Raw genomic sequence first — 233,097 nt, forward strand, 5'->3', positions numbered from 1 at the left:
TGGAGGGACAGCGTTCCCGGCCCCTCGGACGCCAGCAGCGGCGGGCGGGGACACACTCAGCCGCGGCCCCGCGCACCATCACCTCCGCCCTCCCCCTCCGACCGGCGCCCGCACCCCCGCCGCGGCTCGCGGACCGAAGGGTCCCAACCTCGCTCAACACACTGCCCCCTTCCCACCCGGGGAAGGGGGCCCTACTCGGCCTCTGCCACGAGTCTCTAGGGTCTTTCCACACCTTCCTCCCTCTCGCCGAAGGTCGCATCAGCAGACCTTTCTTAAATTTTGTTCGTCTCTCTCTGCCTTCAGATCTTCTCAGACCCAGCCTTCAGCCTGAGGGGTCTCCCCTCGGTCCTCTCCCTCGGTCTGCCGAATCCCTGCACCCTCCCCCCCGAGGGGTTCCCCCCCCCATCCCGGGCGCCCCCCCCACCTCCACTCACCTCGCGCCCGCCAGCTCTCCCGAGCTCGCTGGCGCCGGGCGCGGTCGCGGGACGCGCACGCCGGGCGGCGGCGGGGGGCCGCGCGCGCAGCGTACGCGGTGACGTCAGTGCGCTGGCGGCGGCGGCGGCGGCGGCGGCGGCGGCAGGGCTGTTTGTTCTGCTCTCCCGCAGCCGAGGAGCCGAAGCGGTGGCTGCGGCGGCAGCGGCTGCCGGCAGTGCCCGCAGGCGAGCGGGGCCTGTGAGCGCGGCGGAGCGGCGGGCGCGGCGGGCGGGCCCCGGCGCCGCGCAGGCAGCCCGAAGAAGAGGGGGCGGCGGCAGCGGGCGGCCGGCGGGGGCGGCGTGCGGCCTAGCGTCTCAGGTGAGGACCGGTGCCCTTCGGGGCGGCGGGCGGCGCGGGGCGGCCGGCGGGGACCCGCGGCGCGGCCCGCGTAACCTGCATTGCGTAATGGGGCCGGTGCGCCAGCACCTACGCCATCTGCGCGGCGCGGGGGCGGGGAGGCCGGGGCGACGCGGGCTCGGGCCTGCGGGCCTCCCGCGTCCGCGCGCCGTGCCGCTTGCGCCCGGCCGGGGCCGCCTGCGCCGTTGGCGTCGGAGTGGCCGGGTCGCTCGCGGGTGCTCGGTCGTTGGCGCCGCCGCCCCCCGGCTTGGGCCGGCCGGCGGGGCGGGGGCGCGGGTGGGGGGCGCGGGCGCCGCGGCGGGGCGGGTGGCCGGGGGCGGGCGGGGGGCGGGCCGAGGCGCCCGGCACTTCCTGCCGCCGCCATTTTGTCAAGTGAGGAGGAGGAGGAGGAGGAGGAAGCGGCCGCCGCGGGCTCCGCGGCGCGCCCGGCCCCGGTAAGTCCGGGCCCGGCGTAGTGGCCACGGGCGCCGTTGTCCCCATCCGCGGTCCCCCGGGGCTGGCTCGGCCGCTGCCCGGGCGCTCACGTGGGCCGGGCTCAGCGCGCGTTCCCCTGTCGCCTCGGTCCTCCTGCCCGAGCTGGGGCAGCGCGCCCCCGCCCCCATTTCCTCGCCTTCCCGGCGGTCCCCGGAGCTCTGCGGAGAATGGGTCTGGTCCCCAAGGGGAGGGAGGAGGCTGCCGCGGCACGCCTGCCGGGAGACACCCCCGGGGGTGGGAGCGGTGCTGTGTGGGGCGAGCCTGACCCCCTTTACCTACCCACTCCCAGCCTGGCAGCCGTGCGCTGGGCGCTTTGTTTTGCTCGGTCGATGCTCGCTGGCGTCCTTGCCACGGCCTCTTGTGTTCGTTGTGTTGTCTGGGGTGGTGGTTTGGGGTGGGGATGTGGGGGAGTTGTGATTCAGCGAAATAAAATGACACAGCCCCCCCCCCCAAAAAAAAAAAAAAACAAAGAAAAACGGAAACAGCACAACTTCACCCGGCTGCCCCCAAGGCCCGGCCTTGGATGAAAATGGGAAATCCCAGTTTGGTATAGTGGACAGTGTAAATACTTGCATTCAGGCCCGTGGATGAGTCATGTGCTTTTGCCAAGTGGCTGACCTCCCATTTACTCAGGACCACAGCATTGTTTTTTGAAATATTATTTTTATTTTTCACTCCGTGTTTTCTGCAACCTGGTGAGGTGTGTGGTCTTGGTCTTTGGGTTCAATTTGGTGTGTGTGTTTTGGATGCAAGAAGTGACCTCTTGGAGTCTGTGCTTTCTGAGAATTGAAGTGTCTTTGCTTCCCTTTGGGAGGGCTCTCTACCTGTCCGTGTTTACAAAAACGAAGTCTCTGTGCCTGTAAGTCAGTGGCTCTTTGGTGGTGTAATAATGGTTGGGAGATTTTTATGAATGGGGCTGTCAAGTTCCCTAAGTTGTTAGTCCTTAGAGTTTGTAGTCTGTTAGTGGTAAAGCTATACTCGACAGGGTTTATGAATGTTTTCAGTTCTAAGTGGGTTTTGGGGGGTGGTACAGTCTGTTTTATGATCTCGCCAGTAACTTAATAAAGCATTCCTCCTCTCAGTTTAATTTGGGTGGGGATTATCTTTCCTTCAAGGTATTGCAGATAACCAAGCTCTTCTCCCCCAAAACTTCAACCTGAGGAAGATAAACCTCTCAGATGGTTCCCATTGACTAAGTCCAGAAGGAAAAGCGCGATCTGAAACAAAATGCATTGCTCCTCTGTTATCCACCATACCCCTTTCCTTGGTAGGAAACATAGTATCCAAGAGGTCAAGCTGTGGAGAAAAGCACTTAAGTTCATTTTAGATGGTTTTAACTGGAAGGAGATGATCCCACCTCTGTGTATCTAGCTAGAATTCAGCACAGCCAATTTGCTGAAGAGGAGGAGCTCTGCCTACAGATGAACGTTCGAACTTGAAAGGGGCTACATATTAAGGACAGGTTGGCTGTTCTAGGGTGCTAGTATGGCTAGCTTCTCTAGCTTGGATGGGGATAAGGAGAAAAGAAAGACTGCTGAAGAATTGCAAGAGAATTGGCGGCTGCTTTGTAAAATTGCCACTGAATTATTGAATTGTTCAAAGGAATTTAGACTTTGTTTCCAAAAGTTACTCTTTTGAGCCAGTTGTTGTGATCTTTGTACTAAATTGCACTTTTGTTTTTGAAGGTTGGGGGGGATGCAATATTTTTCTGTTACACAATTCAGGTTATTGAATGACTTGAGATTTACAGACCTAGAAGATTGGAGTCCTTGTTCTTAATTTAAAGTAAAAACCGTTTGGTACATCAATGATTTGTAGACTCTGGGCTGTTAAATCCTTTGACAACCCGCTGTCATGTGTCAATTGTAAAGTGTTTCAATTTCCGATTTTGAATGAACTTACAAAGTAGATGTTTGTCTTTCTGTTCCTGGCAAATGTATAAGAAGGAAAGAAAAGCTTGACATTGGAAAGTGCTACTAATATTTCATAGATCTTTGTGAGTTTTGCTGGTTCGCAAAGACTGCGCGTTTGCAAGGTGAGAATTGTGGGGATTCTTTGCAGATGCTGACAGTTCGTTTTTAATTCATTAGACATGAGTTTGTAAAAATAAAATTTTAAGTTATTTTAATTTTTTACTGGAATGTGAGTTCCATGCGGGCAGGGTTTTGTTTGCTTGGTTTTACCTATTTTAAGTCCCTATTGTATTCTCAGCGCCTAGAAGAGGACCTAAAATATTCTTAGAGTGAACAAACTGGAAAGATAAGTGAGCAAGAATTTGGCATGTCCATGGGCTCCTCAGTAGCTCACTCAATTAAGTGTCTGACTTCGGCTCAGGTCATGATCTCACGGTTTGTGGGTTCGAGCCCTCCGTCAGGCTCTGTGATGACATCTCAGGGCCTGGAGCCTGCTTGGGATTCTGTGTCTTCCTCTCTCTCTGCCCCTCCCCTGCTTGCACTCTGTGTCTCACACTCTGTCTCTCTCAAAAATAAACTTTTTTTAAAAAATTAAAAAAAAAAAAAAAGAATTTGGCATGTCCTTAATACCAAATGCAAGGAATTCCTCTTAATATAGTTAGGAGGGGATATAGTTGGTCAGTAGTGATTTGCAAGGAATGTGAATTTTAACTATGATGTTAAGGTCCAGAAATTGCAGTAAACTTATGGTCCAAGCAGTGTGGCATGCAGTTGCTTCTGTGCACTGTCTACTGTACATTTCCCACTTAGTTTGAAATGTGGTGAGTGGGTTTGGGCTGTGGTTCAGCATTGGCCTGGGAAAAGTATTTTTAAGAGGGAGATGAAGTGGGTAATAAACATGTATGGGTAGCATTTCTTAATGTGAATCTCATGTTTTTAATAAAAACTTGATTTGTGCGCGTGTTGTTAAACATTGAGTCTTTTTTTGTTGTTTTTGTTTTTGTAATATTCGGGTTTCATGTGTATATAATTGCCCAATCAGTTTCAAGTGATTAGTTCCTGAGCTCATACTATATTCACGGGGGAGGCAAAAAGTGAGTTTTCTTTGGTAGGTTCATGTTTTGATGTATTCATTCCCCAACATTTTATTGAGTATAAATTGTATATAACTTGAGCATTACACTATTATTGTAAAATCCCACCAATCTCTTTCTTTTTTTTTTTAAGTTTATTTATTTATTTTGAAAGAGAGAGAACAGGAACGGAAAAGGGGCAGAGAGAGAGAGAGAATCCCAGCAGGCTCTGTGCTGTCGGCACAGAGCCCAACGCAGAGCTGGAACTCACAAACTGTGCGATCATGACCTGAGCCGAAATCAAGAGTTGGATGCTTAACCTACTGAGCCATCCAGGTGCCCCTTTAAAGAAAGAACCGCTTTGTTGAGATACAATTCACACACGTTACAGTTCCCTGGTTTAAAGTGCGCATTTCAATAGTTCCTAGTATATTCAGAGTTGTGCACCAATCACCACAACCAGTGTTAGAACATTTGCATCTGTCTCAAAAGAAACCCCTATACATTAGCAGTCACTCTCCATCCATCCGTCCCCCCCCCCCCCCCCGCAACACATGGCAACCACTAATCTATTTTCTGTTTCTATGAATTTGTGTATCCTGGATATTTCAAAAATCATACAATATGTAGCCTTTCATGTCTGACCTCTGAGTATAACGTTTTCGTGCTTTGTGCTACAGCACGAATCACTGTTTCATTCCTTTTATCACTGAGTGATATTCCATTATGTGAATACATGCCATGTTTTGTTTATCCATTCAGTAGTCGGTGGATATTTGGGTTGTTTCCGCTTTGGCTGGTGTGAATGGTGCTGCTGTGAACATTCACGCACAAGATTCTGTGCGGACGTGTGTATTTTCTCTGGGGTAGCTACTTAACGAGTGTAATTGCTGGTCATGGTAACTGTTTGAGGGCGTGCAGTGACTTTTTAACTGCCTTGGTTTTCTAGTGCTTTCACAAGGGGTTAAAAGAAAAGCTTAATGGGTTATGGGTGTGCCCAGTACAAAAAAATGAGGGAATGGAAGTGCAAGGATGTCTGCGTGTTGCATGTGGTACAGCCTGCCTAGTTTGATCCCAACTTAGCTTTTAAAAAGTGTACATTCTTGGAGAACAGTTTAAAATGCTGGTAAGGCACAGAAAACCATTTGGAAGACGAACCCCAAACTTGTGTTGAAAAGGGTAACTGTTAAAACCCTTAAAATTTCTTTTTCAGCCTAAATAGGCTACAACTTCTCAAACTGCATGCGCACATCCAGCTTAAATCATGGGATATATTCTCTTCTAAAGAAATAGATGAAGTCCGTTGTCACAGTTAGGGCAGACAGCCATCTGTCCAATTCTTGACTGAACCCTGAAAGGGAATAGCAGTGATTGGTTTATGTCATTTGAAATTGAGATTGTGAGATTTGTTTTTTCTTTAAGCAAAAACAAAGTAGTTCGTGGTCATTTGAAATAATTTGAAAGATAACAATGTTAACGTTAGATGTCAAAAACTGTCCTTTACCCTCATTTTTATTTCAATTTTTTGTGTTAGTAACAAAATTGATTATACTCTTAAGTTTTCAAAAAATATTACGTTGTGAACATTTCCAGAATGCTCTATTTAAATAGTTGCCTAAATTTTATCATATGAATGTGCCATAATTCTATTTTTAGACCTTGTCTTCAGGTTTCCTCCTTTTTCATGTCTAGAGAGGGAATCACTGGATCAGAGGGTGTGCATTCTTTCAAACTTGATACAAATCCGTTTTCCAGAAAAGTTCCATGAATGTCCCATTTCTCCAATCACAGCTTGACACAGGGTCTTGTTTATTTATTTTATTTTTTAAGTTTATTTTTGAAAGAGAGAAAGAGCAGGGAAGGGGCAGAGAGAGAGGGAGACAATCCCAAGCAGGCTCCACACTGTCAGCACGGAGCCTGATGTGGGGCTCGAACTCACAGAATTATGAGATCATAACCTGGGCTGAAATCAAGAGTTGGACGCTTAACCAACTGTGCCACCCAGGTGCCCCAACAGAGTCTTGTTTATAAGGCTGAGTTTTGGTTTTTTGTTTTTTAACGTCCCCCCTCCCCCTCAAAAAGCAATTGGGTAAAAACAGAGTGTCCTCTTTGGTGTGTTCTGAAGGCATCTGAGAAGCAGATGTGTCTTGACATCTTGCTCTTTGACCTTTCTACTCTCTCCTGTTAGACTTGGACTTTGTTTCCTGAAATCAAGCCTCAGAATTCCTAATCCTGTGATAGGAGCCTAGTGTTATCTGAATACTCTGGGGAAGGGTGACTGGAAAGGGCTTAAGCAGCCTGTTGGCATCCAGTCGTGTCTCATTTTTGCTGGCCCACTCCAAAGACTGATACCACAAGCGTGTCACAGACCCCAGTTTGAATCCTGGCCCTGCTGCCAGGATTTCAACCTGTCTCAGCCTCTTGCAAATTTCACCTGCCCATTTTTCAGTTTAGAGTAAAATGAGGCTGTGCCCTCTCGCGGGTAGCTACTACGCACTTGCTGTCATTGCCCAGGGGGAAGAACAGAAGTGCGGAGAGGCAGCCAGGTCTGAGAGTAGAATGCCAGAGGGCCGCGAAGGTGTAGCAGCCGGCACTTCGGGATATTGTGCCGCCAGGTGCCTTCTAGACGTGCCCCCTCTCCCCCCAGCCTTGTAGTGTCTTCCGAATTGAACTATGAGTGGACATCATTTGGAGAAGGTGATTTCAAGTGAGGGTTGGATTTTTTGTTTGGGTTGGTTTTCTTTTTTCTTTTTTTTTTTTTTTAAGTGAGGATTTGTTTTTATCTGATACTGAGATTAAAAGTGGTGGTAATGGGATTAGGGGAAGTTCAGCTCTGAGGGCATTCACTCTGTGGTGTTGGCTGCAGCGTTTGGGGAAACGATCCAGCCGGGAAAGGTAATGTGTGTTCTTGGGCCTAAAATGTAACTTTTCTATTTCATTAAAAATGGGTTATGTGAGTAAAGGCAGTGGCCAGGGTGCCAGAAGTCGCTGGTGGACTAAAATTTTTCTAGAGCATAAGCACAGCATCTCTCCCTACCTTCTTTGCCCCCTTTGGCCCTAATTTGAATTATGTTGATATCTGAGCTTGAAAAAAGGATTCTGGTCTCCAGGAAGGTTTGTGTCACAAGTTGGGATCTCCCTGGAAGAGAGGCAGGCAGCTGGATGGACCAGGCAAGTGGAGTTCTGGATGGAAAGCTACAGTCCTGCTACTTTGGGCCTTGTTGACCACAAGAACTAGTTGATGTCAGTCACCCTTCCTGGGGACCATCAGGATCCAGTATCACATGGGGTGTTTTTTGTTTGTGTTAAACCCACCTGAAGAATATCTTTCAGAAATCAGCCAAATCTGAGCGTTTGACTGCAAATTAAGGGTACTTGGATGAATATGTCATTTCTCTCTCTTTTTAAACTTCATTTCTTTTGAGAAAGAGAACACAAGCGGGGGAGGGGCAGAGAGAGAAAGAGAGAGAGAGAGAGAGAGGGGAGAGAGAGAATCCCAAGCAGGCTCCTCACTGTGAGTGCAGAGCCCCCGATGTGGGACTCAATGTCAGGAACTGTGAGATCATGACCTGAGCCGAAACCCAAGTAGATGCTTAATTGACCCGGGCGCCCTTCCCCCCATTTTTTCCTTTTGAACTGTGACATAATTACAAAGATTTTTTATAGTTCATTCTAGGTATAGGCTATTCTGTGATCTTTTTCTTGGAGAAGTATTGGCCTGTTTTGCCTCATATAGGAAGTTCCAGGTCTTTGGGCTATGGAGAGCAGACTTGGTTGGAGCTGTGTCACTGGAGAGGAATAACTGTGGAGTCCACTGTCAGAGTTCAGTCCCAGCCCTGACCCCTTCTGGTTTTGACCTCAGGCAAGTTACCTAATGGTTCTAGACCTCAGTTTCCTTATTGGTAAAGTGGGGTCTGTATGCCTGAGCATTGGCAGGTAGACAGAAGGTGGGGGGTGGTTAACATCTGTATTGTATTTAGGTTGAGTGGGGTCTGAAGGGAGTGCTTGCTTTGTTCTGCCTGAAGGGCTTTGAGAAAAGCTGTCCAGGCTCTACTTTGCATGTGGTCACCTTCCTTGTCTTGGTGTCCACTTAAGGCTGAAACTCCTTGTTTGTTCCTTGTTGCTGTCAGGTCAAGAGGCACTGGCACACTGTGGAAGCAGTACCAGGGGAGAGGTGTTGGTTGCAATTTCCAGAAACAGGAATTAGTAATTCCCACATCCTCATGTGTGACTAATGTCCCCACTTGTCCTACCCCAGGCAATAACACATAACACACCTGTGGGCAAATTGGCCTTCGAGACTGTTTTTATTTTGTGTTCAAAGGGTGGGGGTGAGATAAATTTGGGGATTTGACATCTGAAACATTTTCATTGTTTTTTGAGGAGGCCTATTTGGTGGGAGCAGATTGTTACTGCGAGGAGTGAAACCGGAGAACTGAAGAACTGCGAGGAGGGTGGAACCTGCCGGGGGGGGGGGGGGGGGGCGCAGGCGTGCGCACGTGCATGCCCAAGAACTGGGTGCAGGGGCACGCGGTACTCACATTGGACTGGTCGTGTATCCTCTCAGGACTCAATTTTTCGTATGTAGAATGGGATAACGGGTTTGGGCTCCAGAGAACTTTGACCAGAATCTGATTTTAAGAGAAAGTCCCTCGTTTTATATCTGTCTTTTTCAAGCTGTGGGTAATGATGTGAACTGAAAAGGTTGCAATCGTTGTTTAAGGGGGAGAAAAAAGAAATGTTGGAAAGTGTCTCACACATTCAAGAGGATTTTATAAAACCTTTTCTTTGATTTTATGTATTGTGATGTACATGATAAAATGTGTATGTTACTGTGGGTCATGTCAGAACAGTGTGAAATAATATTTTAGATAATATCCAATTGTAACTGTGGGTACCTTGATGGTATTTTTTTTTTTTAACCTTTTTGCACTTTGTTTCTTCATCACTTGTCCAAGGGTGACTACTGTAGATGCTTTCCAGCAGCAGGTGAATTGCATTGATCTTTAGTTTCTTTTCTTCCTTGTACCACTGTTTGCTAAACGCTCTGTAGGGGGTGGAGCGGCTCTGAGAGTTGAGGAAGCATGTAGTGCTGAAGGTAGTCAGCAGACTGCAATCGGCAAAACAAGAAGTATATAGTGTTTTGTGTGTGTTGTTAAAATTCAACTGAGTAAATTTTAAAGATCTTAGTTGGCTTCATTCAATAATTCATTAATTGGGCGACATCTCATCCAGTAAATAGAAAGGCGGTCCAAAGAGCTGTATAAAATGAAAGGTTTTTATAAGTAGAAGGGGGTGGGATGAAGTTAGAAATGCAAAGAAACAGGTTGTTTTAGGCAGGGTCACCTTCCTTTAGGGGCTGGGGTCTGTTGGGCAGATGACCTTACTAGTGCTGGCCAGGTAATTCCAGATTGGTTAAAAATTCCACCTCTCGCAGAAGTTGAAACCATGATTAGGTATTAAGTCTCAGTTTGGTGACTGTGGGGCTTAGCACAAGTGACTCCATTTAGGGCCTTTTGTCTCTTTAAGTGTGTAAGGCAAGCTACCTGTCCTTTATTCTCTGATACGTCGTCCCGATTTTTAAATTAAGAGGCCTCTCTCTCTCTCTCTCTCTCTCTCTCTGTTTTTTAAGGAAATAGTCGTATTGGTTAGGTCTTTCTGGTATAAGTAACAAACATAAAACTACTTAAAAGGGAAGTCTGTTGGGTGATGTGAACATAAGTCTGGAGTGGGTAGGGCTCAGGCACAGTCGAATCTAGGGGCTCAAACAGGGACATCAGAGCTTGTTACCTATTTCTAGTATAGTGACTGACCTCAAGGTCAAGATTGAATCTTCACTTGTAATGCTGTCTGATGGCAGAAGACTCTGCCTTCCTTGGATCATTTCCCGTCATTGACCATGTGCAGAATGGGAATGCCAAACAACCTTGCCTCACACGTAGCACCTGTAGCCCATCTCTGCCCTCCATTTGCTCACCCCAAACAGTAGCTCCAGCAGCATCTTGCTCATCATTATGAGGTATGCTAGATGGAATACTTTGGTTGAGCAAGACGTCTATCTTTTACGCTAGAAGTAGTGTGCTCCCTAACTGCAAACAAGAAGTTTTGGATGGCTGAGAGGGAAGTTAATTTTCCGTACGAAGTCATAAACTAGAATCCAAGAGTGAGTTATCAGGAAAAGGGTAAAGTGAAGATGGTATTAGGGATTATGTATTCTGAATCCTTTGTTAGAGGGTAAAATGAAAGCTAGGATTTATCTTACCAGGTCCTGGGTGCAGAGGGGCTGCTGTGGGGCTGAGAGAGGAGTCAAGCCAAGTCTCGAAGTCTCTTTTGGGTGGGTGAGATGATGTGGGTTCCCAGTGGTGATTGGAGCCAATTTGGCAGAAAAATAGTCCTCAGGAAGCACAGGGGTGAGCTGGGCTTATACCGTCGAGGAAGCACAGGGCAAGACTTGGAAAAGAGACCAGGTAGATAAATTTCAGTAAGTGCTTCCATGAATGAAATTGTAGTGGAGAACATTTCAGTAGACTGGGTTCATCTTTCATCCATGCCTGTGAAAGCTACAGTTGTAATTTTGCCATTTGCTAAGCTGTTTCTGTACTTAAGTTCGTTCTTGTAAAGTCTGCTGCTTGACATTCCTCTAGCATTACAAAAAGCGGGCTCAGATTTCCATAATCAAAAACAAGTGTTAAGCATTGTTAGGGTCATCGTTTTCCTACAGCTCTTACTGTTGGATTTATGCAGTCCTTTGAGGAGCTCAGAAATAATTGAGGATCCAGTGGCCAAGGATGAGACCAGCCCTGCCTCTCACTAGAACTTCAATTCTTAGCTTGAGGGAAGGTCAGAGGTCATCTTGAGACTGTGTCAGATGCCGTGGGTCCTTTCTCCAGGAAAAATGCACATGCATGAACATTGAGCCGTTGAGGGAGACAGTTTTCAGAACCCTAAAGTCCATCCGAGGAGTATGTACTAAAGTGAATTTCCTGGATTTTACTTTGACAATGAAAAATTTATTATTACGTTAATTGAAAGGCTCTTGGTAGTTTTGAAGACTTTTGTTTTCGCACTAGCTTGCTTTTGCAGGCATTTATAAATTTATGACTTGGAAACAACGTGGAACGCCCATTTTGGTTTGTTCTTGTAAAATCTTCCAGAGGGTTTTATAGAGCTGTCAACCTGGAGTGTCAACAGTGGTGCAAACTTCCTCGATACCCCTGTGCATCCCTCTTTTCCAGCTTGTTTTCTTTCCTGGGGATGAGGAATGTCAGAATGGGCCTATCTGTGTCTGCAGAAGAAGGGAGGTTTTTGTTCACTGAAGCTGCCGCTGTTTGTAAAACTGTCTCCAGGATTTGGTGTTGGCCTGGAGCCTTTTGCTGCAGAAGGTAGCCCAGTGGGCCACTAGCCAGCCTGTCATTTGGTGGTGTTGGGTGTGGGTATACTTGGAATTATGGCTGTGGGTCCCTATTGTGGTTTAGTGTCTCCTTTCTGCTGTGGCACATTTGTTCATGCATACACCAGAACTACATGCTGAGGGATGGCAAGGGATCATTCTTCAGCATAATATGTTCATGCTTAGGAATATGAACATGCTACTCCAGGTGGTGTGCGTGATGCCACTCTGCTGTCTCCCCAAATTCCTGCATGGTGGAAGGAATAGGAAATACAGTACCTCATAAACTTGAATAATTCATACTTCTGTAATTGGGGCAGGGTTGTCAGAGGTTGCAAAAGAACTATTACTTCTAAGAATAGTGCATATTAAGACCTCCTTTGCTCCTTAATCTCTAAAGTTTGAAGATTAATCTTGTTATGTGTTGATGGATAGTTAAGCATTTACTGTTGGTGTTGGCTTTAATTAATCCCATTGCTCTGCTCACTTGTATTACAGTCTTATTGTACAGACATGATTTTTGTTACTTGAGCAGTTTCCCCTTTCTATTCTGTAATTAAGAGAAACAAGATAGAGTACACAGAAGTTTTGTAAAAGATGGTGCCATCCATGTGTAGGTTGTTTTAATTTACAAGCTTCACTGAAAATTATTTGGCTCTCAAGTGCTTTCAGTTATTAAAAAAAAACCTGCTAAGTAATAAAGTCGTGTATGTGTGTTCATTTGTTTTCCTTTTGACACTAGGAAACAATTGAGCTGACAGATTAGCTGTCTGGAAATAACACCACCTTTGTGTTCATCTATTTCAGAATCATAACACACATCTTTGTAATCCCAGGAATGCAGTTTTGAGTTACTAGTGTTGGAGCCCTCTTGAGTCGCAGCACATACAGCCTGTAGTTTAGTTTGCCCGTCCTCAGGGTCCTCTCCCAGGACACCTCTGGGCCTCTTTGCTGTGGGAACCCTGTGTGAACATCCTTCCCTTGTACGTGTGAAAGCTGAATGCCCACCCTGGCCTATGGCTCTTTCCGCTTGCCTTCCAGACCCCCACATTCCCTTTGTTTACCTTGAGGCAGTGCTTTTCTTTTATCCATGACCCTTTGTGAAAAGGTTCCCTGTGACGGGATAGAACTATCTTTTCTGAATGTATGTGGGTTTTTTGTTTTTTTGTTTTACCGCTTGCCTGTTCTGAAATGGTGAAGTCAAACACGAGTCAACTGGCTGTCTTTGTCAGCCTCAGTATATGGAGCTGCAATGTGGGTCTGTTTCCCACTATTTCCCCAGACTGGGAGCTTGAGCATACACGTTTATGAGCAGTCTGTTTTAGTGGGTATTTGAGTGGATACTATGGCCCAGGAGCTAGATTTCTAAGAAAAGCTCTATGTTTTCCTTAAGTCTTAAGAAAACAACTTTACTAATGGGGTACTGGTATCATCTTGGTTTTGTAAAAGGTAGCTGGAGCCCAGAGAGCTCAGTCACTTGAGCAGGAGTGCAAGGGCATGGAGCTGGTAAGTGGTACGCCTGGCTCTAGAGCCCACGTGTGCACACGTGCGCGCGCGCGTGCTCTCTCTCTCTCTCTTTCTCTCTCTCTCTTTGTTTTTAAGATTTAACTAATCTCTACACCCATCGTGAGGGTCGAATTTACAGCTCTGAGATCAAGAATTGCATGCTCCACCATCTGAGCCAACCAGGCACTCCCACATACTCCTGACTTCGTTCTACAAGCTGTGGAAGGAGGGAATCGGCCACGTTCAGATGGTTGGAGTGGTAACTAACGTGCACAAGATAGATCATGGGAGCGCTCGTGAGAGGTACAGGCCAGCCACTCTGAGAAGAGAGTCCTTCCAGCTGTGAGCATAGAAAAGGAGCTGGCATTTAGGCTGGTCCATCTGTGAGACAACTGAGGCCTGGACAGAGATTGGGACTGTTCTGCAAGCAAGCACCTGCCCCTCGGAAGCACTCATGGAGGAGGCTCACGTCAGAGGAGGGTCATTACTCTGGCTGCAGACCTCTTTTTCATCTGGGTATCTGGTCATTAAATGCAGTGCCACCCTCCAGAGGAGTCTCATGAAGACATTCACATGAGTGGAATTAAACTTCACCTGCCTTGATTTGGTTTCACCTCCATTTTTTCCTTGTTACTCTAGTGAAAGTCTGTGAATTCAGACAAAGGAGTTGGGGGAGTCAGGAAGCTGGAGTAAACTTCATCTTTAGCCCATGTGCCCTGGGCTTGCTACATCAGGGTGTGAACTGGATGATCTGCTAGGATTATGGTGAGTCTCTATCTCAAGGTGCTGCTTATTATAGGGTGCGATTGCGTTCCAGCTCATGGGTGTTTATTTCCCACTTAGGGACTGTTGTTTAAAGGGAATTTCCTGCCTGAAGCAAACAAGCCAAATTCTGCCAGGGTGTGTGTGGGACTTACTAGATAATGGGGCACTGTGCTACATCTTGTGTGTGCAGTGAGAATTCAGTGATGAATAAAAGTGTTTCCCATGTCTGTATGCTGAGTACAATTAAATCATAACTGGGGGCAGAGTGAGGCAAGTGTTTAAGGGGGTCCTCATATATCCAGTGGTGGGCAGTGGCCCAGTGCTAGAAAGGTGGTAATTCATTTAATAAGAGTGCCCTGAAGAAACATCATTTTACTTTTAAAACCTTTTTTTGACTTTTTAAGATGACAAATGATTTCGTTGAGTAAGAGTTTGGCTCTGAGTACTGTGAGAAAAATCTAGTAAGAGAAAATGGTAGAAGTGGTTAAACAGACTTCATGCAAAACTGAAAACTAGACCAGTAAGCTAGTTGGAATATGATCAGAAGGTAATAGATCTATTGGAGCAAAATTCTCCTGCTGCTTTAAAACCCCACTGTATATATGTAGGCTGAAACCCAAACCCCGATCCTGTGGTACTCTGGGCCCTACCTAGCTTCTATGACAGACTGCTGTCCCATGTCTTTGTTTTTTCTAGGACCCCCCCCCCATCTTTCAGGGTCCAGTTTTGATCTTCTTTTACAGTGACCTGTCCCCCCCCCCCCCCCCCCAAGCACAGTGTGGGGCATGAAGTACCCTGAGATCAATTCGCATGCTCTACTGACTGAGCCTGGCAGGTGCCCCATGACCTTACCCAAGTTTTAAAGCAGTGCTGTCCTGTGGAACTTTCTGCAATAATGGAAAATCTTTAGTTTTTGAGTTACCCAGCATGGTAGGCACTACCCCACGTGATGAATATGCCTGCTTTGACAGATTTTAGAGAGGATAGGCTCATTTTAGTCTCTTGGTGCTTGTGGTTGACACTGCCTTGTAGGCAGGTGGATATGTAGTGCTGGAATGCAGGGGCACGTCTAGGCTAGAAGTGGGGCTTCAGGCATTGCCAGGAGGGTGGATGAGGTCTCCTGGAGCTATGAGGAGAGAGAACGGGGTGGGGGTGGCTGGGCCCGCATTTAGAGTGAGAGGGCAGTCAGGAACAGAATCCTGATTTGTGGGGACGGACAAGCACCCTGCTCCCCTCCTACAGGAGGCTGGAAGCAGAGTCCCAGCAAAGTCCCAGGCCAGAGGAAGCTAATACGCCTGCATAGCCTAAGAACTCAGGTGGAGAATTAGCCTTCATCAGATCAGGGAAAGGGGTTTTCCTTTGAAAACTGTCCGCCATGGAGTGAACTCCAGTTACCTACGTTAAGTATGGTATTCTCAATCTCTGCCCTTCTGTTTTTATAGCCTAGAAAATTCCCCACCCCTCCTTGGAATTTGCTTTATCTGGTATCTTTCATTTCATTCATTCCATACATCCCCATTTTGTGAGCAGAGCTTTTGGGGGAAGGGCTGGTGCATTTGGCCCATTATCTTTGGGTGTGGAGAATATGACCAAAGGTTCAAGCAGGGACTGAGGGCTGAGTTGTGCTTCTAGAAAGTGCCAGCGGTGGGTCTACCTGAGTCATTCAACTGAATGAGGTGGATGAAGCCTGCCCACAGAGTTTGTGCTAGTGGGCTGCAGACCAGACCTGAAGGCCCATTGGGTTTCATTCTGTGATTACATTATGAAATGTGCAAAGCTAACATTAAATCATGGCATTTGCTTTTATTGATACTATGATTAATAGTGTTAATTGAGCGCTTAGTTTCTCTTGCATCCCATTTGACGCTTACACCAGCCCTGTGAGGGTCTTCTCTCCAGAGTTGAAGAATCTGTGGTGAAGCCATCTGCTTTTTTTCCCCCTGTTCAAAAACATAAAACTTTACCATCTTAATATTTTTAAGTATACAGTAATGTTAAGTCTGTGCATGTTGTGTAGCAGATCTCTAGAACTTTTCCATCTTGCAAAATTGAAACTATGTCCATTTAACAACTCTCACTTCCCCCCCCCCCAGCCCCTTGGCAACCGCATACTACTTTCTATTTCTAAGAGTTTGACTGTTTTAGATAGTTCACATTAAGTGGAATCGTGCAGTGTTTGTCACAAGCCTATTTCAATACTTAGCAAATGTCCTCCAGGTTCATCCATGTTGTCACATGTGAGAGGATTTACTTTTTTAAGGCAGAAAATACCCCACTGTACATAACCATATTTTCTCTATCCATTTATCTGTTGATGGACATTTGGATTGCTTCCCCTTCTTGGCTCTTGTGAATAGTGCTGTCATGAAATGAACATGGATGTGCAGGTAGCCACTTGTCTACTTTTTGAACACACTTTAGAACTTAAATAGGGAAGTCTGCTACGAAATTCCCTTGTCCTGTTTGCGTGCTGCAACTGATTTGGGATTGGAGGGTTTTTATTAGGCAGATGTGAAAAAGTGGGCACAAGGGTACAGGAAGGAGATGATTCAGCCGGTGGTCCCTTGTCCAGCTAGGTGTCTTTCAAGGCAGCCTAGAAGAAAGTAGGGGCTGGTTACAAATGGATTGGACCCCACCCCTTTCTGGCTTTCCAGGGTCCTATCCTGTCAGTTAGCCACAATCTTGGCTTCTCAACCCAACCCACTCACATTTCCATGACAGGTAGCTTGACTTGTGTTCTCATTTCAGCCAGTGTAATCCTGAAAAGGCTCACAGAATTCCTGTAACCTAACATTTCTCTGTGAGTTGCCTCAAAATGCGACCGAGGCAGCTTAATTTTTGAACTCCTGTAAATGGGACGGCCCTTAATAACACACGGTCAGATGTAGCAGAGGTGAGAGGTGTCTCCAGCATCAGTTTTGGCAGTCTCCGCCTTTGCCTGCACTCAGTGTCCTGTGACTTATGCCTGGACATCTTGGATTGTTTCATACACCCTCCTGCCCAGTGCAAGAAGCACCAAATGCTGTCCTTGGAAGCAAGCACAGAGCTCAAGGATAAATAGACTAGACAGCTTGCTCCCTCAAAAGGAAGCAGCTTAGATTTTGACTTTTCCTTTTTCAGAAAATCTGGTCATATCCTTGTAAATGGGACCACCCATTCACGGACATCTCAATTTCTACTTTTTGGTTCTTTTTTATTATAATTTTTTTTAATGTTTGTTTCTTTTTGAGACAGAGGGAGACAGAACGCGAGTGGGGGAGGGGCATAGAGAGAGGGAGACACAGAATCTGAAACAGGCTCCAGGCTCTGAGCTGTTAGCACAGAGCCCGATGCGGAGCTCGAACCCACGAACTGTGAGATCATGACCTGAGCCGAAGTTGGGTGCTTAACGGACTGAGCCACCCAGGTGCCCCTCTACTTTTTGGTTCTTAACGAATCATGAACTACTATGAACTTCCACATGCAAGTTTTTGTGTAGACATGTTTTTCTTTCCTTTGTTTATATAGCTAGGGGCAAAACTTCCTCCTTACATGGTAACTATGTTTAACCTTTCCAGAAACTGCTGGACTGCTTTCCAAAGTTGCTACCCCATTTTACATTCCTGTCAGCAGTGCATAAAGGTTCCAGTTTCCCCACATCCTTGCCAGCACTTGTTATCTTTCTGATTGTAACACAAATTCCTTTTAAGCCTAGCAGAATTTAAGTAGTTTTAGTTTTGACTTCTTACTCTCTCCCTTTTGAGCAGCAGTTGCAAGATACGGGGTTGTGTTCTCAGTGTTCTTGGAGAATACGTCTGCCCAAATGAGTCTTGTCATGTGATGTGCCAGTTACAAGACACTGGGTGCAGATCTGGATGCACAGTATTGTCAAGAGGTTGGGTTTTAAGTCGTTATCGCGGGTCCTGTTTCTGTGAACTTTTGTCCTAGTGGTGCATTAATTGATCTTTTTAGGTAGTACAGTGTTGAGGTCTTTGGGTGAGGGTTCCAATCCACTTTCTTCCTTCTGGTTTTTTACTCACAGGGATGCATGTGTACCTGAGGCTATAGTTATTTCAGAACCCATCTTACTCTCTATGCTTGTTGCTGAAACAGCTTCTGGTCCAGGACAGAGGATGAGAACTAGATTCATCAAGGATCTTATGTAGACTGTGCCTCCCAAGATTTGAAACCAGCCATAACTTTGAAGTCCATGTTTTTTACTGCTAAAACTGCCATTGGCATTCTCTTGTCCTGGGACAAGAATGAGCTAGTCACTCAGTGTTTTGTCTCCTGTTGAGCTGACCTTCTTTTTACCTCTGGTGTGTTCTACACTGGCCATTACAGCATGCTGAAAAAGGAGTGAACCACCTGAGGAGGTAAACAGATGAACTGTGACTAGTGGTATTGAAGCTGAACATGGACACTCACTGGCATTTGGAGGAATGGGCAGTGATCTGGGATGGGCTCCTTAACCTCTGAGGCTGTTTCCTATCAGTAAAACGGGATAACAAAAGCACCCCACCTACCTGAAGGTTGTGAAGATCCTGTCTTGGATCAAGTAGCTCTGAGTGTTAATAACAAACTCCTGCTGTCAGGCACAGCAGAGGGGAGCTCCTCTGATTTCACGGAAGATGCCGTGGATTCGGTCATACGGGGTTAAAGGTGAAGTGGTTTGCAGTTCACATTTGAGTGATTCTAATTTCTGTCTTCCAGCTTGAGGATCCTTGGGATGACCAGCTCAGTCGTCTGTGCTTCCTTCCCTACCTCATTTTCTTGCCATCCTGAAGTTTACTTGTCTCGGTTGCATATAACTCTCAACGATATGTTGCTTGGTCGTACTGTTTTTCATCTTTATTACCAGCGCAGCACATTATTTGCAGACTTTGCCACTTCCTCACTTAAGTTCATCCATGTCATGGTAGCTATAGCTCATTCATTTTCACCAAAGTGTGAATGTATCACAATTGATTCATTCTCATGTTGGTGGACATTTGGGTCCTTAGATTGATTATTTTAAGGTTTTATTTTTTAAGCATTCTGTACACCCATCGTGGAGCTCGAACTCACAACCCTGAGATCAGGAGTTGCATGCTCCACCGACTGAGCCAGCCAGGTGCCCCCTTTAGATTTATTTTTATTGGAGAGGTAGGGAGGGTGGAATAGGTATCACAACATTGTTGGCTGTGAGCATTCTGCTTGCATACGTGCATCTGAGGCGTGTGTACAAGTGTCTCAGTAGGTGTTTGGGAGTGGAATTACTGGGTAATTGGGGATGTCTTAATACCAAATTATTTTCAGAAACAGTCCCATCAGTTTACCTGCCCACATCCCAGAATGTTGGACCACATTTTCACAAATGTTGGCATTAATGTACTTGTATTTTACCAATCTTGGCGGACATAAAGTGTCATTGTGGCTTCAGTTGTCAGGGAAGTGGAGATGAATGAGGCTGAGCATCTTCTTGGGTTTATTCATTGTCCTTGTTGAAATGCCTGTTTCTGACTTCTGCTCATTTTCCTTTAGTTTATCTTTTTTAATTGATTTGCAGAAGTTGTTTATAGAGCGTGCATACCAGATCTTTGTGGATAATACATTTTGCAAATATTTTTCCCTAGTGTGATGTCTCCCCACCTCCAGAGTGTCTTTTGATCAACAGGAGATGTTAATATTCATGTAGGTGAATTTGTGAATCTTTATTTTACAGTTGGTGGGAAGAGCATTACCTGAAGTCAAGTAATCTATTTTTTTAACATTCTGTGGATTTTTTTCTCTTTTCTTTTTCTTTTTTTATTTAAATTCAGGTTAACATGCAGTGTAGTCTTGGCTTCAGGAGTAGAACCCAGTGATTCATCTCTTACGTATGACACTCAGTGCTCATTCCAAAAAGTGTCCTCCTTAATGCTCATCACCCATTTAACCCATCCCCCATCCACCTCCTCTCCCAGCAACCTTCAGTTTGTTCTCTGTATCTGAGTGTCTTATGGTTTGCCTCCCTCTGTTTTTATCTTATTTTTCCTTCCCTTCCCTGTGTTCATCTGTTGTGTTTCTTAAACTCCACATGTGAGTGAAATCATAAGATTGCTGTCTTTCTCTATTTCACTTAGCATAATACCCTCTAGTTCCATCCACCTTGGAACTGGCAAGATTTCATTCCTTTTTGTTGCTGAGTAATACTCCGTTATACATGTATATACCATATATATATATATATACACACACACACACTGTATAGCGTGTATGTGTGTGTATATGTATATATATATCTGTGTGTATTTATGTGTGTGTGTATATGTATATATACATACGTATATATATACATATACATATATATATATATATATAATTATGGAAAGAGCCCAAATGTCCAGCAACTGATGAGTGGATAAAGAAGATGTGGGGTGTGTATGTGTATGGGGGGTATACTTCTGTATCCATTCATCAGTCAATAAACATTTGGGCTCTTTCCATAATTGGGCTATTGTTGATAGTGCTGCTATAAACACTGTGGTGCATGTGCCCCTTCGAATCCACATTTTTGTATCCTTTGGATAAATACCGAGTAGTGCAATTGCTGGGTCACAGGGTAGTTCTTTTTTTGAACTTTTTTTGAAGAACCTCCATACTGTTGCTTGCATTCCCGCCAACAGTACAAAAGGGTTTCCCCTTTCTCCACATCCTCGCCAACATCTGTTGTTGTTTTCTAAAAGTTGTGAGGTTTTGCCTTTCAAATATATGCCCTTAGTTCATCAGGAAATGATTTTGGGGTACGGGGTGAAGAGTCGCGCAGGCTTCATGACCTCAGTTGAATGACTGATGGCTAGCATCAGCATCCCTGGCTGTGAAACTGAGATCTTAGTCCCTACCTGTGCAAGGTTCTCATGGAGTGTGGAATACAGCAATCTAGCAGCACACTGAGCCTGAGCCTCAGTGAGCATTCAGTAATTGCTCCTTGGTCTGAGTCCAATTGCTTTCCCTAAGCATGTGGACACTCAGGGAAAGTTGGCGCTTAACTGGGAAAGTTGTTGCTTATACATTGCCTGCCAACCACTACAGGCATCGTGGCCAGGCTGGGTTTGGCTGCTCAACGAATCCTCTGGCAAAGGCACTGGTTAGCTTGGAAAATGTTCAGCTGCATGCAAAGCTTGCCTGATTCAGGCAGGTGCTCAGTCAGTACCAGAGCTAATTGGTGTGCCATCCGATGCATTCTAGAAGTGACTCCTTCCTAGGTCCCTAGTGCAGTAACGAGCCTGGGTCGAAGATACTTTCCTAATCAGGAGCTTCAGGCCTTGAGTGGAGCTTGTTTCCTGACGCTGACATTGAGTACGTGTCAGACATGGATATATCTTCGTATGCTCTGGGAGGTCCGGTTTCAGAGTGAGGGCTTTGGGACACCCAAGGGCATTGATGCCAACCCTTGCTCATGGAGTTGGTTGTGGTAGATGGTGTCCTCTCTGTGAGCCTTTTCCAGTTAGGCTCTCCCAGTGTTCTTCGCTGGCATTTTGACCAGGGGCTTTGTCAGACACCTTTTACAGAGGGGACCACTGAGCTGGGAGTGTATTAATAAGTCATCAGTAATAAGCCATGAAATGTTTCTTGATTCCTCTCAACCCTGTAGTGTCCACACATTACTGGAAATAATCTCAGCATTAAACAGCTGGGGTGTGGTTTGTGAGCTTTGGCGTTTCTTCCTGATGGGTAGCAGTGGCTGTCCCATCACCGTTAAAGGTGACAGGAGGGTCTACACACATCCCATCAATACTAGAACACAGAATGTAGGGAGAATATTGTTTGTGGGTAGCCCTGTGAGCTTGTACACACAAAAATAGGTGTTATGATGCAGGGTGACCTTTTCCCTACTTGTGGCCTTGTTGTATCTTATTGGAATGACCGTGAAATGTTTTAATCAGAAGACCTCCTTCCACACGCAGAATTGTCCTGATGCTTGTTCCCTCTGACCTGGAAGGTGTTCTGCTGTTGGCCAGGAGGGAATTGTTTGCTTCTCTGGCACTTGGCTGTCTAGGAGCCTTCCCCACCCCAGCGCAAATATCTTCACTAGCTTGGAGACTCAATCAAAACTTTAAAATTGGGCCAAGGCCCTCTAGGAAGCATTTAGTTTGAAAAATTGTTCTACACGGTAGCTTTGCTGTATCACGATAAGTTACTTTTCCCAGAAGATTAATAAACTGTACTTTAATCACTCTGGAAAAGCTGAGTATCAGTGTTCCCCCTGCTCTGAGTTAGTAGTAATCTTCTTCCTCAGTTGATATGAGTGCAGGAAGTGCTCTGGTCGTAGAGCCCACAAGGATTTTTTTATGACTCCTTGAAGATTGTTAGTCTTGCTGCTTTGCTGTGTTAAGTGCAAACCGCAAGTCACAGAACCCATTGTTTACCTTCATCTAGAGTTTTCCTTTCAGAAAAGCACTTTTTAACACTTAACTGTTCACCAATATTCCAGTAGCTCCCATCATGTAGGAGCTCCCAGTCTACACAGGTGGATTTCTGTTCCAGAAAATAGAATAATTGGTTTCCCTCCCCTAATTACTGTGACTGAACAACATTGAGCGCTTGCTAATCCTTGGCACAGCCCCGAGGGTAGGCCCTGTGAACCGATGTTTCACAGATGAAGAGTCAGGAGCCTAACGATGATGTCTGCCTCCCAGCTCAGCTCTAGAGCATGGGGTTCAGACCAAGCTGTTTGGGTTTTTGTTCTGCACTTGCAGGTCTGTGTCTGCCCTCGCAAAGCAGCACGTCTGAAGTGGGTGGGGCCCTGTCGTGGTTTATTTGTTCATTTTCTTAAGTTTGTATGCTATAAAACTCACTCTGACAAATGCACTACCACAATCAGAAACAGAATATTTCCAGCAACCCCCCAAATTCTCTTTGTAGTCAGCTCCTCCTCCCACTCCCAGCTCCATACATGGGGTTTTATTTTTTTTTTAATATATAAAAATTTTTTTAAGTTTATTTATTTTGAGACAGAGAGAGAGAGCACGGGGGAGGGGCAGAAAGAGGGGGAGAGAGCGAATCCCAAGCAGGCTCCACACAGACAGAGCCTGATGTCGGGCTCAAACTCAACAAAATGCGAAATCATGACCTGAGCTGAAATCAAGAGTCAGACACTTAACCAGCTGAGCCACCCAGGTGCCCCTGATTTTTATTTTTATTTTTTTTATGTTTATTTTTGAGAGAGTGTGTGCACGCATGAGTGGGGGAGAGGCAGAGAGAGAGGGAGACACAGAATTCCAAGCAGGCTCCAGGCTCTGAGCTGTCAGCACAGAGCCCGACGCGGGGCTCGAACCCACCGACTGCGAGATCATGACCTGAGCCGAAGTCCGACGCCCAACTGACTGAGCCACCCAGGCGCCCCATTGGTCGGATGAACTTTTATTCATCCCAGGGTAGGGCCTGGGACATCCAGGTTTGGCCAATCCCAGCTTAAAAAGCAGTTTATTTTGGGGACTCCCTGAAATAGATGCCGTAACCTCAGTAAGAATTCCCAATGTGGACAGATGTAGAGAAGCAACGGAAGAGGGACACGTTTCCAGAGCTCCTTTGGTGGCCCCGCATGAATGCATTCTGTGGCATGCCACCAATGCCCCCCCTACCCCGAGTAAGGCTGCAGCAACAGGCTGACACAGGCACCACTCAGGAGCAGGGCCCGACATTCTGGTGCTATCTGTCCTTAACGAGAAAATGGCCACCCACTTCCCCACCTCATCCTACCAAAGAGCATAAGCAAAAAATGACTTAATTGCTGCTCTGCAAAGAGCTTCTAAAGTGGTAGCTCTCATCTCCGCAAAGAGAGCTGCTTGAGGAGCTTGTTTTAGAAACCCATGTGTGGGGGCACCTGGGTGGCTCAGTTAAGCATCCAACTTGGGCTCAGGCCATGATCTCATGGAACCATGAGAAAAAGAGGAGAGCCTCTTCAGAATGCGGGCCGGGGAGGGACACTCTGCCCGTTTATGCATAATGCTCACCTTCTAATAAAATGCTGGGACCTTCTGTAAGACAGGCACATGGGTTGCAAGTAAGCAGTGTCAGGCCAGAGCCTTGGGTATTCGTGTAGGCAGCTGTGGTAGCTGAGCTTGTTTGCTCCTCAGATATCTGTGTCTGCTAGTGTTTGTTATGCCCTGTGACCAAGGAACAGCTCTGTGCCAGCAGAAGAGGGCTGCTGTTGCAGTGCTCTGGGCACGACCCATAAAGGTGACATCAAGGGGCGCCTGGGTGGCTCAGTCAGTGAAGCGTCCGACTTCGGCTCAGGTCACGATCTCGCGGTCCGTGAGTTCGAGCCCCGCGTTGGGCTCTGGGCTGATGGCTCGGAGCCTGGAGCCTGTTTCAGATTCTGTGTCTCCCTCTCTCTCTGCCCCTCCCCCGTTCAAGCTCTGTCTCTCTCTGTCTCAAAAGTAAATAAACGGTTAAAAAAAAAAAAGAAGTGAAATCAAGACATGCCACCAGTTACCCAAGTGCTGGAACCCTAGGACTTCAGCCTGAACTGCTTAGGGATCTCTTAGCAGCATGAGACCTATTTTCTTTGTTAAGGCCTCTGGTGGGGTTGGATTGTATATTTAACTAGGGATGAATGATTTGGCGTACTTTCTGTTAAGCCGATTTTCTGGTTGTAGGGAGCAGATTGTTGCAATTTTGGTTTAGTTCACAAGTGTTAGGGAAGCTGTATAGAAGTGCATTTTCATCCCTTTTTCTGGGGGTGAGGAGTGGGGAGAGAAGTGATGTGACCGCAAGCTTTTACATGAAGAATGCCAGAAAAGCATTCTGTAGTTCTTTTCTTGACAGCCATTTGAGTTAACCACAGTCTTATTATAGACTTAGCTAAGGTTCAGGCAAAAACAAACCAAATATTCCAGCAGTGCTTACAGGGAGTATCTGTTTGCGGACTTCTGCCCATGCCCCATGTTTGTGTGTTTTGCAGAGCCCACCGAGAAACCAGTGCTTAATAATGGAATCTGAATTGGGTCGTGAATGTATGGGCCTGCCTGATGTACCTGTGCCCTGTTGCCTGTGTAGAGCAGGTGTAGAGGAGCCTTCACCACAGTTGTTGGCTGCTGGGTAACCAAGTGTCTGGCCACCTGTCCTGTTGTGGTTCACAGTGGTTATCCCAGCTGGCGACACTGGTTGTAACAGAGCTTCCTGTTATGCTTCACCTTCATCTTAATGATGAGATTGCAGAAATGACTGATTAGGATTGGGGACGCGGGGACATGCAGACAGCACCCCTTTCCTCCCTGCCACTGGTCCCTTGGGAGTCTAAGGTGTTTGAGCCAGGCCTTTCTATTCTGTCTATTCTGTTACCATTTTCCATCTTCGCTTTCCAACTGAAACTGTTGCTTTCTGCCTCTTACATCATCCCCTGTGATGAGGGTAAGCCTCAGATAGAGGAAATGAGAACACTCCTAGTTGGAGCCCATATCTGTATTCCCTTTGTCAGCAGGTGGAGCATTTCCTGCTAAACCTGAGCCACGTGCAAAGGCAGAGATCAAAAAGCAGATGAAATGTCAACATGCTTTGAAAGAGATCTACTGACTGTACAAATACTTTCTTATATTTGTCCTGTGGACAAAACAAAGGAAGGTGTGGGAGTGTGTCGGGTTTTGATGAATAAAAAAGTTAAAGCCCCCCGTAAGGCTGTTTACAAACTTCGTGAAGGCATAGTTGAGGGGCTCTAAATGCTTCTGTGTTTTGTTTGAACATGACGATGCGGGAGTAATATATTCCCCCTGATGTATGCTTAGCAGCAGAAAAGGGAAGTGCCCTCCATAGATTTAGAACTGCCTGAGGAGCAACTTGAGAAGTCCTCATAGCTTGTGCAGCCTGGTTACAGGAGGGTGGCAGGTTTTCCTGCTCTTTCTGACATTAGAAAGTGCCATAGCTGGTTGCCATTCTGTGGTCTTTTGTCAAGGTTATGAGAACGTAACCAAGGGCTGTTACTGTTTTAAATCTTGCCATTACCTATTTGTGTGTGGCAGGGGAAGGAGCTAGTTTTTATTATTATCATTATTATTATTATTATTATTATTATTTTATTTTCTAGAAGCTGTACCAACTGCTTATTTCTTTGGTCCTTGCAAAAACAGAAGGTAGATATTTAAAAAATCCTAAAAGAAGGGCCTTGGTGACATACCACCCCAGTGTCCTATGGATGGGGTCTAAACCAAGGCCTTGCTGGATCTAAAGTATGTGTTTCATGGGGTGAAGGGGGAGTGTCCCCACCATCAAAGACCACACTCCCCATGAGAGGCAAAAGGGGTTATGTGCTTAGAGAATCCGAGAGAAATGAATTGTTGTTTAGATTAGAGAAGACTCTGTCAATACACCTCCTTTGTTAAGTGGATTTTCAGAGAATTTGAGAATAAGTTAGTCTTGCTTTAGTCCCTTGGATTTTCATATCTTAAATTTAAAGCTTGAGGTTGGGCAGAGGGCAGCTTCAGGAACGAGAGGTCAGGAGACTGTATCTGAGTGCCCCCTCCTATGCCGAGTCCCTGGACTCCCTATTCACTTTAGCAGCCATGATATACTCTGCATTACTGCTGTCTAAAGACACACTGGCACATCTACAGGCTTCCTGCCCTCTTTCTGGGGAAAAGGGGTCTCTGTCCTAGGCTTTGGGCTTGGTGTTCCTGGCATTTGTTATTGGTTTCTGGTTTTTGTTTTTTAATGTTTATTTTTGAGAGCGAGAGAGAGAGAGCGCGCGCGCGCGTGCGCACGCGAGCTGGGGAGGAGCAGAGAGAGGGAGACCCAGAATCCGAAGCAGGCTCCAGGCTCTGAGCTGTCAGCACAGAGCCCGACGAGGGGCTTGAACCCACGAACTGTGAGATCATGATCTGAGCCGAAGTTGGACGCTTAACCAACTGAGCCACCCAGGCGCCCCAGTTTCTGGTTTTCTTTAAACATTTATTGGGATCTTTCAACCTGACAGGTGCTGATTTGATGCTATTCATAGCAATATGAACTTTGAAGGAGAGGAGCAGACATAATCCTAGTTTGTTGGATGCCATGGTTGCTTATAATTTCAAATTCTAATTTTTCATTGCTGGTGTATAGGAAAGTTACCTTTTGTGTATTAACCTTGTATCCTGCATCCTTGATGTAATTGCTTTATAGTTCCAGGGAGTTTTGAGTCTTTGGGATTTTCTACATAGGCAGTCCTGTCCTGTGCAAATAAAATTGGTTTTATTCCTTCCTTTCTAGTCTGTATCCCTTTCAGTTCCTTTTCGTTTTTCTTTTTCTATTTTTAGAGGGAGAGGCAGAGAGAACGAGTGGGGGAGGGGGGAAGAGAGACTACCTTAAGCAGACACCACACTCAGCATGGAGCCCAACACGGGGTTTGATGCCACGACCCTGGGATCATGACCTGAGCCTAAGTAAAGAGTTGGGCACTTAACCTACTGAGCTACCGAGGTGCCCCTTCATTTCCTTTTCTTAATGCATTAGGACTTCTAGGACAAAGTTGAAAAGGAGTGGTAAGAAAGGACACTCTTGCCTTGGTCCAGATCTTAGGGGAAAAGCATTGAGTTTTCTCAGCATTCAGTAGATTCTGTGATTGTGATGAGACCAAATCTGGCCACGGGAATCCTTGAGAAGACCACTTAAGGCAGACTTGGGTTGGGAAGGGGTAAAGACTCAGGGAAGGCTTCTTGAAGGAGAAGGGTTTGCCAGGATGGGGTGCTGTGAAGGGCAGGGTATTCCAGACAGGGAGAGCCTACTATATCTCTAAGTAATCAAGAGTGTCTGAATGGTACACATGCAAGCAACAGTGAAGATATCTGTGTGAGAGAAGGGGAACCTGATGAGAATCCTTGAGTGCCCTGGTGCCCTGAGGTGCTGGGGACACGTTTTGCATAGATACCAGACCATAGCATTTGCGTGCTGCAAGAGGAGTTCAGATATGGCATAGCTTCCTTTAGCAAGCTGGTTGTCTGGGGTGGGCGGGCTCTACCAAGGTTCCGCTCCAACTGTATCACCTGTTCCTTGGGCCAGTGTCCCCCTTCATGTTCCCTGTAATCAGTCGGTGGCTGACGTGGAGAGTCAACACAGCACAAGTAGTGTTATGGTGTGGAGTGTTGAGGCAGCTAGGGAAATAATCGTAGCTAAAGAACAGTTTTTTCTCTTCCCTTTTTTGAAGGCAGACATGTTCATTCTTTGTTCTCGGAATGGCCTTCTGGGGTCTAGGATAGCCTACCCCACACCATTCATTATCCTTGACTGCCATGTCGTTTTACGACACAGGGCCCCAAACTCCAGGCCTCGCCCTACACTGGCTCTCTGTATCCTAGGAATTTTGGATGTCAGCCAGGCCCTAGAGCCCCAGGCTCCGAGGAGATCAGCAATTCTGTTCATTTTGGATTAGCCCTGGCACCCAGCCATCATTTACAACATTCTTCCCTGGGAAACCAGCAGAGAAAAGTCCCAGGAACTGGCCTGATGTACCTTTGCATCATGAGCTTGCCCTGGGTTGCTGGTTGCCCATGGTATGTTGAGAAGACTTTCCTACAAGCACAGTGGGAAAGGGGAAATTTCCACACCCAGAATATAACCTCTTGGTCGTATTCAGTGCTGGCGACAGAATCCTATCCCACCATTCCTCTTTCCATCCCTTGGCTTCTTGACTGAAGAGGAAATGAACGGACCCCAGAAATCTCTACATGAGGGTGTGTTGCATCTAAGCTAGTGGAGATCACAGTGGAGTGTCTGGTGCCTGTCCTCTAAATGGGTAGATAGAGGTCAGGGTGTCTCCTCCACTGTGAACTGCATATCCAGACCATTATCAGTTACAGCTGCAGAAATGCAAGCGAAGGAGAACATTCCTCTTTGGTGTTTTCATTTATGTTTTACTCAACACAGAAATGTTTAGCTTTAGATTATGAGAAAATTGCTGTGAATTACATTTGTGAAAACTCACAGACTCCTGGTATGTCCTGACGTGGTGCCCCATTTCTTGATTGTTCTGGATTGTGCAGTGGTTCACAATCTTGGCTTGGATTTTAGAATCACCTGGGGAGCTTTTGCAAATCCTAATACTTGGCCCCCACCCAGCATCCCTTTCGTTGGAATCTCTGTGGGAAGGGGCCCAGGAATCAATATTTCTTACGGTTTCCTGAAAGCTGCCAACTGTACACTTCTGTAAACTGCTGTTGGAACCTGATTTCACCCTGGGCAGGTGTTGAATGTAGAGCATACAGAAGCTTCACGGCGTCATGAGGAAAGACATACATTGGGCAAGTTGTAGGCTTTTTTGGGAATGCTTGGCTAAAGGTTTTTATTTACTTCCTTTGCTATCTTCATTGCCGAGCACCACCACCTTAGTCTGAGGAATGGTGGTCTGGTTTATTAAATTAAGATCCAGTTGACTGTTTTGGCTACATTTGAGCCCTGCTGAAATCGGGGAATTGGGGTGTTGACTTAAGTCCTGAAGCTATTTCTGCTAGTCATTTGAGATGGAAAACCTTCTGAAATCAATTACCGGAATCTTTGCCGTCGGGTAAACAGGTGTGTGCCTTTAGCAATGTTCTTAATAGCACTAGTGACAAAACCCAAAAGGTAGAAGCAACCCAAATGTCGGCTGACAGACGAATTGATAAAGTAGGACACAGCCATATAATGGGATATTACTCACTTGAGAAAGGAAGGAAATTCTGGTACAGGCTACAACATGGATGAACCTTGAAGACATCATGCTGAGTGAAGTAAATCAGATACAACTACTTCTGAGTGAAGTAAATCAGATACATAGGGCAAGTGCTGTATGATTCTGCTTGCATGAGATAACTACCTTATGAAATAGTCAAATTCCTAGAGACAGAAAAGGGAATAGTGGGAGCCAGGGATGGGGGAGGAAGTGGGCTGGGAGTTACTGTTTAGTGGGCAGAGGTTTGGTTTGGGAAGGTGGAGAAGTTCTGAAGGATGGTGGTGATGCCTGCACAGTGGTGAGAATGTACTTATTAATGCCACTGAATTTTACACTTAAAAAATGGTTAAAATGGTAAACTTTATGTTGTGTATATTTTACAACAATAAAAACTTTTTTTTTCATGAGTGTGTCCTGCCTCTTCTGGGTAGATAGCTGGGGCCCCCTCGCTGAATTTTGGTCGTGTTCACCACAGAATAATGGGTGGTACCTGCACAGGTTGCCTGAGGCTGTTGTCCCCTGCTGTTGGCAGTTAAATTGTTGGCTGTTTTTTCTTCTGGTAAAACGGCACAGTTGTCTCCTTGCTTGCTATCAAATTGCCAGCTGTTGCTTCCTCCTTCTGTGCCTTCAACTGCTCCACTCCCCTTTCAGTGGGCTGCTTCTAATCTGCTGTTCTGGGAACAGAGATAAGCCTGCCTTCCTGGTGGTGTGGGGCTTTGTGGTGGCCCTACCCAGTGCCACCCTCTCAGGACTTCCAAGGCCAGGAACCCCTCATCAGCCGCTCTGGTGGAACTAAACTGTTGAGTTTCAGGTTTATTTTGTGGCTTCAGTTTTTACATTGGTAGCCAAGGTTTAGCTAATCTTGTTTTGAGTTTGTTACTCATTGATTTTTCTGTCTGGATGTCACCATTTTGAGTGGTGCTTCCATTGGCCCCCTTGAGCTGTTGGCTTCAACTGCAGGTGCCTGTCTGTTGTGAGGACGCCTGGGTGCGTGCTCGGTGTGGCAGTCTGACAGGAGCCAGCCTCTCCCTGGGCACTGGCTTCCAAGACGAGGTGCCCATCCTTCTGCCTGCCTGGTGCTGAGCAGAGAGCTCCTCTCCTTCCTGTGCCGGAATCTGCTTGGGCCTGAAATTGTGAAACCCAGGACTTAGGATGCTTTCAGTTTGGGAAACATCTGTAGATGTTTTGTCCTGTGCTCACAGTGCCTTATTTTTTTTATTTTTTTTTTTTTTAAGCGTTTATTTATTTTTGAGACAGAGACAAAGCATGAACGGGGGAGGGTCAGAGAGAGGGAGACACAGAATCTGAAACAGGCTCCAGGCTCTGAGCTGTCAGCACAGAGCCCGACACGGGGCTCAAACTCACGGACCGCGAGATCATGACCTGGGCCGAAGTCGGCCACTTAACCGACTGAGCCACCCAGGCGCCCCTCACAGTGCCTTATTAAGGCAGACCACTTTCTTCACAGTCCATCGTGTAATCCAAGTAATGCCGGGGGCTCTGGGGCCAGGGTTTCCAGCAGCAAAGAGGAATCCTTGGGGTGTAGATGAGTCCCCAGAGTCCGAGTTGAAGGGTGGGGGTCATGACGGCATCTCCCCAGAGGATTGTGACCTGAAGCTCTTTTGCCTTTGGCACATGGGCGCTGTGGCGCTCCTGAGAATTGCGGGACAGAGAGACCACTGGGCAGGGCAGTGGAGTCTAGCGGCTTCTTGTCATAACTGGAGGACTCTCTTTGGCCTGCTTTCCTAAAGTAAAGGTGGAGCATGTTTGTGGAATGAAAAAGGCTTTGATCAGTTGAATAGCCGTCCTTCAGCTTACAACTGTGGCATTTATTTGTTTAGGGAATCCTATAGTGACTGCCCGCAAAACAGCTGGTGTGCTGAGGAATTTGCATCTTCCTGGCTGCAGCCTGCCTGAGGGGTACAGTCTGAGGACCGCTGAACTGACACTTGACTCTGGAACAGAATGTGGCTGTCTGTACTGGTTATAATCAGTGTCTGCACTGAAAGTAAAGTTGTGGTGCAGAACGGGCTTATAATGAGCTGTGTTGTCTTGTATGTAAATTATTGAAGGTGAATATATTCAGTCCTTTTTTATTGTCTTTAAAGGTGATCGTGTAAAGGTGCTGTCTGAGTGGAAGCTGCAGTTTGAAGTAAGCCACAAGCCCCTGTGTACAGAGCAGATACATGTATCTGGGAAACAGGCTTTAGAGTAATTTACACATGAAAGATGTGTCAGTGGAGAAAGCTTGTTTTCTGCATGGACTGTTATCCCATTTAGTGCATAATACAGAGGAAATGAGAAGAGGTCAGGAACCACAGAGCCTCACTTGTGAAAGTCCCAAGGGATTCCTTTTAAAAAACTTAAAAATTTTTAAAAAGCCCCAATCTCCTGTGCACCCTTGCTCTTTTTTTTTTTCTCTCTCTCTCTCCATAGAACACTACATAATTTTAGTTGTCATCTTCATTCTTGCTTGTCCCCATACCCCCACCTATGGGCTGAAATGGGAACCCATGAGGACAACAGGTGTCTTTGTGCCAAAATCCCAAGAGCCTGCAGTGTTGCAGTGTTGTAAGGTTGTTGATGGCTGGATCCGAAATCCAAAGTTTTTACCCAAACCAACAAATGGTGGAGTATGCCCACTCATTCCCAGGGTCCTGCTTCTTGGCCAGCCTGGACCAGGAGTTGGTTTTCAGCCTGTTCTTCACCTCAGCACCATTTCCTCATAGACCCGTGCCAAACATACATATTAGAACAGATCTATTAGCACATATCGGCGAAACAGGGCGACAAAAGTCAGAGCAGGCCAAATAGATACTGTTTGGTGAGGGGAGGAAGGACATTCAGATCACAGGAGTAAAGCTAACAGAAGGAAGGAACTCTTACCAGAACCCCTTGATTTGGGGTTTTGCAGGATCCAAAGCACCATCCTGCCTACCACTCTCCGTCTAGGTCCTGCTGTGGGACCATTACTTCTGTGATGCAGTAAGACTTTTTTTTTTTTTTTTTTTTTTTTTTTCATTTATAAAGAACACTTTTTAAAACCTCTCATACCTTGGGTTGAAATCAAATCTCTAGTGGCCTGTGTCTCTTGTCTACTCACTAGAGATGGTGAACCTAACCCATGAGGAAACTTGTCTGTTGAGGGGACACGGGAGCTTACTTTTTCATAAATATGGTTCAGTATGAAAATGGAACAAATCAGAAACATGGCAACTACAGACTTGGTGACAGAAGGAGGTGTGTGTGCTGGGAACTTGATCACCTGTGGGGTGCGCTCAGGGCAGGGGCAGAGTTAACGGTGGGTCCCAGCCGTGAGGATAGCCTGGCTGGGTCAGTTGTGTTTGCCTCAAGGTTCTTCCGTAGGACTGATGTTCTGTATGTTGGTGTTGTGTGAATGAGTGAGCTTCCTTTTTCTCCTGGGCCTGGAGCACATCTGTTTGGGTGGTGGTCTAAGGATACTTGATGTGCTTGCATCCATTTATTATGAAAGGGATTTGAGTTTGAACTGGATTTGATGGGGATTTTTCTTCAGCACCCATGGTGCATTTCTTCACCCGAAAGTATAATGCATTTTGATGCCATTTCTATGGCAACTGGTGAACTCCAAGGGAACAAATTCTATTTTTGTGCTCTAACATGGTAACAGGATTAGTGAAGGCACATCGAAAATTCCATTATAAGGCAGTGCTGCGTTTTGAAGAGAATTGAAATGGTCCAGTACTAAACTTTTAACATGGACTCCATTTGAACACACTTCTAATAATCTGCATGTCGTTCAACCTAGTCTCTGTTTTAAATGTCATTAGGTTTTGTGGGGTTGGGAGGGGATTGATGGGGGCTTATTTTTAATCCCAAATGGGTCCTCAGTAAAGTCTTAGAGGAGCTCCATCCTCTGGATTTCAAAAGCCACCTTGTTCATGCACCTCTGTTATTAGAGATACTATTAGAGATTATTAGAGATTCTTACCTTCCAAGTGTGTGACACCCTCCCCACACCTGAGCCTGCGGGTCAGGTATTTTTTACTTTTCTGTCCTGCCTTTGAACCAGACCTCTCCGAGAGACCAAAAACAAACAAACAAATGAACTCCTCAGCCATGGCAGCCCACTTAGGACTCCTCCCCTGACCTGAGCCCCTTGCTGAGGTGGTGGTGTTCGGCCGGGCGGTAGTACCCCTTGCCTTGTCTGTGAGGGCAAGGAGCTGGCTGGAGGTGGTCGGGGTGGTGGGGGCGGGGTGTCGGGCCAGTGCCCCAACGAGCCACACCGTCCTCAGCTTTGGAGCTCCCCTGATAGCGGTTTGGGTTTGGGGAAATGCTACCCAGTTTTTTTCTGATTTTAACTCAGAAGCCTAAGCTTTCCACTAGGGTAGTTTGGAGACGTTTGGGTGAAGCATCTCAAGCCTCACTTGCTCCAGGCACTTGTATCTGAACCTGGAAGCATAGGGGGCTGGGTGGGAATGTGGGGGAGCTGAACAAGGGCAGCCAGAGGTAGAAGAAAGACATAAAGAAATTCCAGGGTCGTTCTGCACTTTGGTTTCCTCCAGTTGTTGTGGACGGAGAGACTGTAGCTTCTGTTGTTGAGCTCCTCGTGTTCAGGCCTCGTCTCGAGTTTAGGCCGTGCCACCTTGACACAGTAGGGACCTGGGCAGTTGTTTTCGTCAGTGGAGAGCTGAGGACTCGGTGCCCGTTCCTCTGACCTTTCTCTCCCCTCAGCAGATGGTACTGTTGCGTGTTCTCCTTCACCAATGAAAGAGCTCATTCATGCCATTCACTGAGGGTGGACTCAGAGCTCTGCCCTCCTCCATCTGCTGGGGACAGGGCCCACCACCCAGCTCGGAGGCCGCCCTCAGGCGTTGACTTCCTCACGTTGGCCTGGTGCCGTGCACTGTGCTGGGTAGCACCAGCTGCTCAGCGGCCAAATCGGAACAAGGGAAATGCAGAGTCTCTGTGCTTGTGGGAGGTGCTCAGGGTTTGTCAGTAGTCCTGGCTGAATTCTGCGTTTGTCTCACGAAACAAGTACGGAACAGCTACAGTTTATGGCTGGCCCCTGCATTCCAGTCCCTCCTAGTTATGACGAACCTGGGGGCCCGGCAGAACCTTTTTGCCCAGGCTCTGAAACCTTTACGTGTTATTTTCACATCTCACCTCGCCCTTTTAGTTGTGTTTACTTTGGTCTAACACTCTCCTTCAATGTCGAGTGGACTTTTTTTCTAGGATGGTTTCTGCTTTCTCCCCTTTCGTATTACTATTCAACACTCAACAAACTTAGATTTTCCTAAGTTTCTAAGTTTCCTAAGTTTCTAGGACAAACTTAGATTTTCCTCAGTCCTCTGTTTAAGTTGCTGCTAACAGCCTGATTGAAAATGCCGGGAGCAGCCGTGGTGCCTGAGACCACATGGCCTCCACCTTGTCTCTCTCTAACTTGCCTTGCAGTGTCTGCATCCAAGAGGATGCAGAGTCCCACGTTTCTGCCTACTTCCCCAGCAGGGACTTTGGTTGAACATTCTTCTGGGTACTCTCCTCTCTGGACATAAAATTTCCTGAGTGGTCTCACTCAGCCCTGTTACTCAGCTGCTACTCTGCTCCCTCTGCTCCTATCCGCTGGTAATCAGCTTTTTACCAGGGACAGAGTTTGTCTTGGCGATGATGGTTCACCAGTTGACGTTAATCCTGGGCTCCCCTTTGACCTCAACAATTGGGATTCAGCCTCTAAAATTATCTGAGTCTGACCCCCATCTTCTGCCTTTTTTGTTGTTGTTCTTGTTTTGCTCCTGCAGTAGCCTCAGTGCTGAACTTGATTTCCACCCACCCACCCCCAATAATGTTCCTAAATTGTGGGAGCCTCAGTAAGGTGACTCTAACTATTCCAGGGACTAGCATTTCCCCCTGGGAGAATTTGCAAATTGAGCATAGCTCACACTCTGGCCAGCAGCCACGCCAATGATGTTGTTTTCATTGTACTTATTTTTACACTGGCTTTGTCTTCATAGCAGCTGATGCTGGTTGTTAAGTTAATGGCTTTTTTCTTCTTTTTCTTTTAGTTACATATAATTATCAGTGCACAGTTTTTTGTTTTTTTCTAATCCTTTGAAAGTAAGTTGCAGATGTGATTTTACCTCATGTACTTTGGCAAACATCTCTTTAAGAATAAGGGCATTTTGTTGAAAGCAGGGACTGTAACAGATATTTGTACGTCCGTGTTCATAGCAGCATTGGTCAAAATGGCCAAAAGGTAGAAGCAACCCAGGTGTACGTGGATGGATGAACAGATAAACAAATGTCATCTGTCCATACAATGAAATATTTATTCAGCCTTAAAAAGGAAGGAAATTCTCATACAGGTTACAACATGGATGAGCCTTGAGGACATTTTACAGAGTGAACGAAGCCAGTGAAAAAAAGGACAAATACAGGGAACGCCTGGGTGGTTCAGTTGGTTTTAAGCGTCGGACTTCACCTCACATCACGATCTCACAGTTCATGAGTTTGAGCCCCATGTTGGGCTCTGTGCTGATAGCTTAGAGCCTGGAGCTTGCTTCAGATTCTGTCTCTCCCCCTCTCTCTGCCCTTCCCCTGCTCACACTCTGTCTCTCTCTCTCTCTCTCTCTCAAAAATAAATAAACATTAAAAATTAAAAAAAAAAAAGACAAATACTGAATCCACTTACGTGAGGTACTTGAGTAGTCAGATTCATTGCAACCCATGTTAAGATTTCTTCTGTTGTCTCCCATAATGTCTGTCTCATTCAAACAGGTTCTCACACATCACATCGGATATGTTAATGTTTTCTTTTAAATAAATACATTTAAGTTTGTAAAAAGCAAGTTGATTTAAAGCATACGTGGATTTTGGGGTGGTGAAGGTGGTAGGTGTGAACTGACTAGGGTCAAACCAACCCTGAATGTGTAGTGGATCTGGGTCCCTGTGGCCCTGGAGTCAGGTCCCTAAAATGTGTGCCCTGGCTTCCTTTCTAGAGGAGGAATCTTCTAGATGTTTATGATAAGATCAGTGCTAACGTCTCAGGCCTCTTGAGCATCAAAATGTGGCTTGTGTGACTGGGGAACTGAATTTTAAAATTTTACTGATGCTTAATTTAGTTATTGGAGAAGTTTTAGTATGTTTGGAACACCTTGGGTATGTGAATCTACTTTTCATCCATAAATTTTATAGAATCTAAATGCAGATTCTATAATGTTGTATGAAATACTTCATGAAAATTTAGTTCCTGCATTGAGATGTGCTGTAAGCATGGAGTACTCACTCGAATCTCACACAGTTAGTATGAGAAGAAATTAAAATGTCCCAGCTTTTTATAGTGCTTATAAGTTGAGATGGTACTTTGGTTATATTGGGTTCAGTGGAATAGAACTATTGAGTATTCAGTGAAATATGCTGTTAACTTCACCTTTTTACATTACTGCGACTAGTAGAAAATACCAAATTGTTGGAAGTGGCCATGTTATATTTGTATGAGGCACAGGTGGATACGGTATAAATACAAAATATCACTTTCTTTGTGCAGCACCTCCTGGCCTCCCTCCTTCAGGTCTTCCTCTTATTTCCCTCTCTGGGCTACTGAGGTTTTTAGGCCATGTTGGTTTTTGGTGAATTTTCACTGGAGTTTCGTTTGCTTGTTCTTTCCCTCTGTCCTAACAAGGCCTAAGGCCTGGGAGTATCTGAGCTGTAGGCACACCTCTGCTCCTTCACTAGGTGGAAGAGGCTCTCTGCCCCATCTGTCACCTGCGCGAGGTTTGCTGAGGGGCAGGAGGAACATGAGTTCTGATCTGTGTTTCTGCATACATGGGAGAAGGCCCACCCCTGTTCCTCTTGGGTCTAGCTCTTGGCCCCAGGTCCTCAGCAGAGGTGTGGGAATCATCGGTGGGAGGGCATTGGGACCCCAAAGAGTATAGAGGGGGCACTAGCTCAGATGAGCTCTGCTCCCTCCCAGGCAACACATGCCTGGCATGGAGAGCTGGGAAAGGCCTAGACCTCAAGCCGCCCGATATTTAGGTCTCCAGCTTTCCCTGGGCACAGTTTGAAAACCAGTTACTAAACCCAGTGCGGGGCCGTTTTCACTGAGGACCATGCATGTGTGTGCACATTTCTGTTTATTCCGTCATCGTGTGTGCCAGGCCCTGGTGTGAAGCTTCCTATGTGATGAACGTTAGTTCCTCTTCCTTCAGTATTTCTCACAGTTTTCACACAAAGGCCGCGAGGAGTTGTGGGGAGTGCTGCAGGTTCACTGAGTGAGCCATAGTCTGTTCAGTGGGCAGGTGTTTTGGCTTTTGACGATTTGAAAGCTCCTCACTAGCAAGCAGCTCTTATTCCTAGGTGGTCACTAACTAGGGACGAGCTGACTGTGTCTGCCAGGGAGTAAACTTGGGCCATGCCATAGAATCTGAGTCTGAGATGCTGGCTTGGCTCCAGCCAAGGCTCTCCTGGGACAGTGATCGCTGCCTGCCAGCAAGGCCCATGCTGCCCAGGGGAGAGCAGGCTGGAGACGGGAGGAGGGGGATGGCAGGTGGTCTTGCAAGGAGATCAGATGTGCTTTGTGTCATTTGTCCTTTTCTCTCTGGTATCTGCGTTCCCCGCCTTGTCAGCGTCGGGAGTTGGGGCACTTGACTTAGTGGCTCATTTACTGCAGTGGACGTTGGGTGGAACTAATGGCAACAAGAACATTAGTTCTCACAGAACAACAGATCTCCCCAGTTCTTCACTTCCTTTGCTGTTCTCTCCTGAAGTGGTTTGAGTTTTGTCCTTGCTCTGTAACTTTGCTCTCTGAAAATTACTGAGATCTAGAGGAGGAGGTTTTATTGACATCCAGGCATCCATCTCAGAATGACAGGGTCAGATTGTCAGGGCAAAAGTAGACACTGAATATTTGCCTGAGGGCTGAGGCCTCCCAGCAGACAAAGGAGTGGTAAGCTTACCCCTTACCTGAGAGAAGAGGTGCCTGACAGGAAGTCAAGGCCGTGTGGAAGGTGGGCCCCTTGGCCCGTTTCCCTCTCAGAGGACCAGCCTGTTGCTGTATACTCTTGGAGTAGACGTCCAGTTTTGACATTGTCCACTCTCACGACTGGTTGTCTTTAGGCCTTGGGTCAGTCTTTCAGTTCCTGCTTTGGGAACTGGGGACTTGGGGTCTTTCCAGTTGTGACATTGACTTTGTCCCTTTCTGTGTTCCCTTTCCTTTGGGAAAAGTGATGTTGTCCCCCACTCCCACCCGTATTATCTGGGTTCTGTACCTGATGGAACTGAGGCATGGTGAGAAGAAAAGTCATCTTTGCTAGAATCACTTCCTGAGATTACCTGATACTGACAGATGTAACCTTTTTCACAGGTTTTTCTTGTAAAATTCAACTTCGGAGTGAGGGTCAGAGGGTAAGATCGTTGAGGAAAAAGGTCACCCCATACGCATTAGCTCTTCATCAAGGTAACCAGGCTTCTGCGTCTCTAAACCCAGAGTCGATGTGTGCCTTGTCCTTCATGCATGCTGCTATTCCTGGCACCTTGGAACGTCCTCCTGTTTCCATGTGTCCTCTCGGCCGTTGAAGGCCTGGTTTGACCTTTCCTCTCAGTGAGGCCTCTCCGTGGTCATGTGGTCCCTAGAAACTCTTTTTCTGGCCCTGTTTCCTGATCCCCTTTTGTCCCCAGTGAACATAGGTGGGCCCCAGGGATGCCTTGAGTCTTGTTCTCAGCCACCATTCTACTGTTTTGAAGAGCTCAGAGGCATGATGTGTTCTTGTTGGGGATATCACCCCGCCCTGTTACCCCTGCTTCCCAGGGTATCAAATTGTAGAAGGGTTGATTGAAGTGTTGCCTTTCCCACTCATGGGTCTGTTCACACGTTGTTTCCATTTACACATAACAGGCCTGTGTGCTGAGCTGGCACGTTGTGGAACATTCCAGCCACAGGCGTGAACCACCTTCCCCTGTGTGGTGCTAGCCACTGGCTGTGCAGGCTGTTCATCACCTGCCCTTCACTCACCTCCTTCTTGGCCTCCCAAATTCCCAAACAGCTTGCCTTCGATCACTTGCTTGGAGGTCAGCGCTGACATGTTTCCCTGGTGTTTGACGCACTGGAAACACCGTAGTTGGCTGTCTTTTATAGTTTTAAGTTTTGTTCATGAGGATCATGAACTTGATTTTTATCCTTTCGTTGGAAATGAGAGGGTTCCAGAGGACAGTGCGGTATCACCGTCAGAAGCTTTCTGGTCTACAACCGGGCAGCCCAAGACTGACTGTCGGCCTAGTTGGAACTAATCCTGGTTTCTCACTCTTAGACTTTTCCCTCATTACAGTAGTTTTCACTGTCAAGAGGTGAATGTTCTCTCTCACCCTTGGTGCCCTGCAGATTCTTCTGTTTTCCAGTGTCTTTGTCCTTCCTCCCAAAAAACCCTCATCTAAGTGGAAGAAGTACCCAGCCTCACTGTCTACTTCAGCTTTGCCTTCTGCATGGCCGTGCACTCTGTGGCCATCTTGGAGTTCACTTCTCAAAGCAGGATTTTTTCTATGTGAATTAACAGTCCTTTCGCGTTCTATATTACAGTGTAGGTTCACCTCAGTGCCACATAACACTGCACCAGCTCTTTTAGAAAAGCAAATAGCTGAAAATAAAAGGTATAAAAATGAGACAGTTCAAAGAGTCGGAGTAATAGCTTTAAAAGAGGCAACCGGAAGAAAATGTCACTTAACCTTTCCTATGAAGGGCACAACCCTAGACCCAGGTCAGTGGGAATGCAGTGTTGGTATTAATGACATTGTATTTCTGTCATAATCTTTCAGGTTGTAATTTGGAGTCTTGGCCCAGGTCAAGGCTGCTTTGAGTAGCAGTGGAGGCCTGCTCGCCAGGCAGAGAGACGGAACACAGCAAGAGAGGTCGGTCAGTGGGGGTTTGTGCAAGGTGTCTGATTGCAGAGAAGCTGCGCTGTTTTTACGTACGTACTGGTAGGTTGGTTGGGTTTTAGAGTCCTCCACACACCCACCACCCCTGTCCCACTTCATTGTATAGTTCCATGTACCCGCTCATTTGCACACCATTACCTAATTTAACCTGTGATTTTGTATTCTCTTATTCTTTTTTTGTTTTACTTTTTTTAAGTTTATTTCTTTTGAGAGAGACTGTGCATGTGAGCGGGGGAGGGCCAGAGAGAGAATCCCAACACTGGGGTCAATCTCACGAAGGGATCACGACCTGAGCCAAAATTGAGAGTCGGAGGCCTAAAGACTGAGCCATCCAGGCACCCCTTGTATTCTCTGCTTTTCTAACGTAACATTTTGTCGCAAACGTTTCCCTCGCTCTGACACAAAGTCTAGAAATCTTTGGAACGGGGCTTGCAAACTCGGGCTCACGGGCCAGTCTGAGTGTTATTGGCATATAGCCACGCTCGTTTGTCTAAGGCTTGTGGGTGGGCTGCTTTCCCAGTGCAGCAGCGGCAGGATGGAGTATTGCTATAGACTGTATGTCTCGTGCAGCTGGCTGTATTTCTTCCCTGGCCCTTTATAGGAAAAATCAGCCTGCCCCTGCTGGAATATGTTTTAGCCTCGCAGTTTTGATCTTGTCCACATCAAAGTTTTGCTTTTACTGCGTACCCATCACAGGAACATTTTAAATTAACAAATCTGTCCACCCAGATCTGACCATCAGCACAGTGATGTAAACCATATGTAACAACGGAACCTTTTACTGCACCTGAGCTGGTCAACCCTCCAGCTTCTAGCAGCTTTTACAGAGAAAAGATGGCGCAGAACTCTCAGTGCCCCTAACTTAATGGGCCTGCTGATTGGTTTCTAAAGCAGAAGGACAGGAATTCTGAATTGGCAGTGTTGTGATCTGCTGGGCCTTCCTCGCAGTCCTCCTGACCACCACGTCCGTGTGGGCCTGGTGCCCCCCTACTGGGGAACAGAGAGCTTGAGTGCATCTCTGCTCCTTTAGCAGGTAGGTGGCTCATCTCTGCCTTGGGTCACCTGGCTCAAGGCAGGCAGCAGGGCTGAGTCTGAGGTAATGGCCCTGGTTTGGCATTTCTGAGGGGCGGCAGTCAGGGCTGGTACAAGCTGCATGAAGGAGGATTAACGTTTTGAGAGCTGCCTCAGCGCACAGCCACTGGCCAAGCTCCAGACGGCGCGGTCTGGCTGATGACACGAGCGATGTTCTCACCAGCTGCCTGAGCCAGTCAGATGGAAAAGTAATCCTGTTTGTGCTTCCCCACTGACACAGATGCACAATGAAATGGGCTGTGGCCATGAATGGAAATAGCTTCTGCTCTGCGACCAGAAGGAAGTGGACCTTCTGATATTAGTGTTCCATAACCAGTGTAACCAACATTTCAAGGAAGATGTCCCTAGGACAGGATAAGTATTTGCTGCAAATTGACTGGTACTGAGAAATGACCAGATCCTCCAACCCCTTCTTTTTATTGCTAGGTAGGATCTTGCACTTCCCCCAAATGATTCTTTATAGGAGGGCCTTGCAGTGGTGGGGAGGTGACTTCCTCTGAAGGATGTGCTCCACTGTGAACTTGTAATTTCATGAGGGGTAGGGGTCAGCTGGCATTGGCTGACATTTTGCTTGGCATGAAACAAGTTCAAGGCACAGCTCCTTGTAGCCCTAACTGTGTGGGAACTATAAGTAACAGCTTGGACTCCGTTCCCCTCCACTCTCTCCCCATGGCATCAACAGGGAAGTATGCTTCAGATTTCACCTAGTATGTGAGACGAATCACACTGCAGACAGACAGACAGAGACAGACGGCCAGGTGCTGTGAGAGCTGTCTGGGCTCTGATTTGTTGGGGGTGAAATTTGGAAACACCACTTCTGGAAATCCGACTGGAGACCTAGCTCAAGGGTCACATGGCATTCAGCTGCTTCTGCAGAGAAAGCAGGCTTGCTGATTAATACATGCCAGGATGTGGAAGTCGGCGGGGGGGGCCTTGGGCAAACCAGCCCTGTCGGGCCCAGCAGTGCTGGTCAACTAGGCCTCTGCCCCTGTATTCGGTGAGCAGAGACAACTGTGGAGCAGAGTACTTGAAATACATACAGCCCTGGGTGACCTCCCGCTGACCAGGCTGCCACCCACTCTCTTGTGTTGCCACGGGCATGAAGATGATGATGTTGCCCTTGGCCTTGTAGTGTTGCTGTGAGGATTAAGCAGTTATAGCTCAAGTGCTCAGAGAGCACTGACCCAGGAAGTAGCAGGTATGTGCTGGCAAGCTTGTCTCGGCCCTAGTGCAGGCAGGCGTATGTGGTGATGGCTTGCATAAAGCTCTGCTGAGTGTGGCGACGGTATTTCACAGGAGAATTCGTAAAGGTTTCCAGGTAGCCTGCACTGTTCCTGTTTTCCCTGGTGTTTTGCTGCCTCGGTGTTGTGTCACTTAAGGATGAGAGTGAGTAAATGAACATGACAAAGTGGAGGTGGGCCCCTTGGCTTTGTGGGCCCTCTGGCAGTCCAGGACTTCAGATGGGCCTACAAGTTCAAAATTCAGTTGGCCAGAACCCACCAAGTTTACCCAGCCTCTTGGGATGAACAGAACTAGGGCCAGATATCCAGAAATCAGCCGATTTCTGGGCAGCTGTATATGGCCTTTTCTTTTCTCTCCTCAGAGTCCCAGAACCAAGCCTATCCATGTCTGTCTTGCCTCCTAGTCTCCAGGAAATAAAACTTTCTGTTGAAATTTGAAAAATATCACATGTGTGTTGTCTGCTAAATTCTGTCCTTAAGTTTTTCTGAGATCATTTCTAAAAAAAATTTTTTTTACATTTATTTATTTTTGAGAGAGAGAGCAAGCGGGGAAGGGGCAGAGAGAGAGGGAGACACAGAATCCGAAGCAAGCTCCAGGCTCTGAGCTGTCAGCACAGAGCCCGACGTGGGGCTCGAACTCACCAACCGTGTGAGATCATGACCTGAGCTGAAGTCAGACACTTAACCAGGGAGCCACCCAGGCACCCCTCTCAGATCATTTAGATGAGTTGGGATGTTAGCAGACAGTATCCCTGAAAGCAGGAGTGCTTCATCAGGGGTCTCTAAACTTGGGAAGAGAATCCTCTTAGGAAGAGAATCATGGTTCCTCCTTAATGGAATGTGTGTGCCTATTAGGCGCTGCTTAACTCCTCAGGCCTTAGAGCCAGATGGGATGCCTGCCACCTGCATTTCTGTTTCCACGTTGGGTCTTATGTGGTATCTGCTTTTTGTTACAGCATTCGCTGAACACCAAGCTTTGCAAGATGGGACATTGTCCAAGGGGATATAGTGCAGTCTGGCCTTGAAATTATTAATTGCCTTATACTGATCGTTCCCACAGTGCCCCTCTAAGGTACCATGACACTCTTGGTACTCAGTTTGGGGACCAGGGCACTAACTGTCTAATCTCTCTTCATCTTTTCCTTACTCCTTTAAATTGGGACTTTGTTGTAAGGTATCTGTTGGGGATAGATTCAGGACTAGGACACTCATTTGAATCATGCAGCCTTCTTTGGGTTGGAAACAGTAGGTGAAATTTTCTTCCTGTCTCTTGTCCTTCAACTAACTCAACACAGTGAATGGTGGCTCCTGCCTCTTGGCCACAGGTCAGTATGAAAACGGAATAGCATTTTAGGATCTTTTCAACTTAAAACTTTGCCTGAATTGGTTGAAGACGATGTCTACTGTATCACAGGAATCCTACATCCTTATATATGCAGGTAGATTTAGGAGTTTGTGAGTTTGCAGCTTGTCTCTCCCCATAAGCCCTGGTGCTGAGCCATTGATTCACCCTGTCCACGTGCATCCGCTCTTGGGTTCTCTCTCTTTTGCATCTGTGAACTCCACAGGTGCAGGTATAGTTGAAAATGAACCATGAGGCAAGAATGGACTTCTCCTATTGTATCTGTGTTCTGAATGACCCTGGAATCTATCCCCCAGACCCCCTCCAAGCATGCCCCCCCCCCCTTTTCTCCTGCCACTATATTCTCTGCCCTGAGTCAAGAACCTGTGAAGGACAAAAGCCAGTGTGGTCACCTGGCCCCTGTGCTGTGCCATCCCTCCCTTCCCACTTCAAATGGTCCTCAGATGCACTGGTATCTCCCCTGCCTCCAGACCCATGCCTGTGTCCCTGCATCGGTCCCTCCTCCTGTCACAAGCCTTGGCCCTCTCTGTCCTTCTCTGTCCCTCTCTGCCTCACCCACCACAGGAGTGTGCACACCCTCCTTGTCCTTGGCCAGAGCAGCCTGGCCCTTCTCGTTTACAGTACTTGCCCAAGTATTGCTTAATCACTGGAAGAATGTCACACTGACCACAGAGTCCTAGGCCTGGCACATGGCACACACGGGATGCGTTGGCTGAGCCAGTGAATCTGGCAGTCACCACATTTTTCTGTGTGCGAGCACGAGCTGCTTTCCTTTCCAAAGCTTTGAGATCTAGAATCCCCAGGGTGACGTTAGTGTAGGGTGCCTTCCGTACCCGAGAGCCACTCGCTGTGTACTGGGAGGACAAGAATGAAGTAAAGGTGGCTCTGGCCCCGGGCTCCCAGGTGTGTGTGCCCTGGCCAGACTGTTCAGGGAAGCACCAGGTACAGCACGTGAAAGGCCTGAAGGTGACAGGGAAGGGGGCCCACCGTGGCCACCGTGGCCAACGTGTTTAGTGTTGATGCTAGGGTCTGGGGCAGTGCGGGGTGGGGTGGGGGTGACCACTGTGGGAAGAATGTACCTAAGGCAGGAACCTAGTTGGATCTGTTGTGTCAGAGAAGTCACCCTGGCTCACACAGAGCCGCTTGCTAGTGCCTGTCTTTCTTGACCCACAACAGACTAGAGAGTCTTGTTGGTTTCCTTTGTGTTCTTTGCCACGGTGCGAATGAGTGGCTTCTGGAAGTTTCGTGAGGATTTTAGTTTCCCGCAGTCCTGGGAGGGCTGAGCTGCAGGTTTTCGGGCCATGGCTTCTTAAGCTGTGAGTGTGGAGCAGGACATCCTGGTCATCTCATGGCGATCCCTCACGTAGATGGATGTCACCTGTCACTGGTTGTCTTGAGAGCCACCTGAAAGAAACTTTGAGGTGCTTGTGTCTCTGAGGTCCATCTGATCTGTTAAACTGCACCATGTCTTCGCATTTGAACTGACAGCCTCTAGCAGTTTCTTTCCTGATTGACCTCAGTCTTCACAAGTGTATGGGTCTTGTGCTTAGTTTTTCATGTTACTTAAGATGCGCCAGCTTGTCCCGATCATTTGCATTGGGCCTTTCTGGAGTTGCATGTTTATCTGCTAAATGGGGGCTTCCTTGATTCCAAGTCCAACTGAAACTTCCCAGGAGTCATGTTAGAGTCTGGGTCACCCTGGCTGCTTAGGTCTGATCTTTCTACTTTCTGGGGAAGTTACTTTTCTGTGCCTCCGTTTCTTCATCTTTAAAATGGGGATAAGACCAGAAGCAATCTCAGAGTTGTTTTGAGGATTTAAATGTTACTATGTGTCAAATGTGAGAGGGCTGACTAGGGATGGGTGTTTGGCTTTTGTGGTGGAAATAGTGGTTTAAAAGCATAGAGATGAGGCAAAGTTGGAGGATCAGGCTATCTGTAGAGAAAGCTCTGTTCATTTTGTGAACAAAAAAAAAAATGCAGCTTTCTTGGCTCAACAGCCCATCAGGGCTCGCTTGAAGGTGAAGAAAAGTGGTTATGTCCAGAGCCTTCCATCCCTTAGCTTCCCTGAGAGTCCATTTGGAGAGAAAAAAAGGTACAGCCCAGCCCACAGGTTCCAGAAGTCAGTTGCCTTGACTTCATCTTGCCCTGTGGACACTGTTTAGAGACTTCCAGAATGTCATTGCTTAATGGAAAACATATGGGACTGCTTCCTCCTGGTGGGGCGTGCTTGGCCCCCTGGCATTTTGTGTGCTTGTGGCTGACTGGGCTCCACTGCCCTGGGGCCAGAACATCTCCAGGATGGGGCCACCCCTGCCCCTTGCTGTGGCAGCTTACCTGCCATGTGCTTGGCTGTGAAATTCTCAGGCTGTTTTCTTGGAGAAACTGAATAGTGGAAGCAGAACTGCAAATCATTCTTTATCCTCACTTAGTGCCACCCTCCTTTCCAGCTTTCCAGACTCACTTCAGTGTATATCCCAGCCTCCCTTCATGATGGTGCCACATTTACACTTGTTTCCTTTTATTCCTTTGGACCAGCATTCTGTCCTGCTGCGTGGAACCTTTTCCCAGCTGACTCCAAGGAGTTCTTTTTAAGAACTTTTAAGAATCCTGCTGACCTCTTTCCTTCTCTGTGATGTTGCCCTTCTGTTGAGACTTGTATGCAGACAACTCAGCATGTCCTGTATCTCTGTGTGCCTGGTCCATGGCCACCATACAGAAGGATCCTGGCCAGCTGGCACACTGTCCATGTCATTCTTCCCTCTGTCTCCCCCTCCTGCCTCACCAGCCCCACCCCAGTTTCTGTAGTTGCCCAATAAACGATTACCCACATCCACTTACCTGTGGAGGATTTTCCAGGGAGTGCTCCAAAGCTTCTGCAGTCCTGTACCTGGCTCTCTGCCCTCCGCCCCACTTCCCACAGTTCCTGAAAACTCTCCTGACCCACTGGCTTCTCCCACCTGGAACCCGCAGTTGGTCTTGGCTGGCTCCCCTCCAGAGACATGGTGTTGGGTTTTGTTTTTTTTTTTTTTTTTTAAACAGTTTACTGTTGTGTTTGTAGTGCCTTTATTTTGAAAGTAAACTAAATAAAAAACCACACATGGATATCAGTAAAATTAAATACAATGAGAACAGAACAACAGCATTGTTAAATTCTACGCAGATGGTCATATTCTCTGCTGACACCTCTCTGCACAGCCTTTCACACTGGCACCAATCAGGGACTTTCCTTGTGAGTACTGGAATGAGTAAAATGAAAATAGAGGATGCATACCAGGTGATTAAACGCCATCCACCTAAAGGTGTCCTTTGAACCCTCCTACAGCCGCACCTGAGCCCTGGCATATCACTCTGCAGGTGGCTGTAGACCTTGCTTCTCTGAGGTTGAGGTCTCTCTTTACTGATTAAACCTCAGTTGGAGAAACCCTTTTCTGTCTTCCTTGCTGCCCACCTCAGGAATGAAGGCACACTTTTTGAAGGCTCCACGCATGACTGAATGCGGCTTCTGGGGTGCTTCCTCCCTTCCCATGTCCTACTCAGTGGTGTGTGTGTGATTCAGCCTGGCCCCTTGATCTCTCTCTTCCTTCCCTCTGTTCTCTCTGAGCAATCTCCTGCTGATGGTTCCACACCTAACCCCACCCTTTGGGTGCTTCCCCTCCTTCCTGCTCTTATTGGGATGCATTTTACTCAAGTCATTGGGCTCCTTTCTTACCTCCCAGCTGGGCTTTCCTCATGCATACCTCATGTGCTTACCTCCCACCAGTAAAGCCTCCATGCCTACTGCCCTGCCTTGATTTGTGCCCCAGGCACTTCCTTCCAGGACCACGTGGCCGTTAGTTCTGGACAGACTTGTATCACAAGTAACCCTGATGGGAGAGGGGATGTGTCTTGTGTCTCCAGAGCCTGGAACAGGCCTACCCAGTCACATCTGCCTTTAGAAAGTATTGTAGTCCAGGATATTCTCACTGTTCCCACCTTCAGATGAAGTTGATGTAGGGAAATGCCCCTCCATGGTCCTGAACTCCTGGAACACTGCTCTTGTCTTGGGAGATGCTCTCCAGGCTGCTGCCCACTTCCCCACCTGCAGGCCCCCTCAAGCTCTGATGCCAGATGCCTGTCTGGTTTCAGCCCTGAGTGCTCCTTCCCCATCTTTAGCACCATTTGGTGGGGACGGGTACCCGGAAATCGCTTCACACCTTCAAAGCCCCCCTATTCCCATTCCTGTAAGTGTTCCCAGCCTGTTGTTCTGGAAGAGCACACCCATCTTAGAGTCTGCCCTAGGAGCTGCCCCCACCTCCACCCCCTTCTCAGATCTCCAGAGGACCCTGAGAAGGGCACAGATTATAAATACTCACCTGGTGTCTTGGACACAGTTGGGCCTCATTAAATACTTAAGTTCAGCATTCGATGCAAGGCCACACCTAGACCTAAGTTGGGACTGCTGCAACATACCCACCCTCTGGTGTCTTGGATGGTAGCACTAGGATTTCTGTCCACAGTGTTGTCCTCTCTAATGAACTAAATGACTAATGAATTACTTGGTTTGAGGTTTGTTTGGTTCTTTGTTTCTTGTTTGTTTTTAAGTGGCCATCCCATCTGGGAAAAGGGGAAAGGCACTTGGCAGATTTCTTACCTGTTCGTTGAAAAAGGATAAAGAACAGTCTTAACCTTTTTTTTTTTTTTTTTTTTTTTAATAAGTCTGGGTCAATTTTATTTATTTGAAGGTTTTTTTTTTTTTAACATTTATTCAATTTTGAGAGAGCATGAGTGGGGGAGGGGCAGAGAGCGAGAGAGACACACAATCCGAAGCAGGCTCCAGGCTCTGAGCTGACCGCACAGAGCCCGACATGGGGCTCAAACTCACGGACCGTGAGATCATGACCTGAGCCGAAGTCGGACGCTTAACCGACGGAGCCACCCAGGTGTCCCAGTCTTAACCTCTTAAAGCAAGCCTGGATTCAGTTCCCAGACTGAATCTGTAAGATTCAGCCTCTTGCACGTGTTGGCTTTGGGCTCCTCCCACTTGGGTCCTCTCCCTGCAGCGGCCTCTCCCATGTGTTCACTAGCCAGGTGACACCTAGACCTGCAGTCAGCCAGAGCACCCTGGAAGGAATGCCGTCTCCTTGACCAGGTCCATTTTGTCAGCTCATGGGCTTCCCCTGCAAATAGGACCCATGTGTGGGGCTGGCCGTGGGGGCAGAGGGTGGGGAGGTGGACGCCTCAGACCAGGAGGGCCAGCTCTCCACAGCCCCCTGTGAGTGACTTGCTTTTACGTAGCAAGCTTTCCCCTGGTGCTTTTAAAACTTGATAATTTGCCAGAACTGCATCTACCAAAACTTTTGTGGGGCTCTTGGTTTAAATCACACTTGGATTGAATTATAAAGTAATTCTTCAGCAGCCAGAGTGCCTAGCTTGTGCTAAGTGTGTTCCAGAAAGAAAGCCATGACAGAGCCAGTGAACGTGCCCTGTCTTTTTTGGTCCCCTCTGCCTACCAGAGTCGTGTGATTGTAAAATCTGCCCTTTTTTCCTAAGCCTTTGCCTGACTCCCTCAGCCGGAGAGGTTTTCTTACCCGCACTGAACTCCTAGGGTTATTACTGGCGATATTCATTAGCTGCAGGCAGCTCCTAGATTACAAAGTCTTTCTTATTCTGGGCACTGGGCTTAAAGCTGATACTTCCTTTTTCTTGCCAGTAGAAAAGTGTACACCGAAAGAATGCCAAATAGTCAGTACACATTTGAGCAGATGTTTCTTCTCATTAACAGAGTGTGGGAACTCTCGGCACTGCAAGTAAGGGGTGAATTACTGTGTTTCTGGAGGGCATTTTGGCAGTAAAAACATGTACCCCATATCTGTGGTTTTGTTAGAATAACTGGACAGGTGCACAAAGTTGCCATCGTGAGGATGCTCTTGGCGGGATTTGCATTCTTGGCGTGGCCTGAAGCAGGGGTCGTTCAGGTGAGGAGAGTGCCTCGGAAGGGGTGCTCATACAGGCATTGAACTGGGGGTCTCACACCCCCTGTGCAGTTCGTGAGAGGTAACCTTCTGTATCTCTGTGAATAAGCTTTGAAAACCTGGTTAATAAAGTGATAACTTTTAGGTTATCAACACTTTGTGGGATTTCTTTAATCAGCAAACATGCATTGTTTTAGTCACCAAGGACGTGTTCTTAGTGAGTGTGAGCATTTGCCCTGAGCACTCGGCAGTGGACTCCGTGGGCCACTCTTCTGGCCCTGATCGCCAAACAGAATTACTGACTTGGCTCAATGTTTCATGAGCCACAAGTACAAAGAATTTTAATGTAAAGGACATATTTGGGGGCTTGCAAATCATCCTGCCTCCCACACAGGCAGTGTCCCTGAAAAACTCTCACATGGGGGTTGCCTGGGTGGCTCTGTGTGTCAAGCGTCCGACTCTGGTTCACGTCATGATCTCGTGGTTCATGGGATCGAGCCCCATGTCAGGCTGTGCACCTATACTGCCAGAGCCTGCTTGGGGATGCGGTTTCTGTCCCCCCAACCCCAACTAAATGAGTAAAAACTTTTTTTTTTTTTTTTTAATAACCGTTACATGATGTGAGAACCTGGTTTGTTGCTTATTCTGCCTCTTTCTGCATGGAATCAGTAGTGCTCTCAGCCCTTGAAGGCTCCTGGTCAGCTCTTCTCTCTGAGCCCCGTCTCTCCTGACGTTCGCCATTGGTACTTGCTCTCTCTTCCGTTCTGTAGGATGCGTCGTCTGCTTTCTGCCGAAGAGAGCAGACACAGGGGGCCTTTTATTTTAGTCAGTGCAAGAAGCGTCTTTCTGGTCAGCCTGACCAGTTTCCACCAGAGGAGCTCGGCCCTTGGAAGCCACACACTCGTGGCACTGTGAGTGGTGCCCATCTGCTGCCTGGTTTCTGATTATGGCTTTTTTCTCCTTGTAGAGTGCCCAGTGAAGAATGTGATGGGATCAGTAGCATGTCTGCGGAGAGCGGCCCTGGGACGAGATTGAGAAATCTGCCAGTGATGGGGGATGGACTAGAAACCACCCAAATGTCTACAACGCAGGCCCAGGCCCAACCCCAGCAAGCCAACACAGCCAGCACCAACCCCCCGCCCCCGGAGACCTCCAACCCCAACAAGCCCAAGAGGCAGACGAATCAATTGCAATATCTGCTCAAAGTGGTGCTCAAGACACTATGGAAACACCAGTTTGCGTGGCCTTTCCAGCAGCCTGTGGACGCCGTCAAGCTAAACCTCCCTGTGAGTAACTTGGGCAGGGCCCGGGGCTGCTGTCCTCCAGGTCCCTTCCCGTGTTGCTCCTGGGGACGGTGGGGGACGGGAGGAGGACACAGAACTGCCTTTGGGGCCCCGCTCTGAACTACCAGCACTCATGAGGCCCTTGAGTGAATGGTTTTGGTAGTCTTGACGGACAGTCATCAGTTCTTAGATTTCGGCTCCGGGAGAAACTGTAGAGAAGTTGAAATGGGGGTGAAAAGGAGTGCTTGCAGCTTTCCTTCTGATCCCTTAGGGGAGCTGAAGTAGGAGCAGTTGGTGGTCCAGGCTCCCTACTTCTCAGGCATGGTTGGGAGGCTGTGGAAGGGGGACTGGTTTGCTGCAGTACCTTTTCTGTACTGACATGGTCGTCATCGTCGCGATCACCCAGAGCGCAGGGCGGGAAGAGGCAGTGGAGTATCTCCCAGGCAACCAGTACTTGGAGGGGCCTGGTTGGAGGGAGGAGGTAACCGGTGCAGCTTTGCCCTCGGCTGCCTCCACGCACACCCGCCACCTGCTCAGTTGCAGCCACGGTGCACTTGCTTTGGTTCTTCTGTACCCCTCTTCTGCTCTTTCCCTAGAGAGTTTTCCTTTTGCCCACATCCCTAGCAAATGGTTCTGGAACCTCAGTTTGTATCTCTAACTGAACCTCAGGGAAGAAACGGGATAGATAATTTTTTTCTTTTCTTCTAGCATTGAGGACTAAGTGTCTCTAACTTAAGCCCTGCTGTTTGCTAAGTCTCACACATCCCCTGGATGAGGAGTTACATGATTATTGCCATAGACGCAGGCGTGGGTCTTTGGGGGTTTGAACTGCACAAGTGTAGGAACCTCAGCCTTTGCCAGGCATCCAGTTTCAAAAAGGATGAATACACTGCTAGTGTGACCCTCCTGTTGTGAAAGCAGCTGTGTCTGTGACATTCGTCCAATTACCTCTCTCTGTTGAGTATGTGTCATGTGCACTCAGGAAGATCAAGTCAGGAGGAGGCACTGCGGGTCTAGATCATGAACTGGCTCAAGAAAAGGGGCGGAAGCAAAAGAGGATCCTTGCCAGATCTGGGCTTCAGAGGCTACTCTTGCTGGTGACCGTGACAAGGAGTAGGGGCAGACGACCTGTCACTGGAGGGAGGTTCTTCAGAGAGCTTGCTACAGCATAATCTCTGTTTGGGTTAGTGGGTTGGGCTGGGCCGTGTGGGATCCACAGGTGAGGGTGACCTTCCCAGAGCAAAGGCAAAGACTGGGAGGAGGTGGGTCTGGGGTGGGGGGTGAAATCCAGGGGGTACTGCAGCTTTTGTAGCACCAGAGGGAGGTGGTGGGAGACCTGTAGAAGAGGGCCAGGAGAATCACCAGCAGAGAGCAGTCCCCCAGGTTTCCACGTCAGAGGCTGCAGGGAGGTCAAAGAGATGAGGATTCCGACCTGACCCTCCTGTTGGCCTTTAGGAAGGCATTGGTGACCTTAGGAAGATGTGACGCAGAAGTAGAAACCAGATTCCCGACGGTGTGAATGAGAAGGTGAGGATGTGAAGCCATCATTTCGAGAAATTTGGCATTGAAGGGAAACCGCGGCAGGGCCAGAATGGAGGAGGGGTTGGTTTGTTACAGGAAAATTCAGAGGGCTGAGAGGGCGAAGACCGAGGAAAAGGGGGGGGGGGGCGGCGCTGGGGTACCCAAAATCCTGAGAAGGCAGCATCCCCAGCTAGCAGGACAGACATGGGGCAGGGGGGTCTGTAAGGCCCAGTGGTTTGGGAGTTTGAGGTCATTCACTGTGCAGTGGAGGCCAGGCTCCCCGGAGGTCACAGTGTGAATCCCTGTCTCTGTGACTGTTGACATCACCCTCAGCAGTTCTGACATAGGAAGAAGAGGCCGGTGCAAGGTGGCACTGATCTGGTGTCTTCAGGGAGGTGGGAGCGCCAGGAACTGACCCAGAGGAGTAGGGCAGGGCTAGTCAGTCAGAAGCAGCGTTCTGCTTAAAGCCTGGGGTTCCAGGGACCTCTCCCCCCTCCTCGAGAAAATGTTACTGCAGCCACAAAAAAAAGGGTTCTTTCTTTTTCTGTTTTCTGACACCTTCCAGGAATCTTTATCTGCATTTTGTCCTCTGATCTCTGCTGGACTTTTCACTAGAATGCCTGCCCCTTCTGTTCAGTAAACATGTACAGTTGGATTGTCATGCCCCTAAACCCACTGCCCCCTTGTCGGCACGCTCATGCGCTCGCTCTCTGTCTCTCTCCCTCTACTTGACAGGCCATGGCCAGTTCAAGCAGCTGACACCATTATTGGCCATAGACTAAAAAATATATTTCCACTGGGGCCTTGGTTCTCTTGGGAAAGGTGGCCAGAGCCATAGTAGAATATAGAAAGTCTGGTACAGTCTGTCCTTGTGGCCTCCTGGGCAGGGTACCCGGGCATGCGTGTGTAGCCCTTGCCAGCTCAGGGCTATGATCTCTGCCACTCATTATGTGTAAGCTGGTTGCTTTTGTTCCTTTCTCGTGGGTGTCAGAACAGCTTAAAGCCTCACACCCTGTGCTTACCTTTCCAATACTGTCTACCATTTCCAGGCAAGACCGTGGCACTTGGTGAGGGATAGGCCTGCCTCTCTGCCATCAGGACTGGTTCTGATACCACACCCAGGCCTGATTAAGGGAGCCTCTGAGATTGCAGTCTACCTTGGAGCTGGCCAGCTGCATGCGGGTCTCCCTGCCTGGCTCTCTCTGGTCCTTCTACAGGGAAGCCTGGTGTGCTGCCTGTTCTGTCCCCAGATACCTCCTGTGGTTATTTTTAAAAATAAACATTCAGTTTTTAGGATAGGTTTAGATTTAGAGAAAGCAGACAGTAGTAGAGTCTGATTTGAAGGGCTTTAGGATATCTACACGTGCCGTCTGGCTCCTTCCGTTTGGCACTTGTAGAGTAAGGTGTGAAGTTTTGAGGAGTGGGGTCTGCTGGATTTTTTTTTTTTTTTTTTTTTTTTTTAACTGAGGATTGTACGGGTTGTCTGGATTCCTCATTAACCTGGTTGGTTATTCAGCTATATCCAGGTACTGCTGACACATCCTTTAGAAAGACCAGTAATGGAAATGGAAGTGTGGTGAACTTGAGTGAAGGTGGAGGCTTCTGCTCCATGGTTCTTCAGTGTGATCAGAAGCAGGGATTCCAGTTGTTACAGGTGTGCCTCGATGCTGGTTCCATAGGATTTTGCATTTTATGGACCAGTAAACTGTCAAAATAGTAGGGAGAAAGTACAACCTGCTGTAGGTTGTTTTACTAGATAAGGACTGCTTTTCAAAGAGCTGTATATTTTCCCTGTTATTTACTAGAAATTAAAGGATTTTAACATCACACAAAAAAAGGGAAAAAAGCCTAGATCTCAGTAAAGACAACCTGTTCCCAGACCTGGGCACGTGACAGACTTGGACATTTTCCCTCCAGATTTGCACGCGACATGTAAGAATTCTTCCCTAATTCTCACTTTGTCTTGGGTTCCCGTTGAGATGGCTTGCTGAGACCATGGAAGGGCTTCACTCTGTGCCGTGGCTCTCATCTGTGTTCCTGGAGTGAGATCCACAGGCCCACCTATGAATGCTGCATGGCCGGGAAGGTGACACTGGCCTTTTGCTCTTTTTGCTCTCCAGGATTACTATAAGATCATTAAAACGCCTATGGATATGGGAACAATAAAGAAGCGCTTGGAAAACAACTATTACTGGAATGCTCAGGAATGTATCCAGGACTTCAACACTATGTTTACAAATTGTTACATCTACAACAAGGTGAGATGTGGTGGCAGGTGTCCAGCTGCCCTGAGGGGAGGGGAGGAGAGGAGAAGGAGGCGGGCATATCTGGAGCCTGTGGGTAGGGGTGCTTGGTAGCCAGTGGGATTTAGAGCCTGATGGGAGGAGATCATTTGGAGGCAGAAATAATGGGACCCATGGCTTTGCCTGTGACTGGGTGTTTCTTTTTTGGGGAGGAGGGTGCTGGCCTTGCTTGACTTCCAAGCCGTCCTTGTTAGCTTGAAGCATGTGCTTCTTGTGCCCTTGGGATTTTGGTTCTTGGGCATGTGTAGTAGAGAAGGTGTGAGAAGGACAGTGACAACTCATTAAAAAGTCCATTTGGGTGATGTCAATTGTCAGGAAGGAGCCTACTAACATGTAGTTGTGCAAAGGTGTGTTCAAACAGAAACCTCAATGTGAGAGAGGGTGTGATGGGGGCCGCCGCATCTGAAATGTGGACATGACCATTGACAACTTGTGGCCGTAGAATTGAATGTCCCCTGATCTCACTTGTAGACCTGAAGGTCACTTCTTAACCCCGTTAGCCAAACCTTTCGGCTCGGCTGTGCCATGAAGCCAGATCATTTGTTTACAGTTCAGACCACAGATGTGATTAAAACCAACCCTTTCATATAGAACGGCTCTGGAGGGAGACACTATACAGAACTCAGCTTTTGACCTCTGCTGGTGTAGTGGGTAAAATTGCCCAGAAGAGATGGGTAGGTGAGTTTCTTGAAGTTTACTGTGTTTTTTTAAAAGTCTCAGCTCTCATCACTAGGTTTCAGTGAAATGTCCACAGATGAGCTTCTCAGTTTAGAGCTGAGTGGGAACAGCATGTCGTAGATGAGGCAACAGAGTGGGGACCCATAATGTAGTTCGAGATAGGCATGACCCGATCCCCAGTGAGCTGCCTTGAGGGAACACTGGGGAGCATTGTCAGAGCCCTGCTAATGTATCTGTGGCAAGAAATCCTGTGTAATTCAAGTATTTGTAGTGGAGTGGAATTGTGTCAGAGGAGGGATTCTGTCAGTGATTGGCAGGGCTTGTTAGATACTTAAGGCACTAGGATGGTTTCTGAGGCCAGAGCTTAAAAGACTAGAGAGGGAGGTGCAGGTGGACGGGTGCTGATTCAGGCACGTGAACCTCTGTGATATCTGGTGGCATAACTGTTGTGGCCCTTTAGGATTCAGATCGGGAAGGACCCTGACTATGATACTTCATGCTTTGGGGCAGGGGGTGGGTGGCACAGGGTGGGCAGCTCTTGCTCTATCTAGAGAGGTGGTGAGGGCTTTCTGACCCTCACCCCCGTGTCTCCTTTTCCAGCCTGGAGATGACATAGTCTTAATGGCAGAAGCTCTGGAGAAGCTCTTCTTGCAGAAAATCAATGAACTGCCCACTGAAGAAACTGAGATCATGATAGTCCAGGCAAAAGGAAGAGGACGTGGGAGGAAAGAAGCAGGTAGGGTACCTCTAGTGCCCCAGCACCGTTTGCCTCACATTGAAATAACAAGGACATTGGCTTTCCTTCTCCCCAATCTTGTCTCCTTCTCCAGGTTCAGTGAGGGACTAACTGGGAGTGGTAGTAGGGTCAGGCTTAGTGGTGAAAGTGCCCCTTTCAGAGGGTCGCATGAGTGTGTGACCTCCCACAAAGTAGAAATAATTGGACCCTGCTTTTTTTTCTTTTCTTTTCTTTTCTTTTCTTTTTTTTCTTTTTTTTTCTTATGGACCTTGGTTAAAAAGTGACTTTTTCAAAGCATTTTTGTTATTTGAATTATTTACTCCATTTTAGAGAAAAGGAATTCACCTGACCAGTGGCGGTTTTAACTAACAATCGTATCCTTGAACCTTGAAGTTGGTTGTTTGAATTATCTTAAGATGCTTATGTCAGAGCCAGGCCTGCCTTTTGATGCTTCTGAAGTCAAAGTGAAGCTCTCCCTTCCTTGTCTATCTCAGCGGCCACCCTGCTTCCTGCCCCCGTCTCTCAGCCTGACACAGGATTCCAAAGGCCAGCTGCTGGGGAGAGAGGAGAAACAGTGAAATGTTTCTGTCTAGGAAAAGCTCTAACAGCTGCCTTCTGCATCTTGCCATCCTTAGCTCTGTGCTGAGGTGGCCCATGCTGTGGGGTGTTTGCTTCTCTAAAGAGAGGGCTTTCGACTGACTTCCCGCCCTGCTCAGAAGTGGTGGCTTCACGGGAGCAAAGGGCGCTGGCCTAATCCCCTGCTGGGATGAGGGGTAGCCAAGGACAGGTGGTCCTGAGGGTCATCCCGTAGACGTGGGTCCTGCCACGGGGTGGCCAGTATCCTTACCGTCCGGGAGGCCTGCCCTTACTCTCTGGGACCAGGAGTTTGGTCTGCACATGGGACAGATGCAGGGTGTTGTGTCTGGGCTCACCCGCGCAGCTGCAGGGAGGCAGTCTGAGTTGGTCACAAAGGGCAGCAGCCGTCCAGCCTCCTCCTGTGGCTCAGGGAGGTGGAAGTTTGCCAGTTTCCAGAAACCTTGGCCAGGGCTGCTGATGGCGGCCCCCTGCCAGAATTGCTTACTCAGAAGGCAGCGCTTCTGGGAATGAGGACAGCTCTGTCCGAAAGTGCCAAGGAACATTTTTCCGCTCCCCATCTACAGGCCTGGTGCTAACTCTCAGCGTGTGTTTCCTGCTCCTTTGGCCCCGGCCTCCATGCCCATGAAGGCGTCTTTGTGCCTGATTTGGGACTTGAAGCCAGGACGCTTCAGGAGGTGTGGCATGCAGTGTGCCGCTGCTCTCAGAGATCCCTGGGGCAGGTGGACCAATTTGGCCAAGGTCTGGGGTGTACGGGTTGTTCTGTCTCTTAGGCGAATAGTTACGGTGACGTTATGTGCTCTGCCCGCACAGATGTGTGCTCACCACATGTGACAGTGTCTCCATGAGGTCAGCCAGCGTGTGTCAGGTTCGGCATCTAACCACCTGTCCCTTTTATGATTGGTAGGGACGGCAAAACCTGGCGTCTCTACGGTACCAAACACAACTCAAGCATCGACTCCTCCGCAGACCCAGACCCCTCAGCAGAACCCTCCGCCTGTGCAGGCTACACCTCACCCCTTCCCTGCGGTCACCCCAGACCTCATCGTTCAGACCCCCGTCATGACAGTGGTGCCTCCCCAGCCACTGCAGACAGCCCCGCCGGTGCCCCCTCAGCCACCACCCCCACCTGCGCCAAACCCCCAGCCTGTGCAGAGCCACCCACCCATCATCGCGGCCACCCCACAGCCTGTGAAGGTGAGCGTTCTGTGTGTGTGCGTGTGGCCCAACCTGGCCACTGGTGGGCTCCTACCACCTCAGCACCCCCTCTTTTTTGTCTTCCCTTCCATAGCAGTGAGGCTTGCAGGAGACAAGTCACTGTCACTGCCGGCGCTTCATGCAGAGCTTGTCCTGGCTCCTGGGGCACTTTGTGGGTGTTTTGGGGGCACTGTGCAGTGTTTAAGTCACGGCCTAGAAGCTGCTGCCCTGCTGTCCCACAGGTCCCATAGTTGAGCCCACCCCCCCAGGGCTTGCCAACCCCCCAGCCCCATCCCTAGTTCTAATTTAGACTGTGCATGTTTGCAGATGGCACCCTTATAGTCTCTGAGACGTGCCTGCCCTGGGGGGGCCAATGTGTCCAGGCTTGGCTCTGAGCGGCTTCCCTGGCATTAAGTGGGAAGCTGCTTCAGGAGGTTTCTGTGGCCTCCAGTGAGCAGATTGTGCTCTTGCGTGTGTGCTTTCTCCTGCCACTGGCAGGTCCTGTCCCAGCTGCAGAGAGAGTGATGGGACAGGTCTTTTCTTGGCTCGGTCCTTCACCTATGGAGTTACCTTTGAGCCCCATTCCCCGTGAATGTTGGAACCCCAGAAAGGACCCAGCTGCAGGAGTGAGCGGAGGGAGGGACAGCTGTGCTGGCCGTCACCTTTGACCGTGCTTGTCACCCCTGTGCTCTCGGCAGACAAAGAAGGGAGTTAAGAGGAAAGCGGACACCACCACCCCCACCACCATTGACCCCATTCATGAACCACCATCACTACCCCCGGAGCCTAAGACTGCCAAGCTGGGCCCCCGGCGGGAGAGCAGCCGGCCTGTGAAGCCCCCCAAGAAGGACGTGCCCGACTCTCAGCAGCACCCAGTGTCGGATAAGAGCAGCAAGGTCTCAGAGCAGCTCAAGTGCTGCAGTGGCATCCTCAAGGAGATGTTTGCCAAGAAGCACGCAGCCTACGCCTGGCCGTTCTACAAGCCTGTGGACGTAGAGGCATTGGGCCTGCACGACTACTGTGACATCATCAAGCACCCCATGGACATGAGCACAATCAAGGTGAGCAGATGCCCCCCTCTGGCCCCCCCCCCCCCGAGCTGAGGGCAGGGCTCCCCGGGACAGAGAAGGTCAGAACCTCCTAGGCTGGTCCAAGAGGAGGGTCCAGGCCCTGGGTGCTTCTGAACTGTGCCCTAGCAGCTGTCTCTTCTCACCAGCTCAAAGCAGCCCAGCGCCCCCTGCTGGGAATTGTAGGGGATGGCCTCCAGGACCACGTGCTTGGGAATTTTCTTCCCAGACAGCAGCAATGCTGTGCCCTCTGGTCTGGGGACAAGCCCTCTGGGGCCTTGGGCCCTGGTGCCCATGGGCACTTTGCACACAGTTAATGTTCCAGGAGGGGTTGAGAGTTGATGACTTTGCCAGGCCCGGTGTCATAGAGTGGGTCTTGATGTCTCCTCTCAGGAGGAGACACACAAGTGCTGGCATCTTCACTGTCGTATTTTGAGGCCTTTTTGGTTATGTTTATTTATTTTAAGCCATTTTGCATTTCTCTCTGTCTGAGAGTAGAGTAAGCCTGCCCCCAACATGGGACAGACAGAAGAGGGGACAGTACTTATGTTCCTTTTGACCCGTGTCTTGTCCCATATCACCAAGACAGGTGTATGTCAGGTCAGAACTGGTCCCAGCCCTTCTCTTACAGTCTGGCTGAAGCTCTGTCCCCATTTATTCTGTGTCCACTTGGTCCTTAGTCACAGTGACCAGGATGGGTGGGTTTGGCGTGCTAGCAGGGCATTTCCCAGCCCTGAGACTTGCTTTTGAGTGTCTTTTTGTCCACCTGACAGAGAACTAAGGTGATGATCTCTTCTCTGCTCCGCTGCAAAACTGACCTGCTCCTACAGGCAGCCCTCCTGGCTGTCACGTCCCCATTGGAGCAGGTTTGGGCATAACTAAGGAGGCCCTGTCTTGTCTTTGCAGTCTAAACTGGAGGCCCGTGAGTACCGCGACGCTCAGGAATTTGGTGCTGATGTCCGATTGATGTTCTCCAACTGCTATAAATACAACCCTCCTGACCACGAGGTGGTGGCCATGGCCCGCAAGCTCCAGGTGAGGCCCTGGGGAAGCTCCAGGTACAACATCCTGCAGTAGAGCAGGCTGGGGTCCTGGGTGGGCCAGGCCTGTATGGCCCTTCATAGATTTTATTTCTGTCATTTGCTTTGGTATAATGCCATGTTGCTTTGAAGATGAACTTGAGTCAGGATAGCGTGTGCATCAATATAAAATTGAGGTTATTTTATTATAAAGCAGGACAGTTGGTTTTGGTTTTGGGCATTTGGGGTTTTGTTTTGGTGTATCCCACTGAAAACCTCCTGCCCCATACCTGCATTCGGTTGCCCTTGGCCAGAAGAGTGTATGTGCTGTATGTGGCCCAATCTGTTCTCCAAAACAGACCTGTCTCCGGTTGGTGGCAGACACTCTTGTTAGGTAGACACTTGGACACAGTTGTGACCTGAAGTAACTGCTCAGCTGTGGACGTTTCTTCACCAGAGCCTTGAAATCTTTTGCCTTCTAGGTGTTCCGTGAGGCCACAACTTCCTAATGGGTGCCATTGAGGTTTGTGGCCCCTTCAAGTTGGTCTGGGTGTGCACCCTGTAAAGTGCACATGTGAGTGGAAGGAAGGGGGGCAGGTTACAGCATAATGTGTGAACTGACTTCACTTTGCTTTATTTAAAAAAGGAAAAACGTACCCAGATTTCAGCAGTGGTTATCTTTGGGTGGAAAGATCAGGGGTTAAAAATTATGGAGAACTGGGGCACGTGGCTGGCTCAGTCACTAGAGCATGTGACTCTTGATCTCAGGGTTGTGAGTTGGAGCCCCACATTGGGTGTAGAGATTACTTAAAAAAAAAAAATCTTCAAAAAAATTTCTGGAGAATAAAGTCTATATTTAGTACTTTTATAATCTGCTTTTTAAAAAATTCTTAAGCCTACACACATAAAAATATCTAATCCCTTATCCCCAAAGCCCTGGGTTGCTTCTGCTCTCAGTGTCAGAGCAGGCCCTGGAGTGGATCACCTGCTGTTACAACAGGCAGGCACTCTGGTCAAGCCCAGGACCGGTTTGCACATCTCATGCCCCACTCCCACCTGGTGGCGAGGTGGGAGGCTTCCTCACACCTGTCTTTCCCACCTGTCTGTGGAGTGCTTACAGGGCACAAGTGCGGACTTGCAAATGCCTTTGGCAACCTGTGGGTCCGTTCAGCTCAGAGGCTGCCTGAGACCCATCGCTTGCCCATCTCCTGGTTCCGTTAGCTCCACACGTTGTCCCAGACTTACCATCATAGTGGCTCTTACCTCCTCACACTGGCGCCAAGGCTCCATCTCTCCCGTTCCTTCCCTTGGCCTCTGTCTGGGTCAGGGACTGCTTTTGGTTCAAAGGATGTGTCCTGGAACTCTTGGGATAGAATAAAAACTTATTACTAGTGTGAACCTGGCTGCTATTATTGAAATGCACCCTCAGCCTTGAACGTTATTTTAGTTTCTGTTGCTTGTTATTTGGTTTTATTTTCCCTGAGATTTGGGGTGGGGGTGCTTTCTGCTTTCTTCACAAAGCTGCTTTTCCGTTGTTTACTTCTGCATTTCCCATCCTTAAAAAGAGTTCAGGCTTTATAATTTTATGGCAATTCTCATACATGGCCACCAGGTGGCAGTGTTGCCCTCAGATCTTTGTCTTAGACTTCCTCTTTCCACTGTCCTGTGAGGATTGGGGGAGGGAGATAGCTTTTTGCCAGATCGATACGCCTACCCTTTATTTGCCCTCATGCAAACAGCTAAACCAAAACAAGTTCTGTGCCAGCACCAAGATTGCTATTCAGACCTACTTTACTTTAAAAAGAATAGAAGGAGAATGGCTGAGCCTGGGTAGCTTAGTCAGTTAAGCATCTTAACTCTTGATGTCAGCTCAGGTCATGATCTCACAATTTATGAGTTGGAGCCCCACGTCGGGCTCTGCACCGACAGCACAGAGCCTGCTTGGGATTTTCTCTCTTTCTCCCTCTCTCCCTGCCCCTCTCCTGCGCATGCGCTTTCTCTTTAAATAAATAAACTTAAATAAATAAATAAATCAGAAAGAGAAAGAATTCTCCAGTATATTCTAGCTTTCCCTAATTTCTGTGCCTGTTTTATGTCTTGGCTTTGTGTGTGTTTTTTTTTTTTTTTTTTTTTAAACATTTATTTAATTCTGAGAGAAAGAGCATGAGTGGCAGAAGGGCAGAGAGAGGGGGGGGTCAGGATCCGAAGCAGGCTCTGTGCTGACAGCAGAGAGCCCGATGCGGGTCTCGAGCCCACAAACTGTGAGGTCATGACCTGAACTGAAGTTGGACACTTAACTGACTGAGCCACCCAGGTTCCCCTGGTTTTATGTGTTTCATTTTTATCCTTCTGGCAGTGGCATGAACATGACCCAAACATGGGGTTTAGCCATAGTGAGACCACTGGGCTATTTTCCTCACAGCAGCCTCTTTCTGAACATTTTTGTTCCAGATACCAGGCTGGACTAGATGAGGTCCTTGACCTGAAGGAGGGTCCATTTCAGGCAGGGGCAGTGCCTAGGGTGGGCCATTTAGCACGGGGCGGCCTCTGCCCTAGCCCGCTTGGCCCACTTCAGGGTGGGTTGCTGTGTTACAGGAAGTGATGTTCCTTCTCCATTGCCACGAGGCAGGTGGAGAGGTATCTGCTTCAGATGCAGAGTCGATGTGAAGGGTTTCTTGTCTGGAAGTTGGTTGCTCTGTGGCATTTCAGTCTTTTTCCTCTTCCTTGTAAGCTTTCCTGGATCAGCATGGTTGGATGACTAGATTGTCCAGAGGGAAGGAGAAGCAACAAATCCCCAACCTTTGTTTGCCTCTTGAACAGGTATTAGACTTGCCTCCTCTTAATTAGACTGTTCCCAAGAACCGGGATTTACCTGGAAAATCACATGGAAAAGAATCCACTTTGTTTTCCTCTTCCAGTCTCTAAATTCTAGGCCTTTAGAAAACACACATCCTACCACCTGGCAGCCATGGTCACAAAGACAGCCAGGAGTGTCTGGGCTCAGGGTTTCCTCAGTCCACAGGTGGCTTGGGCTGAGGCCCGTGAGTCCATCTGGTAGGCCCAGAGCTGCTGGCGGTACTGCCATTTAGACTGCCTGCTCTGTTGTGAAGCGAGGAGTCATTTAGGGAGTTTGGCGCCCTTGTAGACTACCAGAGTTTTAGTGCAAGAAAAAGCGCAAATTCAAGGTGATGTGCAGTTATTTTTATAGCAAAGAAAAATGAAAATTGCATTGGGATATCCTGCATTAGATCCCAGAGGCAGGAAGCTTTCCGGGTGTATGTAAATGTGTGTTTCTGAGTGTGTGCACTCACAGCTGCATCTCTAGCACCCGGCACTTAGTGGCCTGCCACTGCCTGCATTCTGCTCCCCACCACAACCCCCCTCCTCTGAGCCTCGCTGTGCCCAGATATGGCCAAGCCCCACAGCTGTATCCGGGCTTGGCCGTGCTTGACCGTTTGGCACTCAGGCAGCTGTTTCACTAGAGGGGTGGAGGGTGTGCTTCCCCCTCGAATCTGACGCAGCCCAGAGTAGGTGACCCAGTGAACATTCTAGCAAGAGGAGACGCCTGCTCTGAAACCAGTGTGCTTTGCTGATTGATGCTGAGAATTGCAGTGTGGGTGGAGGTTATGGCATGCTGGGCAGAGGAGCTGGGTCCACCTCTAGACACTGCCAGCCCTAGTGTGGAAGCCCCGAGCCCCTGCTCCCCTAGAGAGTGCTGGTTGTTGGTATTCTCTGCTCATCGCCTCAGTGTCCTCCCTCACAAGACCTTTGACCTAGGTGCGTCTCTTTCGGTTTTGGCGTCCTCTAGCCTGGCCCCACACCCTCTCCCCCATTTTCCACCTGGCCAGCAGGATGAGCACCTGGATTCGTGAGTCACAACTTTCTCTCCTTTGAGACATCCTTACTAGGTCTCTGCAGCTTTTGGTATCATGTCCGCCTCCCCCCCCCCACACACACACCCTGCCCTCATCCTTAGGTTTCAGATTTCCCAGGGACTCTTCACCAGTCCTTTGCTGTTTCCACCTTAACACTTAATAGTACTTCATAACTGTTCACTCCTTGAAGGCAGGGAGCACATCGTTTCTCTTTACCATACGGGTGCAAGTCTGTCTCAGCCACGCGGGAAGGTTTTTCTGCGGTAGCTCTAGGTTCGCTGGCACTCAAGCCCAAGTGCGTTTCGCAGGGTGCCCCCTACTGGAACCGGGGCAGATGGGAGGATGACAGGTCTTGTAGCTGCTCGCGACAGGGAAGCCAGCAGCCCCAGATTGTAGGCCCCGCGGTGACTGCCCAGCCAGCCAGCCTGCCTGGCCTCCTGGCTTGTGCTCTTTGCTCTTTGGTCTTGGAGCCTTGGGAGAGCAGGGCCAGGGAGTACCCTAGGAGAGGCCTCAGGGCGAGTCCTGGCTTCCATTTCCACCACAGCCACAGCCTGTTGGGGAGGAGCAGGGATGTCCTAGTGGCAAGGGTAGAGCTGTCTGGTAGCTGGCAGGAGATGCTGGGCACACCCATAAGTGGCATGAGGAAGCTCCCACCTGGTAAAGCTCACCTCCCGGCAGCACCAGGTACTCGGCCATGGCTGCCACCCTCCTCCCTCTGTGGGGTCCTGACACCTCAGGCACACTTCTCTAACCTGCCCCCTCCTCCTTGGCAGCAGGCCTGGCTTTTTCTGGACGCTCCTGTGGGTCTGTTGGGGACCCGGGGCACTGTGGGCAATAAGGGTCTTGCTTGCTGCCACACTGGGGGCCTCTGCCCTGGTGTGAGCCCCTGTCTCCTTTAGCCAGGGTGGTGACAGTCTCTTGCTCATGCCTCCTGGGTGTCTTCTCCACTGCCACCCGACCTGCTCCAGAATGTATTTCTGTATAAATTAGAAGTTAGAAATTTCTGTATAAATGGCTATAATTTATAGTAGCAAAACCACTTATACAGTAGAATCCAGGTTGTCACTTTGCTGGGAGCAGGAACTGCCTTGGAGGAGCCTGAACTGGGTGGTCTGGAGGGGAGGGGACAACACTGCAGTTGGGGAGGACACCAGCCCTGCTGCCCAGGGGTCGTCCCCTTTCCCAGCTGCCTTGGGGACAGAAAACCTGAAGCTGTGCTTCCAGAGATATCAGGAGAGGCTTCTAGGGCCAGCTGTGTCAGGTGTACCCTAGTTTGTTTGACACAGCAGCCTTGGAGCTTGACCCCACGGCCCTCCCAGGCCTCATGGCTCATGCTGCTCCGAAGCATCAGTTCACACTTGGGAAGGCCCATTCTCTTGCGTGAGATGCTACATTGACATTTTCTAGGCTTTTAAAGCAGGTCCTGCAGTCCTTCTGGGAAGCTAACTTTGTTCTTTTCACTGCTGTTCTTTGTCCTGAGTCATCACTGGGCTTACGATCATGGAGCCCTTGGGGTAGGAAGGGACCTGCCGGCTGGCTGGTGAGGCAGGGCTGTTGGGCCTAGGTGCCCAGACGAAGCTGCTGCCCCCAAGCTCTGTGACCCCATGGGGAGTTCCATCGGATCCCTGAGACTTACAGTTGGAAGGTCTCGGAATCCTAGGGTGGTGGGATCCTGTGCTTAACAGCCCTGGGCATGTGGTTGGGTCTCTGGCACCTCACAAGATTTACTCCCTCCTGTAGCCTGTCTCCAGCGCCCCCACATCCACTTCTGTTATACCTTTCCCACCTTGCTGGCCATGCCCTGGAGACCCCTCAGCCAGTGGCATGGCTCTACCCAGGTGCCCCAGAGGTGGTCTGAGGAGGGGGTGGGGGTGGACACGTGCCTGCTGCAGCAGAGGCGCAGCTGCCTTGCCGGCCTCGGTCTATGCACGAGGCACACTTACTCCAGGGCCAGGCCTTTGCATGTGCTGTTTGTTTCCTCTGCCTGGAATGCTCTCTCAAACTGAAGACCCCACCTGCTCCCTGAGGGAGCGTGAACCGGAGGCAGGCAGAGGTTCCTGTTCTGTTCATCATTGTATCTTAGTGCCCGGCCCTGGCATGCAGGAGGCGCCCTCGGGATGTGCTGAGCAAGCACTGACCTAATGAGAACCTCAAGGCACTGTTTGCGGGTCTTGCCCTCGGCCTGCCATCTATCTAGGATCTCCACACAGACGTCCTCAGTGGGCCAGCTGCCTCCTGTGACATGGGTCACATGTACTTACCTGGCCTGTGTCTCCTGGAGAATGGGTGCCAAGCCATGTCAGAAGGACATTTCAAAGTGAAATTTGTGAGAAGTGTTGGAAGAGCTGACGAGGGTCCTCACCCAGCCCCTTGTCTTAGTGGTGGGGTGTGGGGGGGTCACCATCAGCCTAGCCCCCTTTGGCCCTCCTGCTTACTTCCTGTTGAGTCAAGCCCGGCAGCCAAGGAGGCTTGGTGATGCTGAGCCACATCCCAGGCAGCCCCCCACCACCCATGCCTGGGCCCCCAGCAGCCCTCACAGGCACGGCTCCCCCCTCCCCCCGCCCCCCCCCCCCCCCAACCAGGATGTGTTCGAGATGCGCTTTGCCAAGATGCCAGACGAGCCTGAGGAGCCTGTGGTGGCCGTGTCCTCCCCAGCGGTGCCACCCCCAACCAAAGTGGCAGCCCCACCCTCGTCCAGCGACAGCAGCAGCGATAGCTCCTCCGACAGTGACAGCTCCACCGATGACTCTGAAGAGGAACGAGCCCAGCGGCTGGCCGAGCTCCAGGAGCAGGTGAGGATGTGGGCAGCCCCATTCCCAGTCACCCAGAATGCATGGGCCGGGCAGTCTCCCCAGGGTTCTCCATGACCTGGCGAGTTCCAGCGGGATGAGGGGTTTAAGGGTGCTGGCCTCCCGTGCAGTGGGAAATCGGTGTGTAACTTCTGGCTCCCCAGAACACCTGTTAACAGCCTACTGTTGACCAGAAGCTACCTGTAACGTAAAGAGTCGATTAATTCCTATTTTATGGGTGACACATATTATGTAGTGTATTCTTACGGCAAAGTAAGGAAACATCAAGAAAATCATAAGAACTGGAAAACATACTCATAGTACCGTATCGATCGGGAAAAAAAATCCACATATAAGTGGACTTGCACAGTTCAGACCCACATTGTTCAAGAGTCAACTGCATATATGTACACCGTGGGTGTGGAGGTAGGAAGACATGGCTGTTTTGCGGGCAGAGGCGAGGCTTCTAGATCCTTCCAGCATCTGAAAGGAGGAGCCTCAGCCAGGATGTCCATCTCTCCTGAGGCCCTACAAGCCAGCCATCAGGACCTTAGTACCCAGCCTCCCAGGGACCCTCCTCCTAGATGGCTGTGGAGCTTGGTATCTGCCAGCTTGGGCAGCTTCTCTAGCCAAGAGGACACTGGCCATCCTCGGAGTCCACGGCCTGGGTGGGTGTGGGCACTTCAAAAATCTGGTGAGGCGGCAGGTCACAAGGCTGAGGGCCAGCCCCCTTCCCTGTGCTTCCCTCCTCCTCTGCACCCTGGTGCCCGGGGGTCCACCCAGAGACCAGGATGATGGGCGCGTGTACCTTGCCTGTCTGCTCCACAGCTCAAAGCCGTGCACGAGCAGCTTGCAGCCCTCTCCCAGCCCCAGCAGAACAAACCAAAGAAAAAGGAGAAAGACAAAAAAGAAAAGAAAAAAGAAAAGCACAAAAAGAAAGAAGAAGTGGAGGAGAATAAGAAGAGCAAAGCCAAGGAACTTCCTCCTAAAAAGACCAAGAAAAATAACAGCAGCAACAGCAATGCGAGGTCTGCCTCCCTGAGCTGCCCTGGGTGGGGACCCCTGCTGGCCACGGTGGGTAGGGAGGCTGCCTCGCCGCCCTTTCTCCTGGGGTGGGTCTTGGCACCCAGTGTGTTTGGGAAGGGAAGGAAGATAGGCAGCATGGAGCAGAAGGTGAGGACAGGGCATGGCTTGTGGTCTGTGTCCGTTGGGTGCTCCCAGGAAGGCGTTGCCAGCCTCCCCTGTTTCCTGTGAAGGCCATCTGGGTGGGGGTGTGGAAGCCCTCCCCTAAGCCCCCGATGGAGGAATGGGTGCCTCACGTTGACAGTGGTGTCTGCATCATCCCTTCGTAGCAAGAAGGAGCCTGCGCCCATGAAGAACAAGCCCCCTCCTGCGTACGAGTCGGAGGAGGAGGACAAGTGCAAGCCCATGTCGTATGAGGAGAAGCGGCAGCTCAGCCTAGACATCAACAAGCTCCCTGGTGAGAAACTGGGCCGCGTGGTGCACATCATCCAGTCGCGGGAGCCCTCCCTCAAGAACTCCAACCCCGATGAGATTGAGATCGACTTTGAGACTCTGAAGCCGTCCACCCTTCGAGAACTGGAGCGCTACGTAACCTCCTGTTTGCGGAAGAAAAGGAAACCTCAAGGTGCCCTTGGGCCCCTGGGGCAGGGTGTGCTCTGAGTCCTGGCCAGCCCTGGCCGACAGGGAGGAGGCTGGGCGAGTGGGCATACTCCATTAACTTTGCCTTCCAGACATGGCCCTCTCCCTCTGTAAGCTGTTTTTCCAGTTACAAAAGCTGTGTCCCCGACACAGAAACCTCTGGAGGGCTGTGACATCACACTTGACCCTGGGCTGGTGGTGCCATTCTCCACCTCCTGGCCGGTACCCATCTAAGGCCTGCCTGCACCTCAGTGTCCTCAGCCTTGCTCTGAGCAGCAGCTTCTGTTGCCCTTAGCGCTGGGTCTTCCCCAAAAGCCAGCCACCCCCGCCCTGCTGCCACCTCTTTAGAACAGAGGGTGAGGGCCAGGTGCAGTGGCCAGGAGGAAAGATGTTAGGTCCGCACTGCCTGCTTTGCTTCTCTGCTTCGACACGGGCCCCTCCACAACAGTCTGCCAGGCAGCACTTGCCTGTTAAAAGTGTCTCATCTTAACTCACGGCTTTTGTCTGGAGACCAGCGGGACTTAATATCCACATCAGAGTGTTGTATGCAGCTTTTGTCCCAGTCCACGTTGACTCCTGGGGCGCTCGGGCTCCTCCCTAGGGTGCTGCACAGTGACACTGTGCCCTCGGTCTACTCACCGAGGTGCTGGGAGACTCCCGGGGCTCTTTCACGTCTTGCTTTGTCCCTGCCGTCATGTCTTGGGGTCCCCTGCACCCACTGTCTGAAAAGTAGCTGAGGGAGCCTGAGCTCAGCGGTCCCTCATGTCAGGGAATTACTTCCTGCCTTGTCTCTTAACTGTCTGGTGAACCCAGCATAGGGTATTGAGAGATTGGAGGGGCTTTGAAATTCTAGTATTAAGCCAAGCTTTTGGCTGGCATGCGGTAGGACTGGTCAGGGCCTCGTAGAAGCAGCCCACTGGCCCTTCTTGCGGGCAGTTGGGCTATTCCTGTGGCCAGCAGTAGCCCCCTAGGTCGGGGCCCCGCCTGACTGTGTCCCTGTTGCTTTATTACAGCCGAGAAAGTTGATGTGATTGCTGGCTCCTCTAAGATGAAGGGCTTCTCGTCCTCGGAGTCGGAGAGCACCAGCGAGTCCAGCTCTTCTGACAGTGAAGACTCCGAAACAGGTTAGATGTCTTACTGAGCTTCTTGTCGCGTTCTTCCCTGTGTTTGGCTCAGTCACATGTCCAGGCTACCTGAGACCAGAGACGGCTGTCATAATAAGAATGGTAACCCTCTCGCTAGGACACTGGGGAGCTCGGGGGGCCTGGTGAGGACTTCGGGTGTTGGGGCCCAGGTGGTGGCATCAGTGTTAGTGTGACCCCGCCCAGCCCTACAGTTTCTTCCTGTGTCACGGTCGCATGCAGCACGGCTGTTCAGGTGATGTGCTCCAGCAGCACGTGTGTAGCGGCCTGCTCTCGACGCTGCTGTCACCAGGCTCGGGGCTCTGCCATTCGCCCCAGAGTGCTCACAGCTGCACTGGCTGCTCCTAACGCAGTGTGCACACACGTGGGCCTGCACGTGTGCCCCGTGGTGGTGTCCTGGCTGACCCTACCGCCCACCTGAGCAGCAGCTTCAGTGTGGGAAGTGGGAGTGAGAAAGGGCAGGTGGAGACGCTGAGAGCTGCAGGGTGGTAGGAGAGAAGCCTTTCCTGCAGAGGGGTGCTTTCCTGATTATTCGCGGGGAGCATGGGGAGAAGGGCAGATGCTCCCTCACACTGGCCCGGAGGAGACGCTAGAAAGGAAGCCTGGCAACCAGCCTGTTCTGTGAGCTGGAGCTGGTGGGGGTGGCCGTGCGAGTCTGGGGGGGCGGGCTGGCCCCTGGGCAGGTCTAGTGCCATCAGCCGAGCAGCCTCTCCAGGCAGGCTGTGGTATGTGCATCCTCAGTGGGAAGTGTATTTCTGGGTGTTTTCTTTCATAGACCTGTTTCGTCTTTGGCATGTTATTCTGACTTAAAACTAATAGTAAGCCCCACGTAGTCAGTTTATGAAGATAATGTGATCTGATCGGGCCAAGGAAGTTTGAGGCCCCTTACACTTAGAGTAGCTTTGTGACCCCTCTCCCGAGGCGTGTGCACACCCGGATCCTCTTGTCAGCTCAGCCTGCCTTTTTCTGGGGAAGCTGAGGACAGGAGGGCTTCTGGGCCTTCTCACTCTCTCTCTCCGCTTTGACAGGAAAGGGTACCAGGCTTCCCAGGTAGGTGGGAGGCTTGCCTTGAGGTGGGCTAAGGGCTTCTCCAAGACTCCAGATTCTGTCTCCAGTGGGCCCAAATGAGAGTCATTAAGTCATTAAGCTATGTTCCATATTTCCTGAGCTCCGCTGTATGCAGAGACTGCTGTGGGCAGTTTGCTGCCCTTCTGTCTCCATCCTTTGTCCTTTTCTTCTAACCAGCACCTCCCCCCCCCCCCCGTTGCTTTTTTATCTGTCAACCAGCAGGGGGCGCCACACCCCCATACCCGCCCAGGAAGGGCTGGCAGGAAGCCAGCGCCAACTGCCCTCTGCAGGATGAATGACCGTATTCTTGGGCCCAATTAGCATTCTTGGTGGCCCCTGACTTCTCACCTTCTTCTGTGCCAGCCATGCCGCAGGTTTGCCTTTGCTCTGGGGTTTTGCACCTCCTGCAGTTTCTAGCACGCTGCTCCTGCTAGGGGTGTCACAACCTTTTCTCCTAAGTATATGAGTGACCAAAAGAAAACCCCAAAGCTTGGAATTGGCAGGGGACCCGATTGTTAAAACGGCGCAGTTTGGCCAAGGGCAAACTGCTTTGGCCCCGACGTAGATCGTGGTACCCAACCGGCAAGTCCTCATTGCGAATCTGTGACCGTGGCCTTTGTCCCTGATCCCCAAGCTCTTTGGGGTGTGTTTGCCTTAGGTGGGAAATCCTCCTGGGCTCCTGAGTGCCTTGCACACGCCTCCTACCATCTGACGTGGGGCAGCTGTGACGGAATCTCCAACAGCTCTCTACTGCTGAGAATACTTTTTCCCTTTTTGTGCCCCCCCCCCCCCCCCTTTTAAAGAGATGGAAAGATTGTGCAACAAGTAATCTGAGAGTCCTGGGAACAGCTGTCCTGGCGGGAAGGAGGGTGAGATTTACAGTCTCTGAGCCGACGGCCTGCAGGCTCCCAGGCTCCAGCAATCCGGCCCAGTGGCTTGCCCTGCTGCTTCCGGCCCATCCCTCTTTCCAGGCACCCTCCCCACCTTGAGTTTTGGGAGGCTCCCATTTGTCTTCAAGGCTCTGGCTTTTCCTTTGCCATCTGTGTGCACCGGAGAGCTCTATTGTGGGTCAGCTGGATGCTTCTCTCAAGAGAACCACCGTGTGGGTTTGTGCCCTAGGGCTCAGACACTCGGCCCGAAAATGGGAGGGAAGCGTGCGCCCCTGCATCATTGAATGCAGCTACCCGCCACCCCATCCCGCATAGGAAACTGCACTTGCTTCCAGGGCAGCTGCTCAAGCTGGGTCCCTGGAGCTAGGCAGCCCCAATTTCTGTGGCCAGTTAAGTGGTTCTGCCTTGGGAAGATAGGACAGGGTGGGGGTTATTGAAGGTATTTCTTTTGGTCTTTTGGGGTTTGTTTTTGCCCTCCTTGTTCTTGTGTTTCCATTTGGACTGGAGCCGAAATTCCTGAAAGGGCCTATTTTTGTCACTTGTACTAAGGGTCGTTTCTGCCGACAGGGCCCTGAGACATGAATCACCAAAAGAAACCAAACAGAGGCACTAAATTGGAGCTTGGTGGGGGGGTTGGGGGGGGGTTGGTGCATAGATCCCTTCTTTGGCCGCTCTCCATAGATAAGGATGCTGTGGACTGCTTAAGGCATGGGGCTGGTCCTTGGGGCCAAGCAGCAGTTCAGGGAGGCGGTGCACCCACAGATGGAGTTGGGGGGGCAGGGGTTGGGCTTTCCTAGCTCGGTCCCAGGCCACCATGTGTTCCTCCCCACCGCCCAGAAGCACGCTGTTGGCCAGTCCCACCACATCCTCTGAACCCAGCTATTACTTGGATTATGGTCTTTCATTGAGCTTCAGTTCTGGATAAAGTTCGAATCTGCTTCAGGGTTCAGTATTGGTACAGGGCAGGGGATGCAAATGCCACTTTCCCACTTGCTCCTAAGGCATCTGTAGACCTCGGCTGGGCAGGCCAGAGGTGAGTGCCTGGTTCCCCCTTTTCCGCAGCCATCCCAGATGGGCTTTGGGCAGAGCTGTGTGGCCTGTTGGTCACCAGTGCTGGGATCATGTCTGCCTGGCTCACGGGGCCAGAGGGAATGTCCTAGGACTCTTTGTCCAGCTTTCCACCCCGTCATGTCGCTGATGACAGCCTCTTTCCACGTGCCATCCACAGGTCTTTCTGGGTAGGGTGGGTACACAGCTCCTGTCCCTCTTAGGACTGCACCCTTGTACCCCAGCTACCTGGCTGGGATGGCTTCAGGGAGGTGTGGGGTAGTTCTCTTGGATTTGTGCCTGGTCTTCTAGTTGCAGTGGGAGCACACGCCAGCTATTTTAGTCTCCTTGTTTCCTTTTCCCAGGATTTGAGCTTGTGGGTGTTTCTTAATAGCTCCGGGGAAAAAAGGAATGCTTGATGTTTTGGAAAGATTTGAGCCGGAAAGTGCAGACAGAGGCCACAGGGCGTTCTTCCCAGACAACCAGCCTCAGCTTCCGACCCCTGGGGTCTTTGAGGGACTGGGTCCCAGGCCCATCTTGGGGCCTGCTGCTGCCTGCTCCAAGGGTGTAATACTTGCTCTTGGGAAGAGGGAGAGGCCCCTGGTAGGGGCATAGGGAGGTAGGAAGGGACCTGGAGGGCAGGACTGTAGCTGGTCTGCCTGTGCTGTCAGGTGACCCCTCTCATACACTCACATGCAGAGGTCGCAGCTGGAGGGACTCTGGGGCTTCGTGGGCGAGGGTGAGCCTTGTGGAATGTGCCCTGAATGACAGTCCGGCCAGTGGGTGGGTTTTTCCCGCGCGCGCGCGCACACACACACACACACACACACACACACACACACACACACACTTGAAGACCATGGGACTGCAGTGTTGGTTGCATCCGTGACTCTGGCAGAGGCATCTCCTCTGCTGTGTGGGTGGGAACATGCCCCACGCCCTTCTCCCGTCAAGGGGAAACACTCGAGACCGCTTTCCTCCTCGGCATGTCTTCTGATTTCACCCCACCTTGACGGTGTACAGAATTGTTTGGTCTTTTTGTAATTTGTTTTTTGTTGATGTTTCTTGGTGTTTGTAGGAATGCAGAAAGGAGGGTGTTTGCTGGAGGTCCTGCACTGCAGAGCCCCTCTCTTGAGGGTTTTCTTACCTGTGCCCCGGCCCTGAGGAAGGGCTGGCATCACCTCCCTGAGAAAGACAGTGTGCAGTAAAGCAGATACGGAGGGGAGACAAGCTTAGGGTCGGGGGGGTGGGTGCCTGATGGACGTGTGGGCACACCTGGCTGGTCTTCAGGGGTGATGGCAAGGACGACAGGCCAGGGCATCTCTCACATTCAAAGACGAGTAAAGGAAATGCTGGTCCATGCTCAGGGTGCACATGAACTTGTTCCTGGAAGCAGTTACTCTGTGTGGAAGCACGAGCAGGCTCTGGGTGGTTTTGGAGACGTCCACACGTGCCGGATCTGTGGCCCTTGTAAAGGGAAGGTGGGTCTGTCCCCGCCCGCGGCTGGCCAGGCAGGGGGCAGGGCTCTCAGGCTCCGGCGCCGTTCTCTCGTGCCCTGTCCGTGGGCAGGGCACAGGAGGCTGGCTCGGTCTGTGGTTCTTCTGTTCTTGTGACTTGAACGGTACATTCCACACCATTTCTCTCACACTGGTTTCTCTCTCCCTCTATGTAGGTCCTGCCTAATCATTGGACACGGACTCTTAATAAAACGGTCTTCAGTTCCAGATTCCTTCCCAGCAAGCTATAGCTTAAGTCCATTTTCTTCTGTGAAAGGGACAGGACTCCATCAAGTTATGGAATTCCTCAGAGCCCTGGGCCTGTCCCCTGGGGTGGATTTAGTCATGTCCAGCAGCACACGCCTAATCCCGCCTCCGGGAAGGCTGCCTGCTCGGCTGGCCACCCGGGCCTCCTGTGTAAAGACTGCTTGGCTGTCCTGCCCAGCCTCCCTGGTCGTCTGGGGTCTTCTGGGTGGGTGGCATCTCCCAGAGGGTGATGACAATCCCCCCGCACACACATACGTGTGGTGCTGCTCCGTGTGCAAGGCCCCGTCACGAGTATGTTTTCTCTCTTCATCCCTCCCTCTTTTTCTGGATCCTAACTGCTTTCCTCCTGGATCTTAAAATGATGTTAGCCCAGGGACGATCTCATTCAGCCTAAAGAAGAACACTCTAATCAATCTAGTGCTTTCCCCAGTGAGGAACAAGGGCTTTAGGGGCAAGCCTGGCTGGGCTCAAAAGCTCACGGGGTTGTCCCTCAGCATGCCCTCTTTCTGGTGGCTTGTGAGGCTCCAGCCAGAGGCTGTCACCAGCCACAGGCTACTCCCGGCCCCTGGAGTCTTCCTTCTGTTTTCATTGTTCCCATTATTGCCTGTTGGGCATTTTCCCAACTTTTTGGCCTCTTTGCCCGAAGTCACAGAGGGGAAAGTACCTCTCGGGCTGCCTCCCTGTCCCTCCCAAGTAATTAGAAGCAGGCTACAGGGGGAAGGGGTGCTTTTAGGAAGGCCACTGGTGAGGGGCACTCGAGGAAGAGTGGCCATGCAGCCAGGTGACCTGTCCCAAGTGGGGTGAGACAGTGGGCTGGTGGGCGAGAAAAGGCTCTCAAACCCAGAACACTGGACCAGTCCATAGTGAGACCATCAGAGCCCTCGGGGTCTGCTCTGTGCACATCTCTGAAGGGGTGTTGCCAGTGCAAGCACCCTCTCAGTCTTCAGTCCCCTAGAATAATGACAGCCTCTGGGGGTGGGGCAGGCCAGGGTGGCCACATCATCCAAGCCCTGTGAGAGGCACTGAATAGGATTTTTTGCTCTAAAAATAAATATCAGCCCTTTTTTGGTCATGAATCCAGCATTTCAGCAGAAAACTGCCTGATGAAAAGTCCCTTAAGGAACAGCATCTGTGTTTCAGGGAGTTTTGTTTTGTTTTTGTTTTTCTTTGTTGTTGTTTGGGAGGGGGGGGTTGGTTTTTTGGGGTTTTTTGTTTTGTTTTTTTTTTCCCCCCTCTTCCTTTTTAAAGTGTAGTTTGTGTGTACTTCTTCAAGGCTTATAACAGTCTCCTGGCACCTTGGAGCCTGCCTTCTAGAGCTGGAAGCAAGTTTGAGGAGGTATAGTTCCGTCAGCAGCTGGTGGATGCTGGCCACCTCCTGTGCGGAAACCCTGGGACACTTCCTCGGGCCTTGGGTTCTAGATCCAGCCTCTCCAGGGCCCTGCAGTGATGCTTGCGAGTTCCTAGGCTGCTCTCTGATCCTCTGGCCAGTCTTCTTCCAGTCAAACTCATTTGCCAAACAGACTATTTTGAGTTGCCCTTTGGCCTGTGCCTGATGTGTTCCCAGTGCAGCTCGGCCTGGCTGGAGCCAGGGGGCTTCATGCCCAGAGATTCCCACAGGACAGTTGGGAAGCTGCTGGCATTGTCTTTCTGGGAAGATTCTGCTGTCTTGGAACAAATGGCAGCCTGGATTCCCACAGTGTCGGCCTGTGTTGCCGCCCCACCCCTTCCCACACTCGTGCATACCAGCTATAGCCACAGGCCAGCTCGCCTGCAGGGTCTCTGCACCCTTGCTGTCCAGGGATCCTGGCCTCCTTGCCCATCGGGCTTTTATCTGTCAGGGAACTCGATCTTTAGACTCGAGCCGTTACCTGTGCCCAGTGCCCCAGGAATAGGGCAGAGAGAGCAGTGCCCACTCACTCCTCATTGGCAGCCTCCTGTGTGTGAGCAGGGGGACATGCCCGCTGGGCCTTGACACACCAGCCAGCCTGCGGGGCCTGAGGAGTTGCTGTAGGAGGGGCGGGTGGCCTGGGCCTCTGCTAGCGCCAAGGCTCCCCCGTCCGTTGCGTTGAGGGGCTCTGTGCCTCTGCCCTGCCCTTACCCTCAATCCTGTCTCCTTCCCTTGAGTGGGGGCGGGGGGGGGGGGGGCGGGGGAGGAATCAGTGTTTTAATCAGATTTTACAAAAACGTTTTAATTCTTTGTACAATTACCATCCTATGTAAAGATGAAATTTGTGTTGAGTTCAAGATTTTCATGGAATAAAGATCACACAGTACTCGAGGCCATCTTCATGTAACCCTTTCTAGAGAGTTTTGTGTGGGTGTCTCGGGGCTGGTGTGTCGTGAAGCTGTGCACTTCCTGTCTTGTCTTCCTACCAGTAACTCCAGCAGGAGGCTCGGACCACGTGAGCTGTACGCAGCTGTCCCAAACAGTCTCCAGCACCCTTCGGTCCCCACCGCCGGCCCCTTTTGTGACCTCTGGTCCTGGAGGTCTGCCGCGTACCTCCCACTGGTTCTCCCACTCTAGGCCCGTCCCCCTCCCCACCGGCACTTCCCCACAGAGACCTGGGACACTTGCCAAGGCAGCCAAGACCCACCCTCTGGAACCCCTGGGACCCCACAGCATTTTGTCCCCATGAGTGCTCACGTGGGCCTCTCTGCTCATGGCGTGCGAGGAGATAGTGAGGGCACACAGAGCTACCACCGTTCCTCCTTTATAGTAGAAAAAAAAAAGGGGGATTTCCCTGAGGCCATGAGATGACAGGCCACCCCAGCCCTCTCCCTGCAACACCGTGTCTTCTCCTGGTCAGTCTTTCCCCACTGAGCCTGAGCCCTTTCTTACCCTAGGTTCCAGTCCCCCAGACTCCCAAAGGCCTGCCCATGTGTGAGTGGCTGCTCCAGCCTCCCTCGAGTTTCAGTGTCTGTTCGTGGGATCTGCTGCGAGAGGTGCCCGTCCTGGAGGGACGCCCCCGCCCCCAGCCCCTTCCTGCTCCCTTCGGCTCAGAGGCCTGTGCACACCATGCTCTGCCCAGTGCATGGAGGGCCCCTTTGGTCCTGGGCCTCCCACCTTTCTAGTTCAGTGTCCCTCCTTCACCCTGCAGCTGCCAGCCCCATGGCCCTAATCCCGCAAGTCACCCAAACTGTCCCCTTTGTATGTCCCACCCACAAGAGTGTTCCTCTCACCCGGTTTCCTGCCATGACCCAAAGAGCCCTGAACCCTCTCCTGGCATCTCCAGTGTCCGGGTTTGAGGCTGGGCTTCTGGTTCCCGTGTTCCAGGTGTCCCCGGTTGCGGCCATTTGTATGAGGACGTGTGTCCATAGCAGCTGAGGTCTTTGTCACTGTCTTGTCTCTTGCATGGAATGGTGAGCTCTTGCAGGGCATGAGGTCCCTTCTCCTCCGTTTTGGTAGCGTGCTGTGCCCCGTGGCTGCGCACCTCACAGAAGCTTAGCACGGCCCTCCGTGAAGCAGCTACCAGCAGAGGTGGCCCGCCTTGGGCAAAGCATGTGTCCTCCGACACCAGCAAGAGCCGGCACCCTGGCAAGGAGCTCAGGGGAAGCCAGGCAAAGCCAAGAGGTGTCTCTTGGTGACAGGAACTTGAAAGGCACCGTGGGTCCCGTCCCCTACCTCGTTGTTGACTTCATCATTTCCTAGGCCAAGAGTGCCGACTGGGCCTCCTCTCCCTCTCTGGGGTTCGCACACCAGCGATTCTTGGCAGGGGACAGACAGGTGGCAGAAGATCCTTAGCATATATCTGTGGGTTGGGTGTGTGTGTTGGCGGTTGCCCATTCCTTGCAGGGACAGCCCCATCCTGGACAAGGCCATACCATGGCAGCAACAAGCCGCCGGCCCCTGAGGAACCAGGGCACACACTGCCTTCTCCCTGCAGCACGTTGGCTGTGTCCCATCACGGGGACTTGTCTGAGGCTGGTCTTTCACGAGGAAGGGGATGCTGGTTGGTGGCCACCTTTGCTGGCCACGGTAGCGAGCACCTTCTCCGTTTCCTCCGGGTCATTCCTGAGACGCTGGCCTGCCTTCCCTCCCTCTCTCCATCGGTCCCTCCCCTAAAGTGCTCACTCTGCAGCCAGGCCTTGGCCCATGCCGACACCACCACTCTCACCACAGTTGTGCAGCTCTGCTTCCCCTGGGAGGATGGGAAGGAGTCAGCTTAGAGGGCAGTACAGTTGGAGGCAGCCATGTCGTTACTTTGCAGCTGCGTGACACAGGGCAGGTCCCTTAATTTCTCTGAGCCTCACTTGGCTGATCCATCAAATGGATGTGATCATTTTGAGTGGCACAATTGTTCCCAAGGCAGAGCGGGCTGGGATACAGACACTTCAGTCACCATAGTGGCGTCTGACCCAGCAAGTGGGGGAGACACTGGGCGAGGAGGTCTCTGTAGCTCATCTCCCAGCGTACCCGGGCATCATCCTTTAGTGAAGCTTGTGGGCAGGGAGGCTTTTCAGACATGGTCCCTGCTAGGAGAGGTAGCAGGCAAATGGGTAGGTGACGCCCCATACGCTCTCTCTCCCATGACCGACTCCCGTCCCTGACGGAACCCAGCTACCCTCCCTGTCACCGTCACCGGCCCTTCTGAACTTACCCTCTGTTTTCTCCTGGCTCTGCCTCCGAGGCCGGCTCACAGTCCTCTCCCCCAGCACCTCACCACCTTCTCTTTCCCTCTGCAGAGATGGCTCCGAAGTCAAAAAAGAAGGGGCACCCCGGGAGGGAACAGAAGAAGGTACGTGGTCTCAGGGGTGTCCTCCAGCAGGTGAGCAGCTGGCCACCTGCCCTCATGGGCCCCGAGGGTACACAGGCGTGTCCCGCCTGCCTGACGTCAGCCTGTCTGTCCGCAGCACCATCACCACCACCATCAGCAGATGCAGCAGACCCCGGCCCCCGTGCCCCAGCAGCCCCCGCCGCCTCCCCAGCAGCCCCCGCCGCCTCCACCTCCGCAGCAGCAGCAGCCCCCACCCCCGCCGCCCCCGCCTTCCATACCGCCACAGGCAGCCACCACGATGAAGTCCTCGCCTCCGCCCTTCATCGCCGCCCAGGTGCCCGTCCTGGAGCCCCAGCTCCCAGGCAGCGTCTTCGACCCCATCGGCCACTTCACCCAGCCCATCCTGCACCTGCCGCAGCCCGAGCTGCCCCCTCACCTGCCCCAGCCGCCCGAGCACAGCACTCCACCTCATCTCAACCAGCACTCGGTGGTCTCTCCTCCAGGTGAGCTGCGGCCACGCCTGCCGAGGTGCAGGGAGGCCCCCTTCCCGTCCTGCACTTTCACTGACTAGGCACTCTGGGTGACCTGTGGAACCCCCTCGACTGTAGTTGTGTTGCTTCCAAAGGGAGGCCAGTTGATTTTCCGAGCCATTAAGGAAATGACGGGAGACTGAGACGCACGCCATGGGACGGGCCCCGCATAGAGTTAGTTCTTTGATATGGAAGACACTGATGTGTTCCTTCCGTGGGGTGGGTGTCGCGCGAGATAGAAAAAAGATATACGCTGCCGCACGCTGCCTCCAACTTGGGGATGGAGGTGCTGGGGGATGCATGCGCATTTGGGCCAGAGACAAAGGAACCGGGGGGGGGGGGGGCTGGGGAAGGCCTGCTCTGAGACCCACAGGGCAAGGAGGGAGGTCGGGGGTGCAGAGCACAGGGCAGAGTGGCACTGGCGAGGGGACCGATCCCATAGACCTCTCTGGAAACTGTTCTTATTCCTGAATTTGTGGGAGGCCAGGGAGGGTGGGGCAGCCAGTGGCGGGAGACCCGTAGGAGGGAGGTCAGGATGGAGTGGGAAGGCTGGGCCTTGGGGTGCAGAAGCCGTGAGCCTCACTGCCGCGCCCTTGTCTTTCCAGCTTTGCACAACGCGCTGCCCCAGCAGCCGTCGCGGCCCAGCAACCGAGCCGCCGCCCTGCCCCCCAAGCCCGCCCGGCCCCCGGCCGTGTCACCTGCCCTGGCTCAGCCACCCCTTCTCCCACAGCCCCCCATGGCTCAGCCCCCCCAAGTGCTATTGCAGGAGGACGAAGAGCCACCCGCCCCACCCCTCACCTCCATGCAGATGCAGCTCTACCTGCAGCAGCTGCAGAAGGTGCAGCCCCCCACACCACTACTCCCTTCCGTGAAGGTGCAGTCCCAGCCCCCGCCCCCCCTGCCGCCCCCACCCCACCCTGCCGTGCAGCAGCAGCTGCAGCAGCAGCCACCACCACCGCCTCCCCAGCCGCAGCCACCGCCCCAGCAGCAGCACCAGCCCCCACCACGGCCTGTGCACATGCAGCCCATGCAGTTCCCCACCCACATCCAGCAGCCCCCACCACCCCCGGGCCAGCAGCCTGCACACCCACCCCCTGGCCAGCAGCCGCCGCCGCCACAGCCTGCCAAGCCTCAACAGGTCATCCAGCACCACCCTTCACCCCGGCACCACAAGTCAGACCCCTATTCAACAGGTAAGTCGGCCCTTGTCCCCTCCCCCGCCCCACCCCGGGCTCTGGAAAAACTGGTGTTGGGCCCGGAATCTTGTCTTTAAGAAGCCCAGTGGGTCAGCTCAAGCTCCAGGCTGAGGTGGGCCCAGAGCTGAGCCTTGAAGGCTCTGGGTTGGTTGGAGAGGTGGCCGAGAGGGGGCGTTGGGGCTTCATGTAGCATTGTTATCTGGGGTCTGTCTTAACTTGCCACCTGAGATGACTGAGAATGGGGTCCCCGCTGGCCCTTGTCTGGGAAGTCGCAGTCACGAGCATTACAGTACGTTGTGATCCTGCTAGGTGGGGAAGCCAGGAGCCCAGGGAGGCATCTTATCCATTTCTGAGAGTCAGGACAGGCTTCCTGGAGGAGATATCAAAGAATGAGCCGGAGCTAATTTAAACAGGGTAGGAAGTGAGGTGCAGACAGAGTTAGGGGCAGGCCAGGGTAGCTGGGGCTGTTTGGGAACCTGTAGAACTAGGTGCCCTGCTCTCAGCGTTGTAAAGCTCACCTGGTAGATGAGGACCATGTGGGAGAGAATTGGGTTTAAGCTGAGTGGCGGCTTGGGGCGCACCCAGGAGCCATCTTCCATTTCCTGCTCCCTTTCTCCAGCCTGGTCCAGGCTGCCCTTTCCCACAGCAGTGGTCAGGCTGCACCCTCTCGCCTTTCCTGGCCCCTGTTTTTTAAGTGTCTGTGACCATACCGTGCCGGGCAGCTTCAGCGAGGGGGATTGTTCCAGTCAGTGCCTCCTGGTGTGCTGATGCGTGAGGATCAAGGTTGAAGTTCTTGGACTTGGCAGGGCAGACCACGTAGCCTGGCTGGGGAGTGCAGGTGCCGCCTGCAAATTGAACAACAAGGCTGTTGATCTCGGGCCGTGACTGCTCCTAAACCTAGCAAAAGCTGCCAGGTGCCAAGTGGATCATCGCATGCCCTGAGCCAAGAACAGCTGTCTGTCCTCCCTGGGAAAGGCTGCTGCTGGTCCCAGCAGCTGTGCTGCTTGCCTGTTTTCACCCTTGAGGAAGGCCAGGCTTCCCTGTGGGGGGCAGTGGGGGAAAGGGGTAAGCCTCCTCTGGCCTCCTACGCCGTGAGTCCCCAGGCCCACCTCCCTTGCTCTCCTGCGGCCTGGGATGGGTCACAGGGAGCAGTGTGGGTTGGAACGCAGCCGGGGACTTGAGGCCAAAGGCCAAGTGGTTGGAGTCTCAAGGGGGTTTCACAGGCATCTGTGGGCATGTGGCCAGCTTATAGGCACTACCCCCGAGCCATTGGGCCTCCCCTCTAATGACTGGTAGATTAAACAGGTGCTGCTGAGGGAGCCACCCGGACAAGAGACTGTCGCAGTCCTGTCCTATGCCTGCAGATCCCTAGGCCTGGACTGGGGCCACTGACACCAAGTCTGGCAAAACCTGCCACACGGGGCCAGGGGCCCAGGGGTCAGGGGCAGGCTGGTCCTTGGCACCATGTTGTCTCTGAGCAGCCGTTCTACCTCTCTGAGGTTAGGAGCAAATTCTGGCTCTAGAGGGATGGGGGCAAGGAAGGTCCACCATACTTGGGGCATTGTGGTCTGTGCCAGGCCCAGGAGACTGGTGGAAGGCCAAGGGTGTCTGTATCTATGCTGGCAGATGGCGGCTGGAATCCAGCCTGGAGAAGGTCAGCGGAAGGGCCTGCGTGCGGAACTTGGGTTAGGTTGTTCAGTGTGAGGCACCAGGCAGGACCGGGAGCACGGAAGGGCACTGCAGAGAGGTGGCTTTGTGTTAATGGGCAAGTATGGCTTGTCCCATGCTGGGGCCAGCCAAGACATGTCAAGGATCCAAGCAGGAGGGTGTTTCCATGCTGGAGTAGGTAGAGAGTTGAAGGCGGGACTTGGTGACTGTGACCTAAGGTGGTTTTCCCACCAGTGAAACTGGGGAGTCAGGCTTAAGTGCTTTGATGGGGCTTTCAAGACTCCTGCCCTGTGCCAGGTACTTGAACCTCATGGCTGCCTGGATCTCCACCGACCCTCCCCTGTGCTCCCACCCCACCGTTGGTTTGAGGAAGGTGGGTGGCTGGGTGGGCTGGCTCAATTCCCGTAAGAGCCACAAGGTGAGGACTGTTCTGCCGGCTCTGCTGTGGTGGGCCAGTTCCAGGAGTCCCCCTTGTGTGGGGCTTGCAAGCTAAGTTGTGTGGGGAGGGAGGGTCCTGGGCATCTGGCCCTAGGCCCAAAACATTTGTCCATGCAAGCAGGTTAAGCCGTGCGTGGACAGCTGGGAGCCCAGGATGTGTATTCTGTGAGGTTATTGAGGTCCCTTGTATTTAACCCAGCCTGTGCCATAGAGGCACCTGGAAAGCTTTTAAAAAGCACTCAGGCCCAGACCTTACCTGCGACCAAATACATCAGAATCCACTTTTCAAAGATTCTTGATGATTCTGACACCAGGACTGAGCTCGTGGCTCCACAAAGCGCTGCTATACGCGCAGCAAACTAGGGGCCTGACCTGCTCAGGGCTCAGCCACTGTGGGTCTCGGCCGGGCCCAGGCCAGTGGCTTCCATACAAGTTGATGTGCTCCTTGTCACCTCTCCTAGGTCACCTTCGCGAAGCCCCCTCCCCGCTTATGATACATTCCCCCCAGATGCCACCGTTCCAGAGCCTGACCCACCAGTCGCCACCACAGCAAAATGTCCAGCCTAAGAAGCAGGTAAAGGGCAGGGCTGGGCCACAGCCCCCAGGGCCAGGTGTGGGCCGGTGCCAGAGGCACCCACCTGCCTCACCGGCCACCGTGCCTGTGCCGTCCCAGGAGCTGCGCGCGGCCTCTGTGGTCCAGCCCCAGCCCCTGGTGGTGGTTAAGGAGGAGAAGATCCACTCACCCATCATCCGCAGCGAGCCTTTCAGCCCCTCGCTGCGGCCAGAGCCCCCTAAGCACCCGGAGAGCATCAAGGCGCCCGTTCACCTGCCCCAACGTGAGTGCCCTCTCTGCCCCCGGCCTGCACTGGACGAGAGCTTTCTGTGGGCTTATTGACTGTGCCCTGCTGGGCTTGGGGGCAGGGGGGAATGGGCCCCAGCCGAGGCCCACAAGCTGTTTGTGTTCCAGGGCCTGAGATGAAGCCTGTGGACGTCGGGAGGCCTGTGATCCGGCCCCCTGAGCAGAATGCACCCCCACCAGGGGCCCCCGACAAGGACAAACAGAAACAGGAGCCGAAGACACCAGTTGCACCCAAAAAGGTAGGAGCAGTGAGTCCACGAGTGTCCCTCACTCCGGGGAGGCACCTTGGTGGGTGTGCCCGCAGGCTCTGGGCCTCTTGGCAGGGCCCCTCACCCCCCACCCTGTGGTCTCTCTGCCTGGCAGGACTTAAAAATCAAGAACATGGGCTCCTGGGCTAGCCTGGTGCAGAAGCATCCCACCACCCCGTCCTCCACAGCCAAGTCCTCGAGTGACAGCTTCGAGCAGTTCCGCCGCGCTGCCAGGGAGAAGGAGGAGCGCGAGAAGGCCCTGAAGGCGCAGGCCGAGCACGCGGAGAAGGAGAAGGAGCGGCTTCGGCAGGAGCGCATGAGGTGGGCTGGGGCTGCAGGCAGCCTGGGGTTTTCTGGGGCTTGCTCTGCCCTCCTTCCCGCCCCACCCCCCACCCCCCACCCCCCCACCCCCCCGCTCACTGGCGGCTCTGGCCTGCTCTCCTCAGGAGCCGGGAGGATGAGGATGCGCTGGAGCAGGCCCGGCGAGCCCACGAGGAGGCTCGCCGGCGCCAGGAGCAGCAGCAGCAGCAACGGCAGGAGCAGCAGCAGCAGCAGCAGCAGCAGGCGGCTGCGGTGGCCGCGGCCGCCGCCCCCCAGGCCCAGAGCTCCCAGCCCCAGTCCATGCTGGATCAGCAGAGGGAGTTGGCCCGAAAGCGGGAGCAGGAGCGAAGGCGCCGGGAAGCGGTGAGCGGGGTGGGGGGACCTCTGGGCAGGGGCTGCGAAAGGGGGCCGTGAACCCCGGGGTGAAGGCAGTCTCTCTCCGAGGGGTGGGGTGAGCACCCCGTGCGGGGGGTGGAGGGGGGTGGTGCTCGGGACAGGGCTGCTGCTTCTCTGCACTGTGCTGGCCTCAGGGTCTCAGAGGGGGCTCAGGGCCAGTGCCGAGGTGCCTGGGTGTGGGCCCTGAGGGCATGGCCAGTGCTGGAAGGGGCTGAGGGGTGGGCGGGGAGTTCGGAAGCCGTAGCCGGGGTGGGGGGGGGGGGGCACCTCTTCTCACTCCCTCCTTCCCACCTCTCCCCTCCAGATGGCAGCTACCATTGACATGAATTTCCAGAGTGATCTATTGTCAATATTTGAAGAAAATCTTTTCTGAGAGCACCTAGGTGACTTCTGACTCTGATTTTCTGGCAAAACGTTGACTCTCCATAGTGTTAGGGGCGGCAGTGGAGGCGGTAGCAGCGGCGAGGGGGTGTCTCCGGGCCTGGCCCTCCTGCATGCTGTGCCCGGGGCAGGCCTGACGGGCAGCTGAGGATCGCAGAGCCTGTCTGCCTTACAGCCAGCTGGACAGCCCGCCACCCACCACCCCCTCACGGGACGTCAGCTCAGAGCACGCCTCGCCACGAGCAAGTGCCGGCCAGACCCAAGCCGCGCGTCCCCGCGGGCAGGGCACAGGCCCTGCTCTCCGCCAAATGTCTACACAGTATACACAGGACATTGTTGCTGCCGCCACCACCGTGACTGGTTTCTGTCCCCGAGAAAGTGACGTTCGTGACGTCCTGCCCACCAGGAGTCCTTCCCCCCACACCCCAGCCACCACCGCCCGCTCCCAGGAGGCCAGGGCAGGCCCGAGCGAGCTGGAGGCGGGCGAGGGCGCCGGCCCACCCCTTGCTGGCACTGACTTTGCCTTGAACAGACCCCACCCCTCCCCTCCCCCCACAAGCCTTTAATCGAGAGCCGCTCTCTGTAAGTGTTCGCTTGTGCAAAAGGGAATAGTGCCGTGGAGGTGTGTGTGTGTCCATGGCAATTCGGAGCGAGGTGACTGTCACACGCGCGTGTGTGGGCCGGCCTCGCCCGGTGAGTGAGGCCACCAACCAAAGTCAGTTCCTTCCCAACTGTGTTTCTGGGTTTTTTTGTTTTTTGTTTTTTGTTTTTTTTTCCTATATATATATTTTTTGTTGGATTCTATTTTATTTTTAACTCTCTCTTCTCCTCCAGACACAATGGCACTGCTTATCTCCGAAATGGTGTGATCGTCTCCTCATTGAGCGGCGGCTGCCACCGCGCTGTGGGTAGTGTGTGACCGTGGCTGTACTGTGTAGTGAACATAGTTGGCATATCTTTGTTTGAAGTTTGTTGGTGACTCCACCAAACTGGTGTAAAAAAAACTCAAAAAAACCCACAAAAAACAAAACAAAACACAAAACACACAAAAAAAAACTGCCTATATTTTACTCAGTTTCAAACTTTATTAGTCTATTTTTAATTATAAAGCCATGTTTTCTTTTCCCTCCCCACTCCTTTGTTTTTTAATGTCAAATCTGTTTTGAGTTGTTTTTTACCAGGAAAGGAAGGGCCAGGGGATGAGGCGGGCACCGGGGGCTGGGGGCCACAGACCACTGAGGCAGAGGCTCCCCACCCAGCCTGACCAGCCGGCTGCCACTTCCCCTACTTTTTTTTTTTTTTTTTTTTTTTTAATTTTATAATTGGAGCCCTTGGTGAGGTTACGTGTGCCATGAGAACCCACTCTACACCACGTCGCTGGTGCCTCAGTGTTGGCCAAACTCTGGAGTCACTGACTGGTTTGACTTTCATACGGTGAATATGCATTTGGTCTGTACTGATCATGGAATAAACACATCTCTCTTTTTTAATGCTGGTGTCTTCCTGACATTTCTTTGTGAACCACCTGTTGCCTAGGTTAGGCCCAGGGCCGCTCCCCTGCCCCCCTCCCCCCCCAAATCCCAAGCCACCTTTGTACAAGAACTACCACCAGGGCCACCAGGCCGTCTCCTGTGACCACGTTGAAGCTGTGACAGGGAGTCCAGGCACCCATTCTTTCTATGGACCCTGGTCTCCTAGCGGGGTGACATGCTCCAGCAGAACCTGGCCAGACTCAAGACAGTATTTTCCCCCCTTCGCCCTCCTCCATCCTGGTCCCGCACTCACCAGAGGACTTGGGCCACTTCTGCCACCTTGCCTGCCTCTACCTTAACTGCTCCTTTCATTTAAGCTCAGGGTTAACCAGATGTTCTTAGATAAGTGTCCATCCCCCAAAATGGGATCCTCCCCCGCCCCATGCATGTAGACACGCACGCACACGTGCCTGCCCGAGAGATCCTGCCGTATGGCTACCCTGCCTCCCTTGCCTGTGTGCCACAAGGCGAGGGGGGCACTCAAGAGTGGCCCCTAGGATGTAGGATGAAAGTGTATCATTTATGTGTGCAGAGACGTAAACTGAAACATTTCTAGCACTGTTTCTTAACCCCTATCTCCCTTTTCTGTTTCAACCGGAAAAGCCCTTGTATCATCTTGTGTTTGGGATCTGCCGAAACCTCTTGGCAAGAGTGTAGTTCAGGCGACCGGCCACAGGCCCCCACTTGCCTCCGTACCCTTGCCCCACACCCAGCAGACACTTCCTCGATGTGCCACTGTGCTGCCGGTTCAAGTGGGACTTCATTGGTTCTTTGGGGTTTCTTCCATCTCATCCCACCCCCTCACTTCTGTTCCGTGTTTTGTTCAGTAACTTCCCCAGGCCAGGTCCGACTGTTTAGCTGGAGAAATGGTTTTGTCTGCACCTTCCTTCTAAAGATTTAATTCTGCCATGGCCCTCTCCACACCTCCCTGATGGGTGTTCTCTAACTGGGTTGTAATTAGAACTTGGATCTACTATTTAATTTCTCTGGCCATTTCCCATTCCCTCCCACAGTACTAGAAATCTTAGTCCTATACAAGAGTAAGAGGTGTGTACAAGCCCCCCACTGTACTGTATGCACGGATCGCTTGGCCAATAATTATGTCAGTGAATCTGAGACTTGTATTAAACACTTTAGACATTTGTAGAAGGGAATTCGTAGACTTTTCACTTATATACTAAAGGTTTTTTTTTTTTTTTTTTTTTGTGCAGTTCTCATTGCAAAAATAAACATTTGTACTGAATATAAAATTAACCATCCTGTGACTACTGCTGTCTTTTTGTCTGAGGGCAAAGCTGGGGTAGGGGAATGGAGGGAGTCGGTTTTGTGTAGCAGAGGAAGAAGGGCGATGCCCAGACTCCCACCAGCCATGCAGCCAGATTAGAGGACTCAAGGAGGCACAACCGGGATCACCCAGTGGCTGTGGAGGATTGATTTGATGGAAAGTGTAAAAGAAACCGAAGCTGTGATCCAGGCTAATCGTGCAAGAAAAGAAAGGTACTTGGTACAGGGAGAATAAACCTTTGTACAATACAAGCCATGTAATCATAGCCGTCCAACCGAGTCTGAAATACATTGTTTACTGAGGCCGAACCACATAAACCACCATGCCCCTTTAAGTAGGAACCCACAGACTTAATTATGGGCCCAGGATGGTGTCCTGTTCAGCCTTAACAACGCAAAGGTAGAGGTTAGCAGTGGGAGGTGACAAAAATAATGAGAAGGGTGTTTAAAGTTAGAGAGGAAACCAAAAGGAAAACTAAAAACGGGCAGGGTCCGTCCAGGGGTGGTGAGGCTCGAGTCCATGCTTAATGAACTTCCTAAATTGGTCCTCAAGAAATGGCCACACAAGCCTGTCGAGCGAGATACCTGGGTAACCACCAGAAGAAAGCTAACAGCGTTCCAATGGCTGCCTCCGGGCGGGAGAGGTGGAGCCCGAGATTATTGCTTTTTTCATAAATCTCGTTCAGCAAGTTGTATGGCTTTAGGCAAATGACTTAATCCCCGAATTTCAGGTTCGTGGTCTGTAATACAGAGATGTAATAATAGTACCTACACTTAATAGGGTTGTTACGTGGGTTAAACGGTGAGTGACCATGAAATGTTTAGGATCTTGGGGGAAGGTTGCAAAACAGGAGGAAGAACCTGCCCTGTCGGCCTTCTCGACCGATCCTGACCGACTTCCTCTTTCTGACCGCCCCAGGGACTCAACCGGCCCGGTCCTCCGGCTCGCGGGCCCGGTCAGCCCTCTAGAAGTTAAGAGTCTCCGCGTCTCCATTGGTCGCCACCGGCAAATCCCCACCCCCCAGCCCGGCCTCAACACCTGCCGATTGGCTCCCGGGCGAGACCTGTCACCCGCACGTCAATGACCACCGCCCTCCAATCACAGCCGTGCAGGGGCGGGGCCGGCGGGCGCTGGACTAACTGGAGGACTTCCCGGGGTCGAGGCCACTGGACCCGCCGTTGGAACCAGGCCTGGGTGAGGGTGCTGCTAGGTCTCTCCCAGCCAGGCCAAGGACAGGGCCGCGCAGTCCAGGGAGGGGAGCTCCGAAGGGCGGCGGCAGGGGCTCTCAAGTCCTCCCCGGGTTGCGGCGACCGCCCGCGCCTCCTAATCCCAGCCAAGGCACTACCTGTCCCCTCCTTCCGCTTCCGGGCCCGCCCGCCCCGCCATATTAGGTCCCGGCCCCGCCCCCCGTCCCTTCGTCCCGGAGCCGGGCCGACCCCCAGCTTATTGGCCCAGCCCTCGCACCCAAAGTATCCTGGCCCAGCCTCCGGCCTTCTCCCGCCCGACTTTAGGCCCCGCCTCATCTGGACTCCACCCTCGCCCCGCCCGCCCTCTAAGCCACGCCTCCATCTCCTACGCAGCTCCTAGGCCAAGGTGGGTCCACGGTTCCGGCGCGTAGGCCGCACCTACCCTGCATTGCTCCGCCCCTTCGCTCCAGGCTCCGCCCATTTCACTAAAGTCCTCTCCTTATCCCCTGTTTGTCCAGACATCAATCTCTCTGTAGACTTAATATTCCCACCCACCCGCGGCGGAGTCCTACTAGGCCCCGCCCCCTTATGAAGCCCACCCCCCACCCCCCCGCCTGCCTAGGCCCCGCCCCCAATTCGCTTCCCCTCTCCTCAAAGCCCCTCCCCAGCCTCGGAAGCCTGGTCCTCGCAGGCTCCATCCCCGCACCCTATCCTTGTTCCCTGTCGCCGTCGCGCCCAGGTGTTTACCTGGCACTTAGGTGACTCGTGTGCGGTGGCTGTTTCGATATAAGCCTCCCGCCTCTTCTCTCGGCGCGTTCCTTAAGCCCCGGAGGCACGGAGGGTCCCCGGACCAAAGGCGGTGGGCTTCCCAGCCCGGATCCCGCCTCGCTGCTGCTGCTCTCGCCCCCGGCCCCCCGAAGGCAGCGCCGAAGTCGTCCCGGGTTGCGGCGACATGCCGGAGCTGGTGGTGACAGCGCTGCTGGCGCCGTCGCGCGTCACTCTGAAGCTCCTGCGCGCCTTCATGTGGAGCCTCGTGTTCTGCGCGGCGCTGCTGACCGCCGCCGTCTATGGCTGCATCGCGCTCACGCACGTGCTGTGCCGGCCCCGGCGCGGCTGCTGCGGGCGCCCCCGGCGCACCCCACCCGCCTGCTTGAGCGACCCCACGCTGGGCGAACACTGCTTCCTGACCCTCAAGGTGAGCGCGCGTGCGCGGGCGGCTGTGCGGGGGGCCGTCGGGGCTTCGGGTGTCGAGAACCCCGGGAGGTCGGGCCCCGTCGGGGCCGAGCCCCGGTGAGCGGAGAGCAAACGGTGGAATCCAAACGGGGGTCGGCGCGTGGCCGGAAGGGCGGGGAGGGGGGGTTGTCAAGCCTAGTGAGGAGGGCCTCCCCGGGTCTCTGACTGTGCCCTCCCCCAGAGCTCGGGCCTGCGCCTCCACTATGTCTCCGCTGGACGTGGCAACGGACCCCTCATGCTGTTTCTGCACGGCTTCCCGGAGAACTGGTAGATATGAAGCCCAGGGGCTTGGGGCGCCCAAGGCCGCAGGTGGAGCTGGAGGTGCCGCGGGGCTGGCTGGGTAGACTGGGGGCCCAAGGCATAGAAGGGGGTGCTCGAGGACAGGCGTCTCCAGGAATGTCCCTGTAGAGATGGGACAAAGAGGTATCAGTGTCGACGCTGCCCTGGACCCAGAGTGCAGCCGACCTTGCCTTCCGCGCGGGGTTCCCCCATCTTCCTTTCTGGGAAGTCCAGGGCAGGGAAGTCGGGTTGCCGAAGGCCCCTGCTGGGCGTAGGGTGGAGGTGCAGCCTGGGGACCCTGACTCAACCTCTGTCTCCACCCGCCTGACAGGTTCTCCTGGCGCTACCAGCTTTGGGAGTTCCAGAGCCGCTTCCACGTGGTGGCTGTGGACCTACGGGGTTACGGCTCCTCAGATGCACCTCGGGATGTTGACTGTTACACCATCGACCTGCTGATGGCGGACATCCAGGATGTCATCCTGGGCCTGGGTGCGGATACCCCCATCCCAGGCCTGGCCTCCCTCACCCCTGCCTTGCTTCTCCCTGGCTTCTCACCTCCACTGGTTCCTCTCACCCCCCCCCCCCCCAGGTTATTCCAAGTGCATCCTGGTGGCCCACGACTGGGGTGCGGTCCTCGCCTGGAATTTCTCCATCTACTACCCGTCCCTGGTGGAGCGGATGGTTGTTGTCAGTGCAGCCCCCATGTCTGTGTACCAAGGTGGGTTGGGGAGCCCGGGATGCTGGAATATGCCTGTGTGGAGGGGCTTGTCTCTGTGTCTACACTTCCTTGTCCACCAGTCAACACCGCCCCCCCGCCCCACGGGGGGCTGGGGACACCCATGATGCTCCCAATCTACAATCAGTGACCGTGCACTCAGGAGTAACTCACGGTTTCTGAGCACCTACAGGTAACAATTGCCCTGACAAGGAGCTTTGCATATACATAACCAACACAAGCCTCTGTGCATACGAAAGCGTCGTTATCTCCACGATCCAGTTGGGGAAACTGAGGCAAGAGAGGCTAAATGTCTTTCTTCTGGCAAGGAAGGCATAGATGAGTAAGCAGATACCCGTCTCATCACCTGATTCTAATTCCCAGTATAATAGTCCTAGTGCTGTGGTCTCTCTCCCACTCTCTCTCTCCCTCCGTGTTGTTGTTTCTTGTCTGTCTCTGTCTCTAGACTGTCAGCTCTCAGGCGGGCAAGGGAGTTTTGTCTGTGCCATTTACTGCTGTGTCGCCAGGGTTTTAAACAGGTCCTGGCATACAGTAGGTGCTCAATAAGTGTTGAAATGCATCCAGACCTGGGCAGTGGCTGCAGACAGAGGTGTCCCCATTCTGTGGATACAGTGACCACTTGGCAGGGAGGGACACCGGCATCCGGGCCAGGAGGAATGTCAAGTCACCCCCACGAGGTCTGGCATGCGATGACATTCCTGAGTGTTGGTGCATCTGTGTGCCTGACCTGGGTGCGTGTAGGAGTGCGAGGGGGTGGGGCCACCCCAGGCCCAGGCCTCATATCTACCTTTCCCCTGCCGCCCACAGACTACTCTACACACCACATCAGCCAGTTCTTCCGTTCCAACTACGTGTTCCTGTTCCAGCTTCCCTGGCTGCCTGAGAAGTTACTGTCCATGTCTGACTTCCAGGTGCAGTGGGGCAAAGGCCTGGAGGTACGTGGAGGGTGGGGGGCTGGGACTGGGCAGGCTGGGCACTGAAACCGTAGGTCTGCTGTGTACCCAGATCCTGAAGACCACCCTCACACACCGCAAGAGAGGCATCCCACACTTAACTCCCAACGAGCTTGAGGCCTTCCTTTATGACTTCTCCCAGCCCGGTGGCCTCACTGGGCCCCTCAACTATTACCGAAACCTCTTCAGGTGAGACCAGACCCGGGGCGGAAGCTCAGGAGAGTTCTGGGGGGCAAGGGGGAGGGGCGGTTATTCTTCTACCTGTCTTGGCCCTAGGAACCTTCCCCTGGAGCCCCAGGAACTGGCCACGCCCACGCTGCTGCTGTGGGGAGAGAAGGACGCCTACTTGGAGCAGGGGCTGGTAGGAGCCATCAGCAGTCGCTTTGTGCCCGGCCGGCTGGAGGCCCACATCCTGCCAGGCGTGGGGCACTGGATCCCACAGAGCAACCCCGAGGAAATGCACCAGTACATGTGGGCCTTCTTGCAAGACCTGCTAGGCTAGCAGCCCTCGCTCCCTGGCCTGTGTGCACCTGGGAGTCCACACCACGTGCGCACCACGACGGACTCCCGGATCACGCACAGGCGTAGAACTCCTAGACCACACACGAGTGTGTCTGTGGATGCCCGCAGGCACACCAGGCTGTTTGCTCACACACCAGTGTGAGTGTCTGTGCACCTGAACAAGCACTTCAGCCCTGGGGAACCGGGAACTTCTCTCCTCTGCAGAGCTGGATACCCAGTGTCCTACCTCTCCCCTCCCTGGGGCCTTCCCCTTCCTGCCAACGTCAGCCCCCAGAGCTGCACAAACCACAGACTCTGACCTTCCCGTCCCTGGCTTTCATCTCCAATCTGAGTCTTCAGCTAAAAGCTGTTCTGTCCAGTAGGGTAACTGGCAGCTGTATCTGGCTGCTTCAATTTAAATGGAAATTAATTAAAATATGATCGATTAAAAATCCAGTCCCTCGGTCACTCTAGCCATGCTTCAAGGGCTCCACTGACACATCAGCATAAAGCATTCTATTGGACAGTGCTGATGAGGGTACTTCTAGAAAGGGGGGTCTGTACCTGGCTCCTGACCAACTCTCCAAGGAAAGACCCTCATGTACAAGCAGGTGTGGGTCTAGATTCCTGTCTAGGCAGGCCCTGGGCAGCTCCCACCATCTCCCTCCCGGTTGTGACTCCAGAGCCTATAAGGTCAAGATCTCTAGGTGCGGCCTGGGCAAGATCCCTGGGATCCCTGTCTCAGATTCGTGGAAGAACAGCTCTAGGCTATGCTAGGGTGGATGTTTGAGATTCTGGACAGGGCACAGGAAGGGACTGGCTCCCTGAATGACCATCTGAAGTCTGAGGCCTGCCTCTCCAGCGCCTGGAATCTTCTCCAAGTTAACCACAGATTCCGCTGGTTCTTTGGGGGGGGGGGGGGGGGAGTCTCTGGCTCCAGCCTCCAGATGAGGGTGGGACAAGTAGAGGGTGAATCATCCAGCCTCAGGCTGGCCATGGCCCTTCTGTCTCCCCAGACTTTGCCTGGCCTTTGGGGACCATGTCATGACGAATGCTGATGAATCTCTCTGGGGACCTGCAACCTCAGAAATACATTCTCTTATCCCTGGGATGGGTCTGGCTGGCTAAAGCTTGCCTGTTGGTCATCCCCCTCTGTACTGTCTTGTCTCTAACATAACATCCTTTTCATTCATCCCGTGTGTCAGGCACTGATCTAGGCGCTGGGGAGTGAACAACACAGCCTTACTCTGGAGTTAACAGAACGGGCATAGAGAGCTAGGTGAGTGTCTGGTGACTCAGGAAAGTCTTCCCTAGCTGGGGGACACACTTCAGGGAGTGGGAAGCCGTAAGCAGGAAGGTTGGAGGTGGAAATAAGCCTAGGCTACTGGAGTAACAACGTGGGGATTAGTGGCTGCGAGAGAGGAGAAGAGGCCACAGCCAGACGGCCAGGGGCTGTGAGGAGTTTGGATTCGGTTCTCAAGGGGAGTCAGGGAAGAGTTTTCAGCAGGGAGGAACATGGCTTGCATTTTGAAAAGCTCCCTGTTGTGGCCGGACAGTCCCACGCAGGAGTGCGAGTGGTGAGACAGCTGGGGGGCCATGCGCTGCCTCAGCACGGGCGGCCCGTGGGGCCCGACGGGAGCCGGGATCCCCAGCGCCCGACCCACCTCGGGGGCCCCCCCACTTCCAGGGTGGGAACAGTGCCCCTTGGGGTCGAGGAGATGGGCCGGAGGGAAAGGGGACCCCACGACCTCGGAGCCTGGGGTGGAGGTCTGGGCCGAGGAGGCCTGCGGGCAGGATGAGGATGGTGTGTCCAGGGGGCGGTGGGTCTGGCGACGGTTGCCAGAGTGATGGGGAAAGGGCTGATGGTTGACCGGAACGGGTAGCGGTTGTCTGGGTGATTGGAGGGGCCCAGGCGAAGGCTGACGGGAGGCCTCGGACAGTTGCTGGGGCGACAGGTCCGCTGACGGTTGCCAGGGTAACAAGAAGGCGCCGTCCTCCGCCTCCTCGGCTGCAGGCGGGAGGGAATCAGAGTCTGGGGGTGGGGGGGAATTCATCGCGGTGATTGGGCAGAGTCCTGGCTAGCGAGCCAATAGAGACTCGTGACTCGGACGAAGCCAGCCTGAGCCAATCGGGGCGCGCCTTTCTCCCAGAGGCGGGGCTGGGCGCGCGCATCCTTTCCAGGCCAGAGAAGGGACCCGGAGGGTTTGGAGGGAGGCGGCCCGGCTGAGACCCCTACCAGGCTCGGCGACTCTCTTCCCCTGCTCCGAGCTCCCGGCTCCAGACCGCCTTCCATCATTCATTCATCAGTCAGTCGGTCGCTCAGCCATTCATTCATTCATTCATTCACTCGTTCATCTGTCCTGCCACAGGCTCAAAGGCTTTGGCGGTACACCAGAGGAGGGGCAGGGGAGGCGGAGCCGGGCTCGAGTGGAATAAGCAACGCGGGGGGGCGGGGGGGGGGGAGGACGCGTGGGGAGTGGGAGGGAAGGCTCCCTGGAGGAAGCAGCCTTGGAACTAACCCCTGCAAGGATGCGCTCCAACCCACGGAAGCCTCCACGCACAGCTGATTTAGTGTTCCTTGAGACTGGGAGGGAAGTTTGGGATGGGGGAAGACGTGGAAGCAAAGGACACAGGACTTGGATGTCCCGAGCACCCTTAAGCAGGAGTGAGGAGGGAAGAATGGGGACCCCAAGCTGTGAGCCTAGAGGAGATAAGTGGCACATTCAAATGGGGTAAGTTGAGGCAGGTTTGCTACAGGGACCACATAGAGTGAGCAGGATTTGGAGAAACCAAAGGGGCAAAGCAACCATGGAGAGCCATTACCATCTCCTGGTCCCCCTGACCAGACAAGGGGAAAGAAGGATGTTAGAACCCAAGCACAGATTCATGCAGACAGGGCCTTTGGTCAAGGGGTGCTACTAGCTGAGCTGACCCCACAGGCAGGGATGCAGGAGGATTAATACCCCATTCTCTCCTTTGGCTTCATCTTCTGCCAGTGCCTCCTATTGGCCAGACCCACCTGGAAGCCAGAGGACAAGGCCGTCCATTGATGCAGCCAGTAGAGGTCAGCCTCTGGGGGCACGGAGTGGAGTGGAGGAGGGGAAGAATGAAGGGAAGGGGCACGGGGAAAAGAGGGTGAGGGGGAGAAAGTCAGGAGCTTGGGGGTGGGGCAACGTGAAAGGAGCACTCACTGCAGATTCCTGTGAACTTCACTTTGTCGTGGAAGAGGGCTCAAGCTCTGGCCAAGGGAAGAGGTAATGAAAAGCCCTGGGGAGGCATTTCCCTTCTCTGAAACAGGAGGACAGGGAGGAGGACAAGCTTCAAGGGCCAGGGAGCCAAGGATAGGCAGGGGCCATCAGGGCATCATGGTTCAGACCTGAGCAGGAGGAGATGGGGTCTGGAGGGAGGTTGTGCACACGGACGACTCCAGCGGTCTGAGCCCAGGGCCTGGGAGGCCAAGATGCCCAGCGATGTCCCACCCAGTGGAGGATCCTACGACAGGGACACCGCCACCTCCAGAGCTGCAGGGCCGGCAGCTGCTCAATAGAAGTGAGTTTTGTTCTCTTCACTCTTTTCCATACTCAGTTCTCACCCCCCCCATCTCCTCCTCCAAGAACCGCTCCCCGCCCCCCCCCCCCCAGCCCCCAGCCCGCATCCCTTCCTCTGGCGGAGCCCTGATCTAATGGAGGCAGTCTCAGAGCTGCCAATGGGCACATTCAAGTCCCACCTCCTGGCTCCTGCTCTGCACTGAAATGTGCTTGGTAGCTTCATTCGATCGACTGATAGTTGTTTCACCTACTGTGGGCCAGGCTCTAGGCTAGACACTGGGGATTCAGCAGGGAGCAAGACGGACACCCACAGAGCTCAGAATCTGAGGGGGACCCAGGAGGGATCATGTAGTAGGCGGGGTGGGGGGGTAGGCCATGGGAGCCCAGAGGAGCTAGTGTGAGGCCCCAGGGACCACTCCCTGGGAGAAAGGAAGGCAGAGCTTCCACAGGGATCTCCTACAACCTCCGATCAGCTTCTCCCTGCTAAAACGCTCCAGCGGTGGCCACTGTGCTTGCAATGAAATCCCAGACCCTTGAGACTTGGCCCCCATCGTCTTCCTCAACCTCCCAGCTCTCAGTCACTATGTGCCCAGCATTCTGGCCCCTTCACCCTTCCTCCTCTGGGCCTTTGCACTCGCCCTTCCCTCTACCTGGAACACCCTTCCTCCGGCTGTTTGCTCCTGTGTGGCTTCTTCTCCTCCTTCAGGTCTCAGCTGTAACATCCCCTAACTCGGTGAGGCCTGTCCTGCCTGCCCCTGTCACTGAAATCTCTCCTCCCCCCTTGCCACAGTCCATGGTTCTTATTTGTTTGCCTTCTGGTTTCTTTTCTTCTATTTATTAACTTAAAAAAAATTTTTTTTAAGTTTATTTATTTTGAAAGAGTGAGAGAGAGAGCATGAGCAGGGGAGGGGCAGAGAGAGAGGGGGAGAGAGAGAATCCAAAGCAGGCTCCGCGCTGTCAGCATGGAGCCCGATGCAAGGCTTGATCCCACGAACTGAGAGATCGTGACCCGAGCTGAAATCAAGAGCCTGTCTGTCTTTGACAGCTGTGCCTGTGGTTGGTTGTCAGTAAAATGTTTGTTGAATGACTGAATGTTTGTTGAATGTTTGTTGAATGAGTGAATGAAGGCGAGGAGAGCTGGAGGGGCAGAGTGAACGGAGCCTGCAGGGTATGAGAAAAGAGCTCCCAATGGTAGACGCAGCCCGTGCCAAGTAAGCTGAGGAGGGTGTCACTCTGGGCAGTGGGGAGCCATAGAGAGTTGGAGCATGAGAAGGCCCTAGGGAGGCAGTGGCCAAAAGAGCTGGTCGGGTCTGCGGCCGACAGCCCCTGGAGTCCTGCCTTCCCACTCTTGCCCAGGGCCCACACCCAGCAGCCCTCACCCCTGCTGGCTCCCGTGGCCCGCTGTCTGGGCCTGAGGGCCCGGCCCCAGCTTTGGTGCAGAGGGCGGGACTGTGGTCCCTGGAGGAGAAGCTGAGGGCACGTTCTCAGGTTCCCGGTCATCGGCCTGGGCCCAGCAGCTGTGTCTTGGCCTGGGCCCAGGTCCTGTGTCCCTGGGGACTGAGCTCATTGAGGAGAAACGCAGTCCTGGGCCAAGGCGGCCATCAGGGGCAGGGGAGAGGGCTCGGGCTCACCCCCTATCTCCACCACATTGGGAACTGTGTGGAATCCCACTGCGAGGCTGTGGGAATGGTCGTTCCAGACTCTCCTGTCCCCCAAGGGTCCTGACACCTTGGGCTGGGCCTGCCACTGTGGCTGGAGGGCAGCAGGATCCTGGAGCCAGGACTCCGCATTCTACTTGCTGAGTCATGGGGACTTGACATGGGATTGACACCCAGTAGGGGCTCTGTAAATGTGTCTTTCTGTCTTTTGTCTCCACTGCCCCTCATGCTGGCCTCAGCCTGTGTTTTCACTACTTTTGCTCCCTTTCCTTCTCTGTTTGCTATGGACCAGAGGCCACTGGATCAGCAGAGTCACAGACTCTAGGCTTTCTGCCTAGCAAAAGGGGGGGGGTGTCCAAGTTCCTTGGTTGCTCCTTCTGATGGGGAGCTCAGCACCTATTAGGACATCCATTCCAGCAAAAAAGTCCTTTCTCAGATGGGTCAGGGGAACAGCTAGCCCACCTCATGAAGCCCCTACCTTTGTCCCTGGACCCTCAAATCCTTTTCTGGACCCCCAGACTTCTAGAATGTACTTAAGAGGGTGGTCTGGGTCCCCAGTGGCAGCCCTTCTGGGTTGGCCATCCTAACACCTTCAGCTAATTCCTGAGTCACCAAACCCTTCCATGTCACCCTCTGTGTGCCCAGACCATGCTGTGTGACGCCTGGTTCCTGGGAAGCTCCCAGTCTAGGTGGGGATACAGAGCAGGGCATAGATACCCAACCCCTTGTGTGTGAGGCTGATACAGAGAGCAGGAGGGTGCTGGGATAGCCCAGGGGGGGCTCTGTCTGGGGGGCAGAGAGGGCTTCCTGGAGCTGAAACCTTGAAGAATAAAAGGAGTTCACCAGGCACAGGGATGGGGGGTTGGAAGGCACACCAGAAAGAGAGACCAGCATGGGCAAAGGGGTAGCATTGTGGGAAATAGCAGAGCATTCCCTATAACTGGAAGAAAATACATTTAAAATTTTTTTCTTAATGTTTATTTATTTTTGAAAGAGAGAGAGAGCATATGTGTGGGAGGGACAGAGAGAGAGGGAGACAGAGGATCTTAAGGGGGCTCTGTGCTGACAGCAGAGAGCCCGACGCGAGGCTTGAACCCACAAATTGTGAGATCATGAGAGAGATCTCACGTGAGAGAGAGAGAGAGAGAGAGAGAGAGAGACAGAGCATGAACATGAGCAAGGGAGGAACAGAGAGAGGGAGACAGAATCTGAAGCAGGCTCCAGGCTCCGAGCTGTCAGTACAGAGCCCGACGCGGGGCTTGAACTCAGGAACAGTGAGATCATGACCTGAGCCGAAGTTGGACACTTAGCCGACTGAGCCAGCCAGGCGCCTCAAGAAAATACATTTTTGAAGAGAACACTCCCTGTGAGTTCCTGCTTGGGGAGGAAGCAAAAGGGTCCTTGTAACCAGCTGGGTGTCCCAGCAGAGGGAAGAACCTGGGCAAAGGCCATGAGAGCGCAAGGCCTGCTGGGTGAGGAGGGACACTGATTCAGTGTGATGATGAGAGGGGAGGGGCTGCAGAGGGTAAGGCCAGTCTGAGGGCTTTGAAAGCAGGGCCCAGGGGCTTGGATTTCCTCCTGGGGTGATGGGCACAGGGACAGACTTGAGCTGCACCTGCCCTAGGGTCTATTGACTCAGTATACTCACTATGAGTCAGGCTGCGCTCTTTCTTGTGCAACTTTTGTCCTTTTCTCTGCCCGATCCCCACCCCCACCCCTCATACTCCTTGTGGCCTGGAGTCACTCAGGCCTGGGTTCTCATATCATCTCTGGCCCCCAGGCTGCGGCCATTCACTTGTCACCCTCGGCCCTTCATGCTTCTTCTTTCTCACTAATAGCACTTCTCTGTCTCCTTCCCTCTTCCTCTTCCAGCATTTAAAAATTATTCAAGGTATTAATGGATGAATGGGTAAGCAAAATAGGGTATAGCCATTCAGTGGAGTCTTAGCCATAAGCAAGTGATGTACTGGTACATGCTCCATGGTGGCAGATGAACCTCAAAAAACGTTATGCTGAGTGGGCACCCGGGTGGCTCAGTCGGTTAAGCATCCGGCTTCGGGTCAGTTCATGATCTCGCGGTTTGTGAGTTCAAGCCCCGCGTCGGGCTCTGTGCTGACTGCTGAGAGCCTGGAGCCTGTTTCGGATTCTGTGTCTCCCTCTCTCGCTGTCCTTCCCCTGCTCATGCTCATGCTCTGTCTGTCTGTCTGTCTCTCTCAAATATAAAATTAAAAAAAAAAAAATAAAAAAACCCCACACATTATGCTGAGTGAAAAAAACCAGACACAAAGGGCCCCACACTGTCTGATTCCATGTATATAAAATGGTTAGGCAAATCCATAGAGGCAGAAAGCCATTTGGTGGCTCCCAGGAGCTGGAGGAGGGGGCTGGGGAGTGGCTGCTCTAGGGGATGGGGGTTTCCCTTTGGGGTGATAGAAATGTCTTGGATGGGGCACCTGGGTGGTTCAGTTGGTTGAGCGTCCGACTTCGGCTCAGGTCATGATCTCCTGGTTCGTGGGTTCAAGCCCTGAGTCCAGCTCTGTGCTGACAGCTCGGAGCCTGGAGCCTTCTTCAGATTCTGTCTTTTTCTCTTTCTCTGCCCCTCCCCAGCTCACACTCTCTCTCTCAAAAATAAATAAATATTAAAAAAATTTGTAATGGCAATTGGTTAATTTTACGTGAATTTTGTCCCAAGTTTTTCAAAAATCCTCAGAGGAAATCATAAATACGTGCCCAACCCAGCGGGTGAACATTTGATGGGCACCAGGATAGTCACATCGTCTCAAAGTATCTCCCCACGTGCTACTGATATTTATTATGGGAGGAGGGGACGGGAAGAGAATAGTCCCTTGATAGTAGGGAAAGTTGGCCAACTTCACACAAGTGATCGAAGTGTAATACCCCCAGTGTTGGGAACTAATGTCAAGTACCTCCTAATCCGAGGCACTGGGGAGGACCAGCACCATCTCTGTGGTTCTGGACAAAGGCATACTCCCTGGTTGGGAGGACTGAGCAGGCCAGCCCGCTGGAGGACATTCTGAGAAATGAGTGGCCTCGATTCTCCCGAGATCGTTAATATCACAAGAGACAGGGAAACGCTGAGGAACCGATCCAGATGAAGCAAACGTGGCAAAGCGTGGAAAGGGTTGGCGAATCCCGACAAAGGGCATGTGGAAATTATGCTATTCTGCATTTGACATTATTTTATTTTATTTTAATTTTTTATTTATTTATTTTTTTGCATTTGACAGTATTTTAAAATAAAAAGGTTAAAAGTTGCCTGAAGCTCTCTGGGCTGCTCTGGTGAAAATCTCCCACCGTGGCTTCTAGATGCTCAGCCCCTGTAGGTGACCCCTAGGCTCCACGGATTCAGCGCCTTATCCCCAACCCATCCCTCCTCCCTGCAGCCAAATTACCATGGGGGACAGCCTGGCCTCTTTCTCCTCCTCCTCATGGTGGCCCTTGTGACCCCTGGTCTGTCCACTCCTCCTCCTTTCTTTGCTTCCTCCTGTGGGTGCAAACCTGTGTCTCTGCTGCCATTTCCCTCTCTAGTTCAGCCTTCCCGGCTGAGCTCCACTGGACCCTCCTTTGGGGAGCCCTCTCTGGGGGAGGAAGGTATACCCCAGCCCCTGGAACAAAGCCAGACATAAAGCCAGAGATTTATACCCACCTGTTGAATAAATGAATGAACAAATCAGTAACTACCCTCAAGCCGGGCCCTCACCAACCCCTCTGCGTGGCCCTCCCACACTCTGTCCCTCCCTCTGGCCCAGCTCTGAACCCCCAGAGCTGCTGGTGTCTGTGTCAGGCTTTTTCTTCCGTGGAATGAGGGCTCCTCCGGGGCTGGGCTTGGGGCCTTTCGGGGTCCCCATTATCGCCGCATGGACAGGGTGGGCTGCAGGGCGGCTTTGCAGCATGACTGATTTGGGAAAAGGCAGTTGATCAAATTGAGCAAGGCTGAGCAGCAGAGAAGCTGTGAGGGGAATGGGTGGGGCTGGGGGCTGGGGTGGACCTTTGGGGTTCACACAGGGTAGTAAGGAGGAAGAGGGGTGCTTTCCAGGAGAGCTGAGAGTAAGAAGATTGTGTGTGTATGTGTGTGTGTGTGTGTGTGTGTGTGTGTGTGTGTGAGCGTGCGCGCACACATGCATGGGTCTCCTTCCTAATGTGTGTCTGAGGTCTGAGGCTGCAAATGCTGTCCCAGGCTCAAGGCCTGGCTGGGCCTGAGCTTTGGGTTTGTGTTTTATATCTTAAGTCCCCATGAAGCTCTGTGCATACGTCTGCAATGGGGCAGGGTGGTTGTGTGCGCGTGAGATTCTTAGGATGTGCCTGGCCTCAGTTTTGGAGGATCTGTGGATCTGTGTTTGTGCCCTGGTTCTGTGTGCGTCCCTGGGCTCTGAGTGTGTGTTGGGAGCGTGGGTGTTCACGAAGCTGCTGTGTCTGTCAGTGTGGGTTCAGCCCACGCCTCACCGCATGGCTGGCCAGAATTTCCAAGGATCTGCGGGTCCCTGGCTGTGTGGGTGGAGGGTGGGCAGGGACCCCGGGAGGCCGGGCTGGGGTGGGGGTAGGGGGGCGGGGGAGCGCAGGGCCGGCCCCGGGGCGGGGCGAGCCGCCCAGGGCTGGGGGCGGGGCGGCCCGGCAGCCTCACTTTGGCGAAGTTGGCGGCGCGGAGGCTGGCCCGGGACGCGCCCGGAGCCCAGGGAAGAAGGGAGGAGGGAGGAGGGAGGGTCGCGGCCGGCCGCCATGGGGCCGGGGACCCGGGGCCGCCGCCGCCGCCGTCGCCCGATGTCGGCGCCGCCACCGCTGCCGCCCGTGCGGGCGCTGCCCCTGTTGCTACTGCTCGCGGGGCCCGGGGCTGCAGGTGAGCGGCTGGGACCTGGTGGTCGGGACTGGGTGGGTGGGTTGGGGGAGGGTAAGAGCGGAGTTTAAGGACCCCGGAGTCTGGGGCTGGAGGGCTGGCCTCGGAGCCAAGGACCAGATCAGGGGCTGTGAGCACAGGAGTCCGGGGGCTACGTGCCAATCCCGGGGGGGCAGGGACTCAATGCGGGGGGGGGGGGGCAGGGCCCCAGAGGTCCGCAGAATACGGGCCCGGGAGCGATCAGAGTTGGGGGGGGGGTGAATGGACCCAGGAATCAGGGGCTGGGAGCTTGAGGTGCAGGGATCAGGGACGCGAGATCGGGGGGACCAAGGGTCTGGAGCACGCTCCCAATGCACGCCCGTCCGGAGTCCTGGGAAGGTCACGAACTGGAGCCTCAGGACCCCCAGGCTGGGGACCCCTCGCACAAAAGCCCCCCCTACACACCCAGGGCCGGCCAGGCGGGGCGGGCGACGGGGAGGGGGGCGCGAAGTTCTCGGAGCTCTGAACTCGGGGAAAACTTCTCAGGCCGGAGCGCGGCAAGACCCGGAGCTGGAGTCGGAGCTGGAGCCACAGTGGCGCCCGCGCCCCTTTCCCCGCCCGCGGCCCCACTCCCTCCCCCGGCCGCCGGGACCTGGCGGCCCCGGGACCCCGCCCCCGCGAGGGGAGGGAAAAGGAGGGCGGGGGGCGCGAGCCCACGTGCTCCGCTCCAGCGGCCCAGTCCCCGCAGCCCGAGCCCCTCCCCAGCCGGCCCGGGCCCCCTGCCCCTCCCCCTCCCCGCTCTCCCTTCCCCCGCTCGGGACAATGGCCGCGCCGTCTAGACACCCCCTCCCCCCCGGCCGGCCTCGCGCTTTCTTTGCCAGACAAAGCGGGACGGGCGGCGGGGCCTGGGCGGGGGCTGCGGGGGCGCACACCCCCAAGGGAGGCCTGGCCGGCGGAAGAGGGACGCGGGCCGAGCGGCCGGGGTCCGGGGTCCGGGGTCCCGGGGAGCCGCGGCGGGGCTCAGCGCCGGGAGGGAAGGGCCTCCACCGCCCAGCCGGGTGCCCAACCGGGCAGGATCGGGCAGGAGCTGCCGCCCCCGCGGGGCCAGCGCGCACACACATGGCCTGTCACACACTCGCAGGCACACACACAGCCCTGGGTCACACATACAGAGATGTAGACGTGCGCACACACACGACATCCGCAGACGTGGATACGCAGCTCACACACTGACATACAAACTCCTGCAATCACCCATGTTCGTAGGTACCGTGGATCACCAGCCCCGGGCCTTGCACACGTCGCCTGCACACATTGAGCACATGTAGACACGGATCCAAGATATGCCCACACCCAGTTTATACATGCAGACAGACAGTCACATCCAACCCATACACAGACCCACCTGAGGATCCACAGGTCACACACAGGCGCACAGCTGTATACCCAGATAACTGGTTCACATGCAGGGACCCACAACAGATCCAGCCTGCACATACATGCACAGGCATCTGGACACCCATGGACTTGAAGCACACACACATGTGGCTCATCATGTGGCCGCTTGGGTGAGTTCACAAACACCCACCGGCCCCTGTCTGGGTGATAGTGTCCTGTCTCTGCTTGTCCCCTGAGAAAGGGGACACAGGCCATGTTGTCCTATTCTCCAGCTCACCTTGTTCTGTCTCTCCCTCTGTCTTTGTCATCTCTGTCTCCTCTCTGAGGCAGCCTGCTTCTAGTTTCCTTTTTTGTGTCTGTCTGTCTTTCTCTGTCTCCCTCCATCTCTCCTCTCTTTCCATCTATCTGTGACTCGTTCATGTGCACGCGCGCGTGCACGCGCGCGCACACACACACACACACACACACACAGAGGCCCCACACCTGCCATCACACACAACCCTCCACTAGCTCACACCCAGCCCCACCCCAGACCAGTCTGGCGGGACAGTTAGACTGCCACACCTCAGAGGGACATAGCCCTCAGGGATGGGGACGCTGGACAGGGCAGCACATGTCTAGTGCCAGCTGCCCCTCCCTTCAAACCACACCCTGTCCCTGCAACACCCAGTGTCGGCTGTGCAAGGGGTACCTGCCTTGGCTCCTCTCACCAGAGCCCTGTTCAGGTCTGCCCAGCTGGAGTAGATGTCCGACACCGGGGAAAGTAAGAACCATGGCCCCAGGTCTCCTTACCCCGCCCTCTCCATTACCCTGGGATCTGGGCACACAGCCCCAGACCTCCCTTTAACACTCAGCACCCTCACTTCCTGCCTTTGCACCCCCCATTCTGGCAGCTTCCTGAGTCCCCACATCTGGCACGAGTCAGCACCTCCTCCTGCCCGCCCCTGCCTTGTGGTTCCCAGGGCTTGAGCGGGCAGGGACAGCTGCAGCCCCAACAGCTGGGGTTGGGGCGGGGGGCCGTGGGAACTGTGGATGGGGGGGCTCCGTGCCCCACAGAGACACCCCCAGCCCGTGGCAGCTGTTGCCTGGGGGAGGGAAAGATGGGCTGTGTCACTCTGAGCTGGGGTTTCTTGGGTGCCTGGCTGACCCCCCACTTTCCTTCGCCTCCCTCCCCCCACCACAGCCCCCCCTTGCCTGGACGGAAGCCCGTGTATGAATGGAGGTCGCTGCACCCAGCTGCCCTCCCGGGAGGCTGCCTGCCTGTGAGTGCCTGGCTCCGAGCCATCAGTGGGTCCTGTGTGGGGAGGTAGTCTGTCTTCTCCTCTGGCCTCTGTGTCCACCATGGGTGTCTCTACCATTTCCTACTTGTGTATGGCTTGGGTAACCTCTTGTTTCCCCACTGGAATCGAGCAGGGTTAAGAACTGAGTAAGGTTAAGAGCAAGGGCTCTGCAGGCCGCCTGGCCTGGGTTCAAATCCCACATCGTGTTGCCCACTGCCTGGGACTCAAACCCTTTAAGCTTCAGTGTCCTTGTCTGGAAAACAGGCACACTAACACCTGCTTCACAGAGTTGTTGGCCGCCTGAGTTCACACGTAAAGCCTCTGATGGAGGTAGTTATTATTCAATTAACAGATCTTCAGGGACCAATCACAGTGGCTTGGCAGTACAGGGTACCCCAACTGGATCCTCCCATATATCAACATTTAGTGGTGGGGGCACAGTGGTGGGGGTCATGGGGGTGCCATGACCTTGGGTTCGTCACTTCTCTCTGAATCTCACTGCATCTGTGAAATAGGGGTGCTTCCTCGTGGATTGTGACCATGAAGGATTTCAAGAATTCGGTTGTTGGATCATACAAGGCAAGGCAGAGGGCTGGGAGGAGCAGAGCAGGGGCTGGGAAAGAACTGAGCAGAGGGAGACAGAGCTCAGTTTGAATTCTGGGCTCCGGGAGGGGCACCTGGGTGGCTCAGTCTGTTAAGCCTCTGACTTTGGCTTAGGTCAGGACCTCCAGGTTCATGAGTTCAAGCCCTCACCGGGCTTGGTGCTGACAGCTCAGAGTCTGGAGCCTGCCTGCTTGGCATTCTGTGTCTCCCCGCCTCTCTCTCTCTCTCTCTCTCTCTCTCTCTCTCTGCTCCTCCCCCACTCGTTTTCTCTCTTTTGTTCTCTCTCGAAAATAAATAAACATCAAAAAATTGAATTATGGACCCGGGGATACCCTGAGCAGGTGCTTTGAGCTCCCTGAACCTCAGCTTTTGCATTGGAAAATGGGGCAGTACTTCCTTCTTTATGAGGTTGATTTTGATGTGATGAACTCAGCATAGTGTTCAGCCTACAGTAAATGCTCCGTAAATAATAATGATGATGGTAGGGGCTCAGGAAATAGGTGCCATAGAGGGCAACGTCTCAAGGTTATGGGGGAAATGCTTGATTCCTTTTCTAATATCATCATTAGTAATAGCCCGTCACCTAGTAGCCATTATTGATTCATTAACGGATTCATTTATTCAAGAACATGTGTTGCCAGGCCCAAGCTGGGTGGTTCTGGGGTGACTTTAGATCCAGGAGAGCCCTTTTGAAGTTACACACGTACTTTGACTGGAGCCCCACTTGGGCTCACCCAGGTGGGGGCTCAGCGTGGCTGAGCGGGTTCCTCGGGTTGGGAGTCTGCCATGGTGGGAGGTGAGGGAAAAAGTGACCTTATCTGGAGCCACACACCTGGGAGGCGGAGCCGCGGAGCTGAGCGCCTGCGCAGTGGAGCTCCGCACCTGGAATACTGCCGACAGGTGAATGCTGCCGCGGCTGCCCTGCCCCTCAACAGGTGAATCACCGGCTCGCGCGGCCGCCCGGAGCCCGGACTACCCGGCATGGAGCGGGCTCTCCCCGGAGGTGGACCGTGGGAACCACTCCCCACGGCCCCCCAGTCTCTTTCAAGATTCTAAATACTCGTATCTTTTCAGGGACGCCCCCATCTGTCACCCCTCCACGGATCCCCCAAACCTCTTCCTCGAAGTAGCCTCTCAAGCCCTGGTGTCTGTTTCCTAGCCTTCGCCGCACCCCCTTCCCTTCCCCTCCCGCCGACCCCCAACCAAGTCTCCTCTCCCCCCCACCCCCCCGCCTTGGTTTCCCCCACAGCCCAGTCAGTGGGGCGGGGCGCGGGCGGAGGCTGGAACCGGCCCGACCGGTCGGCAGGGGAGCGGGGCGCAGAGCGTGGGAACCCGCCCGGGGCGTCGGGAGGGGGCCCGCGCGGCCGCGCCCTGCTTGGCGGTGGGACCCGCAATCCCGGGAGCCCGGCGCGGCGCGCCCCCTCTCGGCGTGCAGTCGTGACCGACGTCCTTGCCCTGAGGGTCTTTGGGGAGGGGTCTGGGAGCCGGGCCCTCCGTCTTGACACCATCGGCACCCCTGCCCTGCCCTGGCCTGTTTCACTGGGGGCCAGGGTGGGGGGAATCTTGCGGGTGACGCTAGGGACTGAGTCAGCTGCCTGAGGCTAGCCCCAAGCGACTGGGACAAGCCAGAGGGAGGGACTGCGCGAGGGGTGGGCAGCGTCGGGGGCGGGGTCTGGGCCTTCTCACCATTCCAACCTTCCCCTCCCCACTCCCCCCACCCCCCCATCCCGTTCCCCTGCCCCTCCTATCCCCTCTTCTCCCCTCCCCGCTCCCCCGCCGGCGTCTCTCTGGAGGTTTCCGGTCTCAAGACCAACCGCCTTATTTCCCTCCTACTCAAGGTTGCCTTGGTCGGTTTGGGGAAGGGGCTGCAGGCTGAAGGACTCTATCCCAGTAAGAGGGCGCCAGAACTGGTGTCTACCTCCCCCTCCCAATGGCAGGAAGGGTCGAATGTGCCTCCGGGAAAGGCCAGGAGGATGTGGGAGAGTTACGGTCTGTCCACACAGAGCTGTGGCTGTGAGCTGCGTTGTGGTTTAGGGTCTGAATGTTCGCTAGGCCAGTATGTCCAACTGTGTATGTTTCTGCGTGTGTGTGTGTGTGTGTGTGTGTGTGTGTGCCTGAGAGGTTGTCTTCTGGAGTCTGAGACCTTGTGTTTCTCTCCGCCTGGAAGGCTCTTCCTCACACAGTACCTTCTGCAGTCTGAAAATATCCTTCTTGCCTTCCCTCTTCACTCATCTCCCTTATCCTGTGTCTTAGTTTCCTGGCTGCCATAACAAACCACCAAAAAGCTGGGTGGTTTGAAACAACAGGAATTTATTCTCACAGTTTGGAGGCCAGAAGTCTGAAATCGAGGTGTCGGCAGCCAGTGTGTCCCCAGTGGCTTTGCAGGAGAGTCCTTGCTGGCCTCCTCCACCTTCTAGTGGTTTCAGGTGCTCCTTGGCTAGTGGGTGCAACACTCATATCTGCTTCTGTCTTCAAATGGCCTTTAACGCTTCCTCCCCAATCTCCCTCTGCCAATGGATTTAAGGCCCATTTAGAAAATCCGGGATGATCTCATCTTGATGTCTGTCACTTAGTTACATCCGCAAAGACTCTTTTTTCCAAATAAGGTCAGAGTCACATGCTGTGGGACATGGGCATTTCTTTTCTGGGGCCGTCGCTCAAAGCCCACTAAACTCTTGGTGGCCCTCCCCACCCCATGCCGGCATGTTATATAATTCATTATTTGTGTGTCTTCTCTTTGCTCAACTTGGCTGTGAGGATAAGGGGTGGGGGGGGGGGCGACTTTTCTTGTGTTCGCGACCGCATTCCTTTTGCTAAGAACATAGTAGGTACTCAGTGAATATTTGTTGCATGGATGGATGAGGGTGCCTGTTCGTTGGGCTGTGTGCTTGCGTGTGTGTGTTTTTTTTAACGTTTATTTATTTTTGAGAGGGAGAGAGAGCGTGTGCGCGCTCACGTGAGCGCACGAGCAGGGGAGGGGCAGAGAGGGGAAGAGAGAGAATCCCAAGTAGGCTCTGCGGTCAGCACAGCCGGATGCAGGGCTCTATCTGACTAAGCGTGAGATCACGACCTGAGCCGAAATCCACAGTCGATGCTTAACCGGCTGAGCGGCCCAGGCGCCCCTGCTTGGTGTTTCTGCCGGTCCTGTGTGTATCTGTGTCTGGGCTTCTCCTGCCCCATACCACCCTAGTACTGCCCAGTACTAAGCTGTCTCTGCCCACAGGTGCCCTCCAGGATGGGTGGGCGAGCGGTGCCAGCTGGAGGACCCCTGCCATTCGGGCCCCTGTGCTGGCCGTGGTGTCTGCCAGAGCTCGGTGGTGGCAGGTGCTGCCCGGTTCTCCTGCCGCTGCCCCCGTGGCTTCCGGGGTAAGGGACGGTCTGGGGGAGGGGAGCCCCAGACAGGCGAGGATGTGCGTGGCCCAAGCTCACCTTCTCCTGGTCCCTCTAGGTCCTGACTGCTCCCTGCCGGACCCCTGCCTCAGCAGCCCCTGTGCCCATGGTGCCCGCTGCTCCGTGGGGCCCGATGGCCGCTACCTCTGCTCCTGCCCGCCTGGCTACCAGGGCCGCAGCTGCCGAAGCGATGTGGATGAGTGCCGGGTAGGAGGGCCATGCCGCCACGGTGGCACCTGCCTCAACACGCCTGGTTCCTTCCGCTGCCAGTGCCCAGCTGGCTACATGGGGCCACTGTGTGAGAACGCTGCAGTGCCCTGCGCCCCCTCGCCGTGCCGAAACGGGGGCACGTGTAGACAGAGTGGCGACCTCACCTACGACTGTGCCTGCCTTCCCGGTGAGGGAGCTGCTCCCTGGGGAGGGCAGCAGGAGTGGACAGACAGCAGGCCAGCCTGGCACTGACCATCTCTGCCTTCTCTTCCTCTGCTAGGGTTCGAGGGCCAGAACTGTGAAGTGAATGTGGATGACTGTCCAGGGCACCGCTGTCTAAATGGGGGCACGTGTGTGGATGGCGTCAACACCTACAACTGCCAGTGCCCTCCTGAGTGGACAGGTGAGCCCCAGGGCCGAGAATAGCCAGGTGGCAGACCTTGGGTGTGCCTGCAGCCCGGTGGCTGGACTGGTGTATCTGTGTGCCACAGGCCAATTCTGCACGGAGGACGTGGATGAATGCCAGCTGCAGCCCAATGCTTGCCACAACGGGGGCACCTGTTTCAACACACTGGGTGGCCACAGCTGTGTGTGTGTCAACGGCTGGACAGGCGAGAGCTGCAGTCAGAATATCGATGACTGTGCCACGGCCGTGTGCTTCCATGGGGCCACGTGCCATGACCGCGTGGCCTCGTTCTACTGTGCCTGCCCCATGGGCAAGACTGGTGAGTGGCTGTTTGCCTTGCAGGCAGCAGGGGGCCAATGATGGTTCCACGGTGGGGGAAAGGATGGAGTCTGACTTGAGCGTTAGGATGATTAGGTTGGAGGCCAGCTATGGGGTGCAGGGTGAGCCTGGAAGAGGCTGGCCCACAGTCCGGGGCAGTAGCCATGGGAATGGAGAGCTATCCCGTGACCGAGGAGAGGGGACCTTTGCAAGTGGCAAAGGGTCAGGGAAGGTGTTTGGGAGGGGGACTTGGGTGTGGAGGGCAGGGCATGTCAGGGAGAGGCTACTGCAGAAGCCAAGGCTTGAGGGTATAGAATCAGAAAAGGAGTCAACAAATTTTAAAACAATATGTGGGTGTTTCCAACTCATTTGCAAACGGTTCAGGAAAAAGATACATAGAGCTTACGGTAGTTGAAGCTAGGTGGTGGGTGTATGAATTAGCTCTTCAGTACATTTGGAAGTTTTAGTTATAAATGACTGGGAAAAATAGCCTACTGAATACCCTGCAGGTGAATAGAAACAAAGCACAAACCAATATGTGGGGGATGTGGGACCTTTGGGCAGAGCTGAGGGTCTGCCCTTGAACTCTGCCTGTTCCTTTCCAGGGCTTCTCTGTCATCTGGATGACGCCTGTGTCAGCAACCCCTGTCACGAGGATGCTATCTGTGACACGAACCCGGTGAACGGACGGGCCATCTGCACCTGTCCACCAGGCTTCACCGGCGGGGCATGTGACCAGGATGTGGATGAGTGCTCCATTGGTGAGGGGGGCGCAGTCTGAGAGTTGGGAGGGAGGGGAGAGGCAGGTCCTTAGCCACCCCCACTCACACTGGCGGTGCCTGCTCTTGCAGGCGCCAACCCGTGTGAGCACCTGGGCCGGTGTGTGAACACACAGGGCTCATTCCTGTGCCAGTGTGGCCGTGGGTACACAGGCCCGCGCTGCGAGACCGACGTCAACGAGTGCCTATCGGGGCCCTGCCGCAACCAGGCCACGTGCCTCGACCGCATAGGCCAGTTCACCTGCATCTGCATGGCAGGTGCGTGGGGGGTGTGGTGGGGGCGGAGCCTGAGGCTGGGGGTGAGCGAGGGAAGCCTGCAGACAGCAAGGAGCACTGCCCCCACACATAGTGACACTGGGTCTGCAATGGGACCCTGAGAGACTGAAGCCTGGAAGGAGGTGGAGGCTGGGCCAGAGCAGAATCTTTGTGCAAGGCTAGGGGTGTGGTCACATGGAGTCCTTAGAACCTCAGATGGGCTGGGAGTGGAGTCTGTGCCATAGGATCCACTGGAGGGTGGGGATGAAATGAGGGCGGGACCAGGGGATGGTGTGGGCCCAGGTGGAGCCTGCAGACAGTCTGGGTGGGATTGAGGCCGGGCCCAAGGCTGTGGTGGGTCCTGGGCTGGTGGCTGAGGACCCCGCATAGTCTAAGGATTGCAAAGGGAAGAGGGCGGTCTGAAGGCAAGGCCCATGTGGGGTCTCATCATCCTTGGATCGGTTGGAGCCTCAGCTGGGTGAGGGTCCACCATAAGGCCAAAAGCTGAATCTAGGGTTGGGCTGGGGGTCAAGGCCAAGCAAGGCTCAGGGGAACTGTATAGAGTGGGAGAGGAAATACCTTCCCACTTGCTCTCCCTTTAGGCCAGAGGCTAACCCCCACCGCCCTAATCCCCCTCCTTCACTCCCTAGGCTTTACAGGCACCTATTGTGAGGTGGATGTGGATGAGTGTCAGAGCAGCCCGTGTGTTAATGGCGGGGTCTGCAAGGACAGAGTCAACGGCTTCAGCTGCACCTGCCCCTCGGGTGAGGACCCTGGCCAGGGAGCCTGAAAAAGACAGGTCCCTGCAGAGGCAAAGGCTGTAGGATGGGAGCCTGTAAGACCATGTTAGTGGGCAGCTATCATAACAGAAACCACATGCTATGAACACCATTGAAGTTAATTTATTGTTTTATTTTTACAAAAGTTTTATACTTTTTAGAAAATATTTTTGAAAGAGAGAGAGTGTGAGTAGGGGAGGGTCAGAGAGAGAGAGAGAGAGAGAGAGAGAGAGAGAGAGAGAGAGGGAGGTACAGAATCCAAAGCAGGCTCCAGGCTCCGAGCTGTCAGCGCAGAGCCCAGCGCGGGGGCTGGAACTCACGAACCACGAGATCAGGACGTGAGCTGAAGTTCAACGCTTAACCGACTGAGTCAGCCAGGCGCCCCTGAAATTAATTTAAAACTAAGTGAGCAGTCATCCTACCCAAACAAGGCAGGGTTGGCAACGGGTGACTTCTCTGACCCGGTCTGGGCCTCTGCCCGTCCCATTCCCTACCCTAAGGCTTCAGCGGGGCCATGTGTCAGCTGGACGTGGATGAGTGCGCCAGCACACCTTGCCGGAATGGAGCCAAATGTGTGGACCAGCCCGATGGCTACGAATGTCGCTGCGCAGAGGGTGAGAGAGGGCCATTGATAGGTCAGCAAGAGTCTGGGGGCGGGGCAAAGGAGAGAGAAAGCAAATAACAGCCTTGGGGAAAATTTGGGGGCGGGGCTGCAGCAAGGCAGGACCTCAGTAGAGCCAATGACAGAGCCAGGGAGTGGAGCCAATGATGGACCTTAGCAGCGGTAAGGCTAGGGTTGGGGCCAATGGGTCTGGCAGATACTTTGTGGTAAAAGGCAGAGGGGGCGTGTCGCCCCCAAACTCCTCTATCCCCAGGCACTTCCCGTGTGTCCCCATTTCCAGTCCAGAGCGGAGAGTGAGGCGGAACAGGGCTGGTAGTGTAAGGACTGGAGGCAGGGTACATCGAGGGATGGGATTTATCTGTGGAAGTGTCTTGGCCAGGGGCGTGTCCTGGAGCCTGTCGCTGGAGGGAGTTAGGGGCGGAGCCTGAATTGAGCCCACCTCCTGCTGGTTAGCTGGGCAGGGCGTGAGGTAGAGGTGGGCCAGGATTGGTCCTGAGCCACGGCTGCGGGCAGGACCTTGGCAAGTGGGTGGAGCCTGATCCTCCGGTTCCCCCCGCCCAGGTTTCGAAGGCACTCTGTGTGAGCGCAACGTGGATGACTGTTCCCCGGACCCGTGCCACCATGGGCGCTGTGTGGATGGCATCGCCAGCTTCTCCTGCGCCTGTGCCCCGGGATACACAGGCACACGCTGCGAGAGCCAGGTGGACGAGTGCCGCAGCCAGCCCTGCCGCCACGGAGGCAAATGTCTAGACTTGGTGGACAAGTATCTCTGCCGCTGCCCTCCTGGCACCACAGGTGGGGCTGGAGGCGGGGCTGGGGCAGAAACCATACATCTGGAGGGGCACAGAGGGTTTGGGAACGGTGCCCCTGGTGGGGCTCAGTGGTGGCCAGCCCTGCCATGTTCCCCTTCCCCAGGAGTGAACTGCGAGGTGAACATTGATGACTGTGCCAGCAACCCCTGCACCTTTGGAGTCTGCCGGGATGGCATCAACCGCTATGACTGTGTCTGCCAGCCTGGCTTCACAGGTGGGCAAGTGGCTGCCATGGGAAGGGGGTCTTTTTTTTAATATACGATTTTTAAAACTGTTTTACTTATTTTTGAGAGAGAGAGAGAGAGAGAGAGGCAGAGCATGAGTGAGGGAAGGGCAGAGAGAGAGGGAGACACGGAATCCGAAGCAGGCTCTCCAGGCTCTGAGCTGTCAGCACAGAACCCTATGTGGGGCTTGAACCCACCAACCTAGAGATCATGACCTGAGCTGAAGTCGAACACTTAACCGACTGAGCCACCCAGAAAGGGGGTCTTTTTGGGGCAAAGGTGAAATCACCCTATTTTTTTGCTGAGTTTGCCCTTCTCTTTGCATATGCTTGTCCAATGAGATTGTCCACACTTAGTCCTGAGGCTTTGCTCTCTCATTGGACTGAGGTTGCCCCCATATCAGCTCAACGTTATCCTGGAACTTAGACGAGGGTGTCCGGACTCAGGGATGGGTGTGTTTCTTCATGGGGCCAAAGTAATCCTTGGTGGAAATGAAGGTGACTTCATTTAAGTTTGGGGATGAGTATGATCTAGGGCAAGGCAGCTCTCGGTTGAGGAGGTGGCTGCCCTAGTTTGTACAAGAGCTCGTGCACTGTGAAAATGAGATTGTCTTTGCTCAAGGATGTGGCCACGCTAAATGGGGCAAGGTTGTCTTCCCCGTTGGCACCATCGTCCTTGTCCTGGGATGAAGTTGCCTTCGTGCTCTCCAGGGCCCCTTTGCAACGTGGAGATCAACGAGTGTGCGTCCAGCCCGTGCGGTGATGGAGGCTCCTGTGTGGATGGGGAAAATGGCTTCCGCTGCCTCTGCCCACCTGGCTCCCTGCCCCCGCTCTGCCTTCCCACGAGCCATCCCTGTGCCCAAGAACCCTGCAGTCACGGTGTCTGCCACGATGCGCCCGGAGGGTGAGGCCTCTCCCCATCCCTGGTCCCCTGGGGCCTCCCTGCCCACAGGCATTCCCTGACTGCCTTTCCTTCCAGGTTCCGCTGCATGTGTGAGCCTGGCTGGAGTGGCCCCCGATGCAGCCAGAGCCTTGCTCGAGATGCCTGTGAATCCCAGCCCTGCCGGTCTGGTGGCACCTGCACCAGTGATGGAATCGGCTTCCACTGTACCTGTCCCCCTGGTGTCCAGGGTGTGTGTCCCCCATGTTCCCACCCCAGGCTCTCCCTCCCCCCTTCTTCCTTCTCATGTCCTTCCTGCTGCACTCTCCCTCCTTTACGTTTATCTTTTTTTTTTTTTCTTTTCCTCTCCCCCCATCCCCAGGACCTTTGGAGGTGGGTATCAAGGTGGGGACCCTGGGGGGAGATGGGGACAAGGAATCTCTCACGAGTCTCTCACTCTGCCTGCCCCCCCCCCCCCCCCCAGGCCGTCAGTGTGAGCTGCCATCGCCCTGTACTCCAAACCCTTGTGAGCATGGGGGTCACTGTGAGTCTGCCCCTGGCCAGCTGCCTGTCTGCTCCTGCCCTCCTGGCTGGCAAGGTATACCACCTGCTTCCTCCTCCTCCTCCTCCTCCTCCTCCTCCTCTCCTTCACCTCCTCTGCACCCTGCTGCATACTGAGTGGTGCTGGGGACCCAGAGGGAAACTTACAGAAAAAACAGAAGACAGAAAAGACTCTGTCTCGGAAGGGACCGAGCAGAACACAGACAATTGCAGCCCATTGGAGGAAAGGAAGGGATCTGGGGATGGGGAAGCTAGGACTCAGGTGGAGGGTTTGGGTGCAGCTCCCTGGAAGGGCTGACCTCAATCAGAATGCATTCATTCACTACCCACTGAAATAAAGGGAAGGGGGAAGGCAGTTTGGGAATAGCACGTACAAAACACACAAAGGCTAAGGAGAGCATGGCGTGTTCCTGCCTTCACCCATCTCAGCCTTCAGGTTCCTCCCGAAGGCCAGGTACTCGCAGACCCCACCCTGTACCCTCTAACCCTAGATACTACCTTATTCCCCATCACCAGGCCCACGATGCCAGCAGGATGTGGATGAATGTGCTGGCCCCTCACCCTGTGGCTCCCACGGTACCTGCACCAACCTGGCGGGGAGTTTCAGCTGTACCTGCCACGAGGGGTATAGTGGCCCTTCCTGTGATCAGGACATCGATGACTGTGACCCCAGTGAGTTCAGGGGAGTTCCCGGGGTGGGTGCTGCTCTAGAGAACATCTTCTTTAAGCCCACACGGTGTGCCCAGCACTGTGCTTCCATTTTATTTCTTTCTTTTTTTATATTAAAAAAATATTTTTTTTAAATTTACATTTATTTATTTTTGAGAAGCAGAGTGAGACAAAGCGTGAGCGGGGGAGGGGCAGAGAGAGAAGGAGACACAGAAGCAGGCTCCAGGCTCTGAACAAGTGGTCAGCGCAGAGCCTGATGCGGGGCTCAAACCCACGAACTGTGAGATCGTGACCTGAGCTGAAGTCGGACTCTCAACTGACTGAGCCACCCAGGCGCCCCTGTGCTTCCATTTTCTCTTCACTGTACTCTTTCCCCGTTTTATGGAAACTGAGGCCCCAGAGAGGTCAAGTGATTTGCCCAAGGTCACGAAGCAAGTAGAGGGATGAGCCGGGATTGGAGCACAGGTCTGTCTGAAGCCTGTAGACTGCCTCTGGCTGCGAACAAGTTAACATTATGCGTTAAGTAGGACATAATAGGCCCCCAGGAAGTCCTCCAGGAGCATTGTCTGATAGACCGACGGTGCAAGTCACATCTATACTTAGAATTTTTCTAGCAGCCACATTAAAAAAGCAACAACAAAAAAATTCAGTTTAATAATATATTTTAATTAAATTAATATATAAAAATGTTACTTATTTCGACATGTAATCAATATACAATTATTGAGATATGTTTACATTCATCCTTTTTTTTAATACTAAGTCTTCAAAATCAGAAATCCAGTGTGTGTTTTATGGCACATCCCAGTTTGGACTAGGTACATGTTAAGGGCTAAATAGCCACATGTGGCCAATGGCCACTATACTGGCCAGCCCTGGTCTGGAGGAGGCCTTCTGTGCTGTGCCCAGGAATTAAATAGACCTAACTAGCAGCGTGTGCTTGGCGGCTCAAAGGGACCTTTTGGTTCCCCCATCCCCTTCCTCCTTGCACATAGGTGGGGTTTCCAGATGAGGGAGAGGATGAAACCACAGAGGGGACAGAATTTGATCCCTCTGACCAAATGTGCCGCTCCCTGTTAAGCCTGGTTTCCTCCTGGTTCCCCTCTATGAAAGGCATGGCTGGGTCAGCTTGGGCTGATGGGGGGGTCAGGTGTATGACCAGGCCTTCTCCCTTCGGACCTTAGACCCCTGCCTGAATGGTGGCTCCTGCCAGGATGGCGTGGGCTCCTTTTCATGCTCCTGCCTCCCTGGCTTTGCTGGTCCCCGCTGTGCCCGCGACGTGGATGAGTGTCTGAGCAGCCCCTGTGGCCCGGGCACCTGCGCCGACCACGTGGCCTCCTTTACCTGCACGTGCCCACCTGGATATGGAGGCTTCCGCTGTGAGCAGGACCTACCCGACTGCAGCCCCAGGTGTGTGGGGCCTCTGCTGGGGGCTCAGGGACACCGGCATCGGATGGGGGTGTGCAACGCGAGAGGGAATGGGGACAAGAAGAAGGGGGTTCTCGGCTTGGCACCCACTTCACAACTCTGATCCGTGATGGAGCAGTGTTCGGGAAGGGTCAGGGCGTCTGTTTGGAGGTCACCTTAGGGGACGCTGGTCCCCGACAGGGCCAGGCCACGGCGGGGCGGGGCCTCCATGTGTCTCCCACCTTAGCTCTCAAGGACTTGGTGAGTTGGGCTAAGGGACAGGATCGGGGAGGGACCTCTGCTGGGGCTGCAGCTTCTGCTGGGGGTGGGCCTAGGGGGTCAGGGAGTGTGCCCCGACCCAGGAGGGGCCGAGAAGGCGGGGCCTGCGTGGGGGTGGAGCCTGACCCAGCCTGCGCTTCCCGCCCCCTCCAGCTCCTGCTTCCACGGCGGGACCTGTGTGGACGGCGTGAACTCGTTCAGCTGCCAGTGCCGCCCGGGCTACACGGGCGCACACTGCCAACACGAGGCCGACCCCTGCGTCTCTCGGCCCTGCCTGCATGGGGGCGTCTGCACGGCCGCCCACCCTGGCTTCCGCTGCACCTGTCCGGAGGGCTTCACTGGCGCTCAGTGCCAGGTGGGCGTGGCCACCGGGGACCCGGGGGAGGAATCTGGAGGGGCTGTTCTGGGGTAGGGGTCTGCCGGGACCCTGGAGAAGCTGGGGTTGCGGCTTCCAGGGGGGTCGTGGCTGAGAGGCTGAGACTCTGAGAGCTTCCCCTCCAGACGCTGGTAGACTGGTGCAGCCACGCGCCCTGTCAGAATGGGGGTCGCTGTGCCCGGAGCGGGGCCTCCTTCTACTGCCTTTGCCCTCCGGGTTGGAGCGGCCGCGTCTGTGACATCCGGAGTGTGCCCTGCAGGGAGGCCGCAGCCCAGATCGGTGAGGGGGAGCACAGAGGCGGGGTGTGGGGCTCGGGAGGGTGTGCGTGCACATACTTCTTGCTAATGTGAGCCGAACAGGGGTATGACAGGGCGTGTGGGCGGCATGGGGTGTGTGGCTGAGCGTTTGTGGATGCGCGGCTGTGTGCCAGCTGGCCAGGGCCGGGATGGTGTAGACGCCTCTGTCACCACGAGGTAGCTGGGATGACGTCCGAGATGCTGTGTGTGACTGAGCCGGTGTGGGCAGTTGGGGTGTGGGTGTGTGTTTGTGCGTCCGTGACTGAGACGGTGGCGGTCTGGGCAGATGTGTGACGACACGATGGAATGTGTGTGAGACCCCGGGGACCGAGGCCAGCAGGGGTGTTTGGTGATGCTGTGAGTGATGCAGGCAGGGAGGGGCACGCGTGTGCCTGACACCTCTCCTCTGTGCAGGGGTGCGGCTGGAAGAGCTGTGTCAGACTGGTGGGCAGTGCGTGGACAAGGACAATTCCCACTATTGCGTGTGTCCAGAAGGCCGCACGGGCAGCCACTGTGAGCAGGAGGTGGACCCCTGCTTGGCCCAGCCCTGCCAGCATGGGGGCACCTGCCGCGGCTACATGGGGGGTTATGTGTGCGAGGTAAGGGGCCCCCAGAGTCGAGGAGAGGGGAGCTAGTCGTGCTGGGTGTGTCTGCACACACTTGTGTGTGTCTGTGACCTGGTGTGGGTGTGGCTCTCTCTAGGCAGGTCTGGCTTTTTGCTTTTCTGTCTCTGGGTGTCATCTCGTGGGGCTATTTCTCGGTTGATCTGAGGGACTTTCTGCCCACGGGCTGTCTTTGTCTTCGATTGTGTCCTGGATGTGCCCCGTATCCCTCTGTGTGCCCTGTCTTTTTGGGTGTGAACGCACGTGCTGGTGTCTCTGGGCCCATGTGTCTGGGTGTATGTGGGTGTTTCTCCTGGGTGTCTGTCCTGTGCGTTTGTGTGAGTGTGTCCCTCTCATTGGGTGTGCCTGTAGCCCTCCGTGTGGGGCTGTCCTCTGTGTCTGGATGTGTTCCCTTGTATCGTGTGCCTGTTTTCTGTTTTCTGCACACCGGACATGCCTCCGTGTGTTGAACACTGTATGTCCTTTTGCACTGCCATCTCCGTGTCTTCCTGGGGATTATCTGTGTCCCCCCGGGCTCAGTGCTGGTCCCCGTCTCACATCGCTGCAGTGTCCAGCTGGCTACACTGGGGACGACTGTGAGGATGATGTGGACGAGTGCGCCTCCCAGCCCTGCCAGAACGGGGGCTTCTGCATTGACCTCGTGGCCCGCTATCTCTGCTCCTGCCCCCCGGGAACGCTGGGTACGCCGGGGCCGGGGTTGGGGGACAGGATGGGAGGCTGGCTCTACATCCCTTCCTGACGGCTCCCTCATCTTTCCCTCCCCCCAAGGTGTGCTCTGTGAGATTAATGAGGACGACTGTGGCCCAGGCCCACCCCTGGACCAGGGCCCCCGGTGCCTGCACAATGGTACCTGTGTGGACCTCGTGGGTGGCTTCCGCTGCACCTGCCCCCCCGGGTACACTGGCCTGCGCTGCGAGGCGGACATCAATGAGTGTCACCCGGGTGCCTGCCACGATGCACACACCCGGGACTGTCTGCAGGACCCAGGTGGGGGCTTCCGCTGCCTTTGTCGTGCGGGCTTCACAGGTAAGCGTGGGAGAGGTGGCTGCCCTGGGATCCGGCCCCTGTTCCCACACTGTGGCTGACCCACCAGCTCCCGCTTGTCCAGGTCCCCGCTGTCAGACTGTCCTGTCTCCCTGTGAGTCCCAGCCATGCCAGCACGGAGGCCAGTGCCGTCCCAGCCCAGGACCTGGGGGTGCGCTGACATTTACCTGCCGCTGCGTTCCGGTAGGTCCCATCAGTGCCCCTGGGAGAGGAGTGGGAGCGTGGCCACGTTGCAGGACGTGGCTTTAGGGGAGAAGAAGTGGAAGGGAAAGGGGTTCCTGAGAAATACTGAAAATACCTGGAGACTGTGTGTGCGTGTTTTGGGGGATGGCGCCCCAGGCCTCCTGGGGAAGGCAGGGCTTATCTCTGCAAGGTGGGGCCTCCAATGGGCGGGGGAGGGGAGAGGTGTGGAGGGACCTGGGGAGATTGGAGCCTCAACCTTCTCAAGCCCTGACCCCCCATCCTCCTCTCTCTCTCTTCTCCACCCTTCCAAATCCCTCCATCCCCTCCCTTTCTCCTACCCCAGCCGTTCTGGGGCCCGCGTTGCGAGCGGGTGGCGCGCTCCTGCCGGGAGCTGCAGTGCCCGGCGGGCGTCCCGTGCCAGCAGACGGTCCGTGGGCCGCGCTGCGCCTGCCCCCCGGGACTGTCGGGGCCCGCCTGCCGGGGCTCGCGGGGGTCGCCGCCGGGGGCCGCCAACGCCAGCTGCCTGGCCTCCCCCTGCCTCCACGGCGGCTCCTGCGGCCCCGCGCCCCTCGCACCTTTCTTCCGCTGCGCGTGCGCGCCAGGCTGGGACGGACCGCGCTGCGAGGTGCCCGCGGCGGCGCCCGAGGTCCCCGAGGAGCCGCTGTGCCCGAGCGCCGCCTGCGAGGCCAAGAGCGGGGACAAGCGCTGCGACCGCGAGTGCAACAGCCCGGGCTGCGGCTGGGACGGCGGCGACTGCTCGCTGAGCGTGGGCGACCCCTGGCGGCAGTGCGCGGCGCTGCAGTGCTGGCGCCTCTTCAACAACAGCCGCTGCGACCCCGCCTGCAGCTCGCCCGCCTGCCTCTATGACAACTTCGACTGCCGCGCGGGCGGCCGGGAGCGCGCCTGCAAGTGAGCCCCTCCCGTCTGCCACCCGTTCGATCGTTCGCCTCAGTCCGTGTCTTCTCTGTCCCTGAGCCACACCTGCCCATCCACGGGTCCCGCTTCTCTGTCTGTCCATTCATTTCCCCACCGTCAGTCCGTGTTTAGACTGAGGGACCGTTCATACGTGTGCCCCCTCTGTTTCTTGGTGTATTCTGTCTGCCCAGCCGAGTGCTGTTTGTCTGTCTGTGCATCTCATCTACCCAGCCACGTGCCACTGTGGTCTGTCCCTCCGCCCACACGTGCCATGACCTGTTTGTCCATCCCTGTGTCTGTGCGCCCTTTCTTTCTGCCTTTGCACTCCATCGGTCTCTCCCTGCATCCTTGCTGTCCATCTTTGGACTTCGTTCTGTCCATGCATGAATTGCTTTCATCCCTCCGTACACCCAAGTGTCTGTCTACGTCTCTTCTGGTGCATCCGTGGACCGCACCTGTCCACCCATCTGTCTGTTCTTCTGCCAGTCTATGTGCCTCATCTGTCTGTGCCTCTCCATCCACGCTCATCCCTGTATCTCTTCTGTCTGTCCTTCTGTCCATCCACTCACCATTTTTGCCTCTCTGTATGCCCATTCATCTGTCCATGCCCCTACTGTCTATCCCAGCCCATCCTCTGCCCCTCTCTGTCTATTCATGAACTCTGTCTTTCTGTCTCATTCCATCTGTCCATCCCTGTGCTCTGCCTCTTTTTTTTAAGTTTATTTATTTTGAGAGAGAGAGAGAGGGTGCTTGTGAGTGGGGGAGGGGCGGGGAGAGAGAGAGAGAGAGAGAGAGAGAGAGAGAGAGAGAGAGAGAATCGCAAGCAGGCTCTGCACTGTCGGTGCAGTGCCCGATGTGGGGTTGAACTCAGGAACCGGATCATGACCTGAGCTGCAATCAAGAGTCAGACCCTTAACCGGCTGAGCCACCCAGGTGCCCCCAACTTGACTTCTTTTGTCCCTCTGTTTGCCTAGAACCCTTCTCTCACTTTTATGTCCCTGTCCTCATTGTCCCCCACTCCCCTCCTCACTCACCCTGGCCTCTGCCATTTCTCAGGTACCCCAGGCTTGGTCCTACCTCAGGGTCTTTGCACTGACCGGCTGTTCTCTCCGCCGGGAATACTCTTCCTTGAGGAAGCCACATGACTCCTCCCTCATCTCCTTGAAGCTTTTGCTCAACCAGTCGCCCCTTCTCAGGGAGCTCCTCCCTGGCCACCCCACACATCCCCCGCTTCATTTTTCTCCTTAGCGTTTAGTTCCAAAAAGGGCCGTGTGTGTGTGTGTGTGTGTGTGTGTGTGTGTGTGTGTTTTACATTTAGCTTTCACTCGTGTACAGTTGGAAGACTGTTTTCTGCTCTTTCCATCTCATTTAATGTCTGTCTCTGCCCGCTGGAATGCCTGCTCTCCAGGGTCAAGGATTTGTGTCGGAGCCACATCCTGGGTGCCTACAGCCATATCCAGCACCCCGCAGGCCTCTGTCAATATTTATTTATCAATAGTTCGTGAAGGAATGGCTGGATTTGCAGAAAGCCTGGCACGTGCCGGATACATTCTAGTTCTCCCTCTCTCGGCCTCCTCTCGCTGTTCGACCACCCCCCCCCCCCCCCCCCCCCGTGTGTCCGGAGTCTGGGCTCCCTCTGGTGTGTGGTTGGATGACCTCTGACCCCATCCTCCCCTCCCCCAGCCCCGTGTACGAGAAGTACTGTGCGGACCACTTTGCGGACGGCCGCTGCGACCAGGGCTGCAACACGGAGGAGTGCGGCTGGGACGGGCTGGACTGCGCGGGCGAGGTGCCCGCCCTGCTGGCCCGCGGCGTGCTGGTGCTCACCGTGCTGCTCCCGCCCGAGGAGCTGCTGCGCTCCAGCGCCGACTTCCTGCAGCGGCTGAGCGGCATCCTGCGCACGTCGCTGCGCTTCCGCCTGGACGAACACGGTCAGGCCATGGTCTTCCCGTACCACCGGCCCGGCCCTGGCGCCGAATCCCGGAACCGGCGGGAGCTGGCTCCGGAGGTGATCGGGTGAGTGCCTCCCACGCTTGAGGGAGCCCGCCGCAGGTGCAGACCTAGGGGCGAAGGAGCCGTGTTGATCAGGTCTCGTGTGTTTCACTTCCCTTAATGTGCGTGTTTCACTTCCCTTAACGTGTTCGAGAGTCGTCTTGGGAGAGCGTCCAGCGCGTCTCAACTTCAGCCTGTTGACATTTGGGGCTGGATCATCCCTTCTGTCCTTCCTTCCTTTTTTTTTTTTTTTTTTTTTTTAATGTTTATTCATTTTTGAGAGACAGAGCACGAATGGGGGAGGGGCAGAGAGAGAGGGGGAGACGCAAGCTGAAGCAGGTTCCAGGCTCTGAGCTGTCAGCACAGAGCCCAACGCAGGGCTTGAACCCCGAACCCTGAGGTCTTGACCTGAGCTGAAGTCGGATGCTTAACCAACTGAGCCACCCACAGGCTCCGGGGCTGTGTCACGCTTTGCTGTGGGGGGGTTGTCTGGCGCACTGTAGGATGCTTAGCAGCAGCATGCTTGGTCTCCACCCACTACATGCAGGTAGCATCCCCTCCCACCACAAGATGCGACAACCCAGAACACCTCCGGCTACTGGCAAGGGTCCTTGGGGAGCAGAGTGGTTAAGGGCATTCGTACTTTTAGTTTTTTACAAATGGAAATCAGAGAACTTTCCTGATGGTGGCCTGGTAGAGCGGTCAGAAGGGAGGTGTGGCCTCTGAGCTGGGATGGGGCCCCTGACAGAGGAGGGCTGGATTCTAGAGATGGAGGGCAGGGGCTCTGACCGGGTAGGGCTGGAGTAGGGACATGATGTGCTAGTCCCTGGGTGCATTGATGGGGTTACTGGAGGGGTCTCGTCAAGAAAAAGGACACAGGGTGATAAACAGGGGTCACTTTCAGGCTTGCAGAATCTGAGGAGTCTGGGGGTGTCATGGAGGCCCCCCAGGAGACAGCCAGAGGCTGAAGACATGGACAAGAAAGACAAAAGGGTGTTGGAGCCCTGGGAGAGACTCAGAGGAGTGGGGACAGAAGAATGATCTGGGAACAGTGAGATAAAGACTGGTTGAGGGAAATCAGCTCAGGAAGAAGGGGAGTTGGGGCACCTGGGTGGCTCAGTCGGTTAAGCTTCCGACTTTGGCTCGGGTCACGATCTCACAGCTCGTGAGTTCGAGCCCTGAGTCCCTGTGCTGACAGCTCAGAGCCTGGATCCTGCTTCAGATTCTGTGTCTCCCCCTTTCTTTGCCCCTCTCCCACTTGCGCTTTCTCTCTCTCTCTCTCTTAAAAAAAAAAAAATAAACATTAGAGAAAATACGTGGAAAATGTTTAAAAAAACAAAGGAGAAGGAGCAACCAGGGAGATAGGAGGAGAACCAGGCCATGTGGCACTAAGGATCTCAAGGCAAGATGGAGTTCGGAGGGCTGGGTTCCTGGAAGCAGAGCCTGAGGCAGGGATTCAGATATATGTGCCATTCGGAAGGGGCACTCTCAGGAGAGAGGGAAAGAGAAGCAGGATGTGGCAGGGAGCAAACGAGGCATAAGGAGTCTCAGTCTGGCCTCAGGGAGCTCTAGAGCATGACTGGTGCTTCAGAGTCCTTGTGACAGGAGGGCACCTTTGTACCCCCCAAATCAGCCAGTCACCGGCTGAGGGCTGCCCTAAGGGGTGTCCCCTCCCACGTGAAGAGGTCCCCACTTTGCTGAGGGTCATCTGTTAGAAGTCAGCGCTCACAGTAGTTGGGAAACGGACGCACTGGCCTGGTAAAGGAGACTGGCATCCACTGGAGATCTTGATGTGAAAACAGTGCCCAGTGCCCACTGGATTCGTGGCTGGGGGGACACTGGTGGCCACAGCAAGACTGGTTTCGGTTGGGGGGCGTGGTGAGGGGGGCCTTGCCAACGTGGTGCATGGAGACGGCTCTTCTGAGTCCAGGGCGTGGAGACGGCTCTTCTGAGTCCAGGGCATGGGGCTCCGTGCCTGGCCGGCAGCAGGTTGAGCCCCCCCTCCCCCCGTCCTTCCCTTGGGTCCCCGAAGCTCTGTGGTGATGTTGGAGATTGACAACCGGCTGTGCCTGCAGTCACCGGAGAATGACCACTGCTTCCCCGACGCCCAGAGTGCGGCCGACTACCTGGGAGCCTTGTCGGCGGTGGAACGCCTTGACTTCCCGTACCCGCTGCGGGCCGTGCGAGGTGAGGCCTGGCCTGGTGGCAGGGTGGGTGGGTGGGGACAGGTGGGGCGGCCGGCCTGGGGCTGAAGCCCTCTGCTTCCCACCCCGCAGGGGAGCCGCTGGAGCTGCCCGAGCCGAGCATGCCGCTGCTTCCGCTGCTGGCCGCCAGCGCCGTCTTCCTGCTGGCCATCCTCGTGCTGGGTGTCATGGTGGCCCGGCGCAAGCGTGAGCACAGCACCCTCTGGTTCCCCGAGGGCTTCGCGCTCCACAAGGATGTGGCTGCCGGCCACAAGGGCCGCCGGGAGCCCGTGGGCCAAGACGCGCTGGGCATGAAGTAAGGACCCCGCCCACTCCCGGTGGCTGATTGGGGGCGGGGCTTGGGAGCCCTTGAGCCCACTTTGACCCGACTGACCTCTCATCCCCACCAGACTCTAGCTTCAGACTCCAGCCCAGGCCCCAGTACGCGTCCCCTTGACCACTGACCGACTCCATGATCCCGGGGGGGGGGGGGGGCACCCCTGACTTGTGACCCCCTGACCCCCATGTCCTGTATCTCCGCTCCCCTGACTCGAATCCTGCTCTGACCGCCCCCTGACCCTGCCTTGATCCTGGCCTCTCCAATTTCACCAAGATACTCAAGATTTGTTCCCACGTGACTGCTGGCCTCATGATCTTTATCTGCACCCCGACCCCTTAGCGAGCCCTGACCCTATTGTCTATGACCGCCCCCCCCCCAAATACCACCTCTGGCTCTAACCCACCCTGACCTTTGACCCCACCTCTGACCCTCTTTCCACCCCCAACTCAGTGTTCATTCTTCATGATCCTCAGTCCTGGCCTTGGCCCTGGGCCTCGCCTCCAACTCCCTTATCTATCCCTCAAGACCCCCCAACCCTGCCCTGCCCTAACCCCAGAATGTACCCCTCTCCTGCGACCCCATGACTTCCTGACTCTTCTGTGCAACCTACTTAATCCTGGCTGCATCCTTACCTCTGGGGAGGATAACTACATCCTCATGACTCCTGACGTCATCCTCTGTATTCTCTGCTGTATGCCTGTGACCCTCACCTATCCCACAGCCCACTGGTCTGACCCCTGACCCCGTTCCTGGCCCTTCCCCGATTCCACCTTAAGACCCTGGCTGCCACCAATCATAACCCCTGACTATCCCCCCCAGTGACCTTAACTTCGTCCTGCAGCCTCTCTTTGGACTCTGTATCTTGGACCCCAGAACCCAACCCCAGCTGGCCTCTGGGGGCTTGTCTCTGACCCCACCCCCAATCCTCCTTCCAGGTTGCATGTCTCAGTTGTCTCTTCTCCCCTCCCCCCTTCCCATTGTGCCCACAGGAACATGGCCAAGAGCGAGAGTCTGATGGGGCAGGTGGCCACAGACTGGATGGACACTGAGTGCCCAGAAGCGAAGCGACTGAAGGTGGTGTCCTTTCTCTGACCCCTGCCCTCGGAGTTCTGGGTGGAGGGCCCCTGATGGTCAGTGGGAGAGTCGCGGGAAGTCCCCGCTCTCCCTGGCTCTGGGGAACAGTCATGGTGGCCGCCCCATCCTGCCCCTCTCTAACCAGGGCCCTGCTCCCAGGTCCGTGTGGGGTCTTCTGGAGCGGAGCCCCTGACCTAGACAGCAACTCTGCTTTCTCACTGTGGGGTCCCACTTTGTCCAGGGTGCCCAGCCTGAAAGTGCTCCGAGCTGGTTTTAAACACCCTTTCCTGTACTGGGGCCGCACCCATGGGTTCTGTCTTGGTCAGCTTACACAGCCGTTACAAAATACCACAGACTGGGGGTCTTAAATGACAGATACTTCTTTTCTCACAGTTCTGCAAGCTGGAAGTCAGGGAACAAGGTGCTGGCAGGGTTGGGTCGTGGTGAGGGCTCTCTTCCGGGCTTGTAGACAGCCGCCTTCTCTGTGTGTCCTCACGTGGTGCTCTTCTGTGTGCATGGAGGGAGAGAGCTCTGGGGTTTCTTCCTCTTCTTACAAGGATCTCAGTCCTGTTGGTTTAGGGCCCCACCCTTATGACCTTATTTAGCCTTGATTATCTCCTTAAAGGTCTTCTGTCCAAATACTCTTGTTTGCTGGAGGTGAGGGCTTCAACATATGATTTTGGGGGGACAACAGTTCAGTCTGTAACACGTTCCTGCCAACATTCCCTTATACTTGCTAGATGTCTTGAACACACGCAAGCAGCATCCTATTTTGTCTTTCGAAGGACCCTGTAAAGCAGCTGTTGATATACATCTCAATTCTCAGCCGCCTCTCCCTGGCTAGATTTTAATGTTTGTGAAATGGAGACATCTGTTACAATTGACAGCTAGAAGAAATCTGTTCACCTCAGGCTGTTCTTTTTCTTTCTTATCCCAAAGTGGGTATTAAGTAGATAGCACAATAGGGTTTTTTTTTTTTTTTTTTTTGAGAGAGAGAGAGACACAGTGCAAGTGTGGGGAGAGGCAGAGGGAGACACAGAATCTAAAGCAGGCTCCAGTCTCTGAGCTGTCAGCACAGAGCCCGACGCAGAACTTGAACTCACAAGCCATGAGATCATGACCTGAGCCAAAGTCGGATGCTTAACCGACTGAGCCACCCAAGTGTCCCATGCAATAAGTTTTTGATGGCATTTTGGCATTGCAGAATGACAGCATTATCCTGATTTTGCTAATGAGAAGCTCAGAGCTCTAACGTGATCTGTCAGGTGATGGACAGCTAATCAGAAAGGATCAGGGAGGCTGGGACAGCTGTCCATCACCTGGCTCTCCCCTTTCGTGAAATTCAACTCTCCGCCTGGGTCCTTAAGCTCAGGTCTGGCTTGATCAGGCTGTGTTTGGTGCCTGAGGGCTCCTAAATGTCCTGGCAGGCTAGTTAAGAATATTCTGTCCTGAAGGGCACCTGGGTGGCTCAGCCGGTTGAGGGTCCAAGTCTTGATTTCATCCAGGTCATGATCTTGAGGTCCTGAGATCGAGCCCCACATTGGGCTCAGTCCAGAGTGTGGAAACTGCTTGGATTCTCCCTCCCCCACTTATACTCTCTCTCTCTCTCTCTCTCTCTTTCAAAATAAATATACTGAAGAAGAAAAAAAATTAAAAACTACCAAAAAAAAAAAAAAAAAAAAGAACATAATGTCCTATTTCCATAACATCACTATGCCTCTTGGACCCTGAATCTGAAATTTATCAAGCTCCTGCTAGGGGCCCAGGTGCTATGCTTGTGAAGGTAAACTGATACATTTGTGTCTATTTTGTCCTGATACCTCATGTTCATGTTCACAGTACTGGGTAGGAGTCCCACGTGGTATCCAGGGCCTCTCTTTGCTTCTCTCTTTCTCTCCCACCCATTCAGCTTTTTCTCAGACTAAAATTGATCCTTGAAGGACCAGCCCCCCACCCCCGCATTTCTTTTACTAGTGATTTGTAGTTTCCAGAATGCAAATTTTGCGTTTCTTCTGTTAAATTTAATTCTAAATGTTTTACTCTTCCTGATGCTGTTGTCATGGGATTGTTCTCTCAATTTCGTTTTCAGCGTGTTCGCGTCTAGGGTATAGACAAGTGTCTACTGACAGGGGCTGTGCTCCGTGTCTTTTCCTTGATCACGCACCTTGGATTCCCAGCCCTCCCCACTTCCTACCCAGATTAAAATCCCACGTCTTCCTTTTATGGGTTCTCTGAGCTCCGGTATGTCAATTTCCTGTTTCCATATGTAGAAAAGAAGCAGGATATTCGTGGTTTCTTGGGGCCGTGTGTGCATCTCCACGAGAGAAAGCTGTGAGGATGCCCAGACTGTCCCTCTATCTCTCGACTCTTTGTGAGAGCCTGGGTCCTTGTGCCTCCAGGTAGAGGACCCTGGCGTGGGGGCCGAGGATGCTGTGGATTGTCGCCAGTGGACTCAACACCACCTGGTTGCAGCTGACATCCGTGTGGCACCAGCCATGGCCTTGACGCCCCCACAGGGCGATGTGGATGCTGATGGCGTGGATGTCAATGTGCGTGGCCCAGGTCAGTGCGTGGCCCAGATCCCCTCCAAGGATCCCCTTACCAGTCCTACCTGGGAAAAGTTGCATCTGGGTCTGTGTCCTGGGGAGAGTTGGGTCTGTCTGGGGGTGTGTGTTAATCAGGACTCTTGGTTGTAAGTCATAATAGCCCAACTCAAACTAGTTTAAGTAAAACGAGAGATTTACTGGCTCTTGTAACAGAAAGCATCATGGATATTTGGGTCCAGGACTCCAGCCCGAGGAGGCTTTCTCCGGGGGGCATGATAGCCACAGGCCTGACCAACCTTGTAAAACCTTTATTACCAGGGCGCCTGGGTAGCTCAGTCAATTAAGCATCTGACTCTTGGTTTCAGCTCAGGTCCTGATCTCACAGTTCATGGGTTCAAGGCCCACACCAGACTCTGTGGTGACAGCATGGAGCCTGCTTGGGAATCTCTCTCTCTTTCCTCTCTCCTCTCTTTCTGCCTCTTCTGACCACTCACCCATGCTCACTCTCTCTCAAAATAAATAAATAAACATTAAAAAGAAAAAAATAAAACCTTCATTACCAGTTACCCTAGCAAAAGTCCCAGGATGAGTTCTGATTGGATGGACTAGAGTCACCTGCCCATCCCTCAACTAATCAGTGTGACCTGGGGGCTGGAATATGCAGATTGACTGCAGGTCTGGGCCTAATGCCTCTCCTTGAGCCAAGGATTGGGTTTAGCTCTACTCGGGGCTTGAGGATGGAAAATGGGGTGCTTATGGCTCCCTAAGGGAAACGAGCAAATGCTCATGCAGAGTGTAGCAGATCACATTATTTGGATTCTCTCGGATCTGTCTTTCCTGCATTTCGGGGTATTCCTCCCCCAGCTCGTTTTGCTTTCATTCCAAATGACCTGCACTGATGGCTCTTTTTTGAAATTCCTCAGGCCACCAGAGCCTGAAGTGCCCGGGATTTTATGTCTCTGGGGTGGTTCTTTTTTTTTTTTTTTTTTAAAGTTTATTTATTTATTTTTGAGAGTCAGAGAAAGAGAGAGACAGAGAATCCCAAGCAGGCTCTGCGCTCTGTCAGCACAGAGCCTGATGCGGGGCTTGAACTCATGAACCGTGAGATCATGACCTGAGCCGAAATCAAGAGTTGGACGCTTAACCAACTGACCCACCAGGCGCCCCCTGGGGTGGTTCTTCACTAGCGGGTGGGGGAGCATGAAAGACACAGCTCCTTTGCCTCAAGCGGGATTACACCTCTGCGGTACCTGAGTCCCCCTTCAGGATAGGGCTGAAATAACCCCCTGGGAATTTGCCTGACGTTGAACGCTTGCTTCTTCCTCCCTCCCTTGTCCTGTATCTGCCTTGGGAGCCCTTCTGTGACAGGTCACCTGCCCGTGCATCCTTATCCTGCCCTGGCTTCTCGGGTACCTGGCACAGATGCCATGCGTATCTGTGTGTGCGTGCATGCACACGCATGTGCATGTGTACACACGTGCACACGTGGGTGCAGATGGGAGGACTCGTCGCTCCCTCTTGTGACCCTTGTGTCCCGCTTCCTGCTAATGCAATGCCCTCAGTCGCGTTCACTGGCAACGCCCCCTGTGCCCACCTCCCCGTGACACATTCCTGGCCTTTGCAGACGGCTTCACCCCACTGATGCTGGCCTCTTTCTGTGGCGGGGCTCTGGAGCCATTGCCCACCGAGGAGGATGAGGCAGAAGACGCGTCAGCCAGCATCATCTCAGACCTGATCTGCCAGGGAGCCCAGCTTGGGGCACGGACTGACCGCACGGGCGAGACAGCCCTGCACCTCGCTGCCCGCTATGCCCGGGCCGATGCGGCCAAGCGGCTGCTGGATGCCGGGGCAGACACCAATGCCCAGGACCATTCAGGCCGCACTCCTTTGCACACTGCTGTCACCGCTGATGCCCAAGGTGTCTTCCAGGTGAGGTGGACCTGCCGCTTTGGACTTCGGAGCTGGCAGCCGACATGAGGCATCAGCCAGGCCTGGGTTTGAGCCCTGGTCCTACGAGATGGAGCTTGCTTTTCTCATTTGTTAAATGGGGGTCTGTGGGAGTATGGGGCCTGGCGGGTACCTGCTTCCTGGACTTCACGGAGTCTATAGGGGATGTGGGGGTTGGGGAGCTCAGGGGACTTGGAGATGTACCTGGTCCTTCTGTTCCTGCCGTGACTCTCCCTTCTGCACACCTTCCCTTCTAGATTCTCATCCGGAACCGCTCCACAGACCTGGATGCCCGCATGGCGGATGGTTCAACGGCGCTAATCCTCGCAGCCCGTCTGGCGGTGGAGGGCATGGTGGAAGAACTCATTGCCAGCCACGCTGATGTCAATGCTGTGGATGAGCTTGGTACGCTGTGGGGAGTAGCTGTGGGTGGAGGCTGAGAGGGGGCACCTGGGCCCTAACTATAAGTGTTAACTCACACCCACACTGAGACCCAATCACTGAAACTCACGCACGTGCAACAGAGTGTTTTGTTTTTTATTTTTTTTTTAATGTTTATTTTTTGTTTATTTTTGAGAGAGAGACAGAGTGTGAGTGGGGGGAGGGGCAGAGAGAGGGAGACAGAACCCGAAGCAGGCTCCGGGCTCCAAGCTGTCCGCACAGAGCCCGACGCGGGGCTGGAACTCACGAACCGTGAGATCACGACCTGAGCCGAAGTCGGACGCTTAACCGACTGAGCCACCTAGGCGTCCCACGTGTAACAGAGTTTTGATGTGGACTTACACTCACATGTTTTGTGTGTGTGTGTGTGTGTGTGTGTGGCATTTGCTAGCCCATATGACACCTCCATGACTTAGAAAAAGGTGGCCTTCCCGAAGACACTTCATTTCTGTTTGCTTTAGCAGAAGAACTTACTATGCTGCCCTCTGCTGGAAAGCTGGTATAGTACATTTGCAAATTGGCCAAATCCATCCATACGTGACGGCAAATACCTCTGTGGAGGTGGCTTGCTTGTACAGATCCCGACCTTTCTGGAGCAGGTGTTCTCAACCTCTGCACCATTTACACTTGGGGTTGGATGATTCTTTGTGCTGGGGGCTGTCCTTGCAATGTAGGATATTAAACAGCGTCCCTGGCCTTGACCCACTAGATGCCAGCAGCACCCCACTCCCCAGCTGCGACAACCAAAAATGTCTCCAGACATTGGCAAATGCCCCTGGGTCGGGGGATCACCTCTGTTTGAGAACTGTGGCTCTGGAGAACCACTGTCCAGTAGGACTTTCTGTGTTGATGGAAATCATTCTTGGTCTGTGATGAGCAATGTGGTAGCCCCTGGCCACATGTGGTGGCTTTTGAGCACTTGAAGTGTGGCTAGGGCAAATGAAGAGCTAAATGTTTTGTTTCATTTAATTTTTTAACCTTTGTTTTGCCTGCTTTCTTTAACAAGCTTTATTTATTTATTTTTAAAAATGTTTTTATTTATTTTGACACAGAGAGAGACAGAGTGCAAGCAGGGGAGGGGCAGAGAGAGGGGGAGACACAGAATCTGAAGCAGGCTCCAGGCTCCGAGCTGTCAGCACAGAGCCCGACGTGGGGCTCGAACTCACAGAGTGTGAGATCATGACCTGAGCTGAAGTCGGACGCTTAACCGACTGAGCCACCCAGGCGCCCCTAAAAAGCTTTATTTATTTATTTATTTATTTATTTATTTATTTATTTATTTAAAGTTTAAATTTTTTTTTTTACATTTATTTATTTTTTAAGAAACAGAGTGAGACAAAGCGTGAGTGGGAGAGGGGCAGAGAGAGAAGGAGACACAGAATCTGAAGCAGGCTCCAGGCTCTGAGCAAGCAGTCAGCACAGAGCCTGATGTGGGGCTCAAACCCACGAACTGTGAGATCATGACCTGAGCTGAAGTCGGACGCTCAACCGACTGAGCCACCCAGGCGCCCCTAAAAAGCTTTATTTAGATGTAATTCACATACAATACAATTCAGCCATTTAAAGTATGAAATCCAGTGGCTTTTAGTATAATCACATAGTTGTGCAACTATCATCATAGTAAATTTTATTTTATTTATTTATTTTTAATGTTCATTTATTTTTGAGACAGAGAGAGACACAGCATGAGCAGGGAAGGGGCAGAGAGAGAGGGAGACACAGAATCTGAAGCAGGCTCCAGACTCTGAGCTGTCAGCACAGAGCCCGACGCGGGGCTCGAACTCACGAACTGTGAGATCATGACCTGAGCCGAAGTCGGACGCTTAACTGACTGAGCCACCCAGGCGCCCCTCATCATAGTAAATTTTAGAACATTTTCACCACCTGGAAGAGAAGCCCTCGCCATTAGCTGACACCCTCCAATCTCCTTACCTTCCCAGCCGTAGGCAACCACTTAAACACATACTTTCTGTATGGATTTTCCTACTCTGAATGTTTCCTAACATTCATTGACTGCTGCTCCTATGAACATTCATGTACCGGTTTTTGTGTAGACATATGTTTTCATTTCTCTTGGGTACACAACTAGGAGCGAAATTGCTGAGTCATATGGTAACTCTGTGTTGAATCTTGTGAGGAGCAGCCAGACTTTTCCACAGTGCCTGCCCTGTGTCACGTTCCTGCCGGCCGTGCATGAGGGTTCCAGTTTCTTCACGTGCTCGCAGATAGTTGTTATTAACTGTCTTTTGTTACAGCCTTCCTAGTGGGTGTGAATTGGTATCTCGTTGTGGTCTTGATTTTTATTTCCCTGGTGGCTAATGATGTTGAGCATATTTCCATGTGCTTATTGGCCATGTGTATATCTGCTTTGGAAAAATGTCTATTTTGATGCTTTGCCCATTTTTTAAAAAGTTAACTTATTATTTGAAAGAGAGAGAGAGAGAGAGCATGTGCACGAGTGGGGAAGGGGCAGAGAAAGAGGGAGAGAGAGAGAGAGAGAGAGAATCCCAAACAGGCTTCATTCTCAGCATGGAGGTTACCCCAGGGCTTGATTCCACAATGGTGAGATTTTGACCTGAGCCAAAATCAAGAGTCAGACGCCCAAATGACTAAGCCACCTGGTTGTCCCTGCCTGTTTTTAAATTGGGTTTTTGTTTTTTTATTCTTGAGTTAGAAGACTTCTTTATATATTTTTGGTATAAGTCTCTTATCAGATACGTGGTTTATAAAGATTTGTCCCATTTTGTAGGTTTTCTTTTCACTTTCTTGATGGTGTCCTTAGAAGCACAGACATTTTAATTTTGATGAGATCCAATTTATCTATTTCTGTTGTTACTGTGTTTTTTTTTGTTTTTTTTTTTTTTGGTGTCCTAGCTAAGAATCCTTTGCCTAAATCAAGGTCATGAAGTTTTACTCCTCTGTTTTCCTCTAAATGTTTTATAGTTTGAGCTCTTACATGTAGATATTTGATTCACTTGAGTTGATTTTTGTATTTGGTGTGAGGTAGGGATCCAGCCCCGTTCTTTTGCACGTGGAGATCCAGTTGTCCCAGCACCGTTTATTGAGAAGGCTAGCCTTTCCCTGTTGAGTGGTCGTGGCAGCTGTGTTGTTTAATTTTAATCAGTGTAAATCTAAAGAGCAGTGTGTGCTTGGTGGCTACTGCATGGGACAGGCACAGCGCTAGCTACAACCGAGTGAGGTCCACATAGTACCCCCACCTGTGTATGGAGAGTCACGCACTGTAGGTGTGCACATACACGCACAGTGTCTCTCTTGGACAGAGAGCGTCATCCCACAGGTCGGCACATATAGGGACCCAAACACATGATCAGGTACTCATGGGAGGTCCCCCCACCCGCCTGCCTGCCAGGCCATATTCTAGACACTTTCTGTCCCCTGGCCGTGGGACCCTAGCAAATGAGCTTAGTCCTAACCCTAATTTCTCCCCCCACCCCCCCCCCCCCAGGGAAATCAGCCTTACACTGGGCAGCAGCCGTCAACAATGTGGAGGCCACGTTGGCCCTGCTCAAAAATGGAGCCAACAAGGACATGCAGGATAGCAAGGTGAGCCCCAGCCCTTGACCCACCAGGCAGTCAGCCCTAAATATGGCAAAGAGCAGGGTGGGGTGGGTTAGTGGGGGCATTCATCTTGCCTGCAGCCAAGTTAGGATTTGGACCTAACAGCCTCTAACAGTGGATTAGAGGAGAAAGCGTGTGGCAGTTGCTGTGTGACCTTGGGCAAATTGCTGAACATCCCTGAACCTCAGTGTCCTCATCTGTGAAGTGGGGAGGCAACAGTACCCACCTCGTTGTTGTCTCCTGAGGATTCACTGAAATAACGCATTTGCAAAATGCTTAGTAGATCCTCAATAAAAGGTAACTGTTACGATCATTGTTTTAAAAGCCTTGCAGGGTGAAATTACTCTCCTAATTTTATAAATGGGAAGAGTGAGGCTCAGAGGGGCACAGGGATGGATTCTGTCCTTATCTGACATTTTGATATTTTATCCATTACAGATTTTTTGGCCAACAAGTGTAATTTAAGAAAGGGTTGCATTAAAATATCATTTAGTTTGATGATTGGCTTTTTAAAAAAAAATTTTTTTTTAACATTCATTTATTATTGAAAGACAGAGTCAGAGCGTGAGCAGGGGAGGGGCAGAGAGAGAGAGGGAGACAGAATCCAAAGCAGGCTCCAGGCTCTGAGCTGTCAGCACAGAGCCTGACGCGGGGCTCGAACTCACGGACCGCGAGATCATGACCTGAGCTGAAGTCAGACACTCAACCGACTGAGCCACCCAGGTGCCCCCGATGATTGGTTTTTGACGCCCCCTTAAGTTTTGTGCCTAAGGGTAGTGCCTCACTTTCTTCACCCTAGTCCTGGCCCTGGGGCATGACGCTTAGTAGGCACTGGACAGATGCGCTTTAAAGGAAAGAACTTGTCTAGTTTCCCCTCAGCAGAGCGGGGATCCCATCCAAGCTCTGCTGGGCAGGAGAGTGTGGCTTCTTAGCTGGTTTCCACCAGAGGCTAGAAGGCCGCCAGACCTTGGCCAGGAGTTAATCCGGGCTCTTGGGATGCTGATCTGTCGTGGGTTCTGTGCCTCACTCCTGCTCAGGAGGAAACTCCACTGTTTCTGGCCGCCCGGGAGGGCAGCTATGAGGCTGCCAAGCTGCTGCTGGACCACTTTGCCAACCGCGAGATCACAGACCACCTGGACAGGCTGCCGCGGGACGTGGCCCAGGAGCGGCTGCACCAGGACATCGTGCGCCTGCTGGACCAGCCCAGTGGGCCCCGGAGCCCTCCCGGCCCGCATGGCCTGGGGCCCCTCCTCTGCCCACCGGGGGCCTTCCTCCCGGGCCTCAAGGTGGCACAGTCTGGGGGCAAGAAGAGCCGGAGGCCACCGGGGAAGGCGGGGCTGGGGCCGCAGGGCGCCCGGGGGCGGGGCAAGAAGCTGACGCTGGCCTGCCCCGGTCCCCTGGCCGAGAGCTCGGTCACGCTGTCGCCCGTGGACTCGCTGGACTCCCCGCGGCCCTTCGGTGGGCCCCCCGCGTCCCCTGGCGGCTTCTCCCTCGAGGGGCCCTACGCGGCTGCCACCGCCACGGCTGTGTCCCTGGCGCAGCTCGGTGGCGCGGGCCGGGCCGGTCTAGGGCGCCAGCCCCCCGGGGGCTGCGTGCTCAGCTTGGGTCTGCTGAACCCCGTGGCCGTTCCCCTCGACTGGGCCCGGCTGCCGCCACCTGCCCCGCCGGGCCCCTCGTTCCTGCTGCCGCTGGCACCGGGACCCCAGCTGCTGAACCCCGGGACCCCCGTGTCGCCCCAGGAGCGGCCCCCACCGTACCTGGCGGCCCCGGGACACGGCGAGGAGTACCCGGCAGCCGGCGCCCACGGCAGCCCCCCCAAGGCTCGCTTCCTGAGGGTCCCCAGCGAGCACCCTTACCTGACCCCCTCCCCCGAGTCCCCCGAGCACTGGGCCAGCCCCTCGCCTCCCTCCCTCTCGGACTGGTCAGACTCCACGCCCAGCCCAGCCACTGCCACCGGGCCCGCGGCCACAGCCGCTGGGGCGCTGCCTGCCCAGCCGCTCCCCCTTTCCGTCCCAGGCCCGCTAGCTCAGGCCCAGACCCAGCTGGGGCCCCAGCCCGAAGTCACCCCCAAGAGGCAGGTGTTGGCCTGAGAGCTCTCAGTTCCTGGGTCTTGGGGGGCTGAACAGACATCCTGTCCTGATTCTCTCTCTCCCCCTGCTTCCTTTGTAGACCTCCCTTCTCTTTTCTCTCCACCAGCCTCCTCGCACCGGTCCGACTCCCCCTCGAAGTGTGGATGAGATAGGTCCGCAGCCTCGGCTTTCAGTCCTGCTTTATTTATAGGGGGTGCGGGCTGACTCCCCCCCACCCCCTGGGTCTTGAGATGAGCCTGGGGCCTCCTCCTGCACCCCCCCATCCCCATGCTTCCGTCCCTCCCCCCTCTCCTGCCTCCTCTGGTCTCTCTCCTTACACTCCGACACGAGTGAATTATTATTATTTTTTTTTACATTTTGTATAGAAACAAATTCATTTAAACAAACTTATTATTATTATTATTTTTTACAAAATATATATATGGAGACGCTCCCTGCCCCTGCAAACCCCCCAGTGCCCCCGTGGGGCTGAGTCTGTGGGCCCATTCGGCCAAGCTGGATCCTGTGTACCGAGTACACAGGCATGACCGGGATCCTGTGTACCGAGTACACAACCCTGGTGTGTACCAAGTAGGCACCCTTGGGCGCACCCTCCGGGGCGGGGGGCGGGTGAGACTTGGGAGCCTGTTTCCTCCCCCATGTCCCTCACTTCACTGCATTCCAGATGGAACTTGTTCTATAGCTTTGCTGGGGGGAGGGCTCTTCTGGCCCAGAGAGCCCGCCCCAGGTCCCCCCAACCCTAGAGCCGGGGCCATCTCTCTTGGGGAGCTGGGTGGGGGTGGCTGGTGAGAACGTGAGGACCAGGGGAGATGTGTGCATGTCACTTTGCCTCCTTCTAAATACGGGACTGCAGGAAGGGAATGAGCTGCCTGGTGGCACCCCTCCCCTGGTACTCCCCCCCACCTCCCCGCCCAGCCCCGGGGGCAAAATAGAAGTATTTTTAGGCTATTTTTGTAATGTGGCTTCTGGTCACTATCCCTGTGTAGCTAAATTCCCTTGCATTGTACAGCCCCCAGTCCCCTCACCACCTAATAAAGGAATAGTTAACACTCAGTGTCCTTGGTCTGTGTCTCGAGAAGGTGGGGGGTGGGGGGTAGTGGTGGGCCTTCTATGTCTCTGGGGCCGACTTGAGTTCCCATCATGGGTTGAACCCCATGCAGCTTGCCAGCCCACTCCTGCTTCCTCTCTTGGCAGATGACTGCTGATTAGTTCAGAGGTGGTCACCTGACTTCAGGTGAGCCAATCAGATTCCCTTTCCCCAGAAGTTCCTTAATACAGATGATGAGAAAGAGGTCAGTTGTTGGGGCTTCTAAGGCCATGGGCAGATGGAGAACTATGGGTGGCTAGTTTTATTGGCGGGGGGTGGGGGGAGTGCTTGGGTGGCTCCAGAGACTTGGAGGCAGTATCTGAGTTCCAGTTGGAGCGTCCATTCTAGTTAATTGAGCGTGCATTCCATTGGCACCAACAGGTATTTAATAATTGCCTCCTAAGTGCCCGATGCTGCTTCTGCATGGATCTCACCTCTACCTTGTGCTCCCTTGGGTTCTGGAGACAATGCTGCACGTGTGTAATAAGTACTCCTTTGCACGTACCAGCGTAGATGGATTTCTCTGTCTTGCAACCAGTTGTGCCCCCAAACAAGGTTGTGTTTGCACTGGGACCCTCCGGGAAAGGAGGATGGGAGAATGTTCACTGATTCCTCCTGTCATTTTGTCATCGGCAGGTCCCTTCCCTTGCCTCCACGCTGACCTCGGTTCTTGAGTTTTGCCAAGAAAGAATTCAGAGCTAAACTCTCAAGTAAGTGAGAGTTGAATGGCAGTTAAAGAGACCTATGGATGGCAACTACACCAGGGGTCAGGGTTGTCTTGTTTTTTATACTTGCATGGGTTATAGGTCATAGCTAGGCGAGTCTCTAATTGCCTCCAACCATCTAAGGGACTCCTCCTGCCGGTTGGGAGGGGGGCATTGGGGGCCCTATATGGTCCTTGTGGAACCCTCACGGCAGCCTTCCCGCAGCAGGGGTGTCAAAACCGCGATGTAAATGTATAGTTATGAAGCTATGGAGGGCAACAGTTATAGGGAAGAACGCCCCCCTCCAGCCCCTCCCCTTGACTCTCTCCGCTGTTTGGAATTTGATTTCCTCTCTTTTTATCAGAAAGGATCTGTTCCCTGCTTATATCTAGCTAACTGCCTACTCTACCAATTTGGAGTGCTCTTGGTTGCCAGTGACACAAAAAACCTACTCAATAGGCTTAAACAGAAAAGGAATTTATTAGCTCATATAACTAAGAAGGACCAGCTTCGGGAAGATCAGATCTAGCAACTCAAATGAGGTAGGTGAACAAGTTCTGAGTTTCTCTTTATCTCTGCAGCTTTTTCTCTGGGTATCAGTTTCACCCTCGGGCTCCACATAGTACCCTTACTATGTAGCATCGCCCTCCTTCTGTGTTAGCAAAGTAGGTGCAAAGATCACAGACCATATTGCACTTTCCAGAGAATTGAGAAGCTTCTAGTTTCGGTGGATTTTGTAGTGACCTCAACCGGGTCGGGCATCCATCTTCTAACTCAGGGTTTCTCAACATCGGCAGTATTGGCATCTGGGACCCGATCGTTCTTTGCTCTGGGGGCCGCCCTGGGCATTGTCGAATGTTTAACAGCATCTCGGGCCTCCACCCACTAGATGCCAGCAGCAGCCTCTCCTCCATTGTGACAACCGGAAATGCTTCCAGACATGCCAGTTGTTCCCTGGGAGTGGGGGGGATTGCCTTTGAGCACCACCGCATGAACGAGTCACTAGGGCAATGGGGCATGGAATGTGCGGATTCCTTAAAGGATTCTCTGCTCTGGAACTGGACGTGGCGTATGTTCAGGGACGATCAGGTTTGCAGATGCAGGCATTCTGTGGAAGCAACCAAGTGTTCATGCCACCTCTCTTCCTTGGGCTAAATCTTTGGAGATGGAACGATCTCTTTCATTGTCTCAAGTTTATTTTATGCACCTTCATCTAGCCTCTGCATGCTTGCTGGACGCTTACTGTATGCCAAAGCCTGGACTAGTTGTTGGGGGTAGAATGATGACTTATATGGCCCGCTCTCTGCTCTTCTGGAATTTTGAGCTAGTTAGAGGATGTATAGTGGGTGTCCACTATGTCCCTGTGGATCTTGACAGAGGTTGACAGAGTCTGGGAACCCCTAAAACTCTCTACCCGTGGCTTTCTTTTGTATGGGGCAGGAATAGCCCTCAAGAACGAGGGGTGGTTGGGAGCTAATGGATAAACACCCTCGCCTCCTTTCTATTCTGTGGGAGAAATTCAGAGGTGTGTTTGCGCAGCCTCAGAGGATACCCTTTGGGATTGATCCCCATTGCCCATGGCAGCAACTAACTCTTCCTCACTGAGACTCTCTGGGGTGTTCCTTTTTGAAATGTTCCGACTGGATGTTTCTGGGATAATTTGTCAAATAAATCCTTTGCACTTGAATCCTTGGCCCAAGAGAAGTCCGTCTTAGCTGTGTACATGAGTTGACTCTTGGGGCGGAGAAACCAAAATGTCTGTTGGGGTGCAAGCCATTTTGGGGATCCTTTTTTCTGAGTGCTACTCGAGGGAGGAAAAAGTCATTCTCCCAACCCACACTGCCTACTTTATCATGCAACCCTGACTTTATGTAAACAGGGCATTGGAGACGCTTGTCTCACAAAGGGGAGCTACTTTCATATCTGGTGGACCCAACTTTTTGTAAGTACATGGGAGTCTTCTCTAGGGGTGTCAGGTGGGAGAACAGGAAGTCTGCAGCAGTGGTTAAGGAAAATGAGCTAGTGGGGTTCGAAGATCCATGTGCATGTGACTTTACTGGTACCCACAAGATTCGGAGACACTCGGATTCATTGTCCTAGTTGACTTCTTGACTGAAAGGACAGTGATAGAATAGCTGTGTGTCTGCTCTTTGCCCCTCTGTTCTACCCTCACCCTTCTCTCCATTCTGTTCTGTGCTTGGAAGGATGACTCAGGTAGAAGGAACCATCGGGCTCCTTTATCCTCTGGCTTCCACTTGGATTTGGCCAATGGGGTGGAAGATTAGGGAATAGAATGTATTTATTTCCTTGGTTCCACACCTGCAGGATAGCTGTGGTGCTCTCCATCTAGCTGCCCTCTGTGAGTTTGGTTAATTATTCCCTCTCCTTCCCCTTGGCCCTTCTGGCCTAAGGGTGGTAAAGTCTCTCTACCATTGCAAGCCCAAGGTACAGCAGCATGCCTTTCCTACATCCTGCTCACTCTATTATTATTTATCTATCATCTATCTATCTATCATCTATCTATCTATCTATCTATCATCTATCTTGAGAGAGAGAGAGAGAGCAGGGGAGGGGCAGAGAGAGAATCCCAAGCAGGCTCTGTGCTGTCAGCACAGAGCCCAATGTGGGGCTTGATCTCATGAACCGTGAGATGACCTGAGCCGAAGTTGGATACTTAACTGACTGAACCACCCAGGCGCCCCTATCTATCTATGTAGCTATCATCTATCTATCATGTGTCCACTCATTCATTTTTCAACGTTTTTTATTTATTTTTGGGACAGAGAGAGACAGAGCATGAATGGGGGAGGGGCAGAGAGAGAGGGAGACACAGAATCAGAAACAGGCTCCAGGCTCCAAGCCATCAGCCCAGAGCCTGACGCGGGGCTCGAACTCACAGACCGCGAGATCGTGACCTGGCTGAAGTCGGACGCTGAACCGACTGCGCCACCCAGGCGCCCCAATTTTTGTTCAGCTTTATGAGGCATAACATATAGTAAGGCTAATCGATTTTAAGTGTAAAGCGTGACGAGTTTGGACAAGTGCATACAGTCATCAAACCGCTACTGTAATCATGTTTCCTCACACTCCTGTGTGCTAATCCCCTCCCACACCTCTGGCCCTAGCAGTCACGGACCTGCTGTCACTACAGTTTTGCCTTTCTAGAGTTTCCTACAAATGGGGTCATGCAGCGCGTTGCCTTTTGAATCTGGCTTTCAAAACTCAACATACTGCTTTTGAGATTCATCCGTATCATTAGATGTGTCGATCATTATGTGTATTCCTTTTTATTGCTGACAACAGTATGCGTGACGCGTGTGACCGATATATTACAATTTCTCAGCTTAGGGACATTTCGGTAATTTTCGGTTTTAGGTGTTATGCCGTGAACGTTCATTATATGGATGTGTGTGCATTTCTCTGCGGCATTTTTCTCAGGAGTGAGATGGCTAGGTTTCACGGTGTTTGTCAACTTTTTAAGACGCTGTCAAGCTGTTTTCGCAAGCGGCTGTCCGTGTTGTGTTCCCACCGGCAAAGTATGACCTATGCAGATGTCCGCGTCTTTGTTAACGCTTGGAATTGTCACGCTCTTTGGTGTCAGCTATTCCGGTGATACGGTGGCATTTCATTGTGCTTTTCATGGTGTGTAATGTGAAAATGAGTGCATTTCTTCATGTGCTCATTGAAGATTCATCATGTTTTTAAAACGTGTTCAATGTTTATTCATTTATTTGAATTTTATTTTTAAGAATTTTTAAATTTTTTTCTTAATTAAAACAATTTTTTAAAAAAATATGAAATGTATCGTCAAGTTGGTTTCCATACAACACCCAGTGCTCATCCCAACAGGTGCCCTCCTCCATGCCCGTCACCCACTTTCCCCTCCCTCCCACCCCCAATGCTTATTTATTTTTGAGAGCGACAGAGAGCGAGTGGGGGAGGGGCAGAGAGAGAGGGAGACAGAATCCGAAGCAGGTTCCAGGCTCCGGGCTGTCAGCACAGAGCCCCATGCGGGGCTTGAACTCATGAACTGTGAGATCATCACCCGAGCCGAAGTCAGACGCTTAACCAACAGAGCCACCCAGGCGCCCCAAGATTCATCATCTTCAGTGAAGTGTGTGTTCAAGTCTTTTCCTACTTAAATTTTTTTTTTTTTTTAAAGTAACATACTGTAGGGACACCTGGGTGGCTCAGTTGGTTGAGCATCTGACTTCGGCTCAGGTCATAATTTCATGGTTGACGAGTTTGAGCCCCGCATCAGTCTCTTTGTCGTCTGCACCGAGCCTGCTTCTGAGCCTCTCTGTCCCTCTCTCTCTCTCTGCGCCTCCCCAGTTTGCGTGCTTTCTCTCTCAAAAATAAATAGACATTAAAAAAATTAATAAAACAGGGATACCTGGGTGGCTCAGTTGGTTAAGTGACCAACTTCAGCTCAGGTCATGATCTCACAGTTCATGGGTGTGAGCCCCACGTCGGGCTCTGGGCTGACAGCTGACACCCTGGAACCTGCTTGGGATTCTGTGTCTCCCTCTCTGTCTGCCCCTCCCCCGCTCATGCTCTGTCTCTCGCTGTCTCAAAGGTGAATAAATGTTAAAAAATGTTTTTTAAGAAAACAACAAAATATGGAAACAGCCTAAATGTCAATCAATAGATGAATGGATAAAGATGTGTGTGTATGTGTATATACATTGTATATATAATATACATTATTTATAATGTATATGTATCCACATACACACACACACAATGGGATGCTCTTCAGCCACAAGAAAGAAAGCCCCCTGTGACAACTTGGATGAGCCATTATGCCAAGTGACATACTCAGACAGAGAAAGACAGATACTGAACGATATCACTCATATGTGGACTCCAAAGAGACACAGAGAATAGAGTAGGGGCCACCAGGGGTGGGAAGGTGGGGGGAATGGGGAGATGTTGGCCAAAGGGTGCATACTTCCAGTGATAAGATTAACAGGTTCTGGGGAGCTAATGCACAGCATGGTGATTATAGCTAACAATACACTGTATCATATACTTGAACAGACACTACGAGAGTAGTTAGCATGGTCGCACCACAAAAAAAAAAAAAAAAAAAAAAAGAAATGGTGGGGCGCCTGGGTGGCCCCGTCAGGTAAGCGGCGACTTTGGCCCAGGTCATGATCTTGTGGTTCGTGGTTCCAGCCGGGCATCGGCATCGGCATCGGGCTCTCCACTCAGTGCAGAGCCTGCTTCGGACCCCCTGTCTCCCTCTCTCTGCCCCTCCCCTGCTACCGGCCTGTGCTCCCTCTCCCTCCCTCAAAAATAAATGAACATGAAAAAGTGGTAATTACATGATGGGATGGAGGTGTTGGCTAAGACTTTGGTGGTAATCATTTTGCGATATATAACTGTATCAAATCAGCAAGTTGTACACCGTAAACATACACAACGTTATATGTCAGATCTCAGTAAAGCTGGGGGAAAATGAAAAAGACAAATTTCTCAGCTAGGGAGACAGAAGAGGGTCTAGGACTGAACTCAGGGTGTTCTAATTTTAGGAGCTGTGTGGGAGAGGAAGAGTCTGAGAAAGGGTGGCTCACAGAGGTAGAGAAAAAGCAGATGCCATGGAAAGCAAGAGAGGCGGCCGTGGCAAGGAGGGACTTCCTCATCTGGGTCTGAAGCTTCTAGAAGGTGGAGTAGGATGGGGACAGTTCCAGGGAGCTCAGAGGCTAGGGGAAGACACACATGGACACAGGCAGTGTGAAGAGGAAACCCAGGCTGTGTGGGAGTACGGATGCAGCAGGTGACTAGCTTGGAGTGATCAGGGAGGGCTTCCTAGAGGAGGTGATGGAGAGCTATGTCTTTCAGGAGGAGTAGGAGTTTGCCTGGAGGCTAGGAGGAGGGGAAAAGAAATTCCTGAGAGAATAGCCTGGGGAGGGGCAAAATAATGGGAAACTGCCTGGAAATCTCGGAGGAAGGGTCAGCAAGTCGGAAGGGCTGGGTCTGTACCTCACTTCCTTATTATTAATTGAATAAATGCACGTGCATCCGTGTGCATGAACAGTGGGTGGATTGGGAACTAGAGAAGGTAGCAGGGGTCAGATCACAAGGGTCTTGAACGTGAACATGGGGAATTTGAAACTTCACTCTGGGGGCAAGGGGGAGCCAGGGAGGTCTCCGAGTAGAGAGGGGCCACGGCCAGAGCCTTCTGGCCTGGTGTCCAGTACAAAGGATGGACGGGAGGGCGGTGGTGCTGTAGGCTTCTGCTGGATGAGAAGGATGGGCTGGGGGGGGCAGGGAAGGAGAAAGAATAGAGGACATCTGACAACTTCTTAATTCTGGGGAGAGCAGGGAGAGGGGTCGAGAGGTCTGGGGTCACTCTCAGTTCAGCCTGGGCAACATTTGTAGAATATCAAGGTATCCACTCCCCCCGGCTTGCCCTGGGGGCAGGGCACGTGTGTGCACGTGCACGTGCGTCTTCCTCAGGGCAGCAGCCTTGCCCAGCCCACGGTGGGCGCTGATGGGCTCCGGGGAGCGCTGCTCAAGTGACAAGTGCATGTGTGATCTCCACCCATACAAATCAATCATAACTAGTTCTTCCCCCACTTTTTGCCATCAGAGCCTGGGGTGGGGGGCTGGGGAAGCAGGCCCTGGGGTCTCTAGTTGCCAGGAGGGAGAAAATCTGCAGGGAGTCACCAGCCTGAGCCCTGGGGGCGGGGGGGGGGGCTTGTTAGTGGCTGGGGAGCCCCTGGGACAGGAGCTCCAGAGACCCCTCCTGCAAACAGAACCCGGGTCCTCAGCCCCTCCCTTCTTAGGCTGTGAGCAGGGAGCGATGATGATGCGGGCACCCTGCATGGGACGCTCCCTCGGCCATGGTGAGTGTGGGTTCAGAGCCTTTGCAAAGCTGGAGAAGCCGCTGTGGCCCATCCCTGGCCCTGGGGATGAAGCCTGAAAATGATGCGGGGTGGGTGGTGGTGGGGGGGGGAGAGAAATGCCAGAGCGACTGTGAACCTGAAAACAGCCAACGGTGACGGATGGGGATGGCATTTGCCCGACAGGCGTCCAGTTCCATTTTCTGTGGATGACAAAACATAGAGCGGAGGAGAATATGACATCTCCCCGGGGGGGAGGGAGGGACGTTTGGGGGAGCCTCCAGGAGAACCCTGCAAAGCCACAGACGCTCACCTGCACACAGCACCTGGTCCGCGCAGGGGTGCCCGCAGACCATGGGAGCTGGACGTGCTCAGGTGCGCTCTGAACACCTGCACGCATCCCTCGCACGTGCACACACGTGTTCCCTGGAGTTTCAGGGGCACAAACGCACACACACTCATATGGCAGTGGGGACTGGGAGGTGGCGGGGAAGGGGCTCCTGTGCGGGAGGGTTCCCAGAGAGCAGGGAGAGGAAAGGGTATGACTCTAGAACCCTCCCGTGACGTGGCCCTGGGCGGAGCCGCAGACCTCACAGCCTGCTGGCTCCTGCTCACTCTGTCCCCGAGAAGCAGCTGGCCCGGGGATCTCCCCGTGGCCGCAATGTTCACAGGTCCCCAGGGTGCAGACAGGGCACTCTCTTGTCCTGTAACCTGACATGGTTTGATTAAGCGCTCTCGCCTGTCACAGCTGGACAGTGGCATTTGGACACGTTGAGGCAAAAAGTCAGGGCTCCTCAGTGGCTGCAGGGTTAAGTTTCGGCCACATTCCAGGTCTCCCTCTTTCTTCTTCCCTCTCTCCGGGGCGGGGGCTGGGGGCTGGGGCAGAAGGAGAGGGGCCCTCTGCCTGTCTGAGTTGTCCATGCTCAGCGCGTGTGTCCCCAGCATTTCCGGAGATGACAGAGTCCCCTCAGACCCCCTGGCTGGATCCGTGTCACCCTGCCCTTCCGATGCCGCTCTGTCAGCTCCCATAGTCTGCTCTTTCGTTCACACCCGTGGCCAACCCGTCAGGAAATCCAGTGGGCTCCACGTGTCCAGAAGTGGGCTCCACGTGGCTACTCTCACCACCTCCTTGGCCTTTGCCCTGGTCCGGCCCCCATCATCCCTCACCTGGACCGGCTCGGCCACCTCCTCCTTGGTCTCCAATGTTCACCTGTGTCCCCTACACCCTGTTCTCCCTCAGTGGCTGAGTCAGGTCACGTCCCCCCACCTGCACCTAATCCTCCATCGGTCCCACAGCCATGGGCATAAAAGCTCAAGTTCTCCCTGTGACCCAACAGACATGTAGCAACATGCCCCTGGCCCCCCTGTGGCCTCAACTCTTTTTTCCCTCTTGCTCCCTCTCTCTCTCTCTGTTCCTCCTGGATCTTCCTGTTCCAGGCACAGTCCAGCCCCAGGGCCTTTGCACAGGCAGTTGCCTTTACCTGGTTTACCCTCGCCTATCTTCTGGGCTGATTTTTAAAATTCTTTCAAGTGAGCGGAGCTTGGGTGGTTCAGTCAGTTGAGGGTCCGACTTCAGCTCGGGTCATGATCTCAGATGTCATGGTTCGTGGGTTCAAGCCCCGCATCGGGCTCTGTGCTGACAGCTTGGAGCCTGGAACCTGTTTCAGATTCTGTGTCCCCTCCCCTCTCTCTGCCCCTCCCTGCTCGCGCTCTATCTCTCTCTCTCCTTCAAAAGTAAATAAACATTAAAAAAAATTTAAAATTTCTTTCAAGTGACAATGTGGGACCTTTGCCACCATGGTGAAGCCACCCTGGCTCATCCCCAGCCCTAGAGGCGATATCTGAAAATAAAGGAAGGGGACCATTCCATTCCGGAGGGACTGGGTGTTCCAGAAGCCCTTTCCTTCCTTCCTTCCTTCCTTTCTTTCTTTCTTTCTTTCTTTCTTTCTTTCTTTCTTTCTTCTTTCTTTCTTTCTCGTTCTTTCTTTGTTTCCTTTCTTCTTTCTTTCTTTCTTTCTTTCTTTCTTTTCTTCTTTCTTTCTTCTTTCTTTCTTTCTTTCTTTCTTTCTTTTTAAATTTCAATAATGCTGCCACGAACATGTTTGTACATGTGAGTCGGACCATTTCTTCACCAGGAGAGTGTACAGGTGGAATTGTAGAGCCCAGGTAGGACTTGTGGTGTCTACAGATGGGCTGTGTCCCTCCAAGCGGCCAGGTGGAGGTGGGGTGGGGACCGGGCGCTGCTGACGCTGGCTGCCACACACCGTTTGCTCTCCTCTCCAATCTTTGCCGATCTGACGCTTTAAAGGAAATGCTGTCTCTCTCAAAGTTGGGGTCAAATCCACATAACGTAAAATGAGCCATTTTAAAGTGTACAACTCAGTGACACTTAGCATAGTTACAGAGCTGTGCAGCCATCACCGCTGTCTCTTTCCAGGGCATTTTTATCACCCAGAGAGGAGATCCCGTCCCCTCGGGTCGTTCCTGCGTGTCCCCTCCTCCCCGTGCCCTCGGCAGCCACTTCCCTGCTGCCAGTCTATGTGGAGTCAGCGATGTTGGACATTTCATGTCAACGGGCTCAGAAAATATGTGGCTTTCGTGTCTGGCTTCTATCACTCAGCATGATGGTTTTTTTTTTTTTTTAATTTTTTGAAAATGTTTACTTGTATTTGAGAGAGAGACACACACACAGAGAAAGAGAGAGAGAGAGAGAGAGAGAGAGAGAGAGAGCCAGGGAGGGGCAGAGAGAGAAGGAGACACAGAATCCAAAGCAGGCTCCAGGCTCTGAGCTGTCAGCCCAGAGCCCGACGCGGGGCTCAAACTCACAAACCGTGAGATCATGACCTGAGCCGAAGTCGGACACTTAACCATCTGAGCCACCCAGATGTCCCATGTTTTTATTTTAAGTGGGCTCCATGCCCAACATGGGCCTTGAACTCGTGACCCTGAGATCAAGAGTCGCATGCTGCATTGACTGAGCCAGCCAGGCGTCCCCCTCTTGGTAGAGACTCTTAAGCAGTGACCATTTTACTCTGTTTTTTTAAGAGCTAGGCTGTTACAGAATCGTGCTATGAGTGATAGCACACTGTATTTGTCTTTCTCTGACTCATCTCAGCATAATGTCCTCAAGGTCCATGCATGCTGTCCCAATGGCAGGATTGCCTTCTTTCCAAGGCTAATACTCCATTGTGTGTATATGCCCCTTCTCCCCTCCTCCTCCCCTTCTTCTCCCTCCTCCCTCTACCCCTCAGCCTTCTCCTGTTCTTTTTCTTCTTCCTCCTCCCATCTCCCCCCTCCTCCCTCCTCCTCCTCCTTCTTTTTCTCCTTCTCCTCCTTCCCCTCCCCTCCCCCTTCTTCTTCTTCTCCTTCTCTCTCTCCCCCTCCTCCTCCTTCTCCTCCTCCTCCTCCTCCTCCTCCTTTTTCTTCTTCTAGGGTCATCTCTACACCAAACGTGGGGCTGGAACTCACCGCCCGCCCCCAAGATCCAGAGTCTCATGACCTACCCACTGAGCCTGCCGGGCACCCCTATACCACATCTTTACGCATTCATCCATTGGCTGACAGTTGGGTTGTCTCCACGTGTGTGGTTTTCTTGTCTACTGAAGCGACATTTGCTAGCTGGGTGATATTTCGTAATATCTGAGCCTCTTTCCTTTTGTGTGAAACAGGGATAATTTCCTACCCCGCAGCCCTGGATGCATGGCAGGTCCCTACCAAATCGTCCCATTCCATTTCTTCTTGTCCTCTCCTCTCAGGCTCCCGAGAAGCAGGAGGAAAATGCCACCTGGCTGTGTTATGCCCAGAATTCGTGATCCCCAAAGACCGCCAGGGAGCCGAGTCCCATGCAAAAGCAAAGAGCCTTTATTCGAGCTAGCTCGAGCTCAATCCCCTACCTGCACCGACGCAGCAGCCGTGAGATACCAGGGAGAGAGCGAGTGTCAACAGCACAAAGGTTTTATTGGGGCCTGGGGGCAGTTGGTGAGGTAATGGCTGTGGCCTCAGCCGATTGGCTGGGGAAGGGTTGGTTGGAGTCCTGTTAGGCAGGTGAGCGGGAGGTTACTCAAGAGCAGGAGGCGTGGTCAAGGTGAAGGACACAGATCAACCCTTTCAGCTGGTGACCGAGTTTGTGCTGGTGGGTTTCTCCCACCTCCCCGACCTGAGAACTACCCTCTTTGCGCTGTTCTTTGTCACATACCTGGTGACCCCCGGGGGCAACGTCACCATCATCCCCACGGATCGGGCCCTTCACACTCCCATGTGCCGCTTCCTGGCAGTGCTGTCCCCGTCTCCTGCTACGCGCTCATCACCATCCCCGACATGCTGGCTCATCAGCTCCTGGAGAGCCAGGCCATCTCCATCCCTGGCTGCTGGGCCCAGCTGTGCTTCTTCCTGGGCCTGGGATGCAGCCACTGCTCCCTCCTCACCCTGATGGGTTATGACCGCTAGGTAGCCATCTGCCAACTGCTGCGGCCCTCGGTGATCATGAGACCCTACAGTTTGCCTCTGCCTGGGAGGCCTGGTTTTCTGCTCCGGGTTCTCCGTGGCCTTGATTGAGACCAGCATGATCTTCTCCTCGTCCTTCTGTCGCAGCGGCCTCGTGGAGCACTTCTGTGACATCGCCCCTGTCCTGAAGCTCAGCTGCTCCGACAGCGGCGGCAGGGGAACGGCCATCTTCTTCCTGAGCATCCTCGTGGTGCTGGTCTCCTTCCTCCTCATCCTGCTGTCCTACGCCTTCATCGCGGCCGCCGTTGCGAGCATCCCCTCGGCAGCCGGCCGGCGCAAGGCCTTCTCCACCCTCACCTCGCCGTGGTCATTGTGCATTTTGGCCGCGCCTCCATCATCTACCCGCGGCCCGAGTCCGGAGGAAAGCCCGACCAGGACCGCCTGGTGGCTGTGCTCTACACGGTGGTGACGTCGCTGCTGAACCCCGTGGTGGACACCCTGCGCAACAAGGAGGTGCGGGTGGCTCTGCGGCGGAGCCTGGCGCGCAGCTGCGGGGTTTTCAAGTAGACCGCCCATCCACATCACCCTCTGTAGCTTTTTCATGGACGTGTACCCCTCCTGACGCGCAGTCTCCCCACCTGGAAGCCGGGGGCCCTCCCACAACCTTGAATGAAATCGCCTATCCAGTGAGGCAGTTGACAGGGGCTGAGACCCACCGTGGAGTCCAGGGAAAGGCCGCCTGGTCCTTCCTTTTGTTCTGGACTTGGCGGGCATGCAGCGCCGTCTGCAGTGCAGCAAGGTCACCAGCAGGTGGCGCCGCGAATCCTGCCCAGCGAGTGTTGGCTGCGAGGCGGGCTGGGCAGGGGCTCAGGCATCGCTTCCTTCGGTCTCTCGCTCAGAGCCTTCTCCCATCTTTTAGGGGCGAGGGCTGCTTCTTCCTCGCCCTGCTGGGTTAGGACCGCTGTGTGGCCATCTGCCACCTCCTGCGGTCCTCGGTGATCGCGGGACCCACGTGGGGGCCCCGGTTTTCTGCTCCTGGTTCTGGGCCTTGAACCAGCCCCAGGCTGCCTGCCCTTGGTTGTTTTTCCTGTCAGGATCGAAGCCTGAAATGCAGTTGTGTCCACGATTGTCTAGCTCTCTTCCCATTGGACCTGTTCTGTCCGTGTTGTATGATGGGAGGGAAAGTAGGGAGAATTAAAAAAAAATTATGGTGGTAAAATTGAAGTAACCAAAATTTTGTCATTTTAACCATTAATTTTTTTTTCTTATTGAGTTTTCTGCTTTCTTTGTATGTTTTGGATGACAGTCCTTTATCAGATAAGATTTCTTAAAATGTTTCTTTTGGGGTGGCTCGGTCAATTCAGCATCCACCTGTTGGCTTCAGTTCAGGTCATGATCATGGTTGGTGAATTCAAGTCCCACATCGGGTTCTAGGCTGGCAGTGTGGGGACTGCTTGGGATTCTCTCTCTCTCTCTCTCTCTCTCTCTCTCTCTCTCTCTCTTCCCTCCCCCTGAACTTGTGCTGTCTCTGTCTCTCTCAAAATACGTAAATAAACGTTAAAATGTTGTTTAAAAAAGTTCTTACTTAAATTCCAGTTACTATACAATGTAATATTAGTTTCAGGTGTACAATATAGTGATTGGACACTTCCATACATCGCCCAGTGCTCATCGTGACAGGTGCGCTCCCTAATCCCATCACCTGTTTCACCCACACCCCCCACCTCCCCTGTGGTAACCATCAGTGTGCTCTCTGTGGTTAAGAGTCTGTTTCTCGATTTCTCTCTCTCTCATTTTTCTCCTTTTGCTTCTTTGTTTTCTTTCTTAACTTCCACATATGAGTGAGATCACAGGGTATGTGTCTTCCTCTGACTGACTCATTTCGCTTAGCAGAATACCCTCCAGTTCCTTCCACATTGTTGCAAATGGCAATATTTCATTCCTTTTGATGGCTGAGTAATATTCCAGTGTATATGTATACATCACTTCTTTATCCATTCATCTATTGATGGGCATTTGGGCGACTTCCATAGTATCAGATAAGTCTTTTGTATAAACAGTTGTTTGAAGAATCGTGATACCTCCCACCACACCCACTGCCACTACCAAGGGGCATAGGACTGAGGGTCAAGATTTGGAAAGTTAAAGGGACTAAAGATGGCCCAGTTTCTTTCCAAATCTAGTTTTTACCTATGAGAGTCTCCTTGCTGATTTGTGTCTCCCATGGCCACTCCTGAAGCTTTTCTCAGCTCACTTCCTGCTAGTAGAATTTTGGGGGACCCTCGGGGATTGTTCTAGAAACCAATTAGTTACCATAATACACGAACACCGTGTTGGGAATCATGGATTGTAGTGTTCCTTTAGTGTTACTGGGCTGCCTTAATCCCCCTTTTCGGGAAAATGGAATTTGATGTGTGTGTTTGTGGCAGGATAGGACTTTCATCCTCTCTCTTTGCTGAGCGAAAAACTGCAAAAGTCCAAGAAAGAATGAGTCTAGACAAAATGATGAGTTAAAAGTTATATGATCGCATCTATTAGGATGGTTAGGACACCCCCCCCTCCCCCGCCATCTGCCTGAAAATGGCAAGCATTGGCCAGGATGTGGAGAGATTGGAATCCTTATGCCCTGTTGGTGCAAATGCGAGATGGTGCAGCCACCGTGGAAAACAGTGTGGCGGTTCCTTAGAAAATTGAAAGTAGGATTTTCTAGTGATTCTACTTCTGGGTATTTATCTAAAAGAATCAAAGCAGGGTTTCAGAGACATATGTGAATACCCACGTTCACTGCAGCGTTTTCCACAATGGCCAAAAGTTGGACGCAACTGTCCACCGATAGATCCGTGGATGAGCAACATGTGGTGTGTCCATAGAATATTATCATCATTCAGCCTTAAAAGGGAAGGACATTCTCACACAGGCTGCAACAAGAACGGACCTTGAGGACACGCGGACGTGATGCTAAATGAAACCAGCCGGCCGCGCAAGGACAGAGGGACGGCGGGGATGGTCGCACAACCACGCGAACGTACTTCACACCACTGAACCGGACCCGCAAACGTGTAAGTGGGTTACATGTGAAGATGGCAAATTTTGTGTTATGTGTATTTTACCACGGCTGAAACTGACGAACGAAGTGCAAAGTTACGCAGTCAGCATTAGCGAGAGGAGGGTTTGTTTGCCTCGCAAATATCCTGATACTGAACCATCTGAAGGCACCTCCCTAGACAGGCAGAACCAGAAAGACTGGTACCACTGTATTCAGCACAGTATGATACCCACGCACCCTTCCTTCTCATACACGTCCGGGGATGCAGCCCCACACGACTCATCTGTTCACTGCACAGTGTTTGAAATAGGAGGGGTCTTTCAAGCCCTGTAGTGGCTTCTCGTGTTCCGGCGACCTAGGAACTTAAGAAAAACCCAATTTAGATGTGGGATAAATGTTGCAACCGCAGTGAACAACGAAGACGAAGACAATGACGACGACAAAGCTTCAGCAGAAGCACGGGAGACACACAGATCTCACTGAAATTAGCAACTTAGCATTCTTGTTAGGCGGGGCTTGTGAGACTCCTCCGCTTGCCAGTTCTCGGTCCCTTGTCTTCCCTGGTCCTGGGCTCCGCCCTGTGTGAGGCTCCTCACTGACCTCTGGCCCTCATCACCACTTCTCGAGCTTTCTCATTTCATTCCCTGCGGCTATGGTTTGGGGGACCTTAGGGTACAACCTTGGGGCATTGTTTTATAAGCCAATCAGTCAACAGTCTTTTATCTTACAGTTTCTCTAAAATATTTAGCTGGCGCCCCAGCTTCGTGTGTCCAGGCAGCTCCAAGTACAAGCAAGTACAGCCAAAGATTTCCCTGGACACAGTTTTTCCCCCCCATTTCTTTTATTGTGGTGAAATACACTGGACATAAAATTGACTGCCTTAACCTTTTTTTTTTTTTTTAATCTTTATTTTTGAGAGAGAGATAGAGCGTGAGCAGGGGAGGAACAGAGGGAGAGGGAGACACAGAATCTGAAGCAGGATCCAGGCTCTGAGCTGTTAGCATGGGAGGAACAGAGGGAGAGGGAGACACAGAATCTGAAGCAGGATCCAGGCTCTGAGCTGTTAGCATGGGAGGAACAGAGGGAGAGGGAGACACAGAATCTGAAGCAGGCTCCAGGCTCTGAGATGTTAGCACGGAGCCCGATTTGGGGCTCGAACTCATGAATGGGGAGATCATGACTTGAGCCGAAATCAAGAGTTGGACGATTAACCGACTGAGCCAGCCAGGCACCCCCATCTGATAGCGTTCTTAAACCCAAATGCTGCCCTCTTGCCTTGGGCCTTGGCATTTTCTTCAGGCTGTTGAGCAAGGGCCATCATCTTGCTGGAACTGTCTCCTCAGAGCCACCTGGTATCACTGCTTCCCGGGGAGGCCCCAAATTACCAGACTCAGTCAATTTAAATCATAACCTGCATGGAGAGAGACTGCCTTAATGTTATTAGAGTCCCTTCCATCCTGGCTTACCCCAGCACATCTCTGTTTCTATTAACAGTGGCAGGAAGCAGGAAACACACACAAATAGTCTGGCTACTTGCCAGGCTGTCTGTCATGCAAGACGTCACAGTTTTCCCAGATGGTTTGCTCTAACATAACACAGGTCACCAATGTCCCACCGTGCGTCTGTGTCCTCATGATCTGTTACCTGATGGCTAAGGTAATGCCTCAGAGTTTGGGTTTTTATTACGGCAGAACCCCATTTCTGGCATTAACATTTACGTTAGTTATTGTCCAGTATGAACTACTGTAACAGAGAGACCCCCAAAACGCAGCAACTGAAACCCGACAGAAGTTACGTCTTGCTCATGTAGCTGTCTAGAGGTGGCAGTGGGTTTGGGGCTGGTAAAGTGACTCTGTTTTCCTTGTAAGCCGTGTCTTCGGTCCCTGGGTCCAAAGTAACGTCTTTACCTCCGACCATTGTGTCTACATCCCAGGCTACAGGAAGGGGTGTTAGGCTCTAAGGAGCACATGCCCTTTCCTTTTATTTTTAAATTTTTTTTAACGTTTTATTTATTTTTGAGACAGAGAGAGACAGAGCATGAACGGGGTGGGGGGGTCAGAGAGAGGGAGACACAGAATCGGAAGCAGGCTCCAGGCTCCGAGCCGTCAGCCCAGAGCCCGACGCGGGGCTTGAACTCATGGACCGTGAGATCGTGACCTGAGCTGAAGTCGGACGCTTAACCGACTGAGCCACCCAGGTGCCCCTGCCCTTTCCTTTTAAGGGCACAGTGTGGATGTAGTCATCATCACATCTCTTCACGTTCTCTTGGCCGGAACTATGACCCACACTGCAGCATCTGGAATACAGGGTTTTTAGGTGGATTGCCATGTGCTGGGCCACATCCTGGGAGTTCTTTTTTTTTTTTTTTTTTAATTTTCCCCCCAATGTTTATTTATTTTTGAGAGAAAGAGACAGAGTGTGAGCAGGAGAGGGGCAGAGAGAGAGGGAGACACAGAATCCGAAGCAGGATCCAGGCTCTGAGCCATCAGCACAGAGCCCGATGCGGGGCTCGAACTCACAAACCGCAAGATCATGACCTGAACTGAAGTTGGATGCTTAACCAACTGAGCCACACAGGCACCCTGAACTTTTTTTTTTTTTTTTTTTAAAGTAAGCTCTACACCTAACATAGGGCTTGAATTTATGACCCCTAGATCAAGAGTCACATGCTCTACTGACCGAGCCAGCCAGGCGCCCTTTAGGAGTTTGATTAAAAAAAAAATTTTTTTTTCACGTTTATTTATTATTGAGAGACAGAGAGAGATGGAGCATGAGCAGGGGAGGGGCAGAGGGAGAGGGAGACACAGAATCTGAAGCAGGCTCCAGGCTCTGAGCTGTCAGCACAGAGCCCGACGCAGGTCTTGAACCCATGAACCGCGAGATCATGACCTCAGCCGAAGTCGGACGCTTAACTGACTGAGCCACCCAGGCACCCCAGGAGTTCGATTTTTAAAGGAGGAAACTGAGAATAAATTCTGGTAGACAAGTAGCAACACATTAATTGTATCCTCTCATGAAGCAAGATTATTATTTCCATTATACTGATGAGTAACATGAAGGGTCCAAGAGTTTAAAAAGATTGGCCCCATATCCCATGGCTACTGAAGAGCCACCCGGGATTCAGTCCCAAGTGGTATGTGCCCTTAGCAGCTTTGACCACTGGGAGGACCCTGGGAAACCGAGAGATTACAAATAATCTGAAAGAAATGTGGGATGTGGGGCGCCTGGGTGGCTCAGTCGGTTAAGTGTCTGACTTCAGCTCAGGTCATGATCTCACGGTTCATGGGTTGGAGCCCCGCATTGGGCTCTGTGCTGACAGCTCAGAGCCTGGAGCCTGATTCGGATTCTGGGTCTCCTTCTCTCCCTGCCCTTCCCCTGCTTGCACTCTGTGTGTGTCTCTCTCTCTCTCAAAAATAAATAAACATTAAAACAAAAGTGCTCCTTCGGTGAACAAACATGAGTGATAAGAAAGCAAAACTGTGTTACTGATGATGTGGAGAAAGTTTGAGGTCTGGACAGAAGGTCAAACCACCACGACGTTCCCTTAAGCCGAAGCCTCGTCCGGAACAAGGCCCTAACCCTGTAATTCTACAAAGGCCGAGAGAGGTGAGGAAGCTCTCACGTTGGAGGCCAGCAGACACACGTCGGGTCACGAGGTTCCAGGAAAGACGCCATCGCCCCTGACGCGGCAGCGCAAGGCGAAGCAGCAGGTGCAGACGCAGAAGCTGCAGCGAGTGATCCAGAAGATCTAGCCGAGATCATTCACGAAGGTGGTTGCAGTCTAAACAGCAGGTTGTCCGTGGAGACCAGTCTTCTGATTGGAAGAGGACGCCATCCAGGACTTTCAGAGCTAGAGAGGAGAGGTCAATGGCTGCCCTCGAAGCTTCAGAGGACAGGATGACTCTCTCGTTAGGGGCTAATGCAGCTGAAGTCAATGCTTATTTGCCATTGCAAAAGTCCTAGGGCCCTTAAGAAGTAGGCTAAGTTGACTGTCTATGCTCTATATGTGGAACGATAAAGCCCAGATGATAGCTTATCTGTTTACAGCATGGTTTATTAAATATTTTAAATCTACTGTTGAGATCTACTGCTAGAGAGAGAGAGAGAGAGAGAGAAAGCAAGAAAGCAAGAAAGCAAGCAAGCAAGCAAGCAAGCAAGCAATTCTTTTCAAAATAAGACTGCACGTTGACAATGTGCATGGTCACCCAAGAGCACTGATGGAGATGTAAAGTTAAGTTTAATGTTGTTTTCAGGCCTGTAATCACAGTATCCATTCTGCAGTCCATGGATTAAGGAGTAATTTTGACTTCTAAGCTTATTCTTTAAGAAATACATTTTGGGGCACCTGGGTGGCTCAGTCAGTTGAGTGTCCAACTCCTGACTTTGGCTCAGGTCACGTTCCCAGGGTCGTGGGATTGAGCCCCACATCGGACTCCATGCTGGGCGTGGAGCCTGCTTAAGATTCTCTCTCTCTCTGCCCCTCTCCCCAACTCATGCTCTATCTCTCTCTAAAATAAAAAAAATATATAAATATGTTTTGATTTTTTAATGTTTATTTATTTTTGAGAGAGAGAGAGAGTGTGTGTGAATGGGAGAGGGGCAGAGAGAGAGGGAGACACAGAATCCGAAGCAGGTTCCAGGCTCTGAACTGTCAGCACAGAGCCTGACGTGGGGCTTGAACCCATGAACTGGGAGATCATGGCCTGAGCTGAAGTCAGACACTTAACCGACTGAGCCACCCAGATGCCCTAAAGGAAATACATTTTGTAAAGCTATAGCTAGCTACATAGTGATTTCTCTGATGGATCTGGGCAAAGTAAACTGGAAACCTTCTGGAAAGGATTCACCATTCTACATGCCATTAAGGATATCTGTGATTCATGGGAAGAGGTCAAAATGTCAACGTGACCAGGAGTTCGGAAGAAGTGGATCCCAGCCCTCACGATGACTTTGAGGGTTCAAGACTTCAGTGGAGGCAGTGACTGCAGGTGTGGTGGGAAGAGCAAGAGGACTAGCATCCGAAGCGGAGCCTGAAGACAAGAGGCCTGCAGTGCTCCGATCTCGTGACAAAACGAACGGAAGAGGAGTTGCTTCTAACGGACGAGGAAAGCAGGCTTCTTGAGCTGCAATCTGCTCCTGGTGAAGATGCCGTGAAGACGGTTGGAACGACGACACAGGGTTCAGAACGTCACAGAGGCAGAGTGGAGGGGGCGGCGGCAGCGGGATTTGAGGGGACGGACTCCGATTCCGAGAGAGGTCCCACCGTGGGTGAAATGCCACCAAACAGCATCGCATGCTGCAGAGAAGTCGCTCGTGAAAGGAGGGCTCCTTCGATGCAGCGAACTTCACTACTGTCTTATTTAAGACATTGCCACAGCCACCCCAGCCGTGAGCGACCACCACCCCGATCAGTCAGCAGCCGTCACGTGGAGGCAGGACCCTCCACCAGCAAAAAGATTACGACTCGCAGAAGGCTCAGATGACGGTTAGCATTTTTTAGCAATAAAGTATTATATACACACACACATATATATATGTGTATGTGTGTATATATATATATATATATATATATATATATTAGAAAGAGGAGAAAGAGAGGGAGGGAGAGAGAATCTCAAGCAGGCTTCACGCCTGGTTGTGCAGGGCCAGCGTGGGGCTCAGTCTCATGACTGAAGTCACGATCTGGGCCGAAATCAAGAGTTGGATGCTTAACTGATTGAGCCACCCAGGTGCCCAGGGATAAAGTCTTTTTCAACTAAGGTATGTGCATTTGTTATTTCAGACACGATGCTATTACGCACGTAACAGACTACACTATAGTGTAAGCACAACTTTGATATGCCCTGGGAAACGAGAACATTCATTTGACTTGCTTTATCGTGGTGGTCTGGAACTAAATCTGCGATACCTTGGAGGTATGCCTATTTTTGTGGTTTCTGTGGACTTTATTTTTTCCAGCCTTGAGGACTGACTGGCTTTCATTTCTCTGCTTGGGTGGATGGAAATGTGGGTCCGCCCCTCATTTTTAGGCATTTAGAGGGGGCTCGGAGCCGGGTATGACTTGTACCTCCTGGGAATGGCTGGAGGCCCCAGGGGGTGCCATTGGCTCAAGCAGGTGGAAGCAAGGAAGGGCTTACAGCAATTTGGAAGGAGCTCTGGGTACCTCGAGCTCCTTCTCAAAGGCGGTATGAGCATTTTATTTATTTATTTATTTATTTATTTATTTATTTATTTATAAGAAATCTATTAGCAAATTGGTTTCCATACAACACCCAGTGGTCATCCCAACAGATGCCCTCCTCAATGCCCATCCCCCACCCTCCCCTCCCTCCCACCTTCCCATCAACCCTCAGTTTATTCTCAGTTTTTTAGAGTCTCTTATGATTTGGTTCCCTCCCTCTCTAACTTTTTTTTTTCTCTTCCCCTCCCCCCACGGTCTTCTGTTAAGTTTCTCAGGATCCACATAAGAGTGAAAACATATGGTATCTGTCTTTCTCTGTATGACTTATTTCACTTAGCGTAACACTCTCCAGTTCCACCCACGTTGCTACAAAAGGCCATATTTCATTCTTTCTCACTGCCAAGTAGGATTCCATTGTGTGTATAAAGCACGATTTCTTTAACCATTCATCAGTTGATGGACATTTAGGCTCTTTCCATCATTTGGCTCTTGTTGAAAGTGCTGCTATAAACACTGGGGTACAAGTGCCCCTATGCATCAGCACCCCTGTATCCCTTGGGTAAATTCCTAGCAGTGCTATTGCTGGGTCATAGGGTAGGTCTATTTTTAATTTTTTGAGGAACCTCCACACTGTTTTCCAGAGCGGCTGCACCAGTTTGCATTCCCACCAACAGTGCAAGAGGGTTCTCGTTTCTCCACATCCTCGCCAGCATCTATAGTCTCCTGATTTGTTCATTTTATGTATGAGCATTTAGAAACACTGGCCCCTGAACCAGGATCTGGAGATCTGGACCTGTTTACCTGCGAACCACTCTTGGAGACATGGGAGGGTCCCTTCCCTTCTCCTTCTCTTGGAGGTCATTACATGCAGCAATTGAACTGATGATCTCTCTTTGCCATTTTCAGACCCTATGTTGTCTCTGGAACTCATAAATGAGGCTTGATGAGAATATGAAGGCCTGGCAAGGTCACTGCTTCCCCAAATGTGAAGCGTCTAACAGTAATATTTCCTGCATGTGGTGTTCAAGAAAACTTTGCGCCGCACAGGTAGGAACCTATTCCTTCTCCTAATTCTCTTTCAAGGCTACCGGTTACTTCAAGAAATTGGTAAATTTCTTGATGCTAGTGGATCTTTGGTTAATTTTTTAAAAATTTGAGGATGGTTGACACGCAGTATTATGTTAGTGTTCAGTCTAGTGTCCACATCTCCATACCTTATGCTGTCCTCACGTCAGGGTAGCTGCTATCATCACATGACACTGTTACAATATCATTGACTGTGTTCCCTACGCTGTACCTTTTATTCTCGTGGTTAACACATTCCATAACTGGAAGCCTGTGTCCCCCACTCCCCTCCACCCATTTTGTCCATCTTCCTATCCCCCTTCCCTCTAGCAACTCTCAGTTTATTTATATGGCGGATTCTGCTTTTTGTCTATTTCTCCTCCTTCTCCTTCTTCTTTTTTGTAGATTTCACATATAAGTGAAATCAGATGGTATTTGTTTTTCTTAGTCTTATTTCTGCTAGTGTATCTTAAAAAAAATTTTTTTTTTTAATTTTAGAGAGAGAGCGAGCACGCACAAACCAGAGAGAGGGGCAGAGGGAGAGAAAGAGAGAGAGAGAGAGAGAGAGAGAGAGAGAGAGAGAGAGAGAGAGAGAGAATCCCAAGCAGGCTCCAGATGTGGGGCTGGATCCCATGATCCTGGAATCACGACCTGAGCTGAAATCAAGAGTCAGACACTTTGGGAAGGCAAGCTGGTGCGGCCACTCTGGAAAACAGTATGGTGGTTCCTCAAAAAACTAAAAATAGAACTATCCTACGACCCAGCAATTGCACTACTAGGCATTTATCCACGGGATAGAGGTGTGCTGTTTCAAAGGGGCACATGCACCCCAATGTTTATAGCAGTGCTACTGACAATAGCCAAAGTATGGAAAGAGCCCAAATGTCCGTGGATGGGTGAATGGATAAAGATGTGGTATTTATATACAAAAGAGTATTACTCTGCAATCAAAAGAATGAAATCTTGCCATTAGCAACTACGTGGATGGAACTGGGGGGTATTATGCTAAGTGAAATTAGTCAGAGAAAGACAAATATCATGACTTCACTCATATGAGGACTTTAAGACACAGAACAGATGAACACAAGGGAAGGGAAGCAAAAATAATATAAAAACAGGGAGAGGGATGAAACATGAGAGACTCATAAATATGGAGAACAAACAGAGGGTTACTGGAGGGGTTGTGGGATGGGGGATGGGCTAACTGGGTAAGAGGCATTAAAGAATCTACTCCTGAAATCATTGTTGCACTACATGCTAACTAATTCGGATGTAAATTAAAAAAATTAAAACAAATTAAAACCAATTAAAAAAATTAAAAAAAAAGTCAGACACTTAACCAACTGAGCCTCCTAGGTGCCCCTGCTAATGTATCTTAAAAAAACTGTTTACATTGTGTGTGTATATCTCTCTCTATACACGCATGTGTATGCAATTATATGTGTAACTTAAAAGTATGATATATTAAAATAGATTTTTTTTTTTAGTGTACAAGTCAATGAATTTTAACACATGCCACTGCCGTCGTCATCCAGGTACAGAACATCATCCCACAAAACTCCCTTGTGTGACCCTCCCTTGTGTGTCACATCCTCCCCTAGTCCCCAGAAACCATTCATCTGTCCTCTGGTTTTGTCACTTACAGAATATTGTATCAATGGAATCATATAGTATGTAACCTTTTGAGACTGACTTCCTTCACTCAGCATAATTTTGTATGCGTGTTTAGCTTGTGGATAGAGAATACTCTCCCCCAGCCTGTTTGTTTTTGAGGTAAAATTGACATATACCATTGTACTTTAAGGTCCACGACTAATGATTTGATATACCTATATATTGCAAAATGACAACCACAGTAAGTTAATATCCATCACCTCACAGAATTACAATTTTTTTCCTTGTGATGAGAACATTTATTTATTTATTTATTTATTAAAAATTTTAATGTTTATTCTTGAGAAAGAGAGAGAGATAGAGACAGAGCATGAGCAGGGGAGGGTCAGAGAGAGAGAGAGAGAGAGAGAGAGAGGGAGACACAGAATGTGAGGCAGGCTCCAGACTCTGAGCTGTCAGCACAGAGCCCGACGTGGGGCTCAGACTCACAGACCACGAGATGGTGACCTGAGCTGAGGTCGGACGCTTAACCGACTGAGCCACCAGCCATCCCACCATCATCCCATATGATGAGAACTTTTAAAACCCATTCTCTTAGCAACTTTCAGATCTATGATATAATACTGGTAACTGTGGTCTCCATCCCCAGGATTTATTTATCTTTTAACTAGGTATTTGTACCTTTTGACCACTTTCACCCCCATTCCCTCCTCCCACCCCAACTTCTGGCAACCACACAGCTGTTCTCTGAGCATCATTATTTTGAGATTCATCTAAGTCGTTGTGTGTTTCAGTAGCTTGCCTTCTATTGCTGAGTTGTGTTCCATGCTATGGGTGGATCACAGTTTAACCACTCACCTATTGAAGGCATTAACCTTAAAAATAAAACTGTCAGTTGGGGGCCCCAGGTGCCTCAGCGGACTAAGCATCTGACTCTTGATTTCGGCTGTTTATGATCTCACATTTCATGAGTTCAAGCCCTACTTCGGGCTCCACGCTGACAGTGTGGAACCTGCTTGGGATTCTCTTCCTTCCCCTCTCTCTCTGCCTCTCCCCTGCTCACTCTCTCTCTCTCTCAAAATAAATGAATACACTTAAAAAAAATAAAATAAAACTGTCAGTTATTTAGCAAAAATGGGCTTATTCAGGAAGACCAGAAAATTACAATTCATGATACCTAGGCCACCGCAATCTACAGGCAAGTCTGAGGCACATGGGCAAGGAAAGTTCTTTAGAGAGGAAAAGGGAGGGTTGGGAGGAGCTGCTATAAACCAAAAGTCCATTGGAGTAAACTGGGAGTTCAGAGTATAGTGGCTTTTTCATGGCTGTGGGGTCACAGTCTCTCCTTGGTCGGGCTGTTGCTGGGGGAGGAGAAAGACCTTTCTTCCTTCTGCTGGAGTAGTTCAGTGGTAGTTGTTCTCAAGACTTGCAAGGTAAGTCCCTCAGTGCTTAGTTTACAGTTGATGATGAGTGGTAGGGTGTGTGGCTCCCCTTCTGGCCTCCCAGCTCCATTTTAAATGAGGTTTCATTCTACTGATTTTCACAAGGGACATTTGGTTTTTTCCTAGCTTTTGGCTATTACCAACAAAGCCCCTCTGAAAAATTGTGTGCAGGTTTGGTGTGACTTAGGCTGTTCAAAATCCTCTCTGGCCTTCCAATTCACTTAGAATAAAATCCAATGTTAAGTGCAAGGGTGTCTGGGTGGTCCTCAAATGCTATACCCTGTGACAAGCATGGGAAAGCCATGTGGTTGAAGCACAGTACCTGTTCTTGAGGTCCTCCCAGTCTGGGGGCAGCACGGCTGGAGTTCACATTGTGCCTCTATCACTTACAAGCTGTGTGACCTTGAGCAAGTTCCTTAACCTCTCTGTGTTTCAGTTTCCTCACCTGTAAATGGAGAGATTAATAACATAAACTACGTTACAGGGCTGTTGTGAGGATTAAATGAGTTAATGCAAAGAGTATGGAACAAGCCCTTATATGTAATACGTGCTTAACAAAAATGATCACTGTTTCATTATTGGCTTTCAGAATTTAATTGCAACTGGAAGGCCTGTCCAGGAAGTTTGTATTTTATCCTGTTAATTATATACAGGGAGAGTGGGGTTGAGCTGGTAGATGAGAGACAGGAGGGAGAGGGAGGGGTTTGGAAAATCTTGGAATACTCCTGAACAGCTCTTATGGGGTGGCGGGGAGGAGTCTGGTTGGAGTGGGTTGAAGAGGGAATAGATGGAGGTCTTATGGAGACAGCAGATGTAGACAACTCACTGGAGGAATTTTGCTAAAAAGAAATGCAAAGGCAGGGGCGCCTGGTGGCTCAGTGGGTTAAGCGTCCGATTTCAGCTCAGGTCATGATCTCACAGTTTGTGAGTTCAAGCCCCGTGTTGGGCTCTGTGCTGACAGCTCCGAGCCTGGAGCCTGCTTGGGATTCTGTATCTCCCTCTCTCTCTGCTCCTCTCCCACTCACACACACACTCTCTGTCTCTCTCAAAAATAAATAAACATTAAAAAATTTTTTTTTAAAGTGCAAAGGGACAGTAGTAAGTGGAAAATGTGGGGCAAAGGGGTTTCCTTTTCTTTTCTTTCTTTTAATGGGTGAAATGAAAAGTAGGAATGATTTCAACATAAGACAAAATTAACAACAGGGTGTAATCCTCAGAGGGAAATCCCTGAAGTTGACAAGGGATGAGGGCCAATGTTAAAATGGTACAATCTTTATCTTCTCCCCCCCACAGGCGGGTGCAGTGTTCCTGGATGTACTGCAGTACCACGTGGATGGGTGAAGTGGGCGGAGCAAGCTCCTATTCCAACTCCCTGCTCCAAAAATCCATTTAATATATTACCCTCGGATAGGGGACGTATCTGATGTTTATCTGACAACAGTTACTACACTTGATCTTAGCTAAAAGGCCGAGAAACAACTAGATTTGTTTTGGAAGGAAGCAGGGTGCTCAGTACCAGAATTACTTGCCCATCGCTGGTGGAGAGATCATTCTCTAGAGGCCAGATGGCTGGAGCCAAGGACCACCGGCGTCGAAGCGTCTCCTCCCTTGCACTCCGGGCGGAAACTCCTCAAGGTCTGGGAGAGAAGGCGGGGCCTGCGGGGGTGGGGCCAACCGCAGAGGCGAGCCTACGAGCTAGGGGGCGAAGCTCTGCCCATGCAGGGTTCTGGTGGGATGGGAGGCGGGGCCTGTGCAAGGGCGAGGGGCGGGCTTGTTTGGGATGTGGTTGCAGACGGTGGGTCTGGGGAGCGACGTGTGACGTCCCGGTCTGGCCGACCTGAGGGGCATTCGGCACGGCTGGTGTGAAAGCTGGTTCGCTGGAAGGCCCGAACACTACGGACAGAAACGTGGGGGCCAACGGAAGGCCGTGGAAAGCCGTCACCCCACGGTCGCGGCTTATACAAAATGCCAAGGGGCGTGGTCTCATGTAAAGAAAGGGGTTAGGCCTGCAGTGCGAGCCAATGAGAGGCGGGGGAGGGCGGGACTTGTGCTGAGGCGGCCTGTAGGGACGGGGCTTTTATAGGAGATGCTTGTAACCCAGAGCATGGTTACAGCTTTGCGCGTGCGTCTCAGGCCGGACTACGGGGCGCCGCAGACCCAAGTGAGAGAAAGGGACAAGGCTGCAGGCTCGGAGCCCGGCCCCCTCAAGCCGCGCGTTTGGGTCACGTGACATGAAGGGCACCGAATTCCTCTGGAGTCAGCGCCATTTCCCGTAGGTGAAGGCCGAAGTATCCTGGGGGTCAGAGAAGCCTCCTGTTGCGATGTGACCTTGACCCACGGCCTGGGGCCGGTGTCAGGCTCCGGCGCTCGCAGAGGGCAGAGGTCTAGCTTTAAGGGATGGGCGCGCCCGCTAGCTTGGGGGCGTGGCCTCGTCCCTCTAGGTGGCGTAGACTTGGGGTGGGCGGGCTCACCATTGGGGCTGAGATTTGGACCCAGGTGTAAAAGAGGCGGGGCTTCCCATCTATTCTTTGAGAAACAGGTAAGTGTGAAGCACTATTTTGAGGCCAAAACTGCCTGTGGTGGCCAATTTTTGGTGCTGGTGGTGACGTAAGGAAGGGGGCTGGCGCCGCGGGAGGCGTGGCCTGGCCCCCAAGAGGCGTGGCCTCGCCCAGAGCTTAACCGCGTAGGTGGCGTGGCGGCCCCGAAACTGGCGAGAAGAGGCGTGGCCCGGGAGCCTTGTGGCCGGGGAACCTTCTTCCGGAAAAGATCGCTGCGCCTAGCTGCTGGCACTGTCCTTTCTCTTTCAGGTGGCGAGTCATGGAGACCCTCACGGCCGCCGCCCCTGCTGGGAGCTTCTTCCCCTCTTTCCTGCTCTTGGCCTGCGGGACGCTAGTGGCCGCCCTGCTGGGCTGCGCGCACCGCCTGGGGCTCTTCTATCAGTTGATGCACAAGGTGCGGGGGCATAGGTCAGCGGCGGGCTGGGGGCAGCCAAAGAAGGAAGGAGCTCCTGGCACTCCTAGCTCACTTATTTTACAGGAGAAAGTGAGGCCCGACTAATCTAGGGGGCTCGGTTGGGAAATTCTGTCTACGGTCCTTAACGCTTGGGCAGTCTGCAGACAGGTCCCTGGACTTTGCCTCTGGGCAGAGATAAATCGGGCGGTAGCTGCCGGGTACTCAGCGCCCCGCCTACTCCTTCCCCAGAGGCCAAGAGCCCTTTTCACTGAGCGCAGCTCCCTAAACCCGACGTGATCAGAGTGGGCCAAAGGTAGCACCAGAAGGGGTAGCTGTGAGAGATGTCATGTACTTCTCAACGCGTCCCCTAGAGGTGCTTTTGTTTCTGTACTCATTTTCCACAAGAGAAAACTGAGGCTCAGAGAGTTTGTGTGGTAACTTGTCATAGGTGGCCTTTTGGGGAACAGTTGACCCCACGGATCTCACCCTGAACTGCTTGGCTCCTCCCTCAGGAGTCCACCCCTCCCCCTCCCAATAGCAACGGGAGCAAGGTCACTGGCCTTGAGGATTTCTGGAGATTTAAGGCAAAGGCCTCTGGTGCGCGGGGCTGGGAACAAGCCGAGGCTCAGAAGCCTCAGCATATTCTGTGTCAGCAGGCCGCTCCCTTGCCAGGTGCTTAGTGGCTGGCAGCCTGTCAGCGGGGCCTGCCCAGTGAGTGGGAGGAAGCGTAGGGGGCTGGGATCAACAGTTGCCACTAGGTCCTGGAGGGCAGGCAGTTTTGGAGTCTCAGCAGATGGCCCCTGGCCAAACTATTTTGGGTTCTGGGGATCCACTTTCCCTCTCCTCTCGCTCATTGGCCTACTGTCCCCGGAGACAGGCAGTGTAACAGAAGGGGGCGCTCAAGAGCCTTGGTTCTATGGGACTTTGAATCTTGCCAGGGTAAGTCTTGGTTCCCTTAGCTGTACAAGGACGGCCTGCCCTACTCTGGGCCTTGTGTATAGTATGATATGTGCCTCACCAATATCAAAGTTCCTCTGACCCCTGACTCTGTCCTGCCCTCCTTCCTGGGGGAGTGAGAGTGCCCTCTCCCTGTCTGCCTTGGCGCTCTTGCCCTGGTCCTTGGTAATTGTGCTCCTCTCCCTCCGTGGGCCCAGGTGGACAAGGCGAGCATCCAGCATGGCGGGGAGAATGTGGCAGCTGTGCTGAGGGCCCACGGTGTGCGGTTCCTCTTCACCCTGGTCGGCGGGCACATTTCCCCCATACTGGTGGCTTGCGAGAAGTTGGGCATCCGCGTGGTGGACACACGCCACGAAGTCACAGCTGTCTTTGCCGCCGATGCTGTGGCCCGCCTGACCGGTGAGGGCAGAGCAGAGAGGGTGGAGGGCTGGTGAGAATGGAATGGGAAGTCTTTGCAGGGCAGAGTTTTTTCAGAGGTGGCCAGGAGGGAGGGCAGGGCCGTGATGGATTCTGTATTTCAGGGACCGTGGGCGTAGCAGCAGTGACAGCGGGCCCTGGCCTCACCAACACGGTGACTGCAGTGAAGAATGCCCAGATAGCTCAGTCTCCAGTCCTGCTTCTGGGTGGGGCCGCCAGCACTCTGCTGCAGGTGCCCTGCCCTTGGGTGGATGGCGGGGGTCCCGGGGAGCCTCAAAGGGCTCATGTATTGACTCTGGCCTCCTCTGTTTCCACCAGAATCGGGGTGCGCTCCAGGCCATTGATCAGATGGCCCTGTTTAGGCCACTGTGCAAGTTTTGTGCTTCTGTGCGGAGGGTGCGGGACATCGTGCCCACCCTGAGGGCTGCGATGGTGGCTGCCCAGTCGGGGACACCAGGTAGGTGAGGGGGGGGAGGGCTGGGCGGTGGTCAGGCCCTAAGGCCTGGGTCCAGGGAGGCATGGCAGGCTCAGTATCCTCCCTGCCCCTCCACAGGCCCAGTGTTTGTGGAGCTTCCCGTTGATGTGCTGTACCCCTACTTCATTGTCCAGAAGGAGATGGTGCCAGCCAAGCCGCCCAAGGGCCTCGTGGCTCGAATGGTCACCTGGTGAGTTGCCTCACCCCCACCGTGCCCTCTCCAGCCCCCTGCCCTCTTTTGTAACTTCCTGCCAGCCTCTGTCTCTCCTTTGACTCATTCATTGGTTTGCATATCAGCTGAGGGGAACCAGCCTTAGGAAGAGCATTGGAGGTAGAGGGACTAGCATATGCAGAGGTTCTGAGGCAGGAGCGAACTTGGTGGGTTGGGAAAGCAAAGTAGCCTCTGTGGCAGCAGCAGGTGAGCAAAGGGGAGAGGGGCAGAGGTTGAGCTCAGAGTGGCCAGCAGGGGCCACTGGGAGGACCTGGGGTTTTGTTTTTACTTCGAGATCCGTCGAGAAGCATTATATGGTCCAAAGCAGAGGTGTGGCACACCCCGATTCAGGTTTTTATCACGTTCCCTCTGACTGCTGCTGGGGAACGGACTGTGGGCTTGGGTGGAAGCTGGGAGGCCAGGGAGGAGGGGTTGTCGGCCCTGGGATGAGAGGCAGTGGTGGCCTGGCTTTGAGTGGTAGCTGTGGGATGCAGAATAAGGAATAAGCTTAAAGGTTTTCCTGGAAGAGCTACAAGGTTGAGGGGGGACTTCTTTCAGTGGAGAGGATAGGAAGGGTTTCCACGTGGGGCCACATCCCAGCAGAGGTATCTGGTTTTGGCCACCCCTGGGATGGGTCTGGCCGGAGCGGCACAGGAAGGAGAGTCGATTTTCCTCTTCCTTCCCCTCTGTCCCTTCCCTTTGCCTGTCCTTGCTCTTCTACCTGCCATGCCCCTTCCATGTATTTAGCGAGTGCCACAGTGTGCCAGGTACCAGGACCGGCACGAACAAGACAGGCCCCTGTGCCCTGGGCACGCGAGAAGTCCCTTGAAGACCAGTTCGGGGGGTAGAACTTTATTCACATATCTTTTATGACAGCACTGAGTGAAGAGGGTAAGGTGTTACTACACCCATTTCATAGAGTGGGTAACTGGGACCCAAAGAGGGTGAATGACTGGCAGGAAGTCATCCAGCTTGTTAATGGCACACGAGGATTCAGCCTGGAGGAGCCTCCCATGCTTTATCCACAGAGCTATGTGCCATCTACAGGGAATGAAATGAAAGTTCAGAGAGTCGGGTCTGAATCCCGAGCCAGTAACTAGCTGTGTTAACCTTGAGCAAGTGATTAAGCCTTCCCCACCCACCCCCCGCCAGTGTAATGGAAATACAGTTGACATAGGGGACTGTGCAGGCTTAAGGTGGACAGCGTCATAATTTGACGATCCTGTTGTGATTAAACCTTTCTTGACTGCAGCTTGCCTGTCTGTAAAATGAAGAAGCGTAGCGTGGTTTTCTCTCTAGACTAAGATTCTGTGAAGAATAAAGCAAGATCGCTTCAACAGTGTAAAATGCTGAAGTGACTAATTAGCCATTGTCTTAGATAAGAATAGGGTTGAGTCCAGTGTCCTTTCAGGTGTAAGGCAAGCTGTCTCCCATCCTTTCTCCAACCTGGCTAGGGAACCACAAATACAGAGGGGGATTCAGAGATCCTGAACAGATAGGAAGTGGCTGGTGTCCATGCCAGGTAGGCTGAATTTTGTTTGTTTATTTGTTTGTTAAAGTTTATTTATTTATTTTGAGAGAGAGTGAGAGAGCAAGGTGCATGCAGGGTTGAGGCAGAGAGGGAGGGAGACAGAGAATCCCAAGCAGGCTCCGCAGTGTCGGCACAGAGCCTGATGCAGGGATTGATCTCATCAACCGTGAGATCATGACCTGAGCCGAAATCAAGAGTCAGACACTTAACTGACTGAGCCACCCAGGCACCCGAGGTAGGCTGAACTTTTAAGCAATTTTGTTCTGTGGCCGTGACAGCAGCCTGTTTGTTCCCTGGTTCTGGGTCCCCCCTCCCCTCCTTCCATTCTCCTTTCCTCTCTTGGGCTGCCCCTACTCAGCCCTTTGGGCTGGCTCTTCCTTTGCCTTTCTTTCTATGTTGGGGTTTACCATGGTTTCTTCCTTGGCCTCTTCTCATTCTCTGTATTCTTGGTTCCTCCTCAAAAGAGAAACAGAAGCTTCTGGTTCCGACTCCTTTTTGCCGACACCCACATGCCTTGTTCTTGGCTGGATTGGATGTTCCTTGAATGCAGATCTGGGCAAGATTTATCTCTGTGTCTCCAGGACCCTGGAGGCCCACATGGGAAGTCAGGGCCCTATGACCCAATGAGTAAGGAGACAGAAGGAGGTGTCGGAAGCTGGAGAAAGAGGCTTGAGTGCCTTCCCTGACTGAGTGTTTTGCAAAGTGCTTTATATCCTGAATGGATAAATAGTGAACCTTGGGAGAGAGATTCCCTTTTCCATTTTACAGAGGAGGAACCTCAGAAAAGTTAAGTCACTTGCCCAGTCACACAGCTAGGAAGCGTGGAGCCTTGTGTGTTTCACGCTGCAGCCGTGGCCCTGATCCTGGCATTCCACACCTGTGTCACTTGGTTCTGAGGGTCTGTGTCAGGTTGGGTGGTCGCCAGAAGCTTCTGAGGGGCAACAGGCGGCTGGAGACTCGGCCACTGGGGTTTGTCTGTCTGGGGTGTGGCTCACCTACTTCTGTGCCTGTCTCACTTCCCGCCTTGACCCCGGCCTCCTTCAGCTCCCAGAACCCCAGTCATTAATCCTGGTAACTGCCTCTTCCTCTCATCTTTGCAGGTACTTAGAGAACCACCTGGCCAACCTCTTTGCAGGAGCCTGGGAGCCTCGGCCTGAGGGGCCTCTGCCTCTGGACATTCCGCAGGCATCCCCCCAGCAGGTGAATCGCCTCTCTTCCCTGGTTCCCTGAGGAACCCCACCTGGCAGGATGGCCTCTCTCTGAGTCAGTAGTGGGGCCTGGATCTTGGGGGCTGATGGTGACTCACACGGTTGGCTCTTTGAGCCGCGTCTCTAATCCCAGGTTCAGCGCTGTGTGGAAATCTTGAGCCGAGCCAAAAGGCCCCTTGTCGTGCTGGGGAGCCAGGCTCTGCTGCCCCCGACACCTGCTGACAGACTTCGGTGAGAACCCTCAGCCCTGCCCTTGCTGTCATGTCCCTGGTCCCGGTCTCCGGATGCCTTGTGGGGTCGGGGCATGCCCTTGGCTACACTCCCCTCTGCTCTGCCTGGACCCCCAGGACTGCCGTGGAGACCCTTGGCATCCCCTGCTTCCTGGGAGGGATGGCACGAGGACTGCTGGGCCGCAACCACCCCCTCCACATCCGGCAGAACCGCAGCGCTGCTCTGAAGAAAGCAGACGTGGTCCTCCTGGCAGGTGGGCCTCGGCCTCCTCTGCCCTCTCCCCTTTCCCTCCCTGCAGGCCCCGCCCCTGCTCCTCTCCCCGCTCCCCCTGTGGCCCTGCCCCTCGTAGTCAGGTACGTAACTGGCACCCTCCCCTCGTAAGCGCTCACCCTCTTACCTTGGGCCCGCCCCTCGCCCCTTGCCCGGGTTTGGACAGCCGTGTACCTGAAATCCAGCCAGGGAAGTTCTGGCAAGCTCGCAGTCGGGCCGCGTGGCTCAGCCCTGCATGGAGGAAGAGGCACAGATAGTGGGCACCTGTAGTGTTCACATTCAGCGTCGGCACGTGTGTGCTCTGTGCAGGATGGACACAGCATGTACGCGTGCGGCGTGCGCATTTTCGTGTAAAGGGGAGTCCTGGCCACCGCGTAATGGTTGTATCGGTTCACTGTTGTGTGATAACCATCCCAAAACTCAGTGACTTAAAATGCGCTTATTATGGGGGCGCCGGGGTGGCTCAGTGGGTTTAAGTGTACGACTTCGGCTCAGGTCGTGATCTCACCATTTGTGAGGTTGAGCCCCGCGGTGGGCTTTCTGCTCGCAGAGGCTGGAGCACGTGCTTTGGATCCTCTGTCGCCCTGTCTCTCTCTGCCCCTCCCCCGCACTCTCTCTCTTTTCAAAAATAAACAAACATTGAAAAAAGGCACTTATTTCTCAAGCTTCACCTGTAGGTTAGGCGGTAGTTTTTCTGCTGTTGGTGGGACTCCTTTATGAGTCTGTAGTTGGCGAGGCAAGAAGGCATCTGGGCTGATCCGGGGCGGGCAGGCGCATATCCTTGGGCTTGGCTGACGTTAGGCTGGGCTCACATGGCCTCCGCTGGGCTAACTGACTTCTCTGACTCCTCCTTACATCTTCCTCCAGGTTTCTCATCATCCAGCAGGCCAGCCTGGGCTTGTTCACTTGGTGGAGGATGAGAACAGGCAGGAGGGTTAGAGCAAGGTGTTTTAAGAGAGAGAGAGAGACAGTGGCAGCCACAAGGCTTCTTGAAGCCTGGTCTCAGGAGTGCCTGCCGTCATTCTGCCACAGCCTGTTGACCGAAGCATGTGCCGAGGCCAGCCCAGATTCAAGGGGTGGGGAGGTGTGAAGTCATTGCGGCCGGCGCTGGTACAGGGAGAAAGGAAGAATGGGGGTCACTTTTGCATCTACTCTGCCATGGTGGGTGAAGGAAGGTAGTGGGGACACTGGCCCTGCAGCCGCTGAGACCCCGCTTCCCACGCCAGGAATCGTGTGCGACTTCCGCCTGTCTTACGGCCGTGTCCTCAGCCGCAGCAGCAAGATCATCATCGTCAACCGTAACCGGAAAGAGATGTTGATGAACTCAGACATGTTCTGGAAGCCCCAGGAAGCCGTGCAGGGTGAGCGCCCGGTACCCCCTCACACACACAAGCTCTTCCTGGTCCTTCTCTTGGCCTCTGCTGCAGCTGGCTTGAGCTGGGTGCTTGTGAGCAAGGCCTGAACCCTGCCCCGGCGGGCATCCGGTCAGCTGGAGACATACCTGTGGCTCTCAGACTGATGGGTGCTTCTGGATGAACAGATGGTGGGGTGTGCGTACGAGGGGAGGCCTGGGAATAACATGCATGTGATTACGCCCCTGGCTGCAAATCCTCCCATGCTGCTTGCTGCCCGGAGGACAGAGACCTGCCTCCTTGTCCTCCGAGGCTTTTGTTGTCCTGTCCTACCTTCCCTGTTCAGTCTGCTCCCACAGCCTTTTTGTGGTCTGCTTCTGCCCGTCGTCCCAAGGACATTGTGCTGCAGCGTAGGCTACACGGAGCTCTTGTGTCAAGCAGAGGAGTGGCGCTGTTGCATTCAAGCTCGGGAAGGTCTACTGTAGCAGCTGGTGGGCAGCGAGTTGGAGGGGGCAGGTGGAGGCCAGGGGCCCGTTAAACCAGGCCAGGGCAGAAACGACGAGGCCTGGAGCGGGGATGGACCGGGATGAGAGACTCGGCTTCCCTGAGCCTCTGTGGGATCACTTCGAAGACGGAGATGATGGAAAGTGTATATATCACTGGCCTGTTTATCGGTCACTTCAAAAGCAGCGTGCTTGGCTGATGGAGGTGCTTTTCGTGATGTGTTTTAAGGCAGAATTCACAGCACTGCCTGATCTAGGGTGTGAGGAGGAGGAGGCAGGCGATGAGGCTGCCTGGGTTTCTAACCCACTTAGTGCTTCCTAAACCTTCATTTCTCTGGCCTTGGCTGCCCCGACCTGCTTCTGGCAGACTGTGGGGGGTGTTTTGCCTCTTCTGCTCTAGGAGCATCCCTGGCCTGGCACCTTGCCTCCTGCTATTGCCTCCTGTTGCTATTGGATTCCTGCTGTCCTCGGGCCTTTGGTGCTGGGAGGGCAGGAGGCCACTTCCCTGCAGCTGTTTTCTCTTCCTTCCCTAGGAGACGTGGGCTCCTTTGTGGTGACGCTGGCGGAGGGCCTGAAGGGCCAGACGTGGGCCTCAGACTGGGCAGAGGAGCTTCGGCAAGCTGACCGGCAGAAGGAGCAGACCTTCCGGTGGGGGCCGGGTGTGGTGGACACGGGGGGGGGGGGGGGGGAGGGGGTGGGTTCCGGCAGGCTCTCCTGCTGGCCCTGCTGATGTGCACCTCTGTCTGGCAGGGAGAAGGCATTGATGCCTGTAGGCCAGCACCTGAACCCGGTGCGGGTACTGCAGCTTGTGGAGGAGATTCTGCCTGACAACACAATTCTGGTGGTTGATGGTGGAGACTTTGTGGGCACTGCCGCCCACCTGGTGCAACCCCGTGGCCCCCTGCGCTGGCTCGATCCTGGTAAGGAAGGGCCTCTGCCTGGGACGGCTTGTACGGTCCAGGCCCCTTTCTACCCACGTACTCTTGGTTTCCCTAGGGGCCTTTGGGACTCTGGGGGTTGGTGCAGGATTTGCACTCGGGGCCAAACTGTGCCGGCCAGATGCCGAGGTGAGTCAGGGCGCTGGAGGTAGGAGGCTTGCCGTGTCCTGGGTAGTGAGGTACTCAAGCAGCCTTGTTCCTTGCTCAGGTGTGGTGCCTGTTTGGAGATGGAGCCTTTGGCTATAGCCTCATTGAATTTGACACCTTTGTGAGACACAAGGTGACTGGGCTGCCCGAGGGACGCTGAGGGCTTGGAGTCCTGGGAGCTGTCAGGATGGGCCGGGATAGGGAGGGAGCTGCTTCTGCCTGTCCCTGTCTTTGCCCTCTGGTTGGCCAAGCCTTGAAACTGAAGGCTGTGGGCTGGCCTCGCCCTCTCCCTGCAGATCCCAGTGATTGCCTTGGTGGGGAATGATGCTGGCTGGACCCAGATCTCTCGGGAGCAGGTGCCCTGTCTGGGCAGCAATGTGGCCTGTGGCCTGGCTTACACCGGTGAGGGGCCTGGGCAGGCTGGAGATGGGGGGAGGCAGTTTCAGGCCCGGATGGGCATGCGTTCCTCTCCTGGGCTGACTGCATGGCGGGCTGGGTCCCTGCCACCATCTGACTGGACTTCTCCTTTCAGATTATCACAAGGCAGCCATGGGACTTGGGGCCCAGGGCTTGCTGCTCTCCCGGGAAAAAGATCAGGTGGTCGAGGTGCTTCGTGATGCTCAACAGCAGTGCCGAGATGGCCACCCGGTTGTGGTCAACATCCTCATTGGGAGGACAGACTTCCGAGATGGCTCCATTGCTGTGTAGGGCCTCATGGGTCAGTACCCTTGGCTCCCTTCCCACCCCTGGACTGTACCTAGCTGGTTGAGAGCCTCATCCTTGCCTACCTGGACCTGGCCTATCAGGTCCACTGACTCCACAACCCTCCAAGAAGACAGGGTGGGGCTGCAGGGGTCAGAGCTCAGAGAAGCTCCGTGGCAGCACCCAGGAGCTCCTGGGCTTTTTTTCTCTGCGGGGGACAACTGCCCTTTTCTCCCTTCCTCAGAGCTTCCACGCTTAATAAACCACCTCTGGTCCGTGTGGGCCCAAGTACTCATCCCAGAACGTGTGCATATTGATTTATTTGTCCACAAAGATGGGAGTGAGGGAAGGTGGGGGAGACAGGAGGGGACCCTACTCTCCCATTGGAGCTCTGGGGCCCACTGTGGCTCCATTAATGGGGATTTTAGGGTGTCTGGCCACTGCGAACTCTTTCCTTCTCAGAGGTCCCTGAAAGAGCCCCATACGCCTGCTCCAGACGTGTCCACCCATGCACACTAGTCCTCACACACAGACACACACGCACGGAGGCAATAAATATGTTCCGTACCAAAGTGCCCCCAGCCTGACATTTCAGGTGGGGCCCCTCCACAGGGAGGTCTTGTAAGTGCTCAGTTTCTTCAGGGATGTGGAGGAAGAATGGGGGAGGGGAAGGGCCAGGCTCTGCTATCTCCGTTTCCTGGTTTGAGGCAATCACGGGGCTTTCCCTGGAAGAGAGGGTGGGGAAACCAGCTGTTTTTCTAAAAGCCCCCAGCTGCCCCTATCCAGCCAGAGCCCAGATAGGGGCTTTCCCCCACCCTGCCCCAAACAGCACCTCACCATAGTCCTTGGGCCCTCCGCGGAGGGGAGAAGCAGAGTGCAGTGCTTAAAGCTAATACTGAATTGGTTGGCAGCAGCAAGAGGATTGGCGCGGGGCATGGGTGGGGCGGGGCGTGTCTCACCACCCTGGGGTGATGCTCACAGTAACTGGTGTTTCCCTGGCTAAGGGGAGGCAAGAGAGGCCAGCCCAGGAAGCGGAAGAAGTGCCTTTGGCAGCAAGGGGAAAAGCCCTTGGTACTCAGAAAAGATGGCCACGACGGCTGGTCCAGAAAATCCCCAGTCCCAGCCTGTGCAACCAATGCCCCAAGAGCGAGCACTGGAAACGAGGAATGATTCTCAGCAACGGGCTGGCTGGTCACTAGGCAACGCCCCAGCAGCCGGGACCAGGGCCTGAGTGACCGGTCTGGTCCCTTCACGGGCTGGATGGAGCACGGCCTCAGCAGCCAGGAGCCTGGGGCCCCAGTGACCGGGGTCCCACCCCGCCCGGCTCAGAGGCACACGTTTATCTGCTTGGAGAGCTCTCTCTCCAGGTCCAGGATGAGGGCGTCGAAGTCTTTGAGGTTCAGGTGCGGGTTGAAGGGCGCCTCGAAGTCATCGTCGAAGTCAGCGGCGCCCGCCGGCTCGCCCGCGTCCTCGTCCTCGTCCTCGCTGCAGCTGCCCGTCACGTGCTCGTAGTCCGGCCCGGACAAAAAGTCCCGCCCGCACGGCAGAAAGTCCCGCCCGCAAACGCTCCAGTCACCCGCGTAGCGGTTACTCGGGGGGCTTTCGGGGCCGCCCCGGCCGCGGGGCCGAGTCACCACCTCGGGGCTGGCGAGTGGCAAGTGCAGCGACGGCTGCCGTTTGGGCCGCACGTACGGGGCGACGTCCGGAGGCTCCGGGGGCCTGCGGGGATCTGCGGAGGGAGAGCGGGGCTCGTGACGGCGTCACGCGCCGCGCGAGAAGCCAGACCTCTGATTGGCTGCCCAGGTAACCAGGCCCCTGATTGGCCCTGACGAAAGAAAAGGCCTGCAACCGCATCGAGAGTTCACTGGCGGAGCTAGAACTGGTTGCTTAGGCAACCGGCCCTCTGAAGGGCGTGTCAAGAGGCAGGGCCTCTGACCGCGTCAAGCTTGGATTGGCTCTAGCTGGACGGGTTGCCGGGGCTACCAGGTACCGGTTTACCCTGGTGAGGGGGCGTGGCATGCCTGAAGCTCGAGACTCTGATTCGTCGCCCGAGAAAGCGCCGCTGCGGCGGCCTGGCCTTGATTGGTGGTGAGGGCTGGAGGCGGGCTCACCTGGCCAGGCCTGCAGCAGGTAGTGCAGCACCTCGATGTGGCGCTTGAAGTCCACAGCGTTGGTGGGGCCCGGGCCAGAGCTCCGGATGCGGGGCCTGGCGGGTGACTGGCGCGCCGGTAGCAGCACGGGACCGAAGCACACGGCCAGGTTCTGCGGGGTCATGCGATTGTGGGCGTGGAAGGAGGAGACGAGGCGCAGGTGGTCCAGGAGAAGCGTCAGCGTGGCCTGAGAGAAGAAGGTTGGGAATCGTGAGGCTGACTGGTCCCCTGTCACACCTGGTGGGGGGGGGGGCGGGTAGACGAACGCGGCCCGGAGCGGGGAAACTCAAGATCTCATAGCTGGTTGATGGCCGAGCTAAGGCTTCGATACTACTATTATGATCCCATTTTGCTGGAAGGGAGACTGAGGACAAAGGGAACTTAGTTTTGGAATGGCAGAGCTTGGATTTGAACCCACTCCTCTGTGTGTTAGTCAGGGCTAGCATTAATTCCATTTTACAGATGAGGGTATTGAGGCACAGAGGGTCGGGACTTCTCTAGGATTCCACAGCCAGGAACCTCCCTTGTGGTAGGTTGACAGACCTGTATTCAGAGCCTCCATTTTTTGTGATGTTCTGGCTGTGCAACCTTGGGCAACTCACTCAACTGCTCTGGGCCTAGGTTTCCATAGCTATGAAGTGGGGATTCTGATAGCACCTAATAGCCACATGCTCGTGCACATCATGGGCTCAGGTGTGGATGAAACACTCTACTGGTGTCAGCCCGCTATGAGTCCTGCCCACTCCCACCAGGCCCAACTCACCCTCTCCACATCTGGCAGGCAGTTGAGGAGCCCACGGGTGCCCTCAGTGCTGGAGGGCGCCCTGCTTGGGGGTCCTCGGGCCATGGCTTCCAGCACCACCTGATAGAGGGGCTGGGTGATGAGCGGGGTGGGCAACTCCCGAAGATAATCCTTGAGGATGCCTGTGGACACAGGGCCCACTCTGGTCAGGGCACCCCTGGCTTCTGAGTCTGGAGGGGTCAGCTGGGGCTGGGAGGGGGAAGAGGAGGGCAGGCACAGGAAGATGAAAACAAAGCCAGAGAGAAAAGGGTGAGGTCCCAGAGGGACCACAGGGACTCCCTTGAGGTGAAGGTTGAATGGGGAGCAGGTGGGGGTAGGCAGGGGCATGCTGACCAGTGATGACATTGATATCGGGATACAGGTCCTCGGAGAGGCAGACGGCTGCACTGTCCCGCTCAAAGGCATCCCGAAGTTCTTTCTTGACAGCTGCCGAGCCACACAGGCGGTAGAGCCCCACCACCTGGGGGTGGGCGCAGAGAGATGTCTTCTTGCCAGTGCTACAAACTGATGAGGGCCGGGTGGGCTGAGGGCTGGAGGCCTGGGTCAGGGTGGCAGTGGGCTGAGGGCTTGGGGGCTGGCTGCAGCTTTACCAGCTGCCTTCCTGCCCTTCTGACACCTGTCGTGGTGTCCCCACCATGGCTCCCTGAACAAGCTCGCCGCGTAAGCCCTCTGCTTGGCTCACTTGTCCTCAGGTCACTTGTCACCTCCTCTGGGGAGTCTTTCCTGACTACCCCAACCAGAGGTCAGGTCCTGTTTTAAGGACCTGCTCTCTCCCTGCTTCTCCCCTCTTGTCCCAGCCACAGTTTTACACTTGTGAGTTTTGGGGATCGTGTCTTTTCTCCCATCAGGCTCTGAGCTCCAGAAGGTCTGGGACCCTGGGTTCTGGGTTGGGTGCTATGGTCTAGGGGAGCCTTCTGCCCTTGTCTAAGCTGGGATTGGAGCTAGGAGTGTCCCAGGCAGGGTGCACGTGTGGGGAACGCCTGGCCTCTGTACGCGGGGTGTCCTGGGGGTGTAGGTCTGAGGTCTGGGGGCCAGCTGGGATGGGGCAAGGGGCTCACCCGCAGCCCTCGGCGCTCGATCTGCCCAACGCACTTCTGGATGATGAGGGGCACCTGGCCAGGGGGCTGTTCCCGCTCCACCAGCAGCGGCAGGGGCAGCCCAAAGACGCGGGGCTCAGCTGTGCCTGGTGCTTCCTGCTGCTCTGACAGGGTCAGCTTGGCATACAGCAGCCCCTGGGGCTCCAGGCGCACGGCCAGTTGCTGGGCCTGGCACCCTGAAGACACAAGGAGGCCTGTGGGGTCTGCCCCCACAGGCTCCTGTGCCCTGGCCCCCTACTCCAAGCCACCCCCCAGGCCCCGGACACTCTGGGGGAAAAGGGGAGCCGAGTCCTGTGCCAACCGCTCTTCCCTTGCGGCCACATATCCTACCTCGGAAGACCGTGGGTAGCAGCACAGTGCCCTGGGCACAGGGCCGGTGTCGCCGAACACCGGGGTCCCATGCCAGCACCAGGGCCCGCAGCAGCCGGGCAGCCTCGAGCTCCAGGTGGAAGGTGTGGTCCAGCCGCAGGAAGTCGGGCCCCCCCCTCAGCGGCCCTGTTCGGGCCCGGGCCACCCCATCCACCTGCAGTAGGCAGCACAGGTCTCTGGGGGTGGCCCCAGGTGCCGGCCGCAGCCCCCCCAGCCCGTACAAGTGTAGGCTGAGGCGGCCCCAGAGTGCGGCGGGCGGCGCTCGGGCTGGGGGGCCCGCCTCGTAGGGCCGGAAGGCAGTGGGCGATGGGGGCCCCGCTGGGCGCTCCGGAGAGTCCCCGTCACTGAGGTAACCGGCCCGAGGGCCCCGTGTGGCCCCAGCCCCTGCCGCCCGGCCAGGGGCCCCCACACTGCTGTCCAGGTGGTAGCGGCTGATGACGGAGCCCTCGGGGGCGGCCCTCTCACGCTCGCGGCCCGCCCGGGTGCCCCGCAGGCTCAGGCGGCGCCGAAGGTCAGGCAGCTTCTTCATCTTCATGGAGAGGCGCCTGGCTGGGCCGGGGGACTTCGTGCGGGAGGCTTTGGCTGGGGGGCTGGCAGGGGCCGCGCCTGGGGAACAGCATACCTCAGGGGTCAGAAGCCTGGGCTTGGGACTGGGGTGAGGCTTGTGGTCATCTTGGGGGGCCGGAGGTCTGAGGCTTGTGCTCACCTTGCGAGGCTGGGCCCTCTGGCTCCGCTGAGCCTGGCTGTGGCCCTGGGGGCTCAGGTGCCAGGGGTCTGGAGTCTTCCTCAGGGATAGGGTTGTACCAGATCTCACCCGCAGGCTCCCCGCTGCCGGGTGCCCTGGGCCCCAAAGCAGCCTCTTCTGGTGGCTTGGCCCCACCCAGCACCCATCGGCGGCTGCTGGGCTCCAGGCTCTGCAGGTAGGCCCCCCGAGCTGGGCTCCGGGATGCCTCGGGGCTAGGGGGGCCCTCTGCCCCAGCCTGGGACTTTTCGGGGGCGTGGGGCTCTGGCTCTGGAGGACTGGGCTCCGGGCGCTGGGCTGGCCGGCCTGGCAGAGAGCAAGGGGAGTGACACCCAGCTACCGCCTGCTGCCCCCAGTGCAGCCCCAGCGAAGAGCTCTTTCCCCAGCAGGGGCCAGGGCTGGGATGCACGCGGCTCTGGTATTCACTCCACTTGTTTGTTTGGAATGGGCGGGCACAGGCCAGCAGTCTCACTGGTTGCCAGCTTACAGCCCACCCCCTCTTAGTTCCTGGGGTCCCAAACGGGATTCTGTCCCTCTGCCCTTCAGCCTCAGGGGTCCAGTGGGGTTTCTCCAGACCTGGGCCCTGCATTCTCAGCTCTACCTCCCACCCCTGGCATGGAGCCCTGCTCCTGTCCCTTCTTACTGGGTGGCTTTGGGCAAATTGCTTTCCATCTCTGAGCCTCAGTGGCCTTCTGTGAAATGGGGGGGGGGGGTAGTCAATGCCCCCCTCCAGGGAGGCATCAGAGAGCTCGGTGTGGGGAATGCTTCCTAGGCATCCAGGTTACGGTCAAGCACACAGCCCACAGTGAACGCTGGCTTGCTTCCTTAGGAAGACAGGAGCAGGCACGTCGGCTAGTGCTTTGTCCTCCCATTCCTGCAACATCCCCCCCCCCCCAACCCCCCCACCTCTTAAAAGCTTGTCTTCCAAACTCTTTCCCTATCCTGGAGTGGGCCCTGTCTCTCAGCGCAGTCCAGATCCCCATGGTCAATGTCTTGGGGCCTCTCCTCTGTTCTACCGTCCTCCCCTCTCTGACATCCTGGGCTGTTTCCTGTCTGTGTTTGTGCGTGGGCACCCCGGTCCCTTCTCTCTGCTCTAGGAGCCTTGGGAATCTTTGGGAAGGGCTGGCGGCGGTGGGGCGGGGGACGGGGAGCTCAGATGTGGAGTCCTCAGGCCTCCCTCCTTTAACACCTTCCTTCCCGGGACTTTCTGTCCCACGCAGCTCCCAATTCCTCAAGGTCCTGTCTTCTGGCTGGTAGAGTCCCTCCTCTGGTCAACTCTGATTTCCAGCACCCTGGACTCTGCCTCGGGGGTCTCTATTAGCAGCATAGTCCAAAGCGCTGTTTAACTCACTTCATTGGCTCTGGGCAAATTACCCAACAGCTCCGTGCCTCAGTTTCCCCTCCTGCATAAAGGGGACAGTTTCCTGGGGCTGCCTAAGGTGGGTGCAGCTGCAGTCACTGGTTAATAGGAGGGGGCCGGCGGGTGGCTACTGGGGTTGATGCACCGCCCCTCTCCCTCCTCTGCAGGACTTCGCTACCCATCTCCCATCCTGGAGGGGCGCAGAGTGTCCCCGGCCTGGCCTGACTGGGGCCCGTTTGCCAGCTTCCCAACTCCTCCTCCCCTCCGCCCTCCAGGCGCTCGGTCTCGGCCCCATTTCCTGTCAGCGGCGAGGTCCCCCTCCCGGGCCTCCTAAGGCGCCCGCAGCGCTGGCATCCCCGGCCGGGCGCACATAACGGTCCGCGCCCCCTCTCCCCCTGCCCAGCCCCTTCCTTCCAGGACCCCTGCCCGCTCTTGGTCCCCCACCCCGGGCCGCAGGGGACCCCGCGGGGCTCCCCTAGCCGCCGCAGCCGGCCCTCCTCGGGGCTCCAGGACCCCCCCACCCTCCCGGGCCAGGCGGGGTTCGGCGCCCCCTCCTCCGCCGTCCCCCTCCCCCCCGCCGCGCTCACCGCGCTCCTTCGCGTCCGACTTTTTCCGGGGAAGTTTCTCCCGGCCCCGCAGGCGGGAGAAGGTTTTCCTGAGGAGCGGCTCAGCCATGCTGGGGCCCGGGCCGGGCCGAGTGCGCGCCCCGGGCTCCGGCCGCGCCGCCCCCCTGCCCTCCCCGCCCCGCCCCGCCCGCCCCCCGCTCCGCGCCAGCAGGAAGCGCATTCCGGGAATGCTTGGCCCAAACTTTTTTTTTTTTTTTTTTTTCCCCTTCCCGCGGCCTGAGCGAGCGATGCTGGGAGATGTAGTCGCCCGGGCCGGGTGGGGAGGGAATGGGGGCTCTAGGCTGCCTTCCTCGCTCCCCTTGGGACTATCATGGCACAGCCCTCGTCTTCCCTCTTACCCACCCTGCTTTGGTGATGGAATACAGCGCGTCATGCTGGGTTTACCTTCAAAACGCATCTTGCCCGTATTTCCTCTCCTATCCCCCCCCATCTACTGCCCCAGCCTGGTGCAAGCCCTGGCCTCTCTCCTTTCCATGACAGCTCCTCTTTTTTGGAATCCTGGATGCCCCTCGGGGCGCCTCCGTCCTCCACCTAACTTTCCCACCCCCCATTCCGGTTACTACTGATGTTTAACAAGCCACCCCCCAAACTAGTGGTGTGAAAGCCATTTTATGTCACAGGTGCCGTGGGTAAGGGATTTTGGCAGGCCAGAGCTGACATTGATTGTTTCCACTCAATCAATGGTTCACGGGGAACTCAACAGACATGGCTGGAATCATCTGGAGGCAAGGTCACTCACAGGTCCTGAGGGCTGGGACCTCTTCACAGGCTGTGGACTAGGGCTGCTACGTGGGCCTCTCCCTACGGTCCGGCCTTCTTCCCAGCAGGTCAGTAGTCAGGATGACCAGACTTCACTCATGGCCACCCAGGACTCCGAAGGTGAACAGGACAGATGCTGCATCACCTTTCCTGACCCAGCCTTGGGTGTCATGTTGTGTCACTTCTGGAGCCAGATTCATAGACCCCACTCCTCTCAGTGGGCGATGTGTCAAGGTGACCTTGTGAACAGGATGTGGGCTGGGAGATACTGTGGCCACCTTGGGAAATGTAACCTGCCTCACACCTACATTTCATTCTCTGTGCAGTGCCCAGGGTTGACTTAAAAAGCTGAAGTCGGATTCCAGCACGCCCCACCCCTGCTGTACAGTCTTTCCATGACTGCTCATCCCGCCTAGAATAAAACCCAGATTCCCAGTAAGAGTTCTAGCCTCATTTCCTTTGTTGTCTCCATTGCTCACCATGACCTTCTCTCTGGTCCTCCTTTACATCAAACTGTCCCAGTCCCTTTGCACAAGTAGTCCCCTCTGTGTGGGAAGACTTGGTTCCTCCGAATTTGCCTCTTTCTCTTCTTTAGTTCTAAAAGCACCTCCTTGGGAGGCCCTCCTTCAACACCCACCACTGTCCACTCACTATTACCTCATTGTATTTCATTTCTCTGAACACTGTCACAGCCTGAGCTTAATAGCTCCAATGCTTTGTTCTAGTTCATCTGCTTAATTGTCTAACCTGGGACTCCACCAGAGGCTTGTCTGTTTTGTTCACTGCTGAATGTCCAGGTGGGAGATCAGGTGCCAGGTACCAGAGGCCTGGATAGGAGGGGGTGGTGGCCAAGAGGTTTGCACAAGAGGAGGTCGTGAGTGTTTGCTTATCATGTGTCTCAGAGTGGATGTCTGTGTTTGTCCTACTTGGAGTTTGTTGAGCTTCTTGGATGTGTAGATTCATATCTTTCATCAATCTGGGAGTTTTTTTGGGTTTTTTTTGGTGCAATTATTTCTTCAACTATTTTTTTTTTTTCTATCCTTTTCTCTCCTTCTGGGACTCCCATTATGCGTATGTTAGTATGCTTGTTAGTGTCCTACACGTCTCTCAGGTTATGTTCATTTGTCTTGGATGTGTGTGTTTGGGAGGAATCAGGCTGAAGAGCAGTAGGGTTCACCCCAGATGTGTTTGAGGTAGCTGCAGACAGTGGGGAGAGAGGTCAGGGTCAACACAACACCTGTTCACAAGTCCAAGGCAGGGGGTACAGGAAGAGGGCCCCATCAGGGAGGGTACCCCAGAACCTCCAAGAAGCTGGAGGCTGATGTGGGGATGAGATCAGCCCTTAGAATCACCCATCAAATGATTAAAAAACATTCAAGCACTGGGGTGCCTGGGTGGCTCAGTCGGTTAAGCATGTGAATCTTGATTTTGGCTCAGGTCATGATCTCATGGTTCATCAGGTTGAGCCCCTCATCGAGCTCTGCGCTGACAGCATAGAGCCTGCTTGGGATTCTCTCTCCCCACCTCTCTCTGCTCCTCCCCTGCTCATGCTGCTCTCTCTGTCTCTCAAAATAAATAAATAAACTTAAAAAAACATGTACCACATCAATCTTCATTTTTGGTAAACTCCTTTGACTGTGTTTCTGCACTTTCCCTGTTACATTTATTTGTCTACATGTAGCTCATTTAATTCACAGTTGGCTATGATTCTTTCTTAACAACCAGAAATTCATGATAAGTGTTAATAAAATGGCTATGTATACTAATTTTCACATTTTGTGAAGTGTGTACAATTATTAATCTGGATTTTGGTAGTTGCTGTTTGGATTTAGGAGCCTGTGTGTGTGTGTGTGTGTGTGTGTGTGTGTGTGTATTCTCTTTCCCCCAAATGCTCTCGCTGGCTGCTTGATGGATAGCCCCAGCAGAATGGGGATTTGTTGAAAGAAGAAATGCAGGCAGAGGGAGCTGGTGAGGTTTGCACAGATCTCTGCACCCCTGTGGCAGACCGTGGGGGGGTGGTGGATAAGTACCCCAGCTCCCTCACCCCTCATGTGGGATGACTGATGTGTATGTTCCACACTGACCCCCATGGGTTCCCCTGGGACTGAGTTCCAGCTGCCCACACTGGAAACTTGAATATCAGCACACTCTTTACTGCCTTCCTTCTCTTCCCTTCCCTTTCTCACTCCTCCACCCCCCTTCCAGCATTTCCTAGATCACTTCCCAAATAAACTTCCTGCACTTGAATCCTTATCTCAGAGTCAGCTTCTTGGGAGCCCTAAATGCAGACATTCTCTCTAGGCCTCCGTTTCCTTATCCACCCAAAAGGAAGAATTACGTGCCCCCTGTTATCCAGGCTGTGGGGGTGGGGACAATGGCGGTGGGGTGTGTGTCTGTGGGCTAAGCCTCCTGTATGCCATCTCCCTAGGGCCCTCTGTTCCCGGGACTAGAAGATAGAGAAGGTTATGGGGAACAGGCTCCCAGCTCCCCCCACCCACTTTTGTCATTCTCAGTTGCCCCTGTGCCCGCGGCTCACCTGCAGGAGGCATCTTCCAGGGTGAAGAGGCACTTGCCTGGCTGGGAGTCCATCCTCAGAGGAGCCAGGGAACAGGTGGCTGCTCAGAGACATCCACCAGGGTGGCTTCAAGCAGCTAGATGGGCAGAGGGTGGCCAAGGCACCATGAGGCAGCTTCCTGAGGCAAAATGTGGCGTCACCTGGCAGGCAGTTAGTGGGGCGGCATATCTTGGCCGGAGCCTCTCAGTGGCCCTCGGCAAAGCCCAGCAGACAAGCTGTAGAGTGGAAGCTAAGGTGCATCAGAGCCCCCAGCTCCCTGTGCAGAGCCCTCCTTCCATCAGCTGTAGGTCTGCGGGGCCCTCCTGCTCTCCAGGCCCCTGCACAGGCCCCAGGACACCTTCAGCAACTGGCCACCAGCTACCATGCCAAGAGCTGCCATTGGTGTCCAGCTTGTAGGACCTCTGGCTGTTCCACAGGAAGGGGAGGCAGCCTGGAGAGGGGTGACAGACCAGTTAGGTGGGGCAAGTGGCCTGGTGGGCAGAGCCAGGCAGAGACCCCGTGTCATTCCTTACCTTCTCTCTCCTCTCTCCCAGGTCTCTGGGCTCTACTGCGTCGTCCACAGAAACATCTGGCCCTTGACTGGCTCCTGGGAGGTGGCCCCTAAACCCTTGGAGTATCCTACTTGACAAGAATCCCTTTGTATACCTGGGGGGCCATGCTAACCACGTGGTTTATAGTGGGGACCTTGGGCCACACTGACCCAAGAGGTATCAGTCTGACCTCTAGAGGGGCAAGAGACTGAATAACCAAGGCCAGCCACATGGGTGGTCAACCGTGTCTACGTGGCTGTTATAGGCTGAACTGTGTCTACACCAAATTCACATGTTGACTCCCTCCCCCTTCCCCCCCATCCCAGTACCTCAGGATGTGACTGTATCTGGGGATGGGGCCTTTAAACAGTGAGTGAAACAAATGAAATCTTTAGGGTGGGCCCTAATCCAAGGTAACTGGTGTCCTCATAAGAGGAAATTTGGACACAGAGATGTGTGTGCACAGAGGGGAGAGCATATGAGGATACAGAAGACGGCCATCTACCAGCCAAGGAGAGAGGCCCCAGAAGGAACCAGCCCTACTGATGCCTTGATCTCAGACTTCTGGCCTCCAGAACTGCAAGAAAATAATAACTCTTTCTTGTTTAAGTCACCCTGTCTGTGGTGTTTTATTATGGCAGCCGTAGGACGATAATACAGCGGCCTACCTTCAGTGAAAATTCTGGACGAGGAATTGTTTTCAAGGAGCTTCCCTGGTTGACAATATACTACGTGTGTTGTCAAACATCATTGCTGGGAGAATTAAGTGCGTCTACACAAACCCACAGGGAGGGGACAACTGGTCCCCTGGTGGCTGGTCTCTTCTGGACCCTCCCCGCCACGTGCTTTTTACCTTTGCTGGTTTTCATCTGTATCCTTTCCCTGTAATAAACTGGGAGTGTAACAATTTTGCTGAGTCCTGTGACTCCTAGTGAAGCATTGAACCTGAGGGTGGTCTTGGGGACCACCCACTAGGTTCACAGAGATAGGAGTGACTCCCCTGAAATCTAAACATACGTTTAAAAGTAGGAGCTTCCCCTCCAGGGCCTCAGGCTGTAGCCTTACTGCATCTTTCCTCGTGCCTTCCTGGATGTGCCTTTCTTTTTCATCAGCTGGTCCACCATTTGCTCCGGCCCCCCCCCCTACACTGAGCCCCACATGGGGCTGCAGCGTGACCTTGGGCACTCACCTGAGAGGGCATCCAGCACGGTGGAGGGAGGGGTCAAGTTTTGGGGTCACACTATGCTGGATTGGAATCCCCCCCTCTGCCCTGATCTAGCTTATGACGTTGGCACAGTCACTTTCCCTCTCTGAGCCTCAGGGTCCGAGTCTCCAAATTGCTTTGCGTCACCCAATAAAGTCCCATGTATAGAGAAAGAAGTGTTACTGTGCTCTCATACTGGCCAGGGCCACTCTGCTTCTTCAGATAAATCGGCTCAACCCCCTTCGAACACCTTGCTGAGACTTTGGAGAATTACTAGATGATTGTTTTCTCACGGTCTTCTGTTATCGCTGAGTTAAATAGTTTCATAGTGAGCTCGCTCTTTCTGGTCTCTACGATGAGGTGCACTAGCTTCTCTCCTTGATTTCACCAGGGCTCCTGGGTGTGTAACAGCCTTTACTGAGGCTGGGGGAGCAGAGGGAGAGTTTACATTGCATACCACAGCAACTTAACCTTGACTATTAGATGTCTCTCTTCCAACCCGGACTACCTCCTAGAGTCTTGTCATTGCACTGCCTCCCTATTCATTCATTTGTTCATCCATTCATTTGTTAATTCATTCACTCAGTCGACACATATATTTCGAGTGACCAATGTACTAAGCATGGGGGTATGGAGTTGGGCAAGATAAACAAGAAAACACAGTCTCTCATTTCTCAGCTCACAGTTCAGTCGGTGACATAGATTCTCATGAGAGAATCACACATATGAATACCAAATCACTGATGTGATGGGGACAATGAGGAATAGTGAATGTATTTGGGCACCTCACATAGCTGAGATAAGGAGGGGGTGAAAGACTTCCCTGAGGAAGTGCGGTTTGCCTCGAAACCTCAAAGCTAAGGAGGCATTAGCATATGCAAAGGTCCTGTGGCACCACCTGTCCATTCCTTGTCTGGTGCTGGGATTCAGCTCATTTCATCTCTTACTCTTTGGTCCCTTTTGGTCTCCCTGCTTCTTGTCACTCCCATCCACATGTGCCAGGGTTTACAAACTAGAGCCTGTGGGCCAAATCTGGCTCTTGAGCTATGAATGATTTTTAAAAAAATTTTCATTTATTTATTTATTTTGAGAGAGAGAGAGAGAGAGAGAGAGCCCACGTGCAAGTGGCGGAGGAGCAGAGAGGGTAAAAGAATCCCAAGCAGGCTCCACGCTGTCAGCGCAGAGCCCAAAGTGGGACTCTGGGACTCTCACGAATTGTGAGATCATAACCTGAGCCGAGATCAAGAGTTGGACACTTAACCAACGGAGCTACCCAGGCGCCCCAGCCACCCAGGCACCCCTGATTTTTAAGAGTTTAAAATGTTTGGAAACAAATAAAAAGAAAAACATTTTGTGGGCTACTTTTGATAATTCTGTTGGATAATCAAAACTTTAAAGCTAGTATCCACGAAGGTAGGCTTAGTGGTAACCGTAGCATTAATGCGTCCGATAATAGGTAATATTAGAAAGCTCACACTGGATGGCAGATTTTAGACAGGATTTTCTGTTTCACAACTTAGTTATTATTATTTTTCCTGCAACCCTGGAGCCCAGCCAGTTGAAAGAGAAGGTAGAAACCTCCTCCTGATTTCTTCTTTGTGGGCGACAGCTGAAATAATTTGGTAGTTGAGATAATTGGGATCCTACATTGCCAGGTAGTCAAATTAGAAGAGGCAAGTGTGTAGGAGGGTTTCTGGGGGCAGGGGGAAGAAAAGGAGTGAACCGAATGCCAGTCACTAAAACCCAAACAGCAAGATCCATTTTTGCAACATATTTGACTTTCATGAAAATATAGAAGGCACATGCTATATTTTATCACTACAATCTGGGGGAGAGAAGCACACAGAAGGTGGATGTTGGTTAGGAGTCTTTCTGAATCATTTTGATGTCAATACATTTTTTTTTAATGAAACAGTAAAAAAAAAAGGCTATATTTCACAACATGTAAAATTATATGAAATTCAAGTTTCAATGTCTATAAATAAAGTTTCATGGGTTCTCATCCACTCCCATTCCTTGATGTGTTGTCGATGGTGGCTTCCATGATGAACAGCAGAGGTGAACCACTGTGCCAGAGGCTGTAGGATCTATACAGCTGATAATTACTCTCTGGCCATTTATAGAACGTTTCCTGACCCCCAATCCATGGTATGGTTCACCAGTGGATTTATTCAGAAGCACAAGCCCTCCCTATATCCCTGCTTAATGTTCTGGTCCCCTCTGCCCTGTGGACCAATCCCTGCGGTGAGTGACCACACCTCTGTGGGCTGGGGACACACCTTTCCGTGATTTCTCTGAGCAACCCAGGCTCGGTCCCACCACAGGAACTTTACACATGCCGTCCCTCCCAGAGCACGACTGCGCGGGAGGTCGGGGGAACTGGGCCAGTTTACAGCCAGGATAAAGGTTTCTGAAAAACCGAACTTGAAATCCATTTTGTGAAACGGCACTATTGCCACCTGGTGGCCACGTCCTCCAGCTGTAGCTGCAATTCTTTGAAAGCGTTTGGTGGGGTCTTTGGACCTTCCTCTCCAGGGCGGTGTTTATGGAAGGGAAACATGGAAAATGTCCTTGGAAAAATGCCCCAGATATGGTTCTCTTGTATCTCTGAACTGAAGGCCTATTTGGGTCCCAAATCGCTACTTCCCTTCTTTCCACCCCCCACTGATTCCCGTGATCCCCAAACTTTAAGGTTCATATAAGCCCCTTGGGTTGTTGTTAAATTATGATTCAATGGTTTCGGATGGCGTTTGCGTCTTCATTTCTAGCAAACTCCCCATGAAGCTGATGCTTCTGATTCATGGATCTACTTGGGTATCAATTTCTATGTTTTCTATAGAAAAGGGGTCAGTAAACTCCTTTGGTAGAGGGCCAGATAGTAAACATTTTAGGCTTTGTGCAACATGAAGTCTCCTTCAAGATTATTCAGCTCTGTCCTGTAATTTGAAATCAGTCATAGATGATTAATGGGTGTGGCTGTGTTCCCATAAAACTCTATGAGCACTAAAATTAGAATTTTATATAATTTCAGTCTGTCATAGAGTAGTTTTTTAATTTTTTCCCCAACCACTTAAAAATGTAAAAACGGGGTTCCTGGGTGGCTCAGTCGGTTAAACATCTGACTTCGGCTCAGGTCATGATCTCGTGGTTCGTGAGTTCAAGCCCCACATCGGGCTCCGTGCTGACACTGCAGAGCCTGCTTGGGATCCTCTCTTTCTTCCTCTCTCTCTGCTTCTTCTTCTTCTTCTTCTCCTCCTCCTTCTCATTCCTCCTCCTCTTCTTCTTCTCTCTCTCTCTCTTTCTCTCTCTCTCAAAAATAAATAAATCTAAGAGAAAGAACTCTGTCAGATGGATGGGCCTGGAGGAGAGGTGCACATGGGAGGCCTGTTGATGACAATGATTTCCAAACTCATGGCCACAAGATGTGACCCCAAGGCACCTGTGAGACCGAGGCTGGTAGCTGCTGAAGTGAATAAGTGAGCTAATCTCAACAGATGCTTTCAATGTCCTTCTCCGAGTCACTTGGGAAGCATGGTGATGTAACTGGCTAATATGTGTTGTCTTTATCAATATTAAAATGGTGTGGCCAATCTTTTGTTCGACTAGTGTTACCCACGTAGCAATCCCATAAGCCTAATAGCCCAGAGAGGGCCAATTTAAGACTACTTTTCTGATCTTCACGGGGAAGACAAACCATGGGGAAAACACATGTCTCTCTCTTCGGGTTCCCATAACTTTCCATTCAACTTTTGTGACACATTTACCATGTTGTACCATAATGATTTATTCACACATCTCTATCCCCCACTCAACTCTGAATGCCTTGAGGGCAGGGATGGGATGTATCTCTGTGTTCTCACCACCCAACAGTGGTTCTGGAACACGGTAAATGCCAACCACCGTTCTGACCTAGCACTGACAGGAGACTGCTTTGCCGATGAACCTCCTCAGGGCTGCCTTCATGTCCTTGTTCCTTAGGCTGTATATAAAGGGGCTCAGCATGGGGATGAGCACCCCACACATCAGGGCAGCCGCCTTGTCCTTCTGGGAGGAAGCGGCAGATGTGGGCTGCAAAGTACATGGCCCAGACGGTGCCATAGAACAGTGACACTGTGGTGAGGTGCGAGCCACAAGTGGAGAAGGCTTTCCACTTGCCCTGAGCAGAAGGGATCTTGAAGACTGCCCAGAAAATGCAGGTGGATGCAGGAGAGGGGGCTGATGCCCATGATGATGCCCAAAGCAAAAACCACCAGCTCATTGGTGTGCATGTCAGAGCAGGAGAGCTTCAGCAGGGGCATGAGATCACAGAAGAAGTGGGGGATTTCGGAGCCAGAACAGAAGGTCAGTTGAGCCATGAGGGAGGTGTGCATGAGTGACTGGAGACTGGTGATCAGCCATGGCCCCCCAACCAGCAACCCACAGACACAAGGGCTCATGATGACTGAGTAGTGTAGAGGGTGGACAATTGCCACAAAGTGGTCAATGGCCATCATGGCCAGGAGGAAGCTGTCCATGGTCCTGAACAGGTGGAAGGCATACATCTGAGCAAGGCCGCCCACAAAGGAGATGGCCCGGCTCTGGGTGCGAAGGTTCACCAGCATCTTGGGACAGTGGTGGAAGAGAAGAAAATATCGACAAGGGACAGGTTGGAGAGGAAGAAGTACATGGGCGCGTGGAAGTGGGAGTCTGTGATGATGGCCAAGATGATGAGGAGGTTCCCACAGTGATCAGGTGCATGGAGAGGAACAGCCCAAAGAGGAGCATCTGATGCTCTGGCCTTTCTGAGAATCCCCGAAGAAGAAATTCTGAGACTGCTGTTTCATTTTTTTGGTGTTTTGGTTCCATTGACAGCCTGTGTCTACTGCAGAGGAAACAGGGGAGGAAAAAGAGGAAAACAACATAAAGCTGGAAGTTGGATATGGAGCTCCAGGCTTGGAGGTTGTAGCATTCTGTGAAGATCTGTGGGTTTCTGTTTGTCCCCAATGAAACCGACCATGCCTGAGATAGTTTGCATCTCAAAAACTTAACTTGGTTGTTTAGAGACAACTCAGAAATTGCCCATAAATACCTGTGTTGTTGTTTTATTTCCTCCCAGTGGAAAAATGCTTTGCAGAAAACACAATGAAGCTGGATCAAACCTAAACCAAACCCAGCACAGAAAAAGGGAACCCGATCACTCTCTTTTCTTCCTTCTCTTCCTTTCCCTCTGTCGTTCTCTATTTTCTCTCCTCCCTTCAGTCATCCTTCCTGAACATGATGCAATGTTAGCATCCATTTCAGGTTAATGACTAAGGATATAAGGACAGATAGCACTCTTCTTCTGCTTCCAATGAATGCCACATTTATTAGGGGCATTTTATGCTCTGCTGCCACGTCATGACTACAGTAAAACCCCTCTCATCCATTGTGATGAGGACCAGTGCTAAACATCTTGTGGGAACACAAATATGCACAAACATACTTTTCGAATTTTAACTTTGGTCAAGAATGTAAATTGATTCACCAGGCTTTGATGAGGACCACAGTGTTCTCTCTGGGTATGAACGCATCGATGGTGAATCTGCCTGATCACCTTTCCTGCCTGAGTCATACCCATAGGCTTCTTGCTATGCTCTAGTTTGCTCCACTAATGTGGAACAAGATATTGGGGATCCTTGAGAAACAATCCAAGGACAGAAGCCTTGCAGGTTTTTATGATTTTACACCTCAGTTATGTTGTTATCTTGCTCACATCTCATTAGACAGCAATTGTTTTTTTAGTGATTCCTTTTTATGAAGTCTTTCTAAAGCATTCAACTTGGATTTAATCAAAAAACATTTCTCTCCCTCCCTCCTTTCCTTCCCTTCCTTCTCTTGCGATTATATATATATATATATATATATATATATATATATATATATTTGAGAGAGAGACAGAACGAGTGAGGGGCAGAGAGAGAGGGACACACAGAATCTGAAGCAGGCTTCAGGCTCTGAGCTGTCAGGACAGACCCTGACGCGGGGCTCGAACTCACAAACTGTGAGATCATGACCTGAGCTGAAGTTGGACGCTTAACCGACTGAGCCACCCAGGCGCCCCTTCCTGCAATTCTTTTATTTCTATAGCATTGAATTAAATGATACAATTGCAGCAGCAACTACAACCAGTACAGTCATATTTGGTATTACTTAAAACAATTCAACTCAACTCAGCTGATGAGAGCAGAAATGCTTTGGCAGGTTTGTGACTAACCTGGCCAGGAGCATTCAGCATACTGGGACAGCACCCAGTCCATTCTCAGGGGGAGATAGAGACCATGGATGAACCCGGAAAGCTGGTTACGTGGAGATTTGAAAGAGGAATTTCATGGTAACAAAGTATACTTGGAGCTTTAAAGCCAATGGCGTTTTGGAAGTACATTTTGACATTAGCAGTAGCCTTCCAGGACAAGAAATTTTGTATTTTCTCATGTTCTAGACAGGCTGTCACTAGCAATTGAAACCCTCAGTGAAAGACGCATTGTTATAGTGTGTTAAACAGCTGTTTAAGAAGTTTATTCAAAACAAAACTCCCAGACACAGCCTGGATTGTTCAAAGGTGAGTTGTTTTCATAAAAATGACAAAAATGTGGGGTGCCTGGGTGGCTCAGTTGCTTAAGCATCCGACTTTGGCTCAGGTCATGATCTCATGGCTTGTGAGTTCAAGCCCCGCGTCGAGCTCTGTGCTGACAGCTCAGAGCCTGGAGCCTGCTTCAGATTCTGGGTCTCCCTCTCTCTCTGCCCCTCCCATGCTCATGTTCTCTCTCTCTCTCTCTCTCTCTCTCTCTCTCTCTCTCTCACACAAATAAATAAATATTTGTGAAGAAATGGGCAGAAGACGTGAATAGACACTTTTCCAAAGAAGACATCCAGATGGCCAACAGACACACGAAAAGATGCTCAACGTCACTCCTCATCAAGGAAATACCAATCAAAACCACACTGAGATATCACCTCACACCGGTTAGAGTGGCTAAAATTAACTCAGGAAACAACAGATGCTGGCAAGGATGTGGAGAAACGGGAACCCTCTGGCACAGTTGGTGGGAACACAAACTGGTGCAGCTGCTCTGGAAAACAGTGTGGAGGTTCCTCAAAAAATTAAAAATAGATCTACCCTAAGACCCAGCAATAGCACTACTAGGAATTTACCCAAGGGATACAGGGTGCTGATGCATAGGGGCACTTGTACCCCAGTGTTTATAGCAGCACTTTCAACAATAGCCAAGTGTTGGAAAGAGCCTAAATGTCCATCAACTGACGAATGGATAAAGAAGATGTGGTTTATATATACAATGGAATCCTCCTTGGCAATGAGAAAGAGTGAAATCTGGCCATTTGCAGCAACGTGGATGGAACTGGAGGGTATTATGCTAAGTGAAATAAGTCATACAGAGAAAGACAGATACCATATGTTTTCACTCATATGTGGATCTTGAGAAACTTAACGGAAGACCATGGGGGAGGGGAAGGGAACAAATAGTTACAAACAGAGAAGGAGGGAGGCAAACCACAAGAGACTCTTAAATACAGAGAACAAACTGAGGGTTGATGGGGGACGTGGGGGAGAGGGGGAAAATGGGTGACGGGCATTGAGGAGGGCACCTGTTGGGATGAGCACTGGGTGTTGTATGGAAACATGAACCATGGGAATCTAGCCCCAAAACCGAGAACACACTTTACACACTGTATGTTAGCCAATTTGACAATAAATTATATTTAATAAATAAATAAATAAACATTAAAAAATTAACAAAAAAAAGGAGCCACTGGTTCTTTATGTGTGGGTCTCTCAACACCCACCGCAGGGAGACAGTGTTGGTTATACCTGACAATGAGGCACAGGCTGAGAGCGATGGTAGGGGCCTTCCACTTGTAATGGCTCTACTCCCATCTGGACAGATTTATTCTTATTCTCTCACCAGCCACTGCTTCTCTGAGAGTGTGCTTCGTGATGAGAGGCATTTCAGAGCTACACTGTGCTAGGGAAAACGATTCAACCGCAAGCATCTAAAATTATCGTCTCCTTGCCTTCCAAGGAATATTGGTCTCCAGAAAGATTTAGGGTTAGCTGAAGTGGGATCAGGACGTATATGGGAGAACAGAGTAAGTAGATAGGTGTGTATAAGAAAGGTTACAGGTGACCCCGAGACGTTGTGAGAATAAGAGAGAGGTGCAAGTATCTGCTATGAGGAGTAGAACCCTTGGAGGTGGAAGAGGTGTTAGAAGGGGGCTTTTAGGAAGGTTAACAGCATAATTGCCTCCTTGGCAACCTCAAGAGATCTCTGGCAAAACTACTCTTTTTTTGTGGCCCCTGGGTGTCTCAATCAGGGAAGTGTCTCACTGTTGATTTCAGCTCAGGTCGTGGTCTCAACGGTTGGTGAGTTCAAGCCCCACGTAAGGCTCTGCACTGGCAGTGTGGAGCCTTCCCCAGCTCACGCCCTCTCTCTCTCTCTCTCTCTCTCTCTCTCTCTCTCTCAAAATAAATAGACTTAAAAATAAGAAACAAATAAAACCCCCCTTATATTACTTTTGAAGATTTTTCAGAGTTGCATTGGAGGCTTTGTAAGGGGATGCTGTGGGCTGTGACTATTCCTGAGAGTCCCTTCCTGGCAATATATTTGCAGCTGTCCTTGGCTGTTGGTGTGAAGTCCTTGGTTGCCCTAGAGTGGCGGTTCTGCACTTTGAGCTGTGTCAGTGTTTTGTAGAGGGCTGCAGCATCTTGGGCGGGGCTCAATAATCAGCGCCCCTAGGAAGTTCCCGGGAGCTGCACTGCTGCTCGCCCCGGGGACCACATCTAGATGAGCACCACAGTGGAGAAAGCTGTCCCATTTGTGCACGCGTCCCTCAGCTGCGGACCCTAAATGTTTTCTTCGCATGAGCTTCCACAGAGTGTGTGCCCTCTGTGTCCTCTGTCCATTCAGAGGGTGCACAATTGGTTTCAGACACTCCTGTCTCTCTGGGCATCCAAGAAGGAAAGGGATTCCTCTTTCCCAGCCCCAACCAGCTCAATTCCCTTCTCCATCCCTCACTGACTTATCAGGATAGTATTACCAAGGGGATGGTGTTGGCTAACCTCCTTTTACACTGACTTCCAGGGTATCCTGTGGTCAGCGTTAAGCCCTCAAGAAGGGCACAGGAGACCACTGAGGCTGTGATGGCTGGGGCGAGTCTGATGTCTGTGTGTGTGGGGGAATCATGTGTCCACCCAGGCCTGGGGCAGGTGAGCAGGGGGCCAGGGACACAACAGGATACTTACAGTTTGGGGGCCCTTGGGGGACGCTAGCCCCATGGCTCCTTGTTAAGAAAGAAGATGCTCATTGTTTTGTTTCTATTCTTGCCATTTATGGCCTGTTCTCTGGGGTAAGTGCACTTTGGGATGATGGAGGGGGCGAGGAAATGGAGAAATCACCAGGGATTCACTCTCACAGGACACCCCCCTAAAATCCCCTCCTAGCCCAGACTGGGCCTCATGGCAGTTCCTAGGCAGGGTGGTTTGAAGGTCCAAGTCCTCCACGGAGTACTCAGATGTCTGACCCAATGTCTTGATTCCACGAGGAAGGGAATTTATACCATTGGGTTCACAAAGGAAAGTAATAAATCTCAGATCAGATAAATGAATTTATCAAACACTTCCTGGTCACCTGCCATAGGTCAGGTCCTGTACTTGCCACTGGGACTTCAATACACATCCTTGTTAAAAACACCCTCCTATCAGCCACATGAAGGGCTCAGTCTTCATTAACTCTACCAAGCCTACTTTGGATGGGATTAGGAAATCTTTGATCCTTGCCACCAGCAATGTTGGTGAACCTTTGTTTTTTGGTGTTGGGTGTTTCCATCATGACCCCAATTTTTGTCCCCCCCACCCCAGGGGGGAGCCTCTCTATCTCCTGGGATCTTTTTTTTTTTTTTTTTTTAACCTTCTTGTCCATTGGCTTTCTGTTGTCTTTAAAAAATTTAACTTTTAAAGTGTGTGATACTCGGGGGGGCCAGAGTGGCTCAGCTGGTTAAGCATCTGACTTTGGCTCTGGTCATGATCTCACAGTTCATGAGTTTGAGCCCTGCCTGTGGTGAGGGGCCTGTTTGGGATTCTTGCTCTCTCTTCTCTCTCTGGCCGCCCCCCCCCCCCCCCCACCGCTTGCACTTTTTCACTCTCAAAATAAATACACTTAAAAAAATTGTGTGATACTCACTCTTGGTTAGAAAATAGTCCTACAGTGGGGCGCCTGGGTGGCTCAGTCGGTTAAGCGGCCGACTTCAGCTCAGGTCATGATCTCACGGTCCGTGAGTTCGAGCCCCGCGTCGGGCTCTGTGCTGACAGCTCAGAGCCTGGAGCCTGCTTCAGATTCTGTGTCTCCCTCTCTGTGACTCTCCCCTGTTCATGCTCTGTCTCTCGCTGTCTCAAAAATAAATAAAACGTTAAAAAAAAAAAAAAGAAAATAGTCCTACAGTGAAATCACGAAATGCTGTCCCCCAAACTGGATCCCCATCCCTCCAGTTCATAACAAGCCCGCCATCAATGAACAGCCCCTATTAATGATTTCTTATGTAACCTGCCAGAGTATCTTCACTCCCACACTCCCACCTTCGCTACACACTTACTCTCCCCTCCTTCTGCATATAAAAGTTAGCAAACTATAATAGTGTTCTGAATCTTACAGTTCTTGCTTAATTGATTTTGGTGGTATTTTCATATCTGTAATTTTTTTTTTACAGCTCTTTATTTCCCATCGAGTAGATAGTACCACCATCTATGTAATCAATTTTCTCTTGATGAATGTTTCCAGTCTTTGCTAAAATGAATACTTTGTACACACATTATTTTACACTTCCAACATGTTATATTAATGGAATTGTGCAGCGTGTATGCTTTTGATAAAGTTTGGCTTTTTACACATGACATAATAGCCTTGAGATTCAACTGAGTTGTTACATGTATCAATATGTCCTTCCTTTTTGTGACTGAGTAGTATCCATGGTATAGACGAACTGTAATGTGTTCATCCACTCATTCACTGAAGGTTATTTCTAGTTTGGGCTGTTATAGACAAAACTGCTATGAACATTCATGTGCAGGTTTTTGTGTGGATATACATTTTCATATTTCCAAGAGTATAAGTGTATGTTTAAGTTTTATAAGAAACTATCTGTGTTCTAATATATAGAAATATTTATATATTTATAAGAAGCTATATAAAAACTGTATACATTTTATCATCATCTATCAATCATCTATTATCTATCTATCTATCTACCTATTATCTATGTATCTATCATCTATCTACCTATCATCTATCTATTACCTATCTATGTATCTATCATCTATCTATCATCTATCTATGTATTATTTATCATCTATCTATCTATCTATTATCTATCTATGTAACATCTATCATCTATCTAACATCTATCTATTATCTATCTATGTATTATCTATCATCTATCTATCATCTATGTATCTATCATCTATCTATCTATCTATCTACTTATCTATCTATAATCTATCATCTATCTATCTATCATCATCTATCATCTATCTATCATCTATCTATCTATCTATCTATCATCTATCTATGTATTATCTATCATCTATCTATCTATCTATCATCTATGTATTATCTATCATCTATCTATCTATCTCTATCTATCTATCTATCTATCTATAATCTATCTATCTATAATCTATCTATCTATCTATCATCTATCTAGCACCCCAAAGCCCCTTCATGACTGCTCCACATTCTCACTCATCTCTTCTCCCCAGAGATAACCACTTTTCTGATTTCTTTTTAAAATTAAAAAAAAATCTTTATTTATTTTTGAGAGAGAGAGAGACCGTATGTGAGCAAGGGAGGAGCAGAGAGACACACACACACAGAATCTGAAGCAGGCTCCGGGCTCTGAGCTGTCAGTCAGCACAGAGCCCAACGCGGGGCTCGAACTCACAAACCGTGAGAGCATGACCTGAGCCAAAGTCGGACGCTCAATTGACTGAACCCCCCAGGTGCCCCCCACTTTTCTGATTTCTAACACCTTAGATTAGTGTGCCTTGGTTTGAACATTATTTAATCACAGTCATTCATACTTTTTCTCCCATGTGGTCTCTTACTTAACATAGTACTTGTGAGAGTCATTCCAGTTTTTGTGCATAACAAGAGTTCACTGCTTTTCACTGCTCTGCAGTATGACTTGGTTATACTGGTTATTTTGAACTGGGTTTCTCTTTCTTGGAAAGGATCCTTAAACCTGATATCCAGTATTTGAGTGAGCATCATTAACAAAATACTCCAAAGGCCTGGGAATGTACATCACAGGTGCTCAGTAAACAACCTCTGTGAGAAGTTGGCTCAGTCACTGAGCTGGAAGATGATAGAGTCTGAACTTGAGCTCAGTCTGTTGGGTATCTTTCCTTGCTGCTAGACACCCTCTCCTGTTTATGCCTGCTGATCTCTGGGAGTGTTGGGGGGGTGGGGCAGAAGAGTGTAGTGGCTAAACTCAGGCAAGTCTTAGCTCTGCCTCTTGGCAGGTGTGAGATCCTTGGGAAGTAATTAAGTACAACTGAGCCTTCGTTTCCTCACCTGAGATAGGAAGATGGGACTATTATTACCTCGCAGGCAGGCTGTGAGGTTTATAAGGCCCAATGTACATAAAGGGCATAGGGCAGCTATTGCATACACTTGGCACTCAATAAAAGCGCCGATGGTCATTTCACTGTAGCTCCTTGATGGCTTCTAGAGCTCAGCAGGCTTGTGTGTGTTTCCAGCACCTGACCATTCCCCCAGAGCTCAGGTGACAGTGTTATAGTCTCAGAGTCATAGCCCTTAGTGAGATCTAGCCAAGAAGGAGTAAAGTCTAGCTGGGGGAAAGGGGAAGAGAAAGGCTATTCTGACCAGTCTGCCTGATTATGGCTTAATTATCGAGTTAATGAGGAATTGATTCACTGGAGACAGAGTAGAAAATTTCAGACTGTGCCACTCCTTAGCTTTGGTTGTTGCTGTTGGTCACCAGGATGCCTGTAGGTAGAAGTCATGGCTGTAAAAAGGAGCATTAAGCAAGTCTGTCCCCTGCCTCTCCTGCAGGTGGCAAGCACACCTCACTGTGCAAAGCTGGCCAATAACCATGTATGTGCCTCTGACTTTGTACCTTTGTACCTCTGGGCTTCTAGAGGCTGGTGCCCTTAGTGGGGTGTGTGTGTGGGCGTTGGGCCATTTCAGCATCATGGATACAAACCTTTAAAGATTTGTTGCTGTAACCAGGCATCCCTAAGGTTTTCCACTGATGGCAGTGAGCTGAACAGGGAGAGCTCTGGCTTTGCAAGCAGACCACAGTTAGAATGTCACCCCTATTCCTTACTTGTTGCAAAAATGTAAACAAATGATGTCACGTTTTGAGTCTCAAGTTTCTTTATCTGTGAAAAGATGTTCATAATGATTTCTGTCCATCTCTCAGGACTGTTTCTATGCACCCTCCTACCTCCCAAGTCTTGATCCTTTGTCCTGAATGGGTATTCAGTGCACTCTCAGTGCATCCCACCCAGCACTGCATGCTCTTTCCAGAATTTTGCATCTTTCTTGGTCAGTGCACCAACCTCTCCTTGATTCTTTCTTTCTTTCTTTCTTTCTTTCTTTCGAGAGCAAGCAGAGGAGGGGCAGAGGGAGAGGGAGAGAGGATCTCAAGCAGGCTCCATGCTCAGCACAGAGCCTGATGTGGGGCTCAATCCCGTGACCCTGGGATCATGACCTGAGCTGAAATCAACTGACCGAGTCACCCAGGGGCCCTCTGCTTGGTCATTTATAATGATGGCCTCTTTGGACAGTTTGCTCTACTGTTCCCTATGTCAGCCAAAGTCACATTAGCAAAGATGGACTACATGTCTCCAGTTTGCTACCCACCACTGCCGTCTCCCAATAGAAACAAGCATCAGAGATCTTGTCTTCATGTCTGCTTTTGGGAGAATCCAAGTTAACAAACCAAGGAATCTAGATCTCCACCATCCTAAGTATACGTACACAAACACATAAGTGCATATTCATATGCACACATAAACATGCCCCCCCCCACACATACATGTAAGTACACATTCACATACACATTTATTTTGGCAAATGTATCCATCCATCTATTGATGAGGTCAACAGAAATCCATCAAGTCCCCTACTCTTATGATACAGATATCATTTGGCAGATATTTCATGAACTCATGGCCTGAAGAAGAAGACAGGCTTATAAACAAAGAGCTTTAATACAATGAGGTAAGCATTATAATTGAGTATAAGTGCAGGGAGAAGAGATTGGGTCTGGTTACTGCTGTATTCTCGGCTCCTTGAGGAATGTCAGGGCTCACCTGATATTTGTGGGATGAAAGAAGGAATGAACAGAGTTCTCTAAAGTGTTAGGTAATGGAGGAAGGAACAACTCATACTATCTGAAAGGGCCAGGGAATGCTTCACAAAGGTGGTGATGTGAGTTCAGGTCTTGAAGGAAAGGGAGTGTTTGTGTGTGTGTATTGTGTGGACACACACGTACATGCATATATGATCACACACGTGCATGCGAATGTGCATATATGTGTATTGTGTAGGCACATGTGTATGGACATATATGAACACATCCTGTGTAGGCACATGTGTATGTGTGTGCGTTAGCTTCCCGGAGCTGCCATAACACAGTACCGCGGACCAGATGGCTTACACAGCACATTTGTTTTCTCACAGTTCTGGAGACTAGAAGTGTGAGGTCACGGTGTCAGCAGGGCTGGTTTCTCCTGAGGCCTGTCGCCTGCACTTGTAGCTGGCCATCTTCTCCCTGTGTCTTCACTTGATTCTCCCTCTGTAACTGTCCTAATCTCTTCTTATTATAAGGACACTTGTCTTATTGGATGACGGCCCATCCATATGACTTCAGTGAACCTTAATTTACCTCTTTGAAAACTTTGTCTCCAAATACGGTAACATTCTGAGGTTTGGGGGTTAGGAATTTAACATATGAATTTGGGGAGGGCACAATTTAGCTCATAATACTATGCACATAAATGTATAAAGGTGTATGTGAATGTGTACTTATATGTGTTTGTATATGTGTGTATGTGCATTGAGTGGGCATGTCTACGTGTGCATATGAATGTATGCTTATGTGTTTGGGTATGCGTGCTTAAGTATGTATACCCTTATGTATGTATGTGTACTCAGGTGCATGTGTGTGTGTGTGTGTGTGTGTGTTTGTGTATTGTGTGGGCATATGTGTATATATGAGTCTATACGTGTGTATATCAATGTGCGCATCTGTGTGTGTCTCTGTGTGTGAGAGAACATTTCAGGCGGAAGAAATAGCACATGTAAAAAATCATGCTGTATTTGGAGAATTTTGCATAGTTTGGTTTCCTTCTACTTTTGGCCCATATACGTATTTCTTTGAGCTTAGTTGGAACTGCATGGAACGTATCATTTTCCTCTGAGCTAATTCCTACCTAACATTCTGTGCTCACTCTCCTCTCTACTGTCACATAATTACCACTTCAATGGCTGCTTAATATTCCATGGAGTGCATAAATAATGATTTACTCAATCTTTTTGTTGCTTTTTAAAATTGTAGATAAGGCTGAAATAACTACTTAAACTTTTCTTCTTTTATTTTGAATTATTTCTTTGTTTTATTTTTTATTAATTTTTAAAAAAATTCTGTATTTTTGACAGAGAGAGAGAGAGGGAGAGCAAGCGGGGGAGGAAGAGGAAGAGAGAGACACAGAATCCGAAGCAGGCTCTAGGCTCTGAGCGGTCAGTACAGAGCCCGACGCGGGGCTGGAACCCATGAACCGCGAGTTCATCACCTGAGATGAAGTCAGCCGCTTAAACTGACTGAGCCACCCAGGCTCCCCTTGGATTATTTCTTTCTGACAACTTTCCCAAAGTGGAATTACTGGATGAAAAGTAGAGAACATTTTTATAGCTTTTGACAAAGCTAATGCTTTCTCAAGATTGTAAAAATTTATTCAGCCATTCCGCCACCAGGAGTTTTGCTATCAGTTCATAGAACTTTGTGCTAATTTGTTAGAGTTTTAACAGGTCCCTGCGGGGCTGGTGGAGTTTGCATTGCTTTGACCACTGTAATTTATATGGCCTCTTTTGTGGATTGTTGTGGGTGAGCTCTGCTTAAATAGCTTCCGAGGAAGTGAGGGGGGAGGCCTTGGAATTCAGAGCTGGAAGGTTTCAGTGGGGGTAATTTGTAGCGCTGTAAGATTCTTCCCGAGGTTACGTTAAAATCTCCTTCCTCAACATTTTTGCCTGTGGGTCCTTGCTTTTCCTCCCAAACCTCAGAGTGTCCTCCCCTTTAAAAGCGTAATGTTCTCAAGGTTCTTTATTCTTTTTTAAGTTGCCAGATAACATCCCATCGTACGGGTCACAGTTTGCTTTTAAGTAATGAAAGCAAAGAATCACGTTAAAGAAAATTACAAATTTATAGTACAGAGGTGTTTTTGGCATTTGGTAGGGGCGTGATAAATTATTTTAATGCAGTGAATAGGTAAACATATGGAAGAGAAAAATGCTCACACCTTTGGCTTAACAATGCTGCTCCTAGAGGAATGTTTGTACCTGTGCACAAAGCGGCAAATTTATCGTACGTGTGTGTTTTTTCATTGAGATGTAATTGACCTACAACATTTTGTAAGTTTACGATATACAATGTGTTGATTTGATGCACTTAGGTATTGCAATACGATTACCACCATAGTATTAGTTAATGCCTTTACCACATCATATAATTATAATTTCTTTTTTTTTTTGTTTTGTCCTGAGAACATTTAAGATCTAGCCCCTTAGCAACTTCCAAGTGTATGATATAGTATTATTGACAACAATCACCATGTTGTGCATTAAGTCTCCAGAAGTTATTTATCTCCTGGTTGCAGGTTGGTGCCCTTTGAAACATCTCCCCAGTTCCGCACGCCCAGCCCCCGGGAATCCCCACTCTACTCTGTTTCTATGAGTTCAGCTTTTGAAGATTCTTCATATAAGTGATATCATATACTATTTGTCTTTCTCCATCTGGCTTATCTCACTTAGCCAAATGCCCTCAGTGTCCATCTAGGGTGTCACAAATGGCAGCAATTCCTTTCTCATGCCTGAATGATATTTTATTGCTTATCTTCTATTTATGGCGAGTGATACTGACTTTCTACTTACCATAATAAGTAACTGTTTCCTAAATAACTTTACTGGTATATAATTCACGCACCATAAACTCGCCCTTTGAAAGTATAGGATTCAGTGGTCTTTGATACATTCAGAGTTGTGTCGCCTTTCAATTCCAGAACTCGTTCATCATCCCAAAATGAAACTGCATATCCATTAAGCACTAACTCCCTATCCCCCTCCCCAGAACCTGGGAATCTGCTTTCTCTCTCAGTAGGATTTGCCCATTCTGGACATTTTGTGTAAGTGGAATCATACAATAAGTGGCTTTTCCCACTTAGCATAACACTTTCAACGTTCATTCATGCTTTTGCCTGTATCAATCCTTTGTTCCTTTTTAATGACAAATGGTATTGTATTGTGTGGAAAACTTTTGCCTTTTAAATAAAAAAAGTAGAATTGCTTTAAAAAATGAAGGGAATAATAAATGCAGGCATCTGTAGATATAGGATGAAGGTAGCATTCCAAAGGCCAGCATTTGGGCAACTGGAACATAGGAACCCCATCTGAGCTATGCATAGTTGATGTAAATCACATAGGTGTATCTTCTGGGTGTGCAAACATTCTCTAATCCTGTGGTTTGGAAGGGAGGATCATTCATTCATTCAGTCTTCCCACCAACTCTGGCTTCACCCTATTCTCTAGAACAATTAGTGGGAAAATGTTGGGTGCGGTCAGGAAATGCTCAGTATCTGATCCTTAGATTCTCCCCTCACAGAAAATCTGTCAAAAGAAATAGATGTGTTGCCTTTATTAAAGAGTCATACCCACCCAGGACGGCAGAGTGCAGTTGAGTGATAATTTATCTTTTTTTTTTTCAATATATGAAATTTATTGTCAAATTGGTTTCCATACAACACCCAGTGCTCATCCCAAAAGGTGCCCTCCTCAATACCCATCACCCACCCTCCCCTCCCTCCCACCCCCCATCAACCCTCAGTTTGTTCTCAGTTTTTAACAGTCTCTTATGCTTTGGCTCTCTCCCACTCTAACCTCTTTTTTTCTTTTCCTTCCCCTCCCCCATGGGTCTCTGTTAAGTTTCTCAGGATCCACATAGGAGTGAAACCATATGGTATCTGTCTTTCTCTGTATGGTTTATTTCACTTAGCATCACACTCTCCAGTTCCATCCACGTTGCTACAAAAGGCCATATTTCATTCTTTCTCATTGCCACGTAGTATTCCATTGTGTATATAAACCACAGTTTCTTTATCCATTCATCAGTTGATGGACATTTAGGCTCTTTCCACAATTTGGCTACTGTTGAGAGTGCTGCTATGAACATTGGGGTCCAAGTGCCCCTATGCATCAGTACTCCTGTATCCCTTGGGTAAATTCCTAGCAGTGCTATTGCTGGGTCATAGGGTAGGTCTATTTTTAATTTTCTGCTTGAATGATAATTTATCTTGACACAATAGTGTTCTAATCCCAAGCACCAGGAGCAAAAATTTAAATTCTTCTCAAGTTAGGCATAATGTCAAAATTCAACATGATCTTACTTTTAATTTTTAAAATTTGTTTTATTATTTATTATTTTATTAATCTTTATTATCTTATATTTATTTATTTATTTGTATCATGCCTTTGAAATTACACTGTATTCTAATAGCAGTGGATTAAAACTGATGAAATCATTTACATATATTGGAAATTGTTGGTCTACTTCCCCTACTTTATAATCAGTGATGATTATGTTCTTTAGCAATCAGGTTTAAGTCAGGGAAAGAAAAATGACTCCAGTTATAATTTTCCTTTGTCTTCAGTAAACTCTTGGCTTTGGAATGCTTCTAGATTTATCGAAAAGTTAGGAAAATAACACAGGGAATTTATGTTCTATCCCTTTAATGTTAATATCTTACATAACCAGGGTGCATTTGTTAAAACTAACATTGATACACTACTACTGACTTTATTCAGAATTCACCAGTTTACCCACACATGTCTTTTTTCTATTCCAGGACCCAATGTAGGATACCCCATTGCAGTTAGTGAACTTATGTGCTTAGTCTTCTCTGATCTATGACAATCCCTCTGTCTTGTCCTTCAAGGACTTGGCGGTTTTAAAGAGCATTATTGGTCAGGTATTTTGTAAGATGTCACTTAATTTAGGTTTGTTTGGTGTTTTCTCATTGCTAGCATGGGATTATGGAGTCTGGGGATGAAAACACCCCATTTAAAAAAGGGGCACCCTTTTGCACTGCTGGTGGGAATGCAAACTGGTGCAGCCGCTCTGGAAAACAGTATGGAGGTTCCTCAAAAACATTAAAGATAGAACTACCCTGTGACCCAGCAGTTGCACTACTAGGTATTTATCCAAGAGATTAAAAAAATGCTGATTCGAAGGGGCACATGCACCTCACTGTTTATAGGGGTGCTATGGACAATAGCCAAAGTATGGAAAGAACCCAAATGTCCATTGACTGGTGAACGGATAAAGAAGATGTGGTATATAGACACAATGGAATAGTACTCAGCGGTCAAAAAGAATGAAATCTTGCCATTTGCAACAATGTGGATGGAACTGGAGTGTATTATGCTAGGCGAAATGAGTCAGTCAGAGAAAGACAAATATCATACGATTTCACTCATATGTGGAATTTAAGAAACACAACAGATGAATGCAAGGCAAGGGAAACAAAAACGAAATAGAAACAGAGAGGGAGACAAACCATAAGAGACTCTTAAATGCAGAGAACAAACTGAGGGTTGCTGGAGGGGAGGTGGGTAGAGGGATGGGCTAAATAGGTGATGGGCATTGAGGACACTTGGTGGGATGAGAATTGGGTGTTATATGGAAATGATGAATCACTAAATTCCAGTCCTGAAACCAATACTGTACTACGTGTTAACGAACTTGGATTTAAATGAAAAAATAATAAATTAAAAATAAGTACAAAAAAATCCACCCCATTTATTTTTCAAAAACAAGACTTAAGATTATTTAGATTTGATCAGTTTTTCCAATATTGCCCTCTTTCTGTTCCAAGCTCTGATCCAGGCTACCACGTTGTATTTAATTGTCATGTCTCTCCACTTTCCTTTAGTTTGTGATAGTTTCTCAGTCTTTCCTTGTTTTTCAAGATATTGACTGTCTTGAGGAGACTCGTCAGGCAGCCTAGAGGATGTCAACCAATCTGGGCTTGTCTGCTATTTTACCCATAATCAGATTGGAGTTATGGATTTTTGGAAAGAATACCCCAGAGGTGAAGCGCCTCTTTCACTGTATCACTTTAGAGGGTACATGAAATCCACACGAACACCTCCTTCACTTGGTTAAGGTAGTTTTCTTCACTGCAAAGACCTCGAGTTTTTTTTTTAACAGTTTTATTGAGATATAATTCGCATAATACAATTTACCATTTATTTATTATTTTAATTTAAAAAATTTTAAAAATGTTTATTTATTTTTGAGAGAGAGATAGAGCGTGAGGGGGGAGGGGCAGAGAGAGAGAAAGAGACACAGAATCTGAAGCAGGCTCCAGGCTCTGAGCTGTCAGCATACAGCCTGATGTGGGGCTCAAACCCACAAACTGCGAGATCATGACCTGAGCCAAAGTCAAACGCTCAACCGAGTGAGCCTCCTAGGAGCCCCCTTTTTTTATTAAAAATTTTTTTAGTATTTATTCATTTTTTGAGAGAGAGACAGAGCCATGAGCTGGGGAGAGGCAGAGTGAGGGAGACACAGAATCTGAAGCAGGCTTCAGGCTCTGAGCTGTCAGCACAGAGCCTGATGCGGGGCTCGAACTCATGAACCATGAGATCATGACCTGAGCCAAAGTTGGACATTTAACCAATTTGTTGTTTTTAGGTATGTTACTTTATTAACTTTTAAAAATTGTTGTAAAATATATATAACATAAAATTTGCCATTGCAACCATTTTTCAGTGTACAATTCAGTGGGATGAATTACACTCATGAAGTACAACCAACACCACCATTTTCAAAACTTTTGCTTCACCCCAGACAGAAACTCTGTAATTATCAACCAAGAGATCCTCTTTCCTCCTTGCCTCCAGCCCCTGATAACCTCTAATATACTTTCCATCCCTATGAATTTGCCTATTTTGGGAACCACATATAAGTGGAATCATATAACATTAGTTCTTTTGTGTCTGGCTTATTCCACTCAGCATGATGTTTTCAAGGTTCATCCATGTGTGGAAACACTCAGGGTATTTTAATAGAGAAAACTGAACATAGGAATTGATTATACAGGTAGCAGAGGACAGAAAAGGCAATGCAATACTAAAGTTAAAACAGAGAGAGATCCTGTGGGAATCAGTTGATCAGCCTATCCTGGGAAGCAAAGGGGAGAACTAATGTTACCAGATCCTAGAAGCTTAGAGAAGGGAGAGGAGGCTACCATGTGTGATCTGGTACCCATAGCCCTGAGGAGGGGTTGCTAATCAGCTGGTGCTGGTATACCTGAGTGGGCACGATGATGTTGGTTCTGGCTGTGGGGCAAAAAAGTTGGAAACTGGAGTGGTTGGTCTGTCATTGCCGGCCACTAAAACCAGAAGATTCAAGTCACGTATTTCTCCAATGTACCCTTGTATCCCATATGTCAGAACGTAACAGGAAACCAGATGGGCGTAAGGAGCTTGCCTTGAGGCCGTGGGTGTAACTGTGTGCAAGGAGGTACAGCAGCAGGGTGATTGGCTTAATTAACTGACCAAAATGAGGGTGACCTCATTTCCTATAATTGATATCTGTAAGAACGACTTCATCAACAGCTGACATGTTTTATCCCCCAAATAATCTAGTCAATCAGAATGAAGACAGATCAGATTCCATTCCAAGTTCCAAAAGCCAGACATCCCATCACTTTTCTTGTGTCTTTTGCTGAACTGGGGGCCTTTGAAATGGTTTAGGACATTGGTTCCTTGGGCTTCCCTTGTTAGTGGATATGCTTTTTAAAAAGTATTAAAAGTTCTTCCAGCTTTAGTGAGATATAATTGACATATAACACTGTGTGTGTTTAAGGTATACAACATGATGATTTGATATATGTACGTATTGTGAGATGATTAAGAGAATAAACTTTTAATATACTTCAATGTATTCAGAGATATAGGAAGTGGATTTGTTTTTACCTCATGGATTCTGTGAGTTTCCTCGTTGGCTGCTGGGAACCTCAGAGCGTCTTTCATTATAATGTGCACTTTTAACCTGGATCCTCCACTTTAGGCCTTCAATCTTGTCTGGTGTATCAGTCAGCATAAATTAGGTATGCTGCAGTAACAAATGACCCCTGAAATTCATTGACTTATAACAACAGAAGTCTAGTCTTGGTGCCATTAAGTAGCAATTTTGCTGTGACTTGTGGTTTGAAGGAAAAGTCCACGAAGAACTGTAAACATTGATCTTGTCTGGGGTAATGGACAAGACTTCTCTTAAGAAATGATACTTGAGCTGTGATATGGAGGATAAAGTATTTGGGAAGAATGATCTAGGCAGAGAGACCTGAGGTGAGAGAGAGCCTATTCTGGGAAAAATAGAAGGTCAAGTTTACTGGGGTGGAGATGAGAACATGGGAGCACACATTGGGAAACCGCTGAAAGCTGGATGGCAAGATTTCATTCTTTCTCATCACTGAGTAGTAGTCCATTGTATATATATACCACATGAAAAGATGCTCAACATCACTCCTCATCAGGGAAATGCAGATCAAAACCACAATGAGGTACCACCTCACACCTGTCAGATGGCTAAAATTAACAACTCAGGAAACAACAGATGTTGGCAACGATGCAGAGAAAGGGGAACACTTTTGCAATGTTGGTGGGAATGAAAACTGGTGCAACCACTCTGGAAAACACTATGGAGGTTCCTCAAAGGATTAAAAATAGAATTACCCTATGACCCAGCAATTGCACTACTAGGTATTTATCCACAGGATAAAAAATGCTGATTTGAGGGGGCACATGCACCTCAATGTTTATAACAGCAATGAAAAATAGCCAAATTATGGAAAGAGCCCAAATGTTTATCGAATGATGAATGGATAAAGAAGATATGGTGTGTATATGTTTATATACATATACATAAAATGGAATACTACTTGGCGATGAAAAAGAATGAGATCTTGCCATTTGCAACAACATGGATGGAACTAGAGTGTATTATGCTAAGCAAAATAAGTCAGTCAGAGAAAGACAAGTACCATAGGATTTCACTCCTACGTGGAATTTGAGAAACACAATGGATGGACATAGGGGAAGGGAAGGGAAGGGAAAATAAGAGAAGAACAGAGAGGGAGGCAAACTACAAGAGACTCTTAAATACAGAGAATAAACAGGGTTGCTGGAGGAGAGGTGGGTGGGGGTAAAGGGTTAAATGGGTGCATTAAGGAGAGCACTTTTTTTGGGATGAGCACTGGGTGTTATATGTAAGTGATGAATCACTAAGTTCTATTTCTGAAGCCAAGACATCATTGTGTTAACTAACTTGAATTTAAATAAAAAATAAAACAAGTTTCATGGCAGGTCCGATTTTCATTTAATTTTATTTTTTTAATTTAAAAAAATGTTTTTATTTATTTTTGAAAGAGAGAGAGAGAGACGGAGCATGAGTGGGGGAGGAGCCGAGAGAGAGGGAGACACAGAATCCGAAGCAGGCTCCAGGCTCTGAGTTGTCAGCACAGAGCCTGATGTGGGGCTTGAACTCATGAACCATGAGATCATGACCTGAGCTGAAGTTGGACGCTTAACCAACTGAGCCACCCAGACGCCCCCCGATTTTCATTTTAAAATGACCATCCTTGCTGCTGTTGGGAGAATGGCTTAGAGAACAGATGGTGGACAGAGGTGGGTTTTTATGTGAAGCTAACACAGCATAAGCCACAGGTACCTCACTTTCATGGGCCCCCTGCAGGGCCTTGGGAGAGACCTGATAACTCACATGGCTGTACTAATTCTGTGTTGGTATTTTTGTAGTTTTCTTAGGGAGAAACTCCTCCTGGACCAATTGTACAGGTCCTGCAAAACTTGGATCTGCCCTTGATACTCAGCGATAAACTTCCAGGATACACTTTCAAATCCTTACTAAGTACTTGGGGGAGATCTTTAATCAGGGGTCTTGAAGAATTAAGCCATTGATTTCAGTGCTGTTGCCTATTGTATCAGGTATGGTTCTTGGTTATGAGTAACTCTGGCTGACTTCAGCAAAATGGGAATTTGTTGGAAAGACATTAGGATGGGGGTTGGCACACTTCTGAAAAGGGCTAGGGAGTCGATATTTTCAGCTTTTCAGGCCATATGTTATGTGTTATAATTACCGAAGCCCGCCATTGCAGGGTAAAATAAACCAATGACAATGTGTAAATGAACGAGCATCACTGTGTGCCGATAAAACTTTATTCATAAAAACTGGGTGGCTCGTTGGTTGAGTGTCTGCCTTCAGCTCAGGTCATACTCTCACGGTGTGTGAGTTCAAGGCATGCATGGGGCTCGCTGCTGTTGGCACAGAGCCCACTTCAGATTCTCTGTCCCCGTCTCTCTCTGCCCCTCCCTGGCTCACACTCTCTCTCTCCCAAAATTAAATCAACCTGTAAAAAAATTTGGATTTGCCAAGTGGGGCACAGTTGGTCGATCCTTGTATTTATTTGGAGACTCTGGAATCATTGGGTGTTTGGACCACATGGGTGGGTGAACAGGACTCAGTAAATGCATTATCCCAGATCTCCTTGGCTCTGTGTATACTCAACCCTGCCTTAGCCACTTGCTCTGCCATTCCCATGGACAAAGCCCTCACAGCTGCCATGACTATTACTGCACTATTATAGAATGAGGGGCCCTGGGTTTCCGATTAAGAACTTGGTGACTCTACCTGTTGGGATGAGCATTGGGTGTTGTATGGAAACCAAGTTAACAATAAATTTCATATATTTAAAAAAAAAAAAGAACTTGGTGACTCTAGGGGTGCCTGAGTGGCTGAGTCAGTTAAGTGTCAGACTCTTGATCTCAGCTTAGGTCTTGAGCTCAGGGTTATGAGTTTAAGCCCCACGTTGGGCTCCATGATGGATGTGGAGCTTACTTAAAAAAAAAAGAAAGAAAGAACTTGGTGACTCTAGATAAGTCCCTCACTAATGAATTGCTTATGTTTCCTGGAGTTCTAAGAGGAGAAATACTTTGAAGCTACGCTTGACTTCAGTAGGAAAGGTGTGTTTGATTAGTCATGCCTGCCATGGGCTCCTGGATAAGAGACAGGTAGTACACTTACTAAATATCTGTGATCCTGTAATTAGCTGATCCCCAGGGTCCCTTATGGTTCTGAAAAGCTACAGTCCTGTGTCTGGATACTTCCTTGGGAACATTCTGGAGATGACATCGTGGTGACAGTCATGTAAAATATATCCACTTGGAATGGAAATGTGGCTGCTGACTTCACAAATTCCCAACGCGTCTACTTTTATGAAAGAGATAGATGAAACTCCTGATTCTCTGTTCATGATGGACATGCCTGGGAGGCACTGGGCCGTTGGGAAAAAGAAACCGAATCCATAATGCCTTTCACATCGGCCTCACATTTCAAGTACAGAGCAGATTCCAGACATACTTTTATAGTTTGACATCTGTTTATTGAACCTCCATTATGTTGATCTAAGACTTCTTCCCGCCCTCAGTCTTGTAATCATCAGTGTCTCATCCTGGGTGAGAGTGGAGAATAAACTAGAAAGAATGTTGGGAATGGTTCTTTGGAATATGTATGGGTGGGAGGTAGTGGAAAGGGCGTGAAGGGAGAGAAAGGGCACCCGGTTAGTGAAATGGTGATAGCAAAGCCTCAGAAGCAGGAATGAGTAAAGGGACATTTGTGTTGGAGGAGTGAATTCACACTGGGGGAGGTGAGAGAGGAGTTTAGCTGATTGCGGGTACAAAGGGGAATTGTGAGTGTGTGAGAAATCAGGATGTGGGGTTTGGCCTTGATATCTAAATGATGGGGCACCATTGTGTGTTCTTGAGCATTCCAGGCAGGTGAATTGTAGATGGAGGGCAGAGATAGGGTGAGATGGGCAGGCAGAGAGGCAAAGAAGGAAGCTGGCAAAAAGATGCAGACACAGAGGATGGACTTGAGCCTCAAGAGTGACTTGTAAGGGAAGAGAAGACAGATGTGAGAACGGTTTCAAAGTCAGGCTGTGCTGGACACGGTGTCTGGTGGCATATGAAGGGTGCAAGAAGAGGGGAGTGTGAGGTAACTGCAGAATTCTGAACCTGGGATCTGGGGTGAGGGTTCCAGGGAACACTTGGAGGAGGAACTAGAAGAAAAAACTCATCTCTAACCATGAATTTCCAATAATGGCAGATGTGCCCACAGGTTATTTCAGTAGGGAAGGTCAAGGCTGGAGATGGGGAGACATGAATCATACACTTGGCAGGCAGAGATCTGGTTCAAATTCCAGCCCAGTGCTGGAATCCCATGCAGGTAGCCTTGACCGTTGGGTATTGAGGGCTTGTAGGTCTTCCAAGGAGCTCCTATCTCCAAGTAGAGAAAACTTTTCTTAGAAAGTTCCTCTAATTAGAAAATGTTTTGGGGCACCTGGGTGGCTCAGTCGGTTGAACATCTGACTTTGCCTCAGGTCATGATCTCATGGTTTGTGAGTTTGAGCCCTGCATCAGGCTCTGTGCTACATGTCAGAGCCTGGAGACTGCTTCAAATTCTGTGTCTTCCTCTCTCTCTGCCCCTCCCCTGTCCCCCCCTCTCAAAATTAAATAAACATTAAAAAAATTAAGAAAAGTGTTTTGATGGTTCAAGACTTAGCAGGCAGTGGCAAGGGGGCTGGGCTGGAAGCCAGACCTTGACCCTCCTACTGACTACCTGTGTGGCATTTGACAAGCCTTTTAACCTCTCTGGGTCTCTATCTTACTGTCCGAAAAGTAAGAGGGTGACTTTAGAGGATTTGACATAGCTCCAACATTCTCTGATTCAGACTGGTTAAAAGTGAAGCCTTGAGAATAAATACATGGGTGGATTTTCTTGGAGAGAAGGCTGAGTCCAGGGCCTTTGGAGGCATTAGTTAGTAGGGAGAGACTCAGAAAAAGACGAAACTTTTTCCATTAGCCAAAGAGAGCCCATAAGCTAAAAGGAGAATCATGTCAAGGCACCATTTTGCTAAGGAAGAGGAGTCTTGGAAAGAGAATGATTCTTGCCTTACTGAATTTCCAGGGGTAGGGAGGGAATCTCTGGGAGATGGAAATGGATATAGTTCTTAAGAGGAGGTTATCATTCCAAGTGAGATTCAGGAGCCAGTGGAAGTTTGACTGGGATGGGAGGGGGCGAGTGGACATTGGTTTATCAGTAGAGTATCTTGAGCTTTATCCGGTAACATTTGTCTAGGTGTAATCAGTAGGAGAAAGAAAGGGTTTCAGTTGAAGATAGGAGCAGAAACTAGGAGAAGTGAATGTACTCTTAGGTTGCATTAATAGAGATAGAGATTCCAGCCTGAAGAAGGTGATATTATTGCTGTGCCCCTGTACTGTGTTTTAGCTGGCTTGCTTTAAGAAGGACAGGGACAGATGGAAGGAGGATCTGTTTGAGGGGTGTGATGAAAGAGGGGGCTGGGTGCCACTTGGCCTTGAGAAGAAAAGATTTTAGGGATGGGGTAAGAGCTGCCTCTAAACATCTGTGGGGCAGAGAGAGCACTTGAAAGACAGCCCCTCCTTGCCCCTTGTATTTCTATTGCAGATAGAGCCGTTTCCGAAGGGTGCTTTGGATCTCGGGATTCACTTTCCTTGCGTTTCCTTCCTGAATCAGCTCTGCTTCTGCCATCCGCCGGGTCACCTGAAGCAAGAGCCGTGGTCAGCTTGGGGCTGGGTCCCTGGGGGAATTGATGTAGTGGGCTTAGGAGGAGAAGGTTAGAGAACAAGGTAGGTGGGTTTCCACGTCCTAAAATGGGAGACCTTTAGTGTCTCACCCTATACCATAATCTCTAGGGAATCATTGGTTGGACATTCTTGTTATGTGTTTTTTTTTTTTCCTAATCCACCATGAAAACACATTAGAAGAAAAAAAAAGTTTTCTCAACCAACGGTTCAACTTATGGGTTTTATTTACAGAAATTTACCTGTATTTCATCTAAATTATCTCACATACCATGGGCTTTGGAATTTCCTGCATTAAGGAAACTTATTGCTAGGATATTGGTATCCTATTTTCTGTGTTGGGGCATAGGTTGGATTTGGGGCTAGGGGTCGGAGAGGGTGAAAGCACAGTAAGGTTTGGAAGAGGCTCAGCCTCCCTGCTCAGGCTGGGTGAGGGTTCCAGGTACCTTGTCCCAACTCACCTCTGTCAGAAGCTCCAGGATGGATCCTTTCCTCTCTGTGAACACGTCAACCAGAGTCTGGATGAAGCAGGAGCCCTCTTTGTCATGTCTGTATGCGATGTACCCTAAGGATTCCAGAGAAGAGGGCTCAGAGAGGTCCGATGGGAGATGGAGTGCGCGCGCGCGTGTGCGTGTGTGCGTGTGTGTGTGTGTGATGCAAGAGGCCCTGGGAAAGGGTGGGTCCTGGAGGAACATCTCGGGAGTGGTGGGTGAGGAATAGTGGGAGACCACCCTGTGCCCGCTGGGGACTCATACCCTCCACGGTGGAGTAGATGTGGAGGGTGTCCGTGTACGTTGGGATGGTTTGGGGACTGTCTTTGGCGATCATCACGATATCGTCTCCACTTACTGTTTCACCGGGGTCCCTGTGTTCTGAAACACCAAGAAGAGGAAGAGGCAAAGTCAGAGACAGAGGGGGAAAGGAGATCATAAGACAGACTGGCAACCCAAGGCTTAGCTGGGGCTGTGGATCTGGGGTTGCGCTAGATTCTGTGTTCTTGGCTTTGTCCCCACCTCCTCGACAGGCCTGCACGATGTACACCTTCGGCTTGGCTCTCAGGGCCCGGCAATTCTTGTTGTTCAGAACCTCGAAAAGGTTTTCCAGCTCAACCATCTTCTCATCCTCTCCTTTGAGGCGACCTTCCAGCCCATGTGCCATGAGCACCACAAACGCACAGCTGATGAAGTCATCCCGGGCGTCCATGGCCTGCTGAAAATTTTCCAGCTCTTCCTGGAATTGCTGGAACAAGAGGAATGGCCAGACTCAGGTGTGGTCCCAGAACCCACCTTCTGGCCCAGCCCCCTCGCTCACTGGCCCGGGGCACAATACCTGGGCGGTGGGGTTTCTCTTCATGGTGCTCTCAAATCCCAGCTGCTGGAACATGCGTTCCAGGGCGTCCAGGTCTGCCTCCGAACCTTTACGGGCTTTGGTGACGCACAGTGTCAGGGCTAAGCGGGCGCCTGACATGTCGTATACCTCCTGGGCCAAGAGTTGACAAAGATCATCAAAAGGGTAGGGAGGTCAACGAGAAGCAGAAGATGTGGTCCAAAGAGGCCTGGGGTTTGTGTTGCTGGGTAAAATACAGGATGCCCAGAAACACTCAAATTTCAGATAAAAAAATGTTTGTGGGGGCGCCTGAGTGGCTCAGTTGTTTAGGTGGCCGACTTTGACTCAGGTCATGGTCTCGTGGTTCATGAGTTCGGGCCTTGTGTTGAGCTCTGTGCTGACAGCTTGGAGCCTGGATGCTGCTTCAGATCCTCTCCCTCTCTCTGCCCCTCCCCCACTCTTGTTATGTCTCTGTCTCAAAAATAAATAAACATTAAAAAATCAAGTTTTTAAAAAAAATGTAAGTATGTCCCAAATAGTGCATAGGATATACTTACATAGTATAAGATTATTTGTTGTCAGAGTGAAGTTCAAATTTGAGTGGGTATCCTTTATTTTTATTTGCCAAGTCTAGCACCTTAACCTGGGATCTGGTTCTGTTTTAACTCTCTGTGGACTTGGTCAAGTCATTGCTCTTATCTGAGCCTCAATTTCCAAACACAGACAATGAGTGTGCTCATAGGAGATTGTGAAGGTCCCTTCCAGCTGTCACATTGGTGGTTTCGTCTCTCTCTCCGTCCTTCCTAAGAGTGTTCTGAGCATCACTCTCTCATTTGAAGAGGTCTCAAAATTTCTGAAGGTAATACTGAGATCCTACCTTGTCCTGTCCGAAGAAGAAGGATATTGGGGTCAAAATTTCTTTTCTTATCTTCACTATCAACCATAGTGTTAAGAATCTGATGGCTGAGAGAGGTAAAGCAAGGTCCCTCCACCCCAAGTTGGTTTCCATCTCTGTGTTTTTCCCCCCCTTCATCTGAATGATCACAAAGCATCTTCCAGCTCTGAATCCATATCATGATTTTTCACCCTCTCCGATATCTCTGAAGCATTAATCTCCTTACCTTCCCTCTCTCCAGATGCTCCCACCCCTCTCCCCAAAGCTGCACCCAACCAACCTCCTCCAAAGGCTGAGGGTTGCTCATGTTTCCTCTGATCCTGAGTCCGGCTCTCTGCACTCTTGGCTGATCCTGGGGGATTAAGAGAAGATAGTGTGAAGGTCTCCAAGGGAAGCCAGAGGGGCTCAGGGAACAGACTAGTTTGTCTATCTGGATTTTTGTGACTGAATAGAAACCTGGTGCGGGGCGGGGGGGGGGGGGTGGGGGGACTTGGTTCATGGCCAGAGCCGGGCAAGAGACGAGAGTAGTGAAGTGTGTCTTCTCTAGTGTGATGACACTCCAGCTAAGCCCACACTGAGATGCCATCCATCCCCCTGGAATTTTCCCTATGCCTCCCTCAAGACCCTCGCCAGCTTGGACTTCCCTCTGAAGGCCCTGGACTGATGAGGGGGAAAGTGGCCCCATGTACTCCCCTATGCTGCCCAGGAACTGATAGGCTGGGGATACATCAACAAGGAGACGCTTTGGGATTGGGTTTAAAATGACAATGTCATCAAAGTGGGGGAAGACTGCTTTAAAACTGTCCCAGTGTGTTTCTAATCCAAACAGATCAATCCACCTTCCTCCCTCTGCCTTGAGTCTGAACATCTGTCTGAGTTCTTTGTTCTCATGTCTGAGTTCTGTTTTACTTTCTGGCTGAAGAGAATCTGACTCTTGCCATATTCTTGGTGTTTTCTCACCTCCTTGCCTTTTCTTACACTTCCTCTTCAGCTTGGAATGTGTCTTTACTAGTCAAGACCCTTCTCTGCCAATTTGGATGAATCACATCTGCTATGACTTCCCCCCGCCATGCACTCATCCATCCATCCATCCATCCATCCATCCACTAACCCACCCACATATCTATCTATCCAGTAAATTGTTTCTGGGTGCCTATTATATGCCAGTCACTGGGAATAAACTGTATAATATGGACACGCTCCCTACCCTCATGTAGCTCTAGTCTATGACAGAGATGAATATTAAACCCCTCTTGCTCTCAGGGCTCCTGGCTGGCTCAGTTGGTGGAGCATGCAACTCTTGATCTTGGAGTTGTGAGTTCGAGCTGCATGTTTGGTATGGAGATTACTCAAAATAAAATCTTAGAAAAAAATCTCTCTTGTTCTCTCTTACACACACCTGCACACATATGCGCGTGAGTGCACACACACACACGCACACACACACACACACTGGAGCCAGTGCTGTGAGGGAAGAGGAACCAAATACTGTGAGCGAAAAAGTGAAAAAAGCATGGACTCTGGAACCAGATAAACCAGAATTAATCTTACCCCTGTCCCTTCCCAGTTGTGTGACCCCGAGCATCTTATTCTCGTCTCTGAGACTTGGTTTTCCCATCTGAGAAGGACCTTGGAAAAGCACTAGATGCCTTACAGCAATGGCCCAACAAAGAAGGTTTTACCATCCCTGTTAACCCAGTGGAAGCTGCCTCTCCCTTCTCCAGACTCCTGTAGCACTGCATGTTTATACTTGTGTGACAGCAGTGCTTTTGATTCTTCTTCTGGTGGCTGAACAGGCAGCTCAGTTTGTAGCGTCGAAAACCGAATTTCCTTATCTCTGTCTCCATCAGGGCAGGCAGTGCGGGAATGGGCACAGAGGTGGTGCCCAAGGAAACTTGTTGAGTAAACAAATAATAAACAAACAAATAATGAAAGGATGATGGATGGATGGATGGATGCAAGTTTCTTCAGTTCTGCCCAAACTGCCAGAGCATCCATTCATGCAGGAAGAGGGAGAGAATAAAAGAAAGAGAGAGAAGAGAGAAGAGGAGAGGAGAGGGTGGAGAGAACCAATATCTGCTAAATTACTTACTGACTTTAGAAATGGCTGCTCCTTAAAGCCGGGCCAACCAAGTCTTGGTGCTCTGCTAACTGCCAACAGGGCTAAGTACCGAGGATGGGTCAGGTCCACGTGCTGACCTCGGAGAAGGAGCTGACAGTGTTTCTCCTGTGAGGCCTGTGTATAAATTGGGCAGCACAGCCATCTGGCCCTTTATTGCAAGTGAGTTTTCTGTCACTCAAGAAACCTCATGGTGGGAGGGACACACCCTTGGCACAGCCTTGGTGACGAGATGGAACCTAACGCCCTGGCATGAGTCATGACGAAGCTTAACCAACACCCCCCTCGTTAAGGAGGCTGAGGCAGTGAATTAAAATCAGCCAGGGATTTTACACCAGCCCACCCACAAAGCAACCCCTGGGTCCAGCTCATCAGGCTACCATCAATCCATCACGTCCATCATTATGCTCCCTTCCATCCCATCCACATTCAACTGGGCAGATGATACCAATTTCACTTGTTTCTTGTTTCATCAAGTGTTAACTGCCCCAAGAGATCAGTACTGTTGCTCCCAACAGAAATTGACTCACAGAAGTGAAATGACTGCCCCAGGTCACCCAACCAGAAATTGACACAGTTGGCCTTCAAACCCACGAGGGTCCAGCCCCAGAGGGTCTGGTTCATCTGCATCAGCAGACCCAGCTGCTGTTTTCTCTTCCTCACAACCTTGCTCCTTGATTCTTTTTCAGCCTTTATTTCACTTCATTTTATATTATGTTATGCTAGCAGAGTTAAAGAGATGTAATTCACGTACTAAGCAATCCATCCATTGAAAGTGTATAATCCAATTTTTTTAAACTATATTCAGTGTTGTGCAACCATCACCACAGCCAATTTGAGAACATTTTCATCACCTCAGAAAGAACCTGTGCCCTTTAGTTATTGCCCCCAGTCTTCCCTCCACTCATACCTCCCAACCCTAGGCAACCACTAATCTATTTTCTGACTCTATAGATCTCCTTATTCTAGACATTCTGCATGAGTGGAATTTGTGGTTTTTTGTGCGTTTGGTTTCTTTCATTTAGCATGATGTCTTCAACGTTCATTCATGTTGTAGCCTGTATCAGTATTTCATTCCTTTCTATGGCTGAATAATATTCCATTCTATGGCTATACCCCATTGTGTTTATCTATCCATCCATAATAGATATTTGGGTTGTTTCCACCTTTTGGTTGTTATAAATGATGTTGCTATTTGCAGCAACATGGATGGAGCTGGAGGGTATTATGCTAAGTGAAATAAGTCAGTCAGAGAAAGACAGATACCATATGTTTTCACTCATAGATGGATCTTGAGAAACTTAACAGAAGACCATGGGGGAGGTGAAGGGGGAAAAAAAGTCACAGAGAGGGACGGAGGCAAATCATAAGAGACTCTTGGATACTGAGAACAAACTGAGGGTTGATGGGGGGTGGGGGGGAGGGGAAAGTGCGTGATGGGCATTGAGGAGGGCACTTGTTGGGATGAGCTCTGGGTGTTGTATGGAAGTAGTTTGACAATAAATTATATTAAAAAAATAAAAAAAGTGATGTTGCTATAAACACTAGTATGTACACACATCTTTGTGTGGATGTATGTTTTTTTTTCTCTTGGGCTTATATCTAGAAGTAGAATATTCAAACCACACTGACACGTACTCCACAAGACCAGAACATTCTTATAAAATGCTGCAACCACTGTGGGAAACAGTATGGTTGTTCCTCAAAAAAGTAAACATAGAATTATCACTTGATCCAGCAATTCCACTACTGGGTATGCACACAAAATAACTGAAACCAGTGTTTCAAAAAGATATGTGTAGACCAGTGTCAGAGCAGCACTATTTGAAATAGCCAAAAGATGAAACAACTCAAATGTCCAGAAATTGATGAATGGATAAGACAAAATATGTGTATCCGTGTGATGTAATATTGCTCAGCCTTAAGAGGGAAGGACATTCTGACACCGGCTACAACATAGGCGAAACTCAAGGGCATTATCCGAAGAGAAATAAACCAGACAAAAAAGGGACAAATACTGTATGATTCCATTTATATGAAGTCCCAAGAGTAGCCAAATTCACAGAGAGAGTAAGTCGAATGGTGGGCACCAGGGGATGGGGGGGTTAATGTTTAATGAGGACAGAGTTTTAGTTCTGCAAGACGGAAAGTTTCTGGAGATGGATGGTTGTGTGAATGTACGTAATGCCATTGAACTGTATACTTAAAATGGTTAAAATGGTAAATTTTATGTTATGTGTATCTTACCACAATAGCAAATTAAAAAAAAAAAGAAACAGAAAACTTCTCATCCTCCCAATTATTCCTTTTGTTTCAAGATAACCCAGGCACCAAACTGGGCAATTTTTCTCCAGGTCCCCATTTCTGCACTGACTTACATATTTATAGCTGTTTGTGATATATATCTGTTGGCTCATTCCACCAAATCGTTCTGTTACTTGCTTTGTTCACTGGGTCATCACACAATTTACGTCTGGGTCATGTTTCCATGTGGAAACAGACTGTGTGGAACAAACTCATCTTTGGTTTTCTTAAAAAATGTTTTTTTTTTAGTTGAAGAATAACCTACGTGCAGAAAAGAGCATAAATCATGAATGTGCAATGAATTTTCACACATTGAACATACCAAGTCCATGCAACCAGGACTTGATCAAGGAAAAGAACGTGAACAGCCTCCTGCCCCTGGATTCCCTCTCCTGCTTCCTTTCTTGTCACTACCCTGGCCTTGACTTCCCCAAACACTCTCTTGATATAGAACAGTACAGATGAACTTTTCCTGCTTTTGATACTTTAAGAAAAAGTTTTATTTGTTTATTTATTTATTTTAATGTTTATTTATTTTTTGAGGGTGAGAGAGAGAGTGTGAACAGGGGAGGGGCGGAAAGAGAGGGAGACAGAATCTGAAGCAGGCTCCAGGCTCTGAGCTGTCTGCACAGAGCCTGACACGGGGCTCAAACCCACGAAGCATGAGATCATGACCTGAGCTGAAGTTGGACGCTTAACTGACTGAGCCACCCAGACGCCCCTTATTTATTTATTTTGAGAGAGAGGGAGATGGGGGGAGGGGGAGAGAGAGAGAGAGAACCCCAAGCAGACTCTGCACTGTCAGCACGGAGCCCAACTGTGAAGGGCTCGATCCTACGAACCATGAGATCACGACCTGAGTTAAAATCAAGAGCCGAATGCTTAACAGACTGAGCCACCCAGGCTCCCCTGCTTTTGGTACTTTATATAAATGGAATCACACATCAGTGTGCTCTCTTTTGTATCTGGTTTCATTCACTCCAACGTTATGTTTGTGAGGTTCAATCTTCCTTTGCATATGTCTGCAGGTCCTTAATCTTATTGTTTTATAATAGTATTTTTCAATCTTTTTTTTCCATTATTTTCTCCTCACAAGAAGCCATTTTAGATACTTTAGTTAATTGCCCCTTCATGAAGTTTAATACTTCCGACATACCGTATATCTATATCTATCTACGGATCTGTCATATACCTACCTATCTCTGTTTATATCTATATATGGTATGTATATCTGTATATATATGTTTTACTTCTCCAGAGTCAATTTTTTCCCTGTGGAGGTCAAATATTGCTCCTATCGAGGATGCACGCTTTATAATATTCCCCTTTGTGAATATATCACAGTTTATTTATCCAATTTGTTAGTAACGGACATTTGGATAGTTCCTAGTTTTTTCCTGGGAGATTACGAGCCATGGAGCTATAGACGTCTAGTACTGTATATGCCTTTAGAAAATGTTTATTCATTTTTGAGATGGGGGAGGAGAAGGGGCAAAGAGAAGGGGACAGAGTATCTGAAGCCGGCTCTGCCCTGACAGCAGAGAGCCCGATGCAGGGCTTGACACAGGGCTTGAACTTATGAACTGTGAGCTGAACTACACCTGAACTGAAGTTGGATGTTTGACTGAGCCACCTAGGTGTCCCTAATATAAGCCTTTTAATGAACACATGTACACATTTCTATTGGGTACACACCTATCCGTGAAAGTGCTGGGTATCAGACAATGTATATGTATATAGCTTCAGTAGCCATTGCCAAACCATTTCCAATGGGTTGTACCACTGTTAGCCTACCACCAACAGTCCCTAAAGGCTCGAAATCCAAGCCAACACTTGGTATTTTCCATTTCTTTTTTGTCTTAGCCATTCCAGTATATGTCTTGTATCACTGGTTTTATAAATTGCACAATATCCCATAGAATAGATGGATAGTAATTTTTAAGTCATTCCCCTGCTGATTGGACATTCAAGTATTTCCACTTTTTTTGCCAAGGCAAATAACCTTACTATTTTCCATGAGCGACCTGTACATCCCTCTTCAGGCACAAGATTGAGGCTTTTCTGGAGAAGTTCCTAGAAACGGAATTATTGGTTTAAAGGCATAAGGCATTGAAAATCTTGTTAAATTTTGGCTGCTATCTTGATTTCTCAAAAGTCTTTAGCATTTCATTTTCCATCTCAAATAATATACGAAAGAGAGTGCCTGAATCCCTGCATCATCAGCAATATAGGATATTTCCACTAAGCCTCAGCTTTCTCTTGTAAGAAATGAAGACCTACCTTCTAGAGTTGCTGTGAGATTCAGAGAGATAGCCTGCATATAAAAAACCCAGCAATGTTCCTTCTTGGCACTATGTTGGATGCTATGTTTTCTTCTTTTCCATCACCCCTCCTTCATCTTCCTACTTCTCCTCCTTCTTCATTTAATTTATTCAACAAATATTTACTGGGTATTGTGTCTGATGCTGGGTCAACATTGGCAACGGAAACTCATATAGTCTTTGTCTTTGTGAAGATTGTAATCTCATCTTCATTGTCACCAATAGCATCCACAGATCTTGCAAAGTACCTTATCCCTGACACTGTAATAAATATTCATTACAGAATATGTCCCAATTGTGACCTTTCTGTGCAGGGATAAGGCTTGGGGACCGTGTATGTAAAGCATGTAGGGAAGCAACCCTTCCCATGTTTCTTCACAATGACCCAGGTAAGGTTTGGCCATTCCGAAAGGGGACAGGACAATACACCTGGGAGTACGTGGAATCATCTGAAGAGGTGACCTGACCATCACCTTGTTCTGTGATGGGGTCAAAAGCCATACTGTTCACTGGAAGAGAAATAAAAGCCAGCTAGAGACAGACCTAATCAAACAGGACTCAACATCCAATCCTCATCCCAGACCAAACATTGTGGCTGAACTATACTTTTGTCACCTTTTTTCCTTCTTGAAATCTCATTCTCTCACAGAGTCTGGTCAGCTAAGAAGACTGGATATTAAGGGAAAGAATGGAGAATGTGGATATTGGCAATGGTGTGCTGAAAAATGTTTAACAACCGGCTTGCTCTAAACAAACAAGCAAGCCAGCCAACCAACAAACAACACAAAGCAAAAAAAAAAAAAAAAAAAAAAAAAAAAAAAAGTCTTGATTTACAGTGTTTGCCACTAATTTCCGTGGTGTAAATATTCCCATGGTGGATGATCTCAAGTTACCAACATGGCATCACAGAATGTGGAGCTGGGAAGAGCTCATTGCAGCACATCACTGAGTGTTGCAGAGAGATTCCTTAGGAGGATCCAGCTCCATGTGGCTGGGATAGAAAAAGATATTTCCTGAAGTGCCCCATGGTAGCAGATGGAGCCAGTAACTGGGGGTAGGGCCATGTTCGAATATGTCAGTCAGAGTCATAGTAGGTGCACAAGAAGGAAGAGTGAGATGGATGAATGCTTTGGGATGTCCAATTGTCTCCTGAAATGAAGAGTGGCAGAGACAGTCCCTTCTCCGTTCCTCCTCACTACACTAATGACAAGACCTCAGACGGTTCTCGCGTCTCTGATGAGACATATATTTACACAATGTCAGTATGCAAAAGAAGGATGTGTCACTCTGGGCTTTAGCAACCATGAGTTAATGAATCAACTGGTTAAATTAATTGTATTAATCAGAGTTATCCACCAATTAGTTATCCAGAGAAAGACAACCTGGTGTAGAGACTCCATGAAGAGAAGCCTGCCTGGGGGGCTCCTGGGGGCTCAGTTGGTTAAGCGTCTGACTCTTGATTTCGGCTCAGGTCATGATCTGGCAGTTCGTGAGTTCAAGTCCCGCACTGGGCTCCATGCTGACAGCACAGAGCCGGCTTGGGATTCTGCCTCCCTCTCTCTCTGCCCCTCCCATGCTCTCTCTCTTTCTCAAAATAAATAAAGAAAATAAAGTTGCAGTTTGGCTTTCTCGAGGGGCTGGCATTTCATCCAAGACCTGAAGAATGAGTAATGCTTTCTAAGGTGGGCAGATGGGACCCAGTATAGACAATAGCAGAGGTGGAGGAGAGGACTTGGTGTTTTCAAGGTACCATGTGCTCCCATGTGGTTGGAGAATCAAATGTAAGGGCTGGTGGTGGTGAGAATGGTGAGTCCAGGAAGGGACGGATAATGAATGGGCTTGAATTCACTCTGGGGAGTCTGGATTTTGTTGGATTGTGGGGAGACCAACTCATAGGTCTCATAGACAATGAGTAGCCATTGAGGGATTCTGAGCTGGGGAGTGATAACCACTACTTTTTGTTGTTAAAAGGTCAATTGATTGTCAGGTAAAATGAAACTTCTGTAGGAAGCCATCTCTGAACCCTCCCTGGACCAGGTCAGATCCTAACTTCAAGGGCTCCCTCCACTTCTCCGGGGCATTCATATTGTTCTTATAATGCCAATGTGATGTCTGCCTTTCCCAGAGGAAAGGCTGAAAAAGTGTGAGCCACACATACAGTTTTCACTCAGCAATCAGTATGGCCCAGGGAAACATTCAATAAAGGTCTGTGAATTGGGAACAAATGCCTGGCATTGTCAGAATCGACACTCATCATGTTCCCTAACACTGCAGGTATAAACTGCAGTAATACCACCTCCCTCATTAAGACTATAGTATGAAAACATCTAATACAAGACTTGGGGCAGGGGCCCAAGAATAGGAGTTCAAGAAATCTTTGTGGAGTGTGAATGAAGATGGTAAGGAGGAGGGGTGCCTGTGTGGCTCAGTTGGTTAAGCATCTGAGTCTTGGCTTCATCTCAGGTCATGATCTCATGGTTCGTGAGTCCAAGCCCTGCATTGGGCTCTGCACTGACAGCATGGAGCCTACTTGGGATTCTCTCTCTCCCTCTCTCCCTGACCCTCCCCTGCTTGCTCTCTCTCTCTGTCTCTCTAAAAAAAAAAAATGACAAGGAGGAAACTATGACTCATCATAGGCTGGGGTAACTGTTAATTAATCAATTAATTAAGTTGATGAATTATATTTAGTACTACAATGTTAATAGTGGTCTAACTTTATTATCTGGTGACATTTTGTTGTTTTATTTTATGATGGTGAGCTGTCTGCTTGGAGCTCTCATGGGGGATGCAGACAGTCTGTAGACAGTTTAGGATGGCCAGTGGTGAAATGGGGGTACAGCAGGCTGTGGGAACCCCAAGGAGACCCCTGCCCTGGCCCAGCACAAGAAGTGGGGCTGAGCTATCCCCATACTGCATTTCCATTCTGGTTTGGCTGCAGACAAAATCACAACCTTTCTGAGTCAGAATTGCCTCACCTATTAACACCTGCTTGGAGAACTGTTCTGAGGAAGAAATAAAACAGCTTCTGGAAAGTGACTAGGCACAACATGACCATTCGGCAGGCACTGGCTCAGAGCCGGTTTTTGGAGCTGTGGATACACAGTCCTCAGGGGCTTACATACCAAGGCAACCCTTCTTTTCCATGGCTATGCTGCAGTTACTTGGGAAGCTCTTAAAAAGATAGATGTTTGCATCCTCCTCTGGAAGATTCTGATTTAAGTCATCAAGGTGGGTCTTGACATAGATTTTTTTTTTAAAAAGAGACCCAGGTGAACTGAATGTGTTACAAGGTTGAAAACCATCAGTTTTGTGGGAAGGGACAGATAATAACTGAGCATATTAATAAACAAGATAATGTGGATGGTGAGCCATGTTGAAAATGGAAATAGACCAGAGAGGGGGGTGACAGAGGATGACCACAGATGGTGACAGAGTGGTTGGAGTGGGTCTTGGAGGAGACAGCTTTTGAGCCAGTCCTGGGAAGTGGATGTGCTTGATCCACATGACTCCTGCCTCCTCCCCTTACACTACTGGTTTTCCAACATCGCTGCACATTGGAAGCACTGAATGAATGTTAAAAAATGCCAATGCCTGGCTCCCATCCCTACAGATCTGATTTAATGGAGCTCAGGGCATATATATCATAAAATTTATCATAGTAACAATTTTATTTTTATTTTTTTAAGTTTATTTATTTATTTATTTATTTATTTATTTATTTAGAGTGTGTGTGTGTGTGTGTGTGTGCACATGCGTGCACGTGAGGGGAGGAGCAGAGACAGAGAGAGAGAATCCCAAGCAAAGATGCCAAACCCATGAACTGTGAGATCATGACTTCAGTCAAAATCAAGCGTCAGATGCTAAACTGACTGAGCCACGCAGGTGCCCCTATTTTTATTTATTTATTTATTTTTAAAGATTGTATTTTTTTAGAGTAGTCTCTACATCCAATGTGGGGCTTGAACTTACAACCCTCAGATCAAGAATCACATGTTCTGCTGACTGAGCCGACCAGGCACCCCTATTTTAATTCTTAAAATCCTTTTTTGGGGGTCCCTGGGTGGCTCCGTCGGTTAAGTATCCAACTTCAGCTCGGGTCATCATCTCACAGTTTGTGAGTTCAAGCCCTGCATCGGTGTCTGTGCTGACAGTATGGAGCTTGCTTGGGATCCTATCTCTCTCTGTCCCTCCCCCTGCCTCAAAATAATTAAATAAATTAAAAAAAAAACACAAAAATTTTTTTAGCAGTATTATAGGTTATTAATTTCTCTAAAGTTTTTTTTTATTGTAACCATTTTAAAAGGTAAAATTCAGTAGCACCGAGTACATTTACAATGTGGTGCAACCATCACCTCTAATTCCAGAACAGTTTCATCACTTCAAGTCAAAACCCTCTAATCATTAAGCAGTTCATTCTTCCCTTCTGCCAGCTCTTGCAATCATTATTCTGGCTTAATTCTGTCTCTATAAATTTGCTTATTCTTTTTTTAAATGTTTATTTTTGAGAGAGAGAGAGAGCAGGGGGGAGGAGCAGAGAGAAAGGGAGACACAGAATCTGAAGCAGGCTCCAGGCTCTGAGCTGTCAGCACAGAGCCGGACGCGGGGCTCGAACCCACAGACCATGAGATCATGACCTGAGCCAAAGTCGGAGGCTTAACTGACTGAGCTACCCAGACACCCCTGCCTATTCTTTTCTTAAAAGTTTATTTACTTCGAGAAAGAGAGAGAGAGAGAGCGAGCGAGAGAGCGCATGAGCAGAGGAGGGGCAGAGAGTGAGGGAGACAGAATCCCAAGCAGGCTCCATACTATCAGTGCAGAGCCCGACACGGGGCTCAGTATCACCAACCGTGAGATCATGACCTGAGCCTAAATCAAAAGTCAGATGCTTAACAGACTGAGCCACCCCAATGCCCCTGTCTCTATAAATTTGCGTGTTCTTGTTCACAGTGGCCAAAAGGTAAATGCTGAATGTCCACGAATGGATGAATGCGTAAACAATATGTGATCTATCCATATAACAGGATATTATTCAGACATAAAAAAGAATGAAGCTCTGTATGGATAGATTTTGCAAGTATCACTCTCAGGTGAAAAGAACCAGACACAAAAGGACACACAGTGCGCGGTGTCCCAGGATTTCTAAATCCCTAGATGACCATGATGTGTAGTGAAGCTTGGAAACCACCGCCTCGTACCATATTGAGTTTCAATCAATAAAATATTGAGGTCTAGGCATAGGTTGACGCTGCCACAGTCATAGCCAACAATGACATCCCAGACCTGAAAGGAGCTTCCTTCTCAGGTAGATGTGGGTGGGGCACCCAGTCGCCACACTGCTTGGTGTCTTGGACTGTTTCACAGAAAAGTGAGGGGAGACCCTTCGCTGAATGTGCACATGCTCTGTGGACACCATTGTCCTGTGAGCTCACGGGCATAGTGGCAACATCCTGCCTCTACACACAGCCAGAGAATGGCCATGTGCTCACCCAAAGAATGCTCACCTCCCGGCACATGTGTGAATTCATCTTTGTAGCAATAGAGCCGTTTCCTTGCTTGGTGCCTTGATTGTTGTCTTTTCCTCCTCTGGTCTTTTATTTTTATTTTTAAAAGGTTTAAATTTAAATTCCAGTTAGTTACTATGTAGCATAATGTTAGTTTCATGGGTACACAATACAGTGATTCACTACTCCCATACAACACCCTGTGCTCATCCCGACTAGCACACTCCTTTATTCTTATCTCAACTAGCCCATGGTGCCATTTGAACCTCAGGTCCTGACCTCTGGGGCCCCCTTTGCTTGTGTCAGGGTTGCAGCAGTGAGAACTCGTGGTGGTGAAAGGAGGCGGTGTTGCTCAAAGACTTGGCAAGTTCTTGTCGTCTCAGTCTCCCTTGAGGGGTAAACAACCCCCTGGGCGCCTGACAAGATGAGACTGGCATCTCGTCTTGCTGGATTTTGTTGGCCATGGTCTTGGAAGACGCCCGTGTGCCCCAGGCTCTCCTTCCCTCCCTGAACGTATCAAAGTTATGTGAGCCAATGAACTTGCGATACAACGGGGAACACAGGTGTGGGGCTGTCACTCAGAGCATTTGAGGAATGGGCACTCTGAGCCTGACAACAACTTCGAGATTGCTTGGAGAAAACCGAGGTTTAGGAAAGCGAAGTAAGTTAGGCTCAGCAGACAGCTCTCTCAGCCTCCTGAGCCCTCTTATTTTCCTTCCTTCATGGTTCAGGGTTCAGATCAATGGAAGAGAAATCGAAGAAGGGTTTGGCTAGTCCCCCAAGTCCAGTCTGAGAAGGTCATGTGAGCTCAACAGGATAAATGAGCCAGCCCAAACCGCTCAGGGTGTCTTGAAGCAGGTCTGGCAACAAAACAGTTCTCTCTCAGACCTTGACTGAGTGAGCCCACAGTGCAGGGCCACGTTCTGCAGTCTGGTCTACCCCTTGCGCATCTATATGTCTCAACCACTCTCATTCCTGCCAATCAGTATGACGTAGGTGTATGTGTGTATGAGGGAGTGTGTGTGTGTGTAAGGGGGGGCAGGTAGAGGGAATGCAAATATGTGGGCATTCTTCACTTTAGAGCAAGCCGATAGCTGAGTGGAAGTCACAGTAACATAATGGTTAAAGACACAGGTTGTAGAATCAGACTGTCTGGTTGGGTTGCCCGACCTCAGTGACTTAAATAACATAAGCTCTTAGTGGCTCGGTTTCCATGTCTGTAAAGAAGAGACGATAAAGTCCATCTTGCTTTGCTGTTGTAAAGAGTTAATATAGTCAAAGCACTTAAAAGAGCGTCTCTTATTTACAGAACACTCTATTTTACTTCCTGCATACCTCTTGGATTCATCCCTTTCTCTCTAGAATCAGTTATTAGTTGGGATGGCCAATATCCATGACCTGGACAGTGGCTGCAGATTCCTAACTGATCTCCACCAGCAGGCGTGAGCCCTGGACAAGCCCCTGCCACACCCCAGGACACCAGCCTCTTTACACTAGGAGATTGGCTCTGGTCAGCGAGTTGGTGTTTTGGAAGCTGCATGGCGTGTGCACTGTATGTCTTTTTCATAATGAGGGCAGAGAAAAGGAGAGGGGAAGGAGGTGGCTGTAAATTGATACCATCAATGGGCTGAGCCAAGTCTGCTGGGAAGAGGCCTGGTTCACCCTGCTGTGGGATGCAATGACTTAATAGTAATTAATGATGGCTACAATCGTTGTGCACGTGATGAAGATAAAAGAATGATTATAATGTATTAGTGCCATGAGCCAGCAGAAATGGCAACTGTGGTTACTCTTGCAATGAAGAGTCACAAACATGTTTTTGTGTTCATAAATGGGTGAGGAAAGAGATGGGAATGAATGAGTGAGTGAGAGAGGATTCTAGAAGTGTGTGGAAACTTACTGCTGGAAAAGGGATTATGCTAGAATTGCCTGCACAGAGCCGATGCTCACAGGGCTGTCAGCTACGTGTCAATTGATAAGACGTCGTGGATCTCAAGGGGGCTCCACTGGTGAGCTATCAAGGCCTTCTGGATGCCTTTCCATCGTGGGTGGAAAATGTCTATGTGAAATAAGGTCTTCCAAATACTGGCCTCCTGAAGTTCTCTTGATTGTGGACAAGACACGGGGCCATTCCTGCTGGGGGGTGGGGGGAGGCTTGCTGGTGTTACACAGGAAGTGTTTTTCCTCCCACAGTGGGAGGAACATTTTTTAAATTTATTTATTTATTTATTTATTTATTTATTTAGAGAAGGAGAGAGAGAGAGAGGCAGAGAGAGGGAGAGAATCTCAAGCAGGCTCTGCATTGTCAGTGCAGAG

General features: G+C 51.4%; 7 protein-coding genes, 3 long non-coding RNA genes and 1 other non-coding gene across 20 annotated transcripts; 5 read left to right on the plus strand and 6 right to left on the minus strand.

Moving 5' to 3' along the window:
* Positions 1-562: 562 nt before the first annotated feature.
* Positions 563-86,996, plus strand: BRD4 (bromodomain containing 4). Of its 7 annotated transcripts, none has more exons than XM_027050222.2 (20): positions 564-792; positions 51,088-51,406; positions 55,045-55,182; positions 56,506-56,641; positions 58,143-58,432; positions 59,131-59,493; positions 60,406-60,534; positions 66,976-67,185; positions 68,011-68,210; positions 68,535-68,830; positions 69,858-69,968; positions 79,438-79,520; positions 79,606-79,972; positions 80,605-81,192; positions 83,763-83,875; positions 83,975-84,137; positions 84,269-84,399; positions 84,524-84,729; positions 84,855-85,092; positions 85,430-86,996. In XM_027050222.2, the coding sequence occupies exons 2-20, from the start codon at positions 51,122-51,124 to the stop codon at positions 85,496-85,498; spliced, it is 4,116 nt and encodes a 1,371-aa protein (XP_026906023.1). In that variant the 5' UTR covers positions 564-792; positions 51,088-51,121; the 3' UTR covers positions 85,499-86,996. The 7 variants fall into 7 exon arrangements, with proteins under 7 accessions (XP_026906018.1, XP_026906023.1, XP_053075690.1 ...); XM_053219715.1 differs by having other exon boundaries at positions 565-792; positions 79,438-79,490; XM_027050217.2 differs by having other exon boundaries at positions 563-792; positions 79,438-79,490; positions 83,763-84,137.
* LOC128314926 (uncharacterized) lies at positions 69,975-77,032 on the plus strand. Its single transcript, XR_008297219.1, has 2 exons — positions 69,975-71,428; positions 74,664-77,032. It is a non-coding gene; the product is annotated as an uncharacterized LOC128314926 (long non-coding RNA).
* Positions 74,581-79,899, minus strand: LOC128314928 (uncharacterized). Its single transcript, XR_008297221.1, has 2 exons — positions 79,353-79,899; positions 74,581-79,224 (listed from the first exon to the last, which is right to left on the minus strand). It is a non-coding gene; the product is annotated as an uncharacterized LOC128314928 (long non-coding RNA).
* A 2,433-nt stretch (positions 86,997-89,429) lies between the features above and the next one.
* EPHX3 (epoxide hydrolase 3) lies at positions 89,430-93,668 on the plus strand. The gene is made up of 7 exons (XM_027050225.2): positions 89,430-90,705; positions 90,925-91,010; positions 91,354-91,511; positions 91,612-91,740; positions 92,566-92,669; positions 92,764-92,900; positions 92,988-93,668. Exons 1-7 carry the CDS (start codon positions 90,463-90,465, stop codon positions 93,211-93,213), a joined length of 1,083 nt encoding a protein of 360 aa, XP_026906026.2. The 5' UTR covers positions 89,430-90,462; the 3' UTR covers positions 93,214-93,668.
* Positions 93,669-103,061: 9,393 nt separating this feature from the next.
* Positions 103,062-138,798, plus strand: NOTCH3 (notch receptor 3). Its single transcript, XM_027050411.2, has 33 exons — positions 103,062-103,273; positions 105,831-105,909; positions 109,754-109,896; positions 109,979-110,317; positions 110,411-110,533; positions 110,622-110,855; positions 111,460-111,615; positions 111,706-111,891; positions 112,539-112,652; positions 113,168-113,281; positions 113,851-114,084; positions 114,205-114,315; positions 115,036-115,228; positions 115,304-115,455; positions 115,689-115,802; positions 116,282-116,437; positions 117,619-117,844; positions 118,274-118,475; positions 118,622-118,775; positions 119,207-119,391; positions 119,963-120,095; positions 120,184-120,441; positions 120,524-120,642; positions 120,986-121,551; positions 123,241-123,573; positions 125,582-125,736; positions 125,826-126,048; positions 127,062-127,146; positions 129,546-129,708; positions 131,317-131,621; positions 131,897-132,044; positions 135,547-135,644; positions 136,697-138,798. The coding sequence occupies exons 1-33, from the start codon at positions 103,156-103,158 to the stop codon at positions 137,747-137,749; spliced, it is 6,972 nt and encodes a 2,323-aa protein (XP_026906212.1). The 5' UTR covers positions 103,062-103,155; the 3' UTR covers positions 137,750-138,798.
* Positions 138,799-154,945: 16,147 nt separating this feature from the next.
* On the minus strand, positions 154,946-166,099 carry LOC113596610 (uncharacterized). The gene is made up of 3 exons (XR_003417402.2): positions 165,696-166,099; positions 164,502-164,624; positions 154,946-155,288 (listed from the first exon to the last, which is right to left on the minus strand). It is a non-coding gene; the product is annotated as an uncharacterized LOC113596610 (long non-coding RNA).
* On the minus strand, positions 165,472-165,659 carry LOC113596614 (U2 spliceosomal RNA). The gene has a single exon (XR_003417407.1). It is a non-coding gene; the product is annotated as a U2 spliceosomal RNA (small nuclear RNA).
* Positions 166,100-166,279: 180 nt separating the features above from the next.
* On the plus strand, positions 166,280-176,376 carry ILVBL (ilvB acetolactate synthase like). 3 transcript variants are annotated; one of them, XM_027050514.2, is made up of 16 exons: positions 166,280-166,451; positions 166,987-167,131; positions 168,286-168,487; positions 168,610-168,737; positions 168,824-168,962; positions 169,059-169,170; positions 171,823-171,922; positions 172,064-172,161; positions 172,278-172,414; positions 173,658-173,792; positions 174,820-174,934; positions 175,037-175,206; positions 175,283-175,353; positions 175,433-175,504; positions 175,668-175,773; positions 175,904-176,376. In XM_027050514.2, exons 1-16 carry the CDS (start codon positions 166,411-166,413, stop codon positions 176,077-176,079), a joined length of 1,947 nt encoding a protein of 648 aa, XP_026906315.2. In that variant the 5' UTR covers positions 166,280-166,410; the 3' UTR covers positions 176,080-176,376. The 3 variants fall into 3 exon arrangements, with proteins under 3 accessions (XP_026906315.2, XP_053075698.1, XP_026906316.2); XM_053219723.1 differs by having other exon boundaries at positions 166,330-166,455; XM_027050515.2 differs by lacking the exon at positions 166,280-166,451 and adding an exon at positions 166,462-166,718.
* Position 176,377: 1 nt separating this feature from the next.
* SYDE1 (synapse defective Rho GTPase homolog 1) lies at positions 176,378-183,340 on the minus strand. 2 transcript variants are annotated; one of them, XM_027050512.2, is made up of 9 exons: positions 183,181-183,340; positions 181,198-181,539; positions 180,453-181,097; positions 180,084-180,298; positions 179,359-179,485; positions 178,987-179,147; positions 178,185-178,410; positions 177,411-177,802; positions 176,378-176,798 (listed from the first exon to the last, which is right to left on the minus strand). In XM_027050512.2, the coding sequence occupies exons 1-9, from the start codon at positions 183,266-183,268 to the stop codon at positions 176,712-176,714; spliced, it is 2,283 nt and encodes a 760-aa protein (XP_026906313.1). In that variant the 5' UTR covers positions 183,269-183,340; the 3' UTR covers positions 176,378-176,711. The 2 variants fall into 2 exon arrangements, with proteins under 2 accessions (XP_026906313.1, XP_026906314.1); XM_027050513.2 differs by having other exon boundaries at positions 176,378-177,802.
* Positions 183,341-192,074: 8,734 nt separating this feature from the next.
* Positions 192,075-193,492, minus strand: LOC106982929 (olfactory receptor 1I1). The gene is given in 6 exon segments (XM_015081096.3): positions 192,075-192,118; positions 192,121-192,361; positions 192,363-192,480; positions 192,482-192,896; positions 192,899-193,009; positions 193,012-193,492. Coding segments are annotated over 6 exon segments (1,050 nt in total). The 5' UTR covers positions 193,133-193,492.
* A 20,447-nt stretch (positions 193,493-213,939) lies between these two features.
* Positions 213,940-220,817, minus strand: CASP14 (caspase 14). The gene is made up of 7 exons (XM_015081095.3): positions 220,629-220,817; positions 218,817-218,888; positions 217,645-217,794; positions 217,329-217,554; positions 217,071-217,187; positions 216,777-216,880; positions 213,940-216,274 (listed from the first exon to the last, which is right to left on the minus strand). The coding sequence occupies exons 2-7, from the start codon at positions 218,841-218,843 to the stop codon at positions 216,170-216,172; spliced, it is 729 nt and encodes a 242-aa protein (XP_014936581.1). The 5' UTR covers positions 218,844-218,888; positions 220,629-220,817; the 3' UTR covers positions 213,940-216,169.
* Between the last annotated feature and the right edge of the window lie 12,280 nt (positions 220,818-233,097).

This window comes from Acinonyx jubatus, chromosome A2 (assembly GCF_027475565.1).
Source record: "Acinonyx jubatus isolate Ajub_Pintada_27869175 chromosome A2, VMU_Ajub_asm_v1.0, whole genome shotgun sequence".
Taxonomy (NCBI): domain Eukaryota; kingdom Metazoa; phylum Chordata; class Mammalia; order Carnivora; family Felidae; genus Acinonyx; species Acinonyx jubatus.

Excerpts from the sequence above, each read along its gene's own strand:
- EPHX3 (XM_027050225.2), top strand. The coding sequence starts at position 90,463 with ATGCCGGAGCTGGTGGTGACAGCGCTGCTGGCGCCGTCGCGCGTCACT. Across the intron at positions 91,011-91,353 it reads CACGGCTTCCCGGAGAACTG|GTTCTCCTGGCGCTACCAGC; the intron begins GTAGATATGAAG and ends CCCGCCTGACAG. Across the intron at positions 91,741-92,565 it reads CCCCATGTCTGTGTACCAAG|ACTACTCTACACACCACATC; the intron begins GTGGGTTGGGGA and ends TGCCGCCCACAG.
- CASP14 (XM_015081095.3), bottom strand. The coding sequence starts at position 218,843 with ATGAGCAACCCTCAGCCTTTGGAGGAG. Across the intron at positions 217,555-217,644 it reads AGAGAAACCCCACCGCCCAG|CAATTCCAGGAAGAGCTGGA; the intron begins GTATTGTGCCCC and ends CTCTTGTTCCAG. Across the intron at positions 216,275-216,776 it reads TCCTGGAGCTTCTGACAGAG|GTGACCCGGCGGATGGCAGA; the intron begins GTGAGTTGGGAC and ends CTCTTGCTTCAG.
- ILVBL (XM_027050514.2), top strand. The coding sequence starts at position 166,411 with ATGAAGGGCACCGAATTCCTCTGGAGTCAGCGCCATTTCCC. Across the intron at positions 171,923-172,063 it reads CGCAGGCATCCCCCCAGCAG|GTTCAGCGCTGTGTGGAAAT; the intron begins GTGAATCGCCTC and ends CTCTAATCCCAG. Across the intron at positions 174,935-175,036 it reads CAGAAGGAGCAGACCTTCCG|GGAGAAGGCATTGATGCCTG; the intron begins GTGGGGGCCGGG and ends TCTGTCTGGCAG.
- NOTCH3 (XM_027050411.2), top strand. The coding sequence starts at position 103,156 with ATGGGGCCGGGGACCCGGGGCCGCCGCCGCCGCCGTCGCCCGATGTCG. Across the intron at positions 103,274-105,830 it reads CGCGGGGCCCGGGGCTGCAG|CCCCCCCTTGCCTGGACGGA; the intron begins GTGAGCGGCTGG and ends CCCCCACCACAG. Across the intron at positions 135,645-136,696 it reads AGGACATGCAGGATAGCAAG|GAGGAAACTCCACTGTTTCT; the intron begins GTGAGCCCCAGC and ends ACTCCTGCTCAG.
- SYDE1 (XM_027050512.2), bottom strand. The coding sequence starts at position 183,268 with ATGGCTGAGCCGCTCCTCAGGAAAACCTTCTCCCGCCTGCGGGGCCGG. Across the intron at positions 181,098-181,197 it reads AGAGGGCCCAGCCTCGCAAG|GCGCGGCCCCTGCCAGCCCC; the intron begins GTGAGCACAAGC and ends GCTGTTCCCCAG. Across the intron at positions 177,803-178,184 it reads CCTGCTGCAGGCCTGGCCAG|ATCCCCGCAGGCCCCCGGAG; the intron begins GTGAGCCCGCCT and ends CTCCCTCCGCAG.
- BRD4 (XM_027050217.2), top strand. The coding sequence starts at position 51,122 with ATGTCTGCGGAGAGCGGCCCTGGGACGAGATTGAGAAATCTGCCAGTG. Across the intron at positions 58,433-59,130 it reads CCACCCCACAGCCTGTGAAG|ACAAAGAAGGGAGTTAAGAG; the intron begins GTGAGCGTTCTG and ends TGCTCTCGGCAG. Across the intron at positions 79,973-80,604 it reads CTCGGTGGTCTCTCCTCCAG|CTTTGCACAACGCGCTGCCC; the intron begins GTGAGCTGCGGC and ends TTGTCTTTCCAG.